Below are 288,358 nucleotides of genomic sequence, written 5' to 3'. Positions count from 1 at the left end.
GAATGTTGGAGCTGGGCCCAGGGCGCTGCCCTGAGACCCTACCCGCTCATACTGCTTTGCGCTGGCAACGCCAGGCACGGACAGGGGACCCAGGGTGGACCGCACCCATGACCGGCCTCCGTGGGGACCCCCCACCCTCCCACACAGGTGGCGTGTGTGGCCCTCACGGCAGTGATGCACCTCCTCTTTTTGGTCGTCTTCTCCTGGATGTTGGCGGAAGGGCTGCTGTGCAGCAAGGTGGTGGCTGTGCACATGCGCCTGGGCCCCAGGAAGCCGCTCTGCTACGCCACAGGCTGGGGTGAGACCCCTCTGCTCCCCACTCTTTCTCTGTTCCCCTCCACCCTGCCTCGCGTGGCCTCTGTTATGTCCAACACTCACCGCCCAATACCCTCCTCCACCGGCACCCAGCGCCACCCAGTGGCCAGCGCCCGTGTCTGACACAAACTCAGCTCCGTCGACCTCCAACTCTACCCAGCTCCAATTCTTCTTCTTCTTTTTTTTTTTTTGCGGTACGCGGGCCTCTCACTGTTGTGGCCTCTCCTGTTGCGGAGCACAGGCTCTGGACGCGCAGGCTCAGCGGCCATGGCTCACGGGCCCAGCTGCTCCGCGGCATGTGGGATCTTCCCGGACCAGGGCATGAATCCATGTCCCCTGCATCGGCAGGCGGACTCTCAACCACTGCACCACCAGGGAAGCCCCCAGCTCCAATTCTTAATCCTCCTCCACTTCAACTGCCTGAGCTCCCAGCCCCCAGCACTGCCTCCCTAATCTGAAGCCAGCTAACCCCACGCCAATCGCCAGTTTCCAACTCTGTTGATTCTCAGCCCTAAGGCCTCGACTCAGTCTCAGCTCTTCCGCTCCCCAACTACTCGGGGCTCCAGGGCCACCCAAAATATCAGGCCCACCCAACCCCACTCCCTGGATCTCCCAGTGCCGCCAGTACGCCCACTACTATGGGACAGCTGGAGGATGCAGCTCTGGACGGGGGCTGGCTCCCGAGAGACACGGTCCTGAGGTCACCTCTTCTTCCCCTAGGCGTGCCTGTGGCCATGGTGGCCATCACCCTGGCCGTGTCCCCCCATGACTACGTGGCCACTGGGCACTGCCGGCTCAATGTGCACACAGACGCCATCTGGGCTTTTGCGGGGCCCGTGCTGGCCGTGAGCGGGGAGGCCTGGGGGCCCTGCAGGGGAGGGACGTGTCGGGGAAGGGGGAGGGTGCCCCCACTGATACCGGATCTCCAGGCCAATACCTGCATCCTGGTCCGTGTGGTGATTGTCACCGTGTCCAGGGCCCGCCGCCGTGCCCGCACGCTGAGCCCGCAGCCCTGTGTGCAGCAGCAGATCCCGATCCAGATGTGGTGAGGCCCCAGACTGGGGGAGTCAATAAGAAGTGGGGGGAGCCAGGTGTGGCCACGTGTGCTTATGAGTGCAAGGCTATAAATGAGCATATGTCTGCAGTGTGTCTGTGCTGCGTGTGCACACATGCTCACGCGTGTGGGCATGTGGAAGTCTGTGCCCATGCGTGTTACCTGTGCAGATGGTAATTGAGCCTGTGTGTATATGATGTGGGGTGTGGACACCAGCCACTGTCCTGGGGACTCACCTTCTGCAGAAAGCACTGATGGCCTGGTGGGGACAAGGTAGAGGAGACCCCCAAGTCAGGCAGTCCCTAGAAGTTCAGGTTCAGGGTGAGAATCTAGGTCTCTACCCCTGCCAAGAATCCCCATCACTCTCCAGGACCGTATCCTGCTGGAGCGGGCACACCCCCCCAGCCTTCCTCCTCACCACCACCCCTCTGCCAAGGGCAGGGCAGCCCAAGCCAGTGGGGCCTGAAAAGCCAGGCAGCCCCAGGGGTCCCCTTCCAGACTCCATGCCCCCTGGACCCACTGTCCAGGCCTCAGCCCTCCCCCTGGACAGCTGCCACTCCCTTCCTTTGAGCCCCGCTTGGGACTGGGACCCTATCTCCCCAGTGCCACTACCCCTACTTCATGCCACTCTGGGTGTCTGAGAAGGGGCCACCAGGTCCAGCCGAAAGTTCCAGCTACACCTAAGTCCTGAGCCTCAGTCTCCAGTCTGCAGCCCCGACCCCTCTCCAGGCACCTTCCAAGGGCTGCCCTCCCCAGAACCCCGTGGGGAGCCCCCTGGCCCCCTGGCCTCCCTCAGTGCAGCCTGCTGTCCCGCGGGGCCACCGTGAAGCCAGTGTTGGTCCTGCTGCCCATCCTGAGCCTGACCTGGCTAGTCAGCATGCTGGTGCACCTCAGCCCGGCCTGGGCCTATGCCACCGTGGGCCTCAATTCCTTGCAGGTACCTCCGGGCCCAGGGCCCGTGTGGGACCAGGGCTCCACCATGCACTGGAGCCCAGAGGGTGTGGCTGGTTTGTCAGGGGGCTGGGGAAGGAGTGTCCTCTCTGTCATGGGAGTCACCAGCAGCCTCAGGGACACTGTCAAGGGGAGGGCGGGTGAGGGGGAGAGTGGAAACAAACCTCCAATCAAAGAGCAGTATCTCAGGGAGGATTTGGGGGCCCATTTGGCAGGTGAAGAATCTGAGGCCCAGAAAGGGGATGGCTAAGATGCCTCATGCCCTGATGCTCAAGGGCGCAGCAGAAGTTCCAGTCCCCAGGCTGTGCTAGAGCCACTTCCGGCCTCGGCAGGAAGCCGAGGATGGGGGTGCAGGACACCAGGGACCTCTCCCCTTGGGGTCTGTGGATGGCCTACTGTGGGGCAGCATGAGCTGCTCCATCAGTGAGGACAACAGTTCAGAAAAGGTTTTGGCTGGAAGGACATGACCCACATAAATGAAGCAGTAACATGGGACCGCAGGAACCCCTCTGTGTGCCTTTCAGGTCCTGTGTCCTGGAGCCACAGAGATGGGTCAGACTAAGCCCTTGTCTTCAGGGGGGTTTGCAGATCTATGGGGGACCCAGGTACAGACACAAACAGCCACAGCCCTGGGAGCTGAGTGCTGGGAGGGAGGTCAGTCCAAGCAGGGCCCAATCCGCCCCCGCCCTGCCCTGCCCCTCAGCCTCCCTTGTACCCCCCAGCACCTCTTCCTGTTGTCTGCACTCCCCACTCCCAGCTCTGCCGAGCCCAGGTCCCTCTCAGGGCTGAAAAGTGAGGTGTCCCACGGATTGACAAAGACAAGCTCGGGAAATCAAGTGCAAACTCTGTCCAGGGTCCCTGTGTCCCAGAGCCGGGCTTCCTGCTGATGGATGCCTGCGTGCTCTGAGTCCTGACCAGGATCATATTCATATCTCTGAACAGGCCTTACAAACGGGGAAATGAGATTCCATGGCCTCACAGTAGGAGGGAGCAGCGCTGGGCCCAAGTTCAGAGTCTGTGCTCTCAGCCATCAGGATATTCAGCTTGGGCCGCAGAGGGGCCTGCTTCCTGCAAGAGCTGCCGAGGCTGGGAGTGGGGGTGGGGAGCTGGGGTCAGGAGGGGCACCCTCATCCAGCCAGTTATTCATCCATCCCTGCGAGATGTTTTGAATGCCCACTAGAGGCCAGGCACTATGCTAGGCGCCAGGGACACAGCAGCAAAGGAGGCTGCAAAATGCCCTGTTCTTGTGGAGGTGACATGAGTCGGGGAGGCAGACGATGCCCAAGACCAGGGAGTGAAGTGTTAAGGGAGGGATGAGGCAGGAAGAAGGGAGGGTGCAAAGGGGGTTGGTCTCCAGGGTCCTGGTCCATGTTGTCTTCTCCCCCTGGGCCCCGGGGACTCACCACTCTCTGCCAGGCAGGCATGGGAATGGAGAGGGGAAAGGACAGGGACTGTGGGAGGTGGGGGGTGCAGACTGCTCAGGGAGGATGGAGGTTGTGCCCAGAGAGGGGCTGGGAGAGTGAAGAAAAACTGGGGTTCCAACGCTCTTCCTAAAGAAGCACGGCTCCCAGAGACCTGGCGGGGCCTGAGCAGCTGGAGACAGAGATGGACACAGAGAAGCCCTTCCTCAAGCCCTGCACTCCCAGAGCTCCGCGGGCTGGAATTCCAGCTCAGCCCACTTAGCAGAGGGACCCTACCCAGGTCTCTCCACCCTGCCTCAGAGTGGCGAGGGCACCAGCATCCTGTTGCTATGGCAACTACTCCAGCTCCATCCCTGCCTGTGGCCCTCAGGTGGGCAGAGCTGCAGCCAGGGAGCCAGAGCCACCATCACCACGCTGTCTGCCTCCCTCTCAGGGCAGGTCCTTTCCTCTCCCGGTGTCTCATTACTTCGTCTCTGTCTCTGAGTTTTCCCTGGGATTCTTTCTCTGTCTTTCAGGCTCTGTCACAGGCTCCTGTCCCTGTCCCTACCTCCTCTGGCATGGACCCACCTGGCTCCTCCTGGGCCTCTCTCTACATCTCCCCTTCTGTTGGGCTCTGACCCGCTGTCTCTTGGTCCCTTACCCTGCTTCTCCCTCTCTCTGAGTGTCACCTCTCTTGCCCCCTCCCAACCAGCCTCAGACCTTCAGGTCTGGTAAAGGAGGGGAGAGGCTGCCTTATGGGGGAGTCAGAAGGCATGAGACCTGGGCCCACTCTGATGTTCCTGTGACTGTCTCAGGGCAGGTCCCCAAGTTAGGCTCAGAGCCGTGTTCTCTGGGTCCCTCCCGGCTGCTTCCCTCCCCAGGCCTGGCCTTTCCCTCTCCTCTCTCTTCCATCATACCTGCAGTCTCTCCATGTCTTTCTCTCCCTGCCCCACCTCCAGCCCCGTCCCTCTCTCACTCTGTCTTGGGCGTAAGCTGGGCAGGACCTGCCCAAGGTGACCAGGGAGCAGGCCTGGGGCTGGAGGGACTGAAATCTGCTCTGACTCATTCATTCACTCTTGGTGATTTGTCTCCGTCTGGCCCCTGTGCCAGGTTTTGTGGTGGAAGAGCAGAGCCTCACTTCTGCAACTAGCTGTAGCTCACACCTACCCTGCCTGAGAGTGTTGTTGGGAGGCCTGCACAAGTTGAGACAGGCCTCAGTTTCTACATCTATATAAAGGGGGGGATCATATTCTCCACCTCGTGGGACTGTTCTGGGGTTCCACTGGCAAGATATTTGCAAAGGGCAAAGCATAACACCTGGCACACATCAGGAGCGCCGTGAACGTGAGCTCATTTGTGTCATTCGGTCATTCAGCACGTACTTCCCCGGCGCCTCCCGTGTCGGGCTGCATACTGGGGAAAGTGGTGGAACTCAAGATCGAGGAACCCACCCTTGGGGGTCTCAGCCTGAGGGACAGACAGACACCAAAACCACACAACCACAGCGGGCACGATTGAGGCTGAAAGGCTAAGGGGCAGTCGGGGCCGTATGGGGAGGCAGAATGGGCACTCCCTGGAGGCAGTGATTCTCAGCTAATACCTGAACGCTGTGTGGAGAGAGGGGGAAGAATGTTTTAAGTCAGGGGAGCACAGTGGGATCAGATGGAGGGAGACATGGGGTTGGGAGAGCTGGTGAGAAAGGGGACAGGAGGGAACATGGGGGCCAGACTGTGCAGGGTCCCTAGAGCTGTTGTGAGGAGCTCAGACTTCACCCCAGGGGTACTAGGGGTACTAACATCCTTGGAGGATGTTAGGCAGGTGCTGGTGTGATTGGGTTGGAGTGCATCTGTTTGGGTGTGAGGAGTGAGTAAAAGGAGACAGGATGGGGGAGGCTGTGCAGGGGCTTTGGAGAGAGCAGAGGCTGGGTGTGGGGGGCTGGGAGGCCCAGAGTCTGTCTTAGGGGCAGAGTTGGGGCTGGTAGCAACCCAGTTGGTGCCTGGGAGCCAGGGGGAGTAGTCAGGCTCTGGGGCTCCAGCTCTCAGCCCTGGGAAACTAGAGGGCCTCAAGGAACCCCATGTCCCCTCACCTGTGTCCTCTTGGGGAGGAACTGTTACATTGTCCAGGGGGAACCTGAGGAAGTCCTAGGCTCCACATGCTACCCGCTGAGTCACACTTTTGCTCTGTCTCCTACCCTGGGCCCCAGGGTCCCTCTCCATCAAATGGGGAGAATGAATCCCCCCACCCCCAACCATGGAGCTGCTGTGAGGGTCAAGTGTCACCCCAAGTGTGCTGGTGGTTTGTGAGCGGCGAGGCCGTCGTGGTCCTCGCATGTGTGGGAAGGAGCCAGCTATGACTCAGCCACTGTGCTGAGTCCTTCACACACAGACGGAAGCAAGTCCTGGCCTCCTCCCCACTTTCCAGATGAAGAGACAGAGGCTCCGAGAGGCACGCAGCTAGAGATACAATCAGAATGCAACCAGGGTCTGCTGTCCCTGGACCTGATTTAGCCTTGGAGCTTCCGGAAGGTGTCGCCTCTCCCATTCCCCACCCTTGCAACATGGTGAGGGTGTGAGGATGGGGCAGGTCAGGCGGGTGGGGCTTGGAGGGATAGAGGGCAGAGAGGCTGCCTCTTGACCAGAGACTGAAGGCAGGGGGTCCAGCGGGGCAAGGCCCCTCCTGGTTCTCTGCCACAGAATGCCACAACTGCCTGCTCCCCATGGCGGACTGGGGGGCAGGGCAGGATTTGTGTTCATCCTCCTGTGTCTCTAAATGTCTCTGGAGGTGTGTCTGCTGCGGTGCCAGGCCAGACACTGGGGGAAAGGGGATGGGGCTCCCAGGTAGTGACATCCACCCTCACCCCGGGTCTGTCCCCAGGGGGCCATACATCTTCCTGGTCTATGCAGCCTACAACACGGGGAGGTAAGTCAGGGGATACTGGCTGCTGGAGGGTGGGATGTGGGTGGAGGCGGGCAGGGCTTACTTGCAGGGGGCTCTCCGACTGGCCCGTGGAGGTCAGGAGAAGGTCCAGCCCTGACCCTGGCCCCATCCTCCAGGTCCAGAGCGTCCTGCAGAGGATGACTGAGAAGGCGGCAGCGGAGGCATTCCCGGTGGGCAGGCCGGGGGTCCGTGGGGTGGGACGGTGGGAGGTCCCACCTATGGCCGGATCCCAGCGCTGACGCCCTTTCCTTTCAGCCTCGCTCCTGTCCCGCGGGCCCGGGGTTCCACCCTAGGCCCTCACGTCCCTGGGAGGTAGCCCGTGACAACCCAGTAGTCTTGGCTCCACCCTGAAGACACCTGGCTCTTAGAGGTAAGACCACACCACCCTCAAGTCCAAGTGCCACCTGGTGCGTCGGTCTCCCCAGTGCTCGGGCTGAGCTAGGAGGGTCACGGCAGATTCCATTAGCCCATCTTAAAGACAAGGAGACTGAGGCCTGGGGAATTCTGCAACTGCGGGACCAAGGGGATGGCTTAGAAAAGGCTCCTTTCCTCCCATCGCCACCACCAGGGAACAAGGGCCCCTGGTGCCCAGCCCAGAGGCAGAGCTTGCCCAGGGTCACTTTCCCTGGGTTTCCATGCAGAAGGGATGTGGAAGGTTCCCAAAGGCAGGTAGGTGGATGAGGTTCAGGGCCCTGAGATAGGGCACAGGTTGAATGACTTAAGGGTCAGGCCAGGAATTTAAATCCCAGCTCTTACTTCCCCTGCTGTGTGCCCTTGGGCAAGTTACTTTCCCTCTCTGGGCCCTAGTTTCTTCAACGCTAATCTATGAGGTAAACTTTTGAGTGGATTCTTAGGGTCTTTGATAATGAGGTTCCTGTCCAGGGTGGGGGGAGCAGAGAGAGAGCTTCCTGCCTCAGCCTCCTATAAGTTCACCTGCTGGAGTGTTTTCCCCCTACTAGGGATGCACGGCCCCAGGATCCCCACAGCGTTCTCCTCCATTGCAGAACCCAAAAGACCGACAAGGCTGGGACAGGGGTGGCAGGACTCTGCCGAGGGGCTAGCAAGTGTGACCGGCAGGGTCAGGGAAACCACAGGGACCAGGGCGGGCCTGGGGTGGGGCTTCCCCTGGGGATCCAGAGGGCCCGTCCCTCAGTTACCAGGCTGAAGGGGGCTGGGAGCGGCTGGCAGAACTTGAATGCCAAGGCCACTGGGGATAGAAGAGTCATCACCAGGGTAGCCGAGGGCCCCCAGAGCAAGGGGAGCAGGAGTCGGGGCCCACCCACCCCCCGACAGACCTCCTCTGTCCTCAGGCCGTGCAGCTGACTACATTCAGGGCTTTGGGTGTAGCTCCCACCTCAGGGGGTTCCCCTTTTCCCTTTGGCGTCCCGACACCCCCTCAGCCCCACTGTACCGGAATGGAAGTGATTTGAGAAGCAACCACAGCGGACCTCCCACAATTTGAGGGGCTCTTCCCCTCACTCCACTCCTTGCTGGTGCCTGAAAGCCCCCTTAGCGCCCTGTGGGCTCTGTCAGTGATAATGCAGTGCTCTGGGGAGGGGCTTACTTAGGGAGTGAGTCTGGGACCCCTTCCCAGGCCAGCGCTGCCGGGCTCCAGCCCTGGTGGTCTGAGAGGCTTCCAAACCCGGTGGGGAGCAAGTGCGTGATGGGGGGGCCTGTGGGTGGCAGGGCAGGGCCGGGACCGCCTAGGCCCCGCTCAAGGAGAGCTCGGCCTGGCCTGAGGGGAGCCTCAGGGACCCTGGTCACTGCCAGCCTCTCTGGGGCTGGGTTCCCACAGTCTTAAACCAGAGACAAGCCTATGAGGGGCGGGCTTAGCACTGCCCAGCCCTCCAAGCAGGGAATTCCTTCCCACCAGAGCAAGAGGCCTGCCTGTGGAGCTCTGACCGGGGCTGAGCTCTGTGCTAAACCCGGGCATCTGCTGACTCCTTTCATGTGGTGACCTGGGGAAAGGGGGGTGCTGTCGCCCCCCCACTGTGCAGATGAGGAAGCTGAGGCATAGAGAGGAGCCCTGACCAGCCAGGGTCAGTGGCAGAGCTGGGGTCAGGGCCCCCACCCGCGCAGATGAGGAAACTGAGGCACAGCAGTAGTCACGTGGGGGTAAGCGTAGGCACATTTGAACCCAGGTCTGTATGACCCCAGACCCCCAGCTGGCCTCCACCCCTGGCAGGTGTCCCAGTCCTTCTGAGTCTCAGCTTCCCCTTCTGCAAAATGGGCTGGAGGCGGCCCCTGCAGGCCTGCCTGGAGGGCGCAGGCGCCCTGCAGGCGGTGGGCGTTCCGAAGGGGCCGAGAGGCACCCCCCACCCCGCCCCCGCAGGCGCAGCGTCTGTGGGAACAAGAGAGCCGCAGCGGTGCCTCTGCACTCAAGCCGACAGCGCCTTTGTCTCTGCTGAATGGGTGCGTTGCTAAGGCCGCTCGTAGCAACGGAGCCGCTTCCACCTCGGCCTCGGAGGAACACCCAACCCGTCCCGCCCTCCGATGCCCTAGCCCCACCCCCCCGCCCCACCAGGCGACCCACTCAGGTGGCCCTAGCAAGAAGAGCGGGGGAGTGAAGGCTGCCAGCTGTGTGTCCCTCACAGGCCTGCCCCTGCCCCTCCCTCCGGAAAGTCCATGGCGCCCCCCAACTCCCCACCACCCCCATCCCCGGCATTGCAGGTGTTCTCCGGATGGAGAAACTGAGGCTCAGAGAGGGAGACTGCCAGGGTCACCCAGGCCAGAATCCCACCCAAGGTCTTCCCTTAGCCCCAGTTCCCAGCCTCGTCCCCATATTGGGAGGGTGGGTCCCCATCTTGGTTCTCTGCCAGCCCAGCCCAAAGGGTGTACTTTCCTCCCAGGTTTCTAGAGACATTACATGGGAACTTTCCTCCAAGCTCTACCTGGGGACCTCTGAAAGGCCCAACCGGGGGCCCCGGAGGGACAGACGCAGCATCTAGACCACTACCCACTCCCAAGGGCCTCAGCCTCTCTCTCCTTCCAATGGAGGCCCTGGCCCTGGTGCTCCCGCTTACACTGCCAGGTCCCACAGCTCTGCCCTCAGCTTCCTGCCTGTGACTGTCCCTCCCCTCTGTCCCTCCCCTCCTGCCCTGAAGTTCTGACAGCCCCGTGATGTCTCTGATAATAAATGGTACTGTAGTGACCTTTCCTTCTCTGGAGGTCACCCTGGCCTGCGGAGGGGGACAGGATGCCAGTCTCCCTGGGAGGAGGGAGGTACAAGGGAAGCTGCCACTTTGGCTTTGGGACTCAGGACAGACCCAGCTTCACCATCAGGGCAGGTGCAGCCAACACTTACTAGCACCTGCTGTGTACCTGGCTGGTGCTAAGCCTTGTACTGCCTTAGAGCTGCAGGTCCTTACCTCAGCCCTGAGACCACCATCACCTCTATCATACAGAAAAGAAAACTGAGGCTCAGAGAAGGTCTCCACGTCTCATACCTGGTTCTCCCCGGCTGGGTAACATACAGGTCAGGGGGTGGCAGTCGCTGTGAGTGGGAGCCACCCAGGCAGCCTGCTCGGAGGAGGCACCAGGGCAGGTGGACCGGCTTCAGGTCTGACGTGTCATGCTGCGAGAGGACCCCAACTCAGAATCTGGCTATGGGACCAGGTCCTGGCACCACTGATTCTGTGGCCTCGAGCAAGATTCTTCTCTGAGTCCCCGTCTCCTCTTGGGTAGAGCCGGTTGCAGAGCTAAGGTGAGCAGCAGTGGTGATGTGTTAGGGCTTGGCACCAGGATGGGCCCCAAGGTAGGGGCCAGGTGAAGGAGAGGCCCAGGGGCTGGGACTTAGGGTGCAGAGGCTGTTAACGCCGTCCTGCTAACCTCAGCCTGGCTCCAGTGCTGCCAGAGGACCTGGCACAGCTGAGGAGCGTCAGAGCAGCCTCCCTGGGGGGAGGGAGGAGCGGTATAGCCACTCGAGATGCAGCTGAGTGGAGGTGGGCCAGGGCTGCATGAGAAGAAGCCCAGAGACCCATCAAGGTGCAAGCTGCTCGCAGATCCCTCTATGGCCTCGGGGTCACTTTCACCCTGGGCCCCACCTGCACTGAGTCTGGGACAAAATCTACCTGGGGTGTAGCTAGCCCACCACACAGCACAGGGGTCTGGGTATTTCATTCTGGGCATGGGGGCTGCCGTTGAACTTCTGGAAGCCCAGTCCGTCGTCTGCAGAATGGGGGGCATCTGGCCCACCCCGCAGGTGACATGAGGTTGTCCTGTGTATTAGTCCAAGTGCCCGGCACACACAGGCACTCGGGAAAAGTCAGCTGTTGCCAGAGGAGGGTGTGCAGGGGACCGTGCGCATAGTGGAGGCGAGTTTAAGGCCTTGAAGGCCCCAGGCAGCGAGAAAAGACAGCAGGCCTCCGTGGGGAGGAGCGTAGTTCCTGCTCGCTCGGGGAAGACGCAGCGGTACCCCCGGGGAGGAGTGGCAGGCTGGGCACCACCGCTGAGGTTCACCCACCGGGGTGCTCGGCCCCGGCAGGTTAGGCAAAGCCCTCCTCCCGCTACTGTGGGGCAGGAGTGGAGGGGCCGGGGCCTGGAGGGGCAGCAGGAAGGTGGCACTGAACTGGGCTGGGCACTTGGCGGCCCCTACTCTCTGCACCTGCAGTGTCCTCTGACTCCTTCCCCTCCCCACCAGAGGGCCCCTGCCTCCTCCCAGACTAATCATATGGGCATGGGGAGGGGGTGGCGGGCGGGCCGGCGGTCAGGGTTGGGGACCAAGGAGTCCTTTCCAGTCTCCCCACCCCCTGCTCCATACACTTCCTCCCCCTCAACACACTGTCTTCACTCTTCAGCCAAAATAACTCCTCTTAGGTCCCCAAACACTGCTGGTTGACACCCCTCCATCCCTCTGCTCACACTGCTGCCTCTGCCTGGACTGACCCCAGCTCTTATCTAGCTGGTGAACCCCTGGACATCCTTCAAAACCCAGTTTGGATGACACGTCAGCTATGAAGACTTCCTGTCCCCCCAGGAGCAGAATCAATCACTTCCTTATCTTGTGCAGTTACATGATGCATCACATCAGATCACAATCTGATTAAGGTAATGTCCTCCTACAAGACTGAACAGTCTCCAGGGGCAGGAACCAGGGTGTCTGCTCCTGGAGCTGCCAGAGGGAAAGGGAGGCTTTGTCCCTTTGCCTAAGCCGCTGCCAAGCTGTGTGCCTGGCACACAGCTTTTTCTAATTTGAACAGAGGAGCAGGGGTGGCTCTGGAGATAAACTAGTCACGTTGGTCAACGCGTGTCAGGAGGATGGAAGTTTGCATCATGGTTGGCCCTTCTCAGTGGGTGACCTTGGACAGGACACTTCACCTTAGTTTCCTCGTCTGTCATCTGGGGCTGCCACCTACCAAAGCAGCTGCGAAGAGCAGATGGGACAAGACCAGTGGACAAGGCAGGCGAAGTCCTGGAAGGGCACCTGGAGCAGAGGAAGCAGTCCTCAGAGTTGGCTGTGCTCACTGCTGCCACCAAGCAAGTGAGAGGGGCCAGGCCTGGGGCCTGTGGGTGTGCCACCGGAGGACAGAGAGGAAAGGGCCAGTGCCCTGAAGTCCGGTGGATCCGGGTTTGAATCTGCCCCAGCAGATGGCCGGCTAAGGGCCCTTGCCAAGTGCCTCCTCTGGATTATAACCCCTGCCTCACAGGCTACTGCAGGGACAGTGAAGTGATGGATGGCACACAGTAGATGCTCATTAAATGACTGTTCCCTTCTGCCCAAGATGGCAGCTGAGATGCACGCCAGGGTGGCAGTGAGGCTGAGTCCCCAGAAAGCCCAAGCATCTCCCAGGCCTCCCAGGGTTGGCAGGGCCCCAGGGATGAGGTGGGGCCCAAGGGCCCCCCAGCAGTGCCTGGTATCCCCCACCTTGGCCCTCACACCCTAACCTGCCCCCCCACCCCGAGTTTGGAACCTAAAGTTACCTAGGTGTTGCCTTCGTCCCATTCGGCGCTCGGCCCCGCCCTAGACAGCCCAAACCCACTTAGGAGGCTCTCCTTGGGCCCTAGAATGTAGATAGGCAAAGGTAGCTGGAAACTAACTGCAAAATTTATTCCAGGGCTGCGGGCACTGTGGGGGCCTTAAGGGCACTTCTCATTTGGGGGCTGGGAGTCGCCAGTCTGGCCAGGGGTACACGTTTCAGGGGGGAGGACCGAGACAGGGTGGTCGAAGGCGGGGGCGGGGATGCCCAGTCATCTCCAGCTGGGCAAGCTCAGCGCAAGCTGCAACCGCAACGTGAAAGCAGGACAGACAGTTGGATGCCCAGCCCGGCGACAGAGGACAGCTGAGGCCCCTCCCCTGTGTCTGGCCCTGGAGAGTGTCTTTCAGGACATAGGACAGGAGTTGAGGCCCAGCTTCAAGGATGTACAGTAAGGAACCCAATGGGAAGGGCCAGTGAAAGACGGCTCATCAGCAATGTCCCTGATCTGGAGACCCATACATCCTCCCCACGATCACCCGGATTCCCACCCACAGACTCTGAGGCCCCCGCAGGCCAGGCTGCTGTTCCTCTAGTGGGCTGGGGTGGGGGTTGGGGTGGGGGGCAAGCTCTCCTCTGGATTGGAGTGAGGGCTCAGAAATAACGACCCAGCACCACCCATGGGGTCCTTGGTATGAGGGTGTTTGGGAAGAATCCATGGGCTGGTCTCGGTGCTAATCCCCAGTCCCAGCCTCAGACCTCAAATCTGTCCCCTGCCCCTCCACATACACACCTTTCAAGGAGTATCTAAATTAAGAAACAAATTAAATGAAAACAAACAAACAAAAAACTTCTTGACTACAGCTTTGCAGATAAATACCAGCCTGGAGGGCCAACCGTGGGTGGGGCTAGAACGTTGATCGTGCCAAACTTCTCCTCTGCCGGGAGAGGGTTAGAAAGATGATTGCAGCAAAATTCTTTGCAGATAACATGTCAAAATTCTCCCCTGCAGACGTCAGATGGGATAGAAGGTTTAGGGAGGAGGTCTTTGGGTCCTAACCAGTCTCCCAGTGTCCTCTAGGGCCCAACAGTCCCTTGCCTAATTTTGCAAACTCTGTTATCCCTAGTTTACAAAACAGAGGGCTTCCCTCCTGGTCTCTGGGAGGGAGTCCTGGAGATCCTCTTCTCCCCGCCCCCCTCCCCCCCCCCCCACCCGAGTTGATGTCCGCTCAACTTCTCTCTGCCTCTGTTTCCAGGAGAGGGAGAAGGGATGACGGTCATCTCTGACTCAAGGGACATTGAGGCCCACCAGGGAAGCCGAACCTCCTCCCTGGGCCTGTGCACCAGACTCCAGGACAGACAGCTGGGAGCAGGGGGAGGGAGGGAGTGGTAGCAGCCACCTCCCTGGGGCACTCTGAGTGGCCGGCAAGTGCCAGTGGTTAGTGGAGACGCCCCCACCTCAGCCAGGCCCTGCCCACCTTCACCCACCTTCCCAAACGCAGGGCTTCAGAGAGCTCAGGGGCAGGGGCCTACATGGTGGGGTCCTGGGTCAACATAATCAAATAAGCCATCTGGAGACCACAGGGGTGCTGCGGCCCCTCCCCCGGCCCCGGCCCCCCTTCCCCCACCCCGTCACCGGCCCAAGCTCAGGTCTGCTTGGCCTGCAGCATCTCGATGAGCAGGTTGTTTCGGGGCATCTCGTTGCCCAGGTGCTTGTGGTACAGGTATTCCTTGGCCTGCATGCTCAGCGCCCGCACCTCCACCAGGCACAGCAGCAGCTGCTGGAACTTGTCTCCGCAGTGCGGGTAGTGGCACAGGGTGTAATCGAGCAGGGCGGCATTGGCCTTCTCCTGAGCGTCCTTCACCAGGCTGTGGTTATTCAGGAACTTCACATCTGCAAAGGGAGGAGCCGTTCACCAGCCCCATCACATCATCAACACCGTCACTGGCATCAGCAACGCCAACATCCCTATGATCACCAAAGACACGGGCACGGCCACCATCGACAGTGAACCACAATCTCCCTGTCACCACCATGAACGCTGCCACCAGCATCAGGCACCGATACCAGCATCCCTGGTTTTCACACACATGGTGCCTGCTGCCATCAACAATCAAACCACCGTCATTCCCGTCACCACCATGATCACCATCACCACCTTGGTTGAACACTGCCATCAGCGGCAGTCACTGACACTAGCAGGCCTGCGGTTATCACACACACGGCCACCATGACCACCCAGCCGCAAGCACCTGTCACCACCACTGCTGCCATCGTCATCGACCGCACCGCCATCACCAAGCCTCACCAGGTGTATCCCTGGACACGTTATTTAACCTCTTAATTTCTTCATCTGCAAAACGGGGTGGCAGCAGTGCCTACTTCAGAAGATTGTTGCGAGAATTAAGGGAGTTGAGATGTAGAGAGCGCTCAGAAGAACAGCGTCCGGCACTTCATAAGACTCAGTGTGTTAGTGTTATTATTACTCCTACTCTCACCATGTCCAGGAACAACACCATCCCCAGCCCCATGGTCAAAACCATCCTGTTGCCATCATCCTCGGGGTAGGCGCCATCAGCATCGCCACTCCGCCACCATCATCACTATCCCCCATCAGCACCATCGCCAGAGAGGCGCACTGTGAGTGGAGGGGTCCCATCCCCCATGCTAGAGTGTGACAGGCACTCCTTTGGTCCATGCTCTGACCAATCAAGAGGCTCTGGTACCCCAAGGAAATTTTCTCACGGGGCCGTGGACGTTCACTGCAACAATATTTACGGTGATGGGGAGGTGGGCTGGATGGCCAGGTGGCGGCTGCCTCCCCGGGAGCCCAGTGCAGTAGAGACAGAAGTAACGGAGCAGACACAGTATTGAGCAAATGGACGGACTTTTAAAAGCATGGGGCTGAGTGGAAAAAAAAAAAATATATATATAGGATAAAAAACAAAAAAAGGGAGATCCAGAATGAGATCTATAAGGTAAAGCCACCTACTTAAATTAAAAACACTAGCGCACAAAGCGTGCACCTTGCCTTAAGAACAGAGACAAACAAGAAGAACAGAGTTAAACGTAAAGGGGACGGTTGGTGATGGGAGGGAGAGGCAGGTGGGTGGCTCTGCGTGGACCAATGATCATTTGTACCAGGCACAGAGGAGTGTGATTCATGCATCCCCTGTCCTGGAGGTCCAGTGAAGAAATAAAAATTAAGTGTCTTTAGCGTGAAGTGGATGGTTGTTCAAATCCCAGCCCCACCATTTAGAATCGGTGGCCTGTGCCCTGTCCTCTCCTGACCTGAAGGCCTTCCTCCTCTACGAAAGGGGCCGTGCCCGCCTGGCAGCGGGGGGAGCTCGGGTGCCAGGGCACTGCACAGGTGCCTGGCCCCCAGGGGTGCCCGTGGAGGGCCAGTTTCCTGTCACGGGAGTCCTCATCGCTGCTTGCAGGCTTTTTTCAGCTGCTGGGCAGCATCTCCAGCTGGTGCCCTGCCGAGGGGCTGAAAGTCAGCAGGAATCCACAGAACCTGTCCCCATCCCCCGCTCCGAGCCCCGCCAGGCCTGGGATGCATCATCCAGCGATTCAGAAGATGGTCGTCCCTCCACTTCCCCTGCGTTCCCATCACCCCCAGCCCTGCTGCTGCGGGGGAGTCTGGAGCCCAGCATGCACAGCCCTTGGCCCTTCTAATCCCTCTTAACACCCACTGCGCCAGGAGGGCTGGACGCTCCTGGCAACCCTGATCCCCAGCCGCCCCCAGCATGCCCGCCGAGGCCTGTGTTGTCCAAAGTCGGATTTAGGGAAACCCAAGCTGGACCCAGGGCGTATGGCAGGATCTGGGCCTCCCCCCATCCTCATCCCCATCCCCCTCACCGCATTCAGTAAGTGAGCCAGGGTCATATTCTTCCTGGCCTCCGCAGGATCACCATTAGCCCACAAGGCACCTTGTGCCAATTAGAAAGAAGGTCCCCCATGTCCACAGAAAGACAGCTTGGTGAGGGGCATGCAGGCTGGATTTCAGCCTCTACCTTTCCCCTGTCTAGGTGCCCTTGTTCAGTAAACAACCTGTCCAACTGTACATAGCAGCCCTGTTCCCTAGCCTGGCCGTCTCCAAATAAACTCAAAGGTCATGGGAAATCTCCCCACCTAACTAGTGTCTCCTGGGGGCAAGAGGTCCTTAACTGCCCCATCCCTTTCCCAATCTCTTTCCAACCCAATCTACCTTCAGTCCCCACCATCCCCAGGGCAGTTCTCCTACTTGTCTTCTGACAATTTACAATAGGAGGCTGGGGGTCCAGAGAAGGGTAGGGACCAGCTCAAGGCCACACAGCAGTAAAGGGGCCCAGAAGAAACAGCTGAGGGTGCAGGGAGGACTGGATAAGATGCTGCAGTAGAGGCAGGAGTGGGAGGGGGCTGGGGAGGACCAACCAGAGCCTCGGCTTTACCAGGATTTACTGTTCCCAGCAGCAGTGTGACAGGGACAGCAGGGAGGAGTGGAGGGTGGGGAGGTACAGAACAAGGACAGCTTTCAGGGACACCCCCCTCCTAGCAGCTCTATGGGTCCTGCAGCTCTCGGGAGGCTGGAGACCCCCACTGCCCCCACAAGGTGGGCTACAGGGCTGGGGGTTGGAAGCACGGTCACTAATTGAGCCCTGGCCACTACAGTACAAGACAGGAGAGCTGTTTCCCCCGCCCCTGCTGCACCTTCCCCGCCCCCACCCCCGCCATCACTTAATCCCCACAGACACCCAGGCAGGCAGGAAAGGGCGTCTTCCATGCACAGCGACAGTGGGGCAGGCCTGGAGCACACAGCAGATACCAGAGCCGGGATTCAAACCCAGATCTCTCTGGCTCCAAAGCACTATGGGCAAGCAGAGGCGGGGTCAGGCCTGGATGCAGGGTCAAGCCTGGACCCTGGTTCCTGGGGGATTAGATGACGTGATGACTTTATGTTCCATCCAACTCAGGAGTCCTGTCCAAGGGCCACCAAGCCTGGGATCCTTGGTTTCCCCAGGAAGTTTACTCTGGACACCCTCTTGGAGAGGAACGTGGTCAAGTCACACCCCTTCTCCCAGCCTGCCTCTAAAGGGACTGTCGTGAAGATTCGCTGGGATGCTGGATGTGACAGAGCCAGCATCCCTCAGGACACCACACCCTTCCTTCCTTAGACACGCAAACCTGGAGACGCCCCCTTCGTGCGTCAGGGGCTCAAACCCCAGCTCCACCACCAGCTAGGTGACCCGGGGCAAGTCCCTTCCCCAGTCTGAGCCTCAGTTTCCCGTCATCTGAAAAACGGGGGCAAATTAATCTCCGCCTCTCAGGGCACCAAAGAACTGGACCTCATCTGCCCAGCTCTGGGCCTTGAGGCACCGCGGGCTGGAGCCGGGCCTGCTCAGCTCCCAGCAATCCGGGGGGTGGGAGGTAGGAAGGGGCTGGGAGATGGCAACCCCACCCCCAAGAGCAGCCCGCTAGCTCTGCGGAGCCGGGGGCCCCCAGGTTCTCAGAAAAGCCCCCTTTTCACGGTTTAATTGAATATTTGAATAATCCTTTCATTCCAGCGAGACATAAAGAATGTTGTCCCAATAGCGGTGACTCAGGCAGGCGCCCCCGCGCACAATGGCCCCTCGAGTGGGGCTGCTATTCAGGCCGCCTTTTGTTGGCACGAGCAGTGGGTAAATTGCAAACGCTTAAGGGAATGCTGCTGCCGCCGCCTCAATGCAAGTCAGAAAATCGAATGTTAGGTCAATCCATTAAGCTTCGATTAAGTCCTCTGCGGAACAATGCCAGCCGGGCCCATCTTCATAAACACCGTGATTGCCAGGAGAGAGGCACTAATTTTAATTAAACCTCCTTACCTGCCTTCGCGCCTGCCTGAGCCGGCTATTTAGACACCAAATGGCACCCTTCTGTGGAGGCAGGCAAGAAGGAGGCGCTGAGCGGGCTGAAGGGCGGAGGGGTTGGGGGACAGCCATCACACAAGTTCAGGCTGAAGCAGCCCAGGGACGCGCTGCCCCGGGGTGATGTCCGGCATGCCAGCTAGAGGACAAGGGGCAAGTGGCCACCCCATTCTGCGCCCCAGTTCCCTTGGGGACCCAGCTCTGGTGATCTGGGTGGGATCATGGGAGTAGCCCCCTCCCACTTTCCTGACTCTGGGCAAATCTTCCCCCTCGTCTTGCCCAAATTTATCCACTTCACCCCAGCCCCACGTCTAGCCTTTGCAGGGCTCTGGGTTGCCACCTGCCATCCTTTTCCCATGCTGCAGTTGGAAGGACCTTGCCAAAATGCAAACTTGATCATGTTTCTCCCTGCTGAAAATCCTCCCCAAGGGAAGGTTCAACGTACTGGCCTGGCATTCAAGGCCTTGCACAGCTCGGCCCCTGCCCACCTCTCCAGCCTCCTCCTCACCCTCTCCCTGCCCCACAGGTACTTCCAGACTTTCAGGATCACCCATCCCTGTGCACAGGCTCTTCCTTCAGTCTGGAACGCCCTTGCTGCTGCCTGCTTTGTTTCACCCAGAACACTCCTGCTCATACTACAAGGCCCAGCTCAGAGGCCCCTCCTCCAAGCAGACTTCCCTGATATCCTAGGCATAGTTGTCTTCTCCTCTTTGGCCCAGCCCTGATCACACTGGACTGCCCAGGCTCCTCTCCACACCTGGAACCTGTCAGCCAGCGGCCCCTGTGGCTCCCCTGGGCTCCTCTCACTGCACACCTACGAGCTCGGACAGGCCTGGGTCCCGGGTCTTCTCCCCTCACAGCCCCAATACCACTAGAGTTTCTGGCCCCCACCCTGAGGGTCACTGTCCCCAAAGACAAGGCACTGTGCCAGACACACAGTGTGCAATAAAGACAGAGAGAGACTCGTTCCTTCCTTCACTTCATTCACTAACTTGTTCATTTGCTCGTGAACTTAATGATGGCTATGGTAGAAACAATACTGATGCATACTCTGAGGGGCCAGGCCATGCACTGAACATTTTGGGGAATTTTCTCATTAAATCTCATAGCAAGTTAAGGATGATTATGATGTTCATTTTACAGATGGGGAAATAGAGGTTCAGAGAGGGGAGTGACTTGCTCAAGGGCCCACAAGCAGAGAGAGAGTCTAGATTTAGAATCCAGGTGGTCCATCGCTAGTCCCCTTTCCTAACCACTGCTCCACCCTGCCTCGCATGTGTACACACACGTGCACACTCTCACTCCTCCGTCCCACCCGCTCCAGCCTGTTCCAGCCAAGCACTGTAGACCCTCCCAGTCTCCCGGCCCCAACTGCCTCCTCTGGAAAACAGGATGAAGGTTGGCATGCAGGAGGGGCTGTGCACTCGTGGTTCTGAGTACAGCCCCTTGCCTGGACCCAGAAGAGGAGGGCTGGGCTCAGCCTTGATGTCCTCCCTACACCCCATAGAAGGAGGAATCCTGGACTTATCACCTGGTGGAGGCCAAGGCTGTGCCAGGCCTGGCAGTCCCCAGCGCTGGGGCTTTTGTAGGAAGAGGGGCTGAGGGCTGCAGGCATGTGCCTCAGGCCCCGGGGGGTCTGGAGAGCCAAGACGTGGTCCCTGCTCTGCAGGGGGCACCAAGATGGAGCCTTGGCCAAGGAACCTGGTGGCTGGCAGCCCCACCCTCCCCAAGACCTCCTAGTGGCCTCTTGACGAAGGTCAGGTCAAGAACTGTCACCTCACAAACCACCACAGAACCCACACTGCAATACAATGTGTCCCAAGCACGCCCCTGAAATCCCTCACATCTCCACAGTCACCACTCAGCCATATACAGATTGCTCACACCACATGACACATAAAATCCCACTAGCCCATAAAAGTTCACAGTCTATACATGCGCGTAAATGAAGGCACAGGCACGCACATGACGCCTGGAGCCTGCACACCCCAAACCACACACATCCGTGGCTCTGGTGAAACTGAGGTTGGGAGGAGGGTACCACTGCAGGCAGAGGAGGAAGGGGGCTTCCCCAGCTGGAGCCAGCCTGGCTCAGGTCCTTGAGGCCCCGCCAAGGGCTTCAGGCTCCTAACCGGCTGCCCGAGATTCAGCCCTCACCCCCCAGCATGCTCGACCCCTACCAACCCCTGCAGCCTTGCTGATACGCCCTCCAGCTACCAACCTGCTGCGCCAGCAGAGTCAGGAGGCCCAGCCCAGGCACCCAGTCACACGGCCACGGCCTGAACACAGGGCTTCCCCCAGTCAGTACGTCACTAATCACCCCCTCCCAGCTTGTTTTACCCGCTGCTTCCCCAGCTGCCCCCACTCTTGAGCAGGAACACCCTTGCCAGACCATGGCTGTGATGCCATCTGCCACAGAGACAGCGTCTCGATCCTGTCCCCTCCCCAGGTGACAAGGCATTCACGCCCCTCTGTTCCAACCTTCCATCCCATCTACACCTCTGCTAAAAGATTTATCCCCCCCCAACAAACTCCTACTCATCCTCCAAGACCCTGCTCAGATGTCCTTCCAGGAAGCCTTCCGGGCAGATCCCTTGCTCCCCGTCCTGGGTTCACCTTCTCTCTGTCTCAGCCCTGATGGCACTGGCTGGAGGCCTCTCCCAGACTGGGAGCCGCCTGAGAGCAGGGAAAACCTCTGTGAACGCAGCATTGCTGGGCACAGGGAGGGCATTGGACATGCTTGCTGGGTGAAGGAGGACAAAAGGAGGCTGACCTGATGAGAGCTCAGAGGGAGGGTGGAGACCTGAGCGGCACAGGCTGGGCTGGGGTCAGGAGGGCAAAGGGAGGGAGACACCAGACACTTGGGGAGCCAGGCGAGCTGGCGGGCTGGGCTGGCCCTCTGCCCCTGCCCTGCACTTACCGAAATCTTCCAGGCTATACATTTTACAAATCATTTCACTAATTTATATATTTTACTAATCATATTATGCTTATTGTCTCTCTCCCCAACAGAAGGTCAGCTCCTTGAAGACAGGGATTTGGGGTCTTTTTTGAATGAGTGAATGAATGAATGAATGGGCAAAGGGGTCTGGGCCCCAAAGAGCTCAGAGTCAGAATTCAGACACCCTTAGAGCGGGGAATTAGGAAACACAGGGACCTCAGGATGGGAGTCAGGGATCAGAAGCTCCTGAAATCATAAGGGCATTTTCTGGGGTGGCATCGGCACTTTTCTAGGGCTGTCAGCTGGGAATCTACCACATCCTCAGGAGGGCTCCTTGTCCCATCAAGGGCAAGTCTTAGACATTATCCTGGCCTTCTGTCCTTCCAAACAAAGAAACTCAGGCCCAGAGAGGAAGCAGGCCCTGGGCCAGGTCCCCTTTATTCACTAAGAGAGGCCCCCATCGGAGAGCCCCACCTTAGGGTCTCCTTGCCAGCCCACCCCCCTACCCTCAGGCCAGGCCTCGCTCAGCCCACTCACCGAGGCTGAAGAGGATGAGGAACTTGAGGCAGACGAACTCCTGGCGGTCCAGCTGCAGCGCGTGCAGCTGCAGCACAAGCTCCTGCGCCCGAAGCACCAGGCTGTGAAGCAGGGAGCCTGCCTGGGCGGCCACCATGGTCAGCTCCACCTGGGTGGGCAGAGGGCAGGGGTCAGGGACACGAGGGGAGACCGTGGTCGGAAGCTGGGGGTCAGGGGTGCCCAGCCTTGGAGCTGAGCCAGGTGGGGCGGGGGAGGCGCGGCACTTCCTCAGGCCCCTGGACCCCTCCAAGGCTCCCAGCTCTGCTCCCACTGCCCTGCCCAGAGCTGAGGGCCCCCGCGCAGCAGAGCCGACACCAGGCAGGTGTGTGCAGAGGGAGAGCTGAAGGGTCCTTCATGCACAAAGAGCCGCCGCCAGGCCCAGTGGTACAAGCAGCTTTTGTGTTTTGTGTGGTGTCTGCAGTGAGCACCACGTCGCACTGGGTGGGGGGCGGGGCAGCCGTGCCTGGATCCGTGTGGATGCGGCCACATGACTGCCCGGGGCCCACACATGGACACCTGGACTGCAGATGTGGCCACACCTCAGCTCACGTTCACACACATGGAGGGACACACTCACAGCCTTGTCCACCTGCTTCAGGACGTGAACACACACACACACACACACACACACACTTGTAGGGTCACATCACAGGGTAACACAGACACATGCCTGTGTATATGTTCCCACTGACATGGTGACCCACTTACGTGTGTGGAGATGTTTGCACAATAAAATACAGGAGCACACACACACGCACGCACGCACGCACGCACAGAACTGTCCCATAGCCTCAGAGACTTCCACCCACGTGTTGACAGGAGCTGACACTCACACCTCAGACTCTTTCACGTGCTCGCCCAGGTGGCCTCAAAGTTACACCCTTGCAACCAGCATTCTGCTGGCCCTGGATGGCCTGAGACACCCAGGTGAGAACAGAGGATGAGGACAAAGGGTTGGAGGTAGGGGGTGGGAGCAGGGCCTCAGTCTCCAGTCTCTCTCCCCAAGCACCTATGAAACCCACTCCTCCTGTATCGCCCCCCAGGCGTGATGCTCCCTCTACCAGGCTAGACCCTGGGCATCAACCTCCCTTCCCTTCTCCCTACTTCCCTCCGTTTCCCCTACACCTCCTCTCTCCTCCTCCTTGAATTGTGCCCTCCCAGGTCCCCAGTGTTCTGAGCGGCGGGTGGCTGCCTTCATTTCCTCCTCACCCCCCATCTTGCCCCCTCCATGCGCTTCCTCATATACAACCTGGTTGTGTCCTTCCCCACTTAAAACTCTTCTGATGCTCCCTGCTTGATTCCAGGAGCCACCCCACCTGCTTCCCATCCTAGTGCCCCTAATTCCCTGCTCTAAGAGTGCCCAAATTCTGACTCTGAGCTCTTTGGGGCCCAGACCCCTTTGCCCACCCATTCAGCCAGCCAGCCAGCCAGCCAGCCATCCTTCCATCTATCATTCAGGATTTAGAACCTGCAAGGTCTTGCCCATCCCAGCCCCCAGCCACACCTCCAACCTTATCTCTCACCTCATCCCAGCCCCCACAGGGCACCTGCCCCCCCCAAACCCATGTCCCAGCACACCGGCAGCCCCCGGCAGCTCAGCAGTCCTAACCTGCCTCTTTAAGCCTGGCCCGTGCTACCTCCTCTGCGTGTGTGGAGGCGGGGATTGCCCCTCCACCCCGTCACTACCCAACCAGCCCTTATTTATTCTTTCACTACCCAGAGCCACCATCACGTCCTCCAAGAGCCTCCCTGACCCTACCCACATCCCTGAGCTGCTTCCCCCAGAGCAGGGCTCCCAGGGCCTGGTTCCTCTCAAGGTCAAAGCTAGGGCTGATCAGAGGGAGGTCGGGCTGGTGGGTATCCCATGAACCTGGGGAAAGGGCTGATATTCAGTGGTGCCCAGGGCCAGCCCTGGAGAGGCCTAGGACCTCTTCTGGGCCCAGAATTCTGGAAGTGCATGGTGGGGGGTCAGGACAGAACGCAGTAGGGTCTGGTCACCTCCTGCCCAGTGACCAGCAGGATGCTGCCCTCCTTGCCATGTTGGATCTGACGGTAGATGTGGTCGAACACCAGCAGCTCACTCCAGCAGTTCTGCAGTAGTGTCATCTGGTCGGCCACCTGCAAGGAAGAGGCACACAGGAGTCCAGGGTCCAGCCACGGTCCAGCTGGGGACCATCCCCTCGCCCCTCCTCCTCCCAGCTCTGAGTTCAGCAGCTCAACTGGGTATGTGACCTGGGCAAGCTGCCCAACCTCTGTGTCCAGTTTACCCATGTGTCTTCTTCATCAAAGTGTGGCAGGGGTCTAGCGAAATAATAAGAGGGTCCAACGGAGGTGCTCAGGCCCCGGCTCTGCCTCTCACAAGTTGTATGACCTTAAGCAAGTTCTGTAACCTTTCTGGGCCTCAGTTTTCTCATCTGGAGAGTGGGCAAAGTATTAGAAGGTGGTCTGACACATATTAAGCCCTCAATAAATGTTACAGAATAATGTCCACAGAAGTACTTTGTGAAGGATTCCTTTAAATGCAAGGGAAGATTAGTATTAATTTTTCCTTGTGCCCATTTGTCCTGTGGTCACATCTCTAGCAGCCTGAATCGCTCAAGAAGGAGCCATGTAGAGAAAACAGAGGGCTTCCTCGCAGTCTTGTGCAGAGCTCTGAAGTTCATGGGAAGAGAGGAGGTCCGGCCCGGGGAATGAGCAGGTGGCTGGCAACGGTCTACATCAGAAGCAGGAATAGAAGGGCACACGGGGCCGATTCTGAATCCCCAGGCTGCACTGAGGGGCGCTCAGTGTGAGGGCAGGGCCTATCCTCCAGTCTGGGGGATCACCACATTCTAGCATGGCAAGAGTAGACCCTCATGACAATGACGAGTGGGACTCAGGACCATGGGATGCCCGAGCCAGAAGGGCCCTTAGGGATCTCCTGGCCTAAACTCCTATTTGCAGATGAATAATCTGCCACCCAGTGAGGGTAAGGGACTCTCCTGGGGTCCCAGAGAGGCAGAGCCAGGCCAGGGTCATGGCTGGCATTCTCGGTCCACAACTGTCCATAGTGACAAATACTGAACACTTCTGGGTGTTCAGAACTGCGCTGGGTGCAGCGTGTCATCCTAGGAGGATACAGTGCAGACTCCAGTCCCTTTCAGCATCCATGGCTCATCAGCCAGCCACCATCGAGCCAACGGGCACCCCCCAGGCACCTTCCCGGGCCATGCCCTACAGTGAATGCACATCACGATAGCTAACAGTCACTGAGCTGCAGCTCCACAAGCCTTCATAGTTGGTACTAATGTTATCCCCAATCCATGGAGAGAGGACACTGAGCTCAGAGAGGTCAAGTAACTTACCCAAGGTCACACAGCTCTGTCTAGTTCATCTCTGCTCTTGGCTCTAGGTGTGCAGGAAGATCCACCCTTGCCACCCTAGAGTTCACGGCAGGCGCACTGCCTCACCCATGAAGCTCTCCCCATCCTCTGGACGTGGCACCTGCAACATCTGATGGCACCATTCATGCCTCTTGTCTTCCCTGACACCTGTGGGCTCTGGGAGGAACAAGCCCCAACCTGGAGACCAGAGTAGCCCAGGCAGCCCCTGGCCTGAAAAGGAAGTGGCCCAGGTCTAACCAACAGCTCTCTCTTCTCGGGGGCTAGAAGCACCCCCGCTCCCCTCTGCTCTGCTCCTCTCCTGGGAGTGGCCCTGGGGCCTGTTCTCAGACAGACAAAGGGAGAGAAAAGTGGATAAAGAGCAAAGTGAGCAGCTGGACACACAGTCAGGCTTCCTCCAGGCCTCGCCTGCTCAGCCCTTCCCCAGCCTGTGTGGCTGAGAACAAGAGGAAGGGTCTGTCTCTATCCTGCTCTGAGTCCCCAGCCTCCCACCCTCCCCTCCTCCCCTCCCCTCCGTGTCAAGAACCCATACCTCCCCCTCCATCTCCCAGCAGAAGGTCCATCCTAGAGCCCCATTACTGTCAGAACAGGAAGCCCAGCCAGGGGGACCCGAGGCTCAGCCACAGGTAGCCCTGGATGGGCGGGGCCGGGAGAGACTGAGAACCGGGCAAGGATGCACCGCAAAGACACCTCGCCTTATCGCCTTATCATGCCTCAGGAAGTGGCAGGTCCCCAGAGAGCCTCCCCATCACAGCTTCCAAGGAGGGAGGCAAGGCTCAGTGAGCGCCTAGACCAGGCCCTGTTCCCAGCACGCCCGGGGACTCCTCACCCCTGCCCACTACAGATAAGGAAGCAGAGGCTCCCCTCAGGTAACCGCAGGGAGCTGGGCTCTGCACAGACCACCCGCCTGGGCTGCTCTTCTTGGGGGGCGGGGGGGGGCTGGCACTCCTGGAGCCCCAGCAGGAGGTGCCTGGTCCAGGAGTCGCACTGGCCCACTGGGAGGGGGTCTTGGGGAGGGTGGGGCTGCCAGTCGCACTGGGAGAGGGAGGACGTGCAGGGTTGGGTTCTGCTCCCCACCTATTGGGGCCCTAGGGAGCAGACACCCTTGTGCCTGAATTAAAGGAACAGGGGGTGGGGAGGTGGAAGCGCAAGAGATAAGGGGAAGAATTAGGAGATAAGCTGACTGAGCTTTGGGCAGAAAGCAGAAGGGGTCACAGTGACCCGGCTGGCCAAGCCCTGGGAGCAGACTCTGTACCCAGACCTCAGACCCCGGGAGTGGGGGCAGCCCTGCCCACGGGGCTGATAGGGGTGCAGGGCAGAGAGGTGCACTACGGTGGCTGGGCTTTGGTGCCCTGTGCCCTCTGATTCCCGCTTAGCCACACACCCTCTCCGGCCCTGATTTCCTATTCTGAGAAATGGAAAAAAATAAATCCTCCCTCTTTTGGTTAGAGAAAATATATGAGCACAGCGGTGTCAGTCGTGAAGGGTTCTGGGAACCCATGGTCAGCTATTCTGGGGACTCTGTCCTGGCCCAGGTTCCCCTCCCCACCAGCCAAGCAATCGTGCTTCCAGACTCTTTACTAGTTCTTCCCCTAGATGGACACATAAAGACACCAAACTGCAAACACTCCCCACACAGATGAACACACACACACACACACACACACACACACTCCCCTTTTTATTTAAAAGAGAACCAGAGGGCCCTAGCTGCCAGCCCCTCTCCATGGGAAAGCAGGTGGCTAAGAGGCTCACTTAACCAAAGAGGGTTGGTTTTCACCTTCCGTGGGCTTTTCCCTAAGCAAAAGGTTCTTCCTCTACCCTCAGTCCACCCTGCCACCCCGGGAACAAGGACATGTGCAGTCCCGGCCCTGGGGTCCCTCATCAGCCTGGCCTGTCTGCTGGGCCCACCAGCTGCCCACCCCTCCTGCCGGTCTGCCACAAATCTTCCTGGAGCCTTGACACTTTGCAGCCTGCCTCGGAGATGGGGTATTTATGCGTGCCGGGATGACCTCCTTCCCAGCAGGCCCCCCTCTGGAGCCCCCTGGGGTCTGATCAGTCTGGCGGTCGAAGGCCAGTGGGCTCTGTAATTCTCCAGTGGCTGACAAGCCGCGGGCTGGCCACAGCGCTCTCCCGGCTGAGAGGTTGGCGGGCTGTCATTTGTCAGTCCAGGACTGACAGAGTTACTGCCACTTAAATGAAACCGTATATCTAAGCAGTTAAATCTGTTGCCAATCGGGGGCCTCGGAGCTGGATGTCAAGGGTGAACTGATGTCAAGATGGGTCATTAGGCACTCTTGGCCCTCGCCTCCACCTCCCTGATTCCTATCTTGCATCCTCCCAGCTGTCCTTCCCGGGGACTGTCCAGAGATGCTGCCTGCCTGGGCCTACACCCTGCCCCCACGGAGCAGTATGTACAGGTGAGTATCTGCTACCTTGCAGGTATGAAGCTGCTTTGGAAGCCCAGGGCAAGGTGGGCCCCCGTCTTCTCCCACAGCTCTAGTGCTCAGAGGAGTGTGGACACGATGTATCTTTTCTCCTTCTTCCTGGCCAGGCCTGTCTACCACCTGCAAGGTTAGATTCAATGGTACCCCGGCAGAGGGGCGCAGCGAGGGAGGGAGCCACTGCCCCCACTCACTGAACACTTTCTGGGCGCTGCACCCTGTGCTAAATTCTTTACCTGCCCTAGCTCACTAAGCCCTTCCAACAACCCTGTGAGGTGGCTACTATCTCAACTCCCCCTTTTTTACAGATGGGGACAACTGAGGCCCAGAGGAGTAAAGTCACTTGCCCAAAGTCACGCACCAGATAAGTGGCAGATATGGAACTTGAACGTGGGCCTCTCTGATTCTGGTATATGTTACTAACCTCTGTACCATGTCAGATCTAACACACCGTGATTGCATGAGGTGGAAAAATGGAGACAGAGGGGCTTCCCTGGCAGTCCAGTGGTTAGGACTCTGCACTTCCACTGCAGGGGGCACAGGTTTGATCCCTGGTCAGGGAACTAGGATCCCACATGCCACACGGCCTGCCCCACCTCCCCCAAAAAATTGGAGGCAGAGGGACATCCAAGCTGGGAAAGAGGCTGGAGGAGGACAACCCCAAAAGGGCATCTGGAGCCCCAGTATCAGCTCAGCAAAGACCCCAGTCTTTCCCCTGGACAGCAAGACATCATCAGCGTCACAGAAGGCTGAGCAAGCCTCTGGGGAGAGCTCAGGCTCTGTGGTGGGAGTCTGCCCTTCCCAGGCAGGCTGTCCATCACCCACTGCCAAAGGACCTACTCCTGGTCCAAGCTCTGCTTCTGACCCTGCCTACCTCTCCAGCCCTGCCTCATAGGACCACCTGGGAGTCCCTGACACATGGTACCTTTTCACACTTCTGTGTCTTCTGCTGTCCCCTTTCCCGGAATGCCCTTAACCTTCTCAGACTGCTTTCTGGAGAGGTGCAGATCAAAGAAACCTTCCCCGACTTTCTAACACAGAGCCATTAACTCTCCTGCTGGCATCCCTTGGCCCCTTTCTACTGCTGTCAGAGCCCCAGGCACCCTGTGTTGGCATTACCTATGTGCATGTCTGTCTCTTCCTCTAGCCTGGCAACCTCCTGGGTCCAATTCATTTCAGTGTCCCTATGCACAGGCCAAGGGCTGCCCCACTCTCAGAGCTAGGGACCCCCCTCTGCTGTCTGCTGTGTCCTGCCCGGAGGTGAGGAATGAATGGTCAGTCAAAAGAGAGAACAGGGACTTCCCTGGTGGCACAGTGAATAGGACTCCACGCTCCCAACACAAGGGGCCCGGGTTCAATCCCTGGTCAGGGAACTAGATCCTACATGCACGCCACAACTAAGAGTTCGCATGCCACAACTAAAGAGCCCACGTGCTGCAACTAAGGAGCCCACCTGCTGCAACTACGACCTTCTGTAACCAAATAAATAAATATTTTTTTTAAAGAGAGAGAACAGTCACTCAGCTCCCCTCACACTTTTCTGCTTCCCTACCTCTGGCTTTGCAAATAGACATCAGCCCAGGGCTTATCGGACCAGTGGGAAGGAAGCTCCACGTGGCTGATGAGAGGCCCCCTAAGGGCTGGGCTGGTACTTATCTGCAAGGCTCCTTTACAGAGGCTGGTAACGATGGTTCACATTCCTGGGTTTGATTCAGAGATTCTGGGAAGGGGAAGCAGGAAGGTTTGGACCACAGAGAAACCAGAAGCAGGAAAAAACACTCAGCTAAGCTTGGACAAAAGCCCTTCCCATCCTGCGTGAAAAACCCCGAGAGACCAGGAAGGCGGTCAGAGGAAGTGCCCTGCCCCTGGATCCAGGATTCTGGAAGGCCAAGAATGCTCTGCTCCTCTTCCCCTCTGCACCGGGGGCTCATGGGAAGCCTGGAGGGAAAGCTGGCAACCAACCGAAGGGTCTTGGGATCCTCCTCCCTGACCAGGGCCTCCAGCCACGAGTGGAAGGCAGATGGGATTGTTTGAGGCCCTGCCTCTTGTTCTACCCATGAGGTCAGCCTAGAGAGGGGGCAGGGGTGAGAAGTCCCACCCCATGACAGACAGCCGGCACATCCCCAGACCTCAGCCACGACAGGCCCCCCACAGTAGAAGCAGAAGGCATTACAGCCAATGCTTGGTTGCTCTGGGCCGCAGAGCAACCCAGGCGCCCAGCTCCACGATACCTCGAGGGTTCACAGTGCCCAGGCTTCATCTTATCCCCCCTGACCCCCATGCCCAGCCCAGCCCCTGCAGACAGTACCCCTGGCCCATCCGGCCACATGCCCCTGGAGGAATCCCAGGCCTGAGTGGCGTCAACACTGACAATGCTGCTCAAGGCTGCAGTGGCCCCAGCAGGGAGGGCAACAGGCCCTGCTGTTTACACCCAGTCCCAGAACAGCCAAGGGGACTGACCTGGGAAAGGCAAACATCAATAGGCCTGAACTAAAGGCCTATCATGTCTCCGTCTAGGCCAGGGAGGATGGGCTTGGCCAGGCTTGGGGGAGGGGGGCCTCTGAAGTTGGCAGAAACCCTGATCACAGGGAGCCAGGGCACTAGAGGGGCAGCTCCCAGTCTTCGGGTGCTTCAAACCACTAGGCAGGGTGATTGGGAAGTTCTCCCTTGTCTGGCCTTAGTTTCTCCTGCTGCTTTCCTGCTGACTTTAGTCGCAGGTACCTCAACCCAGGGCAATGGAAGGCCTTGCAGCCAAGGCATTTGGAAGATGAGGGGCGGGCCCTGCAATCCCCCACTTACCCTCCCACCTAGCACTCCCTGCACACACAGACACACACATTTACACGTGGGACTAACCATCGTGCGTGAGAGATGCAGGGACAGTAAGATCTTTCACCTTAGCTGGGAGGGAGAAGCGTCCCAAACTCTGAGATACTAAGACCGCTTCTGTGATATCTGAGGCTAGCAGGGAGTGGTGTCCTCTCCAAATGAGAGGACAGGATGGCTTGGACCCTCTTCCTGACATTGGGCTGGGGCAACGAGAGACAGCCTCCCAAGGACTGAGCTAGTCCTTTGCGAGAGCCCAGGGTCTCAGAGAAAGAAAGATAAATGTCGACAGAGACTCAGACTGGGAAAGAGACAAAGATTGAAGGGACTAGAGAGACAGGGAAGCAGAGAGATAGCACACCAGGGAGAGAGACAACAGAAAGAGACAGAGGCAGAGGTAAAAGAACCAGAGGCCGTGAGAGATAGACACTCAGGGAACAGAGAAGGAGAAAGAGAGAGGGGTGCGTGAGGAGGTGGGACAGGGACAAGGAAGGCTGTGATGGACCAGAAACACTCCTCATGTCCCCAGGGTGGCCTCCCTGTCCCCAGATATGGCCTGAAGCCAGTGGGCAGGAGAGCCCCACCCAAGGGGTGGCCAAGACTGAGACTTGGTCAGCTGAGGGGACACCCCAGAACCAGCGGCCAGCCAGGTGGGAGGAGGGACTCACCTCCAGCTCCTTGAAGACCATGCACCTGCGTGCCCAGTCCACGATGGAGATGAAGGTCTGGTCAGCCATCCTGCACAGGAGGCTGAAGGGTGCAGGCTGGTCGGGGCGCCCTTTGGCCGGTTCCTGCAGGCAGCCCACGATGCGCGCCCGTACCTGGTCCTCGTCTGGCTCCAGCTGCAGCAGCTGCAGGATGAGCTCGGGCACACCAGGCCCTCCGGAGTAGGGCTCTGGGTAGCCGTAGTGCAGCCCGGGCTGTGGGGGGCTGCCGTAGGGCTCCGGGTACTCAGACTTGATGGCGCGGCCAGGGAAGGCAGGATAGAGGTAGCCAGCCAGTGGCCCGTGGGCGCTGGGCACAGCCATAGGCAGCGCTGGGGCCCCAAAGTCGCCCAGTGGCCCAGCAGGTGGACCAGAGGCCAGGCCCTTGGGCTCAGGTGCATGCAGGCCAGGGGGCAGCATGTAGTCCGGCGGGGGAGGGGGCGGCGGAGGCACCCCCATTGGGGGGCCTGTCTCCAGCTTGAAGCCATTGGCTCGAATCTGTGCCTTCTTCTGTTGCTTCAGGGCCCGGTCCCGCTTGTACATGGGCCCAAACTTGTTCCGGCCGCCCCGCATGCGGTCAGCGCGCACGGCTGTGGGCAGAGGCAGAGGGGCAGGCTCACCGCCTCCAGGCCACCCGCCATACCACCCCACTCATAGTTCTTCCCCAAACCGATCCGACTGGGTCACTCTCCAGCTCAATACCTCTCATGGCTCCTCCAGTGCCCTTAACCTGGCGTTCAGAGGAAGTCAATCTCCCTAACGCAGCGTTCAAGGCCCTGTTCACCTCTCCATCATGCCCCCACCCCCCCTCACGAGACCCTGTGTTCTTTCCACTCCACCTTACTATCTCTCTGCTCCTCTGCTTGGCACTTCCTCCACCCTGCCTTTGGTATCCCTTCTGCCTCAAACCCTTTCCTTCCCTCATGCCTAAAGTGTTCCTGGATTCACCCAGGCAGCAGCCACTGTTCTTGCCCCAGATGTCCTGTCTCTTGCCCACTCTCGTCCTGCTGAGTGCTATCGTACCATGGACCCAGGCTGAGAGCTTCTGGGGGTTCAGCAGTGGGTTCAGGTGCCCAGCACAGGGTCTGAGATGGTGACAGGAAGTGGGCTCTGGTCAGCCTTGTTCACAGGTGGGTCCCCAGTGTCCAGCTGCTTCTTGACTGACTGCCTGACTCTGTTGAAGCCCTGTTGCAAAATGACTCAGGTTTCTGCCGCTGCCTTCAAATCTGAAGCTGAGTTTAGGGCTGACTGGGGCTCTATGCTGGTGGGAAGGGACCTCCCTTGCTGACCAGATGTCCCTCCACCTGGCCAAGAATGTGTCACCAGCCAGAGCCAACAGGTGTGTCTCTGCAGCCGAAGTGTGGCCCCAGCCCCTGCTCAGACAGGACCCCACCCTGGGCTCCAGGAGAAGGGAGAGAGGAGGAGGGAGAGGGCGGTGCTCAGCAAGGCATGTGTCTCCGGGGCCCATGCAGCCAATCTTCCTGCCATGGGGGTGGACAGCCCTGCTCCACTCCCTCAGGCCCCGCGAGGGGTTTCTGCGGCTCACAACAACCAGTTCTTCTGAGCCCCTCAGGACCTGGTGCTGGGAACATGGGCTCTTGGGACAGGACAGGATATCCCCCTTCCATCAGGGGCCCTTCCTCTAGGTGACAGGACTTGTGGCCTGCAGCTCTCAGAGCCACCAGGGGCCTTCTACTTTGTTTAAAAACTTTAACCAACAGCTGCCTGCTCGGCACACAGCCCGGCTGGGGCCAGCGGGGTGGAAGCCTATGACTGTCCACCCTCAAAGAGTTTGAGTTTTTCCTGCTAAAACGTTTTTCCTCCCCTCCAGACAGAGAGCTTGTGGTGGGGGTGGGGAGACAAGGATGGGCCTGGGTTCTCTGGGCACGATTGCTCTCCATTACCCAGCCCTCTAGGGCCTGGCTAAGAACCTGCTGAGTGAATAACTGAGTGAATCTTGTGGATGGATGGACAGATGAACAGATGGGTGGTCTGAGTGAGTGCAGGCTGCACAGTGATGCTGGACAGATAATAACATAAATAAGAATAACAATAATAGCTAACCTGTTGAGCATTTTCTACGTTCCAGGCCCATGCTAGGAGCTTTTCATACAATTCTCTCACTAACTCAAGGAGGAAGGCACTACTCTTAGGTCCATCTTTCAGATGGGGAGTCTGCAGCTCAGAGAGGTTAAGGAACTTGCCCAATGTCACCCAGCCCGTAAGTGGTGGCACTGGGACTTGAACTCCAGTAAAGGCATTGAAAACCTTGGCTCTGGCTTGTATGAGATGTCAGTGGGGGTGTGACAGAACTCCTGGCAGAGGGAGGAGCTCTGTGGGGCTCTGCCCTGTGCTGCCCTGCCTGCAAGGGCTGGGGAGAGGGTCATCTCTCTGGGATTCACTTTTAGATACTTCTCAAGCCATCCCAGGCTGGTCCTGCATGCATCCCTTCACCCAGACCGACATCAGTTCTCACCCCTCCCCCATAGAGATCAGGGCCCTAATGTCACATGAGGGGCTAATCGCCTGGCCCCAGAAACTTTGAGAAGACCTATGGTACCCTCCCCTCACCCCTTCTCCCACCCCCACCCCCTGCCCCCTCGCCATCAGAGGTCAGGGGTAGGAGGCGCAGCGTGCGCACCTTCCAGGCGCATCCCCACTGTCAGGCACTTCTGGAAGCGGCAGAAGGGACAGCGCTTGCGCTGCGTCTTGTCGATCTTGCAGCTCTGGCTCTCGGTGCACGTGTAGTGCTTGTTGTTCTGCACCGTGCGCTTGAAGAAGCCCTGGGGGAGAGGGGAGTCAGCGCGGGAGGGGACAGGCCCCGTCTCCCCTTCCCTGCACTTCCCAGCAGGGCTTTCCGCCGCTTCCCGCCGGCTGCTCGCCAGCCTTCCACGCCGGTCCCTTGCCGGCCAGCTGCCCGCTCACCTTGCAACTCTCGCATGTGAGCAGCCCGTAGTGGTAGCCGGACACCTTGTCCCCACAGACGGGGCACAGCTCGTCCAGGTCCTCGTCGTACGAATAGTCCATGCCCGCGGCGTCCGCCTGTGGAGGGAGGAGAGGCTCATCGCGGGCGGGACTGCGACTGGCAGCGCCGCGGACCTGGGTCCGGCGTGTCCTGCACCACCGCGGCCGCGCGCCCCAGGGTGCCTTCCGCAGCGCCCAGTGGTCGAGGGCGCCCGTTGCAGGCCACCCATTAGAGCGCCCTGAGCAGCACGCAGCACGTGTGCCTGGAGCAGCTCCCCTGCCGGGCCCTTGCTGACCCAGTCCCCACACTTCTGCCCCGTGTGCTCCCCAACCCTCCCAGGGGCTCCTCCTGAGCGGCCCCCCGCCGCGTCCGATCTGGGACTCTCGGATTAAATGCGCTTTGATCCGGATTCGTTCGTTTGAGAACAAAACCCCGATTCTGAGAAAACGAGATTGTCTCGCCCGCCGGGGAGATGCCAACGAACCCGGTCGGAGTGGGACCCAAGCGTTCTGGGGATCGGACAGGGACGAGGGAGACAGACGCAGAGTCTGAGAGAGACCGAGAGATGGGCAGAAAAGAGAGCGAGAGACACCGACAGACGCTGCTTAACGGAGAGAGTTCCCCGGGGCGACAGAGACAACGAAAATCCGAGAGTGACAGAGAAACATTGATGCCCAGTCAGAGAAAACCTGGGGGAGATGAGAACGACGGAGAGCTAGGGAGATGGTAGAGAGTGGGGGGCGGGTGGAGAGAGAGAACGAAAGAGAGAGATAGAGAGATCAGAGACACTGTCAGAGGCCCAAAGAGAAAACCTGAGAGAGACAACCGCAAGGCCAGAGACACAGTGATAGACGAGAGACAGACCGAGACACCGGAGAGACAAGAGAAATCTGGGAGATACCCAGGCAGAGAGAGTGACAGAGACACTGAGAGAAAACCTGGAGAGACGGAGGCGGCCGGCCAGGGGGCCGGACCCGGGCCCCGAGCTCAGAGGCGCGGCCCGGCAGAGTCGGACCCGGACATGGGCTCGAGCTGAGAGAGGCGGAGAACGACGGCGCCCGTGCAGAGAGCCCGAAAGCGCGGAGCCGCCGGGCCCCCAGGCCGGGAGAGACAAAGCCCGCGGGCGGCAGCCATCGAGACCGAGACCGACCGAGGCCGTGCCACCGACTCCGTGCCGCCGAGACCGAGACATCGGGCGGAGAGCCAGCGAGGAGGGCGCAGCGGGGACAGCGGGCGCACGGCGTGGAGCCGCTAGCGGGGCGCGAGGCGCTGAGACCTCGGGCGGAGACCCCGCGGGCCCCCGAGAGAGAGGCCGAGCCCGAGGCGGGGGGAGCGACCTCGGGCGGAGAGTCGAAGTCTCCAGAAGGGAAGCGCGCAGAGCCTGCGCCCGGGGCAGCGCGAAGGGGCGCGACGGCGGCCACGGCCCGCCCGGCGCCCACCTGGCGGCTCCTGGGAGCAGCAGCAGCGCCCCGCGTCCCGCCGGCGCGAGCCCCGCACCGCCTGGCCGCGTCGCCGCCGCTGCCGGCGATGAGCCGCACCCGGGCGCAGCGCCGCCCGCCCGCGATGACGGCCGCTCGGGCCGGGGGCGAGGAGGCGGGGGCTCGGGGCTGGCGGCGCGGGGCCCCGGCGCTCCCCCACCCCGCCTCCCCGCCCCCGCCGCCTCCAGGGCCGCTCTGAGGCGCACCTGGGACCCGGGCCCCTCCGCCGCCAGCGCGTGCTGCGCGAACCCACCGCGCCGGGGCCAGGGGCCGGCCCCTCCATATCAGCGCGTTCGGTATCCGGGGGCGGCGTCCGGGCCCGCGCCCTCCGCCGCCCCCTAGACGGGTTCGTGCCTTTCCCCTCACCCTCTCGCCCCACATCCTCATCCCGGCTCCCAGAGCCCGGGCAGCCCGGAATCCGAGCAGGTGCTAGGCGCCTGGGAGCCTCGGGCCACCCGCCTGCGGTGAGAGGAGGCGAGTCCCTATTTGCAAATCCAGCTTAGTCTTGGCGAGGGCCACGCTGGGGGCGCTGGCCGTTTGGCAGCGTAGAAGTAGGTAGGGCGAACGTGGGGGGCCGTGGCCAAGGTATGGGTTCAAGGGTAGAAACTGGGTTCTCCCCCGGCCCAGGCACATTTCCTCATTGGATTTTTAAGCAAATCTCCTCCCCTCTGTGGTCCTCAGTTTCCTCATCTGTAAAGTGGGAATGATGACTGGACTTCCTTAAGGGTGGTCGTGCGGATGAACCGAAGTGGTGTTGGCAAAGCACATGCCTGGCACTGCGGCATCGATGGAGAGCGTCCGGTTGGGAGACCTGGGACAAGCTCTTTCTCCTCCGTGAGCTTCAGTTTGCTTGGCTGGAAATGGGAGTCGTCCTAATCCCACCCTGCGAATTTTCCGAAGTCTGGTGAGGACCCGAAGCCAGCCACAGAAAGCGCGGGAGCTGGGAGAACAGAGCCCAGGGACAGGAGAAATCCCTCTCCCCTCCCGTTCTGCGCTCTCACCTGGGCTAGGGGCAGGGCAAGAGAGAGTGCCCCGCAGCCCCGGGACAAAGGGGTCCTTGGGTCGAGCCGGGACGGGCTGAGCCATTGCTCTGGGCTGGGGGACGTCTACTCGGTCACTCTCATTTTTCAAATGAAAAAATTGAGACCCGAGAGAGGAAGGCGCCTGCTCGCATCCTGCTCCTGCCGCTGCCCCTCGGGGCGCCTAGGGTCCGAGAGAGTGTTGAGAAGAGCAAAGCCAAAAAGCCGCGATCTTCAAGCCGGGAAATACCACAATTATGCATTCGCAGCAACGCAGCGACCGAAAGGCTCAGATCTGAAGGCTGAAGCCTCGGACCCTTGGGTGCGGTCAGCTTCGTCTGGGCCTCTACCCCGAGGCCTCTGGCTTTGGTTGGAGCTGGCGCCTTGGTCCTGCGAGCCGAGGCCCTGAGACCCCGCGCAGACCACGTCCCATCTTGCTCACTCAGCAGAATGAAGGGCAGAATCTGCAGCCGACTTGCGATGCAAGCCCTGGCAGGTCACTTCGCTTCTCTGAGCCTCAGTTTCTCCGTATATAAAATGGAAGAGAGCGGCCCTACAGAAGGGGTTCTGTGGTTTCCGTGAGAGTTAATGAAACAATCTCAGTGAGGAGGGAGGAAAGAGAGTTATTGCAGACCCCCCACCCCCCCACCCCAAGCCCCTGAGAAACAAGAGTATCTGCAGGAGCTGGCGGGCGGGCGCTACTGCCTCTGAACCGTCAGGGAAGGGCCCTCAGAAAGTGGAAAACAGGAGCAGCACCACCTCTGCAGCGCAGTGAAGGGGACTGAGGGGGAGGGCTGGGCTGGGGAACCCCCAGTCAGCTTCTCTAGGGTGGAGCCCACGGGGGTCTCCTGGACATTGTTGAGGAAGACCCAGGCAGTGTAAGCACAAGTCTGGGCTGGGGACCCAGGTGGGGTGGCGGCTGGGCTCTGGGCCTGTTCTCCCCTGCCCCCTCCACCTGGATCCCCTCTCCCAGAGGTTCCACTATCACTGGTTGGGAGCCCTTGGGTTGACCCTTCAGGCTTCATTGCACCCACCCCTCACAACCCCAGGTTCCAGTTCAACATGTGGGGAATCACAGCCCCTCACCCGCCTACCCAGGGAAGCAAACACAGACCTGGCCCAGCCACAGAACCAGGACTGACAGATGGATACCGGAGACAGATGCATGAATCTACACAGAGACTCAGAGACAACCATGGAGACAGCACAGACTCTCAGGGAGACCCAGAGACCCGAAGACAGACCCAGGGACCACAGACATACTCACAGACTACGAGGCTTGGGCCAACACAGTCCTGTGGACACCTGGACACCCATAGACAGCAGGACACTCACAGACCCCTGTAGGGCCTGTCCCCATAGGCCTAGCTCCTCCCATCAGCCACCCAGGGGAAAAGAGGCGGAAGCATGGTGGGAGGGCAGGTCTGGGGAGATCCCTGGCCCCTTCCCTGCCCAGAGTAGTGGACACCAGTCACTCAGCAGAGCAGGCAGTGGCCGGCCCAGGCCGCAGGGAGGCACTGAGGAGGGAGGCTGGCCATTAGAGGCCTGGGCCCAGGCCCTCACTTACGGAGCGGAAGGCGAGCTCTCACGCTGGATGAGGGTGGACACTGGGCACCAGGAGTCCTAGTGGAAGCTCCAGCGGCCCAGGTGGGGCAGTGGCGACCGTGGGCACACGGGAGCTCCTTCACGCCACGGCTGGCGGCGGGCGGACAGTAGGCTGGCCCTGTCCGTCCGTCCTCCTCCTCCTCCCCGCCCTGGGTGGGGGGGGCCACCGGAGGCCCAATTGGTCTCTGCCCCCACGTGACTCTGCAGGCCTCTCTCCTTCTTTGTTGGTGTTTCTCTTCATTTAGGTCTATTTTTTTTCTTCTCCTAAAAGAAAAAAAAAATACCCCTATCTATCTCGGGGCTGCGGATGGGGGCGGAGGCCAAGGCACTCAAGGAGGCCTTGGCCAGCTGGCTGTTCCAGGCTGCTGTGGCAGCCCAGAGGCAGGGACCCCACGTAGGCGGGTAGGCAGCCCCGCTTGTTAGCGACTGGGTGGGAGTGGGGCCTGATTTATGGGCAGCTCCCCCACCCAGCCTGCAGCCCGGCCTCTCTCCCTTTGAATGGCTACCTCCCTGGGGCCTGGCCCAGCGAGCGGGGTCCGGCCTGTCCCAGACATGGAGTGGAGTCAGGTCGGGCTGGCGTGGAGGCAGGGGCATGGATGACTTGACCAGGTGGCCCTGCAGCTTTGGCCTGGTCTTTTTACTCTTCCAGAAGGTGAAGAAAGGAAGAGGGGGACAGAAGGCAAGCAGGTGAGCTGAATAAGCACCGCCCCACGTGTACATTCCACGTTGGCTTCTCTGAACGTCACCATCCACCGAGGGCTGCTGATGCAGCTGGTAAAGTTGAGGCTGGGCTTAGACTGCCTCCAGAGCCAGGTGGTTGGTTACAGTGGCCCCAGGGTAGGCCAAGTGGGTAGCTAGACCAGGAAATATAGGGCAAGGCAAAGCGAAGGGTTTTTTTTCTAGAAGGCCAGGCCTCCCCATGCAGCTGAGGGTGTCCCTATCCAATCTCCAGGCCCACACATGTCCTGGTCTCGGAGGGCCCAATTGCTCTGCTCTGCACTCCTCCCATGCATGACTCATTCTTTTGTGCATTCCTTCATTCATCTCATAGTCACTGAGGGCACACTAGGTGCCAGACACTGGTCCAGGCACTGGAGGAAAGGGAAGAAAAGGAAAGAAGTCTCTGTCCTCAGAGGATTTACCTCCCAGCCTCTTGTCCTAGGTGGTGGGGAGGGGCACAGGGGGACCATGGGAGAATCCACACACAACTCCCTTCATTTGAGGAAACAGGCAGATCACATAGAACACCTCACTTATCTGGCTTGGGAGGAGAGGGATTTTTCTGTATAACTAAAGCCAACTATATTTAAAACCTAATGTGTCTTCCTCATTGTGCCACTTAAAACATTTTTTCACGGTTTTATTGAGAAATAATTAACATACGTCACTGTATAAGTTTAAGGCATATAGCATGACGATTTGATTTACATATATTGTGAAATGATTAACACGATAGGTAAGACCTTTTTTTATTGTGAAAATACACACAAGACAATACGTTTTCTGACAATCATAACTGACTGATTCTACTGATTCAATATATTCTAATTCTACCTATGACATAGTTTGCAACTTATTCCCCATTGTGCATGACCTCATAATTATGTCTTTTTTACCCACAGAAGTTCTTACAGGATACACTTCTCTCGCATATGACTGAACCTAACTAGTCTCCCCATTTTAATATAATGATTTTGTTTCTGGATTAATACCACTCATCCTCTGCATTTAAAAAAGAAGTATTCCAGCAAATACCTTATATCACCAATATATCATATACGTGTAACAAAACTGAACAACAAACAATCATGGTCGTTTGCACCTCTTTTGATCGGATACTTTGTGAAGTTTTGGGGATGAAGTTAAAATTTTTTTTTAATTTTTACAAATCATGGATATATTGAGTCATTCTAAAACTACTTGACAAAGTATCCCATCAGAAGAGGTGCAAAGGTGATTTCCCCACCTTCTTAAATAGGACAAACAGGGTCTTTCAACATCACAGCACCATGGAAAGAACCAGCCTGGCTTTGCCAGTCTCCTCATAAGGCCTTGAGTCTGGAGAAGAATTGCTGAGGCGCTAGTGGCAGAGACTCTGTATTAAATCCCAATTCTTCCGTGTTCTAGCTGTGTGACCTGGGACCAGTCACTTCCTCTCCCTGGGTCTCACATCCTCTCCATAAAATGAGGACAAAATGAGACAACACATGTAACATACTCAGTGGCTGCCTGACATGTTGTATGTGCTCAGTAAATGTTGGCAAAACACAAACCGACCAACCAAAGGACTGGCAGGTCTGTCCTTAGGGGCCCTTTCTGTGTTGAGTCTGAGATTGCAACATCATCCTGAACACTGTTTGCCCTTCTGTGATAGAATGACTCACCCCAGCCTGGGGAACCCTCAAGGAAAGGCTCAGGGCTGATTTATTTCTGAGTCCACAGCAGCCATCACAGAGCCAGCATCAGTGAGTGGCTGTTCAATGACTGCTTGCCGCTGTACCCTCATGCTGCCTGTGGGTGTAGAATTCTGTTGCCTGTTCTCCTGTCCTGCCGCCTTCTCTATATGCAGTCAGCTGTTACTTTCCACCACTCGGGCTGGGTTTTCCTCACCCCAATCACCCTGGATGTTTACTGACATCCTCTTCCTCTGTGCTGTCCCCTCTGCCCTCACCCTTACTGGATGAGGCATGCTGGGAGTGCAAGGCCCTAACGCAAAAGTGCTTCCTATTTGCTTGGTTCCCTATTAACCTTTCCACACCTGTGGTCAGTCACCTCTCTACCATCGTGGGAGGTAGGTAGTATTTACCCCTCACCTTCCATGAACAATATTTGAGAGATAAGGAAAATCAGGCTCAGAGAGATGAGGCATCTTCCCAAAGTCACAAAACAAGGGTGTGATGGAATCAGGATTCAAATCTAGGCAGTGGGAGTCCAGAACCTGGGCTTTCAGACAGAGTCCTCTCCACTCTGCTGGGGCCCCTGGGTGGCCTATTTGTCCTTTCCTTCCAGCTCCAGCCCAGGTGGTCCCAGGCCATGAGACCCAACCAGAGGGGAAGGAGAAGGGGTGTAGTCCTGAACCAGGCTCCCTCCTCCCTCCCTCCCCAGGCAAACAAAGCCCAGGATCTCCTTCTAAGTGGGGACTTTCCCAAAGTGCCAGGCCTATTTCCTGGAGGTGGAACAAGGAACAAACAAACCAGAGACCCAGAAACTGAAATGGAGAAGAAAAAGAACCATCAGGCTGGGGTTGGGGTACAGTGTAGAAAGAAAGACAGAAAAAGAGAGAAGCTGTGGGAAGAATGAGGCAGAAAATGAGCGAGAAAAGGGAGACCCATTGACAGCGTAACAGACGCAGAGATGGCCAGAGAGAGAGACAGACAGAAAGAGAAGAGAGGAATGGGGGGGTTGAGAAGGAATGAGACAAGAAATGGGAGAGGGAGGGAGGGAGGGAGAGAGAGAGAGAGAGAGAGAGAGAGAGAGAGAGAGAGAGAGAGAGAGAGGGAGAGCGAGCACGAAACTGGCTGAAGCAGAGAATGAGAAAAGAGAGGGGCAGGGGCCCTGAGCTGGAAAGAGAGAGAGTGTGGATATGAAGACCCCTTGCAGGGCAGTGGAGGGGGTGGGGCTGCTGGCAGCAGCAGAGGCAGTTTCCGCTGCACCCCTTATCAGCCTGCTGCCAGATGTTCAGATCCGATGCCAATGTCAGAGAAGTCCATAGTGCCGGGTCAAGGCCGTGGCCGGCGGGAGCCTCAGCTGCAGTGTGGGGAGGGGGGCCGGGGGCCGGCTAAAGACCTGCTTGCTCTTCTCCCTCTGCCTCATGGCCCTCGGGGCTGGACCACCTGGTGAGGGTGGGAGAGACCAGGTGCCTCTGGGGGCTACTTTTCTAGTCTGAGAGCAAGGATTTGTGGAGGCAGAGTGGGGCTCCTGGCAACACGTGGAAATGTAAGCACATGGACATGTGCACATAGGCTCACACACGTGCATGAGTGTGCAAAGCCACATGGGGACAAATCACAGTCCTGCTGAGCTGCTCCATGACAGCGCCCCTGTGCTGGAGGCCTGCTCTGCATGGTTGGCTTAGAGACCACCCCCGCCCCCAGCCCCCTTACCTGAGCCAGGGCTGCAGCCAGAGCTGGAGAAGTGAGACTCTGTGGCTGGCGGTGTTCCCAGGGCACCCCGCTCTTCTATGAATGGCAATCTGCATGCCCTCAAGGGCTAGGCTGAGGGTCCTGAGACCTTCTAGACTGTGAGGCCTGGTTGAGACCCTCAGGAGAAGATGCAGGAGATGGGTGTGGGGCAGGGCTGGGGCTCCAGCCTTGGGCCCGGGCCTCTCCGCCACGCTCCTGGAGCATGCAGCCGCAGCTGGGGCCCCCTTCCTGGGGTAGTTTATCTTACAGTGCACACGCTTGGCCCTCAAGGGGTGACCCAGCCTTGCTCCCCACATTCCTCTTCAGCCATGCAGCCGGTGGGCCCCCACAGCCCTGAGACAGAGCCTGTACTTGGAGGTGGTCAGGAGCAACCACTCAGAGACACCCCACTGCCCTCTTGGCCCCAGCCCTTTGCAGCTGTCTCTCTGCTTTTGTCTCTGCCACAGTCAATCTGTGTCTATCAGTTTTTGCCCCTTTCTCTGGGAATATCCCAGTTTGTCTCTCCCTAAGGTCCTTGAGTGGGACCAAGTCTGGAGATACCTCTGCTCTTCTTTCTGGCTCAGAGTGGCCAGCCTCAATGGGAAGGTATAGGAGAAATCAGGCTGTGGGCGAGGATCCTGGGCAAGTGAAGGCCTTAGACTTGTAATGGGTGAACCAGGACAGCCCAAGCAGCAGAAGTCCAGACCCCCTCCCACCCACCTGCTAAGAGACAGCCCAGATAATGGACACTGATAAGGGCCTGGAGCTGGTGGGCTCCCCCATGTATTAGCGAAGACTGCGGGGGCGGGGGTGTAAGAGGAGGAAGCTGGGGCTGGAGGTCTCGGCCTGAGAGCCTCCTTCCTGTTTGTAGGGAAGTGACTGCCTCAGAAAGCTGCTTAGGGAAGAGGAGGGAGGCCATGGTGACTTCCGGGAAGCTGGCCAAGGGCCCGAGGCCACCCTCCCTGTGCCCACATGGGGCCTGCCGGCCCTGGCTTAAAATAGTGCAGTTCCTCCACTGCTGCTGCCAGAGGCCAGCCCAGAACCCAAAGGACTGCTGCTCCTGCTCCTGGCAAAGGCGAGTGTGTGTGTGTGTGTGTGTGTGTGTGTGTGTGTGTGTGTGTGTGTGTGTGTGTGTGTGTGTGTGTGTGTGTGTGTGTGTGTGTGTGTGTGTGTAGAGAAAGCAGGGGTTCCTGGTTCAGAAACCCTGGATTCAAGTCTCGATTCAAGACTGACCAGCTGGCAAAGGCGAGTGTGTGTGTGTGTGTGTGTGTGTGTGTGTGTGTGTGTGTGTGTGTGTGTGTGTGTGTGTGTGTGTGTGTGTGTGTGTGTGTGTGTGTGTGTGTGTGTGTGTGTGTAGAGAAAGCAGGGGTTCCTGGTTCAGAAACCCTGGATTCAAGTCTCGATTCAAGACTGACCAGCTGTGAGCCTTTGAGCTGGTCTACCTTGTCTCCTTGAGCCTCAGTTTCCACTTACATAAAATAGGGTGAGTGTCTGACTTTCAACCTAAATGAGGCCACATATGTAGACCCCTCAGAACCTTGCTAAGCATAGACACAAAAAATGTGAGTTCCCTTTGCCTCTCTTCCTGGCTGTGCCTCAAAGTCCTCAGCCTGAGGAAGGGCCTCCTTGAAGCTTTCCTCAGTTCCTACACTGCTCCTAGGACTAGGTGTTGAATAGGGAAGGTCTGTGGAGAGGGAGCTTGCAGGGAGGGCAAGGATGGGGCTGTGGTCTCCATGGTGAGACTTGTTGCCAAGGGAACAAGACTCCAAGAGCCCTGGGTCTGACAGTTGGGCACTTTTGCCACAGGATCTGAAAGAGGCTGATTACCACTGTGGACCTAAAACCTGGGTGGGCAGCCAGGCCAAGTCAGAGAGGGGGCTTCTGGCTTTTCTGGGTTTCTGCTATTGGAGTATGAGGGGTTGCAGCTCCCCTCACACAGCTTCCTTTTATGAACTGACTTCATTGAGCCCCTACTTTGAACCAGCTATAGTGAATCCTCCTTACACCTCCAAGATACAAGCACCGTCAACTCCATTTATCTGACAGGGACAGTGAGGATCAGAGAGGTATCTATCTGGGCCAAAGCCACATATGACTGGAAAAGGAACGAGCTGGAATTAGAACTCAGGTGGTGAGACCCCTGGCTGGTGTGTATGCTGTCACACAATCTGCCTGAGGAAAATGATCCCCGAGAGAGCGCTCCATGTAGCCACATCCAACCTCATCCTAACACCCTCCCCTGCCCACCATTTCTGGGGGTTTCTGGCTTCAGATTCTGACAACCCAGAGCTGCCAGCATGCCCTGTTTCCTCCTCAGTTAAATAGAGATGATCTTACCTCAGAGGGTTTGCATAAGAATAAGGGTCTCTGTAGATCCTAGTAGAAGGCACTCAAATCAGTGCTGGTTTTTATTCATTCCTGAGGTTACATACAAGTTATGTAAACTTAAGGCACATTACTTACCCTTTCTGGGCCTTTGTTTTCTTATCTGTAAAATGGGATCATTATAGCATCGACTTCATAGGGTTGAGGAATCAGTAATCAAATGCACATAAAATGCTTACTAGCACAGCACTTAGCTTTGCTCTATATGTGTTAATTACTTTATTATTCTTTACTTCCAGGTTATTGCCTGGCACTCAAAGAAACCAAAAGTTCAGCATTAGTTAAGTAGCAATTTATAAATTTAGAGCAGTGTCCTAAATTTTATTTCATGGAACACTGTCCCAACAGAATTTTAACAGGAGGAAAGAATGGCCCATGGCCAAATACTTTTGGTAGACCCTGAGCTAAACAAAATTAAAAGTTTTCTTTAGGTAGGACTTCTCAAAGCCTTTAATATGCCAGGGAAGGTTGGGAACCAATAAGAGGAAGGTAAAGTGAGTGCAGTATTTCCCAGATTTTCGGCAGCAGAACTTCTACTTCTCTTTCCATGGAGACACCTGTGGCTTCTCTACGTTCTGATAAACCACAATTTGGTGTCTGTAGCATTCTACATATATTTGGGACAGCACTGCTTTTCAGATCAATTTGGGTCTGTTCATTCACCTCTTATAGAAATTAATCCTTTATTAGTTTAATAGAGTTTTGTTTTGTTAATAGCAAAAAGTTCAACCAAAGGCCATTCCTGAGCTCTGTTACAAACTCCAGACATTCATATTCAGCACTATTTGAGTTGCTAAGGCCCAGCAGGGAGGAAGCCTGTTTTAACTTTGGTATCAGATAGACCTGGATTCAAAAGCCAATTCTGTCACTCGTGTGTCATTTTAGGCAAATGGCTTAACTTCCTGGAGCCTCAATTTGCTTATGAGTAAAGCGGGGCTGAGACCTATACCTTGCAAAATCGTTATGAGGATTACAGGAGCCAAGGCATGTAAAACACCAATCCTAGAGCCTGGCACGCACTCACTCACTAGGCTTTTAGCAAATATGTTCCTTGCACCTCTGTGTCTTATCTGTTCCCTCTTGTGGGGCAAAAAAGAATCTACTAATTAGTTCTGCAGCATTTCCTTTATTCTAAAACCATCTCTTTCAAACCTCAAGGGCTCTCTGGTCCCTTGTGCTGGAGGAGCCTGAGGTATGGGAAGGCAGCTGGGCTTCCCCTCATTTTCACACATGGGATTTAACAGAACTTGATCAGACTCCTCAGCCTTTAGCTTTCCAAACTGAGCTTTCATCTTTCCTATCTGTCTTCAAATAACCCTCAACCCAAACTCTGCCACTTCTCTGATCGTAGGAACAACAGGATTACAGGACAGTTGGGCAGATCTAGGTTCAAGTCAGGACTCTGCCACTTCCTGTGTGACTTTGGGCACATCCCTTGACCTCTCAGAGCTTCCATTTTCTCAGCTCTAGAAAACCTCATCTATTTTCTGGAAAAACAGGTATTAACTGGTTGGACCATAGTGACATACAGACAGGCCACCCACCAGCACACTGCTGTCACTGAGATTTAGCTCTTTCCTGAGATTTAGCAGATGGTTTTCCTTCCTCTAACTCCTGAATGTGGCATTCAAGGCTCCAAGTCCTTCTCCAGCCTCAACTCTTGCAAAAACCTCCCATCTGCCACCATTCCTGCCATGGCAGAACCCTGTTATGTCTGAATATTCCATATGTTTCTGATTCACAGCTGGGCCTTCAAACATGTTGTTGACCTCTCTCTGACTTGGTCTATCCTCCTCTGTCTGGTGACTTTCTTCAAGGCCTACCTTCAACACTCATCTGTGAAGCTCTTCCTGAGTCCCATGACCTCTCCTCTCAGAGACTCCATTTTCTCAGCTCTAGAAAACCTCATCTATTTTCTGGAAAGGCAGGCATTAATTGGTTGGACCACAGTGACATAAATGTCCATACACATCCCCATATACATCCTTAATTACAATCCTGATCCCACTGTACTGCAAAGGTCTGAGTTTGCCTCTCCTGCTAGACTCAATTCCTCTAGTTGTGCCACTTTCTGGCTGGTTAGTCCCTTACCCTCATTTAACCTTAGTTTCTTCATTTACAAAATAGAGGTAATAATTCTTGAAGTTCAAGGAGGTTCAGGTTTGTGAAAAGTCCCAACACACTGCCTGGCACACAGAGCAGGCACTTCAGTCAGTATTGGCTCACTGATTCAAACAGTTCTGAGAGATATCTCTCTGCCAGACTCTCTCAGCAATAGCAAGTGGGCGAGTATCAGCTACAAGCAGAAGCAATTGGTCTGAAGGCACACCCAGCACCTAAGGACAACCCATCGTCCCTCCTCGGAACCCCAGACACGCTTCACAAACAGATGCCATGTGCAGAAGGATTCACATTTATTGGTTCAAATACAGTACCTAACATTTTCTAAACATGCATTTCACACTAATTGGTCACATTTCCACAGGTAGTCAATTCACAGAAAAGGGCCCATCCCTTGCCAGATGGCAGGGTGGGAGGTAGCAGAGGGCCTGGGTAGCAGAGCCCGCCAACTATCACTTGGTCATGCAGGATTGATGGAGCCAGGTTGGCGGGCAGCCCTTGGCCGGCCCTTTGGGGACAAGGGCTCAAAGACATCCTGTTTACTCGACTCCTATATAGGACTGTGGGTAGAGGTGGGCCTCAGGTAGGCAGCCCAGGGGAAGGCTCATGGATGCACGTGCCACCAGAGCTCCTGAGGGTGGTGTCACGGGAGGTGGTGCTCCCTGTGCCTTGGATCATAGAAGGGAAACGGAAGCCTCTTCAAGGGGGTGGCTAGTCCCTGGCTGGGCAGGTGGGAAGGACTCCCCAGACATGGCCCAGACTTTACAACACAGCCACAAACCCCTATTGCAGGCCTGGGATGGCAACATAGACAAAAACACCAACACCCCAGGGCAGGCGGGGTTTCTTTCCTAACAGAAACATGTAAACAGAGCAGGAGCTACAGTATTCTTTTCCCACAAGATTCCTCAGAGAGGAATAGACCAGGATGTCACTCAAGAGGTAGTTTTTTTTTTTTTTTTTTTTCATGGAAATTTGAGTCAACAACATTATCACCTATTATAAGACATTTCAGAGAAAGAAAACAATGGTCACCAAAGGGCAAAAATGATCCTTTGGCTGGCAGGGCTGGCTCTCGGATTTGGAAGACTAGCCTCCACCATTAAGACAACTTTTTTCTTGGGCTCGAAGCAAGCTCTGGCCTGATTCACAGCTTCCATTTGAGCCTGCAACTGATTCCTGAGCAGGCTGTGGCCCATTGAGAGCCACAGGCCCAGAGAAGGGAGGCCAGATGGGGACTGGATTAGGCAGAGGGACCAGGCATCTTGTGAGCCGGTAGTGGCAGGGTCACTGTGGCTCATGTTGCAGGATAGCCATAATTCTTCAAGTCTCAAGGGAGCCCAGCTCTGGCCAAAGAGGAAGCCCCAGCATCTTTTCTGGGGGCCCTGCCTCTGAGGAAACAGTCCAGGTCTGGCTCCCAAGCCCAGAAAAGAAGCTGTTGCTTGTGGTAGCCAGGAGAGGGGTTTCTGGGGACCCTGTAATTAAATACACATCCCTGAGCTGTGGTCCTAGAAACCCTTGCCTCAAGGCTAACCAGTTTCCAGCACCTGGTGGAATGATTGCCGTTTCTTATCCTGAGACACAGATAAAACATCATTTCACAGACACTGGACATAGATGCTTCAAGCTGAGGGAAAAGGGAGGAATGATCAACTGCAAAGGCAGAGGGGAGTGCAGGGGGACTCTCATGGATCAAGTCGGGGAAAGTAAGAGTGGTGGGGGTTTTGTTTAGTTTTTTTTTTTTTAATTTTTTTTTTTTTTTTACTTTAAAAAAATCAAAGAAAAATTTAAAGTTTAATAAAAGGGCTGGTCTAAAAGACTGGATTTCTTAAAACAATTGCAAAATTTTAAAAAGCAACAAGGAAAAAAAGACATAGACCAGGGGCCCAGAGCTAAAGACTTGGAACCACTGCTCAACTTCCTGCCCTGCTGGGAGGCCAGAGTCCCTTTACTTTGGCCAACCTTGGACATGGCCTCCATGTTGCCCATACTGGGTTTGTCTGTCTGTCTCTGTCTGTCCCATTCCCCAATAAATTGAGAACAAACAAAGGTAGGATATGGGCAGCAGAGCAAGGCAGCTAGCTCAGAGAGCCCAGGGCTTTAAGGACCTGGTGACACACTGGCCATGGCAGGACTCTCTTCCCTGATAGGGGGTGGCAGGTGAGAGGCACGGTGCTGTGGAGAGGGTGACTGTGATGATGCCATGGAGACCCCTCAGTTCCCTCTATCCCTCCTCCTCTGGATCTGGGGAATAGGACAGAGGTTCTTGCCTGCTGCTTTCTGTCCCTGGAGGTTTGCCCACCTCACTTACGGATCAGGCCTGGCTGGGGGGCTGGGTATCCTCTGAGCCAGATGGAGTGCTTTGAGACAGGTTCTGGGGAGTTTCTCCAGACTGAGGGTAAGACCACCAAGCCTTGTGAAAGACTCCAAAAGTCTACAAAGGAGCCACAGAGCATGAGTTGTAGGTGAAGTTCCAAGATTCCAAACTTCTGTCTTCGGTCAAGAAAACATTCAAAGGGAAAGGAAGGGAATAGCTTGTACGTTTAAACGCAGTGCAATGAGGTGGGATTCTCCTTTACCACACAGCCTTCAGGGTCATATTTTTATGGTGGAAAAATTCTCACTCAAAGTGAGTGCTGCTGGTGGCAGGGGATCAGAGAGAGGACAGAAGGGAGGGGAATTACAGACAACATGCACAACTTTTTTCTTTTCCACTAGCAAAAAGGCTACCTGTTAACCAAACATCATGGGAAGAAAGGCAAAACATAAACACATCAAACCTCCCCCTCCAACCTTTCTCTGTGTCCTTCAAACTGAATTCACAAATACATCTAGTGGCTGACCTAATGTCTCCACACTGCTAGCTACACTCCTACCTTCCTCTCATAATACCTGAGTTTGCGACGCAACACAGTCACTTTACCCTGTTTAAAAAAGCCCACGTCATAAAAGGACTGGGTGCAGAAGACATTAAAGGTGGTCCACAGGTCAGGCTCCAGCTCGGAACACAAGGCCACTTGGCTCAGAGATTCTGCAGGGCTCTCAGCAATGAATGGGCTCTTTGTTCTTGTGGAATCTGCTGCAAACATTTGTAAAAATGGATTTGTACAATGGCAACTTGCAGAACCTTTCCCCCACTCCACAAATTAACAACTTGCTCTGTTTAATGCTGCATTATCAAAGAGACATGTTGCTGCCTCATGGAGAGCAGTTCCCTCTGACTCCCAACCCAACCAGTAAAATGCTTAATTTAAGAGAAAAGCAATTTCAAAAAATAATAATAATTTGGCCGATGGAAATCTAGCAAAGAAAGATGCAGCACATAAGAGCCATCCTGGAGAAGGGGTCTCTGATATGTGTATCTTCCCCTACCTTGAGGAAAGCGGCTCGGAGTCTGACCTGTAGCCAGAGTGTGATCTAGTTGGTTAAATAAAAGAGCAGAAAAACAAAACTATTGTGAATTTAGAAATAAACAAATACACACACACAAATCTTCCCATTGACATGTGAAAAACATTCTGGTTGGCACTTTTCCTGAGGACCACGTCTCTTCTTTTTCTTTTCCTTTCTCAGAGCAAATGGGGAAACGGCACTGGGAAGTAATGCTCTGAGTTTTAGATCCATCAAGGGATAAAGTCATCACTCTGCTGGTACCCGTAACATTTCACCGGAAAGAAAAAATTACAATCCGACACGGACTACCCGATATGCACACAATGTGGTGGCCCTCTGAGTAAGTGTGCTAGGCTGAGCGGGGAAGAGAGCAAACAGCCTTTGACTAAACAGGCAAAAGGAGGTCCTGTAGGCCCCTCAAGCCTAGCCAGGGATGTACCCAGCTAACTGGCCTGTCTGCTGCATTGGCTGTGGGAGGTACGTGGGTTTAGACAGGGACAACTGCTGTAGTAAGGCAGAGAAGGGAAAAGCACCTGAAAGAGTTCCATGACAGACCTTGTGTGACTGCTGGCCAAAGCCAAGAGGGTAAGGAACATTTCCCAGGACTAGGTGGGGCAGGTAGTGAAAGAACAAGGGGTCCAGGCCATACCTGCAGAGGGGGCAGCCAGGCCTTTAGGAACATGAGGTAGTTTAAAGCCCCCCTTCCCTTCCAGAAGCTTTGGACTCCAGCCCTCCAGACCCTGGTCAGTCAGGCCACTGATAACTCTAAGGGGCAGCTGGGCCACTCTGGATCTTGGGCTTACTATTCTGAAGAAACCTGGTTTCATTTTGGGAGAGATTAGGAGAGCATGGAGTAGAATGTAGGGACAAAAATTCTGGTCAGCAGATGGGTGAATGATCCTTCCAGCTGTTTGGAAAAGAGACTGCAGTTTCAGATTCAGATCTGGAGGTGGAATGGGATGGGGTGGGGAGAGAAACAGGGAACTCCAAAAGAGGAGTGTTTATGCTATTAGCAGTCTGGCCTTTGTCCCACTACTCTTTGAAGGTGAAAGGAGAGTAAATCAGTAGTGGGCATCAGGATTCTGGACATGACATTCTGAACTCACCTGTTCTTTTCAAAGGGCCAATAGGAAGTCAAGTTTATAAGGGAGAGGCAATGAGTCTAAAGAAAGTAAGGAAACTAGGTAGCTGTGAGCCCCAGGGGAGATGGTAGGCAAATCCCAAGGATTAGCTGACCGCTAGGGCTTTGCCTAGGTGAAAAGGTGACAGTGGCAGAAATTAGTAGTGGTCATATGGATGGTGGGGAGGAGAGGCCCCACAGTGTGGTGTGAGAGAAGAAACCCTTCTCCCTGAGGACTCGTCTGGAGGGAGGACACCTAACTTAGATTTGGTCACTGTGCCCAACTCTCAGCTTTCATGCTTTCCAAAGAAAAGAGATAGCTAAATCCCCATCTCTGGTCCTGTTCCCAATGTCTCATCCACTTTGCTTAGTAAACCTCCTAATACCACTTTCCCTTTTATGGTGTGCTCTCTTACCTGGTAATTCTGTAGCTAGAAAAAGGCAGTTTGCTCTCTGACAGACAAATGTATGAATCTGCTGAGAACATGTGGAAAAAGTAGGGTTGGTCACACCCCTCCCTTTCCAATGAGGTAGTCATCTTTGTCAATATTATGGAAATAGTCATCTCAGCCCCATCCCACCCTCTCCCTCAAAATACAAAAGAACTATCTCTAAACAATGACAACACTGTAACATTAAACATCTTCACATTCTGTAAACTGCAAGGAAATGCATCGGCTGCATTCACACAAAAGCATGTGCATCATGTTGAAGGCCATACATTCAACTCTGTCGTGAAATAAATATATAGAAAAATGAGGTTAAAAAAACAAGACAAACAAACAAAAACTCTTTTGCTATGGAGGCAACTGGCAAGGCTGCTCCACAGCCTCCATCTTGGTCTCTCTGGCTCTTTCTTCCGGAGCCTGTCCTGCCCACCCCAGGCCTTGCCATTGGCCTGAGGAGGGGTGCTGGGGACAGGTCACTCCTTGCCCACACTTGTCTTGCAGGAATGCAGCACCACCTTAAAGAGGAGGGGCAGCTGCTCCAGGGGTACATTCACCATCTTTCCTGGGAAAAGGCAGAAAAAGAAGAGTTAGCCGTGGCCACTAGTAGAAGGGCGTGTTTGCCTCCTCTTGGGCTGGTGAAAGAACACTGCCTTTTCTAGTGACTGGGGCGAGGAAAGTGCCATGAGTTATTACAAAGGTAAAACAGACTGGGCTAACATCCTATTACCCAGACCTATTTTGGTGCCTTAGGGAGTCCAGTAATGGTGCAAGCTCTAATTGTTGCTACTATCCAAAGAATACTGAACTCTATGCTAGGTGTTTAAATACATTATCTCATTTAATTCTCACAGTATTTCTGTATGACAGATTTTACTTTTTATCCCCATTTTACAGATGAGGAATCTGAAACTGAAAGGTATTCCCTGATGTCCTCTTAGAGCGAAAATAATGAGAAACTTATATCCTATTTCATTTCCTAGTAGATTCTTTAACTAGCATTCTATAAAATACTGCTCTTCAGAATAGTATAATGGGTTAATAAAACGTAGCAAGGAAAAAGGAGATGGGGTTTACAGGGGCAAATAAATTGAGAAATTCAGGGTTAAAACAGGTTTTTTTTTTTTTTATTGGAGGATTTCTAAGAGCACTCAGAATGCTAATATACTTTGTAAATATGAGGCTATAGTTCTTCTCCCTGACAGAACCCTACAGTCACCTGGTAATTTTTTTTTTTAAATACTGATGACCAGGCTCCACTCCATATCAATTAAGTCAGAATCTTTAGAGGTGCAGCGCAAGAATGGATATTTTTTAAAAGCTTCCCAGGTGATTCCAAGGGCTGTCAGTGTTGACAACCCAGCTCTGTGGGGGAGAGTGGGGTATAATTATTGACCTGTATTTCACAGAGCACCTGATTAATATTTTGCTTGGTAGAACATAGTTTTAAAAATGCTGAGACATACACTATCAAAACACTCCTAAAATTCCAATAGTTTATTTAAGTCCAGTTCACACCTCCTAGACTACTTTGTGGCCCAAAAAGTAAAATTTGATTTTATCAGACTGAAAATTTTCTTCCTTCAAAATTGTACTGCTGAATTTTACAGGAACAATCTCAGCCCAGAGGTCACATTTCTGAGCTGCCCCTCAGTATGTGCTAGATAATTATAAACAAGAATCTTTACCAAATGAAGTAAAGCAACAACAAAAGCCAGGATTTCATGTTGAAATGGACGTATTTAAATGTCAAGAAGCTCAGAAAGGGGTTAAGACCACAAAACAACTAAAACAAAAATTCCTTTATGAACACAGGATTTTTGAGAATTATTTTAAAGATATCACTTTTAATGAAAGATCCTCAAAAACCTATAGGCAATTCTATGAAATAAAATCAATTAAAACATTGAGATATAGTTAGTTCACATGCCATAAAATCCACCCTTTTAATGTATATAATTCAGGAAATGACGTTAATTTGAGAAACTCTGAGCTTCTTTCCCCATCCATAGAATGGCCATAATATCACCAACCACCAGTCCTGCAGAAATTGAGATTAAGTGATATCAGGTCACAAAGGACCCTGCACATCACAGGAGCTTAGGAAATGTTAGATTCTCCTCCCTACAAAGAAAAAACAAACTTCTCATTATAATATAACTTTTCTGAGGGCAGGGGTAGTACCTCTTTTATTGAGCTGGTGATAGGCCTGGCATCAGCATCCTGAAAACACTGCTTTCCTCATTCCCTTCACAAGTTAAGAAAAGCAAGGAAGGGTTGGAAGCCCAGGACCCAGAATGTTACCTGCAATATAGCGAATCTCAGGTAAGCACATCATGAGGTCAGGAAAACGGTTCGGCTGATGTGTATATTTATATTCAGTGAAATCCTGGCAAATGTACCAATATCGTTTGTTCAATTGTTCCAGCTGCGAGGCACTGGTCAGACCCCTGATATCTGTGAAAAAACCACAGGAAATGGGAGGGGCTTTATAATGTGGAAGAAACACTGGCTCCTTGAATATGTGTATCTTTCAATGAAAAGTTATTAAACATTGTCTCAACAGGGGATCTTCTCTGTTTCTGACAGGGAGGAACAAAAGCTCTGGGTCAGGGAAGAGAAATAAGATAAAGGAAAAAATTATCAAGGACAATCACTAGACTGAGCCCCCTGAGGGCTAGGCTTATCTTTCTCAACTCTGTACCCAGCTCCCAGCACAGGGCTTGGCACAAATGGGCACCAGTGGATGTTGAACAACTAACTGAATAATCTACCTTTCCCAATTTATCCTTCACAGTATCTTTAAATTTGCTCTTTGCTGGAACCATTCAGAAATCTTCACGTTTCTACATACAATTACACATGGTATCCTATGTGCTTCTACTCATACTATTCTACCTGGGCCACTGGTATTCTACTGGGTCGCTCCAGTTTTTTTTCTGTATATAAGTATATCTTGTTTTATTGTGCTTTGCTTTACTGCACTTCACAGATATTGCATTTTTTACAAATTGAAGGTGTGTGGCAAGTCTGCACCAAGCAAGTCTATCAGTGTCATTTTTTCCAATGGCATTTGCTCATTTCGTGTCTCTTTGTCACATTTTGGTAATTCTTGCAATATTTCAAGCTTTTTCATTATTATTAGATTTGTTATGAGGATCTATGATCAGTGATCTTTGATGTTACTATTTTCATTGTTTTGGGGTGCCACAAACCGCGCCCGTATGAGACGGTAAACTTAATTGATAAATGTTGTGCATTCTGACTATTCCATTAACTGGCTGTTCCACTGTCTCTCTCCCTCTCATCGGGCCTCCCTATTCCCTGAAACACAACAATATTGTAATTAGGCCAATTAATAATCGTACAATCGCCTGTAAGTGTTGAAGTGAAAGGAAAAGTCACATATCTCTCACTTTAAATCAAAAGCTAGAAATAATTAAGCTCAGTGAAGAAGGAATGTCAAAAGCTGAGACAGGCTGAAAGCTAGGTCTCTTGTGAGTTAGCAAAGTTGCGAATGCAAAGGAAAAGTTCTTGAAGGAAACTAAGAGCACTACTCTAGTGAACACACAAATGATAAGAAAGCAAAACAGCCTTATTGCCGATATGGAGAAAGTTTGAGTGGTCTGTATAGATCAAACCAGCCACAACATTCCCTTAAACCGAAGCCTAATCCAGAGCAAGGTCCTAACTCTCTTCAATTCTATAAAGGCTGAGAGAGGTGAGGAAGCTGCAGAAGAAAAGTCTGAAGCTAGCAGAGGTTGTTTCATGAGATTTAAGGAAAGCCGCTATCTCCATTAAAGTGTGAGGTAAAGCAGCAGTGCTAATACGGAAGCTGCAGCAAGTTATCTAGAGATCTAGCTAAGATAATTAAAGAAGATGGCTACACTAAACAACATATTTTCAATGCAGACGAAACAGCCCTATATTGGAAGAAGACACTATCTAGGACTTTTCATAGCTCGAGAGAAGTCAATGTCTGGCTTCAAAGCTTCAAAGGACAGGCTGACTCTCTTGTTAGGGGCTAATGCAGCTGATGACTTTAAATTGAAGCCAATGCTCATTTACCGCTCCGAAAATCCTAGGGCCCTTAAGAATTACGCTAAATCTACTCTGCTTGTGTTCTATAAATGGAACAACAAAGCCTGGATGACAGCACTTCTGTTCACAACCCGGTTTACTAAATATTTCAAGCCCACTGTGCAGACCTACTGCTCAGAAAAAAAGATTCCTTTCAAAATATTACTGCTCACTGACAAAGCACCTGGTCACCCAAGAGCTCTGATGGAGATGTACAATGAAATTAATTTTGTCTTCATGCCTGCTAACACAACATCCATTCTGCAGCCCATGGATCAAGGAGTAATTTCAACATTCAAGTCTTTCTATTTAAGAAATACATTTCCTAAGGCTGTAGCTGCCCATAGATAGTGATTCCTCTCAAGGATCTGGGCAAAGTAAACCGAAAACCTTCTGGAAAGGATTCACCATTCTAGATGCCATTCATGATTCACTAGAAGAGGTCAAAATATCAACATTAACAGGATTTTAGAAGAAGGTGATTCCAACCCTCATGGATGACTTTGAGGGGTTCAAGACTTCAGTGGAGGAAGTACTGCAGATGTGGTGGAAACAGAGAACTAGACAGAATGAGAAGTGAAGTCTGAAAATGTGACTGAATTGATGCAATCTCATGATAAAACTTTAGCAGATGAGGAGTTGCTTCTTATGGATGAGCAAAGAAAGTGGTCCCTTGAGATGGAATCTACTCCTGCTGAAGAAGCTGTGTGAAGACCGCTGAAACAACAACAAAGGATTTAGAGTATTACATAAACTTAGTTGATAAAGCAGCAGCAGGGTTTGAGAGAATTGACTCTAAATTTGGAAGGAGTTCTACTGTGGGTAAAATGTTCAAACAGCATTGCATGCTACAGAAAGTTCGTTCATCAAAGAAAAAGTCAATTGACATGGCAAATGTCACTGTGGTCTTATTTTAAGAAATTGCCACAGCCACCCCAACCTTCAGCAACCACCACCCTGATCAGTCAGCAGCATCAACACTGAGGCAAGGGCTTCCCTGGTGGCGCAGTGGTTGAGAATCCACCTGCCAATGCAGGGGACATGGGTTCGAGCCCTGGTCTGGGAGGATCCCACAAGCGGCAGAGCAACTGAGCCCGTGCGCCACAACTACTGAGCCTGTGCTCTAGAGCCTGCAAGCCACAACTACTGAGCCTGCATGCCACAACTACTGAAGCCCAAGTGCCTAAAGCCCGTGCTCCGCAACAAGAGAAGCCACCGCAATGAGAAACTTGCGCACCTCAACGAAGAGTAGCCCCCGCTCGCCGCAACTAAGAAAGCCCACATGCAACAACGAAGACCCAATGCAGTCAAAAATAAATTTAAAAAATAAATTAAAACAAACAAACAAACAAAAACAACACTGAGGCAAGACCCTCCACCAGCAAAAAGATTACAACTCGCTGAAAGCTCAATGATGATTAGCATTTTATAGCAATATTTTTTTTGAGGTATGTACTCTTTTTTTTAAAAATAAATTTATTTATTTATTAATTTATTAACTTTTTGGCTGCGTTTGGTCTTCGTTGCTGTGTGCGGGCTTTCTCTAGTTGCGGTGAGCGGGGACTACTCTTGATTGCAGTGTGTGGGCTTCTCATTGCGGTGGCTTCTCTTGTTGTGGAGCACAGGCTCTAGGCACACGGGCTTCAGTAGTTGCAGCACGTGGGCTCAGTAGTTGTGGCTCGCAGGCTCTAGAGCGCAGGCTCAGTAGTTGTGGCACACGGGCTTAGTTGCTCCGTGGCATGTGGGAGCTTCCCGGACCAAGGCTCGAACCCGTGTCTCCTGCTGCATTGGCAGGCGGATTCTTAACCACTGCGCCACCAGGGAAGTCCCCTGTACTCTTTTTTAAGACATGATGCTACTGCACACTTAACAGATCACAGTATAGTATAAACATAACTTTCACAGGCACTGGGAAACCAAAAAATTCATGTGACTCACTCTATTGCAATATTCACTTTATTGTGCTGGTCTGGAACCAAACCTGCAATATCTCCAAGGTACGCCTGTAGACGTCTCTCTCATTCTCATATATGTATATATATATATTATATAGTGTGTTCATATACATATAAACACACACAATCCCCTTTTTCATATATAGAATATAAATATTCTATACATAAATCTTACCCAGCCTTTGAGGCCCAGATCTCAGATTTTTGGTCCTCCAAGTAGTTGTTACTGATCTCCCCCCATTTGAGGCTCAAGCAATGTAACAAGTGCCATCAGAATGTATACTTCTTGAGGCCAGGAACCTGGGATCTAATTTATTTCAATGTCTTTAATGTTCAACACAGGGCCTGGCCCAAGGGAGGCACACAGAACACCAGATAAATGCATGAAAGGTGCAGAAGCAAGAGGAAGAGGTCAGTACTGAGGGAGGAGTAGGCAAAGAGGAGGGGATCAAGAGTCTCTGGACTAGGAAACTGAATACAGGAACACAGCATTTTCAATGTCGTAGGCCGCGAAACAGCCCAGCCCCACTCAGAGTAGAGTACTCATACGCTACTCTGGAAGAAAGGGAACACAAATTCTCCTTGCATACTCTGCTTACCAGCAGCTACCAAGCGCCGCTCTGCAAGTAATACTCCATGTAAATCACACCCACCACTCTTCGAATTAAAGCCATGCTTGATACGGGTGTGTGAGTTTTGTGCACCCCCGCTCTGCCCTGAAGGGGCCCGTCAGCCTGTCACAGATCCCTTATCTCTAGTAGTTTCATCAGTCACTCTGCTCTTCTTCAGTCACTGGTAAACTTGGTGCATATTTTAAATGACGCATGTACTGTCCTTGATGTCTGTGTTTAAATGCATTAAAACTGACTAAACAAAGCAAATCCTCTTCCTTCCTCTATGAGTTATAGAGGCTGTGGCATTTAGGTTTGAAGAAAAAAATCCAAACCATGCTCTGTGCTATAGTGGGGCAGAATGATGATGAGGGCAGCACAGGACTTCCAAGATCGGCACCCACATGGTGTGACAGATTGTGTGACAGTCCTGAGGGTAAAGGGGGTAGGGGTGAAATGAAGGCAAAAGGGCAAATATTCACTGACAAAAAAAAAAGTCTTTTCTTCCCACCCCCAGTTACTCACCTTGATTTAGGAAGTTAATTGCTTTCATGCAAGCATACTCCTCATTGCTCACTTTTAGCTGATGGAACTTGTGATACAGGTAGATGAGCCGCTCAATCACCTCCATCCCTTCATCACTAAATCTGGGGAACAGACACCGGTGTTAATAATGGGCTCTGATTACCAGTGGAGATAATGGAAGGGAGACAGAAGTCACCTACAGCTCCTTAAGGCAGCTAAGATAGGAAAGAGGTTGAGCTTGGGGGAAATGGAATCCAGACACATTTGTGAAAGACAGGTGAATCCATGGGTTGTCTAGAGGCCAAGGCAGCTCATACGAGCTGCTCTTCCCCAGGTCAGTTGGGGGTCAATCAAATCTAAGTTCAAATCCAGCTCCATCACATACAAGCTATGAGACCTCGGGCAAGTCCTCTGACCTCTCTAAGCTTTGAGGACCTCCTCTGTAAAATAATGCTTGCCTGCTTGGGGTAACAAGGGTCACGGGGGTTTGGGATGTAAATGTAGAGAAGTATGACATCGTTAAGATACTGCTGTTGTTGCGATGCAGCCTGTAGTAACAATGGCAGCTACCATGGTGACTCTATGTGAGCTACTGCCACAATGAAGAAAAAGCTGCTGATTGTATTTAAGTTCACTGTTTCCAGCATGGCTGAGGTTATGTACAGGGAACATTTTTACTGGTATCCCTTGACTTCAGCTAGAGAGGGAGGGAGGGAAACATAAATTGAGCCTCCATGTCATGCCAGTTTCTGTGCTGGGCACTTTATGTGCATTATCTCATTTAGTTTTCTCAGCCCTACGTGCTAGGTGAGATTATAATCACCATTGTACAGATGAAAAACTGAAGTTCAAAGAATAGAAGGGACTGGTCCACAAGCACACAGCTGGTTGGTAGCAGAGCTAGAACCTTGAACCTGGGCTAACTCCCTAAGGCCTTGATTTTCTCAATATCTGAGGTAGCATCCATTAGCAGAGAAGACTCAATGCTGACCATGCTGCTTTTTTTTTTTAATGTTTTTTCTTTCAGGAGTGTTTTTTTTTTTAATTTTAATTTTATTTATTTTTGGCTGCATTGGGTCTTCGTTGCTGCACGCGGGCTTTCTCTAGTTGCAGTGCACAGGCTTCTCATTGCGGTGGCTTCTCTTGTTGCGGAGCTCAGGCTCTAGGGGCACGGTCTTCAGTAGTTGTGGCACACGGGCTCAGTAATTGTGGCTCATGGGCTCTAGAGCGCAGGCTCAGTAGTTGTGGTGCATGGGCTTAGTTGCTCAGCGGCATGTGGGATCTTCCCAGACCAGGGCTCGAACCCATGTCCCCTACACTGGCAGGTGGATTCTTAACCACTGTGCCACCAGGGAAGCCCCCATGCTGCTTTCTTTGGATTAGGAGTTAATTCCTTGGGGAAACACCAAGTTTTAGGCAAAGGAGCCCTAGGCTGGGGGACTAATACTCTGCGTCATAGTGGGTAATATCTTATACCAGAAATGGAGATACTCCCAAACCAAGGAGGCAAAGGCTTAGTGGGGAAATAGTTTATAAAAGCTGGGGTCAGGCCCAGCATCCACTCTTCTAGGTGATCCAGATAGGCCTCTGATGCAGCTGAGTCACAAAGAGATGCTTAGCCTCAGAGTTGCTTCCTGGTGACTTGTTCAGATCAGGGTACTACAGCCCCATGCTAGGCAAGAAGCCCCTATCTGGGTAGGGTCCAGAACTCCTGGGAATGTACTACTGCTGTCTGGGTCCTATTGCTTTCTGTGTTGACTGTGAAGGTTTCGCAAGGGCTTGGCTTCCTGGCCAGGCAGGACATTTTCTCTTCCCTTGGGGAAAGCCTGGCTCCTGTTGGGGCCAGAGGCACCTGTACTTCTCAAGCACCAGGGGGGGCCACAGCAGCAGCTACTTGCAATCCGGAGCCCTGACCCTCTGGGTCCCAGTTTGCTAGTTTGAACTACCATGTTTTCTCTGCTCCTGGCCCAATGGCTTTTAATACGTTCTCAGATTGGCTGATAGACACACTTACATTTAATAACCACTATAATAACCATACCTATTATTCTACCATTTGTTGAGTGTTTGCTACTTGCCAGGCCCTTTGTTAAATATTTTACATACATCATTTCATTGGATACTTCCAATAAATCCACAAAAAAGGATACTATAATCCTCTTTGTTCACTTGTGGAAACAACGGCTCAGAGAGGTTATTTACTGTGCCCTTATTGTATTCTTACATTTTACCCTCCTGATAATCTGTGAGAAAAGTAGTATCACCTTCATGTTAGGGAAGAGGAAGCAGAAGAGATGCCTTCTCCAAAGTTCTAAGTGAATAAAACAAATTAGTGGTGGTGGGGACAAGGTTTAAACCCAAGTTTTCTCATTCCAAGTCTGTTGCTTTCTCAGCACTACACTGTCCATTCCCTGACTGTCTTGTTCTTAACTGGCAACTGGGAAAGGCTACCACATGCTACCACAGGGGATACCTCAGGAGGTCTGTGTTCGCAGAGCAACTCAGCTCAGGGCCCAACCCAGAGTGGGTGTCGGACTCGCTGCAGTGCATAGAACTGCCCCTCCGCTGCCTCCATGATGCTGAGACCCGCAGGAAGCAGTATGCCTGTGAGTGAAGATCACTCCTCATCACAGTACTTTGTCAGCTACTTCTGTTCTTGCGAGGGAAAAGGTCTTTACTAAAAATGCCTATCAGTATCTGTTTGGAAGGGTGGGGAAGAGATGGGATGGGGTAGGGCTTAAAAAAGGAGGATGCAGCAGTGTCAGCATCTGTCTGGTGGCCGAGCAGCATAGCAAGTAAAGATAACACTCTCTCCCCTCATCAGTAACCTCTTGCCGCAAGCGCTCACTCTGGCTCTGCAGAACCTGCAGGTGTGTGGCTACCAGCCAGACCCCTAGACAGCAATGCTAAACCTATTCCCAGTTGAGTCTTGACCTGAGGGACACAAAGGAACTCCCACATGCCTGGCCTGAGTATATGACCCAGATCTGCCCTCTCTCTTGGGGAGAGCACATACCCTCTTTCCCAAGCTTCCTAGGATAGGCAACCAGCATGGACCCCTGGCAGCCAGCCCAGCAGCCCCCACTCAATCTCCACAGCCTGACTGCAAAGATTTCCTCCACACCCCGCATCCCGCCCCTTGATAAACAAATTGTTCTCTGTTCCATGGGCCTGCTTTCTCCTGCAGCCGTGCCTCCTCCACATCTGCCCACTCCACAGTTCTAACGCCCCTGTATTCCCTGTCTACAAATTATCAACATTCAAAGCCTGAAAGTTGGACAAACACACCCATTCTTCTTCTAGGTTACCATTACACAAGCATGTTAGGACAAGGAAAACATTCCTGCCAGGATCCCCCAAACCACTGGACCATTCAGTCAGCAATTGAAGCTGACACTGTGTAAGTTATGTCCCATTAAGGGGGCTGAAAGGCCCAGTTGTCTCTTTTTCACTCATCTAAATGCACCTACTCCCAGAAGCAGTCATCAGCCACATCCTTAGAGGAATTGCCATCTCAGCACCCACATATAGACTCCAAGGAGAAAAGTAAGACTGCAGCTCCAGGACACATTCCAGAAAGTCAAACTTTTGAGAAGGCTGAAAAATTTAGTAATGGTAAAGAATCTGGGCTTTAGAGCACAACAGATCTAGATGGTAATCTCAACTCCATCTCTTTTAGCTTTAGAGCCTTGAGTTTTCACCTCTCTGAACCTCATGCTCCTTCCTCATGTGTGGAACAGGGTTAATATTAGTACAGTCTCTTAGGGAAGTGGTGAGGACTAAACAAATGTTTGCAAAGCACTTAAGATGGAATTTGGCACAATAAACAGTCTATAATTGTTAGCTACTATCATTATTAACAGCAGCAGCAGCATCACTCGTGTTATCACAGCAAAAAGATAAGACTGTGTTTCCTGAAACTTACAGCTAGGGTCTTAGCAGGGAAGCTGTGAGGTAACTTTCCAGAGATCTGGCAGAAATGGAGATAGTGTTCACGAGATAGAAGTGTCCATTAAAGCCCATCTAGTGCAAGGCATCTTCTCCTAAGAGTGAAGGAGTCTTGATTAGGGCCAGGAGCAGTCACTGGCTGGTGCTACAATCTGCTTTAAATCAAATTCACCCGGCTCACTGTCTGATAACAGCCTGATTAAGGAAAATGGGCACCATAAATTTGATTCAATATTTGAGAAGAGAAAAGGAGGTGGTCATGTATCATCTGGGAAAAGTCTTTCATGACAGCAGGAACTCGCTTGCACTCAACAGTTGTGAAAAAGTAAAGGCATTTTGTGGGAGTGGGAGTAACGCCAGAGTAGGCAAGGTAGGGAAGAGCTGTGGCCAACTACAGACTCCATGCTCTCCACAGTCTGGGGACTGCCTTACAGTGATGAACCTGATTCCAAAGGTTCTCGTACTTCCATTTCCTCTGGCCTCCTGGGCAGTTCCACATGCATCTCAGACTCAACAGACCCCAAGTCAAACTCAGAGCGGCTCATCTCTCAACCTGTTCTTCCCAGGCTCCATTATCTTCGCTAAGAGAATTGGTGTCCACCTGCCTGGCAGTATCCCCAACTTTTCCACTCACTGAGGTCTCACTGACTTTACCTCCCTGTCATCTCTTAACTCTGTGCTGCCCTCTCTATTCCCATCGTCACTGCTGCCTTGTCCAGGACTTGTTTATTTTTACCTGGGCTATGGAACAGCTTCCTACACAGCCACTGTCTTCTAGCCTTGTCTATGCAATCCATCCTGAACTTTATAGCCACAGGGATCTTTCCAAAATGCAACTTGACATGTAATTGCTCTACTTAAAAATGTCCCATGACTTCATACTATTCACACAATAAAATCCGAGTTTTTCTGATTAGCATTTGAGCACCTTCATGACTCGTCTTTCCTGTACCTTTCTCTCCTGTCATTTCTCCCCTAATTTCTCTGCTCTCAGATATATCCTCTCTATACCCTAATCCACAGGATTGCTTTTTGTTATCTGCACAAACCAACCACCCAGAATCTCTAACTTCTAGGACTCTGTGTTATTCCCTGCCTGCCTCTTATTCTCTATATCTACCTAGAAAAATGCCACTTCAAGATGCAGCTCAAACGTCTTTTCCTCTTTGGCAACCATTCCCTGATTATGCAAGTAGAGGTACTCACTCCTTAGTCTATGCTTTCACAGTCCCTCATATGCCCCTCAATCTCCACTAATATCACCCTGAACTGTAGATTCTATCTGCTTCTATTTGCCCCCCAATCCCCTAAACCAAGAATATGGGCTCTCATCTCAGAAACCATGTCTGTATTATCTGTTATCCCAACACCCCTCCTCCAGGCACACACAACAGGTGCTCAATAAATGGGCATGTTGAACTAACATGTTGAAGTTTAACTTGTATTTTTCCATTGAAGGATTCCACAGTGGAGTGAGAGTCCTAACAACGAATCTACTTCTTATCCTCAGAACCCACTTGCAAGCTCAGCTGCAACATGTGTTCCAGAGTTAGCACTGTTCAATACAACTTTCTGTGACGATGGAAATATATATATATACATCTGCAACTGTCCAATACAGTAGCCACTAGCCACATGTGGCTCCTGAGCACTTGAACTGTGGCTACTGTAAATGAGGAACTGAATTTTCCATTTTAATAACTTAAATAGCCACCTGAGGCTAGCAGCTACTATACTTGATAGTGCAGCTCTAGATTCTCCTTGGTAAGGACCCTTCCTAGAAAATAAAACTAGTTCAGCTGCTAGTTCAGCTAGTTCAGCTGAACTAGCACTCAGCTAGTTCAGCTGCTACTGGTCCCTGCCTTGCTCTCGGGGCTCAAGGGATTGGAAACAGTGGGATGGGGTGTCTTTCATGAAGCTTAAAGCCACGGAGAACCCTGCATGGCCAGTGATCCTTGCCTACCTGCAGAGGGCATGGAGAAACTCACCATTCTATAGAGAGGGGAGCCCACAGGCTGACTTTGTAGGCAGCCTCAGGCTGCACTGGTGGATTCCAGGCAAATAGGGAGGCCAGGCTCACTAGGCCAGCTCTGCAAACCCTGACAATATTAGAGCAGGCTGACTGCTATACAAACACTCAGTCAGCCCAGAGATACAGAGCAGGAGACAGGAATTTGATGGAAACAATGAATTAGAGGCTCAAGACAAGGGGTTAGGTTATCTGCAAAATCAGATGGCTCTGTTTAAGGACAAAATGTCATCTGGGTTAAAAACTCTGTCATTTATAGATTACCATCAAGCCTGTAAGCATCATTAATAAGGAAATATTAGAAAACCAGGGGGAGAAAGTACCCAGACTCCTCCCTCCCTCAGCTGTGCAAAGGGCCCTTGAAGGTGTTAGAGCTTCGCTCCCAGCCTAAGTCTCAACTTATCTTTACGCCATGGTGATTAAGTGGCAGAGGGAGATGCACCTCAGTCCTGTGTAGAGAAGTTTGGGGGCTGGTACTCTACCTTCTCCAGCTTTCTTCGATGGAGGAACCTTTTCTTCCCTCTCTCTTGGTGCTCTGGAATCCCATGACTTCCATTATTTTAAACTGTCTAATAAAGGTGAACTATTGAAAGGGCTTTTAAATGCGATTTAAACTTTATGTTTCACATGGATAAATCAGTAAGTCAGAAAAATTGTATCAAGAGATCATTTTTCCTGATTTTGGGGTATTACCATGTGCTCCAGGTCTCCAAAGTGAGTGAGGAAAAGACCTGCTCTAGGCAGGGAGGTTAGAAGGATCCTAGCTGGCTGCGATGAAACTTTATGCCAGAAAACATCGAGGAGGAGAGTTTAGTATTTCAGTCCCATTCTCCTATCTCACTGCATCTGAGATACAGTGAAAGAGCCTAGACTTTCAGTTGGGCAGGCATAGGTTCAAATCCAGGCTCTGGGTTCAAATCCAAAACCCTCAAGGGTAGGCCCCTCTGAACTTCAGTTTTCTCATCTATAAAATGGGCATAACAACACCTACAGTGCTGGAGACTGTGACAAAGAAAGATAATAATGTAAAATACCAAGCCCAGTGCTTGGCACACAGTAGGTACCACAATAACTCCTGAGTCTTTTTCTTGGATTGTAAACTACAGCTCAGAGCCCCTCACCTTGTAGGAAATGTTCTTTCCAGATACATTATCTTATCTCAGTAATCTAGATGTGACCAAAATAACAGCTTAGCACTTGCTAAGCTTTGCTGCACATTATCATTTATCCCTCACAACTACCTTGTTGGGGAGATACTGTCATTACCCCACTTTATAAATTCAGAACCTGAGGATCAGAGACTTGACCAAAGTTACAAAGCTAGTCAGCAGCAGAGTGAAGATTCAAGTCCAGCCACGTGTGGCTTTAATGCCCATCCTTTGGAGTGTCAGGAAGCCCTGCCTTGCAGAGATGACAATGGTTTGGTTGCCTGAGACTTTCTCCCCAGCCAGCAGCTCTCACCTATGTAGTTCTTCATCAGAGGGTGAGTACTTGGCGGTGACATCAGCCAGCTCCCCGAAGATCTGCTTGCTGTAAACAGTGAGGGAGGACAGCAGGATTAATTCCTGCCACGTAGAGCTCAGGAGGCACGTGTAATCCTTGATTGAGAGCTCGCAGAAGAAAGGCAGTTTCTTGATCCAGGCAATCTGCCTAAAAAGCAGCTCGTCAGCCAGGCGGCAAAGCAGGGCAAATAGCTCTGCTTGAGTCACAGCATATCTGGGGGGGTAGGAACAGGAGAAATTTACTTCTAGTGGCCAGAATGGTGAGGATGGGGGCAAAGGGAGAGAGTACTCCTAAGGGCACAAAGGGTCTCTGGCAGTGGGCTCCTTGCCCTTGACCAAGCATCTCCAGCTCCATTCAATTCAGTTTAATGATAAAGGGACAGGACTGGGGCCAGCAGTAAGCTCAGGGCTGGAGGAGCAGATTTGATAAGAAAAGGTTGCAAAGGGGAAAGGAGGCTTAGAAATTTGTGCAATTATCAGGGAGTATGACTTTTAATGCTCCATGTGTTAGAAGAAAATTCCGTCACTTTTGCACCAGTTTTGGAAATGAGGGCTCCATTAGGGTGAATCTGGTGCCTACTCAATACAGGGATTGGCACAAAAATGAGCCTCGGGGCGAGATGGCTGAAAGAGAAGAGAACAGGTTCAGAAGCTTTTCTTGCTCTCATTGCACCCCCTGGTGGTGCGAGTTCAGGAAAGTAAACTACTGCGGGATGGAAGGAGCAGGGCATTTCTCATCTCTGGGCTGGAGGGGATAGGGTCCCAGTTTTCTTTCTCTCAAGGCCCCTGTCATGACTCTTCCCCACACCCCCACAACAGATTTATAAAGGTTTTGGTGGTGGCCTTCTTGTGGCAGACATCTGAATTTCCTCTTCTGAAATTGGAAACTAGCTTAAGAAATCTCAGGATACCTTTTGGAGCAGAGGGGGCAGTCTAAGCTTAATAACACTCAAACAGCCTATGCTCCAGGCTAAATGAATAATGAGTAGAGCAATGGGTGGGCTGAATTATTATCTACTCAGGCAGAGCTGACAGGATTGAAAGAGTATTCCCTCCACCCACTCAGGCCTGCACACAGAGCACACGGCCCTAGGCTACTGATGAGTATGTTGACTACGGATACAGACAGGCCACAACCAGTTAGTGCCTTGAGTGCCCTGTTAAGAAGACTAAACTTAATGTATGATTATTCCCAGAATTACACCTCATCTCTGGCACAGAAGCACTCAGACCCATTCCAGAGACTGGCGTACCTCGGCCCAACTAGAAACAAAAGTCCTTTAATCCCAACTCCATAGGGATTGATAAATAGCCCCCACTCTATGAGAAAAGATGCTCAAGAGAAAAATGAGGGAGCACTAACTTCAACGATAAGCAAAGATTTGTCCTCTGATGCTCGAGTCATTGCTTATTATCCCCCAACTCATTCCAAAGCCTGAGGTACAGCAGCCAGGGATGAAGATGGGTGTGGGGTAGGGACCACTTTGAAGCTACAGGGCTAAATAGACCAAGGCTCACTCACCCATCTTCAATCAACATGGGCGTGCCCAATGGCTCCAGGTCCTCGGCTGACACCAGCTGATGAATCAGACTATATGACTGGGGATCCAGGCTGCGAGCTTGTGGGGGCAGAAGTGGAGAGTGGGCAGAATAGCTAAAAAGGTGCGGTATATATTGATAGTGTGGAGGCACAGACATCCCCATGTATTGATCCCTGAATGCCATGAATCCATTTAGTTCCACAGACCTACTGGAGAGAAAAGTCTCATGTCAAGCAGAAACATCGCAGGTCTACTGCCTACTCAAAGGAAGTGAGCTAGGACGTGGCTCAGGTGTTCTCTGGCCATGCACTCTGTCTTCATTAAGCTAAGGACATAATCAATGGTTACACGCATGTCTCCCCTACTAGATGGGGTCTCTGTGCAAATGTGCATATGTGTGGCTCACCTCTGGACACCCAGAACTTGGCAGAGCTGTACTGAAAAACACTGGTTAAATGACCTCTCTGTACAGGTGCCACATTTGGAGAGTTTCATAGAATATTCATAGACTATGATGACAAAGGTGAGTGTTTGTATTTTATACTGCTAGGACAACTAAGTCAGAAACAGGCTAAGTACCTTGCCAGGCCACAAAACAAATCCAGCACCTAGCAAAGAACCTGGCATGTGGCAACAACTCCCTAAACATTCAAAGGAAGGAACAAACTAAGGAACAAACGAATGAATGAAAGTTATAATGAAATATCAAGAGAAAGGAATATTCTTATCTTCCCCACCTTTCTTGGAGAAATCTAACAGTCAACTAGTTTTACCTAGATGACCCCTCCTGTAACAGGGGCTGGCAAACTATGGTCCATGGCCTGTTTTGGTAAATGAAGTTTTATTAGAACACAGCCACACTCATTCATTTACATATTGTCTCTGGCTGCTTCCAGACTACAATGGCAGAACTGAGTAGTTGAGACCTAGACTGTGTGGATTGCAAACCCTAAAATATTTACTATCTGGCCTTTATAAAAAATGTTTCTCAACCCCTGTCCTAAAATAAAGATTTCTGGAGAAAGAAAATCTTCCTTGGTAGCTGATGGCTATATTTCACACCTAACAACTAACTTAAGATATCATTCTAGAACCAAGAGTCTTCAAACTGGTATTTCATGACACCAGCAAATCTAACTTGAAAAGTTCTCACTGTTTCCTAAAATTTATAATGTGAAAATCTTCACTCTTGCTGAGACAGAGAAATGATAACTTAATTCGATATTGTCAATGTGGTTTTTTTTTAAATGATAAAGTAAGTGAGAGAAAAGAGCTACAATTAAAATGTTATTCTGTTAGGTGAAGAATGTATGGGCACGGATAGTGGCTATAGCACTTTATCAATCTGTGGAAGAGACTGCTGACATTTTCAAGGTCTTTAGCTAAAAAATGGGCTGTAAAATGCTGCTTTGCATCATCGTCACCCCAACCCCAAAAGACTGAGGAAGCAAGAGTACAATGGCTGAGACGGACTGGCAGGAATACCCAGCCCAGCTCAGAGGTTGCTTGTGGGTCCATTCTTTGGGTGATCCCTAGATGATGTTGGGTTTGCCTTGAAGCTCACCTGGAGGACAGTGTGGAGCCTGGTGAGGGCTGGTTGCTCTCTGAAGCCCTGTTCCCAGGGGAACTGTGGTCGCTGTCACCATGGTTGCTCCAGTGAGTGGCCTCTTCCTCAAATTCCTGCCCAGACATAATCCTTTCGATCTCTTCCTCTGATATCTTTGACAAGGAATTGATATATGTTAGACTGGGTGTTCCTTCTTTAGGACTGAGAACTTATTTAAATGTCATGGGGCTTCTTAGAACTCTCTAGAGAGAAAGACAAATTCCCTCCCCTCCACCCACATACTCCAGGTCTCTCTCTCACTAATCTTAGGACAGCTTGGTTGCCTGCCTGCCAGCACTATGGCTCACCATGGCATTCCTTTTGTCCATTTAGCCTCCTCCCAGCCACAAAGCCTCTAGGTTCCTCAACACTCCTCTTTGTCCTTAGTCTATTCTTTCCTGCCGCTGAAACACCACTCTTCAATAACAAACTCCTACTTGCCATTTAAGACCCAATTCAAATGTCACCTTCTTTTTGAATCCTTCTATTACTAAGCGCAGACAGAATTTTAGGTCCTTCTTCTATCCACTCATAATTCTGTGTATTCTGAGAGAGGCAGAATACCATAATGGTTAAGAGTTTGAATTTTACACTCAAATCACCTTTGTTCTAATCCAGGTTCTGCCACTTTCTAGTTGTACAATCTTGGGCAAGTCATACAACTATTTAAACCTAAGTTCCTTCACCTGTATAGTGGAGAGAATAATAGTATCTATCACATAGGACTGTTTTGAGGATTAAATTAATATATTATCACATGTTTAGAAAAGGGCCTAGCACATAACAACTATTATGGAAGGCTGACAATGATATCCTGATTATTACTGTTATTTTTATAGCACTTATGGTAATGTATCATAAAAATATCCTCTGTAAGACCTTAGGCTATGACAGGATCTAGAAAAAAGCAGTACTCAAATAAATGTATGTTGGATAAATGAATAAATGTCCACTTACTAAGTACTGACTATATACCTTTGCATGAGATTTCTTAGTAAGAAAGACATTTCTAAGCCTACTGAATAAAAGAAGAAACTGTAGCTCAGACAAGCAAATTGACTTGCCCATGTCTGAGCAGGAGTTTGAGGAAGAGGCCAAAGTAGCCAAGTATTCAGTCCAGTGCTCTAGCTACTATGCCATATAGGGAGTGGACACACACTTCTTCTCTAAAGTGTTTAATCCAGAGTTGAGGCCAAGCTGGCTAAAGTCAGCACACAGAATGAGAGTGAGTGCTGAGGAAAAAGAGCCAGATGAATTTTTGTTTCTTGTTCCTATGGAAAGCCTGGGAGGACATTTTCTCCCAAGTCTGTCTGACACAAACCTACATACTTCTTTGCCTGTGAGGGAACCTTGAGCTGCTCCAGTCATAGATATAAATAGGCATTTAGAACTGGAAGTTAGCCAACACAGAGGACTTTGAGGGAAAACGAGAAATGTTTAACTGGTATTCAAGTTGAGTGATTGGTTTTAAATAGTTTGGGCTGCATATTGAATTAGAGGGTTTGTCTTTTTTTATTCAGTCACATGTAGCAAAAAACCCAAATCTTTTCTCTTAGAGGTCCTTATAACACTGAAATCATTGTTTACATTTTATAAGACACATGAAGACAAATGGTGCCATCAAATTACAAGCCATCTACTGAGGCCCCGAATGCGCAGCCTCAGTGACGGTGGTGAGAGCAAAACCAGAACGTCGAGGTCATGGAAGTACTTGAGCTTGGTAAAAAGGGCCAGTTATGGTAAAATCAAGCTTATTCCAGCTGGAAGTCAAAGTTGGACTGTACTTGTCTCTCCCTGAGGGTCTCATGGGACACTAAGCAATCATTAATGTATTGAACAGGGGATGGAACTTGTTGGGAGTGCTTGAATCTGGGTGTAAATCTCATCTGTCATTCCCTAGCTGGGTACTTCCTGTTGGGCAAGTCACTCAAGTTCTCTGAGCCTTAGCTCCCTCATTGGTAAAATGGAGATAATACCACTTCCCTCATAGCTCATGATTCCCTCCACTGGGTGCTGGAGCAAAGAAGCATACAGGTTTGAGTCAGATAGACTTGGGAGGTTAATCTAAGATAAAGTTATTAAGTGAAGGTGCACAATAGGTGCTCAATAAATGGAAACTCTATCACTTTTTTTTTTTTTTAAAGATGTTGGGGTAGGAGTTTATTTATTTATTTATTTTTGCTGTGTTGGGTCTTCATTTATGTGCGAGGGCTTTCTCTAGTTGTGGCAAGTGGGGGCCACTCTTCATCGCGGTGCACAGGCCTCTCACTATCGCAGCCTCTCTTGTTGCGGAGCACAGGCTCCAGACGCGCAGGCTCAGCAGTTGTGGCTCACGGGCCTAGTCGCTCTGCGGCATGTGGGATCCTCCCAGACCAGGGCTCGAACCCGCGTCCCCTGCATTAGCAGGCAGACTCTCAACCACTGTGCCACCAGGGAAGCCCACTTCTTATTTTTAATTAAACACGGTTAAGAACTTGGAGATAACAGCTCTCTCTTCCTAACACACCACCTAGAAACAGTAAAAGACTAAAAGGAAAATTATATGCCCAGTATCAAAAACCCAAAAGCAATGACAGATGAAATAGGTTTTTCTGAGCATCAGCCTCCTCAATTCTGGAGAGAACACAGAGTCTGGAGATGTAAATGACTGAGGATCCCTTGTCATGGTGAGAGAGCCACAGAGGGTACTCAAAAAACATTAGGTAATAGTGAGGAAGGTTTTTCATTGAGGAAATGCTTAAGAATTCTCCCCAATGGATAAACTTTCTATTGTATCTAAGTATAAAAAGAAGAAATACAAATAAGGCCATATATGAAAAGCCCATAGCTAACATCATACTCAGTGGTGAAAAACGGAAAGCTTTTCCTCTAAGATCAGGATCAAGACAAGGATGCCCACTCTTACCACATCTATTCAAGATAGCACTAGAAGTCCTCGCCAGAGCAATAGGCAAGAAAAAGAAACAAAAGGCATCTAAATCAAAAAGGAAGAAGTAAAACTATCTCTGTTCACAGAAGACATATGATCTTATATGTAGATAACTTAAAGATGTCACCAAAAAACTATTAGAACTAATATAAGAATTCAGCAAAGCTGCAGGATACAAAGTCTACATAGAAAATCAGTTGCATTTTTATATACTAATAATGAATTATCTGAAGAGAAAATTAAGAAAACAATCTCATTTACAATAGTATCAAAAAGAATAAAATAGAGGCTTCCCTGGTGGCGCAGTGGTTGAGGGTCCGCCTGCTGATGCAGGGGACATGGGTTCGTGCCCTGGTCCGGGAAGATCCCACATGCCGCGGAGCGGCTAGGCCCGTGAGCCATGGCCGCTGAGCCTGTGCTCCGTAACGGGAGAGGCCACAGCAGTGAGAGGCCCGCGTACCACAAAAAAAAAAGAATAAAATACTTAGGAAAAAACTAAGGAGGTGAAAGGATTGTACACTGCTGAAAGAAATTAAAGACATAAATAAATGGAAAGATATCCTGTGTTCATAGATTAAAAGACTTAATATTGTTAAAAAGTCCATACTATCCAAAGTGTTCTACAGATTCAATGTAATCCCTATCAAAATTCCAATGGCATTTTTTTGCTGAAAAAAACAATCCTAAAATTCATATGAAACCACAAAGAACCCCAAATAGCCAAAACAATCCTGAGAAAAAACAACAAAACTAGAGGCCTTGCACTTCCTGATTTCAAAACATATTACAAAGCTAAAGTAATCTAAACAGTAACATACGGCACAAGGACAGACATACAGAGCCCCCAAATAAACCCAGACTTATGGTCAAAAGATCTTTGACAAAGATGCCAAGACTACACAATGGGAAAAGGAGAGTATCTTCAACAAGTGGTGTTGGGGGCTTCCCTGGTGGCGCAGTGGTTGAGAGTCCGCCTGCCGATGCAGGGGACACAGGTTCGTGCCCCGGTCTGTGAAGATTCCACATGCCGCGGAGCGGCTGGGCCCGTAAGCCATGGCCTCTGAGCCTGCGCGTCCGGAGCCTGTGCTCCGCAATGGGAGAGGCCACAACAGTGAGAGGCCCGCGTACGGCAGAAAAATACAAAAAAAAACAAGTGGTGTTGGGAAAATTGGATATCCATATGCAAAAGAATAAAATTAGAGTTTTACCTTATGTCATATGCAAAAAGCAACTCAGTGTATTAAAGACTTAAACATAAGACCCAAAACAGTACAACTCCTAAAAGAAAACACAGAGAAAAAACTTCTTGACATTGGCCTTGGCAATAATTTTTCTTTTTTTAATTGAAGCATAGTTGAGTTACAATATTGTGTTAGTTTCAGGTGTATAGCATAGTGATTCAGTATTTTTACAGATTCTATTCCATTACAGGTTATTACAAGACAATGGGTATAATTCCCTGTGCTATACAGTATTATCCTGTTGCTTATCTATTTTATATATAGTAGTTTGTATCTGTTAATCCCATACCCCTAATTTGTCAATGACTTCTTGAATATGACATCAAAGCAAAAATAGAAATACAGGATTACATCAAACTAAAAGACTTCTGGCAAAGCAAAGGAAACAATCGACAAAGCGAATAGGAGACTTCCAGAAAATTTTTGCAAACTATGTATCTGATAAAGGGTTAATATTCAAAATATATAAGGAATTCCTACAACTCAATAGCCAATTAACTAATTAATCAGCCTGATTAAAAAAAGCAAATACTAGGGACTTCCCTGGTGGCACAGTGGTTAAGAATCTGCCTGCCAATGCAGGGGACACAAGTTCAAGTCCTGGTCCAGGAAGATCCCACATGCCACAGAGCAACTAAGCCCATGTGCCACAACTACTGAGACTGCACTCTAGAGTCTGTGAGCCACAACTACTGAGCCCACGTGCCACAACTACTGAAGTCCGCCCGCCTAGAGCCCGTGCTCTGCTACAAGAGAAGCTACCGCAATGAGGAGCCTGCGCACCACAACGAAGAGTAGGCCCCACTTGCCGCAACTAGAGAAAGCCCACGTGCAGCAACAAAAACCCAACACAGCCAAAAATAAATAAATAAATATTTTTTAAAAAGTAGCAAATACTTGAATAGACATTTCTCCAAAGAAGACATACAAATACCCAACAGGCATATGAAAAGATGCTCAACATCACTAATCATCAGGGAAATGGAAATCAAAGCCATAATGAGAAATCACCTCATGCCTATTAGGATAGCCAGTATCAAACAAGCAAGCAAGGAAGCAAGCAGACAAACAAACAAAAAGCTCCAGAAAATAAGAAGTGCTGGAGAGGATGGGGAAAACTGGAACCCTGTGCACTTGGGTGAGAATATATAAATAAAATGGTGTGGCGACTATGGAAAACAGTACGGAGGTTTCTCAAAAACTTAAAAACAGAATTATCATATGACACAGTAATCCCACTCGGTATTTATCCAAAAGAGTTGAAATCAGGATCTTGAAGAGATATCTGCACTCTCATGTTCCCAGCAGCCAAGGCCATGTTCACTTTAGCCAAGAGGTAGAAACAACCTAAAATGTCCATCGATGGATGAATAGATAAACAAAATGTGCTATATTCTATTTACAAAAGCCAGGAAATGGAAGCAACCTAAATGTCCATCAACACAGGAATGGATAAAGAAGGTGTGGTACATACTACTCATGGAATATTACTCAGCCATAAAAAAGGAATGAAATAAAGCCATTTGCAGCAACATGGATGGACCTAGAGATTGTCATACTGAGTGAAGTAAGACAAAGAAAATATCATATGATATCACTTATATGTAGAATCTTAAAAAATGGTACAAATGAACTTATTTACATAACAGAAATAAAGTCACAGATGTAGAAAACAAACTTATGGTTACCGGGGGGAATGGGGGGGGGATAAATTGGGAGATTAGGATTGAGATATAGACACTACTATATATAAAACAGATAACTAAAAAGGACCTACTCTACAGCACTGGGAACTCTACTTAATACTCTGTAATGACCTATATGGGGAAAGAATCTAAAAAAGAGTGGATATATGTATATGTATAACTGATTCACTTTGCTGCAGAGCAGAAACTAACACAACATCATAAAGTCAACTATACTCCAATAAAAATTAAAAACACAAAGCAAAAACAAACAAAAACCAAAAAATGTGCTACATACATACAGTGGAATATTACTCAGCCTTAAAAAAGAAGGAATCCTGTCATATGCTGCAACATGGATGAAACTTGAGGACATTATGCTAAGCAAAATAAGGCAGTCACAGAAGGACAAGTCCTGCATGATTCCACTTATATGAGGTATCAAAAGTTGTCAAACTCTTAGAAGCAGAAAGTAGAATGGTGGTTGCCAGGAACTGGGGGGAGGATGAAATGAGGAGTTGCTGTTCAATAGGTATAAAGTTTCAGTGATAAGATTAAGAAGTTCTAGAGATCTGCTGTACGGAATGTGCATATAGTTGACACTACTGTACTGTATACTTAACAATTTGTTAAGGAGGTGTATTTCCTGTTACATGTTTTTTACCACACAAAAAAGAGCAGCTATGAATGGAGACCGAAATAAATTAATTTGCAAGAGACACATATGACTTGAATAAATGAATAAAAATGTTTGATTTTAAAAAGAGAATGAATGCAGCACACACCCCACACCTGAGTGCATATGTGTACCAAGCTCATGTGACAGAAAACCCTCCCATATATCATCAGCGTATGTCTCAAACCAACTCTGAATTCCTGTCTTTCTCTCATTCCCTCACATTCAATTGCATAAATCCTATCAATTTTACCTATTAAACATTTCTTGAATCTATTCCTTCTCTTCAATCTGCACTATCACTGTCCTACTTGAAACCACACTGTCTATATCTCTCGCCTGGACTTCTGTAAAACCCTTTTAACTGCTTTTTCTCTGCCGCCAGTTTCACTGACCCTTACCCAGCTCCTCATAAACAATTTACATGGCTAGAACGATCTTTCCAAAATGCAAATTTGACCATATCCCTCTTTCTACTTAAAACCTTTTAGTAGTTGCCTCTTGGTCTACCCCCATAATTCTTGAATCATGGTCCCTGCCCACTAGGGTACTGAAGGATTCACTTCATGGGTCGTAAGCAGATCCAATTCTCTATCATGATGAAGTTCTTCTGCTGGCCAAGTAAGAACAAGCGATGCAGGCTGGCCCCACAAAGGCTTTACTGAAGGAGCTATAATCAAAGTTAGTTGAAGGCCACTTTTTAGAGAACTGATTCCAAACTCAAGGAATCTGCCTTATCTCCTGCCACTTCACAACATGTGCCCAGTGCTCTAGCCTGAGTGAATGAACTCCTTGCCATTCCTTGAAGATTCCTTGTACAGTCTATTCTGTCTAGCAGGAATAAAAGATGTTTGGGTTTCCACCCCTTCTCAACATAGCTAATTCTTCCTTTTCCTTGAAGACTCAGTTCAAACTTTATCTTCTCCAGGAAGTCTTTCCTGAGTGTCTTCAGTCCTCAACCATGGCTCTGGTCCAAACAGAAAAGAAGCCCCTTCTTTCTGTACTCCCTGGGCAACCTCTGTTATCACCCACTGTATTATGATGTCCGTTTACATATCTGTCTTTCCCACTACACTGAATTTACAGTACAGGGGGCCTGGTACAGAGTAAGTAATACTGAGTAAATGTTTGTGGAACTGAATGGGTATTACCTTCCCTACTTTACAAACAGGCAATCAATGAACTTTCTGCTGAAATATCTTTAGTGACACTGAACAGCAAAGTAGTCTTGCTGATTTCTGCCAGACTAAGTAACTACAACCTTAAGTGACTGACATAAAAAGTCCTCTGGGAAATTCCCTGGTGGTCCAGTGGTTAGGATTCCGTGCTCTCACTGCGGAGGGCCTGGGTTCAACTCCCGGTCAGGGAACTAAGATCCCATAAGCCGCGTGGCGTGACCAAAAAAAAAAAAAAAAAATCCTCTGGATGCTTTAGAACCAGAATTGGATTCATCTTCTGTAAAAATCCTTAGGAAGAGTTGAGGCATCACAAGTGGAGCTTTAACCATTATCTTATATATTTAAGATTTTCAAAGCACTTTCATATCCAGGCTCTAAAAGCAGTTTCACAGTTATGAAAGTAAAGATGGCTCCCCCTAGCAGCAGATAAGAGGATCAAGGTGAGCAGCTACAGGAGCATCTGGAGGCCTGAGCTTTCAGGGTAGATCACAAAGAGTAAGTCCTAGAACTCACCTGGACTGGCCCAATGCTCTTATTCCGGCCTCCAGGCATGCCATCTTCTCTGATTGCTGGAAGGAAACATAAGTTAAGACAGTAAGAAGCATGCCCACAGAAGTCTAGGCACAAAAAGAGAACTTATTTGGCCAAAAGCATAAAGTAGTAATTGGTGAAGCTAAGATTAAAACACCGATCTTTCTGGACCCAAAGCACATATTCTTTCCATCATTCCAGGCTAGCTCATAGGCAGCAGATACTTTTGGGTCCCCAAAGCACTGGATACACACTACACACACTGTATACATTCAATATGCTCAACAAAGATGACAGCCTTATTAATAGTCCTACAGTTACAAATAACCCACCAAGATAATGCATTTGAAGGCCTTGATAAATTCAAGGGGGCGGGGGGGGGGGAGATAAAAAGAATACTCCCATTTTAAAATAAAATATTTTTTATTTCTAGTTTAGGTTTGAGACTAATTTGCAGGATGAGGAAAACAGGTTTTTTGTTTTTTAATTACTCAGAATTTTGACCTCATTGGCTCTTTTCTACAAAGGCAGTCAGTAGAGTTCCCTTGCAGTTGATTTCCCACTCATGTAATTCAACAAAAAGAAGTTATTTAGCATTTCCTAACTATAAAAAGCAGACTTTAAATAGTACCAGCCTCATTAACAACTACTAACACTATTACCATCATTGTTTACAGAGTACTTAATACCGGGGCACAGACAAGGAACCCCTGATTTGCAATTACAGAAGGGTTCTGGTGTCTGGCAAAGCTTTCTGGAAAATATAACTTCTGAATCTAGTCTTAAAGGATAAATATGATTTATGCAGGCAGGAAAAGGGTGCTCCAGGTTGAGTGGACAGCATACAGAAAAGCGTCAAGTTGAAAGTAAGCGTGTGTGTGTGTGTGTGTGTGTGTGTGTGTGTGTGTGTGTGTGTGACAGAGAGAGGGAGAGAGGGAGAGAGGGAGAGAGGGAGAGAGGGAGAGAAGGAGAGAGGGAGAGAGGGAGAGAGGGAGAGAGGGAGAGAAGAGTAGCAAGAGATAAGGCTGAAGAGGCCAACTGGGGCCAGATCATAGAGAGCCTTGGATGCCAGGCTAAGAGTATGGACTTTAGCAGAGGAGCCTGAGGATAAGATGGAATGCAGGGGAGGATGTGGTCATGTTGGCATATTTGAAAAATCTTTGTGATGGCAACTGTGGAAGGTGGCTTGGAGAGGGTAATATTAACAGAGAAGTAATGGCATCATGTGAGAGCAAGCTTTGCTATAATACACCTGGCTCCAAAAAAAATTAACACGCACAACCTGTAAAGTCGTTAGGGCAGGGCTGGTTGCCTCAAAAGCTAAGGGCTCCAAGTCTAACAGTTACCTGTGGTAACTGAAAGGCTGACAGGAAGTTCATTTTCCTTAAAGCAGCCATTATTCTTAGTCTTAGAAGATCACACACTCAGAATTAGACAAGCTTGAGTCTAAATCCAGTTTCTGCCAGGTCTGTGTAATTACAGACAAGTTTTTTTCATCTCTCTGAACTTCAGTTTACTTAAGAATAAAGAGGGCTATTGGAACCTGTCTTATGGGGTATTGTGAGGATAATATATAATTTAGCTAAAGCACCAAGCACAGGGCCTGGCATATGAAGTAGGAGGTAACAGCCTGCTTTACAAGGCTGCTGTGAATTTGGGTCAAGAAACATAGACAGCTAGATATATATTATCTAGATGCATGCTGGTTGTTGTCTAGATGCTCTCTTTCAACCTTATTTCAAGTTCTAAACATACTTAAAATTCCTCCTCTGCTGTTCCAGGGTCAATGACAGTCTTCAGATACTCATATTTCCAATACTGATATCTCACACGTCTTTGCTTCAGCTCACAGGTACAGAACAAAGATCTGTCACTGGCAGATAGAACACTGACTATTTCTCACTTGATACTCCACTCTCAGTGTCTTGGAGGTGAGGAAGGAACTCAACTTGCTTTCCTTTTCGTTTAAAGGGCCACAAATCTTAAAGATTTACATCTTGCCAATTTCACCTTCTGATATTTAAAAACTCGTGTTGTCCCTCAACCCCACCTGGAGTAAGAAACTCCTATACATGTTAGATAGTATCATCGGTAAAATTAACCCATGAGGAAAGTATTAGTATTATCACTCCCACTGAACAGATGACTCTAATGCTCAGAAAAATGAAGTATTTTGCTTAGGGTGATAGAAACTAAATATCAGAACCAGACTATCAGATTAAGACCAACCTTCTTTCCAACACTACAATTTCCTGAAGTGTGTGTGCATCCCATTGGAGAAACTAATTTTAGGTGGTGCTTAAACTCTTAATTATACATTTATCCTAATGTGCATTAAAAATACTGATTTGCCATTCACTGAAGTGATAAAAATTCCATTTGAAAATTAACTTTGATTTTTTCAAAAATATAATTTAAAGAAGAACATAAACAACTGGTTTAATCAGAGATGGTAACATCTGTTAAGACGGCATGATACTGCCTGAGGTGTGGGCAGCAATACCACATGTCACAGTGCCTCTGTTAAGAACCTGGATCATATTTTAAAACTTATATTCAGATACATGAGATTGCATTTGATCCTCACAACAACCTTAAAAAGTATATACATTATTATTATCCTATGCAGTTTAGACACGAGGAAACGAAAGCTCAAAGAGGAAAAGCAACTTGCTCAAGGTTATTCGGCGAAGAACTGACAGAGCTGGGATTTCAATTTAGGTTTTCTGATTCTAAAGTTGTGCTTGTTCCTTGATGCTACACTGAGCTAAGAGCAAGTTTTTCAGCAGGGCTGAGAGTCTTCTGGTAGTGAAGTTATTAAAATAAAACAACAGAACAAAGGCCTTCTGGGTATAGGATCACAGGAACAGTTCTGTTGCACCTCTCGTCTAAGCCTAAGAGAATGGCACCAGCTATGGTTCTTCTGTCTACTCAGAAGAAGCACAAATACTTTTTCTGCTCTAGAACTCATGTACCTACTATTCCTCACTTGCTTAGGCCTGGGTAGCCAACCAAACCCAGAAACCAGAAAGGTAGAAAGACACAAAGCTAACTACATCAAAGCGCTGTTCAAAATCCACTGGTGCTTCCCTGTGGTCTATGGGCTAATTAAATACAAGCTCCCTAGCTTGGCATTCAAGATCCTCTGTGATCTGGTTCTTATGGGACTCTCCATCCTCATCTTTAGCCAAAAATGTTACACTGTACCTACAGAGAACTATTTGTTAGTTCTTGAACATGCCATGCTGTTTTACAACACAGTTTTGCCTCTGCACGTGTTGCTGCCTCTATTGAGAAAGAAACTTCACAGTGGAAAAATCTAACACCACCACGTTACCCAAGTGACACCACCTTAACTAAGTGACTCAACTTAAAATGACCAATAATGGGACAAACTTACACCATGTGCTCTAGATAGGATGCACTAAAAGGACACAACATAGCTTTTGTGGCATTCTTGCCAAAACTGCATAACCGCAACCTAATTGTGAGGAAAGTGACAAACCCAAATTAAGGAACGGTCTACAAAATAAATGATTTGTTTTCTTAAAAATTGACAATGTTATTAAAGACAAGAAAAGAATGAGGAACTACTTCAGATAAAAGGATATTAAAAAGACCTAAGAACTAAATATAATGTGTGATTTTGGATTGGCTCCTAGATGAGAAAATAGAAATTGCTACAAAGGACATTGGGATAACAAGTGAAATCTAAATATGGTCTGCAATTAGTTAATAGTATTATGTCATGTTAAATTTCCTGATTTTGATAATAGTGCTGTGGTTATGTTAGAAGGAAAGGGGAATGAAATCTGTAACTTACTCCCAAATAGTTAAGAACACACACACGGAAGAAGAGAGAGGGACAGAAGCGGGAGCCATTTTTACAAAGCTCTAAGTTTGTAAGGAGCTTGAACTTCTATTCCTTCAAGATTCTGCTCAAATATTATCTCTCCTTGAGATTTCTCGGTGCTCCATTTTTATCCTGGTAAAGTGATACGGCAATGCCACAGGATCACTGTCTCAACAATGTCGTTCTACAAACAGCAACCTCCTCCAAGCTTTCCTTAACCTTTTCACTTTTGAACTAGTTATCTAGCAAGTTATGAGACAACAAAGTTACGGGAATTTTAAGTATTTTCGCATAATTACTTAACTGATATGAATTCCCCATGTGGCTCAGTGTAGCTTCCTCTTGCCTCTGATGATTTTAACAATATTTCTCCCATCCCATTTCCTACCCTGCCCCCGCCACCACCACAGTCAATTCATCAAACCAGGAAGCATCCTACACTAATTAGGACACGAGAAAAGTAGGACTTGGTCATGGCCCATGAGAGGATCACTGTCTAATAATGGGGGCAGTGGGGGAAACAGACAAGTACACAGACAAAGAGCACAAGGTGATCAGCGTTATGCAGAGAGCAAAAAAGGGCGATGGAAGCACAAAAGGGTTATATGGTGGGGGGTGGTGTCAGAGAAGGCGTCTTAGAGGATGTTACAAATAAAAGCTGAGTCTAGAATGAAAAGTATATATAGTCAGGTGAAGAAGAGGGGGTAGAACATTCCAGGAAGATGAAACCAAATGTGCAAAGCCCCCAAAACATGAAATATCCCCGAGTTCTTGGAGAACTGGATTATGTGGGAAGAGCAGAAGGGAGAGGGAAGGGATGCCAGAGGTCTTGAGAATCATTCTGAGGAGCCCGACTTTACCTAAAGACTGCAAGATGTATGAGGAGGATGTGTTTCGGGGGTATTGGTGTAGTAGTGGGGATGGACAGAAAGGGCCCAGCCTCTACTCACCACACTTATTTAAATCTCCCCCATTGCTTTGCTAATTAATTTCCTTACCAGCCAAGTTCAAGGTCTGAAAAGATATCTATGTCCAGAGATGGGGGGCATAGGCTGAGTGTAGGCTCACACGTGACAGCTGTATTTTTTAACAGTTAATTTTTAAAATTTTGAGGTTAAGTTTAGATTTATAGAACAATTGCAAAAACAGTACAGAGAATTCCCGTATACTCTACACCCAGCTTCCCCTTCTGTTAACTAAGCTTACATAGCCATAGATCATTCATCAAAACTAGAAAATTAACTTTGGTAGAACACTATTCACCAAAGACTTTATTCAGATTTTCCCAGTTCTATTAATGTCCCTTTTCTGTTCCAGAATCCAATCCAGGATCTCACAATGCATGTAGCAGTTATGTTTCCATAGTCTCCTCCAATCTGTGACAGTTGCTTAGTCTTTCCTTATCTTTTGTGACCTTGACACTTACGGAGAGTATTTTGTAGAATGCCAGTTATTTTGAAGAATATTGCTCAATTTGGGCTTGTATGTTTTCTCATGATGAGACTGGGGATAAATCTATCCATCCCTGTGTGTGTATATGTGCATATGTATATGCGTGCCCTTCTTAGTGATCATATCAGGGGGTACATGATGTCAGTGTAAACACACTGATGTTACTCTTGATCCTCTGGCTAAAGTGATATCTGTCAGAATTTCCTACTGAAATGTACTATTTTTCTCTTTGTAATTACTAAATATTCTGAGACTATTCTAAATATTCTGTTTCTGTTTAAACCCATGCTCTCTTATTTTACCATCCATCAGTGGATCTTGCCTATAGCAACTACTATGGTGTTCTAATGGTGATTTTCTATTTCCCTCATTTTTTCAACACTTACTAGAATTCCTCTGTAAGGAAGAATCATGATTCCTCTATTTATTCAGTTCATTTTATCAGTATGAACTCATGGATATTTTATTCTTTGGGTTATAAACTAATATATATATATATATATATATATATATATATATATATATATAGCACCTTCTAACTTTCCGGCACCACAAGATGCTCCAGACTCATCTTATATATTCCCTGCCTCAGCCCTAAAATCAACCAGTTCTCCAAGGACTTCTGATTCCTTTTATTGATATTTAGAAACCAAGATATGGACGCTAGGTGTGCTCGTTACTATTGGGGGTGTCATTGCTTCTAGCCCTTCTCAATGGCTGAGCTAGGAAATATATGTATGTATACCAACTCATGTATCTACACACACATATATGTTTTTTTAATCTATCTAAACATGACTCCATATTACAATAACCTCTGACTCCAATCTAGTACCAGAGGTTTCATTCTAGCCTTCCCCTTTCCTGATTTATAACTTCTTTCCCTGATGTGAGAAACCCAACTCTCATTATCAACAGTTTATTTCCTTATTTGTTCAACCCTAGTATACAAACAAAGTAGTGAAAGAATTCCTAAACCATAACCTTGAGAGAATCAAATTTATAAACCAGAGTGCTTTGTTTGTATACAGTTCTTTTTGTCTTCAGTTTTAACAGCATACAGTCAAAACACTATTTTCCAAGGCCAGCTCCTTTCTTCCTCGTTCCCTTCAGTGTGGCTATGTGATTTATTTGTAATATTAGACTCATTTGCTAAATGCTACAGTCTCTCTCCACCCCTGCCCACCATACTGGTTGCTTAAGAAAAATTTATATACAGTGAAATTCACTTCTTTTGTGGTGCTCAGTTCTATAGCTTTTGACAGATGCATAAAATTATGTGTCCATAGTTCCATCACCCCAAAAATACTCCAGCGGCAACTGCAATTTTAATTCTGCTTTCTCAGCACCAACCAGGAGGTGGCAGGGTTTCTCTCTGAGACGCAGCCTTCACCATGCAACTGAGCCTGTCTGCTCTGCATGCAAACGGGCCTAGGAAGGCAGCTCTACATCCCTCACACCTCATGTGTCATCTTCTCCTGGCTATGGTTAGAGGGGTTATGTTGGGTAAGCTTCTTCCTCCCTGGAAGAGGCAAGTTTGGCTGAAAGCCTCAGAATCTCACACTCATGACTGAATAAGCAGGACGATTCATCAGAGAGAGTAGTCAAGAAAGCAACTCATAAATATGCTTTGATAAAATACTTTCAGTGAAGGCAACAAAGGAAGATGAGAAAACTGTAGACCAAAACCAAGTCAGATGACCAGACTCTCTCTTCAATACATTACTTGGTGGCTTGTAAGGATTTCTGCAGGAGTAAACTGATAGTGGGGAAGGGAGAGGATTTCTAGGTAGTGGAAGGAAACTAGCACAGGCAGGACAGTGCAAGGCATGCTTGAGGTACAGTAAATTCTGGACAAATGAGGTTAGAAACATAGGGGACAAAGTTGGTAACAGTTTAAATGCCCTATTAAATGTTTTTATCATTCAGTAAATATAGCACATTCCAACACGCAACTAGTTATCCCATACAGTAGACATGTGAAGCAGTGTGTTGTCCATCTGGTTAGGTACAAGTTTTGCTTGATTAATAACAAATTACATTTTAAAAATTATTAACTGTCAATACAACAACCACTAATCCAACTACTTGTAAGTCATTTTACCTCCCTAAGCTGCCTCTGTACACTGAGGGTAATACTTAACAATAGGGTTGTTGTGTGTATTTAATGAGATAATGCATAGAAAGTATACAAGACTTTTTGGTACACACAATGCTCAGTAAATATTAGTATTGTAAGTAAATTATAAATGACCTATATTTACCTAAATGCCCTTCTATATCTCTCTTACCTCTCTTCATAATAGGCAAGTTTTCAAAAAAAATCTTATTATCCCATACACAATTTAAAAAACCAGTCTGAAGTGTCTGCTACAAAACCAATTTGAACAATTCATTAAATCTGACTAATCCCCACCCCATACTACTACTATGAGCTCTTAATACCTCGCTGGGTATTTTATATACATAGTCATATTTAATCCTCTACAGAGCTCTGAAAGTTAAGTATTATCATACCATTTTAAAGGTAAGATTTAGCATCAGAGACATAAAGCAAACTGCCCAAGGTCACAGAGCTAGTCTGTCACCAACCTCTCCCCTCCTGAACCTCTATGCTTTTACTGAACTACACTGCGAGGCTCTCCGCCCTCCATGAGAATACTCCTAAAGTTCTGACATTGGCCCTCTTTCTCTTCTGTATCCAAGTTCTCTCTTTGGGTGACTTCTACCCACTAACAAAACTTTACCACCTCTATGCCAATAGCTCCACAAACTTCTACTTGTAAGCAGGACTTTTCAGCTCAGTTCCAATCCGACTTCCTTAGTGGACATCTATGTGTGTGTCCTTCTCAGGTACTTCAAATTCAGCACCTACCAAGGTCAACATTTTGCCCCATTCTTTTATTAATTAATTTTTTTTTTTTTTTTTTTTTTTGCGGTACACGGGCCTCTCACTGTTGTGGCCTCTCCCGTTGTGGAGCACAGGCTCCGGACTCGCAGGCTCAGCGGTCATGGCTCACGGACCCAGCCGCTCCACGGCATGTGGGATCTTCTCAGACCGGGGCACGAACCCGTGTCCCCTGCATCGGCAGGCGGACTCTCAACCACTGTGCCACCAGGGAAGCCCCAATTAATTTACTTTAATTCGAATTATCAGCTTCAACCTCTGGTACTGCCCAATAGTCAGTATGTCACCAACTCCTATCAGGTGAGCTTCTCCCACATCTCCCCATCTGTGCCATTACTTTCCCCTCCTCCTCTCCTTCAGACCTTTCTTGTGGACTCTTCTAAATACTTTCTAAGTGTTTTTTCTGCTTCCCCCACCCCAATCCATTCTTCAAAGCTGCCCTCTGGATTAACCCCCTTAGAATATTGGTTTGTTCATGTCATCTTAGGCTAATGGCTCTTGGAAAACTTCCCAATAAATCCCAAATTCTTCACCAACCTGGATGCAGATTTCTGGGTATGCCCAACCTGAGTATGCCATGCTTATACCAAACAAAATGATAACACATTCAGGGGACCTACTGCCTTCCTGCCATTTCATATAAAATTCCTGCTTCCTTTCATCATGCCCTGAAAAAAGAACTAGTGGAGTATATTAATCCTACTTAGTACCTGATTGTTAATTGGGGTCTTGTCACATGGACCCTGTGCATTCATTCTCACAGGATCCTTAACATCTCACCAGTCTTTTCTCCCACCTAATCTGGGAGATCCCTGTAGGAAGATTCATTTTTGGGTTATGAGTACACAGTACAAGTGCAGGCTTGGGAAATGAATAACTCCAAGGCTTAATGGCTGACACTAAAGATAAAGTGATGCGTGAAGTGTGGGTAGCAGAGCCGCAAGCACCACTCACCCTTCCGGTTCATCCCCATCTGGAGGCATTTGAGCAGGCGGCAGTACTGGCATCTGTTCCTCTGCTTCCGAGACATGACACAGTTCTTGTCACGACTGCACCGATATACCCGCTTGTTGCAAATGCTCCGCTTGAAAAACCCTTTGCACCCCTCACAGGAGATGATTCCATAGTGCAAGCCTGTGGCGCGGTCCCCACAAATGAGACAGGTTCGTTGTTCAGCCCGATCATCTGGAACAGAAACTGAGCATATGCAAGTTAGAACACAGTGGAAATAATGGCTTTAAGCCTGCAGATCTAAAATTAGCAACCCTGGATAGACCCAGAACATTACCCTCTCCAGGCTAACTGGCAAAGAGGTGGCATCTTTAAAGCCCTTGTTGTAGGAACAGACTCCTGCATCTACCTGTAGATACCACAAACATAGCCTAACTAAAAAAAGAACTCACATTTCTTCCTCTGAGTTTCATCATCACTTGGACCAGTAACCAAGTCAGAAACCTGGAAGGTATCTTTGACTCCTCCTTCTCCCTTACCTTCTTTAGCAACAGCCCATCACTTCTACCCTGTAGGAAGGTGGTAAGGATTACTTACCATGTATGTAAGTGCCCAGCATATGGTATATACCCAATAAATGATAGTTATAATTATTAACAAGCGAAGAAGCTTCCATGCCCAGCTAAGCCATCCACGCATCCAATAGATATATACTGAGCAACTATTCTCTTCTAGGCACTGTTGTAAGGCATGGATACAGCAATGAATAAAAGACCCTGGTGAAGCTTACATTCCAGCAGAACATCTACTCTGTGTCCAGGCGCTGTACTAGGTATTGGGTATTCAGAAATAAATCATCATAATCCCCATAGTCAAGGAACTCACTGTCTAGCAACAAACAAATTAGTCAAAGCAGAAATTCAGGCTGGAATATAGCTCTTCACTTCCTCTTTGGACCAAGCAAATTCCACTTTGGACCAAGCAACTGCCAAAGAACAGGCATATGACAAAAAAAAGTGCCTTGGTGAACTATGTCAGACCTTGGTAGCGGGTCCAAGAAACCTCCAGCAGAGAAAGACAAATAACATATTATATTACTTAGAAAACAAACTTTTGGTTACCAAAGGGGAAAGGGAGGATGGAGGGATAAACTGGGAATCTGGGATTAACAGATACATACTACTATATATAAAATAGATAACAAGGACCCACTGTGTAGCACAGAGAACTATATTCATTGTCTTGTAATAACCTATAATGGAAAAGAATCTAAATATGTATATAACCAAATCACTCTGCTGTACACCTGAACACTGTAAATCAACTATATACCTCAATTAAAAAAACAAAAAGGAAAAAAGAAACCTCCTGCAAAGATTCTGATCTGTGCCAAGCACCTAACACGTGTTATTGTGCTGAATCATCACAACAAACCTAACTGAGGTACCCTTATTTTACAGCTGAGGAAACTCATGAAGCTCATGAGGTAATATCACTCTTCAACAGTCACCCATCTAGTAAGAAAGGGAACTAGGGCTGGAACCCCCAAAGTCTATGTACCTAACCAACATACTCTGTGGCCACGGCAAGGCAAATCTATCCATTCTACGCAGGTAAGTCAGGCCCTTCCCTTGGGAAACACACACACACACACACACACACACACACACGCGCGCGCGCGCGCACGCGCGCGCACACACACACACACACACACACACACACACACACACGCAGCTTAAAAAAAGCCAAGGTCTCCCTTTGTAAATGAACAAACAGAAAGAAGCAAACTGTCCCAAATGGTGCTTGTCCAGATGTCAGATAGAGATTTCTGCACCTCTGATTCTTATAAAGGACTTGAAGGGTATTTAAAGTATGTTTACATTCATTATCTCACTTGTACCAAGACCAGGGCATGGATTATTTTTATCTTATAGATACGGCAAAGAAAATTCGGTGAGTACCAAGCATGTACCATGCAGTGTTCAAGAAGTTTTTACTGTCTTATTTATTCATCTCAATGACTGTGAGAGGTATCTTTATCCCCATATTACAGAATCAAGAATCTTAAGAGTTAAGAAAGGGCCTTAGAAATTGGCTCCAACAGACCTTTATCTGAGGCATGAAATGAACTCCCTCTACGATATTCCAAGACAAGGGGTTGGAACTCTACTTGCACATATCCAGTGACTCAGTAAGGTACTTCATTCCATTCATTCCGTTTTAGATAGTTTTAATGGTTCAAAAGCTTTTCTTTACACTGAGCCAGACTCTATTAACCTGAAGCTTTCCTCATTGCCCTGAGTTACGTGCTCACGGGCAAAAAATAAATGTATAACGTAGCCTAGTTCATATACCAACCATTCAGAGATTTAAAGATAAGTGGGGTTCCTAATTTTTCTTCTCCTATTTCTTATTCTTAATCATATAGTATCAAAATTTCTCGTAAAACAAAGTACCCAGAACTAAATGGTTTGATTTTCTCAATTTAAGACTCAATTAGTTTTGTTTATGTATCTGCAGCTATCAACACCAGTATATACATAGTATTTTATAATTATCAATGCTATGCTATAAAAATGCTACACATTTTATAATGGGAAAAAAATGAAGCTTAAAGAGGTAAGGAAATTTAATTGGTTATATAATCAGGAGTGGAACTGAAATTAGAATTCAAGACTTTCTGATTTTGAGACTGATGTATTTCCAATCCCCCCCGACATTTAATTCACATCTGGTTCACAGACATCTAAATCCTGAAGTATTTATCACATATTAACATTAACGCATGTCTTTCTTATTCCATTCTTGGGAAGTGTAGGATTTCTAAACCCAATGGTAGGACTTTACACTTGTCTTTGATCAAATTTATCTTTATATAAGAAATTCTATGTGTCATTCTGGTCTATGGAACTCTTTGGGGATCCGGTCCTGCCACCCAGTATATTAGTTATTTCTCACTCCTCCTCCTTTTCTCTAATATTGTATGGTCAATATTAGATCATTTTCATTTCCAACCTTAAAACAATATTCAACAGAAATGTGGCCTCAGGCAAGCTGTTGGAGCCCCTTCTCAATCTGACTTAACCAAATTAACCAGCTGGAAACAGCTGTTCAACTAGTTTTGTCTGTTAATTAGGCCAGACATTTCTCTATCTTATACATAAGGATATCATGTTATATGCCTCACTGAAATTTGTCTATCTTTTACATAAGGATATCATGTTATATTCCTCACATGAAATCTGAAATTTCAGATTCATTACATCTACAGTATTCTTTTACTAGTGAGCCTAACAACACAAAGGAGATGTTCATAACCATATAGCACTCTTAATCTATTCAATGTTCTTAATCTGTTAGTCTACCTGAAAATATAACGGGGAAAAAAATCAGGCAAATAAGCACTTCAAAGTAGAGACTATGGGAACACAGCCAATATTTTATAATTTTAAATGGAGTATAATCTACAAAAATATTGAATCACTATGTTGTACACTTGAAACTAATATTGTAAATCAACCATACTTGAATTAAAAAATATATATATATATATAAAACAACACCACCAACAGAAACAACAGCAACAAAAACAAAGTAGAAACTATGGCTCTTAGTAACTGTAGTGCTCAGTAAGATAACAGACAGAGTTGTTGATGAAAATCTGAGGGTTTGAAAAATGATAGGTATTTAAAACTCTGAACAAGGCAGCTTGCTATCTACAAAAATAGCAATGGGTTAAAAAACAGTAGGAGAGAAGACTCTTACTAACTTATCAGAGAAGTTCAATGTTTGTCTTGATCAGGAATACCAGAAGGTAAAAGGGCTCAGACAGTGTACTCTAAAAATACCATTTCCTATGAACAGGAGCCAGGACTCCTAAGAGAAATGGTTGATTTCAGGTTTGAGGCAGAATGTATACAAGATGAGTCTTGTACTACCCAAGACTAATAATGGGGTTATGTCAAAAGGATACAGGGAGCAACATAAAAGCCTCCCATTGGCCTTAAATAGAGCAGACTATGCATCAAAAAGAATGATGGCAATGGATTAAAACACTTCAGATATAAAAATCAATGAGTTCATAATAATATTAAAAAGAAAAACTTCATTAGTTACCACTGGAGGTTTCTAGGACACCAATTCAGTATTCTGAAAATTGATGAATGAAGGGGAAAAAAATCAAACATTAAAGTAAAAACTATTGGAAACTTCCTCTTTTGCTCTCCTCCCCATGAGTAAGAGAAGAGAGGAGGGTGAACACTAAGACAGTTTTTAAGAACTTTAAACTAATTGAGAAGACTGGCATTAGGTAAACAGATTTGCCTGGCAGTCAAGGGAAGAGGACTGGGTGGGGAGGTAGAGTTGAACTCGGGCCCCATGGCAAGGTAAGTCTCAACTCAATGATGGAAAGGAAAGAGACAACTGTCAGCTCTCCAAAATCTTCTGAGCAGAGGCAGTAGAACATAGAGATTAAGAACTTGGTCTCTAAAGTCAGAATCCTTGGGTTCAAATCTAGGCTCTATGACTTACTTCCTGTGTGACTTTGGAAAGCTTCTTAACCTCTCCAGAGGTACCTCAGTTTCTAGTCTATATAAAATGTGGATCATACTACCTTCTTCAAGGAACTGTTGTGAGAATCAATGAGTTAACAGATTACCTATAAATGACATAGAGCTCTAGCTTCCTCATGGTCTGTATTAGAATGAGACAGCTTTATGAACTCTAAAGTACTAGACAATATTGTTGACTGTCTTTCTTTTTTTTTCTAACTTAAAAAAACTTGAAAAATTCCACTAGCACAAAGGAGGAGTATTCAGTCAGTCTGGTGGCAGGGTAAGGTAATAACAGATTTCCTAGAGGAGGTGAATTCTGAAGTATGCCTATCAGTTAGACAAGTGAAAGGAGAGGAGGGTATAAGCAGAAGAAACAACTGGCATATAACGTAATGTCTCAATTTTGGCGCTAGAAACCTCTAACTTGGGTTTTCCTCAAAACAATCTCATTCATTTCTAGAATAGCCAATATAGTTTACTAATCTTCAGCAAGACCAACTCAAGATGAGTTACCCAGAAATATCCACAGATACAACATCAAGTTAAGTCCTACCCCTCTATATGTAAAACAGTCATGATTTGCCCAGAATTTTTCTCCTGCAAGATGTTCTCAAGGATGCTTGCTGGTTACTCATGAGAAATAAATGTAACCACACATGGGCATTGTTAGAAAGGAAGGTAACATGCTTGTCTTTGCTATAGTCTTTCACAACTTAGAAACAATCTTAAGAATTTATTTTTAATCAGAAATGATTCTAAGGCAGGTAACAGGAACTATCATATAATTTTCATTTCTTCACACATTAACACTCTTGTGTAGAGAGAGAAGGGCTAATACAGAGCTCGGTTAGGGTCACTATGAACACAGATTAATCTTCAGAGGCAGAAACATCAAGTTCAAAGGAAATAATGAAAATGATGAATAAGCAGCTGATATGGTTGGCTTAGAAGATTAATAACAATCGGAACCAGGTAAGAGCCCTAGCAACATCTCTTCAGGGTACCAATGACACGCGCCCGCTCACACAAATCGATGTTCCTGTTTCTACATCATTTAGCAAGAACAAAAAGTAAATGAATACAAGGATATTTATAAATGAATCTATCTGGTCGTCAATCTGACCAGAATTTTACAATACTGAGGTTCTTGCCTTATAAAAGTGGCAGGACCCCTTAGTTACACCTAACCAAGATTATACTGCAGTATTAAGTCTCAATCGAAAACATTAACAGTGGGCTTCCCTGGTGGCACAGTGCTTAAGAATCCACCTGCCAATGCAGGGGACACAGGTTTGAGCCCTAGTCCGGGAAGATCCCACATGCCGCAGAGCAACTAAGCCCGTGCACCACAACTACTGAGCCTGCACTCTAGAGGCTGTGAGCCACAACTACTGAAGCCCGCACACCTAGAGCTCGTGCTCTGCAACAAGAGAAGCCACTGCAATGAGAAGCCTGCGCACCGCAACGAACAGTAGCCCCCGGTAGCTGCAAGTAGAGAAAGCCTGCGTGCAGCAACAAAGACCCAACTCAGCCAAAAATAAATAAATAAATATATTAAAAGAAAAAACAAAACCATTAGCAGTAACATCTGGTACCATGACTGCTACACAGAAGAAGCTCATCTTGTTGAATGAATGAATAAATGAATAAATACTATGGCTTAGTGCAGTGTTTTCGAAATTATGTCATAACCCATAGCATCACGACTAGCATTTTTAGAAGAAATGAAAGAAAATATCAAAGTGCATCACATGTAGTAAGGGTTAATATTGTGAAACCTTCCTTTCAATTAAAGTGTGTGCATTTTATGTCTGTGTGTACATGTGTGCAGTGGATTACAATGTACTATGGATCAAATTGTAAAAAGTTTAAAATACACTGATTTTGTGGTTACGACACACTGGGTATGAATTCCAGCTCTGCCACATCCTAGCTTTGTTAACTGTGGACACACAACTCAGTTCTCTTAAGTCTTATTATCAACTGTAAAATAGAGATAACAATAGTACTCACCTCATGCAGTTGCTAGGGAATAAACGATTATAGGTATATGACAACAGCCATCATGTACCTGGTGCTTATTATGTAACAAGTTCTGTTCTATACGTGTCACATATAATAATTCGCTCATTCCTCACAACTCTATTATCCCCATTTTGTAGATGTAAAAGACTGAGGCACACATAGGATAAAAAAATATGCCCCAGGTCCTCAACAGGACCTAGCTATCTAGTAGGCAGCAGAGCCAGGATTCTAAGCAGACAATCTTGAACTAGGATCTGAGACCTTTCATACTACACTATACTGCTTAATACAATTCCTAATATACAGTAAATACAATAAATGTCAGTTGTGCCATTGTTATTAAAGATATATTTCCTGTAAGATCAGAACCTGATAAAAAATTGCAACTTATGAAACATTCTGGAAAGTATTTTGTTTAAAAACAATCCATCTTAAAAGCAATAAATAGTGCTTTAATTAAAAAAAAGAAAAGGCTTTGATAGATATCAAATTATTATTATTAAACTCTTGGCAAATTAGGAATAGAAAATAAACTTGCTTAATATAATAAAGACTATCTAAACAAACCTGTACCAAATATCATACTTAATGGTGAAATGCTTTAAAAACCTTTTCTTTTGAGATTGGAAGACAAGGATGGCCCATTATCAATACCTTCATTCAACACTGTACTGGAGGTTCTAGCAAGCACAGTAAAATTTAAAAAAAAATACAAAAACTAACTATATTTCTATCCCAGCCACAAACAGAAATGAAATTTCAAAAGATGCCATTTACAATAGCATATAAACATACCTAACTAGGTAACATACCTAAACATATAAAATACCTAGGTTGCAATCTAATAAAGACATATAAGATCTCTATGTAAAAATTTTAATATACTTAATGTGAAATATTTCTAAGATAAATTGAAGAAGATTTCAGTAAATGGACAGGTATGTTATGATCACAGATTGGAAGAGTTATTATTGTAAAGATCTACAGTCAGTAAAATTCCATTCAAAATCCCAGTCCTGTGTGTGTGTGTGTCTGTGTGTGTATACCTGACAAGCTAATTTTAAATGTATATGTAAATGCAAAAGAACAAAAATAGCACAAATACTTAAGAAAAAATAAGATGACTTTATCTACCACATACCAATATTCATTTTAAAGCTATAGTAATTAAGATATCTTTTACTGGCTCACAGGTAGACAAACAGACCAAAGGAACTGAATGGAGAATCCTACAGCATCATCATACATATATGGATATTTAATTTATGATATGAGTGGCACTGCAGAGCAGTGAGGAAAATACAATTCTTTTCCATGAACAATGTTGGGACAATCAGATACCTAATATGGAAAAAAAAAAAAGAAACTTGATCCTACCTCACCCCATGCAAAATATTTAATTCCAAGTAGATAGCAGACCCAAGTATCAAAAGCAAAATAAGGGCTTCCCTGGTGGCACAGTGGTTGTGAGTCCGCCTGCTGATGCAGGGGACGCAGGTTCGTGCCCCGGCCTGGGAAGATCCCACATGCCGCGGAGCTGCTGGGCCCGTGAGCCAAGGCCACTGAGCCTGCGCGTTCGGAGCCTGTGCTCTGCAACAGGAGAGGCCACAGCAGTGAGAGGCCCGCGCACCGCAAAAAAAAAAAAAAAAAAAAAAAAAGCAAAATAATATACCACTCAGAAGATAATAAAGAAGAATATCTTCATGATCTTGGGATAGGAAGAGATTTCTGAAACAGGCCATAAAAAGCACAAACATAGAGGAAAACATTAATAAAATTGGACTACATTAAAATGAAGAACTTCAAGAGAGAGTGATAAGGCAAGCCACAGTGTGAAAGAAAATATAAGCAATACACACAACCTAGAGTGCTCACATCCAGAACATGTAAAATTCCTTTACATCAATAAGAAAAAAGCAACCCAGTAGAAAGCTGGGCAAGAGACCTGAACAGGCATTTCACAAAGGAGGCTATCCATATAATCAATAAACTTATGAAAAGATGTTCAAACCTATCAGTAATCAAAGACATGCAAATTAAGACATGCAAATTAAAACCACAGTGATACACTATTACACATCCATTAGAATGGCTAAAAATTAAAAATGACTTCAAGCTATGGTGGCAATTTGGAAAAACTAACTTTCACATACCATTGGTAGAAGTGTTTTACTGGTACAACTACTATGGAAGTGTGTCATTATTAGCGTTGAAGATACACCTTATCTTATGACCCATTCCCAAGTACATAGCCAACAGAAATACATGCACATGTGTATTAGAAGACAAGTTCAAGGATGTTCACAGCAGCATGCTTTATAAAAGTCCCAAATTAAAAATTACCATACATTCATCAACTTACTGTAGATAAACAGTGTAATTCGTACAATATAATACTTTACAGCAGTAAAGATATTTGAACTACTGCAACAGCATAGATGACGCATACAAACAGTGTTGGGTAAAAGAAACCAGGAAAAAAAGAATGCATACTGTAGGATTCCATTTGTATTAAGTAAGTTAAAACAACAACAGCAACAACAATAACAAACAAGCAATAGAGGGGAAAGAGACACAGAGTGAAGAGAGTGCTGGGGTGGAGAGAAGCTTTTGGATCCTGTCAAGGTTCTATTTCTTGATTTGAGTGGTGCCTGTTTTATATTAATTCATTAGGCTGTAAATTTGTGTTTTATTTACTTTTCTCTAAGTGTTATATTTCACAATAAAAAGGTTGAAAACAAAAGATAGCAGAGCACTTCAGGAAAGGAAAAGGACATCATCAATAGTAAAATGAAAGAACACAAACGTAAGGTGTGTTTGAAGGAACTGCATAGGATATTATAGTTAAGTAGAGAGGAATGGTCAGAGATAAGTCCAGAAAGCTAGTTTGGAACAGAGTGCAATTGATTTTATCCTACTGATAAAAGGCTACTGAGATTTTAAAATAGAGGTATGTCTGGATCAAAGCAATATTTTTAGGAATATTAACCTCACAATGATGTGCAGGTTGCCACAAGATGGATGGCATGGGCATCTAGGTAACAGGAATGATAACAAAGGAATGGCTGAATGGAAGTGAAAAGAAAGCACAGGAGCCCTAGAGATGGCTTGTTGACTGACTAGATTCCAGAGGGGGGATGAGGGGAGGACGGGATAGGAAAGTGTTTAAAAAATGAACTCGAGGTTCTAAACCAAGGTGGCTGTGAGAAATGTGATATCACTAATAGAAAAGAGTAAAGCAAAAGCTAAGTGAGGGACAAAAATCAATGGCTTTAGTTTAACAGAGGATGATGGGCAAGTCAAACAGAAGTCTTCCAAAGGCAGTTACTTAGAGGACAATGGTTCAGGCTAGAATGAAGGATTTGGGAGTCATCAACCCAAGGGAGGGTTGAAGCTATGGCTTCCAAGGAGGAAGGGGATGTGCGGAGAAGTAGCCGGAAGGTAAAATGGAGACACAGAGAGGGGAAGGTAAGAAGTTAGGGAAAGAAAGTGAGATGACATGATCAAAGAAGAAACAGGTAGAATATAAACCCATGATTGTGAGAAAGATAAGGGACAAAAAGGGTTTCACAAAGAAGAAGAGCACTGTCAAACACAATGCAGGTCAAAAAGTGTGAGGAATAAGAAAAGGCTCAAAGATCACTGATGAGAAGTTTCAGTGAACTGGTTAGAACAAAAATCAGATTCAGTTAAAAACAGGTTGAGTGGTAAAGATATAAAATTAGTATTTTATTATCACTCCAAGAGTGATAGAGAAACATTTTGCAGGAAGAAGCAACAGATTGAAGCAAATGTTTATTTTTTAACCAGGAGAAATTCATATGCATTTAAAGAAGATAAACATAAGAATAAAGCCTTTTAAGAGGATTAAGAACTGTAATCCAGACATACTTTCAAAAAAAAAAGTAATGAAATGTAAAAAAATTAAACATTAAAATTTTTCTTATGTATTTTATTTTTATTAAGAAAAAGATAAAGGTACATGCCTAGTGCCAGAAAAGGAAAGCGATTTACCCAAGGTCACACAGCTAGTCAGTGATGGATCTGAACCTCAACCTTACTACTTTTCCAGACAGACTTCCCATTATACAAACTACCTCCTATGGGGGTGGGGTACAGGAAGAGAAGGATGGTATGTATCAAAATTGAGCCTCAGTGCTGCTGCTGCCTTTCTTTTTTTCTTAACCAAAGAAACAACTGGAGTCACAACAAAATCTGTGTAACTAGATGTATTCTTACCATGCTGTGAGTGAGCACTAAGTACCTTCATATTAGCAACCAGTTCTACCTTAACTTGGTTAAATGCAGACCAAAACCTGTTGTTGAAATGCATCTTACTGTCATACCTCCACTCAGCACTGCTGTTACAAAAATACCTCCCCAACCCCACAAAGAGCATTTTACCCATTCCAAGGGCTCAGGTTACGCAAATTACATTTGGAAACTGATTTTTATCAAAACCTGCTTTTCAGACTGTGATGAAGGCCAGATTTAAGAAATGGAGAGTACAGCTGCTCACTAGACCAAAATTATGCTGACAGCTCAGGCAATCTGGAACTTGGCTGGCTAAAGGGTATCAAAAACAAAGGGGATCTGTTTCAACTGGATTGCTGGTTCTAACTCACTGATCAGTTGCATAGTCTAAGTACTGACTGCACTCGGTTTTATAGGTTGCCACTATCTGAAATGAAGGCATCAGGCAGTGTAGCAGAAATGAAATTGGGAACAGGTACCCTCAAAATTTCATTTGTGAATATAGAATTCAAACAGAAATAAGTAAAAATCATAGGATTTCTCCTCTACTAATATATTCTTCCTCCTCTACACTTACCACCATAAAAATCCATTTCCAGAGGCCACACATGGAGTTCCACAGAGGACATTTCTAAAAAATGACATCAGTTGAATGAAAGCAAGCGAGCAATTTACAAGACTGGTATTAACTGAATGTTTGGAAATTATCCCTATATGTCACTGAATGAAAGATGGGAAAAAGACAATGTTACCACCATTAACTGCTTAGGCCTGGAAACACAGATGAAATGGTTCACAAATTACAATTAACTGAATGCCACAGGAAATGAATTCAGGGAAAATATTATCCCATCACTCAACAGGTGGGGGTAAGAACATAAAGTTTCAGACCAAAGTCCCTAGTTCCTTCCAGTCTCTTATAGGTAGAAATCTTTGAACTAGGAATCAAGTTTCAATTTGCAATGAAAACAGTTTTCATATTCATGCAAATTTAGGTTTTCCAGTTGGAGAAAAAAACCTGCAGATTTGTGGTTTGTCCTATTTGGATTGTTAATGGGAACTTTTAAGGATTCCTTGTTCATTTAGGGAAAAAAAGAGTTGGTTGATTCTGAGGAGTCTTCTCTGAAAAAAAACGTAAACATATATTTCATTAATAGATAGCTTGGATCCCCACATTATGCCTCTAAACAAGTATTTTTGAATTTGGAAGTATAAAGTAGACATTGATTCACTATTTAATAATTCTTACTTCAAATCATCTCTTGACATTTATTCACTAAATAAATATTTGAGGACTTCTCTGTGCCTCTGGAACTATGAACGTGACCAGTAAGATGGCCTTGTTCTAGAAAAGCAGAAGCTGCTCATCTGTGTGATAGTGGTGGTGATGAGGGCTGGGGATGAAGTGAACCAGAGGTGCTATACCACATGGATTCATAAGGGCTGAGAGTAGTTACTATGGCTCCTGAAGCTTAAACATGGCTCCCTGTAGTAAAAACATACCAATCTTGAGAATTCCCTGGCAGTCTAGAGGTTAGGATTTGGCACTTTCACTGAAGGGGCCTGGATTCAATCCCTGGTCAGGGAACTAAGATCCCACAAGCCATGTGGTACAAACAAAAAAAGAAAAAAACCCATATTGATCTTTATTCAATCTGTGGACACTGCCCAACCTGAACCAGCCTGCTCCCTCCTTATTTCCACCAAGAGTTTTCAGCCTTCGGAGTTTAATATCCCTAGTCCCCAAAACTGACTTACACAGTATAGGATTTCTAGTCCTCTTATCACACTGGTCATCTGCCTTCTCCTCTGGACATGTTCCTGCTTGTAAGGATCTTATGAAAATATGATGCTCACAATCTAGTGTGGATTGATGAGTACGTAACAGAGGGGGTGTATTTCCCCTACTCCCTTTTATATGTATATATTTTTTGGCTGCGCCGCGCAGCTTATGGGATCTTAGTTCCCCAACCAGGGATTGAACCCAGGCCCTCGGCAGTGAGAGTGCAGAGTCCTAATTACTGGACCTGTATACTGTGTTTTTAATGAATGCAAATTGGATTTATCACCTTTAGGGTGTCTGTATTTGTGACAGTATAATACTATATATATGACTGCATAAAAGATAATGGATTAATATTATTAATCAGTCCTGAGTATATAGTAACTCAAATCTCTCAGTCTTTTTTTCATGTTTTGCTGCTAAGCTGCCTCATTCACATCCTGTAAACTGGAACTTGGTGCCAAATAAAAGACTGTTTATTGCCTTGTCTGAGTCACCCTGATGTTCCTGCCTATTAAGATGATATGAGCTTTCCCTCCTAGGTTTGGGTGTTCAATAGAAGCCTACAACCCACATTCCACATCCGTACTTCCAGCTTTTATACAAAATTGGTGAGGGTTAAGCTAGGCTTGTGATCTCAGGCTGTGATCTATCAAAAAGTAATACAGTTGGGGCTTCCCTGGTGGCGCAGTGGTTGAGAGTCCGCCTGCCGATGCAGGGGACACGGGTTCGTGCCCCGGTCCGGGAGGAACCCACATGCCGCGGAGCGGCTGGGCCCATGAGCCATGGCCGCTGCGCCTGCGCGTCCGGAGCCTATGCTCCGCAACGGGAGAGGCCACAACAGTGAGAGGCCCGTGTACCGCAAAAAAAAAAAAAGAAAAAAAAAATACAGTAAATAGTGATTTTTTAGTATCAAAATGTATTCAAGTTATATTTATAACTTTTCCTAATTTTACTGAGGCATAATTGACATATAGTACTGTATAAGTTTAAAGTGCACAGCATAATGACTTGAAATGATGACTTGTGAAATGATTAGAAGTATAGTGATTAAGAGAATGAGCTATGAAGTCAAATCTCTGTCTGGATTCAAATCTCAGCTTTTACATTTACTAAATGTATGGCCTCAGTTCCCTCATTTGTAAAATGAAGGTAATAATACTACTTACATCACAAAGTTGCTGTGAGGACTGAGTTCACACATGTAACATACTTAGTGCTTAGAACAAACTTAATATACATTAAGTTCCTGGCACACAATAAAAGCTCAATAAATGTGCGATATTATTATTACAATTATTATATCATCACCATTTTGTCTCAGGATACCCATCAGTAAAATGAACACAGTGATTCCCCCTGAAACGTTCCTATGAGGACTAAACAGGAATGTATGAGAAAGTGCCCCATATATTCTAAAATTCAGGATACCTGTGGAGAAAGGTGGTAACGGACCGGAGTGAGCTTCTAACTCATGCCTGGGCCTACTGGGTTTGCGTGCCAGTCAGGTGCAGAAAAACACCTATAGTCACGCTTATATGGCTTTCCTCAGTGCCTGATTGCTCCCCTCTACATTTACTTTTGGTTTTGGAGATCGCTGCTTAGGTTAGAGAACTAAAAATTTACTTATTAAGCTTTTGCAGCAAACTGCCCTTTAAGTTTTTTTTGGTTTATTTATTTTTATTGTTATTATAAAGTCAAAAGCAACCCCAGCTGTGCATCCCTGGTAATCACTATTTTAGCTGTGTGACAATCTCTCTAAGCTTCAGTTTCTTCGTCTATAAAGCCAAAGATATTCATCTTTCAGGACTGTTGTGAGACTGAAGAGATTAAAATATGTAAAAGATTTGTGAAAGTGAAAATATACACAGTACAATTATACCAAACCATTAAACCAGAGTCATCAAAATCTCCTTTAGGAAAGTATGTATATATATAAAATTATCTTTGGGTTTATTCCAAAGGCACTCCCAGGGACTTTCATTAGTGTAGCTTTCAACTATCAAAATCCTGTGCTTCCACCATCAGACACTCAATTAGAGGGTGATCTGGCTACTGAAGGAGTCACTGAAAAGGATATTACAGACATTGAAAGTTGATGTGTTTGTTGCATTATCTCAGTTATTTGTGACTTCTCTGATTAGTTGGTCCTGGACTATGGAGTCATTAAATTTCAGAGCCAGAAGAGGCTTTAGAAATAAACTAGTTCCTCATCCTCACATTATAGATGGAGAAACTGAGGTCCAGAGAATTAAAGTAACTTGCACATGTTTGTGTAAGTAACCTCTACACTACAGTTGCCTCTGCATTTCATTTAGCCTTTAAATGACCTATGTATCTATAATAATATTGTTATTCTGGATCACATGAATTTGCATACCAAACCTTCTATTCTAGTAACAGAAACTGGGAATACTATGGAATCATGAGTGTTAAAGTGTTCAAGGCAACTTTCTGAAATTTAAATATCGTAACCGAATATAGATGGGCCCTCAAAATCCCTATATAGCTTCACACTGAAATCCTTAAAATATATATGTAGACTCTATATATATGGGGTTGGCCAAAATGTTTGTTCGGGTTTTCCGTAACACCCTACAAAAAACCCGAACGAACATTTTGGCCAACCCAATATATTTAGAGATAGAGTGGACTACTTTATCTGTCCTGATCACTGCTGGGCCTATCCATGGAGTCTTATAAAGTGAAAAGTACTCAAGAATGTTTGCTTGATGAATGAAAGAAATTGGACAAGCATCTCAATTCTTTCCTTTTTGAAACATTGTCCTCCCTTGGCTTCTAGAATACCACTCTCTCCTGGCTTTCCTACTTTCTCAGTCTCTCTCCCTCTCTCTTTTTTTTTTTTTTTTTGCGGTACGCGGGCCTCTCACTGTTGTGGCTTCTCCTGTTGCGGAGCACAGGCTCCGGAAGCGCAGGCTCAGCGGCCATGGCTCACGGGCCCAGCCGCTCCGCGGCATGTGGGATCTTCCCGGACCGGGGCACGAACCCGTGTCCCCTGCATTGGCAGGCGGACTCTCAACCACTGCGCCACCAGAGAAGCCCTCTCTCTCTCTTTTTTAAAAAATTTATTTCTTTTTGGCTGCGTTGGGTCTTCATTGCTGCACACGGGCTTTCTCTAGTTGCGGTGAACGGGGGCTACTCTTCGTTGCGGTGTGCGGGCTTCTCACTGTGGTGGCTTCTCTTGCTGCAGAGCACGGGCTCTAGGTGAGTGGGCTTCAGTAGTTGTGGTGCACGGGCTGAGCAGTTGTGGCTTGTGGGCTCTAGGCGCACAGGCTTCAGTAGTTGTGGCGCATGGGCTTAGTTGCTCCACGGCACGTGGGATCTTCCTGGACCAGGGATCGAACCCGTGTCCCCTGCACTGGCAGGCGGATTCTTAACCACTACGCCACCAGGGAAGCCCCCCCGGCCCTTTCTTAAACTACCATCATCTCTCACTTGGATGACCATTCATTCTAATAATGGTTTCCCTACAATCCTTGGCTCCCTACAATCCATTTTCCGATCCATTCTATAATGTAGTGGGCGGGCCGGGGTGGGGCGGGTCTTTAAAAATTCTCCTCATTAGACTGTAAATACTTCCTCTTGCACATGAAATAAAATCCATGGCCTGTATATAGTCCTATATGATCAGGTTCTGGCCTAATTCTCTGACCTCATCGAATTCTACCCTTCCTCCACTCACTGGAAATAATCCTTTCTCATTTTCAAAAGAGCAATTTATATCTAGGGAGAGGATTTCAGACGGGGAAATCACAGTACATCAATTCAATTGTTTAACATTTCTAAACTCTGAGAATTTAGAATGTAGAATTGTGAGAAAACCCACTGTAGAACTGTGAGAAAAACCCCTGGGTCATAAAGCACAGGTTGGCTCTTAAAGAAAAAGTCTGACAGTTGTAAAAGCATGAGGCGTAAACTATGATTTAAGAATAATCTGGAAATATAAGCAAGCCGCTTTAATAACTACACACTACACCCTTTCCATCTTCAGTCATTCAATTTCTGTAAAGAAAACTCATCCAAAAAGGAATCCATATCCAGAATATATAAAGAACTGTCAAAATTCAATAATGAAAAACCAAATACCACAATTTAAAAATGGAAAGACCTGGACATTTCACCAAAGAGGATATGTGGCTGCAAATAAACATGAAAAGATGGTCAACATCATTAGCTGTTAGAGAAATGAGATACCACAATGAGGTATCACTACATATTAGAATGGCTAAAAAAAATTTTGTTTTCAATTCTTTCCACCACTCTGCTTCTATGTATTCCCACAGTAGATATGTTTATACAAATATAAGTCCTTAACTAATAGATAAAATTACATGTGAACTAATTTTTTAGAAGATTCTGATCACATAATACTTTTTTATAAACAGATTTGCTATTTGGTTCATTATTTTTTAAATTTATTTTTTATTAAGGTAATATTGGTTTATAACATTATTTAAGTTTCATGTGTACAACATTATATTTTCACTTCTGTCAACCCTATAGTGTGCTCACCATCAAAAATTTAGTTTCCATCTGTCACGATACAGTTGATCCCCATTACCCATTTCACCCTCCCCTATCAACTGCCTCCTCCTCTGGTAACCACTACTCTGTTCTCTGTATCTACATGCTTGTTTTTGTTTGGTTTGTTCATTTATTTTTGTTGTTGTTGTTTGCTTTTTATATTCCACATATGAGTGAAAAAAATATGGCATTTGTCTTCCTCCATCTGACTTAGCTCACTTAGCAAAATACCCTCAAGCTCCATCCATATTGGTGCAAATGGCAAGACTTCATCTCTCTCTCTTTTTTTTTTTTTTTTTGATCTGGACCATTTTTAAAGTCTTTATTGAATTTGTTACAATATTGCTTCTGTTCTATGTTTTGGCTCTCTTGGCCCTAGGCATGTGGGATCCTAGCTCCCCCAACAGGGATTGAGCCCACATTGGAAGGCGAAGTCTTAACCACTGGACCACCAGGGAAGTCCCAAGATTTCATCTCTTTTTATGGCTGAGTAGTATTCCATTGTATATGTATATCACATCTTCTTTATCCATAGAATGGCTAAAATTTAAAAACAACAATACCAAGTGATGGTGAAGACCTAGAGCAGTTAGAATTCTCATACACTGCAACTGAGAATGTAAAATGATAAAAGCACTATGGAAAGCAGTTTGGCAGGTTCTCATAAAGTTAAACATATCCTTACCATATGACCCATCAAGCCTACTCCTAGTTATTTACCACAGAAAATAAATACTTTGGTTCACACACAAACTTGTACATGAAATGTTTATAGCAGTTCTATTCATAATCACTGCAAACTGGAAATAACCTACATGTCCTTCAAGACGTCAATGAATCAACAAACATACAATGGAATACAACTCACCAATAAAAAAAGAATGAACTATTGATACATACAACAATTTGGATGAATCTCAAAGGCATTATACTGAGTGAAAGAAGCCAGTTTCAAAAGGTTACATACTGTATGATTCCATTCATAGAACATCGTCCAGAAGATAAAATTATAGTAACAGAAAACAGTGATTGCTAGGGGGTCAGGATTAAGGTAAGGGATTGAAGGAGTTTTTTTTGGTGGGGGGAACAGGTAATGAATCTGCTTTGTATCTTTATTGTAGGGTGGTTACACAAACCCATATTCATAGAACTATGCACCCCTTTCAAAACCCCTCAATTTTACTGTATGTTAATTTTTTTAGAAAGCATCTAATACTACCTATTCAAAAACATTTTAATGCTTTGATCACCAGGTCATCAACTATTTCACCAAGATTAAATAAAAATACAATGATTATGTCAGTTAAAACATACACAACTTGCCCTAGAAAACCAAAAGAAATTTTTGGTCTAAACTCGTGAAATAGTCTGGGTAAGATATTATTAAGACTCTCATATACCACAGGGAATTCTACCCAACATTCTGTAATAACCTACATGGGAAAAGAATCTGAAAAAGAATGGATATATGTATATGTATAACTGAATCACTTTGCTGTACACTTGAAACTAATGTAACATTGTAAATCAACTATACTCCAACATAAAATAAAAATTAAATTAATAAAAAAAAGACTTTCTCAGATTTCCCTGGTGGCACAGTGGTTAAGAATCCGCCTGCCAATGCAGACTGGGACACGGGTTCGATCCCTGGTCCGGGAAGATCCCACATGCCGTGGAGCAACTAAGCCCATGCGCCACAACTACTGAGCCCGTGCGCCTAGAGCCCACATGCTCTGCAACAAGAGAAGTCACTGCAATGAGAAGCCCGCACACCGAAACAACGACCCAACACAGCCAAAAGTAAAAACAAACAATTAAAAAAAAAAAAAAAAAGACTTTCTCTATTAACTAAAAAAATACAAGAGGCCCCATTTCTGTTTGGAACATTCCCCCAGGGCACAAATAGTATAACTTATTAGAACCATTTAACCAAGGCCTCCCTCTGCAGTACCTGGCAATTTGTAACAAAGTTAAGCAAGGCTATATAGCATGCTCTCCCTAAGTCCCAGAAGCAGTAATGTCCAGTCCTCCAGCTCTGGGGCGGACCTGTGCCCTTTTCTAGCAAAGTACATTAATCTCTTCAACATATTTGCAAGAGGTGTACTGAAAGGAATGTGAGGAGGGTGCTCTTCTGCTCAACAGGGGTAGGGGTATACATTCTCAGACCAAGGCTCTCTCTGGGGTTTCCCCTGCATCTAGAACCAACCAATCTTTCTGTCTTATGTGGGCCTTACAGCTCACCCTGTACTTACTCTGTCAGGTTGTTTTATATTGTTATGCCTTTGCTCATGCTGCTCCTTCTGCATGGGAGACCCTTTCCTCAGTTTAACAGCCTGACAAACATTGACCAACCTGTCATGATGCCTTCCTGGTTGAAGAAAGAGAACAGAAAAGAGCACTCTTACCTGTGTACAACCTTTGTACCTTCCAAGACTACTATTACTGTGCCTCAAACACCTTGTTGCACTTATCTATCTCCCTCTGCTAGACTGTAAGCTCCATGGAGCAGGGAGAGTATCTTATTTTTTCTGTATCCCTAATATATAGCTCAATACTAAGCATAGGGCAACCTCTTGTGAACGTCAGTTGAATGAATGAATAGTGTAGCTTCTCTACTTGCAAATCAAAGTGCACAGTTTATAAGAACTCTAGATGAGAAACTGATAAGGCATCCCAGAAACCTTATGCCAATGCTCAAAGCTCAGTACTCTGCTACCTAGGTCTCTGCCCAGTTCTAAAATCCTGGTGAAAGAGAGATAAATTAGCATGCTTCAAGTAAAACCATATGTTCTAGAAGGGTAGAAAACATAGTTGCCATATCAAAAGGCCACTTTCTCCAGAATTCTGACCAGATTTAGTATAAAGAGCCAGAACACAGACATGTTGCATTATTGGAGATTCACAGTCTATATGCCAAAAAGTGCTTTTGTAACTACTTTCATATGTAAAACAATGTTCAGAATAAGTGCTGGAGTCTCTCTGCACTCATAATTAAGACCACAAATTATGAAACTTAAATTATGCACAATTATGCACATTACAAAATCTTTCACAATTACACTCACATTATTTTACTAATGTAGCCATCAGAACCACAGGGTTCTGCTTCCTGGAGGCCCTGGATCAATACTTTCATAAAACTAGTACTCCTTCCCCACCACTCCCCAAGACTCCCTAAACGTTCATCATTCTCTTCCTTTGGTTAAGACTAATGGTTGGTGGAAATAAAGAATTAAGAAACTAAGTTCAAATATTTTTCAGCATATGACATATAACAACTTTCCATACTAAAGCATATTCTATGGTGGGTAGTTTTTCTCTAGTAACAGATTGGTAACCTCATGGCAAGTGTTTTAGTGTACATGACACTCAAAAAAGTATGTGAGGGGCTTCCCTGGTGGCGCAGTGGTTAAGAATCTGCCTGCCAATGCAGGAGACACGGGTTCGAGCCCTGGTCCGGGAAGATCCCACATGCCGCGGAGCAACTAAACCCGTGCACCACAACTACTGAGCCCAAATGCCACAAATACGCTGCGCTCTAGAGCCCGCCAAGCCACAACTACGGAGCCCAAGTGCCACAAATACTGAAGCCTGCGCGCCTAGAGCCCGTGCTCCGCAACAAGAGAAGCCACGACAACGAGAAGCTTGCGCACTGCCATGAAGAGTAGTCCCACTCACCGCAACTAGAGAAAGCCCACGCACGGCAACTTAGACCCAACGCAGCTGCAAATAAATAAATAAATTTATTTTAAAAAAATGTATGTGAGGATGAGAGCAGAGGTTCTGAGGGAGAATTCATTTCTACATATTCAAAAGGAACCTAGAATCCTAACAGAACAATGTGATGGCCAGTTTCTTAAAGTACCATTTAAATACGCAATATGGTTAAAACAACGGTATGGACTATACCCAACGACAGGGAGAGAAACTAGTTGTGGCACATCATCACCTCACCCCTATCCTGCCCCCAGTCAATAAAAGACGTGAGGGTAGTAGATTTTTTTGTCAGCGGCAATTAGCAACTATCTCATGGCAAACTTAAAAAAACTATGAATGCATATGAGTTATGTGCATGTATACATATTATCGTAATAGTAACAATGGCCAAGGCTTCACGACCAGCACCTATTGGGTGCCAAGACTTTCATTTACACATCTCTTACTTCCACAGACTCAAGTGCATGTGTTTTGGGATTAAATGGCCACTGGAATGGTATTTACTTCTTTCTTTTTTTTTTAAAGGTCCAAAACATGCATTTGCTGTAGAGAAGTTAGTTAATAAACTTTAATTAAATATATCTGACATTTAGTAAGTTATCCATAACTTATCAGCTCCTTTGAAAAGCAAAGCTGGGTTGCTACAGTCATCACACTGAGGGCACATGCTAAAACCTCTTGGAAGGAAAACGTTTTGCTGACAGTGAATAGGATGCCAACACAGAAACAGACATGAGATTTAGAGTCTCTCCACACTTTTGCCAAATGCATTCCAGGACTCTAATTTTACTATATTAAGAAAAATAGAAAAGTATTTGAATATTCTACTTTGCAACCATACACTTGTAAGAGCAAAAACATTTCAAGAAATGTCTAACAAATGTAGTCAAAAAAACGAAAGAAATATAAGGCCCAAAGTGCAAACAAAATCCTAATGCCAGTTTTGAATAATGCTTTGGAAGCTAAATGTTCTTCTTCCTCTCCCAGCAACTGCCCTCAAATACTGGGGTTTTTTTTCCTTAAATTTTAAACTTTTAATATTATTTTAAAGGTTGCTTTCCATTTACAGTTATTACAAAATATTGGCTATGTTCCCCATGTTGTACAGTACATCCCTGAGCCTATCTTATACCCAGCAGTTTATACCTCCTGCTCCCCACCACTATTGTGTCCTTCCCCATTTCCCCCCACCACTGGTAACCACTAATTTGTTCTCTGTATCTATGAGTCTGCTTCTTATATTCACTAGTTTGTTTTATTTTTTAGATTCCACATAAGTGATATCATACAGTATTTCTCTTTGTCTGACTTATTTCACGTGGCATAAAGTCCATCCAAGTCCATCCATGTTGCTGCATATGGTAAAATTTCGTTCTTTTCTATGGCTGAGTAGTATTCCATCGTGCATCTTCTTTATCAAAAACTCTAAATGAGGAACTTCCCTGGTGATCCAGTGGTTAACACTCCATGCTTCCACTGCAGGGGGTGAGACTTCAATCCCTGGTTGGGGAACTAAGATTCAACATGCCACGTGGCATGGCCAAAAAAAATTAAGTAAATAAATAGAAATAAAAATTTAAAAACTCTAAATGATAAAGTTAATATCTGTTAAACAACATTAAAATTATTTTTCCCTCTTTGTAGCTAAAAAGGAGGAAGCTGCAGTTCAGGTAAGGAATTATGTCTGATTCACCTGTGTTCCCAGGGCTCAATGAATGTTGGCTACATAAATTATAATTTTAAATACAGAGATAAGAAAATGAACCACTGATATAGCCTCTCAACCAGAAGGCGGAGAGACTGAAGACACCAAAGTTATGCAGGGCAATGATTAGTGTGCTAATAATATTCCCAACTTTACTACCTCACGGTAAGGCTTCTGAGAAGGGGCTACTAAGCATGGCCTCGGTAATTATCTTGGCATCTATTTATCTCCCAAAACGCATGAAAGAATATCTTCTTTCACGTTATAAGACTAACGTGACTATCCCTCCTTTTCTAATGACTCAATCTGTGTGCTCACTTAGAGGCCATCCCTTCTCCTTTTCCTTCCCAACAAAACAACTGTAAAAAAGACTCTCGGGGAAAAAGCTACAAATTTTGCAGGGACCCACTCATTACTAATTATTTTCATTAGCCCAGGAATAGGATATTAGCACAGCAACTGGATGTAGGAGAAGGCTCAGCAGCTCATCTCACTGGTCGTACAGCATTTTCCAATTTCCAAAGGGCCCTTCCCTGATTGTTCCCCACTGAATGGAGGCGTTCCCTGGGGACTTTTCTACTTGGAATATAAACAGCACCAGCCACAGCCTCACCCAAGAATCTTCTCCTTCCTAATCTCCTTAAATTTGCTACTATTTGAAACTTATTTCAATGTCAAAGCATGTTAAGCATGTGTTGGGCACTGAGACAGAGGTTCTCTTATTCAATTCCTATAACAATCCTGTGGAGATTGGTATTATCATCCCCTGTTGTACATATGAGGAAACTGAGGCTCACAGAGGTCAAGTGACTTGGCCAAGTGACAGAGCAGGCTGCCGAGGTTCTGTAGAAAAGCAATGGATGCAGTCAAGTTTTTATGAGCCATCTGGGCAGCACAGGACAAGTCCTTACCATACAGGCCAAAGGATCTGCTCAGAGGCCATGGAAGCAACAGCAGGTTTTTTGTTCTTTCGTTTTTGTTTTTGTTTTTGTTTGGTTTCAACGGCTAAAAATCCTATATGAATTCTGATTGGCCCCAACGACAATCCACCAAGGCCCACAGTCAGTTGACTCCTGACCTTCCATGCTTCTCATCCTAATTAATGCAAGGTTCTTGGATCACAGTGTGAGCATCAAAACCCTGTTAGAGTTAGCAATGACCTTTACATCTATCAGGCTTTTCAAAATATGTAAAACAGCTGTGCATTGGGACCACCCCCCAAAACCCTCAACCTTGAAATATGAGTGGGTACATTTTTCTTAATTATGGTGTTTTTAACCAAGTCTTTGAGACATGACTTTTTTATGTGACAAAAAAATATTTGAGAAACATCTTGTTTTTCAAATGCCCAAGCAAACCACTGAGGCATGCAAAAAGAAGATTCTTAACAAATGGACTAATTTTCTTGGCTTTAAAAAACTCAGTAGCAGGGACACAGCAAGAAAAAAATGATCTGAAAAAATCTGGGGGGAAGGGAGAATGTTTGGCTTCCATACTTGTGCCTCTGATATCCTTTTGTTCTCCCACCTCATTGTATTAAGGATGCTAAATCAAACATGATTGCAGTGATGTTTGTGTGTGAAAATGACAAAAGCAATGGCCTAAAATCCCAACCTCATCTTGAACCCTGAAGACTTTTATGGCTTTTCCTTCACTAGGCCCTCCCCCTAAAGCACATTAAAGACCACATTGTTCAAAGGGTCATGGTAGGTTTCATACCCCATTTTAATACAATGCAAATGGTAACTGAACTTCCAAGTTTTGCTAGTAATATCTGTCTCTCTGGAAAATACCCATTAAAAGAATTGATCCCTTCTGTAATGAAGAATTATAATGCATCAGAAAGGCAAAAACAATGCTATCAAGGAGGTTTGTGATGATTAAATTTCTTTTTATACATCATTTCATTTTATACATATACATCATATATACAGAAAAGGTGTATAGGTTAGAGATGTGTTAAAAATATCCAGATGATCTTGTGAAGTGTCGATGTATTCCCTCAAGCCTCAAAACCGTCCAGGAGACTGTGTCAGGTCTCAACTCAAGAAGCACAAAATAACTTAAACTTGGGGCTCATTTCAGATATAGGTCTTTTTCCCCACTTATTCCATTTGTATATTTGCAAGTTTCATTATAGACCTCCAGTTAGCTTATGCATTTATTCCTGGAAGATTTTTAAACTGGAAGAAGTTCTTTATGACTCCATTTTCCACAACTATTACCATCAGCTGTCACCAATACTTTGGAGGTTTAGCAGAAGAGAAGCAGCAGACTCCATTACTCTTTCCAATTGCCATAAAGAATCTGCATCATAAAAATACCTACTGAATTACTGCCTTGGTCCTCTGAAAAAGGATACAGTAAAACAGGAATGTTACAGTTGGGCCTGGAAAAGGGGAATTCAAAAAATGAAAATCTGGGCTGGAGTAAAAGAAGAACAAACTTGGTAGCTTTTAAAATCATAACTTCATTGGCAGAATTTGTTCACTTTCCCAAGCTCAGGTATTTCTGTTTAACACCCATGTAATATGCATTAGGGTGTGGCATATCACAACTTCAGTGCATTTTAAAATAAGACCTATAATTGTTGTAGATTTCTTGGCTACAAATCTGGTTTAAACGATCTCAAAATAACACTAAGAGCATCTGTTTAGCTCAGCTGAAGTTTCAAGAACCAATACCAGCTGTTGGGGGAGGGATTTCACACGTGTTACTCAAATCCTAACCAAATTTTGTTTTTTTAGTCCTTTAATGATGCCTCCAATACCAATAGAGTAAAACAAACGTTAGAGTAAAAAAGAAAAAAAAGAAGGAAGAGAAGAAAAAAGTAAAGAAAAAGAAAAAAAAAGACTACTTAAAGCTTTGATGCACGTGACTAAGACCAAAATGATCACCCTCTCCAATTCAATACAGTATTAGCATGAGGACAAAAGGCGTTTAAAAATCAATTTGGAGTTATTTCTAGTGGGGGTTGCCTGATCCCAGCAAGTTGAGGAATGAGAATATTCCCAACATTAAAAGGGCACTCAAGTATTTTTTCTCTTTTAAACAGCAATCTTATTTTCACACGGAATTCATTCAGTGGCATTGTTTTGGTTTTAGGTGTCTGTCTTGCCAGGCAGGGGCCGTGCAAAAGGGCTACATCTATCTTGAAGTGTGCACAATGGCCTCTCTGCGGCTTGCTCTCTGTTATTGATCCTTACAGATGCTCCAAGGCCCTTCCCCCACCTTTCTCCAAATCCCAACCCCCCATTCTGAAAGATAGCTTAAGAAATAAGACTTCCTGCCTAGCGACTGGCAGGGCTGAAAGACCAGATTGTAAGACTCCACAGATCAGGCCTGCCACAGTGAAAGCTTGAATAGAGTTAACCCTCTGTGAACTAAAACAAAACATTTGTATGCCCAGCTGTGACAAAGGTTAATTTAAATGGACAAGGGCCCAATATCTAAAACCAGGCAACGCTTTTTTACAGTAGCATTTTCACTGATCTCTTTTGTAAGTAGTTCGATTTTGCTTTTTAAGCTTCCAAAGACCTCCTTCAGCTGGGATAATTCATTTTGCCTTATTAGAATTTTGTATGGATGATTCAGGTGAAATTTTAAAAATTCACTTCTTTGTATTATAAAAGTTCTCATTTTAGTACCGTAAGTTATTTTCTGCCATTGAACAGCTAAGAAAAATTGAAGTTTCAATATTTAATTAAGAACTAAGGGAGAACTTCCTGTTCAAACATTTTTTCTCTTTCAGAACTGGTGTTAATACCATTGTAAAGCATTTATACTCCAATAAAGATGTTAAAAAAAAACAACAAAAAAAAACTGGTGGACTACATATCACTAACAGATTCAAACTAGTTGAAAAAAGTCCAAATCCTCCAGAGCTATCCCCTCCAAACTCATCTAACTATTGCTCTGGTATCTCTGCTTACCCCTAAACTATTCCAATGGATCCAGAGCAAATCTTAGTTCTTAAACTACTCCCTTCTGGAAAAGCTAGTATAAGCAGATTAGTTTAACAAAGAATTTCTGTGCCTATTGGGAGAAAGTTGTTCAAGATAAAAAATACCAGGTTGTGCATGTAATTGATAATTTCTATAAACTTTGTAGTTTCCACCGATTTATAATAAAAACCAATGAGGTAATTCTGGCATACAAAGTGCTGGGGAAGAACATATAAGGGAGTATTACTATAAAGAAGAATGTTGCTGTGAGAGAGGGTCCCATTTCCCTAGCTTGCGCATCCTCAGAGTTAGAATTAAACTGCAAAGCTGCCTATGGCAGATGTTAGGCATGCTGCAAGGGGCTGGGAAGCTTTCCTAAGAAAGCATTTCATAGATTAATGCCATTCCTAGAAATATACCAACTGCCTCAAAGAATCTGAAACTCTTCTGGCTATAACTGAGCAGTGCCTATGAGAAACCAAACTTTTGGCAAACTCTTAGACTCTATACTTTATAAACACAGCAAACAAATACAGCAAATCTTAAACACTAAGATTCATTTTGTAGCTGTTTCTTTAGCTGCCTATGTCTTTTGAGGTCCAAATAATAAAGTTGTGGGGCACTGGGGTTTCTCACACAAGAGCTTATTACAAGTATACAAATTCAACACTAACTACTTGCTATTAAATTAAAGAGAGAGAGAATATTTACCCATTTTAAAAACAATCCACTTAAAAAGAAATTAGCAATGGCTTAGTCTTATACCCAAAACCATAAAGTATCTAAGTTCCCCCAAAGGGAATGAGGATGCCTTATCAAAGGGCTCATGACCCCACTACTATCTATAATTAACAGTACTAAATAAGGCTTTGGCAGATGGTGAACTGGATTAGGGAATTTAAAATATAAACAAAATCTGTCAAGAAGTAAACGGAAAAATTTTTTAAACTGTAAACTTTACCTAAGGACTGTGATGTAAAATGAAGTTTAAGATTTTTTTATCAAGTCACTATAAAATTTCAATCCATTTTTTCTTTCCTTTTTTTCTGCTCATTCTCTTAAAAACATCAACCACAATAACCAATTTACTACAGTTCTCCCTTGCTTTTCTCTATTTCAAAACATTTATAGCTAGTTGCTATTTACCTGAAAACTTGTTGGCTGAATTCCGCCAAGACACAAAAAAAGGATTGGACTGCCTCTCCCTTCCCTCAAGGCTACTATCTGCTCTAAACCTTCAAAGAAAATTTCTAAACCTTAGATTTGAGCCCAGACTGACACAGTCTGCTCCCTTACCTTCCCATGTCTCCATTTCATGCTTCTCGGAGTCTGCTGAGAAGTTCTATTGCAGCCATGAAGAAACAGAGATTACAAGACAAGTCCAGCTTGATGATCACCCTTCCGACACTTGGCCAATTTCTCTCTCTTAGCCTGTACTACAACAGTCATCCTCACAGGTCAGTTTACAAGCCAGTCATGTGATTAGAAAGTTCAGGCGCTAAGGTCACAACGTGTATGGAGTTCGTTTATTTCCAAAGGTTATCTAAGTGTAACTGATAGACTTATTTTCTTTAGTTAACAATACTGCCTACCATGACTCTCTGAAAACTGTTATGGGAACATTTAATAGGAAATACTCCTCCAGTCTTTTTTTTAAAGCTGAGATCCTAAACTTAAAAGGCACCATTTTAGAAGGACTTGGTTTTCATTTAATTTAAAAGAGTTCTAGTATGTAGGATTTTTTTCTCTCCTTTCTTTCAAGAGCTATTTTATATTATATTCTTTTATAATCTGGATTAGAAAGTTTACAGTTAAAACCTTTGGCACAAGGAAAAGAAAAAACAAAGACTCCGTGTTATGCATGTGTTGGTGGGGTAGGAGTGGGATCCCCTGCTTTTTGTCATTATAATAAACAATGACAAGGCAAATTCTTCTGAGAAAATTAAAATGGGAAGCTGAGTTACTTGCAGTGTTCACTTTAACTCTGGCCCTTAATTTTCATGCTGTGGTTATACACACTAGTTTGAAATAATGTGGAGAAAGGGAACTAGGTCTGCAATATTCTTTTGGAAAGCAAAGGTTAGAATTTTCATCCCCCGCCCCCAGCCAAGAGCTTAAATCTTTAAAGTAAGCTTCTTGCTTCATTCCTTTAAAACTCCTAAGATCTTAAGCAATCATTATGCCATGCCTCCTTGATTTGTGAACCATACCAGTGCACGTCACCCTGGGTGTGTGAGTATGTTCAAACACCGCCACAGAGCTGCAGAGGCTGGCAAATCTGAGCCATATGCTAATGACACATGATGTCAAACATTCAGCTCTCCATTCAGATATCAGAACACAATATCAGGGCAAGTGCCACTGAGAAGGTGGGATGATCCAAAGAGAGACCAACTGCCAGGGATAAGTGTTTTTTAACTGTGCAAAGTGTTTCATCCTATGAAATCTCCTTTAATCTCTAGGCTAGCCTTGGGAATAATTTAAAGGTCAGGCACATCTTACAGCAGTAGTCCATAAAAAAGGAGTGGGAGTGGAATCTGTCACTGGCAGCCATATAACTGAATGGCAAATATTGCTACCACTGTTACTAGAGGGCTTTCCCAACCAAAAGAGACAGCATTAAGGTCATCTTACAAAGTATGGCCTAAAGGGAAAGTGACCAATGATTTCCAGGAGGAGAAAAGGCTATAATTTGTCTGCCTAAAAATAAATTTTCTGCCACTGGCATCACACACCTCACTCCAACACAAACACATCAACAAGCGTTCCCATCCTATTCCCACCCAGACAAGAGACTAATAAAGTATAGTAAGCCTCTTTGCTTTACTGTACCAACCTTTGGAGGAAAATATATAAAATGAGGAGCTATTGGTCAAGGTCCAAGTATCAAGACTGAGGCAGCACTCTTGATTTTAAAGGGTGGGTCTTAGTAATAATCCTTGATGTACCCATAAGCCTGAGAACAAATCTTTAACATAGTTTAAGACAGGTAAGTCTTTGTCTTTGGATATAGAGTCATATTTCTTCAGTATCCAAAGTCCCACAGTTTTTTGAGAGCCCTTTATAGGTTCTACTAGGAGGAAGGGGCAGAGCACATGAACATGCACCTCAGTGACCATGTGAATACAAAAGACAAACTCTAAATCTAAACAGGGCTCCCAACCGCAGAGAAGAAAAATCATTTAAAAAAATTAAAAGGATTCATGGAATTTATGAGTGGGAAGGGGAGAAAAGAAGGTAAGAAAGCAACATTTTCTACTTGCTAATACTAGTTTTGTAATGTAGAAAAAAGTAGATGAACAAACTTCTACATCCAACCAACACCTGTGACATTTGCATACTGAATATCTAATAGAATTCAAAAGTTGAGTCCAAATTATGAATGGCAGAACCTTAGTTAACCTTGCAAGAAACTGGTTCCACTTTCATTTTAAAGATGGGGAAACTGAGGCCCAAAGAAAGGAAAAAGCAAGAGTCATCAGACCAACTGAGAGAAGAAATCCAAATATCCTAGTCCCTCATCTCCTCCATTATGCCACATCTCTTGGACAGGAAACAACAAAGCCTCTTTTAAGATATTACTATTCAACATCATTTCCATGTTTGTTTATTCAAATGGCAACTTTCAAAGAAGACTGCAGATTTTGAAGCTGAAGGGGGTAATCAAGATGTATTATGTTTAGTCCTTCAAAGTAAAACAAATGATAGTGATTCTAGTGGCTATACAATCACTGGAATCATTTCAGCCTTATTTGCCTTTAAGAAGTTTCAATGATAGTCTGATGCAAAGTGAAAGCCATGTGACCACTGATTGGAGGGGGACTAGTTAGAAAATCTATCCATTTCAGAAAAACAGAATTATGCGGAAAATATTTAAAATTCCTTTTTAACCTTGCAAACCACAAAACCCAAAAGCCCAAGGTCTCTTGTTCTCATCTGTCAGATCCTTGATGCATACATTCCTTATGGCAAGGACAGGAGTTTAATTCAACTAAACAGGAATAATGAAACACAGTCAAATGAAGTCCACATTACCTGGGACTAACAAGCAAAGCTCCTGAGTTCAGAAAAAGAACAGGAGCAACAAAGAACATACTTAGATATGACTTCCAGTTTTGCCATCTGTTTCTGGAGTTGGAAAGGGCAGTCCATAGTTCAGGAAAAAACAAACAAAAAATAACTCAGAGCTACAAACCAAAAATATTTTAGAAACTAGGGTTTTTCATCCAATTCTACAAACATTCACTGAGTGTCTCCTATGAGCTAGGCACTATGCTGACTGAAGTGACAGAAATGAATATTATGTGATCCTCACCTTAGAGGTGCTCACCATCTGCTGACCTCTCTCCAGCCTCATTTCCCCCCACTCCACATTAACCCACTTGTACTGCAAACAACTAAACAGATAAATGACAACATGATGTTATGAGTTAAGGAAACAGATGAAGGAAAATTCATTAGATTGGAGTGGCATGCCACAGAAAGGGAGCTGAACCTTGGTGTTCAACATGTAAACAGGTAGGAAAGGTATTTCAGGACGTGAAGGAATAAGGATCACAAAAGACTATTTTAATGCCTATGATATAAAGTCAGGAATTAAACCTGTATGCAGAAGAGTAACATGATTGGCAATGGAAAAAAAGACTCCAGGGTGTGATTTAAGAATACCCTTATAGGGACTTCCCTGGTGGTCCAGTGGTAAAGAATCTACCTTACAACACAGGGGACGCTGGTTTGATCAGGGAACTAAGATCCCACATGCCGCAGGGCAACTAAGCCCACACGCCACAACTACTGAGCTCGCGCGCCTCAACTAGAGAGCCCATGTGCAGCCAACTACAGAGCCCAAGCACTCTGGACCCCGCGCGCCACAACTACAGAGCCCATACGCCCTGGAGCCTGCATGCCACAACTAGAGAGAAGCCCGCGTGCTGCAACGAAGAGCTCGTGCACCGCAATTAAGACCCGACGCAGCCAAAAATAAATAATAAATTAAAAAAAAAATAGAACAGCCTTACATATAACAAGCAGATGCAAAGTATGTACCTTGCTTGGACTGTGATTTGAACAAATCAACTGTAAAAAGACATTTTTGAGACAATCAAGTAAATTTAAATATGAGTAGGGTATTTAAGACCTGGAAAGAGTGAACCCTCCTTTAAAACATCTCCATAATTCTCCAGTCAAGATCTTGTACGTGGATTTTTAAAGTATCAGATTATAGTATGAATAAATCAGCCCCTTTTGAATGAAGAGAAAAAGAAAAGAAACAGACATGCAATGTATAAATATAAACACAGCCAACTATTCTGTCTCCTGAGAAGTCTGAACGAGTTGGGACTTATTCATCCCATATGGCACCCTTACCTGTCTATCTTCTTCACAATTAAGTCCAGAGATGAATGAAAATAAAATATTGCAGCTCTGAATATATCAACAGCTCCAAGTGCTGTTAAGCAACATGTGCAAATGAAGTAAAAAAGATCACCGCAGTAAAAAGGAAGACTTGGGGGCAGGGCAAATGGACAGAGAGCCTTCCTCCTTTGGTGCCCCTAAAAAGGAAAACCACTTGAAACTCAGTAGTTTCTGGATAGACTCTGGCCTAGGCCCTGACTTCTCACTGTTGTTTCATTTGTCTACCCATCTATTTGCCTGACTGAGAGGGAAAAAGAAGATGACACGGGAAGAGGTTTCTGCCTACAAGTAACTCACTGCTGTATAACTGAGGACTCTGGACAAAGGTGTACAAGATAAAAACTCCCAATAACTGTGGCATGATCTGTGTCTAGTCAATGGCTCTCAGGCACCTATAGTATAAAGGTCCACAATCCCAATCCCCTTTACAATCCAGCCCCTGCTGATCTCTCCAGCTTCATTTATCACTATTCCCTATAAATACCCATCACTCCTGCCATACTGACTGCAAATATGCTAAGCTATAACATCTACCTGGAATAACTCTTCCCACTACTTCCTTATAGCTTCCACTAGCACTTACTCATCTTTCTGGACTCAATTTAAATATCACCTCCACTGTGAGGTATTCTAAGACTCCATCCTCCCAGGCATCAAATCAGACAGAGTCAAACCACACCCTTCTTCCATGCTGCCTGGATCCCTAAAATACATCATGATAACACAAGCTACCTACTGTTTTTATTTTACAGTTCTGCCTTCCTTATTAGTCTGAATATAACCCCAAAGAGTCAAGCTTTGGTAATTTCAGAGCACAGCCTTGGGTTTAGCATATATCACACAGCAGGCATTCATAATATGCTAAAGCAATTAGAAGGCTTTTGGTATATGTGTTGTGTAGGTGAGTGGGTGGTATGCATTTTTTTTTTAATTAAACTTAATGGTGGGACTTCCCTGGTGACACAGTGGTTAAGAATCCGCCTGCCAATGCAGGCGACAATGGTTTGAGCCCTGGTCCAGGAAGATCCCACATGCTGCAGAGCAATTAAGCCCGTGCGCTACAACTGCACTCTAGAGCCTGTGAGCCACAACTACTGAGCCCATGTGCCACAACTACTGAAGCCCCGTGCCTGGAGCCAGTTCTCCGCAACAGAGAAGCCACCGCAATGAGAAGCCCACGCACCGCAACAAAGAGTAGCCCCCGCTCGCTGCAACTAGAGAAAGCCTGTGCGCAGCAATGAAGACCCAATGCAGCCCAAAATAAATAAATAAATAAATAAATTAAAAAAATAATAAAAATAAATAATAAACTTAATGGTGCATTCATAGTCTACTTTCATTTTCACATTTTCTAACTCTTCCATCTTACTTCAGAGGAGGTTTTTTTTTCCCCCTAGACAAACTCCATTTCAGAGTCACTATGTGTCAGGCCCTTTGTTATATATATATATATTTTTTTCTCATTTGTAAACCTACCTGACACTGAATCTTCCAATAATGAAGACCCAGCACTGGTAATAAAAGATTTCTGACCAATATGTCCTATTTACTGAGTTCCTGTATTCGTATGGAATCATACATTGCTGATGATCTTCTGATTAACATATATAATATATACATATATCTGCCACTAGACTCCAAGTTATATGAAGGCAGGGACTGTGCCCCCTATTCTTGTTCACCATTGTATCCCCAGTACCTGACACAAAGCATGTGCTAAATGAATATTTGTTGACTAGAGGAAGAAAGGAAAGGAGTTGCTTCAGAGAGCAGAATCATGGGGGAGGGAAAGAAAATCCTTTAGGAATACAAATACTCACAAAAAGATTGCCTTAAGCCATTCCTGCAAAGCCAAAACCAGTTCACCCAGCCTCAATTCCAACTACAGTAAATCCTACCCATACACAGAGCTCTCCTCTAACTGAGGGACTGGGTGTAATAAATCGGAAAACCAACAGGACCGGTTGTAAACCGGCCTAGTGGCAAACCTACCTACAACCAATTCTGTCCTTCCTACTCTACTAGAGATTGAACCTGACTCTCTGAAGATAAGCACAAAGAAAAGAGAAAGCAATAGCGGCTTAATAATCTTACTTTGGGGTACAGCCTGGCTTCAGCTGGCAAAGGGACTGATTTTTATCAAACAAGATATAACATACATAATCATATGAGTGAACTACACATAGCAACTGAGCCCTATCCTAGGTCCTGGAGTCATGGATTGCTCCCCTGAGCTTCACATCTTGATATCCAACTGCCTCCTGGGCATCTCCACAAAGATGCATCTATCATAAGCACCTCAGACATGTCCAGACATGTCCACGCTTTAAAACCTGCTCCTCTTTCTCAGCTGTTTCAGTGAACAGCCTCAACCACCCAAGCCAAAAACCTGGGACTCTCCTTAACTCCTTTCTCCCCTTTAACCCACCTAAATTCAAAACCTATCATCATTCCTATCTTTCCTATCTCCTCAAAAGCTGCTGAATCAGCCACTCTCTAACCATAGATGAGACAATTAGAATATCCTTTTAAAAAATAATTACAATTAACTGAAACACAAATGTTTAAATCCATGAGTTAATAATGACTCTAAAAAATCTGTCACCATTGAAGGATGCTAGGGAACTAACACAGCATATTGGAAATTATTAAATACTAAAAAGGGAAAGAATCAAGTATTTACCCTGCCTTTTCTAAATGAAATACAGAACAGGGTAATCAACAGCAGTGGAAAATTTTCTCTTTATAGAAACATTCCAGCCAATGAGTGAACAAGAAATGCTGGAATTAGAATGTTACTATAATGGCTCCTAGATACTGATCATCAACAGCTACTAACATAACAAAAAGAGAAAACAAGATGGTATATATATTTTCTGATGGAAGAATTCAACATCCCCATGAAGAATTCTTGCCCAGAAAGTTGAATCTGAAGGTGATCATGCCTCCAGATCCAACTACTAAAATTAAAGAGCTACAGAGTTCAGAAAAACACATTCATCTACATTAGAAGGATGTAATCGGCAAAATCTGGGCTGTGGTAAATTCAACAAGACAAATCACCCAATGTCTTAAATGAGAGGGAAAAAGAGATGGAGGAGAAATCTATAGATTAAAAAAAAAAAATCTTCTAGAGATACATACTGGAATATTTATGGATGAAATGATACCTGAGATTTGCTTCAAATAACATGGGGGGGTGGGGGAGGTAAAGATATGGGTGGGATAGGATTAGCCACTGGATGATGATTATTGTTGAGGCTGTGTTGAGCCACTGGATGATGATTATTGTTGAGGTTCATTGTACCACTTTACGTATTTCTATGTACGCATAAAATCTAATAATACAAAGCAAAACAAACAGATCTTCCTGAATCCATACATTTATTTTCATCTCCACTATCCTATTCTTGGCCACCATTATCTCTCATCTGGCTTATTTCAAGAGCCTCCTTATAGGTCTCTCTTGTTAGCTCCTATTTTTTTCCACCTTTCTACCTTCCCCCCTCCCAAATCCATTCTCCATCCTGGCTGCTTTCTAAAACTCAAATAAAACCACATACTCCCATTTAAAATTTGTCAGTTCTTTCAGAATAAAGCACCCTCCCCAAGCTTACAAGAGCCTTCCTGATCAAGCCTCTTGTCAACCTCTCCATTTTCCCTTCTCATATTCCCAGTGCTGTCAACAAACCGTGCTATTTACAGTTTCCCAAATGTGCCTTTGCATGTACTGTTCCTTCTGCCTGGCTAGTTTCCATGAATTATTTAATTCTCAGCTAACTCAGACATTATATCTTCCAAGAAATCTCCAATTCTTACCTGCCCTAAGGGTTCCAATCCTATGAATTTCTACAGTTCCATCCCGTTGGATGCCTGCCTGCCCATGGGTCCCCAAGAATAGGGACGTGATGTGATTCATCTTTGTATTCCTGGCACCTACCACAAAACCTAGCACAAAATGGGTACAGTATTCCCTAGGTATCGACAGGGGATTGGTTCCAGGACCTCCATGGATACCAAAATCCACAGATGCTCAAGTCCCTCACATAAAATGGCACAGTATTTGCATATAACCTATGCACATCCTCTTGTATACTTCAAATCATCTCTACATTACTTATAATACAAAATACAATGTAAGTGCTATGTAAATAGTTCCTGGTATGCAGCAAATTCAAGTTTTGTTTTTTGGAACTTTCTGGAATTTTAAAATTTTTTTAATATTTTTGGATCCACGATTGGTTGAATCCACAGATGTCGAATCTGCAAATATAGAGGGCCCACTGTACTTGATTCATGTTTGATGAATCCATAATTCTAAAGAAACAGCTAACTAAAATAAGAGGCAGCCTGAAATTAGATGGTTTTACAGGTATATACTTGTCTCTAAACTCATCAAGTTTTGTACATTAATAGGTACAGTTTTTTTGTATGTCAATCATATCTCAATAAAGTGATTTTTTAAAAAGACCATTCTCCCTTCTTTAGTCCAGAATTAGAGACAAAGAATTAAGCATTCTGAGCAGTTCAACACTGAGCAATTCCTGTTCTATGCCAAGCTAGAGGTGACTGCATTGAGACAAATGAGTGAAGATTCTGTCCTTGAGGAACTCAAGCCAGTGGGAAAGAATGATATATATGTCTTAGAAGGGGGGCAAAATATAAGGTGTGCTCAGAAGAGATGTGTTTGTTTTAGCTGGGGTGGAAGCAGCTTATCACTGTGTTCTTGGTGCTTAGTATATATTTGATTATTTGATGAACTGAACTGAAAGTCTGGAAGGGCTTCCTGGAGAGAGTGATAGCTGAGTTGTGCAGCAGTACTGTTCAGCTAATCACAGAGACTTTTGCTTTTTGATAAGATTTCCAAATAAAGCTAAACAAGGAATTAAAACCAGATGTCAGGTAAAAAAGGAAGAATTTCCATTTGGTGAACTGAATCACTTCTTTCTCCTGCCCCCCTCTCAGAGTCCATCCAGATTCCAAGGAGTCAACCTTCATTTGGAGCAAAAGTAGTGAATTATGCAGAGCCTCCATTGACCTCACCCTGGACTCAGCTGTATGAGGACAAACCAGTACAGAAATCAGAGAAAGAACCACTCCTAAGCCTGAAGAGACACCAAAGACTTCCAAGAAATGCTTTCCTGGGATTCGCCAAGCATCTTCTCTTGGTAATGCTGCTTGGACCAAAACACTAGCATCTCTGCAGGACTTAAATGGCACTCCAGCCAAAGGGAATAGTATCAGGGCTGTGGGTAGAGGCAGTCATATATGAACACCATGCATTAGTAAACTCCTCTCTTCTGAGTTACCTTAACTGGGTTAGCAGATGGATCAGTTTCAAATTTCACATCAATGTAAGAATTTACGGGGCTTCCCTGGTGGCGCAGTGGTTGAGAGTCCGCCTGCCGATGCAGGGGACGCGGGTTCGTGCCCCGGTGCGGGAAGATCCCACATGTCGCGGAGCGGCTGGGCCCGTGAGCCATGGCTGCTGAGCCTGCGCGTCCGGAGCCTGTGCTCCGCAACGGGAGAGGCCACAACAGTGAGAGGCCCGCATACCGCAAAAAAAAAAAAAAAAAAAAAAGAATTTGCCTGCCAAGAAATCATATCCTTAGAAATTACCCAATTCCAATGATAACTCTTGTCCTATCCTCCATGTATCCTATCAGTGTTAATGCAAAGAAGTAGTTTAGGTGATTTTTTTTTTTTAGCATCTTCCATCACACACTCATTATGTAAGTTGGTACAACATTTTGAGAGATCACTTTCGGCATTATGTATCAAAACCAAGCCTATCCTTTAAAATGCACATATCATTTTTTAACCTAGTAATTCCACTTCTAGAAAAGTATCCTACAGATATACTTGTGCAGGAATGAGAAAGTATTCACTGTAGTACTGTATATAATAGCTAAATAAATAACAAAACAAATTTTGCAATCTAATAAAGCTATAAGATATATGTAACTATTATAAAAATGAGGTAAATCTTTTATGTATTGGCATGTAAAGAAGTCCATAACATGCTGTGAATGAAAAGAGATTGGTTTGATCCCTTTTATGAAAACTTAAGTACATTTAAAAGTACATAAAAGTTGCAAATGGATCTTGCCTCTGGCCAAGATGGAGTAATGGCAACCAGATTTGGCCTCCTGACTAGAGAAGACTGGAACTGGACAAAGTATATAAAATAATGATTTTCATGTATTGATTTTAGGCAGCAAAGGACAGTGATTCCTGGAAACAAGGAAAGCCCTATGAATATCCCACCTAACTGCCCAGAGAGTTTCCAGGAGGGAGCACAGGAAGAGCTCAGGTAGAGCCAAACAAGTCTTCTCGAGCTGAGGTTTGGGGTTGGGAGTCCAGGAGGCTAGCGTGGCTGGAATTAACAGGGCAGAGGGCTGGAAAAGAGAGCGCCAGATGGAGAGAGCATGACTGAGATGTGCAAAGGGTTCTCCTGAGTCTTCAGCTGAGGATGGATGACTGTACACGTATGAGGAAACTACCCAAGGCTAGGGAAAGAACCACCCAAAAGGAATAGGGGAAATTATTTTCAGGGCTCACAAGAGCCAGGAATAGCTCTTGTTCTCACCAGCCAGAGTGAAAAATGTTCAAGATTAGAGAATATATTTCCTGAAATCCTGATTAGTATTCATATATCCCTGACAACTGGCCTTCAGGTATTCCCCTAAAAGCACTGATTGTTTTCTCAAGTTACCTATTGCCGTATTCAATTCATACAGGATAGAATCTAAGACAGGTTGTGATGGTTGGTTTGTGGGATGAGATATGGATTATAAAGTCAAGAGGAGCCAGGGCTTACCCGGTGGCGCAGTGGTTAAGAATCTGCCTGCCAATGCAGGGGACACGCGTTCAAGCTCTGGTCCGGGAAGATACCACGTGCCATGGAGCAACTAAGCCCATGAGCCACAACTACTGAGCCTGTGCTCTAGAGCCCACAAGCCACAAATACTGAGCCCGTGTGCCACAACTATTGAAGCCCACATGCCTAGAGCCCATGCTCCGCAACAAGAGAAGCCACCACCATGAGAAGCCCGCGCACCGCAAGGAAGAGTAGCCCCTGCAAGCCACAACTAGAGAAAGCCCGCGCACAGCAACGAAGACCCAATGCAGCCAAAAATGAATTAATTAATTAAAAAAAAAAAAAAAAAAGAGGAGCCAAAGAGATAAATCCAACAGCTGGAGAGAGCAGATCCTAAAACTTTGCCTCAGGCTCATCTTGACTTGGACAAAATCCACCACTATAAGCAGAATTCCCCTTTGCAAATTAGCACAAAAATGACTGTAAAGATAACAATATCATAATCCCTCTTAAATGAACTGGTCACCACAATGAAATTCTCCTTTTCTTCTTGGATATTTTTCAAGCCTCTACAACTCTGCCCAAAGCCAACCTTCCCATTCACCATGTCTTCTTTGCAAGAGACACCCAAATGCATTAAAGCAATCCTTTTGAGCGTATTCCTGGAAAACAACTCTGTACAATCTTACTTGACCTTTTGGTACTAATGAAATAATTATTAATTTGAAGTCTGATATTGCCCTTTTAATGGTGTTTTCTCAGTCTTGGTGAAGTTCACCTTTCACACAAATAAGATACGTGAATTCCATTGAACATCTCTGTTCAGATCAAGTTATTACAAAGTTGGGAAACTTAGATCCTTTATCATATAACATTGAGAATTCTCAGATAAATGCAGTGTAAAATGAATTTGATAACTTTCCAGGCTAAGACACTGCAGTGCCATTATTTTAATGACCTACTAAAACGAGAAATTAAACAAAAAGAAAATGGGTAGGGTACTTTTTACAGTAAGTACTTCACTATAAGAGTCACAGTGGTATGAAAATCAACACTCAGGGACTTCCCTGGCGGTCCAGTGGTTAAGACTTCGCCTTCCAATGCAGGGGGTACAGGTTTGATCCTTGATCAGGGAGTTAAGATCCCACATGCCTCCCAGCCAAAAATTCAAAACAAAAAACAGAAGCAATATTGTAACAAATCAATAAAGACCTTTAAAAAAATGGCCCACATCAAAATAAAAAATCTTAAAAAAAAATAAAGAAAGAAAATCAACACTCAGCAAAAGGAAAATGCATGATAGACCTCAGAGAGGCAGTTGGTGACAGGCATATAGTTGGGGTTCTGGAATGGGAGCCAGGTACAGAACTGGAGGTGAAATCCTGGTCTATTAAAGACTCACCCAGCTCCTTTAAAATTCTAAATGTATATATGGAGAATTCTACAAAGGCCTGACACTGGAAACTGTAAAAGGTTATCAGGCAAGCAGCAACACAATATTTATTCCAACTTCATGAAAGCACTATTTCATTAACTTCTAGTTATCCCAACCTTCCAACTCTCTCTGTCCTCCCACAAAGCACCTAAGAAACATTTGTGAGGCATATTGTTTTTGTTTATTTCAGGAGGATGCAAAAGTTTGCACGCAGATGCTGAGCCACAAATCTTTTTTAAAGAGATGAACAACAGAAGAATGATTATACGTTAACAGTCAGATGTTCTTGGAATTTGGATAACTAAAAAGAGCCGTAGCTAGAATAATTAGAGCCAGAAAAATCTCCATCACTTATTACTTATATAATCTTAATTTCTTCACCCATAAAATGGGGATAATTATACCTGTCCTAACTGAAAAGTGTCCTAACTGAAAAGTGTTCTGAGGAACCAATTAGAACGTGTGTGGAAACATTTTATAAACAGAAGTGTCAAACAGTTATTATTTTTAGTAAAAATAACATGTACTTAAAAAAAATAGTTAAGAAAAGGACAAATATAATTGGAGCAGAAGGGAGAAGAGAACAGCACCCTGGTCCCAAGTCTATAATCCCAAAGTAATCATTACCAAAAGGGCATATTGATTTCGTTTTTATTATCTTTCTGAATTAAAAATTCATTATTTTTCCTTTGGCAGTAAAATGTGTTGACAGCTCATGAAACAGGAATTTCATGAGCTATAAAAGAACTAATCACATATACAAAAAATGAACTGGAAAATCATTAGAATAAAAAATGAGAATAATGTATTTCTTTACTATTGCGGGGAGGGAAAGTCTACATAACATAAAACCCAGACATCATTAAGGAAAAGACAATTGTATTTGCGTTTACATAAATGTCTAACTTCTGAAAGGCAAAGACACCCAAACATACATACACACACACACACACACACACACACACACACACACACACACACAGTATTTATAAACATGAAGAAATCCGACAAATAAGGATTAAGTACTATTTCTTATCCATCAAATTGGCAAAAAATTTAAAATGCTGAGAATATTTCAGTGCTGGAAAAGGCTTGAGAAAATGAGTATGCTTATACAATGTTGATAGTTGATACACAGCTTAAATACAGCTTATAGTATCTATTAACATTTAAACTGTGCACACTTTTTGACCCAAAGATCCCTCTTTTACTCCTCTATCTTACGGAAATACTTATGGTTTACAAAGATATACATATAAGGATGATCACTGGAATATGCTACAATTTTTAAAAGCTGGAAGAAACTCAAATATTCATCAATATAGGAAAAGCCAAGAAATGGGGAAATGATTAAGGAGATAAGAAACCAGACTTTTTAGACCTTACTCGGTCATTTTGCAAGACTCATTCTGGATTTTAGTCAGGCTGTCATTAGTGGGCTACTCCCCCTGTGCTAAACCCACAGCCAAAAATCAAGTGGTTGATCAAAACCTGCTCAACCAGACAGCTGCTTCCAGAGCCCAGGGGCCGTAGGCTCTAGTCCAGGCTTAGACTGAGAAAGGATAATAAACAATCTATCCTATCACATCAGGAATGATGTCTTCCTCAGAGTGGAGCAAAGGGCCTGACAGGGATTTTTTGAGAAACAGGGCTGATCCTGAACTTGCACGACCCTGAGAGTGAATGTTGTCTTAAATTTTGTACTATAGGTATCTCATTTGCCTCATTCTAGTCCTGCTGTTGAAAACTGAGCAATTTACTTGTTAAATGAAAAGGATCAAGATATATGAGTCAATACTTTTTATTCTCATCCAAATGTTATGTAATGAGGTGCTCAGTTTTAGAAAACAGAAGTTGTGGTTTGTCAAAAGGCTCCTTTCCCTCCTTATGGTTCTTTACAAAAAGAAAATCTCAGAAACATCATAACCTGTAGGTTGTCACCATCCTACTGGGCATCATTTGAGGTAGAGACCTATACCAAGGAGGCAAGTCAGTCTCTCATCAAATCATACAAAGTAATGTCTACACTCTATGTGGCCTCCTATATTATAAAAGAGACTACAGGTGAAAAGCCTGCCTAGGAAGTTCCTGTCACAACTGGGGTACCTGTTTTAGTCAGTTGCTACCTAAGGCACCACTTTATTGTCCTAGGAAATCAGGTCTGAGGGAGGACCACGCATCATAGAAATGTTTGTAGCAGGCCACTCAAATGTCAAGTATTTGTTTCAGGAGAAAATACAGATATACAGCAATACTAAAGAAACACTGGGCATACTGTTTTACTAACAGTATTAATGAAATATCAAAGGAGATCATCCTAGATTTGACAACTAGTCTTGAGGATTCCAAATTAGTCATTATCCTACATAAGAAATATAATATTTCCCATGGCTGCAATTGCTATATTCTGCTTGCTTTTTTTGTTTTGTGACAAATATTTTCATTCTTCTATGTTGTCTTTACACAGCCAATTTTAGCTCCTGTAAGTACAATCCCGAGTGCTAGACACCTAGGTTTTATTCTTTTGCCACAATAGATATTACAATGAAAGTCTCTGTACTATTCTAGTGATTGATGAATTATTCTCACAGCAGAAAGTCTTAGGACCGTTTCATGAAACTGGAGACTAGAGAGCTTCACGACTCCGGCTCTATATAGCCTTGTCAGTTCCTCTAGTGATCAGATCCATCTAAACTGCTGTGGGTATCCTACAGTCCACCAGCAGAGGGCAGCATCCCCCAGACTAACAGGGCCTAGGGATGAAGACACCAGGCATGGAGAGTGGAGAGGAAAGGGATAGTCAGAAGACAAAGGCAAAATCTACAGGAAAATTCTAACCAGGGTTCTCAATATCTGAGAGATGTGGTAAGCTCTGGCTCCTGCAAGACAACTGGGGATCATCCACAACTAGCAACATCCAACACTCTTGTGTCCTTGATTCCTTTACTGGAACCAGGATGGAAAAGCTACCTCCCCCTAAACAGGTATATACAGCGCTATATACTGGCCACAGAGACCATGCCAACTTGGATTCTGCCAGCAACAGAAATGACTAGAGCCTTACCTCTGGAGAGACTACAAAAGGATAGCATTAGGCTGTTGGCCTCACTCTGGCAGTTTCCATTGAAGGAAAGAATGGAAATGGTAAGCACACGTATCTATCCCAGATGTCCAAGTTCTCATCTCCCTTCTTCTTGGCTTCACTTTGAAGTGAGTTGGGGGGTAAAGACGCAGACCTACTAGAGGATACACTTGAGGACACAGGGAGGGGGAAAGGTAAGCTGGGACAAAGTGAGAGAGTGACATGGACGTATATACACTACCAAATGTAAAACCGATAGCTAGTGGGAAGCAGCCTATGCACACAGGGAGATCAGCTCCGTGCTTTGTGACCACCTAGAGGGGTGGGATAGGGAGGGTGGGAGGGAGGGAGATGCAAGAGGGAAGAGATGGGGATATATGTATATGTATAGCTGATTCACTTTGTTATAAAGCAGAAACTAACACACCATTGTAAAGTAATTATACTCCAATAAAGATGTTAAAAAAAATAAAGTGAGTTGGGGGGCAAGACAAGGATAGTGTAGGCAGCAATGAGGTGAAAGGTAACCAGCAGGCCAGAGCAGTTAGGGAACAGGCCTAAGAAAATGGAAATGGCTGTGGCTGAAATGTCTTAGTGTTCATTTTAAATCATCAACCAAGTAAGTCAACCTAAATTAATCTGAATTACAGTTTGGGCTACTCCAATACTGCAGCTCTTGAGAGCCTAGATAAATGCCAAATCCTTACCTATCAAAAGGCTGGAAACTACTTAAATTTACTAGCTATTCACCACTGCCCTTCACTGATATGTTAACTTCTCTCTAGAATGTTTATATGATTGATAACATATAACCACATTACAGAGATAATAATGCAACATTGATGAGGCTGGAAAAACAGGCTCTCATATGCTGATTACAAGGGTGAGGGAATTGGAGGGGGTTATTTACCACCTTCTATGGGGGGTGTGGTATTTAACAGCACCAAAATTTCCACTTTCACTTGGAAATTTCACTTCTAGGACTTAAGGCCAAAAAAGTAACACAAGTAAGCAAAGTATTATACAAAGATATTTGCTGCAGCCCTATTCATAATAGAGAAGGAAAAAAAACAGCAACCAAATGTCTACTAATGGAAGACGAATTAAACAAATTCTGGCGCTTCCCTGGTGGCGCAGTGGATAAGACTCTGCACTCCCAATGAAGGGGGCCCAGATTTGATCCCTGGTCAGGGAACTAGATCCCACGTGCATGCTGCAACTAAGAGTTCACATGCCACAACTAAGGAGCCCACATGCCACAACTAAGGAGCCCACATGCCACAACTAAGGTGCCTGCCTGTGCAACTAAGACCTGGTAGAACCTAAATAAATAAATAAATATTTTTTAAAAAATCCTGGCATATGTATTCATGAAACCATAAAAATAATGAGATAGATCTATAAATCCTACCATGGAATAATCTGTAAGACAAATTAAGTGAAAACAAGCTACAGAATAAAATAAGTATATAATTTTTGTTTTTAAAAAACTGCATATTTTGGAAAGTCTGGAAGAACATACACCAGAATGCCCAAGTTCAAATTCTGGCTCTTCCACTTACTAGAAAAGCAATTTTACATTTAGTCCTTCAACTTCAGTGTTCTCATCCATAAAATAAGGAAAAATAGTATCAACTTAAAGGGATTACTTCATATATATGCTATATGAAATAACTGAATTGAATTGAATATGTAAGGTAACAATGCCTGGCATACAGTAAATGCTCAAAACACTAAGAAGATGATTATTATTATTATTACCATCGCCACCCCTGGAAAGTGTAATTAGGGAGGTGACTCATTTACCAAGTTTCATACTTCCATATATAAAGAATTTTTCAGAACAAGCATGTATTACTTTTATAATTAAAAGATACATCTTTATACTCAAGAGAAACGAAAACATGTCCACACAAAGACTTGTATGTGAATCTTCACAGCAGCATTATTCATAATAATAAAAAATTGGAAATAACCTAAATGTCCATCAACTGGTAGACTAAACAAAACAACTATACAAAAATGACTAAACAAAATGTATGGTATATCCATATAATGGAATGCTATTCAGAAACAGAACTACTCATATATACTATGACATGAACAAACCTCCAAACCATCATGCTAAGTGAAAGAAATAAGACACAGAGAACACATATTGTATGATTCCATTTAGATAAAATGTCCAGAAAGGGCAAATCTATAGAGACAGATAGATTAGGGATTGCCTGGATCAGGAGTTGGGAATAGGACTAACAGTTAAGGGACACAAGGGATCTTACGGGGATGACGAAAATGTTCTAAAACTGATTTATGGTAATGGTTACACAACTTGGGTAAATTTACTAGATATCACTAAATTGCACAGAGTAAAATATGCCTCAATGAAGTTGTTGAAACAAAAAAAAAGTTGGAAAAAGATATCCTTGAAAACCATGCATTATTCTATGCTCATATAATGCTTTGCCCCTTGGAAAAGGACTTTCACATGCATTATCCTATTTGACCCTCATAAGAATCATGTGAGGCAGAGTAAGGATCATGCCCTTCGAAGAGGAAAGGAAAATAATGTTCAGAGAAGTTAACATAACTAGCCCATAGCCACTGCAGCACGTAAAGCAACTGGAGCCCAGCTCCTAAACATAACTAACTCAATACAAGTGGCAGCAGAAATGTGCCAAGCCTGCAAGATCCAGGGATAGTCACCAAACAGTGATCACACTTCAGATGAATACTGAAGGACAGAGGCTTTAAAACTTTTTTAAACTTTTTGAATAAGTGTGTATTTAAGAAATTTTATGTAAAAGATGCTTTTCTTCCCCCTTATACACTCCGCTAAAAGTGAGATCATTACAGACCAATTACCAGAAGCAACAAGATATTTCCTTTTCAGTAGCTCATAAAATGCTCAGCACACAATTGGGATTCAATATATGATTCTAATATCTATGAAAAATAATTATAAATTTTAAAAGGCTTTATTTGAACATTATTCTAAATGTATCCTGCATTTTGTTTTGTATAGAAAAACTGGAGAGAAATGACAAGAGACAAAATTCAAACCATAAGCCATATGGAAGATTCTCTCTCTTTTTTTTTTTTTTGCCAGATGGTTACTTTTTGAAAACCATTTTGCTAAAAAGTATAAAAGGCCACCTGCATCTGCAGTCACCACAGGCTTTCCCAGCATCAGGCAAGGAACTAAGAAAACAAAAACAATGAAAACCTAGTACGATCAACCAATAATTTCCCCACAGCTTCCTCTTACTGACTAGGTGCAGAGAACTACCTAGTAGGAAAGAATTGGTTCTGTGTGAAAAATCCTGTGTCTGTCACACTAAATAGGGTTGATAATGTGGTTGATACTGCTCACTCCCATTGGAAAAATAAGCGCGGGCAGGCAAAATGTCAAAGTTTCTTAGCATTTTCTGTTGATCACAGCTAAAAAGATCAAGACTCCTTGAACTGTTAACTAAAACACCTTGCACTAAACCTTGACAATTGAGATTGTTTTACCTAATCACGGTCTCTGAAAAGAAATGCCTAGAGATAACTGGTAAACTAGAAAAGATATAATATCAGCAAGTTATAAATCTTGGACCATTATAACATATTTGGGATTTACTTTTGTCTTTACACCTGACATTATATTCTTTAGGATTTGGGCACCTAACAGAAGGTAAAGATTATCAGGGAAAAAGCCACAAGCCACAAACAAACAGGGTTTTGGAATTCTGGGCAGACCAAGAAAAGCACTAGAAAACCTGACAAAAAAACCTGAGCTCAACTCTGGCTCCTGAGGCCTTCTCATAGAGACATAGATCCAGAACAAGCAAGGCACAATGTACAAGTGGGCTCAATTTTTACATGATTTTATGCATAGACAAACAGACCTTAGAAAATAGTTCATAAATCCACGGTTGTTGGGGATAGTACCTCAGAAGATTCACTGTGATATAACTATAGAATCTTAACAAGGGGGCTATGAGCCCAACACCAGGCAGAGAGTACTTCTAAAGGTCCAGAAATACATTTCCTGTTGCAGTCTGCCAAATAAAAGGTCTGTCACTATAGGTTGTGGCAGGATTTTCTTTGCCCCTCTTAGCAGTCAGCCCTCTGCAGAGATGGTGGCATGACAAGAAAAAGAATTGTCAAAATGAAGTGAACTGAAGAAAGTAAGTATACGATGGCAGGGTATTAAGACTATCTTTGGTTGGTCAGTTCTGAGTTGTTAGAGGATTTCAGAGTGGGGATGGGAACAGGGATGGGGCTGAGAGATGGATGGCAGCTCAGGCAAGCCAAGAGCCACGAATGAAAGGTGAGTCCCTTCACATGACCAAGAGCAATAATCTATACCTTGTGAGTCCAATTTTTTAGAATCATAACACTCTGTCTTAATTTCCCCTTCCTACTGCCTGAGTACTAAGTAAAGAGACCCTAGTTTAATTTTTTTAGCCCTACCTCAGCTATACTATGGGGTCTTGAGGGATAAACCATTTATCTCTGCTTAAACCAGAGATCTGAAGATGTTTAGCCCCCCACTGAGGCCTGTTTGGTAGACAACTCCCTGGCCCCACACACATACCCTCCCACTCCATACTTTTTCTTCTACCCTTACTGGGTCCTGACTTTCTGCCTGGCACCAGTGCTACATGTTTTATGTGTATCATCTTACCAAAATCTCATAAGAAGTCTGGAAATACACTTATTATCCTAATTTTAGAAATAAAAACACTGAGTCTTAGAGAGGTTAGGTAAATTGCCCAAGGTCAAACAGCTCATAAAGAGCAAAGCTAAAATACGAACCCAGGAATGTCTGAATACTAAAGGCACAAGCTCTTAACCACCCTGCCATAGCAGTGGCAGCAAGTAGTAAAAGACCTCAAGGGTATGGTTACTTACAGGGGAGAGAGCTGAACTACTTGTGAAGATTTCCTTCCAGGCAAATATGGAAGTTCTATCTTTCTTGAGGGTTGTGGCAGTTTCCTCGTACATGGTGGCAGCAGTGGGATCATGGATACAGGTTATCTAGGCTAGCAAATCTGTCCTCAGACAGATGAGAGTATTACCTTCTGCCTTTTTCTAGGTTGATTTTCTAATACCAAGTTGCATATTGATAAGACTCCTTTTTTATCTCATTCTCTCTCCAAATAGGTAATACCCCAATTCATTTCATATTAGTTATCTTCTCTTCAAAATCCCTGTTGGCATCATGTCCCGGCCCAGCCTGGAGATGTGTAGGGACAAAATGCTGGGATGGGTTATCCCAGGACACACCAACTACCTACATAAGAACATGAGGTTGTTTCCCAAAAGCACTAAAATCAAGAAAGTAGATCCCCTGACACAATAGTTTCTCCAAACAACATGAAACAACTCTTTGAGATATCAAATATTGTTCAGTCAAACCTTGTGATTTGAGCCTTGCTATTGGTTGAGTCCCTGCAGTTTGTGCAGTGCCCGGGGTTTTGCTCCAAATCCGTCACATTGCATTAGTGCCCTTCCTCCTCACTGCCTACAGAAATAACAGTCTTGAACATGGCAGCACAATCCATTTGTCCTGCTCTAATTACTTTTTGACATTATTCTTTCTGCTGCCAACATCCTCCCTCTCTCTTTCTTTCTTCCTTTCTGCCTTAGGGCATCATTAGAATCATTTGAAAAGATCTTTAGGTTCCACCAGTATATATTTTGTTAACTTTTTATCACAAAATGGTTCCAAGGAGGAGTATGATAGTTCTAAGAAAAGCCACCAGATTCTCAAAACCATTTCCAGAATTTCCCAGCTAGCACAGAGAGAATGGCCAAGAGGAAAATGTCCAGGTTTGAAGTACCTGGACAAATTGTAGCTCTGCCACTCACTAGCTGTGAGACCTTAGGCAAGTCTGATAATCTGTCTCAGTCTTAGTGCTCTATTCAGACAAGTGGAGTTATATCTGATAACCTAACAAGAGCTTCTATGAAGGTCAACTGAGATAATGCATGTGAAAATACTCTGGAAAGGGCTGCAGTTGTATTATTATTAAGAGACACAAAAGCAATGACCGATATTGATAAGAATCTCTAAGTCTTGTGTTTTTCATTAAACTTAGTGTGATGGTTAGTTTTACATGTCAACATGCCTGGGCCATCACATCAAACATTTGGTCAAATATTACTCTGGGTATTTCCATGAAGGCGTTTTTGAATGAAATTAACATTTAAATTGGTGGACTCTGAATACAGCAGATTGCCCTCAATAATGTGCTTGGGCCTCATCCACATTATTGAAGTCCTGAAGAGAACAAAAAGACTGGCCCTCCCCTGAGCAAGATATAAATCTCCAGGAGACTGCCTTTGGACTTGAACTGGAACATCAGCTCTCCTGGGTCTCTAGCCTGTCAGCCTTCAGACTGGAACTGCAGCGCTGACTTTCCTGGGTCTCCAACCTGCTGGCCCATCCTGCAGATTCTGGACTTGTAAGCTTCCGTAATTATGTGAGCCAAATTCCCTACAATAAATCTTTAGTTATCTATGTACATATACATACAAACACACACACATACGCCATACTGGTTCTGTTTCTCTGGAGAATCCTGACTAATATATCTAGGACTTAGTTTTGTTTAGGATTCACAAGGACCATCCTATGCTCTAATAATAAGGGACAGAAACATCATGGATACAATAAATCCAGAGGTTTATCTCCAGAGCTCTTTTTGCTTCAGGATGACAGATCCTGATTTATAAATTACATATGTTCCAAAAGTCACTTTTAAGCCAGCTGCCTGGAACTTAAAAGGCTTTTTTTCCTCAATAATAAAATGGAGCTTAAAGACAAAGGATTGAGATGTTATCCTTATAAGAGTGATTAACACAGTGATTAATATATGTTTGTTAGATAAGTGCAAGAATCAATGTTGTTCTATTTAGAAAATACTTTTGGAAGAAAAGAATACAACATTTATGGGCTTCCCTGGTGGCGCAGTGGTTGAGAATCTGCCTACCAATGCAGGGGACACAGGTTCGAGCCCTGGTCTGGGAAGATCCCACATGCCACGGAGCAACTAGGCCCGTGAGCCACAATTACTGAGCCTGCGCATCTGGAGCCTGTGCTCCGCAACAAGAGAGGCCGCGATAGTGAGAGGCCCGTGCACCGTGATGAAGAGTGGCCCGCACTTGCCACAACTAGAGAAAGCCCTCGCACAGAAACGAAGACCCAACACAGCCATAAATAAATAAAATTAAAAAAAAAAAAAAGAATACAATATTTATTAAACCCTTCTCATGTGTTAAGTAAGCACTGTACTGGGTGTTTCACATATATTGTTTTATTCAACCTTAATACCTGTAGTACAAAGACAATGTTTCCCACTTCTGTAAATGACAAACTGAGCTCTGAAAGATGAGACAATTTTGGCATAGGTCCAACACAACTAGAATGTGGTAAAGTTGGGATCAGAATGACTCCATCGACCCATCTCAGACTGTAGGAAAGACATACTGAATAGTCTCTACCCTTATACATTATAAAAAGAAAAAAAAGTAGGGGTGATGAACTATGACAGACCTGTTTCCCTTCCTCCACTCATTCCTAGATGTGGGATGGCAAAAAAAAGCACAAAAGGTAGAAAATAAGAAGCACTGGGTAAAGCAGGCTTTGGAAATCTACAGGCTGAGGGGTTTTCAGCAATGTCAATGTGAGCACTATCATTATAGCAAAAGATTGGATGTAAAGAGCAATGTCTTGGCAAACAAGAGTGAGGGTTTTGGTTTTTATTTTTTTAAAGAAAGCAATAGAAAATGCAGTGGTCCCAATGAACTGTAAATGTAGATGGGGGAAAGATGGTTTGTGAGGTGGGGGGAATCTGTTTGGTCTTTGTTGTTAATCTTAACAAGCCAGCACATCCTCTTTGTGCTGACGGCCTCAGGTCCAAGTGATAAGTCAAGCCAAAGCCAAGCCAAAGAGGTCTGTCTCCTGCAGCGCTTCCCTTTTCACATCTCAGATGGCCTTCCAGGATCCATCCTTAATTCACATTCTTTCTGCCCCAAATGCACACACTTAACAGGGAAAACTAATTTCACATTTTGTATTGTTGTACACAGCCTGCCAACCAAGGATAGGAACCAGCAGAATGATAAGCAATGAAACAAGAATTGTTTGCTATTAAGCCAAACGAGGTTCATTTCAACTACATTAAAATAGGCCAAGTAGACCAACTGCATGAGAAGATATTTTCCTGCAACAAAGTGTGACAGCAGGTTATTTAAACATAATTACTGTTGGAATTACATCACTGATAAAATGTTGCAACTCCAGTAGTTTCAAAACACACTCCTTCATCTTGATTGTAAAAAAAATCCACTTATAACCATGACTTCAGAATAACTCTGTAAGAAGGTATCATTACCCCATTTTATCAGTGAAGAAATTGAGGCTCAGAATGGTAGTCAAATGCTTAAGTGGTCAGAGCTAGGATCTGACTCTTAAGTTTTGAGTGTTTTTTCCTTTCTCAAGTCAATTTCCCAAAGCTATCAAGGTCCTGTTTTATTAGGCCTCTCACTTTCTTGAGGTGTCTTGCTTCTAAGGACAATGTCAGATAAACACTACTGTAGTTGTAGTGTCTTAGACATTCCAATCTAAAGAACAACAAAGTCATGCCTGCCAAGTTCTAAATCATTTAGCGTGGTTTTTCTAGATAATGTAGACATTGGCACAGGTAAGATTAACCTCCAATGATACTGATTTTTTTTTTCCTCCAAAATTTTGGGCAACTTGATCTCGTTAATCATTTGTGAAATTGTAAACATTTTGTGAACTAAAAGCAAGAACCTTTTCCAGATGAACATTTGAGATGCTAAAGTAGTATGCCACGTTTTCTAAATTTTTTCATTCGTGTAATCAAAAGTGACATAACCTGCAAAATAATAGTTCTAAATCAAAATGAATATTTATAAACACATAGCTATATGTTAATTCTATTTTATGGTTTTTTAGTCTATTTTAGGTACAAATACCTACATAAAATCCCCAATTATATTCTGAATTATTATACCTTTCAGAACTTAGCCATTCCAGTTCTACCAATCAGCTCCTTCTTAAAACTAGTACAGGCTGCACACTAAAGTGGAAAGCACACGGATTCTGAGATCAGACAGATCTGGATTCCAACTCTTGCTCTACTATTTCATACTTTTGACAAGTTACTCAATTGCTTGTAGTCTCACAGCTTTCTCGTACAAAACAGGGATACCATCCCTTAACCTTTAATGGTTTTTGTAACATATAAAATAAATGAACTACTATATCAGGCAAGCTCAGCTCCTGGGATACAGATGGTGTTCAATGAATGCCAATAGGTGCTTAATGAATGCTGTTATAAATTATTTTTAAAACCCTATAATGAATATGTCTATTGTTCCTCCTATGACCCAGAGAAAGGGAAATGAAGATTAGTGGTATGACATAAAGTAAAAACTTATTTTCACTTCTAGTATTTCTAGCATTTCAGCATTTATTTCTCCCGAATTTGTTAGAATACAGTTGTAACTGGAAGTGGAAGTTAAGATGAAATATTTGGATAAAGGGGTCTACATTAGTTGATTAAATTCAAAAATTTAAATATAGTGTGTACTAAATAGTCTCCAAATTGCTACAAAGCAAAACCATTTTCTACACAGCTTGCATTTCTGCAGCATAGCTTTGAAAGAAAAGAAACCACTCTGTAATCCCACAGATTATGTCTAAAAATAGGATGATAGGCCAGCTGTCAGATGCATACGTTGTAGGGAAAATGGGGCCAAGAATCTCTCCCCAAAAATCACTGCAACTCTTCTGGCATTTGCTCCCATAAGGATGAAAAATTGAAATCTATTCAATTCTAGCAGCTACTACTTTCTTTTCGGACTAGGACAAAAGTTTGGAATTCTGAAGATTTATGAGGCCTTTTGTGAAATCTCTCCAAATTTGCAAAGTGCTGCTCATAACAGGCTTATAACAGAAGTGTCATGATCTGGAATTACTGCCTCAACACAAGCTCATTTTAAAAAAACTTTTGCTTTTTTGTGAATGCTTCCTGCCAGAGTTATTTAACCTTAAAATCCACTTATAAAAAAAAAAAAGATGCAATGATTGGGACTGGGTTAACTTGCTGGATAGCCTTAGGTACAGTAAGCCCTTTGTGGGCCTCAGTTTTCTCATCTGCTTAATGAGAAAGTTGTGGGAACGTCTGTGCAAGGCTATCTTTCAGCTATGATGCTCTAGGGATTTTCTGAGCCTCAAAATTTCCAGACAGGATGAACAGAAGAGAAAACAAATACCCTTTTGGAGCTAACCTGTGTTAAGGTGCTTCAGTCCAAGAGCTCAGCAACCCTAAAAAGGTGAACAGAAGAAATTTCAATATCTTTTCTGCTGACTGTTAAGAAGCATAGGGCCAGGACTTCCCTGGTGGTTAAAACTCCGCACTCCCAATGCAGGGGGCCTGGGTTCAATCCCTGGTCAGGGAACCAGATCCCGCGTGCCGCAACCAAGACCTGGAGCAGCTAGCTAGCTAAGTATTAAGTAAATAAATAAATATTTAAAGAAGAAAGAAAGAAAGAAGCATAGGAACAATTATTGTGGGTAAGGGTGGGAAGTGTCCTGGTGAGAAGAAAGAAAAGTGCTATCTAACTGAAAAAAGTGGGCACACGTCAAGGAAATACATACAGCCTGTGTACTATGTAGTCCACAAATACATTCATCCTACTATTATACAACTGACACTTTTCTAGGTGCTAGGGACAGAATGTGAGCTAGATACGCGTTCCTGTCAAGAGTCTCAACAGCTTCTCAAGGCAGGCACGGATCGTACCCAGGTCAATTTCCAACCCTGACCCTCAACAGTCAAATGGAAAGACTATAAAAAGGTTCAGCCTCACATCTGGTACACTTAATACGTGCTGGCTATACCTGGAGAATAACTTACCTTACACCAATGCCTTTAAAAGTTGGCAGTTTCAAAGAAAAATAATTGCATATTGAATTTGAGAGAAGAGCTTTTAGGTGAGATATTGAGGATCAAAATACTATGTCAGGGGGCTTCCCTGGTGGCGCAGTGGTTGAGAGTCCGTCTGCTGATGCAGGGGACACGGGTTTATGCCCTGGTCCGGGAGGATCCCACATGCCACGGAGCGGCTGGGCCTGTGAGCCATGGCAGCTGGGCCTGCACGTCCGGAGCCTGTGCTCCGCAACGGGAGAGGCCACAGTGGTAAGAGGCCCGCGTACCGCAAAAAAAAAAAAAATACGATGTCAGCTTTGTGACCACCTAGAGGAGTGGGATAGGGAGGGTGAGAGGGAGATGCAAGAGGGAGGAGGTATGGGGATATATGTATATGTATAGCTGATTCAGTTTGTTATAATACAGCAGAAATTAACACACCACTATAAAGCAATTATACTCCAATAAAGATGTTAAAAAAAATACTATGTCAGCCATTTATAGCACTCATTTCTTGTTTTCGTTTTTTGTGTTTTTCAGGGAATAGTGGTATCATTATTCAAAAACCAAGAGCAGAAAATGCAAGAGAAAGAAGACCTAGTGTCAGAGGTGTCTACTCTGCATTGTAGCTCAGAACCTAAAGGATTTCCTTGTAAAGCAAGGGTCCCCAACCCCCGGGCCGCCAAGGACTGCTACAGGCCTGCAGCATGTTAGGAACCGGGCCGCACAGCAGGAAGTGAGCGGCGGCGAGCGAGCGAAGCTTCATCTGCCGCTGCCCATCGCTCGCATCACCACCTGAACCATCCCCATCCCCACCTCCCCCAACCCCCCCAGGTCTGTGGAAAAACTGTCTTCCACAAAACCAGTCCCTTGTGCCAAAAAGGCTGGGGACTGCTGTTGTAAAGGACAGAGGTTTGGCTACTACCTAACAATGTCACCATGAAGAAACTAAATCTGATATGACATGCTTCTCCCACAAGATTATAGGCTTATTTCTTCCTAAACCTCAGACACACTATATATTGTTGAGACAATCCAAGGACTCGAGGAGTTCATGAGGATTCAATCATTCATTCAACAAATGCTTATTGGGTGCTTACAATCCTCGTGATGGGGATCAGAGCAAACAAGACTGGCATGGTCACTGCCCTTACAGACTAGTAGAAGGGACAAACATTAAGCAGTTATATAAAGAAATATTTAATTATAATTGTGATAAGTGTAATAACTGTCGTAAGTACAGAAAGTATGGGTAACAATTACAGGACCAAACTTGGCCTAGGAGAAGTGGAATAACATTCAAGCAATGGAATATGAGGAGAGTGGGCAGAAAGCAAACTATCCACAGAAAAAAACACATGATTTCTTTATAAAAAAATGGTCTAGCCTTTTCTGCTCCCAAAGTCTCAGACATATGTCTCTCCTCAGTGCTCTTAGCACCCTGTACTTGTCGGCACTACTGAGCTGATTTTACTGCAATGTGACAACCAGTTTTATGAATCTATCTCCCTTACTAAACTGCAAACTCCTCCAGAATAGGGACCTTATCCAACCTATTTCTGTGCCTCTAATACCTAGCATTGGGCTAGATACTCAGTATACCCTCAGAAAACGGTAATTATTATTACTGTGATTACTGCCCTTCAGTGACCACTAGATCATTACACAAACTATACAGCTTTGTTCTGTTAATTGAGACCTTTGTCCCACTTCATAGAGAGACCCCAATAAGTGAGTCCCAGGAATATATCACCTACCACTGATCCCAACACACGCCACTGCTCTCAGCTCCTTTGCAGTGGTGATTTTTGCTTGTTTACATGGATGATTCAGAGCTATCTTTTCCACTGTTCTGTGGTGACTTCCAATGCAAGACTATCAGCCAAGAACAGAAATGCCTTAAAAGGTAGTGATATGAAGATCACAAGTTAGGAAAGGGAGAGGGGGTGAAGAGAATTAGGACATAGCTGTAGTGTTCTGTAGGCTAAAACATAGACTCAATGTGTCACAGAAAATTAAATCAGAGGCTGATTATTATTCCCGGTCTCCTGAATAAATGTAAGCAAGGGCCCTGGTACTCTGTCACTGGCTACACTGTAGCCATGCTAGGTCCTCAATGACATCCAGTTCTACACCCTAGAATCATTCTGAACTGGGGAGGCAAGGTCATTGCTCCTCCAGGCTAAATTCTACAAAGCTCCATTTGCCCCAGACAGAAAAAAGAGGATGTCAACTGCTAAATCCATTTTGATAGCTAGAGGAGGATTAAAGAAACTGCACACATGGTGATGTCCGAATCTGAGCAATGAGATTAACCTCCATGTGGACTGCCTATATCTCATAGAGGTTTAAAACAAACAGATCTGCCATCACATTTTTCACATCTAGAACTCAAACTGAAAGGGAAGCCCCAAGTGAGATATAGTAATGCACTCTGCTGCCCCAGATTCTAGAGAGACACTAAGACAGGGTCACCATCCTCTAGAAAGTGTGGGGGAGAAAGACCAGGAAATTATCTACAGTGCCCAAGCAAAGCACAAACAAGGTACTAAGTGGGAACTCACAGGCAGGAGTGATAAATCTATGTGGAGTGGGGATAGATCTGATGGAAACTTCACAGTCAGAAGTGGCATTAGAGCTCAATTTTGAAGGAGTAGACTACCAACACGCAGAGAAGGGGGAGGAAGTGGCAAGTGCATTCTAGGCAAAAGCAACAGCAAGTACAACGACATGGCAGCATAAAAGCAGAGGTTGTTTTGAAAATATGAATACTTTTGTGTAGCGTGGGTTTAAGACACATGACAGTGAGTGGCAGGAAAAGAGACTGAGGGACGTTGAGGAAAGCCAGATTTAGAAAGGTCTTATATACTAGGCTAAACAGTTGGACTTCTTCCTGCAGGTGGGAATAACATACATTTAATATTATTACAGTTTAGTTATTTTGTTAAATACCTGCTATGAAAAAGGCAAGGTGTTTTACATACTTTAGTGCATTTGATGTTCAAAACGCCTCATTGTACACACAAGCAAAAAGACTCAAGAGAGGTCAGGTAACCCAAATCAGGTCTGTTTGACTTCAAAGACTACACAAAATCTCCCAAAAAAGGATTCCTGGTATAGGAACTCCTAGACTTCTGATTCCAAACAATCTAGGGCTCTTTCCAACATACTATGTACGTTATAATGTAAGTTTCAGAATGCTCTCACTTGGGCCTACAGCAAACTGGTGGTATAAAAATGTTCAAGGGGGCTTCCCTGGTGGCGCAGTGGTTGAGAGTCCGCCTGCCGATGCAGGGAACACGGGTTCGTACCCCAGTCCAGGAGGATCCCATATGCCATGGAGCGGCTGGGCCTGTGAGCCATGGCCACTGGGCCTGCGCGTCTGGAGCCTGTGCTCCGCAATAGGAGAGGCCACAACAGTGAGAGGCCCACGTACCGCAAAAAAAAAAAAAGTTCAAGGAACCCTTGAAATCAGTGGCATCAGACCATGTAGGTTCATCTACTCATTCTTAGCAGTCTCTAAAACACAGGAATACTAAGAAATCTAAGATCAATTTTTCTAATGGTCCTTGTCTGAAGGTTTTCTCTCTCCTGACATTACTGCAGTATTTTACATCAACAGCTATTTCAGAAGACAAGGTAGCCAGGTTCCCCAAAGCAGAAATAGGAACAGAATGAGACTGTGGCTTAGATACCACCAAATCTGACACCTGGCCGTGAAAATTCAACAGTGAGGACACACGACTTTGTTGAAACATGTCTAGGCTCTGAAGCACATTAGTTGGTTGAATTTTGATTATGTTATTTAACTTTCTGAGCCTCAAGTTCCTTACATTAAAAATGTAGTAATAAACACTACCTTTCAGGATAGCTATGAAAGCTAAATAGTATAAATAAGGTGAAGAAGGAAGGACTCAAAGCCTACAGCATGGTAGGCACCCAAACCTACCTTTCCTACACACACTTACATACATACTTAGCTAGCATTCTGTCTGCCTACTTCATATGATTTTTGTGAGGCTCAAATAGGGTGATGTCTATGAAAGTCCTTAACCAAGTATCAGTAAAAAATAACTGTCATTATAACTAAGCTCAAAACTCTGCTCAGGGCACAGTGATGACTATTTTTTATAATCCTTGCCTTCAAGGGGCTAACCCTCAGATAAGTGAGCTACAAGTATACAAATGAGTGGAATATAGGTAAGAAGTAGTAGAATTAGTAAGTGCTAGAAGAGTGGTAATAATAGCTAACATAATTGAGCACTTAGCATGGGCCAGATCTAGTCTAGATGCTTTACCTATATTATCTCATTTAATCCTGAAATAAGCCCTATGGAGCACATGCTATTATATGCATAGATGTGGAAACTAAAGCACATGATGGCTAGGTAATTTGATTAAGTTTACACAACTAGTAAGTGGTGATACCAGGATTGAAATGCATGAATTCTGACTCTACAGCTCATACTATTAGAGATGCAGAGGCATGAATTAAAGAAGTGGAGAAATAATATGGTAACAAATAATGGGGTCTATTAATGAACTCATTGAGCACTCATATTGTGCCAGGCCTGGGCTAAGCACTTCACATGTGAGCTCTTACTTAATTCCAAAAACCCTCTGTGAGCCAGACACCATCCCAATTTTACAGATGAGGCAACAGATTTAATGATGTTGGGTTACTTGCTCAAGGTCTCACAGCTAGTTAGCAGAAAAAAACAGATCTCAAACTTAGCCCTGTCAGTGTGTAAAAAGCACATGCTCTTAACCTCTTTGCTCTTTGGATCAGTGGCAGGCAGTAGTGTTCAGGTTGGGCCCTGATGGCCAAAAAGAATTTGAATAGCTGATAATGAGTTGTATGGGAGTCCAAAGGGCACAGCATGAACAAAGGATTACACAGAGGAAATCTGGGGGCTTTAAAATAAAAATACAATCATTTTATTTTGTAATCCCTAAATCATAAGACAGGCTGGATATTCTTTTCTGCCATTAAAAACAACCTTTTAGGGCTTCCCTGGTGGCGCAGTGGTTGAGAGTCCGCCTGCCAATGCAGGGGACATGGGTTCATGTCCCAGTCCAGGAAGGTCCCACATGCCGCGGAGCAGCTGGGCCCGTGAGCCATGGCCGCTGAGCCTGTGCATCCAGAGCCTGTGCTCCGCAACGGGAGAGGCCACGACAGTGAGAGGCCCGCGTACCGCCAAAAAAAAAAAAAAAACTTTTAAATTAAAACAGCAGTATATATGTTATAGAATATTGGGAAATATATAAAGAAGCAAAAATAAGAAAATAAAGCATGTCTTAGAAAAGATGTCTTTGAAAAGAAGAGAGTTATGGAAAATTAGTTGGAAAGGTACTTCAGGGACTGACTGCAGCAGCTTTGGCCTTAAATGCTGGACTGGGGAACCAAAACTACATTCCAAATGCATTGGAAGATTGTGAGCAGAGAGGGAATATAATTAGACACTTAAGCCATGTTTAAGACAGACTTAAACGGAGAGACAAGAGGCAAGAAGATCACGAAGGAGCCCATTATAGTAGACCAGGTAAAAGCTAAGGGTCTGAGTTATGAGCAAGCTATATCATGACCACTGTAAGCTCAGACTGAGTCAGACCTAAGTTTGAACTTGGCTCCATTACTTACTAGCTATGTGATGCTGATTAAGTTAACTTAAACCTTGTGAGCCTCAGTTTCATCATCTATAAAGTAGGGATAATAAAACCCATGTAAAGAGTTGTTGTGAGGACTAAGTAAGCTATGAAACAATTAATGTGATTCAGGTTTCTCAACTTCTACACTATTGACATTTTGGGCCAAATAATTCTTTTTTTATGGAAGAGTTATCCCTGTGCATTAATAAGATATTTAGCAGCATCCTTGGTCTCTACCTACCCGTCCCCTCCCCACCCGCCCTGGTCCCCAGGTTGTGACAACCAAAAGTGCTCGATCTTCCTTTTCCGGTTAGTGGCCTGAGATGACCTCTAAAAATGGTTCACTATTCACTTGACCCAGAAAATGCCACAAAATCATGCAAGTCGAGAGGTTCAAATCTTCGTGTTCACTTTAAGAACACTCGTGAAACAGCCCAGGCCATTAAGGGTATGCATATCTGAAAAGCCACCAAGTATCTGAAGGATGTCACTTTAAAGAAGCAGTGTGTGCCATTCCGTCGTTACAGTGGCGGAGCTGGTAGGTGTGCCCAGGCCAAACAGTGGGGCTGGACACAGGGTCGGTGGCCCAGAAGAGTGCTGAATTTTTACTGCACATGCTCAAAAATGCAGAGAGTAATGCTGAACTTAAGGGCTTAGATGTAGATTCTCTGGTCATTGAGCATATCCAGGTGAACAAAGCCCCCAAGATGTGGCACAGGACTTAGAGAGCTCATGGTCGGATCAACCCATACATGAGCTCTCCGTGCCACATTGAGATGATCCTTACTGAAAAAGAACAGATTGTTCCTAAACCAGAAGAGGAGGTTGCCCAGAAGAAAAAGATATCCCAGAAGAAATTGAAGAAACAAAAACTTATGGCCCGGGAATAAATGCTGCAAAAAATAAATGCAAATAAAAGTTTAAAAAAAAAAAAAAGCGCTCGACATGGCCAAATAAACTCCGGTTGATTAACTACCTGGCATAATTTCTGGCATATAAAGTATCAATAGATACAAGCTTTAAAAAGTAATTGCAGGGAATGAAGGGAGGGGAAGGTGGTTACTCAGTGATGAAAACAGAAATGTAAAAGTAAAACAAAGACAGATAAGATGAATTGCCTGGCTGACTGGATATGGAGATCATGAAAGAAGAAGGTACAGGAGGTGACCACAGCTTTAACTCTGTGTGATTCATCCAACCAAAACAAATAAGGAAGAAAGGAGAGTGTGAAGGCTTAAGGGCCCAAGAGACATGCAAATAAAGATATTTGAAAGGATTAAGAATTCTGGTCTTTAGCTAGGGAGAAGGGTCAGTGCAGGCCTATGAATCAAATATAAAAATCACTCTTTATGTTTCCTGAGCTTTTAATGTTTTCAGTTATAGTTCCAAAGTGAGTACTAGTCACAAGCCTTAATTGTAGAGCTCTCAGGAGAAATAAACTTAAAAGACATGTTTGACAATGAATATGTATTGTCATTAAAATCAGAAAAAAGGGTATTCTATTTTCAGAAGGAAATATAATCAGAAAAAAAATATAAAGCAAATAAGACATTAAAAAAAACACTACAAATTTGTACAAAGTGACAGACTTTGTTAGTTTTCCATCCTTTCACCAGAAAACTGAAAAACTGGTATGTACTGATCTTCCGAAGATTAAACCAACTTCAGGGCTTCTAGTATGTGCCATATATTTTAGAGATATTGGTGAAAGAAAAAAAGTTGAATCCAAAACCTATGCATGTTCAAATTCCAGTAGTTTGATACCTTTCGGAAAAGTCAGATCTATCTGGCTCTATAGCCTCCCGGTCCCCAGCAGACCCCCATGGCAACTCTTGCAGCCTTTGCCAAGCCACCTGAGCAAACAAGACTGTATCCCTGCTTGTCACCTGCTACGTAGTCTATTCCAAGGCCCTTTCAAGCACTAGTCAAAGCAGAAAAGCACTGAAACTGATCTGACACATCTACATACAGTGACCGTACTTTGATTTTTCCAAGATTATTATGTTCTGTGGTCTCCATGAACCAATGTTCTATAAATTCCAATATTCAGGAATTCAAACTAAATCTCCATATAAAAAGCCCATGTGATATCATGACACATTTGCCGAAATCCATAAAGTATAAAATATGAAGAGTGAACCCTAATGTAAACTATGAATTTTGGGTGATAATATTGCACAATATCAATGTAGGTTCACTGATTATAACAAATGTACCATTCTGGTATGGGATGTTGATGGGAAGAGATTGTACAATATGTTTGGAAGTGAGTATATGGAAACTCTGTACTTCCTGCTCAATATTGCTGTGAACTTAAAACCTTTCTAAAAAATAGTCTATTTAAAAGGGGAAAAAAAATTTCATGTGAGATCTTTGTTCTGATTTTGGATTCAGAAAACGTGATCCTTGTAGATGTGCAGGAGCAGATGCCAGAGAGAGGACTTATGCTAAGGGCCAGAGACAAGGTCTGAGAAAGCAAGCTCTGAACTCCTGGGATTGTCATGAAGAAAATAAAATTTTCCAATCAAAAAATGCAGAAATCGGGCTTCCCTGGTGGCGCAGTGGTTGGGAGTCCGCCTGCCGATGCAGGGGACACAGGCTCGTGCCCCGGTCTGGGAGGATCCCATGTGCCGCGGAGCGGCTGGGCCCGTGAGCCATGGCCGCTGAGCCTGCGCGTCCGGAGACTGTGCTCCGCAACGGAGAGGAGGCCACAGCAGTGAGAGGCCCGCGTGCCGCAAAAAAAAAAAAAATGCAGAAATCCAAATGATGAGCTTTCTCATTGCAGCTGGATAAAGACTCCCATTTTTGTCATGGGGTAAATTTATATGTGCCAAATTTACAAAGAGGGGTGTAGAAAGTGAGTAAATGCCTCGTCAGGAAGCTCTGTAAACTAAATGACAATTTTTGGATAAGGTTAAAAGTAGGAAGAAATGGCATCCCTATCTCAAATTCTTTAAAAAATCAATAGCACTTCCAGTTTCCAGTCTGGCCATGTATGGAGCTTAGAAGTTGCCACTCTGTCCTAACAACAAGAAAAAGCTGAATGAAGTGGAAAATCAACAACTCTTCATAGATGTGGCAGAGAAATGAGGTCAGATGGCAAAACACTGTCCCCAAAATTGGAGAGACAGATACAGTTAAGAGAGAATCACAACCTACTAAAGCTGAAACTCTTGAGCAGAAAATTCCACAGGAACCACTGCCAGAGTAAGAACACCTAAGCTGTAGTTGATGAATTGTTGGAAGTTAAGTGTGGATAACTCTGAGAGTTAAAACTCCAGAGGGAGGACTTCCCTGGTGGCCCAGTGGTTAAGACTCCATGCTTCCAATGCAGGGGGCACGGGTTCAATCCCTGGTTGGGGAAGTTCCGCATGCTGCATGGCACGGCCAAAAACAAAAACAAAAAACTCCAGAGGGACCCAGTCACAGGAGGGCTCCACACTTTTGTGAGTTTTACCTCCAAAACCTCTACCAGGACCTCACAGTGAGTATCAGAGAAAATTCCTTCTTGCTTCCAGAAGAGAGAGGGGAAAAAGACCCCTGAAATATACCAGAGCATTCTGTTCTTAACAAGGCCTGCATTCAGGAAAAAATTATTTTATTAGAGCCTAATTTGCTGGAGTTTTATCAGAGCCTAACCAACCTAGGAGACGGGAAATACCCAACTCTAGCTTCCTCTAACATCCCACATGAAGAAAAAGGAATAACCCAACTCCAGCCCACCCAGCCATCCTGTCCCACCTAAGGGGGAAAAGAACCCTGAGAAGCGCTAGTAAAGTTCGCTGTTCTGCAGCACTGGCTCACCAAAACACTGAGACCAAATCAAAGGACTATAGAATGCTTCCCCTTCCCCACATGTTACCACTACATTACTAAAGGCCTGTTTATAGCAGTTCCTTTTACCTAGTACACCACATTCAATTTTCAACAAAAAAACCCCACAAGGCATACTGAAAGGCAAAACAAGCATCAGAAATCAGAGTCAGACACTGCAGAAATGTTGGAATTATCAGACCAGGAACTTTAAAGAATATGATTAATATGCTAAGGGTTTTAATGGAAAACAGACAACATGAAAGACAGATGGATAATTTAAGCAGGGAGGTGGAAATTCTAAGAAAGAATCAAAATAAAATGCTAGAAAATAAAAAATACTGTAATAGAAATGAAGAAGGCTTTGATAGGCTCAATAGTAGACTGGGCATGGCTAAAGAAAGATCTCTGACCTTGAAGATATGACAGTAGAAACTCCCAAAACTGAAAAGCAAAGAGAAAAAAAGACTAAAACAAACAAAAGAACAGAATCTCCAAGGACTGTGGGACAACAAAAGGTGTTACGTATGTGTAATGGGAATACTAGAAGGAAAAGAAAGAAACAGAAGCAATATTTGAAGTAATAATGACTGAGAATTTCCCCCAAATTAATGTCAGATACCAAACTACAGATCCAAGAAGCTCAGAGAACACCAAGCAAGATCAATGCCAAAAAACCCCACTACACCTAGACATCATATTCAAACTTCAGAAAATCAAAGGTTAAAAGAAAAAAATCAAATCTTGGACTTCCCTGGTGGTCCAGTGGGTAAGACTCCAGGGAGCCCGAGTTCGATCCCTGGTCAGGGAACTAGATCCTGCATACGTGCTGCAACTAAGAGTTCGCATACTGCAACTAGGAGTCCACATGCCAGAACTAGGAGTCCACATGCCACAACTAGGAGTCCGCATGTTGCAACTAAGAAGTCCACATGCTGCAACTAAGAGCCCGCATGCCACAGTGAAGATCCCACATGCCGCAACTAAGAGCCAGAGCAGCCAAAATAAAATAAAATAAAATAAAATATAAAAATTTAAAAAGGGTGACATAACTTAAAAGAAAAAAATCTTGAAAGAAGCCGGAGGGAAAAAACATCCTACCTATAGAGGAGCAAAGGTAATAATTACATCCAAGTTAACCTCAAAATGATGCAAGCAAGAAGGGAACAGAGTAAATGTTTAGGGTGATGAGAGAAATAAACCCACCAACCTAGAATTCTGTATCCTGTGAAATTATCCTTCAAAAGTGAAAGAGAAATAAAGAATTTCTCAGACAAACAAAATTGGAGAGAATTCATTGCCAGTACACCTGCCTAGCAAGAAATGTTAAAAGCAGTTCTTCAGAGGGAAGGAAAATGTTAATAAAGTCAGAAACTCAGATCTACATAATAAGAAGGAAGAGCACTGGAGAATAAGTAAAGGTAAAATTAAAACTTATTTTTCTTATTCTTAGTTCTAACAAGTAACAGTTTAAAATAATAATAGCGGGCTTCCCTGGTGGCGCAGTGGTTGAGAGTCCGCCTGCCAATGCAGGGGACACAGGTTCATTTCCCGGTCCAGGAAGATCCCACCTGCCGCGGAGCAGCTGGGCCCGTGAGCCATGGCCGCTGAGCCTGCGCGTCCGGAGCCTGTGCTCCGCAACGGGAGAGGCCACAACAGTGAGAGGCCCGCGTACCGCAAAAAAAAATAGTAATAGCATGTATTCTACTGTATATACTTACGTGTAAGTGAAATGAATGACAACATGATATAAGGGATGGGAGGTAGGAATTAGGAATATTTTGTTATTATAAGGTATGCATACTACTTGTGAAATAGTATAGTGTTATTTGAAAGCTGACTTAGATTAGTTGTAAACGTATATTGCAAACTCTAGGGAACCACTAAAAAAAAAGTTAAAAAAGAAGTACAACTGACATACTCAGAAAAGAAAGAAAACAGAATCATATAAAATGCTCACTTAAAACTACAAGAGGCAGAAAAAAATGTGGAAGACAAAATTAAGGACAAATAACAAGGACAATAAATAGAAAATACTAACAAATATGGTAGATATTAATCCAACTATATCAATTATCACCTTAAACATCTTAAATACACTAATTGAAAGACAGAGATTGTCAGAGTGAATCCAAAAACAAGACCCAACTACATGTTGTCTATTGGAAACACACATATAGATTAAAAATAAAGGGATGGAGAAAGATATATCATGGTAACATCAATCAAAAGAAAGCAGGTGTGTCATCAAAAAACAAGTGTTTTGATGTTTGATGTGTTTTAAGGACACCCCTGCCCTGCTTTCTTTTGATTGGTGTTACCATGATATATCTTTCTCCACCCTTTTACTTTCAGTCAAAAAGACAATAAGTAAGTCTTGGTGAAGATGTGGAGAAAAGGTAAATCTTGTGCACTGTTGGTGGCACTGTAAACTGGTGCAGCCACTATAGAAAACAGTATAGAAGTTCCTCAAAAAGTTAAAAATAGAACTGCCATAAGATCCAACAATTTCACTTCTGGGTATTTACCCAAAGAAGACAGAAACACTAATTTGAATATACATACATACATAACAATCTTCATTGCAGCATTATTTACAATAGGAAGATACGGAAGCAACTTAAGTGTCCGTCAATAGACAAGTGGGTAAAAAGATGTGGTTATGTATATAAAATGAAATATTATTTGGTCACTAAAAAAATAAAATCCTGCCATTTGTGACAACATGGATGAATCTAAAGGATATTATACTAAGTAAAATAAGTCAGACAGAGACAAATACTGCACAATCTCACATTTGGAATCTAAAAAACAAAACAAAATGAAACAGACTCACAGACACAAAGAACAAACAGGTGGTTGCCAAAAGAGGGGGGTGGTGGAGTGGATGATATTGGTGGAGTGGATGATATTGGTGAAGGGGATTCAGAGGTACAAACCTCCAGTTACATAATATAAGTCATGGGGTTGTAATATATACATTAAGGAGTACGGTCAATAATATTGAAAGTTGTACAGGAAGAGATGGTTACTAGACTTACCATGAGGCTCATTTCACAATGTATACAAATGTCAAATCATTATGTAGAACACCTGAAACTAACATAATATTGTATGTAACCTATATTTATTTTTTAAAAAGTAAATGAATTGACAGATGGGTAGAGGGACAGATGGATGGACAGATATGGATTAAAGCAGAGTGAAACAACGGGAGAATATAGGAGGCGGGCATATGAGTATTCACTCTACAGTCTTTAACTTCTCTGGTGTTTGAAATTTTTGTAATATTTGGGGAAAAGTTTTTTAAATACTTCAAAAAAGTTATAATTTTTGGAACTGACTGATGAGTACATCGGGGCTCTTTATACCATTCTCTTTACATCTGCATATATTTGGATATTTCCACAATAAAATTTATAAACTTTAAAAACAAGTTAACAGGCTAAAAAAAAAAACTAAGAATGGGTATATTAATTTCAGACAAAGCAAATTTCAGAGTGAGGTAAGTTATCAGGGATAACAAAGGGCATTACATAATGATAAAGGCATCAGTACTCCAAAGATGACATAACAACCCTTAATGTGTATGCACCTAACAACACAGCATCAAAATATGAGATAAACTCATTATTTAAATTTACAATTCTTTGACCCAAAATGTGGTTGAATACTTATTCATAATGTTTCATTTTAAAATATTTATTTATGTCTGTGTGTCCAATTTTTATTGTGACATATCAAAAGTATGTGTATGTATAATTTAAATCATCATAATAATACAGTAAACACTAATTTTTTAGCTTATGAAAAAATATGAGGTAAAAACTGATATTGATAGAACTGCAGAAAGAAATAGATTTGAATCTATTATTATAGTTGGACACTTTAACACCCATCTATCAGAAATGAACAGATCTAACAGCCATAAAATCAGTAAGAACACAGCTGAACTACACTGAACTACAAATCAACTGAACATAATTGATATTTACAGACTACTTTATCCAACAACAGCAATATTACACATTCTTCTCAAGCTCATGTGGAACGTCCACCAAGACAGACCACATTCTGGATCATAAAACACACCTTAACAAACTTAAAAGAACAGAAATCATACAGTGAATGTCTGCTCTCAGATCACAATGGAATTAAACTAGAAATCAATAACAGCAAGATAGCTGGAAAATTATTTAAAATATTTGGAGATTAAACAATACAATTCTAAACACATGAGTCAAAGAAGAAATCCGAAGAGAAATTTTTAAAATATTTTGAAATATTTTAAAAATGAAAATACGACTTATCAAATGAAATACAACTTATCAAAATTCATAGGATGCATCAATAACAGTGCTTAAAGAAAAATTAATAGCACTGAATGTTTTAGAGTTGAATTTGAATTCAATATTAGAGTTGAAAATTGAATATTAGAAAAGATCTAAAATCAATAATCTAAGCTTCCACCTTAGGAAACTAGAATAGGAAGAGCAAATTAAAACCAAAGCAAGCAGAAGAAAAGAAATAATAAGAACTAGAGAAAAAAAAAAAATCAATGAAATCGAAAATAAGAAATCAATAGAGAAAATCAACAAAACCAAAAGCTGGTTCTTTGAAAAGATAAATAAAATCAATAAGCCTCTAGCCAGGCTAAGAAAACAAGGGAGAAGACACAAATTTCCAAAATCAGAAATGAAAGAGGTGACATCAGTACAGATCACACAGACATTAGAATAAAGAAATACTATGAACAACTTTATGCCCACAAATTTGATAACCTAGATGAAATGGACCAATTCCTGGAAAGACATAATCTCCCAAAACTCACACAAGAAGAAATAATCTAAATAGCCTTATTATTAAATTAAATCAATAATTAATTATCTTCCCAAACAGAAAGCACCAGGCCCAGATGGGTTCACTGGTGAATTCTACAGAACACGTAAGAACAAAATTATACCAATTTTCTATAATCTCTTCCAGAATACAGAAGCAGAAGGGATATTTCTTAACTTATTATGTGAGGTCAGCATTCCAAGACCTTGTAAGAAATTACAAACCAATTTCTCTCATTAATACGGATTTAAAAATCCTCAACAAAATACTAGCAAATGGAATCCAAAAATGTAAACAGAAATATACATCATAACCAAATGGGATTTATTCCAGGTATGCAAGGCTGGTTTGTCATTTGAAAATTATTAATATAATCCATCGAATCAACATGCTAAAGAAAAAAAACACTTGATCATATCAAAAGATGCAGAAAAAGGCATTTGACAAAATCCAACACCCATTCCCAATAAAAACTCTCAGGAAACTAGGAATAGAAGGGAACTTCCTTAATGTGATAAAGAACATCTGCAAAAAACCTACAGCTAACACCAAACTTAATGATAAGAAACTCAAAGCCTTCCTGCTAAGATCAGGAACAATGCAAGGATGCCCCTCTCACTACTGCTTTTCAACATCACACTGGAAGTCCCAGCTATTGTGATAAGACAGCAAAAAGGAAATAAAAGGTATACAGATTAGGAAGGAAGAAATAAAACTGTCTTTGTTCACAGATGACAAGATCGTCTATGTAGAAAATCCTAAAGAATCAACAAAAAACTCCTGGAACTAATAAGCAGTGATAATAAGGTTTCAGGATACAAGGCTAATAAACAAAAGTCAGTCACCTTCCTATATACAAGTAATGAACAAATGGAATTTGAAATTAAAAATACATTACCATTTATAATAGCACAACCCTCCCAAAATGAAATACTTAGGTATAAAACTAACAAAATATGTACAAGATCTATATGAGGAAAACTACAAAATCCTGATGAAAAAAATGTTAAAAAAGTACTAGAGAGATATTACATATTCATAGATAGGCAAAGTCAATATCACCAGATACCAGTTCCTCCCACCTTGATTTACAGATTCAATGCAATCTCAATCAAAATCCCAGCAACTTATTTTGTAGATATCAACAAACTGATTCTAAAGTTTATATGCAGAGGCAAAAGACCCAGAATGGCCAATACAATATTGAAATAGAAGAACAAAGCTGAAGAACTGACACTATCTGACTTCAAGAATTATTATGAAGTCACAGTAATCAAGACAGTGTGGTACTGGGGAAAAAACAAATAGATTAATGGAACAGAATAGAGAGCCTAGAAACGGACCCACATAAATACAACCAAATGATCTTTGACAAAGGAGTAAAGGCAATAAAATGTAGCCAAGTTAGCCTTCAAGAAATGGTGCTGGAACAACTGGATATCTACATATATTAAAAAAAAGAAATCAATCTACACACAGACCTTACACCCTTAACAAAAATTAACTCAAAATGGATCACAGGCCTAAACGAAAAACACAAAGCTATGAGACTCCTAGAAGATAACACAGGAGAAAACCTAGATGACCTTGTGCATGGCAATGAATTGTTGGGTACAACACCAAAAGCATGACCCATGAAAGAAATAATTAGTAAGCTAGACTTCATTAAAATGAAAAATTTCTGCTCTGCTAAAGACAATGTCATTAGAATGAGATGACCAGACTACGAGAAAATATTGGTAAAAGACACATCTGAGGGCTTCCCTGGTGGCGCAGTGGTTGAGAGTCCGCCTGCCGATGCAGGGGACACGGGTTCGTGCCCCAGTCTGGGAAGATCCCACATGCCGTGGAGCGGCTGGGCCCGTGAGCCATGGCCGCTGAGCCTGTGCATCCGGAGCCTGTGCTCCGCAACAGGAGAGGCCACAACAGTGAGAGGCCCACGTACCGCAAAAAAAAAAAAAAAAAAAAAGACACATCTGATAAAGGACTGCTATCCAAAATTATAAAAGAAACTCTTAAAACTCCACAATAAGAAAAAACCCTCAACAATAAGAAAATGAACAACCAAATTAAAAAATAGGTAAGAAACCTTACTAGACACCTCACCAAAGAAGATACAGAGATGGCAAGCAAGCATAAGATGTTCAACATCATCTGTCATTAGGGGAGTGCAAGTTAATATGACAAGATATCACTACACACCTGTTAGAATGACTCCCACACCAAAAAAAATAAGAGCGAGAGAGACAATATCATATGCTGGGGAGGATGATGTAGAGCAACCGGAATTCTCATTCCTTGCTGGTAGAAATGCTACCTTGGAAGACAGTTTGGCAGTTGCATACAAACTAAACATACTCATACCATATGATCCAGTAACCACCCTTGGTATTTACCCAAATGAACTGAAAACTTATGTCCACACAAAAATTTACATACAGATGTTTATATATAGCAGCTCATAACTGCCAAAACTTGGAAGTGGATAAGACGCCCTTTGGTAGGTGAGTGGATAAACTGTGGTACATCCAGACAAAGGAATTGTTATTCAGTGCTAAAAAGAAATGAGCTATCAAGCTATGAAAAGACATGGAGGAAACTTAAATGCATATTACTAAGTGAAAGAAGCCACTCTAAAAAGGCCACATACTATATGATTCCAACTGTATAACATCTGGAAAAGGCAAAACTATGGAGACAGCAAAAAGATTAGTAGTTGCCAGTGGTTAGGAAGGAGGGAGAGAGGGATGAATAGGCAGAGCACAGAGAATTTTTAGGGCAGTGAAACTATTCTGTAACATACTGCAATGGTAATACACATCATTACCTATTTGTCAAAATCCACAGAAGGTACAATACCAAGAGTGAAATCTAAACTATGAGGACTTCCCTGGTGGTCCAGTGGGTAAGACTCCGCACTCCCAATGCAGAGGGCCTGGGTTAGATCCCTGGTCGGGGAACTAGATCCCACATGCATGCCGCAACTAAGAGTCCACATGCTACAACTAAGAAGTCCACATGCCGCAACCAAGAGTCCAAAGGCTGCAACGGAGATCCTGTGCGCTGCAACAGAGATCCCGCGCGCCGCAACAAAGACCCCCCGGTGCTACATACATTCATGAATGTATGCATGCATGCATGAATAAATAAATAAATATATTTTTTAAAAGAGCAGTGGCTGAAACCAGCAATGGTCATTTTATAAATAAATAAATAAAATAAAAACTATGGATTTTGGGTGACAATGATGTGTCAGTGTAGGTTTATCAACTGTAACAAATGCATCACTCTGGTAATGGATGTTGATAGTTGGTCGGGGGTCATGCACGTTGGGAACAGGGAGTATATTGGAACTCTCTGTACTTTCCACTCAATTTGGGGGTGAACCTAAAGCTGCTCCAAAAATAAAGTTTATTAGTTAAATAAAATACATATGAAAGAAAAAATACTAATTTTCTAACTTTTCAAGTATTAATAGCTATTGCCTTTAGAAGCCTGGAGAAAAAACGGCAGTACAATTTTTACAAAGAAGAAAACCATATATTCACAATTTTTGAAGTTAAAAAAGGCTCCCTTAAAACTGCTTAAGTGAATTAATCCCTGCCATGTTTTGTCAGTGGGCACTTATGACTCTAATGGGAATGGTGACCATGTAAACTTCTAGAAAGTGTGTAATTTCAGTGGCAGGTATCTCCTGAACATGGTCTCTCTACATATTTAAAAGGTTAATAGGGACTTCCCTGGTGGTCCAGTGGCTAAGACTGCGTTCCCAATGCAGGGGGCCTGGGTTCAATCCCTGGTCAGGGAACTAGATCCCACATGCCACAACTAAGACCCAGCGCAGCCAAATAAATAAATAACTATTTAAAAAATAATAATAAAAGTTAATAAACCTGCTTGGAGAGGCCTAGTAGTAATTACAAATGGTAAGTCAGGCCAAAACACTGGCCACCAATGGCCTGCATCTGAACCATATCCCTTGGGAGTGCTGGTACCTGCCTAGGTTCAGCCCTCTGTGACCTGGAATTCAGCTCTGGCTTCTTCCTGTGATACAGTCTGACCCCACGTGGGCTCAGCCCATAGCCAAGTACCTTTTTGCCCTATCACCTTCTGCCCAGTAACCATGTGGCTCTGGATCAGTGGATATTCCAAATCTCAACAGCCCTAAGTTCCTCAATGTTACAATCAGCTCCTGAAGATTTTGATGCCCTGAATTTTTAAATGATGTTGAAGTCACCATAACACAGCTCTGAACTGAATCTCTTTTTTAAGTTAAAATGCTCAAGAATGATTTGATACTTTAAAGGGAAAAAAGGGGTATAAACACCACCACCATTCTCTGAACACTGGCAATGCCCTTGAGAGGCACTGGAAGTGCGTTAGTGAAGACAGCAAATAGGTAATACAAAGAGACAGCTTTGGAGCCACACCAAAACAAAAACAAAATCCATACACACCAAAAACAAAACAAAACAAAACCCCACAAAAAACCTGAGTTAGATTACTGGCTCTGTCTTAGGAATCTTGAAGAAGCTAGTACTTAACCTCTCTGTACCTCAGTTTTCCTCATTTGTATAAAGGAGGAAATGACAATGCCAACTTAGTAAGGATGTTATTAAGAATTCAAAGTAACAGTTTTGCATAACAGTTTTGCAAAGTCCCATCTTTACCCTTGATGTGATCCATGAGAAGACAAAACGGGGGAGAAAAAGTAGGCCTTATCATATATCTAAAGAAATTATCCAAAATCTCTGCTTTAATTATATAATCAAATGACTAACATTGGACCAGTCTCTTCACAAAAAAATGAGCATTTTCTTGGCAGCCACAGGAGTAATGTTTTATGACCCATGCCTTCGACCCAATCCTACCCACGTGATTTTACCCTTTTCCCTAGCAGACACTGGGGCACCTGACTAGTTTTGCCTACCCAAGAAACAAGGAGGTCCAGAAGCTTTGGAGAGCCAACCCAGTTCAAACTCAAAAGAGAAAAAAACCTATGTCTATGTCATGGCAGAAGAAAAAAAGGAAAAACAAAAACAAAACGCAGCAGGTTAATAAAGGAAGCTAGCAGAAGATTAAACTCCTGTTTTTCACTGAAAAGCAACTGCATAAAGACTAAAAACATAAATCTGTACTGATTAAAAAAGTGTTGGAGGTGGGACTTCCCCTGTGGTGCAGTGGCTGAGAATCCGCCTGCCAATGCAGGAGACATGGGTTTGATCCCTGCGCCGGGAGGATCCCACATGCCGCGGAGCAACTAAGCCCGTGTGCCACTGCTACTAAGTCTGCCCTCCAGAGCCCTTGAGCCACAACTACTGACCCCACGTGCTGCAACTAGCCCGAGTGCTGCAATTACTGAAGCCCGCACACCTAGAGCCCGTGCTCTGCAACAAGAGAAGCCACTGCAACGAGAAGCCTGTGCACTGCCACGAAGAGGAGCCCCCACTCACTGCAACTAGAGAAAGCCCACGAACAGCAACGAAGACCCAACGCAGCCAAAAAAAAAAAAAAACAAGAACAAGTGTCGGAGGTATCCTAGACAAACCCCACACTACACAGGAATAAGAAAGCAGCTCTATTTCCACAGTGTTGGGTTTTCAAAGGTTTCCATCCTCTGACATAACCCTTTATTCTTAAAGCCTAGGAATGTCCCCTTCTACACAGTCTCATTAACTTAGAGCTCCAATTCGGCTCTGAGGTGAAGGTACAATTTTTAAAGGTAGGTATAGTGTAGCTTCTATCCCAACCTCAGCCACTACCTGACTTTGTGATTGTTTAAGAATCATTTCTTTTGTCTGAGCCTCAATGTTTCTTTTCTGTAAAATAAGGATAATACACAAAATAGTTTTTTGGGGCACTGTAGCTGTTCTGTGTCCTGATTGTTCTGTATCTTAATTTTAAGAAATAAAAATAATAAATGAAAACAATAGGGATAATAACTTTCCCCTCACAGAACTGTCATGAGAATTAAACTAAAACCTATGTCAAAAGGGCCTAGAGGGCTTCCCTGGTGGCACAGTGGTTAAGAGTCTGCCTGCCAATGCAGGGTACAGGGGTTCGAGCCCTGGTCCAGGAAGATCCCACATGTCGTGGAGCAACTAAGCCCATGCACCACAACTACCGAGCCTGCGCTCTAGAGCCCGAGCACCACAACTACTGAAGCCCATGTGCCACAACTACTGAGCCTGTGCTCTAGAGCCCGAGCACCACAACTACTGAAGCCCATGTGCCACAACTACTGAAGCCCACATGCCTAGAGCCCATGCTCCGCAACAAGAGAAGCCACCCCAATAAGAGGCCCACGTACTGCAACAACGGCGGCCCCTGCTGCTGTAACTGAAGAAAAGCCTGCATGCAGCAACAAAGACTCAACACAGCCAAAAAATAAATTAAATTAAATTAGATTAAAAGGCGGGGGTGGGGTGGGTAGAGCAGCAGTCCCCAACTTTTTTGGCACCAGGGACCAGTTTCCTGGAAGACAATTTTTCCACGGACCAGGGTGGGGGTGTGGGTGCGGAAATGGTTCAGGCGGTAATGCGACCAATGGGGAGTGATGGGCAGCGGCAGATGAAGCTTTGCTTGCTTGCCCGCCACTCACCTCCTGCTGTGCGGCCTGGTTCCTAATGGGCCGTGGACCGAGGGTTAGGGACCCCTGGCCTAGAGTACAGTGCATGGCTAGCTCATAGTAAACAACAGGCATTAATTCCCTACCCTTTCCCTTTGATACAGCCTTATCCTCCAGCAGGAGAGGAGGACATGGTTTCTCCTTTCAGCAAAATTAACTCAACCAGTACCGTAACCAGGTCAGAAAACGGCAGGGCTGGACTCAGATGCTAGATATATTTCCTGTCTTGTATCTGAGCACTGACTCCAAGTTACACTGCAACAGCTCGCTTTTGAGAGGCCACATTCTCACTCTCATAGGCTAGGTATCACACAGCTATTATTTTAAGAAGCCAAGATTAGCTCAGGGGTAGGCTGAGTAACGAGATACAAGTGCTTTGGGAAACTGCTGGTTCGCAGTACAACTAATGAGTAATATCAACTGCATGCTGTCCAAGATATGGAAGACAATGCCAAGTGGCCAACAGCTCTTTGAAAAAGGCAGAGGACATCATCAGGGGAAGAATATTTCTGTCCCATCCTACAGCCTCTGCTTTGAAAATTTACATTTTATATAATCATTATTAAAGGTCATTTTTGGTGTTTTCATTTTTGTTCAGTTTCACTGAAGGTTATAATCACTAGAAAAGCTATACAATGTGGTAACAAGGAAGGGCTTTGGAATCATTAGCAATGGTTTAAGTCCCAGCTCTGCTACTTCCTTGCTATGTGACAAATGACAAGTCATAACCTCTCCGAGCCTCAGATTTCTCCCCTATAATGTTTTTTCAAAGTTCAGATTGTCCCTTCAGTGGGTTTTAAAATCAATTTAGTGGCTTGTAAATAATATTTTTTAAGTAAAAAAAAAAAATGTAGATGACTACATGTAATAAGGACAAGTACTATATACCATGAAAATATGGTTTCAGATATAGATATTGATACATAGATAGATATACAAGTACGTGTATAATGGATTACAATATAAAATACCTTTCTTACAGAGGATAATGGTCAAAACCATTTGAACACAACTGACCTATAAAATGAAACCATCAGGTGTGTAATGTTATGTTCGGTATTTTTCACAGTATTTGAAAAAATCAAATAATATGGGAAAAATGTTAGCAATTAACCCTACTAGAGTCAGAATACCTGAATACAACCTTACTTAAGAATACTGGGAAGGGGGGACTTTCCTGGTGGTCCAGTGGTAAAGAATCCGCCTTACAATGCAGGGGGCGTGGGTTTGATCCCTGGTCAGGGAACTAAGATCCCACATGCCGCAGGGCAACTAAGCCTGCAGGCCACAACTACTGAGCTCGTGCGCCTCAACTAGAGAGCCTGAATACCGCAAACTACAGAGTCCACGCACCCTGGAGCCTGCGCACCACAACTAGATAAGAGAAAACCTGCATACCACAACTAGAGAGAAGCCCGTGCACCACAAAGAAGAGCCTGCACACTGCCAACGGAAGATCTCGCATGCCTCAACGAAGATCCCGCATGCCACAACTAAGACCTGACGCAGCCATACATACATACATAATCTTAAAAAAAAAAAAAAAAAGAATACTGGCAAACGGACTTCCCTGGTGGTCCAGTGGTAAAGAATCCGCCTTCCAACGCAGGGGAGGTGGGTTCAATCCCTGGTTGGGGAACTCAGATCCCACATGCCACAGGGTAGCTAAGCCTGTGGGCCACAACTACTGAGCTGGCAGGCGTCAACTAGAGAGAGAAAATAGAAGGAAGCCCGCATGCCACAGTGAAGAGCCCACACACCTCAACAAATACCATGCATGCCGCAACTAAGACCCGACACGGCCAAAAAATAAAAATAATACTGGGAAAGTTCCTCTTTACTTGTCAATTTCAGATTCCCATCAGTATGCCCTTAAGTATATCATATAAATGAAACAGCCATCATCAACTGCCAAGAACACGTCCTTCAAAGTTACTGACACAGAAAGATCAGGTCTAATTAAGAACTGAATTTTAGCCTAAATTAATACAGAAAACCAGCATACAAAACCCTATCCACACAACAGTGATGTTGTGAAAACAACAAGACTCCTGTTGAACGAGCCCTCTTTGATGTGGAAAGAGCAATGAAACCAATGGTTGCCCCAGCATTCTCATAAAAGAAGTATCATTCTGCTAGGACACCTAGAGTTGGCCACTAACATGCGAAAGCCTTGGCAAAGTCTCCAGCTTGGGAAGGACTCCAGTTAAAGGTAGTGTCAGGGGAATTCACTAGCAGTCCAGTGGTTAGGACTCTGTGCTTCCGCTGCAGGGGGCACGGGAACTAAGATCCTGCATGCCTCCCAGAGCAGCCCAAAATAAATTAATTTAATTAAAAAAAAAAAAAAGGTAGTGTCAGGAGGACTCTTATGCTTAAAACCTTCCAATCTCCTACCTTTGGGGAAAAATCTAAATTTCTTATCACAGCTCACAAGGCCCTACATGATAGGATCCCATCCTACCTCTCCAACATTATCTCCTACCTGCATTCACTCCACTTTAGCCATGCTACTCTTTCTGCTCCTCAAACACACCAAACTCAATCCTATCTTAGAGCTCTTACATCTCGTTCTCATTGCTCAGATCACACTTCTTTTAGCTCTTTATCCTCTAGGATTCTTCTTGTCATCATTTGGCTCTCAGCTTGTATACTTTACTTCCTCAGAGAAGCATTCCTGGGTATTTCCTCATTTAAGGAGTCCCTCATCCAAATCTACCCCCAAGGCATTGTCCGTCATCACATTACCCTATTTTATTTTCCTCATAGCATGGTTTCCTGTTTTACGTTATATTACTTTGTAAACTTATTTTTCTGTCTCCTCACTAGCATGCAAGATCCATAAGAATCTGTTCTGGTTTATTCTTGACTCACCCTAGCACCTAGAACAGTGTCATTCATATATGTATGAGGAACATCGATTCATTTGTTCTAGTGCATTCACTTAACTGCACTTTCAAAATAACCTAAGAGAATTTACATACACAGGAATATCTGTGAACTGAGTTCAACAAGGGGTTGTTCAGCTAAAGATCTATAATGTGCAAAGCTTTCCTCTGAGTATCCACTCATGAACCATCTCTATCACAGGGCTCTAGCTCCTGATGCCTAATGAAAGAATATCTGATTTGGAATCAATGCTTAGCCTTAATCTCCTGTTTCCAAACCCACTGATCATCACCTCACTATGGAGTTTGCATAATGGCTCTGGAGCCAAAAGAGACAAGGGTTCAAATCTCAGTTTTACCTTTTACATGCTATGAGGTCCTGAACAAGTTATCTATTAAATGAAGATAACAATACTTATCTCAGAGCTATTTTGAAAGTTAAATAATGTAAATAAAACATCTGTCACAGTGTCTTGCCTATAATAAAAATCCAATAAAATTAGCTATTATTCTATTATTATTCATTAATTCACATTTTTTTCCAACTAATTTTTATTGATGTCTACTTCCTAAACAAGAGGCACAGGCACAATTCAAAAGGAATTTACTACAGTCCCTGCCCAGGAAGAGCTCACAGTGTAATAGGAAAAGATAAACCCATAAAAAATAAATAGAGAGAATTATGTTTTAAGTCTCATCCAAGAAGGCTGAAAAGAATCTGCCCTTCTCTAGCAAATCTGATATTAGGGCCTAGTTAATCTCTAAAGTAAAAAGGCATACCAAAACCCTTCTAACTGATAAAATGGAATAGCTTTTAAGATGGGTCAGACAGCTCTGTAAAGAAGCCCTCACAAGATTACAAGAAGAATGGTCAAGAATAATTGTCTTAATAGCCAAAAGGTGGGAGCAACTAAGTGTCCATCGACAGATGAAAGGATAAACAAAATGCGGTCTATACGTACAATGGAACGGAATATTATTCAACCTAAAAAGGAAGGAAATTTTGACACATGCTACAACATGAATGACCCTAGAGGACATTAAGCTAAGTGAAGTAACCCAGTCACAAAAAGACAAGTACTGTATGATTCTACTTTTATGAGGTATCTTGAACAGTCAAATTCATAGAGACAGAAAGAATGGTGGTTGCCAGGGGCTGGGGGAGGAAGGAATAAGAAGTTAATGTTAGGTACAGAGTTTCAGTTTGGGGAAATAAAAATATTCTGGAGATAGGTGGTGGGGATGATTATACAACAATGTGAATGTACCTAATGCTACAGACTACAGACGTTAAAATGGTAAATTTTACTGTACGTATATTTTACCACAACTAAAAGAAAAAAAGGAATGATTGCTCTGTAGTTTACAGAAAGAGAGGGTGTGCATCCCTTCTTTTCTGACTTTGATCATTGTTATATCCCATAGCATATCAACCCAGCTTCTCCAGGTTAAGACAAGAGAAAAATTCCTGGGCAGTCCCCATATATAGGATGCTGTGTAACATCTAAGAAATTACAAATACTTAAACATCCAAACCCAGAATTTACAGCAAAACAGACAGACGCTATACACTGACCATGGATTTATTTCCACAAGTGTAAGAGAGGCAGAAAATAAAACAGTATTTATATGTCTAAACACCAGTTTAGGATTATATAAGCTAATTCCTTTATTGCTTCAAATTTTTAAAAAATAGTGTTAATTTGCATTAAACAAAGCAACTTTCATATACTAAACAAAAATGTCACAACCGACAGTCCAAATAATGGCCTCATTTCCTAGTGGCCCAGAAAGACAGGAAATAATCCCAAGGACCCTAGTTCAGACAGACTAGAGAGAGTAGACTGTGCCTATCTTGCATAAAGCCTATGTCACAGTTCAGTGGGATCCTATACTTTGGTAGCTTCGTCCCAGCAGTCCCCTATGTGACTAAGGACTAGGATAAGAGTGATGGCTTCACAAAGGCGATAAGAGATAAAGTTTCTTCCTAGCACATTCAAAGACTCCAAAATCCAAAACTTAACTTCTCTGCTGTCCATCCATCCAATTTTCATTAAGAGCAATCTGTATCATCTAGGAAGCTTCAAAGTCAAATGTTACCTTTATTTTTACCTTATCAAACCCATAAAATCACGGCCAGGGTGTGGTCTGGACATGGGCCTTGGTTAAGGTCACAAAAATTCTCAAATCAAATAATTGGGTTAAGTTAGAGCAAAGTTCATCAACAATAAGATGACAGAATTCAGGAAAAGTCGGCTTCCTTCTTGCATTTCAGGAAGGCTAGCATTGTTCCTAATACTAGTACATAGGTGTAAGTAACCTCTGAGTGGGTAATGCCACCAAACAAAAGCAACACCTTCAAAGTCTCTCTCAGTGACTAGAGGCAGCCAGACACTCAAACTGCCAGTCCTGAATTACGGCCTCTGAATGGTGAGGGCTTCACATTTCACTGATCAGGGCACAGCCCAATCAGAAGACAAACCCCTGCACTGCCAGGGACCAGCAAATCCGCTTTCTTCCAGTGTGCACATGACTGAATGTGCTTCTGTCCATCATCTGGGTCATATATAGTTCAATGCGAGCTGAGCAGACAGGGCTGCAAGGAAATCTGGCGCGGTTCAATACCTCATCTAGTCTGGGTTCCAGTATCTAATTTTTTTTTTACTGACAAACTCATTTCTCTACCGGGACAGGATGCTGTGCTGGCTGGGAGTTCCATTTCTACAGCAAGAATCCTATCTGGAAACAGAGAAGTTGTCCTCTAAGCCACAGCAGCTCGAACTTTTTTGATTGTTGTTGCTGCTTTCTCCCATCACCCCCACCCCCTTTTGACAAAGATCCAACTGTAAAAAGTCTTACGTAACAGTTCAGGACTACTTCGGTTCTTTTACTGGGTAAGCACTTTCAATTTTTTTTTTTTTAAACTAAAAACCATTTTAACATTGAATCTGTTGAGAGGCTTGACTAAAATCTTTTAAGTAATTTGTGTGGTGAAATACTGTCAGTGGATTTTTTAGTCTCATTTCTGCACGTGCTCCTTTGTTCTCAGAACAGAAGCTTTTTATACACACCCCATAACGCAGCTGGAGAGAGTTATGAAGTCAGTTATTATAAGGAACACAAAGGTTGCTTTGCATTCTTTGCCTTTAGATAATTAATTTTGTATTTGTTTTCTTAAAACGAAGTATTAAAGAAGAGAGAAAGTGAATAAACAAAAGAATAAACTGTTGGAGAATCTAGCAAAGTTTGAAGTTTTTACCACCTTTTTTCTATCTGTAGTTTTGTGTAGCCAAACACTTGTGCTGCCTGGGGCGGTGGGGGTAGAGGCAAGCGTAGACAGAGAGGAACTAAGCCAGACATGGACAAAGGCATGAGCCAAAACCAGACAGTCCTGGCCGTTCCATAGGCCAGCAGTGGGTGAGACAGGTCAGCCAGCTGCAGGGGCGGGAGAGGGGGGAAAGGGGCATGGATGTGTGAGGTGCTCATGCGTGCGATCGTGACTAGATTCTGAAACTGCCAGCCATTTTCCCAGCTATGCTTTGTGCAATCTAAAGGAATGCATCTCCTCTGAAGCAGTCTTGCCAGAGCCCAGTGATAGCGAGGAGTGTGATAAATACCACAACATATGTAATCAGAAAATACTGGGATCTGGGGTGGGCAAGAGGGAATGCAGAGGGTGTGGAAATTTTTCAGTGATCTGGAATGTGTTGAGTGACAGGAAGTGCCCCAAGCTCTCCCCCCGCCCAACTCTTCTCAGTCTCGCCTGCTTTTGTCTAACTCTTGTAATCTACACACTACTGCTTACAAAGCTGTCTGAGTTTAAGACAAAAAGAAACATAAAAGGCTCTCCCGTTGCACAGTACCTGCAATATGGAAGGAATGTAAAAAGCATGGCCCTTTTTAAGCCTGTGGACATTTTTTCAGGCATACAGGAGAAAGATAATATAACAATTTTCCAAGGATAATGAAATTATGAATTATAGTCAAGCTTCCAAATCTAATTTTTAAAATCCTGATTCTGCTCTACTTACAAATGCTTAAGTTGGTTCCTAATTTGAAGGAGGCTTGTTTGTTTGGTTAATACATCGCATTTGAAGTTGTTTCTATTTTCTCTTTATAAATTTGTGCTTTGGGAGGAAAAAATGCAAATAAGTAGAATGCTCTGAAAAAAAGGAGATTTTTCCCTTCAATGGTTGGAAAGTATTTTAAAGGGTTGGTTTCTTGGAAAAAGCAGCTCCCTCTCTCTCATTTTTGCATGTATGCTATAAAGATAACTTTATGCCATTATAAATGTAAGGTAGAAAACTTTTGACAGAAAAAAATAGTGTTCTAAGAGAAAAACAACTTAGCATTTTCCCAAACTTCCATATTATCAACAGAAACACTAAACTTAAGAGAAAAGTAGCCAAATAGTTCAACGGCTAACTCTACTTTTGGAAGATGAAATGGAAAATTAAGTGTGAATAAAATGATACTTGGGAATGTTTCTACCTCCTACTACAAAAGATGTTAGTGGTCAGCCCAGGAGTTAATCTTTCCTAGTGTGGCTCTGAGCCTTCATGCCGAGCAGACGTTATTCACATGACGATTCGAAAAGTCCATTCATATATCTCACTACCTGGATTTGAATAGAAACCAGACAGCAATTCTTTAGTTCCAGCCACCATTCGCCCCACTGGACAATAGCGATTTGTTAGCACAGAGTCACAGGCTGTGGGACACAAAGCTTGGAGCTGCAAAAAGATGGGGGATTCAGAGAACAGGAAATTACAGGCCCGATGCACTCCTGGCAGCTCTAAGAATACAAAAAAAAAAAAAAAAAAAAAAAAAGGCAACACAGCGATGCCATGTTTAAGAGCTACTTCTAGCGTTTTTAACCACCTCCAATGTCATAAAAGCTCTATTGTTGGAGTACATAAAGTCACGAGTTCCATGTGCTCTCTTTTCTCACTACAGCGAACTTCATTCAATGCCTTGGCATAGTCAGAAAAATCAAAAGCACCCAGAGTCGATTAGTTGTGAGCTCTGATAGAAAGGAGAGGAGCATTTTACAACTAAAATGACAGAGAAAAATATGCTACTTAGTAACACATAATAAAATTAATATATCTTACAAATTATTTCATAAGGCCAGACAATCAAAATGAAACCAAATCTATCAAGACTCCAGGGAAATGAATTTTTCTTCAAAATATCATATGAAATCTACTATTTAATTCCATCAAAAGTTTCTTCAGAAGACATATATCAATTTAAAAACTCATCTTACACAGAACATTTCTGAGTTCTGGGTTGTATTTTCCAAAACAAAGAACTAAAATCAAAGCCCTGAGAATTTATTTTGAAATATTAGAAAGGAAAACTATATTTTCTTTTGTTGGTTATCAAATTATTATAGCTCTCTGGCTAAATTTAGAAACTGTCTCTACTTCCCTCTCTTTAGATATAAAAAATGAAATTAATGGACATTCTAGGTGAGGGGAGAGGGATAATTCTCCAATCTCAATGAGCAGTGGAAAACAGTTCATGGGTTCCTGTCCAGGCCCTCAAGCCTCAACCTGAGCATCAAGGGGCCAGAATGGTGTCCATTTCAACAGGAGTAGCCCCTGCACAAGAAAGCTGTAAATGGTTTTGTTCTACTGTGATCCATTAGCAAACACAAGTCCAAAATGATATCATACCTGAAATACTCATCAAATGAGATCATGAATAATCAAAAAGTGCTTTAGAAATATGAACTGTTCTATTCTATTTGGTCCTATGCCTTTAAGGATAAACACATGCCAAAGTTTATGTTGCTGGAAAACCAATCAGCAATTTTTAAACTACTAATTATTGGATTTCCTCAAATTCTATCATTACTCATCAAACACAAGAATCAATTACTACCTCAAACTGTGCTATAATCACATGTGGCTATTTTTATTTGAATTTAGTCAAAATTAAATAAAATTTAAAATTCAGTTCCACAGTTGCACTAGCTATATTTCAAGCACTAAACAGCCCCACGTAACTAGTGGCTATTATACTGGACAATGCAGAAACTGGACATTTCCAACTGAAGGAAGTTCTATTGGACAGTATTGATCTAGAGCATATTTATATCCAGAACACCTGTTTTCAACTGCACATCCAGCTAGACATGAAAGAAAGTGATCTCTAAGCAAAAAATACAACGACAAGACAAGGTAGCTAGCACTATGATACTTGAGAGATGTCTAAAAAAGCATTTTGAAAACAAAGGTTTCATTTTTTTCCTTGGTCTGTAATAAAGGTTATGAAGAATATTAAGACGGTAGCAGCAGACAGGTAGCAGTGGCCAGAGTAATTAAAATGTTCCAGAATGGCATTTAGTGTTATGACTACATGTCTTAACCTCCAAATCTACCAACAAATAATCAGACATGATAAACATGAATATGAGGTCCTTCAATTTGGATGCATTCTCAACCCATCCTATGCCTGCTAGATGCAAGAAACTGGGTCTTAGGGTCAAGTGCACATGGGTTGGAATCCTGGCTCTGCCACTTATTTACTATGTGATCCTGAATAAGTCACTTCCTCTCTTTGTCTCAGACTTCTCATGTATAAACCACGAATATTAATGCCTTCCTGACAGTCGTTTTAAGGTTCAAGGATCATATATATAAAAGATCTTGAACTGCTCCTGGCACATTGGAAAACACCCTGGAAATGTCGATTCTGTAAAAACACAGTTAAGGGCTTGAGGTTCAATTCATTGTCTGAGACTCTTCCCAAACACAGAGAATGGAAATAGAAGGGTTCCAGGCTGCTTTATAGTACAGGCCATTCTCTGTTTAAATTTTAATTAAAACAAACATGAAGATGAAAGCTGTCAACACTGCACAAAGAATCTCACAAAGTCTTAGAAATATTAGATGAACTGATTGAATGAATATAGGAAAATTATCATTTGAAAAGTGAGGTGGAACATCAGATTTTAATATCATGAGGTGTATTTAATACTGATACTAATTTAATGCTATTACATATATAAGAATCCTTTTCTTAAATTAAGAAATAATATTTCCTGGAGACTTTTTTGGAATAAGCTTTCTACTAATTCTTCTTGGTGATTAAAACAGAAACATGAAAATTCTAATATTGCCTATGACTAAGAAATTAAAATAGCCTCCTGCAGGTATGGGAAAGAAAATTCATGTCTTTTAAAATCAAAGCCATACACTTGAAACTAACACAACATTGTAAATCAACTATACTCCAATAAAAACTTTTTTAAATAAAATAAAACCAAGCCATAGAAGGAATTCCTAGGCAAGATCTGTACTACATCTGTAGACTCATTTTAAAGTTGAAAGTAATCTAGAAGAAACTAGAAAAAGTAGGTGTTTCTTAATGATGATGCCAAATAACTGAAAAATGTTGAACGTGCCACAAAATCTTTTCAGAGTACGAAAGGCAAGAGATTTTCCAAAGCAAACAGCAGAACAACATTATAGGGGAGATAATGTGGTACAGTGTAAAATCTGAAAAGGTAGGTTCATAATCCCAGAAACTGGGTGGATTAGATATGACATGAAATTTTAGCTCTGCCACTATCTAGGCTAGGCGATTTTTAACAAAGTCACTTCCAAGTCTTTGTTACCAGTGGTGATCCAAAAAACATATCTATACTGGAGGCTAAATGACAGACAGCAATTTCGATTTGCAAGAGGGTATTCAAATATTTATCAAGCACAGTGCTAGACCCAGGTTGAATGATGAACAAAATAGATACAGAAGCTGCCCTCTTGGAGCTGATAAGCTATTAACTGAGATAACCATGGCTAGAGGCCATCTCATTTAAAAAATGGTAGGGGGCTTCCCTGGTGGCGCAGTGGTTGGGAGTCCGCCTGCCGATGCAGGGGACGCGGGTTCATGTCCCAGTCCGGGAGGATCCCACATGCCGCGGAGCGGCTGGGCCTGTGGGCCATGGCTGCTGAGCCTGTGCGTCCGGAGCCTGTGCTCCGCAACGGGAGAGGCCACAACAGTGAGAGGCCCACATACCGCAAAAAAAAAAAAAAAAAAAAAATGGTAGGGATCTGAGTTCAGAAACTTTGAGAATGGACCCAATGATTTGGAGAAACTGCCATGCCATCCTTCGAAGCTGAACTAACATAGTTCATAAGAATACGAAAGAAGGTACACCCTCAGCTCCGTTTGATTCAAGCAAAGAGAGATGGTAAACTACGAGACCTTAATGGATTTCAAGCCATTATGGAAACAAAATACTGGGTTGGCCAAAAAGTTCCTTCGGTTTTTAAATAAAAATAAAAGACACATTTTTCATTTTCACCAAGAACTTTATTGAACAACGTATTCACCGTTTTGTTCCACTACCTTCTGCCATTTTTCAGGCAACTTTGTAATTCCATCTTCCCAAAACTTTTTAATCTTTTTGAGCAAAGAACTGTTCCAGGTGCCTTTTACAGTCTTCCACGGAATTGAAATTTTTTCCATTAAGAGAATTTTGTGGTATTTCCCTGGTAGTGGTTAAGTCTCCGCACTCCCAATGCAGGGGCCCGAGTTCAATCCCTGGTCGGGGAACTAGATCCCACATGCATGCCACAACGAAGAGCTCACACGCCTCAACTAAGGAGCTGGCAAGCCACAACTAATGAGCCCGCCTGCCGCAACTAAGACCCGGCGCAACCAAATAAATAAATATTTTAAAAAACAACAATTTAAAAATTTTAAAAAAAGAGAGAGAGAATTTTGTAAAGACCAAAGTAAATGGAAATCCGAAGGTGCAACGTCTGGTGAATATGGCGAATGAATCAGAACTTCCCGGCCAGCTGTAACAGTTTTTGCCTGGTCATCAAAGAAACATGCGGTCTTGCGTTATCCTGATGGAAGATATGTGTTTTCTGTTGACTAATTCCAGATGCTCTTCGTCGGGTGCTGCTTTCAGTTGGTCTCATTGGGAGCAGTACTTGTTGGAATTCATCGTTTGGCTTTCCAGAAGGAGCTCATAATAGAGGACTCCCTTCCAATCTCACCATATACACAACATCACCTTCTTTGGATGAAGACCAGCCTTTGGTGTGGTTGGTGGTGGTTCATTTCGCTTGCCCCACAATCTCTTCTGTTCCACATTATTGTACACTATCCGCTTTTCATCACCCGTCACAATTGGTTTTAAAAACGGAATGTTTTTCTTATGTTTAAGTAGAGAATTGCATGTGGAAATATGGTCAAAAAGGGTTTTTTTGCTTAACTTATGTGGAACCCAAACATCAAAGCGACTGACATAACCAAGCTGGTGCAAATGATCTTCAACGCTCGATCTGGATATTTTCAGTATGTCGGCTATCTCCCGCGTGGTATAACGTTGATTGTTCTCAATTAATGTCTCAATTTGATCGCTATCAACTTCAATTGGTCTATCCAACTGTGGAGCATCGTCCAGCGAGAAATCTCCAGCATAAAACTGCACAAACCACTTCTAGCACATTTGATCAGTCACAGCACCTTCTCCACACACTGCACAAATCTTTTTTTGTGTTTCAGCTGCATTTTTACCTTTCTTGCAATAATAAAGCATAATATGCTGAAAATGCTTTCTTTTCCATCTTTAATATTAAAATGGCTACATAAAAATTCACCAATTTTGATAAGCTGTTTTTTTAAATGCACGCTGATACGACAGCTGTCACACTATAAGCTAACAAAATCGTTTCGAATGAGGTTAAAGACAACTAAGTGCTACTAGAACCATCTTACAGAAAAACCGAACAAAAATTTTGGCCAACCCAACACCTTCAAACAAACATAGGGTGGTTTCACAGTGACCATTACTCAGATCTGTGGCAAACCACTATCTCATACAAAAATTCAGTCTCCTTTTGACAGATGATGATTAAAAACAAGAAAATTTCTGGAGGGGAAAGAGTAAAGGGTGTCTGAACATAGAAAAACAATCCAGGAGCAGACCGTGATACACTGAAGCATTAGGTGTGATACATATTTCCTTCACCCCCTTCCTTAAGACTAAATTCCTAGCACTTACCATTTCCTTTAATGGCGCATGCTATGACATCATGACCACACAGCTAGCTAGTGCTCAACTCATGACTCAGCTAGCTCTTAGCAACCAAGAATATTTCAGACATGGATGATAAACATGAAAAGAAGGCAGGGCTAGGGCTAGAGTCAAAACCGGGCTTCTGTAACAATTTATCGTACAAACTAGTACCATGTCTCTGAGGTATCTAAATATTAACCTCTCTTCCAATTGGCATTTAGTCTTTGTTGTCATAGGACTATATAAGAAGTTGCTGTTAACAATAAAGTATCTCCATATACCACAATGGCACAATGTTATTTCCACAGAATCTGAGGCTCCCAGTACCCAAATCCCAATCAAGAAATTCCCATTCTTGTTCCTTGACACTTACAGAACTTGGGTTTCCACACAGATTTTTTTTCCCCACCGGCAAGGACCCAATATCATGTGTATTTTGCTTTTCCTTTGTTCACTGAATAGCAAGGTCAACTGGAAAAGAGAGCTGGCAAATGTACTCAGAACAAATTATACAGTTAAATCAAAAACGAGGTTCCCGGGCTTCCCTGGTGGCGCAGTGGTTGAGAGTCCGCCTACCGATGCAGGGGACACAGGTTCGCGCCCCGGTCTGGGAAGATCCCACATGCCGCGGAGCACCTGGGCCCGTGAGCTGTGGCCACTGAGCCTGTGCTCCGCAACGGGAGAGGCCACAACAGTGAGAGGCCCACGTACCGCAAAAAAAAAAAAAAAAAAAAAAGAGGCTCCCAATCTGGTCATCTGTTACTATGACCTAGATTTTGTTAGAAGTATCTCCATTTGGCTTTCTAATAGCATTACATTTTATCAGGCTCACTTCTATGTATAATCCTATATTACTAGAACAGACAATCTCTTCTGCTTGGCCACTTAAAAGCTTCTAGGTATATAGTTCATTCTTTCAAAGGCTATCTGTTGAATGCTTAGTATATATGCCAAGCGTTGTTGTAGGCACTGAATATACAATGGCAAACCAGACAAAGGTCCTGTCCTTCAAGCATCATAGTCACAAAGACTGGAATCCAGTCTCAGCTTAAGCACTCACCGACTGCATGACCCAAGACAAATCTGCCTCTCTGAACCTTAGATACCTCCTCTAGGAGAAAAAAGGGAAAATAATACTACTTCAAAGAACTGCTGTGAAAAATATGTTTGTCAGCGTCTAGCATAGTGCCTGGAATACCACAAATGTTTGACAAACATAGCTAAAGTTTTACAAATAGCGGATATTACTATTATCCATTCTGCTTTTATATCCATGTATATGAGAATCACTCTAGTTTTTAAAAAAAATAACAGGTTTTAAAGGCTTATGTATATCTAAAATATTTATTTCAGACGTTAAGAGCTAAGCAGAGCAAGATCCATTAATGGATCAACTGCTACTTCTGATTATTGAAGTTTCTGGTTGTATATGCTAAACAGAAGATAGCAAGAATACTGTGAGAAAAATACTTTGAAGTTGGGATGTTAATGGTGAAACGCATCACTGCACTCACACAGATTTCAAAAGGTAGAGCACTTTATCTCCAGCAGTATTACTATTTCAGTTAATTTAATCAGAAATTGTATAGAAGAAACATAACTAAAATTTGGAGGGACTTCCCTGGTGGCGCAGTAGTTAAGAATCCGCCTGCCAATGCAGGGGACATGGGTTTGATCTCTGGTCTGGGAAGATTCCACATGCCACGGAGCAACTAAGCCCGTGAGCCACAACTACTGAGCCTGTGTGCTTCAACTACTGAAGCCCGCGCCTGCCCTAGAGCCCCTGCTCCACAAAATGAGGAGCCACCCCAATGAGAAGCCCGCACACCGCAATGAAGAGTAGCCCCCACTCGCCACAACTAGAGAAAAAAAAAAAAAAGATTTGTATTCTCAAGTCTACCAAAGCCATCAAGCAGGGCAAAGAAAGTATGTCTTTCCCCTAAAGATCATTATGGAAGTCTCATAGAGAAAGAAAATTCCTGGTTGACTATAGTGATATACTTTATAAAATAACTTATTTTTTCATCTTATAAAAATAGTATGCTTACTGAAGATAGACTGAGAAGCACAAAAAATATGAAGACAAAAAGTTATTCATAATCTAAAAAAAAGTTGTTCATTATCCCACTATCTAAAGATAACCACTGTCAATAAATTTCCCTCTAGTCTTGTTTTGTAGTTATCAGTGATTTTTAAAATACCAGGAGTTTTTGTCATTATATTCCTAACACCTGATCTATACAGAAATTTGGATAATAAAAAAAATGTAAAGAAAATTTGTCACCTATAACCCCACTTACAGAGAAAATTCTTATTAATATCTTGGTGTAGTTCATATACAATGGAATCAATTCTTTATATACAATTTTATATTCTAATTTGTTCCCTTAAAAGCATTTTTAAAAGTCTATAAAAATGACATTATTTTTAGATATCCAGGTGGTTTCTAGTTATTTTCTATTATAAGTAATACTTTAGTGAACATATTTATACAGAAATCACTAACTACATTTCTGATAATTTTTTTAGTTTGACCAATTTACACTCCTACTAACAGGAACTGATAGCACCTGTCTCACCCTAAGCTCATAACACTGAGAATGTGCTATACATAATTAGCTGGTACCCAAATATAATAAGGTTTCCATTTCTTCAATAATGAAAAAAGAAGAGTTCTAAAGGAAAACTCAAAGTGAAATAAGGACAAGAAAATAGAAGAAACTCCCTAGTAAGATAAATTATACACCCTTGAAAATGATAGGCAGTTGACAGAAATCTTGAAAACCTTCCAACAGGATACAGGGAAGCTGAACATTTAGGCTCCCCAAATCTCAGAAGTAAAAACAAATCAAATCAAATCACTCTATCTTGTAGATGTGTTCATTACTTGGAAACAATGACATGAATCAAGAATTAATCCCACCTTTGCGAGAAAAACAACATGGAAAACTGTGGTGATAAATTAAAATGCACAAAATCAGTATTTTCACACCTGAATTATTTTCAAATTTTAGGAGTGAGCAAAGAGTATTAACTAGGGATATAAATTTTTGGTTTCCCAAATTTATAATAGAAATTACTATAAATTCTTTTTTTTTTTTCTTTTTTTGGCTGCGTTGGGTCTTCGTTGCTGCGCACGGGCTTTCTCTAGTTGTGGTGAGCGTGGGCTACTCTTCCTTGCAGTGCACGGGCTTCTCATTGTGGTGGCTTCTCTTGTTGCGGAGCACGGGCTCTAGGCTTCAGTAGCTGCGGCACATGGGCCCCAGAGTGTGTGGGCTTCAGTAGTTGTGGCACGCCGGCTTAGTTGCTCGGCGGCATGTGGGATCTTTCCAGACCAGGAATTGAACCCGTGTCCCCTTCAATGGCAGGCAGATTCTTAACCACTGCGCCACCAGGGAAGTCCTATAAATTCTTACCAAGACAAGAAAATAACCAATAATATCACTTATTCAACAAAGCTTTACTGAATGACAACTTTGTTTCAGGTACTTTTATGTATAAGAGATCCAAAGTCATTAAAAAGAGTTCTTTCCTCAAAAAGCTTGCCTTTAGTATGCTTCCCAATCTGGCCCTCTTACATCATGTAACATGTGCCCTGCCTAACTGCTGAAACATTAAATATTTCAGGCCTTAACTAGAAAAAGGAAAACCTTTGAGGACACACACTGTACTGAATAATCAACTTAAAAATCAAAATTTCTTAAGAAAGAAAAAAAAAAGCCCAATGTCAGTAAAATCCAATTGAACAGATTCCACTTACATGGCCTCATACCAGCACAAAGTAATGTTTACCCAAGTACCTACAGTCAAGAGGAATTCAAACACTGACAGGAAGAAAAAAAACTTTTACTTCCCACAGAATAGCTAATAAAATTACTATCAGTTTTCATTTCTTTGTAATTTTCCCTGTAAATCCTGCTTAATTTCAGTCTGACAAGACGGATTTCTCCTTAAGAGAAAATGATGCCCCAGGTTTCCTGCAGATATTTGAGAATATGTATATCACACAGAAGAGAAATTGTCACAGTAACGGCATGGTCCAAAAATGAAAGCTGATCAGCTCAGTGTGAAAGGTCAGATTTCTGGTAAAGCTTCCCATCTGCTAAGACTTTGATACTTATATATACCTAATATGTTTCAAAAATACGCCCTCCCCAAATAATAGCAAATAACATTTATCAAGGGTCTACGACATGTCAGAACCTGTGCAATGTTTTTCTAAACATGTCATTTAATAAACACAACCATCTAAAGAATCCAGTACTGTTACTAGCACCTATTTTACTGATGAAGATATTGAAGCTTGGAAAGCTTGTCCACTGTCAAAACTGCTAAGAAACAGCACAGTCCAGACGATTGGTTCCTAGGCGAACTGCTCAGTTCACTATAGCAGTTTGATTTTCTATGGTTTGGTGGGACTTTTTCCTTCTTTAAAATTTTTCCTTTCAAAGACTAGATAAATTTTTTTCTGCTTCTAACTTTGAAAAGAACTAGTTTCCAGGATCACAAGAATATGGGACAGTACGATGTAATTTTACATATGATGAAAATAGATTTCTGAATGTCAGCAAGTATGCAGTCTAAACTATGCATGGAACTTTTAAAAATAGCTAGATATCATTTATTTATTAGGCTTCAAGTCTCCAGAAAAAGTAGAAATAACTATATAATCTCTCTTAAAAATTTACTTAAGTATAAACAATATAGTCTAATTTGGAGAAATACATTCAGTGTTTGCTAAAATAGACTAGTGTCCATTGCACCAATGCTCTATGCTTATATTGTAATGTTATTTAAAAGGATATATAATATCTTAAAAGAACAGCATCTCTGGATTATTATATGTGAATGTGAAAGCCTGTTGTAAATAGTAAAGCAAAATTATCATTAACATTATTTTAAGGCACTTGTTCTGCTTTAATAGTTCCTAGAAATTCATGGTTACCTTTTGATAACAGATAACTAGAATTCACCAGAAAAGATCCTTAATTTTGGGCAGGCAGTAAAATGTAGAGAAAAAGCAGAGACAGTATGAAAACATGGGTTTAATCAAAGAATTTCTAACTAAAATTCTCTGAGCCTCAGTTGCCTCAGCTGTAAAATGGGAAAATACTAAGTTCCTCATACAGCTGAATGAGAGTCATAAATGACAAAGTGCCTCACTAAAAGTCATGATTCATTCATGATTCACTGTCAACAAATACAGATTGGGAACATGAAACAGTATGATCAAGAAAAAAATTAAGATGTGTATCTAGCTTGGGAGCAAACGGTGTACCTAGTTTGGAAGCAATAAGGAAACGGATGTGATTTAGGAACTAGTGTATTAGGGCCCCATAGTGAAAGCGTTTGTCAGCTGAAAGCATTTAGATTTTATTTAACAGCAGTCAGGGCATCAAGTTTTAAAGTCAAATTTGGATTTAGCCACTGGGTAGAAGGTAAATTAGAGGTGGGCAAGACTGGAGGCAAGGAGAATACTGAGGCTACTGCAATCATTCAGATGAAAAAAATGATGGTTTTGACCACAATAGTGGCAGTAAAGACGCAAAGGCTGTCACATGCTCCAACACAGATGAACCTTGAGGGCATTATGCTAAGTGAAATAAGAAGCCCGTCAAAAAAAGATAAGTATTGTATACTGCCACTTATATGGGCTATCTAAAGTAGTCAAATTCATAGAAACAAGTAGAATGGTGGTTACCAGGGGTTGAAAGAAGGGAAAATGGGGAGTTGTTTAATGGATACAGGGTTTCAAGTTTCCAAGATGAGAAAGTTCTAGAGATCTGTTGATCAACAATATGAACATACTTAACACTTATGAACTATGTATTTTTAAAAAGTTAAGATGATAAATTTTACGTTATGTGTTTTTTACCACAGTTTTTTTTTTTTTTTTTTTAAGATGCAAATGGGAGGCCAGGGCTTGTTTTGTTTTATTCTGACATTCTGCTCTATTCAACCTCTGAGCAATTCTCTTGCTGTTTTACTGAACTGTAAAATAACTATGGCTAAATGAGATCTGATTTGCAGGGCACCGAAGTTCCACTTGACCTCAAGTATCTTTCACTATTACTTGTCATGCTACTTACTTAACATTTCCTTCACTAAAATTGCTTTATAAAAAAGCATGCTTAAAAAATTATTGAAAAATAACTCAAAATGTGAGAAGTACTAAACAGAATAAAAGGTAAAACCCCACCAATTCTCTCACAACCCTACTCTTGACCCAAAGTATTATTGGTTTGGTGTGATTCCTTCCAGCCCTTTACTGTAAATTTTAAAAAGTTATAATTTAAGGCCTCTCTAAGTGACTAACTCCAAGTCATTAACTAGAAATGGTCTCTTAACACAAGTCCTTGAGCCCTATGCTTCCCCTCAAACTTTTAAACCAAGCTTCTGCCTAGCTTTTTAAAATTTGTGTTTGTTCCAGTGTAAAAAGTAAAGCACACTCATCTCAAATGTACAGTTCAATGAATTTTTACAAAGTGAACACACTTGTGGAACCAACACCCAAATCAAGATATAGAGTATTACTAATACCTCAGAAACCTCCTTTGTACCCCCTCACAGTCATTATATCCTCTCAGTAAACGTAACCACTATTCTGACTATAATCTTTTGTGTCTGGCTCCTTTTGCTCAACATTTTGTATAGGACATTCATCCATGCTGCTGCATACTGTGACAGTTTGTCTGTACAGTATTCCACTTTACAGATTATACCTCAATTCATTTACCCATTCTATTGTTGATAGATATTTAGTTGTTTCCAGTTTGGGACTATTACAAATAATGCTGTTATGAACATTCTCATAAATGTTCTTTCAGCATACACTTTATCCATTTTTGTTGGGTATATGCCTAGACATGGAATTGCTTATGTTCAACTTGCAAAGGTACTCCTGAAGAGTTTTCAAATGTTTGTACCAACTTACACTCTACTTCTGCTGGCAGAAGTTGAGTGTTACAATTGTTCTCTGCAATGCTTTAAATGGTCAGTTTTTTTGTTTGTTATTTTAATTTTAGCCATTCTGGTGGCCATGTGGTAGTATATTATTTAAAATTTTTTCATTATTCTGATATCTAGTGATGTTGAGTACTTTGGGCCAGAGTTTGATAGGTATTTGGGAGGTAGATTTAATAAATCTAAGTGACCAACCGATTGAAGAGAAAGAAGAGAAAATCTAGAATGACAGAAAAGGGAAATATATTTAGAAAAGGAAGAAGGGACAGAAAACATACTCATTTCTGAAATTATTAGATTTGACTCTGCCAATGGAAATGGGTGATACATGAGATTCAAGACTTGAATGCAACTACGGAGACTCAACGGGACAGACACATAAAGATTCTCACATTAAAAATTAATTTAAAACAAACAAAAATCTCCAACACCACATCTTAGGTGGTAAAGAAAATAAACTTACAATCCAAAGGAAGCAAGATAAAGAAACACTAAAGTGCAGTATTTCAAAAACAGAACCTCATAGATGCTTATGATTTTCCCCACTATAACTTCTAGAAATTCCTGTGAAGATAACAGAAACAAATCTATAAAGAGTGATGAGTCCAGCAAATGGAATTAAAGAAAAATTCAAAGCCTTAATAAAGGACAAGTTCACTAAATCAGATAGACAAGGATCTCCTGTGTTCAGACAAGAAGACTATCTGTGACACCTCAAGTTTCTCTATTATGAGAACATGAAGAAGAAAAGAAAGGCTCACAATTAATCAACAAACTATGTGAGGATTAAAGACGAGAAACAGATTTGGAGCTAGGCTCAGTCTTCTGAGATTCACCTTATCATTGGAATATCTATAGCTAATTATTGCTTCTCTTTAAGTATTATGTGGTATCAAGAGCTTGGGGTCTGGAGACAGGCAAACCTGTATTTAAATCTTAACTTTCTATCTCTCCTTAGCTATTTTTTTTTAATTTTTTATTTTATATTGGAGTATAGCTGATTAACAATATTGGTGTTAGTTTCAGATATACAGCAAAAATAGGCAAGAGACCTCCTTAGCTATTTTACTCCAGGAAAGTGACCATCTCTAGCTTCAGTTTTCTCATATCCAGAATGAGAATAGTAATGATCCACAGAACTACTGTGAACATTAAATGAGATAATACAAAGTAAAGCACTTAAATACAATGCCTGACCCATAGTTACGTTCTCCATAAATGTTGATATTATCATCTGCAAAATGGGACCAATTCACATACACATTAAGATTGAAAAGAAGTAAAGTGACATGTATAATGCCTAGCTATAGGAGGCACACAAATGGTAGATATTATTATTATCCCCTACTTTTAGGGAACTCTGTATCATTCAATGTCAAACTGCATATGAAATGGTATAGTGCACTTATTAAGAACACAATGGGTCTGAAACTCCTGAATTTAAATCCTGGCTCTGCCACTTAGCTATGTGATCTTGGGCAAGTTATTTACCTTACTTTGCCTTCCTGTTTTTATCTGTAAAATGGAAAAAATAATAACCATCTATCTCCACTGGACTGTTGTGAGGATGAAACAACCTTCTTTTTAATTGCTTTATTTGTAAAGCTCTAAAAACAAAACCTGGAACATAAGTACTATGTAAGTATAAGCTGTTATTATTTTAATACCAGCAGTATACATGTTTTGTCTGAGACTTCTGCATCAAAGAAATGGGGAGGGAATTCCCTGGCGGTCCAACTCCATGCCTTCACTGCCGAGGGCCTGGATTCAGTCCCTGGTCGGGGAACTAGGATCCCACAAGCTGCGCAGCACGGTCAAAAAAAGAAAAGCAATGGGGAAATAAGTTTGGACATAAACAATTTAACATTCTTCTTATGTATAAGAGAAGCCCAATGAAAATATTCAAATACTCATCCTCAAAAATGGAGGGAAAAAGGCTGAAAGAATAACAAGTTATACACAAGAACTGTTATCACTACTAAGGAAATATGACCTCATCTGTCCAGAAATAGTTAGGGGGGGAAAAATGTGCTTTCTGGCTCTGCCCTAACTGTGCAACAATTCAGATGAAGGAAGCCTACGTTGCACAGAGAGAAGGAAATAATTTTTCCTACTTTCACCTTACAAGAGCCTGATAACCAACAGAGCTATCTAGAGAGACTGGTACATCCTCCTATCTTTTTTAGATAAAGACTGCTTAGAACAGAATAATCAATTCTGGAAGCCTTCTTAGAAAGGTCTTTCTGCATTATTCTGACATCTTTCCACACTCCACAAATCTTCATTCCTTCCTGGGCAAGTCAGAAGAGGTATCTAAAGAGGCAAAAATGCCAGCGAGTACCATATTTTAGAATTAAAAAGAAATCCCATGCTTGTTCTTAGGTCACGATGTCAATCCTGTGGACTGGTTTTTGTAGCGGACTCACAAAATGAACAAAGTACTGAACTGCATCGACAACAAATAAAATCAATGAATTGTAGCTTATCTGTTCAAGAGTTTATGCCTTCTACCAGACCGTGGGCTTCTTGAAAAAAGATCTTATTCATCGCTAGCATCTAGTACATTGCCCAGTACACACAGAGAGTTCAATAAATGGTGACTGAATTTAGTCATTGAGCACCTCCCCCTTGTAAAAGGTACTATGTTAGGTGCCAGAGAGCCTGTAATGGTTCACTTATGTTGATGCCAAAACATTTTAGACTATTTAAAAATTAAACAAGGCCAGATTTGGTTAAGGAGCTGCAGCTGCAGTAGCACCCGCTCTCATCCCAGACTTAACTCCGAACAGCAAGGCTATCCTCCTCTGCATGCCTGTGGAAGCAAATTAAATACTTCCCTCAAATGATGGAGAGCCTCTTCCCATGCAGCTCTGGTGTGGTGTTCTTTCTGCTCAGCAAAGGAGGAAAACTCCAGAATCTCTGGTCATAAAAATGTGATGTTAGCAAGAACAGGTGCTGAGTAAGCCTGGTACGCTTCCAAATGAAGTCTTGCCATCTAGAATTCTGAATTGAGGATGCCAGACTCAAGACCATCTGGATTTGCTCCTCTGGCTTTGAGCTTTCTCTGAGAGGCCGGGAGAAGTATGCTGTTGCCAGTATGTGTAATGTGTAATTGCATACTCAAATAAGTATGGATAAGAGTCCAAGACTTGGCAAATGGATGGAATGTAGCACGTGGAACTTTCTGAATAGAGAACCATGCAAAGGGAAGGGTTTCCTCACAAAACATAAACTAGGCAAGGTGTGAATTGCCCCTCAGTGTCACATTTTGGAAAAATTCACGCAGGATAATAAATACTTGGGAGTTGGGCGGGGCGGGGGGGGGGGATGCTCAGAAGTATGTGAGAGGCAAAACAGCACCATTACCTCAGAAAGCAGTTAAGTTTATCTAACAATAATTCTTTATTTCCCCTCCCCCAATGAGATAAATATATGTGATTATAATTTGGTACATACAGAAAAAATTATCAAGCTGTGGACTCTGGCAGACAGACAGTGTTGAAATTAAACAGTGTGAGCTCTGGCAGCTGCACTATGTACTCTTTCAAATTCTGACATCATTACTCTGGTAAGGGCCCTGTACCAAGTTGGCGTGGGTTCTAATGTGGTTTAGAGAGAGAAGTTCTTGCCTTTTTTAAAAAAGATGACCTACAAATAGTCTTTTTCATACAACAGGGAAATAAGTATTTCCCTTTACCCCAGATTTTGTTTTAAAAGACAAAGCCATGTTGCCAAGGTATTAAGAAAGTGTTAGAAATGATTCTGAGATTTTAAAGGCCACTCAATACAAGCTCTAAAAAGACATCTAAAACAGTACATGAATGTCTCTTAAACTAGTGATTATCCTTTTGTGGTAATAAAGAGTCAATTACAAAGAATGCTAATTTTCTTCATATTTATACTCTGACATTGGCAGCTTAGGATAGTATCCTTTGGAGGCCAAGAATGGGGAGCCCTCCCTACTTCAGCCATGAGAACTTGGACAACTTACTTGACATCAGATCCTCAGTGTCCTCAAATGCTAAGTGAAATAGTAACATCACCCCACAAGATACTCCTCACAATACCAAATATATGGCAAATCCTCAATAAGTATTAGATAGACTTATGAAAGACCCTTTAAAACTGATGCTAAATTAGAACTTAATAGAGCTAAGTGGTCCGACTTTTCTCCACTCAGATTCAAGAATGGAAAGAATTTACATATAAGCTGGTTTTAAGATCAAGACCGGATTTGTCCTCTTTCAACAAGTGATATTATAAAAACAAGATTTCATTCTCCTCTCCCGTAATATCCAATAAAACACAAAATTCCAAATATGAAAAATGACAGGTTAAAGAAAAGAGAGAATAAAAAACCACTTGTAGCTCTCATAAAGTAGATGTAATTTGACTTGTTTAGAGTGACAGGATTTTTCATTTCATTTTTATCATGAAACATTTTAAATTTTCATAAAAACAGTGATAATAGTAAAATGAACTATCAACTCCTATTCAACAATGATCAAGATTTTGCCACATTTGCTTCAGAAAAGATTATTACTATTTTACTTTTTGAGGTATAATTTACATACAGTAAGGTGAACAAACCTTAAATAAGTCTGATTAATATTTACATATGTATACATACATGTAACTACCACCCAGAACAAAATTATGGAACATTTATAGCAGCCCACAGATTCCCTTGTAACCTTTTCCTCCCAATGTATCTAATACTCTGAACTCAGATAGCATTATTCTTCACTTGTTAGGTTTTCCTTTCACCATTAATAATCAGATCTAGGCTTTACTTTTCTGTTTTCTTAAATAGTTTGCCAATGTCTATTTCAATCGTACATTTTTTGGCCATAATGATCCCATTAAACATAAGAAATTTATGCAAAAAAAAAAAAAGAAATTTATGCAAGACTCAAAGTAGTAATAGTAAAAACAGGCAAAAGACCTAAAAAGTGTAGTTTAAAAAAAGAGTCTACATATTTAGAATGCCCGTAAGCCCCCCAACATTTTAAAGGGGGCAGAAGACTGAGAATGCTAGCATAAAAGTGACCAAAAGGAAAAGTGGAATTCATTTTGATTTAAATAAATCCTAAAGAAAATACACTAGACAGTTTTTTAAATAAGAAAGTCTGTACATTTCTAAGCCTTTTTTTTTTTTTTTTGCGGCACACAGGCCTCTCACCGCTGTGGCCTCTCCCACCGCGGAGCACAGGCTCCGGACGCGCAGGCCCCGCGGCCACAGCTTACGGGCCCAGCCGCTCCGCAGCATGTGGGATCCTCCCAGACTGGGGCATGAACCCGCATCCCCTGCATCGGCAGGCAGACTCCCAACCACCGTGCCACCAGGGAAGCCCCTCTAAGCCATTTTTAAAAGAACATTCAACTGAAAATTTAAACCCTTCATATGTTGATTTTTATTGCCTGTCAACGTCTGAATAAATCCCACCCCAATTACATTTTCTTTAAAGTTCACAACCATTTTAAGGCCATGCTCTCATGCCTAAAAGCTGACATTCTTCCTAAATGAGCCAGATCCCTACACAATATTAGACCTAGTACACATACAAATTTAAAGCTAATCAACAGCTTTTTCATGGAGTAAAGTCCTATGTTTGGTATGTACATCTAACCACCTGTCAGTTACTGCATAATTTAGTATTTCAATCAAATGACACAACCTAGTTGATCTATTTAGCAATATGCACCACTGTTAAATTAATATAGTCATGTGACTGGACAACATAGATAGTAAATTACTTTGGTATATGCAAACCAAGCAATTCTAGGGTCAACTGGAAAACAGTGGAGTGGGACAGCATATCTCAGTGCAGTGACAAATGCAATAACCACTACCTTATCAGAAGTGTTGTTGGAAGCATTAACTAAGATAACACAAAGAAAGGGTGTTACTTCTCTCACCTCCTCAGCACTCCTCACTCCCTTCGATTTACATGGACTAAGCTGTAATTTGCCAGAAATGCCCTCTCCTCACCTCCACATCCTAGAGCAACACAAATATTCTACTTCTAAAAGCCATAATTTTCACGAATTCATTTGTGTAACCAAATGTTGTGTATCTCTGAAAGACTTAAGAATTGAACTTAGGGATAAATTCCTTTAGTTGGTTTGCTTTCATATAACTTAGTTAAGACTCCACTGGAAATAAAAATTTGAGATGGTATTAAGAAAGCCCCAAAGGGAAGAACTCCAGCCCTAAGTACTTCCTAGAAACAAAAAGATAAGCTGAGGGTTTATTAGGAAGCAAAGACACCCAATTGGCATGTGGCTTACAAAGAACTGACAACTAGTCTCCTTTCTCTACCCAGACTTCAAGTTTCCACTCACAATGCTAGCTAAGCATTTATGGTCAGCCCCTTATACAGATGTTACTCTTTAAATAATCTTTTTATAGAGACTATACAAAAATAGAACAATTATCATACTGGCTGCTTCTGATTACTGTTTATTTTGGAGACATAAATAACCCCCTGCCAGTAACTGGCTTTATTGTGACTGACACCTTATGGAGGGTGCTTTGATCTCTAAATTGATTTATTAAGCTGCAAACTGACTATCTCTTATGTTAAAAAGACTAGCAAGCTGAACTTTTACAACTTTCTTCCATCTGCCTTCATCCAAAAAGTAAATGTAGTATCAACTCAAATCAGCAACCCCTCCCCAATTATCTTATCATAGAACCATCTCTCAGGAGCCAAAAAGGGTACTACTTAATCAACACTAGAAATATGAACAAAAATCTTCATATTTTTCATTGCTTTTCAAACCTAGGAGTTGCAAATAAAACATCTGAACCCACTCCGCTCCACCAAAACAGATGCATACTGCAACTTTTAGAGTAGACAGATTATAGGGTTATTAGTCACATCTCAAAAGGAAATATTAAGCATATTTTAAAAACTAACTTAATATATATTTAAATGATTTCATTTATATACTATTTAGATAAACAATGAATTAAATTTAATTCACTGTTAATAAAATATGTTTATATAAATATTTATCAAGTGCCTGATACATATCTGAACAAAATGCTTGTTTTCACTGAGTTTACACAACTGTAATACAAGGTACACCATGAGAAATGTTACAGAATCAAGGAGGAAAGACAAGATACCAGGAAGATGTCTAGGAAAGCTTTAGGAAAAATCTGGCATTGGGAAAATAATTAATTCTACCCAGTCCAGCCCATATTGCTTTCACCCCTCTGAGCAATTAGGCATATACTGGAAAAGTTTGGCAGCAGACAGACCAAGGTTCTGTGACATTGAGCAAATCACACCCCCTATTAGAGTCTCATGTATAAAGTAAGTGTAATACCAAATACCTGGCAGAACTGTCGTGAAGATTAAATGTGAATGATTTACATATGTATATAGATTTTTATATACTACATATACATATATAATACGTATCTATATACTTTATCTATTTATACAAACTTTATTGTAAATATATACTTACATATATGTGACATGTTGAATACAGTATATTTATGTGTGTGTGCATATATGTATATGTACATAAAATCACAATGGATGGTGAATGTTAACTAAGCCTAATGTGGTAATCATTTCACAATATATGTAAATCAAACCATCATGCTGTACACCTTAAACTTACACAGTGATATATGTCAATTATTTCTCAATAAAGCTGGAAAAAAATCACAATGCCTGACACTGAAAGGATGCTCAAGAAAAGGAAGTATTTATTATAAATACCTACTAAACACTGAACCCTATGCCAGGTACTATTCACCTCTGCATCTGGACAGCGCTTGATATGTTGTTTAACTGCTTATTTTCCCCAAGATCATAAAAGAGCAAATCCCATGTGATTTACTTCTTATCTACCCACAAAGAGAATAAAACACACATAGTAACACATGTCCAACTGCCATCTGTTAAGTAAATTGAACTAACTTCATTATAAAAAGGTAACTGAACAAACAGAAGGATCAGCAAGACTCAGAAAATACACGGTGTTTACCATGAGAACATAAAAAAACTGACTTTTTAAGTATAGCACAAAAAAGAAATTGTTAGATATATTATTTGGCAATTTATATTGATTGATCAACCTATACTGAGCTCCACTACGTGCAAACTAAGCCCTTTGGGGATCCCAGAACAGGTTGTCTTCTCTCCAGCAGCCTACAGCAGCCCTCTGAGTCTGATGGGATTAAGGAAGTTTCTACCACTTGCCTAGAGTTTCCTAACATTTGGAACTCCACAGTAGTGGTTCTCAAAGTGTGGTTCATAGATGTCCCCAAGACCCTTTTCACAGAGTCTGCAAGATCAAAACTATTTCTGTACTAATTATAAGACATTATTTGCCTTTTTCACTTGATATTTGCACTGATGGGGCAAAGACAGTGTTAAGTTAAATCGCTGGCCTTAGCACTAATTAAAGCAGTGGCACCAAAATATACTGATAGTCATTGTATTCATCACTGCCACACACTGGGGGGTACAGGTGCGGCAGGGGAGGGGGGAACCCAGACATTTTAACTGAAGAATGTCTTTGATGAAGCAATAAGATTTATCGGTTTTATTAAATCTTGATGCTTGAGTACATAGTTTTTTTATATTTTGTGAAAAAAATGGTAAGTACACATAAAGCAATTCTACTATACACTGGCTGTCCCAAAGGAAATGCACTTTGAGCTACTGTTTGAGTTGTATACTCAACTAGCCAATTTTTTCATGGATCACCAATCTACTTGAAAGAACAACTAACAGAAAATTATGGTAATTCAGACTTGGATGTTTGACAGATTTTCTTGAAAATGAACAAAGTGAGCATGTCATTTCAAGGAGAATAACTGACAGTCTTTGTTGCCAATGATAAAATTCAAGGCTTTAAACAAAAATTAGAATTTTGGAAAATTTATATCTGCCACTGTGTGCTTCACACAGCTTCCCAATATTTAAAAGTGTTTCCAGGGACCTCCCTGGCTATCCAGTGGTTAAGACTTCGCCTTCCAATTCAGGGGGTGTGGGTTTGATCCCTGGTCAGGGAGCTAAGATTCCACATGCCTCACGGCCAAAACACCAAAACATAAAACAGAAGCAATATTATAACAAATTCAATACAGACTTTAAAAATGGTCCACATCAAAAAAAATAAATAAATCTTTAAAAAAAATAATAATATATACAATTATCTGAAGAAACTATTAAAATTCTCCTCCTTTTCCATATATATGTATGGATAGAGGCCAGATTTTCTTTGTATACCTCAGCCAAAATAACATATTGAAACAGATAGAAAGCAGATGCAGATACATGCAGATATGCGAATTCAGTTGAATTTTATAAAGCCAGACATTAAAGAGAGCTGCAAAAATATAAAATAATCCCACAGTTCTCACTAAGCTTTTTGGAGAAAAAAATAACTACTTTTATACTTTTTTTTTTTTTTTTGCGGTACACGGGCCTCTCGCTGTTGTGGCCTCTCCCGTTGCGGAGCACAGGCTCTGGACGCGCAGGCTCAGCCGCCATGGCTCAAGGGCCCAGCCGCTCCGCAGCATGCGGGATCTTCCCAGACTGGGGCACGAACCCGTGTCCCCTGCATCGGCAGGTGGACCCCCAACCACTGCGCCTCCAGGGAAGCCCTATACTTATTTTTATTTTAAAATGTTATTTATGTTGGTATGTAATGGGTTTGTTTTTATTTCAAATGAATTAATAAATATTTTAATTTCTCAGTTTTAATTTCTAATACAGTAAAGTGATAGCTATAATCCAAATAAACAAAAGCTCCTGGAAACCTCAATAATTTTTACAAATGTAGAGTTTTTGTATGGCAAGAGATCTTAGAGATCTGACCTTGGGTTTGGTTGATATAATTTTTCTTAATGGAAAACTATGAAAACTGAAGTAACATACAGCATAGTCAAGACTGGGTCTCCTGATTTCAATTTTACATTCATTCTGGACCACGATTCCTGAATTCACTAAGACAATAATTTAGAAGCCCCTCATTCCATTCTTCCCAGTAAGCAGGAAGTTTGACCAAATAATTAATTACAATAGTAACAGTAACTGAAATTTGAATGTTATGTCCTAGGTATTTTTATACTGCTGCTTTCACTTAATTCTCACAAGCCTGTGATATAAGTACAAATAACTACTAACCTCTAGATGAGAAGCAGAAGTTAAACCAGAAGCCAGAGAGCTACTTAATGGCAGAGATGGGATGTGAAAATAACACTTCTAACAGAGAGATATATCAGCAAAAAAGCTTTCTCGTAACTCTCAATCAAAACATTTGTGTGGTCACCAGCAGGGGCATTTATGGAAATACAGGACCTGTGACTCTGGCCCAGTACACCTTCAGATGTAGACAGAACAAAACACTAGCCTGGAGTATGGCCACACACATTTAGTTCTATACTAAATGGCAAGAAAGCAAGCAAATAGGGAGATGTGCTAGATATATAACCAAGTGCCTCTCTTCCTCATCCATCTAGCGACTCTACCATCACCCATTAAAAAGAAGTGACAGGAGTCAAGGGTGAAGGATTTGTTACTGACACACAGCTGGGGCAGTGAAAACTCCTGGCAGGTGTTCTCCAAGCTATATCTCCTCTCCTATGCAAACTAACCCCCAAGCTGAGTCCTCCTGGCTTTATCACACTGAGGCTCGACAAGAGCCATCATTAGTGTCCAAACTCCACTTTTTCCAGGCTGATGACATGTGTCAGACCTTGATTCCTGGTGCTACTCCTGCCTGCCAACTCCGGAAAGACTTCTGTAATGGCTTTGGGTTTTTAAAAAATACTTCAAGTCACAAGGCAGCAGCTGACACCAACTCCCTCCTGAGGATGGACACTTGGCCAGGAGCCCAAGCTGAAGTGGATTTGGAGATTCTTGATCTTTTTTGAAATCATTCCTAACTTCTCACTGGCAATTAAAATAAAATCCTCCCCAGAGAACAGCCAGAGGTTGGGCAAGCCTCTTCCATCCAGTGGTAGTCACCTTTGATTAGAGAAAAGTGTTAAAGTGTAGCAGCAACTGATAAATGTCAGAGCCTGGAGGGCCTTCAGAGTTTTGATCACTTACGGCTATTTCTCATTTCATACCATGAACAGTTTCTAAGCCAACACCACTCAGCATTGCTTACTTAGTCAAATGCTTCAGGTCAGCATACCAAACTCAAGTCAATGGTCCGTTTGCACTGGTTCTGAGTGCCTCCCTAAGGCTAAGATGTTTGACTTGCCAGGCAGATGACCTGACGTGCTCTGCAGATGCCCAAGAGGACATAAGGAAACATCCACAAAAAACTGGCTTTTTCATGGTGGAGAGGTAGTGTGGTATAAGTGAACACACAAAAAATGCAAGCACACACACAGAGTCAAGGATTTCAATTTTGATTCGCTGTGTGACTTCATTTCCCTTCAACATCTGTTTCCTTATCAATTAAAGAAAGATCTTAGCCTAAATCAGAGATTCCCAAATGTCTGTGGAATGGCTACATCAGAACCCTCCGAGGGCTTGTGAAAACTACAGAACCTATTCCTAAAGGATCTGATTTACTAAGTCTAGGGTGATACCTAGGAATCTGCATTTTTAGCAACCTATATTCCCCACCACCGCCACTTTTAATTCTGATGCAAAGTCAGGTTTGGAAATCATTAGACTAAATGACCTGTAAGACTCTTGATAGCTTTGAAAGTTATAAAACTATAGACTGGAACTTATTTTCTATTCTTTCATCCCAGAATGTTTTCCCCTATCCACTATTAGCATTCCCACTCAAACATCAGGATTGTCTAATTTCAGGTTAGCAATGGAGACATAAGTCTAAGAGCAGTATGTCAAGTATTAATAGCTTACCCAACCAAGTACACTGCTATTTCATTTATGAAAGTAGATCTAAGCATCGCTTTTCTACACAATATACATAGAAAAATAAAACTTTTAAGACATATTTTGCAAAGATTCAACTATTTGCTGGAAACAGTCAAGAAAAACAACATTTAAAAAGCATTTTACCTAAATGTTATGAATAACTAAGAAGTTATGGCATGAATATACTTAATTAGTACTTGTGACTCATGATGCCTTAACACAAAGCTATAATCTACCTGAGGCAATAAAAAACTTTATAACAATAGAGGTCAAGTTTTTAAAGCATCAATAAAGTACCATATGATTAAATTTTTAACCCAATAAAATAAAATGGGCCAGAGGAGAAATCAAAGTCCTATGTTACTGATACATCAACAGGGTTTCATTATAAAAAAGGAAAGATTGAGTCCTCTGATCGCTGTTCTTGTTTATTTCATTAACTGTTTCATTAACTGGTTGTTGCAAACACATGCCTGTTGCTCTAAAGGACTCTCAAAAATCTCCTCCAACACTTTTCACACACTGTAATAAAACCCAATATTCTTTCCAGCTCATTCCTTAATTCCCATGAATATTAGCTACTGCATGATTTGGGCTCCTATTTCTTTTACAACTTTCAATGCCTAACTCATTTATGTACTCATTTATCTCAGCTAGACAACAATCCTTGGTACAGAGTTACTTAGAAGAGTTCACTGATAACAGATATCCTGTGAATTAATTTACCATGGAAAAACAGAGTCCTGCTTCCAGTGGGTTTGCAAAATAATCTAAAATAGTAATACCTCAAAACACATGAAGTCACTGTAATTAAGGGATGGAGAATTCAGATGGCCTCTAGAATATTTTGATAGGCTTTGAAGTGTGCATCCCATAATGCCTTTGGCACTTGACCAATTTGCTATCTCACTGAGTTGGCCTCCCACCTCCTGTCTTCTAGACTCATCTAAAATAGCTGAAGAAACCTGATATAAAGTTGTCATGTCAAATAGTAAAATGTTCCAAGCTATTAAGTTTAAGCTTCTACTCCTACCTCTCAACTCCTTGGTAAAAACCTCAAGCAGGCTAAATATAATAAAGACCAATAATTCCATATACAACTGCAATCTTTGGCAGACTGTTTTTTCCCCGCTTCCTAATATTCAAGTAAATACTCTGAATTTAGCAGCCTCCTTTGTAAGCTTTGCCTTGAAACAACACAATTTTTCAGCCTAGCTTAAAGCCAGAATTAGTAGTCAAAGTGCTGGAATCAGATCCAAACCAAATGGTTGCTGGGGAAGTTGTTGCAGGGAGGCGCGAGATAGGGAACTGCTGCAAAATAAGATAAATTCATTCAAATATTTGTGTTAACTTCTCTTCCTGCAACTTATTTTAGAAAGCTGCTAACTGTACAAGCACAGAGTTACTAATTAATGATTGGTACCTGCAATTCGTACAAAACTTGATGAAGTCTAAATATCCACTCTTCCAGAGACCACCATTATATTACATCTTTATAGTTATCATTGTCCTAGGTTATACTGCACAGGTTATGCTATAGGGAAAGGTGTGACTAGATGATGGTGAGTCTGCACTACTGCTGGCAAGCAGCCACTCCTAATAAGATGGAGATTGAGATTTCCAAAACTAGCAATATTACACCAGTGACAACAGATTGCAAAATCTTGGTCTAAAGCTCTGGTCAGAATTTCTCATCCTGAAGTTCGTAGGGAGGCTATGGATGGGTTCTTAGATTCCATAAATGAAACTCCTTTCAAATTTTTGTGTTTACGTGCACGTATTTAGGGAGAGAATCCATAGCTTTCCACAGAGTTTTAAATTATATACCTAACTTAATTCTCAAAATCAATATGAGATAGGTACTAACATTATTCTCATTTTTACAGATTGAAGAAATTGAAGCTTATAGGAGATAAAAACTTTACATAAGGTCACAAAGAAAGTGGTAGAGCATTAATTTCAAAAATGTCTTTAAAACACACATATACATATGTATATTATGTATTAGCTAGTCAGACATTGTTTTAATTATAAAAGAAGGTTTTTACATTAGTGTATATGCACTGGAAACCAAATTCTGGGCAAAACATGCAATTTTATTTAGTAACATAAATAATAGTTGTAAATGATTTTAACAATTTAAATCATTTTGAAATAACTTATATAAAAACACAAACCTGACATGTATTACCTCATTTAGTCCTCAGAACAGTCCTATGAGGTAGATACTATCATTATCTCCATTTTATAGATAAGGAAACAGAAACAAAGAGGTTAAATAAGGTCACATAGCTATTAAGTTGCAAAGTCAAGATTCTGGCTCTGAAGTCTGTGCTCTTTTAATATTGCTTCCCCAAACAATTAATATACGAAAAATGTAAACTATAGTCACTTCAAAGGGGAAAAAAAAAGCCAAATAAAAATCAAATTGGAGAAGTCTATCATGATAAGGTACTTCATTTATTCTATTTAGCACATATGAACCAAGAGCAATGAGAAGAGAGACCTACCAATTACATTTGCATGCTACTTTCACATACATAACCTCCTGTGATTTTCACAGCTGAGTGCACAGGAAGACCGAGTGCTATTTGTCCAGCATCTTAAAGATGAGTTAACTGAGGCTCTGAGGGGTTACTCTCAATACTATTCACCATTATCTGAACTTCCCTGCCTCTAGGATTTCCTGTACAGAGTTTTGAATATCTTTCCTTCTTAGTCTAGTAAAAATTCAACTAAACCTTCAAGGCCCAGATCAGATGTGACCATTTAAAAGATATGCCTTTCCTGGCACTCACTCCTAGGCAGAATTAACACTTCTTTTCTCTATTCTCCCTTAACATAGTCCATACCATTTCCTCAGCACAGCAATCATCCTCTTTGTCATCAGCTGTGTCTATGTATAGTTCTCTGCGTAGACACTGGGCTCAGTGATGGCAAGGGCTGTATGTAGGAGAAAGGGTTCCTAGAAAAGATTCTGCTGTTGAGTTAGTAGAAGGATGAAGCAGAACATTGGCAGTCTGGCTCAGAGAAACATGGATTCATGCTGACATTCTGTTGTCATCTTTATAACTTAAGACTTTGTCCTCAAGAATAGCAACATTACCTCAAACACTTCTAGAGATGTTCCCTGTATAGTGTTTGGGAAGTTATGGGCAGACAGCCACCTGAGACGGTGACTCCTCTTCTATGCTACTAATCTCTCAAATACCTATTGTTTTATTAAATTTATGCTTCTTGTTTCTTTCAAGTATATCAAGAGGCCTCAAGAGGACTATGAAAACATTTACATCTCCAACTCAGAGCAATGTGGGTTTCACAATATTTCGTAGTACCTCTGGAAAAGGAAAGAAAGGAGGTAAGTGAAACAATAAAGGATGGCATGGTGAGTTTTGACAAACTCAGAACCAGTCTAAATGAATTTATTAATTTGGACCAATTTATTAAATGTGTAGTAGCTTCTATAATCTGGCTAATTTAACCCTCAACTTTTTTAACCCCTAGACTTCTGCACTGAGTACATACATCTCTTGGCCAAACTCACTGAAAAGATCCAATGCGTGCCTTAAATTTGCTTGATGATAAAAACTAAACTTAAGGATTTAAAGCAAATTGAAGGAATGAAGATAACGAAGGCCTTTATTGCCCTGAAAATTAACTGTCTCAAACACAACGGGAAACACCCCTACGTCACTTTAGAAACCTTTCACTCTTCTCTAGTTTTGCAAGTCTACGAAAAGCATTCTTTTTAGAATGCCATGAATTTAAGAAATCGTATTTTGTAAACATCTAATGGTTTGGGGGAGCAGAGGTCAGTATTTTTTTAAAGCCTGACTATTATCAAAATGGAATAAGACATTGACTTCTCTTCATATTATCAGGCCAAGGAGAAGACCATTTAAAATAAACCCATTAAAGAGTTTTTAAAATACCACACAGTAACAGTTGCTTGATGTTTTGTTGTCGATTGTATACAATTTACTGTCATAATACTGAGGACTCAACAAAGCTGGCTAACTGAAGTGTTTTGACAGAGGGTGAGATAATTAAACTGCTGTAGATCGTAAACAGTTTATATCCAAACCAAATTCTCAGTGGCTGATTTTTTTTTTCATGTGTACCATTTGGCTGTTTAAAAATGAATTTGAGAACAGTCAACTTTTAATATTTAAACTTAAAGCAAATGGTAATAACTATCCTGGATTAAAGATTAACCTCAATTCAGCCAGCAGTTCTATAAGCACTTTTTCTACGGAGCATGCCTGGATCCCTCCCATTATAAACCCTATATTCTGAAAAATTCCATGTAATTAATTCATTTTCCAGATTTTTCATCAAGGACATTCAACAGGCAATAAAAAATAACCAGTATGTCTACAATGCACTGATACCATTTCTGCCAGAAGCTAAGACACCTGACATTTTAGTTACTCTCTGTGACCTTACTAAGGAGAAATGCAGGCTTTCTATTAGGTGGTAGAGTTCTTATTTTTTGCTTTTTCAATATGGAAAATAGACTACCCCTGAACCTCTGTGGTAACTTGGTGATCCAGGATCTCAGCTAGAGAGATCACCAATTATAAAGGTCAATTTTTTTTATCTTCTTCTATGAAACATTTCACCTACTATTATTACAGGCAAACAAGAAGAGGATGTTTACTTGTTTGACTTAGATCTCACTGAAGGTCCTGCCCCCAGATACACAACAGTAAGTTTTGTGGTGGTCAACGGAGGAGGCAGTACGATCAGTGAGTTTTTGCTATCATGAAGTCCAGTATTCAAGGTCTAGCTTGCAACCTTGGCTCCTGGCTATGTAACTTTGGGCAAATCACTTAAGACTCAGTTTTCTCATGAGGTCAAAGTACGTTGAGAATTTAAGGAGATAAAAATATATAAATCCTAGTATACAGTAAGTCCTCAATATATGTTAATTTCTTTCTTATCCTTGCCCTTTAATAATTAAAGTACTACTATAAAATGGGATATCTGATATTTTCAGAATTACAAAATAATACTATTCAAAGCTCTTTCCTCAGATATCCATTTGAGTCTGCTTATATATAAATAACTGCAGCCTCACAATCCTGAAGTTTGTTAGCTCTGCTCTGTACACAAAGTGATTTCTTAAATACAACTTCAAACCCGGAAAAGAATGTGAGACGCTCCATCAGCAGTGGTCTCTCAGGCTCACTGGCTCCTGAAACATGGGTGCAGGCTGAAGAAGGGCTGCCAGGGCCAGGACCCAGTCTTCAGAGGACTCCAAGGAACATTCAACGCTGTCGGTGAGTTTGGGATTTGAAAAAACCACCGACCGTTGACTGTACCTTGGGGTCCTTATAGACAACACTATATTTCCTGAAGCAAAGGAGCATGCTGTGCCTTCACATATCACATTAGATCACCAAAATCAGTCCCGCTCCCCATCCCCCAGATGTGGTCCAGTTAATTTTTTAAAAGCTCCCCTCTATTTCTCTTGCCCATTGTTCCTTGCTTTTTGTTGTGTTTTCGACAAACAAGTGTTTCATTTCAACAAGATAAGGAAAGCTCCATGATAATACCTAACGTTTTTAAATGTCTCCTAGAAATAGGCCATTCTGGAGAGAAACTGGATGTAGCAAGAAGAGATTTATTAAAAACATGTATTTCATTTTGGAGTAAAATCCAGTTAAGTATTTTACAGCCATTTCTCCCATGTCCCCTCAAAACCTTTAATTAGGGACAAGGGGAGGATTTAATAAGCAAAAATAGCACAGACCTGTCCAATGTCTGCACAGTTCTTAACACATTCTACCTCCAATTACAGTTAAGGTAGTTAAGTTCTGACAGCCCCATTAGAATATGAGCTGTTTGAAAACAGCAACTGCCTCACCATTTCCATCCACACATAAGCTGATTTCCATGTTCGTTAAATTCAAGTAAAAAGTCACGTCTGGAGTCAGAAGGATCTGGGATGAATCTTGGCTCAGAACTCCCTAACTAGCTGTGTGACCCTGGGCAAGTGTCCGAGTTTCAGCTTTCTCATGTATAAAATGGGGGATAATAAGTATCCCTACCTCATAGAGTTTTGAGATTCAATAAGATAATATATAAAGTGCTTTGTACCATTCCTAGCACACAAAAATGCTCAATAAATGTAAGCTATTATTATTTAACCCAAAGCATAATCTGGGCTAATTTACTTTGAAAGGCACTCGTAATTCTCAGTTCAAAACAGAGAGAAAGAAATAGGGTCCTCAGCTCTTGTTTACACCTACCAGTATGCAAGCACTGCCTGTGTAGTCACAGAGCTACCCGTTAGCTTTTCCAAGAGCTCCTTCCTTTCCCTGAACCATAGTTTCTCCATCTTTAAGAATCTCCCAGCTCTACTGTCAATGTTATCTATAATTATGTGGATCCTCAACGGCTGGTTACTAAGAGAGATGCCAGAACCAGACCTCAAAAATCCAGCGTGGAAAAGAAGAGCCAGGAGTTGGGACAGGCCAGGTCAACTCCACCAACTTGAAACACTGATGGCTGCACTCAACATTCATTGCTGTCGGTGGGTTTGAGTCTGAGTCAACTCACTGATCAATGAATGCAAACTGCGGACCAAACAACCCAAGGGAAGCAAAATCGTGTGTAAAGAATCACCCAAGTGTATCAGCTACTGTGCTGGGTGGGAGCTGCTGCTGTCTCCAATGTACTGGCTAAAGGCTTTGGTTCTAATACAGAGTAAGCCCTCTAAATTCCTAATACTTTTCTTCGCCCCCCTCCCTTTATTTTTTTAAAAAAACGATGTTTTAGAATTAAGGGAATATTTTATAGAAAGAATAAACATCATACCATATTTTAAAAAACAATGTTTTCATAATTTTTAAATTTAAAAGAATCACATGCTCATTATTTAAAATTCAAATAAGAAATAAATAAAAACTGAAAATCCCTTTCCTCATCATCTACAATCATTTCCTCAATGGAAATCACCTATAACTATAATAAATCAGTTTAATAACTTGTTTAAAATAATAAATATAATTATAACAAACTATTGTATTATCTATCATTAAAAGGATAAATATCATAAGTAAACTAAATATTTATTTTATTTCCTTGAAGACCTTTATCCATGAACATATAAACAGATACATACCACAACTTTGTGGTTTTTTGGAGGGTGGCTTAAAACAAAAACTACCTCATTTTATTTTATTTTATTTTTTATTTTTTTGGCTGCACCGTATGCCTTGCAGAATTCTCAGTTCCCTGACCAGGGGTTGAACCCAGGCCACGGCAGTGAAAGCCCAGAATCCTAACCACTAGGCCAGCAGGGAACTCCCCAAAACTACCTCATTTTATACTTACTCCCACACAATCTTCTTTTTCACTCAGATATACATTACGGATAGCCTTCCACAACAATCTTGTTATAGTTATATTAACTATACAGTTATATGCCTTAGTATGAACACCCTGGTTATTATTGTTCAAATATATTTAAATATTCTCTTTTGACCAAAACTATAAGGTCCATTCATTCTGACCTTTGCAACTCCCATCCCTCAATTAAGAGAAAAAAACAAGTGAGATGGGAGATTCACTTCATTTCTCTTAGCAAAAATTAAAATGTAGTATCAACTCTCTGAATCCTTTAAAATAAGATAAGCCACTAAATCTTTCATGATAATGACAGAAAAACAAATGCGTTGATCATGAATAATTTATCATACACATAAGTCTGAGATAGAAACAGATTCTCATAGCAAAAGTCAAATTAAATAAGGCAGCAGGAGAAGAGGCCTGTCAACTTAGCCTTCTGAAAATTTTTTTCTCAGAGGTAGGAAGGAAGGTGACGTGCAGGTGAAGTGAGACAAGAACTAAAAAGACAAATCAAAGCCAAAAGAAAAATGCAAAAAATGATGAGAATTGGGACTTCCCTGGTGACGCAGTGGTTAAGAATCCACCTGACAATGCAGGGGACACAGGTTCAAGCCCTGGTCCAGGAAGATCCCACATGCCACAGAGCAACTAAGCCCATGCGCCACAACTACTGAGCCCACGTGCCAGAACTACTGAATCCCGCATGCCTGGAGCCCGTGCTCCGCAACAAGAGAAGCCACCGCAATGAGAAGCCCGCACACCGCAACAAAGAGTAGCCCCCACTCTCTGCAACTACAGAAAGCCCGTGCACAGCAACAAAGACCCAACGCTGGCATGCATGCATGCATGCATAAATTTATTTATTTAAAAAAAATGATGAGAATTCAGGAAAAATATGGGGTTCAGGCCAGTGTTTCCCAAACCTGGTTGTACATCAGAATCATCTAGAGTTGCTTTTAAAAATGCAGGTTCCTGAGTTCTACCCCAGATCACAAGTAGGGCCCTACAATCCGTATTTTATTATATGACAAGTTCACCAGGTATTTAGAGCCACCGGAGGCTGGTTTGAAGCAAAGCCAAGCCCACCAACTTAACACTGGATTCTGACCACCACACTTCATGTCATCCACTTTGCAACTATTGCCCAAACTTCTGTGCCACCATCTGATACTGCCACTAGTCTTCTGAGTACAGAAAAATATAGCCATACTTATGTTGCTATTGAGTAACTCTCTTCAGAGTGAATAAAACTTTGCACCATGTTGTGGCAGCCAAACAAATCAAATTGTATCTGATGTTTTATAGAAACAGATGCACTTTAGTTTATGTTCTCTCAAAAACTAAAACCTACCTAAAGAACCTAATGAATGGGACCCTCCCTGGTGGTCCAGTGGTTAAGAATCTGACTTCCAACACAGGGGACACAGCTTCGACCCCTGGTCAGAGAATTAAGATCCCACATGCTGCAGGGCAACTAATCCCGTGCGCCACAACTACTGAGCCTGCATGCCATGACTAGAGAGCCTGTATGGTGCAACTACTGAGTCCGCATGCCACAACTAGACAGCCCACGTGCCGCAACTACTGAGCCCATGCTCTGGAGCCCGCGCGCCACAACAAAAGATTCCACATGCCGCAACGAGGATCCCACATGCTGCAACTAAGACCCGACGCAGCCAAAGTAAATAAAATAAATTTTAAAAAAAAGAGAGAAAGCAGCCATTAGAGTTTCTTTAAAAATAAAGAACCTAATGAATGAACAAGGTTAAATTCAGATGACTGTCCCACCCAAGAAGTCTTTACAGAAATCAAAAACTTTTCTTTCTTTCATACTGGTGGACACATAGGAGGTAATTCACATATTGCTGTTTGTCAGGATGTCATGCATCCTATAGGTATTTACTTTCAACCACCAATTATTTCCAAATTTCTGAAAACATTAGAAAAGAATGTCTGACAGGGCTTCCCTGGTGGCGCAGTGGTTAAGAATCTGCCTGTCGATGCAGGGGACATGGGTTCGAGCCCTGGTCCGGGAAGATCCCACATGCCGCAGAGCAACTAAGCCCGTGCACCACAACTACTGAGCCTGCGCTCTGGAGTCCGTGAGCCACAACTGCTGAAGCCCGAGCGCCTAGAGCCCATGCTCTGCAACAAGAGAGGACACCGCAGTGAGAAGCCCGCGCACTGCAACGAGGAGTGTCCCCCACTCACCACAACTGGAGAAAGCCTGCGTGCAGCAACAAAGACCCAACGCAGCCAAAAAAATAAATAGAAAGAATGTCCGACATGTTCTTTGAAAAATGTACAACTGAACAAGCATGCCATTTATTTACCCAGACAATCAGTAGTCTCTATATATGCCAATGAAAAAATTACATATTTTAGCCACCAAAATCCTCTATAGTTTCTATTGGATAAAACTAAGTGCTACAGGAAGGGAGAACTTATGTGAGTTTGAGGGTGTTTCCTGCAGATGGGACTTGTAAATAAATACCTGCAACAGAGAAAATATGTGGCATGTATAGTGGACAAGAGCAGAATAGTTCAGAGATTATGTTTGGGCGCACTGAAAAAGTAAATGACGGACGGTCTTGTGAGCCAGGCAGAAAAGTTTAGAATTAGTGCAACAGGAAGCCACTTTAAGTGGTTAGCTCTGCAAGGAGATAACGAAAGCAAGACTTTGGGAAGATTCACCAAGCAGATGAAGTAGGAGGAAGGGAGGAGAGATCTGAGACAAAAAGAAATAGAAATCTGTTGCACAAAAGAGCTAAGCTAAAAGGGAGGGAGCAGGAATAGACAGAATGAAAAGGGTATCTCAAAAAGGCATTTTAGCTTTTGGTTTTGGTTGCCTTTTGTTTTTCAAATAGATTTTTTTTTGGGGGGGGGGGGTACTACGTAGTTACTGAAAAATTGATACAAAAGAGAAAACTAAAGTCCACCAGTTGCCCCCGCCGCTCGCATCATTCTGTTCAGTGTATTATTCTTCCAGATATTTCAGAGATATTTAAAATATTAATATATGTATTTATATTTAGAGAAAATATCACAAATTACATATAATTTTCCGTAACGCTTTTTTCACTTAAAACATTGCGGTCATCCTTCCAGGTCAAAGGATTAGAGCCATCTTGTAACTGGCTCAAACAGAAAAGATACTGACGAAGTTCAAACAGACTGGAAGCAAAAATGTTAACAGTTGCAATCCCCAAGTTGTAGGATTAAAGGTGATTTTTAAGTTTATCATTTACAACTCATCTATGTCTTAGAAGCGTTTGGCAATAAATATGAACTATTTCAACAATTAAGAAAAATTATTTAAATGCCTTTTCTTAAAAAGCAAAGATTTCTTTTAGATGCAAGATATACCTACGTTTGACTGAAAAGCATATGGAAGAATCCACAGAGGGAAAGGAAGAAATGACGGACTATTTTTATTAAGAAAGGGTACCTGTAGAAAGCACAGCTGCAGGGACAGTGGAAAGTAAAGGGCTCCAGGTCCATGGTTGAAGTGGTCACTTTGGAGGGCAGACACATCGGCCTCAGAGAATGAAAATTACAAAGCAAATTCCAGCCTACTTCTGTTCTCCTCTCAGGCTATATCTCAATAGGATCCAACTGGGTGATCCCAAATCTTGCAAGGGGCCTGCCATGGAATAGACATTCCATAAATGGTTGCCAAATGAATTCCCTTATGTTTTATGACACAATTATGTTTATAACTTATGAAACTCCTTGAAGTAAGCATAGGATACCTTCAAACCATCTGTGCCATGAAGTACAGTTCCAACGCAGGTATAATTTTAATATCTACCAGATATCAGGACAAAGCTATCTTGATTATACTTGCTATAGAACCCCTGAATTTACACTGTAGCCCAACTTCCCCTCCTACTCTTCGGACTAACTAAATCTACTGAAAACTACATGCACAATCCATCAAAATCACATGCCCCTTTCTCTTCTCTTCCCAGTACAGTGGGTCCTCCGTATCCAAGATGTGGAGGACCAAAGATACTGCACCATTTTATATAAGGGACTTGAGCATCCTCGGATTCTGGTGTCCAAGGAGGATCCTGGAATCAATTCCTGTGGATACCAAGGGACGACTGTAAATAGCTGAGGCAAAACAGTAGAGTAAAAAAGAAATAAATGGTTTGGGATAGTATGGAGTTAGAAAACCTGAATTTAATTCCAATTTCTGCCATGGTTATGTGTTCTTGGACAAGTGAGTCACCTCTTAAGCCTTAATTCTCCATGAAAGAGAGACTAAGTACACCTCTCCTATCTTCACAGGATTGTTGTGAGGCCTCAGAGAGAGCACAGTGAAAAAATGTGCTGCAAACAGCACACAGCAGTACAGCCCAATGCATCCTGGCCTTTGACGGTACTACTCCATGGCTTATCCTCACTTTTAGTAGATAAGATTCCCTCACTCCCCAAACTCTCACCTACTTGTCAACCAGAAGCACGTATTTGCAAGATGTCTAGCTGAGGTTATTAATCTATAACCTGGGGCTGAATGCAGGCATTTTTCTGTGTATACGTGTCACCAGCATAGACAGTCCATCAGAGCCACAATCTATTTATTTAGGTCTTTGTAAACTTCTCTCAGAAATATTTTAGTTTTTAGTGTACAAATCTTACACATCTTTTGTTAAATTTATTCCTAAGTATTTTATTATTTTGATGCAATCGTGAATGGAATTGTTTTCTCACTTTCATTTTTGGACCATTGCTAGCTATAAAAATACAGCTGATTTTTGTATATTGATCTGGTATCCTGTGACCTTGCTAAACTCAATTAGTTCTACTTGTTTTGTGGGTTTTTTGTGAATTATTTAGGATTATATATAGGATTATGTCACCTATGAATAAAAACAGTTTTAAGACATCCAATTTAGATGCCTTCCCCACTAACCCTCACATTACTGTACTAGCTAGAACCTCCAGTGAATGTTGAAAAGAAGTAGTAAGAGCACATTCTTACCTACCTTATTCCCAATCTTAGGGGAAAGGTACTTATATTTACCCAATTAAGTATTATGTTAGCTTTAGGCTCTTCATGGATGTTCCTTGGTCAAATTGTGGAAGTTACCTTCTATTCCTAGTTTGTTGGGAGATTTTGATCATGAATAGGTATTGAATTTTGTCAAATGTTTTCCCTGTGTCTACTCAGATGATCATGTGGGGCTTTTTAACCTTTATTTTATTAGACTTATTTTATGGCCCAGAATACTCTTAGAGACTGTTCTATGTGTACTTGAAAAGAATGTATATTCTGCATGGAGTATTCAATAAACATGAGCTATGGTAAGTTGGTTGATTACTTCTCAATTTATTATAAGCCTATGGTTGTTGTTGATAGTTTTATTCAGCTTTACAGTTGCTTTTTGGGGACAGGCTGTGTTGACCTTCTCACTCACTCATGCCAGAAATGAATCTCCTCCTCAGGTATGTTTTTACAAACCTCATAAGTGATAAAATCCTAATCTTGGTGAAACCAAACAGCTGGTCTGAATTCCAGTCTATTTTCCTGAAATTAGACCCAAATACCATAACAAACTGCTCAAATACAACTCAAACCCAAAATACACTTAGGAGGAAAAACTTCCTGAGGAAGGCAGAGGAATAAATTCACTCTGGAATATTGGAATGATTTTCAAATCCCAAAGGCAACAATACAAAAACTTGAATATCAAAGATTTATCTTCAGTTTCCACTACCAAAAGCCCTAACTGTTGGAGTCACTAGTATCTTCTGTGTGTGTATACAATCTGAACCAGCCCCAGAGCCAATCATGGCTAGGGCGAGAGTACCTGGACAGCCTCAGATCTTGTCACCAGGTAGGTACTCAAATAGGTGTTATGCAGTGAAGTACACTGAGGGCTACAAGCGGCCCTGGCCACTTCAATTAAGCCATCAGCTCGCTTATAACTCCCAGCCAATAACTGAGTGGTTTGAAAGTATCTTTTCTACTTGCCAAACTTCAAGCATTACCTAATGCCTGGATTTTCACTGCAGTTGCCAGATCCCCATCCTTTCCCACCCCAGGGCTAGCAAATAATTCCTAATCAACCATGCCCCTGAATTTGCCCTACCTTTGCACTATCCCTCAAATACCGGACTTAATGGGGAGTTTCTACAATCTCCATGCTACCTGTTTCCTGACTGAAACTATCATACCAGAAAATTTGTCTGCTCTATTAATATTCTCCTTAGAATGCACCTGCAGCTTCTACTGGATAGTCAGTGGCCACAGCCCCAGGTAAATGGATATCTGGACACCAAGCTGGGTTTATCCTCTTTCCTGAGTATTTAAGATTTGAACACAAATGCTTCAGTTAGTCTGTGTTGAGCATGGCTGCTGGAAAGACATGACAAGGCAGGGCAAATCAGGGGCAGCCATCTTCCATCATGGACACAGAAGCAAAGAGTATCAGTCTGAACAAGAAGAGAAATATGAAACAGAAGCACCAGAGAAGCAGAGATAAGCCTCCACAGAGAGATGGGAAAGAAATCCTGGTCTTGCTCCTTCATGAAATCCAACTGAATGCTCCCTCCTTGGGCCCCAAGAGAAACCCTGTATTTTCCACCAATGTCCCCATTTTAAACTAGCTTAAGGAGAGTGTCTTTCTTACAATTTAACTACTTAAGTCAACACCTCTGGTTTTCCTCCCTTGCTACCAGTCTGTATTTCACAGGCACCAGCACTGTTCACACACTTTCGTGTGTTACTTCACCATAATACAGCTCCCTGTGTTCAACTCATGTTTTTCTGACTATGCCAAGTTTCTTTACAAACCTCTAAGACTAGATCATATTCTCAAAGCTCTAAAGTTTTCTTTGGCTATGATGAACAGGGGAATGAAAGGCAGTGTGGTCTTAACCTTTTAGCCTTAGCTTCTCATCTGGGAACTACCACCTACTACATAGAGTTGTGATGGGGATCATATAAGGTGAGAATAAAGTGCTTAGCACGGCATCTGACATATGGCAAGCCCCACTAAAGGTAGCTCTTTTCTATAATAGCTTGATTAAACTTGTACATACTGAACAATAGGTAAAAATCATATCACTAATATTTAGGATCTAAATGGCACCAAGTATATCAAGAAAACTAATCAAGAGTAATTCCTGCCGGGCAGCAATCTTTTTACATGACAGCACTACATCACTAACATGTGAGCAGCCGTATCAACTCCCAATCAACATCTATTTCTTCCAAACTTGTTTCTAGCCCCACTGTACTTTTGAAGCTTTTCAAATTACCCTGTTATCTTTCATCTGCATTTGTAGGATCATTTCCACTAATTTACCAATGTTGCTTTTGAGGTTTGTTTGCTCGGTGATATTTTTATCCAAAGTATTTCAAAAGAGAAAACAAAGGTCAGAGGTTGAAACTGACTGGTCAGACTTAACTTATAAAACTTAAGAGAATATATTTTTGGTAAAAGATAATTAAGGGTCAAAATTATCATGACTATTAGGAAAGGGTGACTAAGGTATTTTAATTTTAAGTTTTTGTCTAACAAAACCTCTCACAAAGAGAGAGAGAGACAGAGAGAAACAAAGGGACAGAGACTAGATTTCACAATTAAGATTATCTTGATGAAAATGATGTTTAGGGCCTGGCTTTTATTGCATCTTAGTTATGTTGAAAAATTTCTGGACAGCTGAGATGCTAAATAATGCACACACCAAAAAACATCAACAAAAATCCCAGCACAAAATCATTACATAAAGGATTTTACTTCCTTCTTGATTACCCTTCAACATAAGGAAAAACAATTCCTAGAAGAATCATTTGTTGTTAGACTCACGTAACAAATAATTCTGTCAATAAGACTGATCACATGAGTAGTAATTCTATCAACAGTATTGGAGCCATTATCATAAACATCTGCGCATACATAGTGAAGACACACATTCACACACAATGGTGAGATTTTGCTTTAAGTCACAGAAGACATATATTTTTTCTATTTCACACCTAGCTCCAAAGGCCCATTGCACTGAGCCTTCTTCTAGCTAGCCTGTGGCTGTTTTCTACCTTCTCCTCCTCCTTCCCAACCTTTTAGCCCCATGATTCTCAAGGTATGAATTTAAAGGATCCTCATGGTATATTAATCCAACTTTCATCCATCTTATGAGCGACTGATGTTCAGTTCATTTCTACTTATGAATAAAGGCTATAAGTAACTTGTTAATGGACTGTCAATAAAATTTGGTGTTTATAAACTAAAAGTAACAAGAGACTCTTTAGCATTCTACTAATAAGCCTGGCTGCCACAAAATGGATGGCAATGGTGCAAAGATCCTACTGCAAACACACACAGAAAATCAACTGGAAATCTTGCAGTTCTCTGAACTCCATTATCATTGTTGAGGGCATCAGTGGTAGTTTTCAATTACTGTTATTCTTGCTTTTTAATCTTCATTATGGCTCATTCAGCATCGTTTTCAAATTAGTTTGATACATGCTGTGTATGATAGTACACCAACAGTATCCTTATTTTAAAATTTTCTAGTACTGTAATTAGACTTTGACATGTATATGCCATGTTTCAAATATGAACCAGACCTCAATTACTAATGCACATTTATCATCCTCCCTCCAAATTTATTTGCACGTCATAGTCCATTGTCAATGAATTTTCAACTGGAAAGCAGGAAAAGGAAGGTTAAGTAGATAATGGGGTCCTGCTTAAGTGAGCTGTGTTTCTAACCTACTTAAGTCACTGAGGTCAAAAAAGTTGGCATCCATTGCCATAATCAAGCAAGCTGCAACAGTCTGCCAGGTCACTCTGCTTCCAGCCTAGTTGTCCTCCCAAACCTTTTCTCTTCTTAACTACTTCAGGGAGCATTAGAAACTCACCCCACCCATCATCTTTTAATTTTCACAGCCTGAGAATTCTACTCATGGCTTCTTAGAATCTTACATCCCCTTAAACGACCTTCTTCCTTCACTACTACCTTAAACAAATCCTCATTCAGGAAAATTTCTGTTCTCTCAATTTCCATTTTTATAAGGGAAACCCACACCTTCGACTATAACATTCATAAAAACTCTTCTTCACGCCCAAGGAAAGAAGTCTCAGACCCAAGGGACAACAGGGAGCTATTAATGCCTCTTCTTGCAGTCTCCCTGGAAGTAGATTGTCAGCTCTTGGATATAAAAGCACATCCTTCTTGCCCCGACTCCCCAAACTCAGATCTCTTTGCATTAACGGTCAGCTCTATCACCTTTCCCCTCCATCCCCCAATATTCAAAAAAAAAAAAAAAAAAAGCAACTGGATAGCCACTGAATAAGCCAAGATTTTGAAGTTTGAGAGGCAATGGAAGGAAGGCAGCAGAATGGATTCCCATATAATATTAATTAGAGTTTCCAAACATGCTCTTAGAATGAGCTAAAGGCTCACTCCATCTCTCATATCTTGAGGGCTAGCAGTATTACTTTTCAGAAAATCTTGGTTTTCTGTTCCGTTTAATTATGAGTTTTACAAGCATTGTTTTCCGTTTTTCGGTCTGATTCCTTGCTCTTCGCTCTTCAGTTAGGGCCTGTTGCCACCTAGTGGACTAAGTGGGAATAAATGGCAATACATCATCACAGCTTCTCACCACTGTGCTCTCAGAAGAGACCACTAGATGGAGACTTCAAATTTGAAGCAGAAGGAGAGCGCCTAAACCTATCTAGAAAACCAGATAGTTGGTATAAGACTACACAAAAAACTAATAAAAACCCACACAAATAAAAGCAAACGTGTGACACTGAGGTTAAGGATATAGGCTTTGACTCTTTTGAACAAAATCACAAAAATCTACAATAAATACTACCAAGTTGAATTACCAAGACTCCACGTTCCCAATGCAGAGGGCCCAGTTTCGATCCCTGGGCAGGGAACTAAATCCCACATGCATGCTGCAACTAAGAGTTCACATGCCGCAACTAAGGAGCCCACCTGCCACACCTAAGACCCAGTGCAACCAAATAAATAAATAAATAAATATTTTTTAAAATCTACAGTTTTCAAAACATACATAACTTAAAACAAAACAAAAACAACAATGTGGCATAAAGACAGACATATAGACAAAAGAAACAGAACAGCAAGCCCTGAAATAAGCCCTCACCTATATGGTCAATGACTGTCAATAAGGTTGCCAAGACTATTCAATGAGGAAAGGACCATATTTTCAACAAACAGTGATGGCAAAAGTGAATATCCACATGCAGAAGGATGCATGTGAATGTCATCTTATACCATACTATACAAAAAATAACTCAAAATACATCAAAGACCTAAATATAAGACATAAAACTTTTAGAGGAAAACAAAGGGGAAAAAGCTTCCTGGCATTGGATTTGGCAATGATTTCTTGGCTATGACACCAAAGGCACAGACAACAAAAGAAAAAATAAGTAAACTGTACTACATCAAAATTTAAAACATCTGTATATGAAAGGACACAACAGTGAAAAGGCAACCATAAATTGGGAGAAAATATTTGCAAATCATATATCTGATAAGGGGTAATATCCATAATATATAAAGAAATCTTAGAACTAAAGAAACAAAATAACAACAACAAAAAAACCTGATTAAAAGATGGACAAAAGACTTAAATAGGTACTTCTCCAAAGATGATATACAAATGGCCAATAAGTACATGAAAATACGTTCAACAGCATTAATCATTAGGAAAATACAAATCAAAACCACAGTGAGATACTATTGGGTGTGTGTGATACTATCAAAAACACAGAAAATAGGAGGATGCAGAAAAATCAGAACCCCTGTACACTGCTGCATGGGACTGTAAAATGATACAGCCACTGTGGAAAACAGTATGGTGGTTCCTCAAAAAATTAAAAATAGAATTACCGTATGATCCAGCAATTCCAGTTCTGGCTATATACCCAAAAGAACTGAAAATAGGGACTTGAAAAACTATTTGTACACTCAATATTCATAGCAGCATTATTCACAACGTTCACAATAGCTAAAAGCTATAAGCAACCCAAGTATCCATCAACAGATGTATGGATAGACAAAATGTGGTATATAACAAACAATGGAATATTAGTCTGTCTCAAAAAGGAAGGAAATTGTGACACGCTACAACATGGATCAACCTTGAAAACAGTATGCTAAGTGAAAAAAGTCAGCCACAAAGGGACAAATACAGCATGACTCCACTTATATGAGATACCTAGATTAGCCAAATTCATAGAGACAGAAAGTAGAATGGTGGGTGCCGGAGTCTGGAGAATGGGGAAATACTGTTAATGGTTACAGGTTCATTTTTGCAAGATACGAAGAGTTCTATGGATGGATGGTGGTGATGGTTTCATAACAATACTAGTGTGGTACTTAACGGCACTAAACCGTACACTTAAAAATGGTTAAGATAATAAATGTTTTGGTCTGTATATTTCACCACAATTTTTTAAAATAAATAATAAGAAAAAAACTATAGCTAACATCATACACTTGATAGTGAAATATTGAACTCTTTCCCTCTAAGATCAAAAACAAGAATATCATCCTTGGGCTTCCCTGGTGGCGCAGTGGCTAAGAATCTGCCTGCCAATGCAGGGGACACGGGTTTGAGCCCTGGTCCGGGAAGATCCCACATGCTGCAGAGCAACTAAGCCCGTGCGCCACAACTACTGAGCCTGCACTCTAGAGCCCGTGAGCCACAACTACTGAGCCCATGTGCCACGACTACTGAGGCCCGCGTGCCTAGAGCCCGTGCTCCGCAACAAGAGAAGCCACCGCAATGAGAAGCCTGCACACCGCAACAAAGAGTAGCCCCTGCTCGCCACAACTAGAGAAAGACCGCGCACAGCAACAAAGACCCAACACAGCCAAAATTAAATAAATTAAAAAAATAAACTTATAAATAATAAATTTTAAAAATTAAAAAAAAAAAGAAATGTCATCCTCAACATTTTTATCTACTGTTGGACTGCAAATCTTAGCCAATGCCATAAGGTAAGAAAACTAAAAGTCATAAACATTAAAAAGGAAGAAGTAAAATTGTCTTTATTCATAGCGGTACACATAAAAAGTCCCAAAGAATTTATTTTTAAAAGTTACTAGAACTAGTAAACAAATGTAACAATGTCGTATAATACAATCACAATATACAAAAATCAACGGCATTTCTATATACTAGCAACAAACAACTGGAAAATAAAATTTTAAAATAATACCATTTACTACAGCATTAAAAAAACATACTACTTAAGGATAAATTTAAAGAAAGCTGCACAAGATCTCAACACTAATCTTTCAAAAACATCACAGAGAAAAAATAAAGTTCTAAATAAGTGGGAAAATATACTGCATTCACAGATTAGAAGACTCAATTCTAAAATGACAACTCTACCCAAATTGATAAAATCAATGAAATCCAATCAAATCCCAGCAGGCTTTCACTTAAAAAAAAAAATTTTTTTTTTGGATGAGCTGATTCTAAAATGTAAAACGAAATTAAAAAAAAACAAACAAAACCCTAGAATAGCCAAAACAGCTAAAACAACTTTGAAAAGGAAGAATGGAGTTGAAGAACTAACACCATCCGATTTCAAGATTTACTATACAACTATAGTATTCAAAACATTGTGCTATTAGTGAACACATAAGTAGGTTAATGGAAGAAAACAGAGTCTACAAGTAGATCATACATATAAGATCAAATTATTTTTCAGCAAGTGCATCAAAAATTTAATGAGGAAAGTCTTGTCAACAAATAGTGCTGAAACAAATAAATATTCATATAAAAAGACTTTGATTCCTATCTTACACCATACAAAAAAAATTAACGTGAATAAAGCTAAACCATAAAGTTTCTAGTAGAAAACATAGAATAATACCTTTGCAACCTCAGGTTAGGCCAAGATTTCTTAGGGAGGATACAGAAAGAATTAATCATAAAAGAAAAAATTAATAAATAGAACTTCATAAAAATGTAAAACTTCTGTTAATCAAAAATCATGTCAATAAAGTAGAAGAGAAAGCCACAGGTGGGGAGAAAATATTCACAACATACATATATGATGAAGGACTTGTATCATAATAAAAAATACCCACAACTCAATAATAGGACAAAGAACACAATTTTTTTTAATTATCAAAAGACTTTGAATAGACACTTCTAAAAGACAAAATATGAATGGCCAATAAGGGTATGAAAAGATAATCAATATAAATAGTCATCAGGGAAATGCAAATTAAAACCACATCGGTCCCATTACCTGCGCACTAGAATAACTAAAATTTAAAAGTTGACAACACCAAACACTTACAAGGATGTCGAACTATTAGAAATCATACTACTGGAATTGTAAAATGTACCATTTGGAAAACTGGCAATTTCATAAAAAGTTTAACATACATCTACCATCTGACCCAACAATTCCTAGATACGTTTAGAGAAATTAAAATATATCCACAAAAACCTTGTACAAGAATTTTCATAGCTGCTTTATCATAATAGTACAAAACTAGAAATAGCCCGGGTATCAACAGATGAATAGATCAACTATGATACAGTCAATTGAATACTACTCAGTAATAAAAAGAAATGAATTACTAACACCTGCAACAACATGGATGAGTCTCAAACATTATGCTGAAAAACACTAGACACAATAAAGCACCTGTTGTATGATTCCATCTATAAGACATGTCAGAACAAACTAATCTATCATGACAGAAATCCGAAGTTATTGCTTCTTGGGGCAGAATAGTGGGATCAACTGAGAAAAAGCATAAGGGAATTTTCTGAAGGGATGGCAGTGTTCTGTATCTTGATGAAACATGAATTACAAGGGTACATGCATTTATGAAAACTGCTTGAACGTTACACTTAGTATCTATGTGTTTCACTGTACGTAAATCATACCACTTTTTTTTTTTTTTTTTTTTTTGGCAGTACGCGGGCCTCTCACTGTCGCAGCCTCTCCCGCTGCGGAGCACAGGCTCCGGACGCACAGGCTCAGCGGCCATGGCTCACGGGCCCAGCCACTCCGTGGCATGTGGGATCTTCCAGGACCAGGGCATGAACCTGTGTCCCCTGCATCGGCAGGCGGACTCTCAACCACTGCGCCACCAGGGAAGCCCGATACCACTGTTTTAAAAAGATAAAAAGTACATTGGCTTTGGAATCACACAGGCTTCAGCTCTGCCACTTAACAGCTCTGCGACCTTAGCCAAGTGTTAAACTGTCAGTTTCCTTATCTGTAAAATGGGGAGAGCAAGAGTTGAGAACAACTTCATAGAGTTGAAAGAATAAAGGAGACAATGTTTTAAAACCATTAGCATACAGTAAATGCTCATTAAATATTAGCCCAAAAAGTTAAAAACCCTTCATCATCTATTTCAGCAACGAAGAAACATGCAGTAACAGCTAGAGCAGCTAAATACTTGGCAATTCACATATACTATCTAACTTATTTTTAAAAACAACCCCTAATAGAGATTATTACTGTTTTATGGATGAAGAAACTGACCTTCACAGGTTGCCTATGGTCACTTAGCAAGGACTGGCAAAAGCCAAGATGCAAACTCTCATGTTCTTCCCACTGCACCACACCGTGTCCATTAGGGTCACTTTCAGCAACATGACCTGCAACTGCCAGGACAGCACAATTCATACGACAAGCTTACTTAAGGCTTCCTACATTCTTGATAGCAGGGTAAAAAGGAGGCCAATTCTGATAGCTTGATTAGTGAATGGAGGCAGGGCTGCAAGCAGAAGCCTGAAAATGCTGCTCTAAGCTTTTATCCTCTTTTTTGGCTTCAAGATGGTTCCTGATACTTGAGGATACAGGTTCCTATTCCTTAGAGCAATTTCAAGGTAAGAGAATTGTGAATGTAAAATCTATCATCTAAATGGGAAGCTGTAGCCTGGGTGACTCAATTTGACAGAATAGCTTGGAAGCTTGGCAGCTGAAATGAGAGCCACAGATTTTTTAAAAAATATATATCTCATTTCTTAATACAAGAGCCTTGTTAAAAAAAATTAAGGGGTAAAACCTGGTGGTCCAGTAGTTAGGACTCTGCACCTCCACTGCCGGGGGCCCAGGTTCAGTCCGTGGTCAGGGAACTAAGATCCCACAAGCTGCAGTGTGGCCAATAAATTAATTTATAAAAATTAAAACAGAAATAGTGAGTTACTCTGTGATACCACCTGCCCAAAGATATCACTGTTAACTGTTCAGTGTATCTTCTTCCAGACTAAAATTTACCTTCTCCTTAATGATTCTATAGTATTCCATTACATGGATAACTACAAACCATTTTAGTCCCCTATTAAACTTTTGAGCTGTTCCTTTTTTGCTATTATAAATGCTGAAAAGAGTATCTGAAAATATACATTTTGCACACCTTTCATTTCTTATAGGATAAATACCCAGATGTACTAACTGCTAAATCTGCAAATTTAAATTTAAAAATTTTTAATTTTAAACTGCTAAATCTGCAAGAATAAACCCGAACATTTTTAGTGTTGACAGATATTGTTAGATTATACTCACAGACTTCCCATTTTCCCACACCTTCATCTGCACTGTTAATTATCATTTTTTAATGTAGGGACTGCAAACTCAAATGCCTAGAGAAGACTGGAAGGAAACATAAATGGATGAAGGAAGCCATGTGGGTTTGTGACCAACCTGAGTGTGCATGCTCATTTAAAGAGGGCAGCCACACATATACACAATGGAATATTACTCAGCCATAAAAAGAAACGAAATTGAGCTATTTGTAAGGAGGTGGATAGACCTAGAGTCTGTCATACAGAGTGAAGTAAGTCAGAAAGAGAAAGACAAATACCGTATGCTAACACATATATATGGAATTTAAGAAAAAACAATGTCATGAAGAACCTAGGGGTAAGACAGGAATAAAGACACAGACCTACTAGAGAATGGACTTGAGGATATGGGGAGGGGGAAGGGTGAGCTGTGACAGGGCGAGACAGAGGCATGGACATATATACACTACCAAACGTAAGGTAGATAGCTAGTGGGAAGCAGCCGCATGGCACAGGGATATCGGCTCAGTGCTTTGTGACCGCCTGGAAGGGTGGGATAGGGAGAGTGGGAGGGAGGGAGACGCAAGAGGGAAGAGATATGGGAACATATGTATATGTATAACTGATTCACTTTGTTATAAAGCAGAAACTAACACCATTGTAAAGCAATTATACCCCAATAAAGATGTTAAAAAAAATAAAAATAAAAAAATAAAGAGGGCAGCCACTACTCTGTTCCAGCCAACAGATGCCATGTATCAACAGAAATCCAGGCCCAGTGCTGGACCATCCAATTTATCAAGGCCAGAAATGGAAATTTTTATGAAACTCTTGCAGGTTTTAAATGTTGACAACTAACATGCTTTTATTTAAACATCCAGTTAGTCAAACAAAACACATCTATAAGCCAGACTACATTTAGCACATGGAATTTTGTGCTACAGTGAAAACGATATAACACTATTTTCACTGTGAATCTTATGCAGTTTATCTTTTCCTATGCTTACCAACAGAGAATATATCTATTCAATTTTGGTTCATACTGTCAGCACCCTTCAAAGAAAGATGCTTATCTTTTCTTTCAGATTCAAATCTACAACAACAAATACTGGACCAACAAAAAAAAGATATGTAACTTCAAATACAGAAGCTAAGAGTCTTAACTGACCTGTATGCCCAGAAAAGGCTTATGAAGACTCACTTGGGACTGAATTGCTATACTCTCCTCAACATACTTAAAGAACCCCAAGATTCTGAGAGAAAACACCAATTTGTAAAATTATGTATAACTCTGAAGAGGGTGGCTTTAATAATCCAGGGTTTCCCTCCACTACCTAATACATTTGCCTAACACAGCAAATCTTCTTCTTGGTGAGACATCAGAAAAAGAACAGAATTCCCACACATCCCCCTTTGTTATCATATGCTGAATTTAAACAACCACTTTCAGCTTTTTTAAAAAAATGAAATAAAGCACAGGTTTATAGGAATCCTTCTCTGCTCTCAAAATATTACTGCAATACTGCTCCCACAGAAATAATTTCAGCAACCTATCTAATTTCAGAGTTTCTTCTCATTCCTTCTTAGTCATCCATTACATATCTCCAGACCCAGATGTTCAAGCATTCCCTGAACCCACCATAGATAATGGCAGAGATCCATGACTATCCAAGGATCCAACAAGAGCCTTTGAATGCAACTATCTTTTCATCAATTGTAAACAAGTCCTAAACTCTTGGCTCCATAGGGAGTCTCTATCAAGTCAGTATAAACTCTGAAATAGGGGCAAAGGTCAAGGGGATGAAGCTCAGCCTAAACTCTGGATCTCATCCCACCCCCACCCTGTTCAAAAGAATTCTTATCAGAAAGGAACTCCCCAGCAAAAGGCCACATTCAGGCGACGTGATCTTGCAGTGATCTAGCAGATTCAGCTGAAGCTTTGGAAGCAAGGCTCTTGGAACTGTTATGAATGTGAAATACCAATATCACAAACAGAATGTTGTGAAGGAAAGGTGACATAAAGGGGAAAACCAAGGGAACTTATCTTCATTTGTTTCAGGAAAGAACCTGTTTGATAATACATAGTGGAATAATCCTGAACCTCAGAAGAAATCTCTTTGGGAACCTATTCCACAGTGAATTACTCTACTTTACATCCAAAATAACTCTAATATATGCAAAAGAGCCCAAATGACACTTAGAAAATAGTCTTCATTCTGTACATAAAAGGCCCCGTTATATATGTTATAAATCCTTATACTGCCTTAAACTCTTCCATTAGCATCTGAGACTTGTCACAGTCAAGAGAGCTAGAAACAGGATAGAAGATTCATTAAAACAGCAGCTCTGAAGTCCCAGATGTTTCTCCACTGTGTACTCTGGGATGAGTCATTTAACCTCTCCAGGCCTTAGCAGTCTCATCTGTTAGGATAGGAATAGTATCTTTTCAAACAGGCTTTATGAGTGCTTAATGAAAAATGCACATGAAGCATCTAATGTGTCATAAATATTAGCCATTATTATTACTAACTACTATTATGTAGTAAAAGCCACATATCATCAAATTTTGTGTCTGTCGTTCCTGACTAAACCAGAGTCCCTTGAGGGCAGGAACTGAGTCTTAGGCTTGGCACACACATCAAAGGGAAAAAGAGAAATGGGGAGGGAAGGAAACAGTGGACTAGGTATTACAAAGTCAAACTTAAGTTTAGATATTTTATACGCTATAACCAACCCTTCTCACTCCCACTGAATATGTTCAAAGTACCTAGCACATAAGGAATACTCAATAAATGTTAATTTTCTTTGATCTCTAACACTCAACCTTAAGTTCATTATCTGCAGACCACACTTGGGTTTATATAAACTGTTTTCTGAGATTAAAAATTGTGACATATAGGGCTTCCCTGGTGGCGCAGTGGTTGAGAGTCCGCCTGCAGATGCAGGGGACGCGGGTTCGTGCCCCGGTCCGGGAAGATCCCACATGCTGCGGAGCGGCTGGGCCCATGAGCCATGGCCGCTGAGCCTGTGCGTCCGGAGCCTGTGCTCCGCAATGCGAGAGGCCACAACAGTGAGAGGCCCACGTACCAAAAAAAAAAAAAAAAAATTGTGACATATAGTTTGACAACTAGGAATAGACCCATAGGACATGGTACAGAATGTTGGAATTTTGGAATGAACCTATGGGTAACTCTAGCTGAGATGTACATTTCTCTTTTATAGCTTGAAGGATCCACAAAAAGTCTCCTTGGGATCCCAAAACACTTGACAGATGAATGCAAAGCCAGAGCAAACTAGTGATGTTAGGCTGTCTTATTCTGAAGCTGTTTTTTAAATTGCCTGTTCATCCCACATCACTCACGGATCTCTGCCTGGTGGGCATCTATCAGTATGGCAACAGAGGGCAAAGATTAATTTAACTTTCAAGTCTCTTCTAAAATGCTCATTTATCCAGGTCTTTGCTCAGTAAGGGAAAATATATACATATGTGTATGTATGTATGTATGTATGTGTGTGTATGTGTATGTGTGTGTGTGTGTGTGTGTGTATATATATATATATATATATATATATATATATAAGTCTGAGTCAGCAAGAATCCCAAGTATGCAGTCTTTTAAAAATGGTAGGGACTTCCCTGGTGGCGCAGTAGTTGAGAATCCGCCTGCCAATTCCGGGGAAATGGGTTCAAGCCCTGGTCCGGGAAGATCCCACATGCCGAAAAGCAACTAAGCCTGTGTGCCACAACTACCGAGTCTGCACTCTAGAGCCCATGAGCCACAACTACTGAAGCCCGCGAGCCATAACTACTGAAGCCCGTGCACCTAGAGCCCATGCTCTGCAACAAGAGAAGCCACTGCAATGAGAAGCCCGTGCAGTGCAACAAAGAGTAGCCCCTACCCGCTGCAACTAGAGAAAGCCCACACGCAGCAACAAAGACCCAACGCAGCCAAAAAAAAATAATTTTTAAAAAGTATCATAGGATTTATAAATAAATTAAATTAAATGGTAATGGCACGTCTTTAATTACACAAATTTCTTCCTCAGCATGCTCTCTCTAAGACCTTGCTACTGACCAAAGAGAAAGTGCATAATCTGAGTATTTATTTTAAATAAGCAGAGGGTTAACTCCTTTAGTTTCCTAAGGTTAAATAAATGGGTTGGCAGATGGTCATTTTGGTTACCTGCTGCTGGTTGGGCGAAGGGGCCCAAAACACCCTAACAGTCAACCAGATGGTAAGAACAGTCTTGGCCAGCAGTACGTGAGCTCCACTCCTTTGAGGGAACTATTTACTTGAAGCAGTAACTTACACCTGCTAACATCTGGAATGATTTATCTTTGTGTCATTAGGCAACAGAGGATAGTTTAATTGAATAAAGTGGTTACAACAGTCGTTAGGTACAGAAAGACTGAGAATTTCAACATTATGTTACATAGCCTAGAACAGCATACACTTAATAGTGTTTACCATTTGCCAAATGCATATATTACTTCCTTTAATCTCCACAATAGCCTTGTGAAGTAGAAGTACTTTTTTATTGTCCCCATTTAACAGATGAGAATACTAAGGCACAGAGAGGTTAAATAACTTAGCCAAGATTACAGAGCTAGTAAATACTAAAGCCAAGTTGAACTCAAGCAATCTTGAGCCAGAGTCCATGCTCTTAATTCAGAAGAGTTTTGGCTTATATAAAAAGCTAAAGGGCTCACTTGAAATGCAGACAAAAAATTTATATAAAACTATGTTCACGGGCTTCCCTGGTTGGCGCAGGGTTGAGGGTCCGCCTGCCGATGCAGGGGACACGGGTTCGTGCCCCGATCCGGGAAGATCCCACATGCTGCGGAGCGGCTGGGCCCATGAGCCATGGCCGCTAAGCCTGCGCGTCCGGAGCCTGTGCTCCGCAACAGGAGAGGCCACAGCAGTGAGAGGCCCGCGTATCGCAAAAAAAAAAAAAAAAAAAAAACTATGTTCACTGTGGCACTATTTATAATGTAGAAAAAACTGCAAACAACCTAAATGCCCAGCAATAGGTAAATGGTTAAATAAACCATGGTAAACTTATTCACTTACAATGAAATATTATCTTGCCATTAAAAATATTTATGAAAACTGTTTCATGACTTGGGACAGTGTTCCCAATGTAATGTTGAGTGGGGGAGCAATAAACAGCATACAAATTGTATATATGATTTCTAACCACGTAAAAAATAAGCTCAGACACAAACTGGAAGGACATATTCTCAAATAAGAAACAATGGTTATTTCCAGGTGGTGGGATTAGGGGTGTTTACAGTTTTCTTTTAGTGTTTTCCACAATGAACACGCATTATCCTACCATCAGTTTAAACAAAGCCAATTTTTTTCTTTTAATCAAGCTGCACGAAAATCCTCAAGCAGTTGGTATAAACAGCTAAAAAGCTTCTAACCTGTCTAAACTTCAAGTAGTTACTTTCCTTGGCATAATACCCTTTGAACACGAAACAACATAGTCAGCACATACCAAAAAGAATGCTCATCTTCAAATTTGGAAACTGAATTAAAATACGAGTATTTTCAATTTCGGTCAGTGTTTATTCTCTAATTATTTGTAGGATTATTTTACAAAAAGAGAAATGGATTAAACTATTTAGAGGCCAAGAACCCAGGAATGGTTTTGCTGAAATAGAATAAGGGACAAAAGTCTGACTAGGGAGGAAGAACAGCTGTTGCTAATCCAACTATTTACCCTTTGACCCTCTATCTGGCCAATAACTGAACAGTATCAATTGTTTTCCTGTATTATGTGCTGTTTACAAGCCCTGAGAGGCATGAAAGGAATTAATAATTTAGTCTAGATAGCCGACAGCCTTTATTGGGGAGCCCCTTGTCTGTGGGACAGAAATCAGAGCAAGTAACTGTCCTGAAGTCATAGGTCCCTTTACTGTTCTTGTTTTATAGCCTAATTGGTCCCCAAACATAAATCAATTATTTCTCCTGTTTTAAGAAACAATGACTTCTATTCTCTAACTTCCCTTACATCAAGTCAGTCCTTGTTCTCTTGAGTTTTACAACTACACGGTAAGTACGATGGCTGAGGAAAATACTTGGGGAGCAGGGCAGACTGGGGTTATTTGGAAACAGAAGCACAGAAAGGTTATGCTGTTTTGAACTTCTCTTGACCTTTGACTGCCCTTGTCCCTTATGCTAATAGGCAGGGTACAGAGATGCTTCTTGTAGAAATGAACTTAGCCTGAACCTGTGCTGTAACATTGGACTCCAGGAAGCCCAGGAATCATAGGAAGGCAGCCAGAGTGTGAGTAGCTGCCCATATTCTAAGCATGCTACCCATATGGTCTCTCACAAAAAATGTAGGGGAAAAAAAAAGGCTATACAAATTTTACAAAGTCAGTCTTTCCTCATCCAGTTCCAACATGTTGTCCCAAATTTGCTGTCTACAACCACTGCCAAGTAAAATGGGAAATCAGCAACAATGGTATTTCCTGGTCCAAAATAAGCAAGTATGAGTAGGCCTTCCTTATCAGGAATTTGGGGGGTAAGGGAGACATTGGAGCCTCTAAATTCCAAAGATGCATCACAAAGAAAACCCTATTATTCTCCATCTAATGTGCAGAAGTTGTGAAATATTAACATAGATGTTATTCCTTCCCAATCAGAAGCCATGGAATTTGTAGTATCAACAACCATAACCAACTTTACACAACACATGTGTACAGCCCATTTCAATCTTGAGGTGTGCTATGACTTGGTAGGACTGAGCATGCTCAATTGAACCCCAAGATTGACTCAGACCAGATGATAAACTTTTGTTTCTTCCCATTCATTATTATAATGTCAGATCTTTATGTATTTCTTCAAAGAGAAAGACCAAAAATACTAACTTCACAAAAATAACATGGGGACTATTGAAAATATTGGCCACATAAGCTAAGTAGGACTTTTAAAAGAAAAATGATTTTTTTAGGTAATTCCCATTCTATACTGATATATAAAATTATGATTCAATATCTGTTCATTCTCATGGAATGGAGAGGTATATAAAGCACAATATCTAGCTAGAGAGTCTATGCAGAAATGTTAAATGAGTTAGAATTACTTGGCCCAGAAAGAACAATAATCCAATAATAATCTTCATAAGAATATCAAGTGCCTTTCCTAGAAGATGGGCATGAGTATTTTCAATTGCTACTAAGTGCAGAAAAAAAGAATAAATTTGGATACTATGTGCTAAATTAGAGCTTTAAAAAAGTGTATTTTGAAATAATTCCAGACAAGGAAATATTTTCCAATAGACTATTAATAAATTAGGGCAGGACATAGATTTATTTATTTGTGTATCCCTGGAGCCTAGAACTGGGCCTGTTGCAGAGAACATTCAATGTTAAACTGAGTTCTCAATTATCTGGCTTGTTTTATGTGTAGTTCTATCTGAAAGATCCCAGAGCATGTCAATATCCTTCCTAGTGTTCAAAAATGCTTCTAAGAGAGGACCATGACTCGAGAATTTACCTTTTCCTCCTCCTAAATGACGGCTATTCATTAAGAGAAAGACAGTGAAAATAGTGTGTTCACTCACAGGTAATGGGATGTCAGGTAGGAAGGTGGGGTAAACTGAGCCTATATTACCTACAAAGCTGATTCTGAACTTTATGACTTGTAGAAAGACAAATCTATTTCCCTGGTGTTTGATAAGCATTATGAGACTTATTTTATCTTGTAATTAATAAGTTAGTTGAACAAACATGAATGTTTATACTATTAAAGTGTGTGAGGATAACATGAGAATGGCCACAGCTGATATTAGTCAGGATGGTGAGAAGGTGAACTTTATCGCTTACCTCAACAGCAGAATGGTGACCAATAACCAGCCCCATGACCCTAACAAGTACAAGAACTAGAAAAAATAACTCTAAATCATCTCATGGAGTCTCAATCTAAAGTATCATTCGACCTTTTGGTATTATAGCAAAATAAGGTATGTATACACTGAATATTCTCCATATCCTGGAATGGTGTATGCCACATTATGAGAGCACTATAAACACAGATGATTATCTGTGATCAAGACTTATATAGTCCTGAAAAGCATCATTTAATTAGACTTTGAAATGGTCATTCTCATAACTTAAACTTAAGAATGTAGTTGAAGATGCTTTAGAAATTAAACTGTGGTATGAAGGTTATCAACTATAAATATCTAAACCTTTACATAATCCTTCTTTGAAATAAATTATATCAAAATGATGTCAACATTTTAAAAAGTGGTTGTGGGTATATGGTTGTATGTATGCATAAATGAAAGCACAATTTTTGTTGGTGGTGGTTTCATGGATGATGGAGAACAAGAAACTAGTATTAAACAGAAATTTTCAGCAAAGAATTTTCTATTAAACGGCTAGACTCTGGCCACCAAATAACATTAGGAGAAGAAAAAGAAAACATAACTAGAAAAGAGAGAATGCCCTCCCCATAATCATAAATTAAAGTGAAATAAAATCTGTAAATAGGGCTTCCCTGGTGGCGCAGTGGTTGAGAGTCCGCCTGCCGATGCGGGGGACACGGGTTCGTGCCCCGGTCCGGGAGGATCCCACGTGCCGCGGAACGGCTGTACCCGTGAGCCATGGCCGCTGGGCCTGCGCGTCCGGAGCCTGTGCTCCGCAACAGGAGAGGCCGCAACAGGAGAGGCCGCAACAGTGAGAGGCCCGCGTACCGCAAAAAAAAAAAAAAAATCTGTCAATAGGTCTATAAATGTCATCTTAAGTTATACATTTCAAAGTACACACACATACACTTTTCTTACACATGAACACTGGGGAACATTCAGAACTTACTAGTGCTTGGGTCAAGCTCTGCCAGTTCGTCCTGACAAAAACCTAAAGAGAAAACAACAGGAAAAAAAGATTACAATTCATGAATTACTCCAAGGTGCCTCCAAATATGAAAAATCAAGTATCATATAGCGGGAAAAAAAATCCAGACTCAGATGTCAAATCTGGATTTGAATCCTAGCTCCAAAACATTTAGCTACTGTACATCCTTCTTTGAGCCTCCATTTCATCATCTTTATATAAAAAAATGGAGATAGTAACAGCACCTATCATGGATAGTAATGAGGATTAAGTGCGACACTGATATTAAATGCTTATTTAGCACAGTCCCTGGCACAGAGGAGCTCAATAAACAACAGCACAAGTAATTATGAGTAAGCAATGCCAAAGTTAGCTGTAAAAAGTTCGTAATAAAATTACAATGTACTTAATACTCGTCATGTTCTACTATGTTATCAATGAATTATTTTCCAAAAGGAAGCAAAATATACAAAATATGAACTTATAAAATATCCAACAGGATGATTTTACTTAAAATTTTCACAGTTGCTTAAGAATTTTACCTATACACACAAATGGGAGCAATTCTTCCATTAATAAATATGCTATTCAAGTCGGAATAAATACCTCTCAAAGCACATTTCAGGCCCAAAAAATCTGAGCTACATCTTTCTGATTGGTGTGTAACTATCACACTGAAGAGAAAAATCAAGCACAGTGAGTGGCAAACACCCAGTAGGTGTTCTATATACACAGGTGATGAAAGTTCTATTTTCCTGTAATGACTGCTTACTCTCTCCAGTTCGCCTTCTACTCATTCTCAGAAAAGCTTTTTCTTGCCTCCCTTATCCTTGTCTCATACACAAGGTCAAAGCCCCCTGTTATAATTATCTATAATGTTTTGTGCACTCATCAGCAAGGAATTATTGGCTCAATGTCTCATGCCACTATTAGACTGTTCCACTAACAGTGGTCCACCACCCCAGGGGAAGGGACCTGGCCTGTCTTGTTCACAGCTGTAACCCCATTATGTCTCACAAGCCTAGTACAAAGCAGATGTTCAATAAATATCAACTGTAGTATCTCAATGGTAAATTCAAAAACAATGGAGCAAAACTAGGACTAGAGGAATATAAGAACATTTTCTGTCATCAGAGCCAGGCAACCAGAAGCCAAAAGAGCAACTGAGCGTCATGTGGAGAAGAAGGATTCAAACAGCAAGTAGACTGTTTAAACACCACTTTTAAAGTCCTTGCACTCCTGGGCATTCACCAAACAAGCCACAGTCCTTCTTGGTAAAGAACTATTCATCATCCTTCAAGACCCAGCTCAAATATAACAACTATGAAACGTGGAAAACAGAAGAGGCCTCTCCTGCATTCACAACTTAAATAACTGCCTCCTCCACTAGACAGTGAGCTCTTCAAGGGTAGGGACAGTGCCATTATCCATCTGCAGAGCTGCTTCTACGCCCGAAACAGTTGCCGATACATTACATAAGGTGCTCAAATGCAGGATGAACTAAACAGAAAACACAACCCTCCTCTAGATCACAGTCCAGGGGAAGGAAGTCACAGGATCAGAAAATCTAAGTCTAGCCTGAAAAGTGTGTGGAATGTCTGAATGAGGAAATCTGATCTGGAAAACCAGAGGTTGGAAGCTGCTAAAGTGGATGAGATGCCTAAAAAGGCTCACCTCAGAGCAACTTTAAACCGTCTCTACCTAAACACATGGGGATCAGAAAAGCTGTGGAGAGATGCCAGGCAATGAGGAAATCACTCATTACACATGGGTCCAATACTGAACATCCTGCCAGAAATGAAACTGAGAATAAGCACTCACTTAACATAAATTGACTCAAAAATAGGACAAAAAACATGGGAAGGCAGAATAGTATAATGGGCAAGTTATAGTTCAAGCCACTTTTAGTTTAGTCATATGACTTTAGGCAAGTCACTCCCTATTCTGGACCTCAGATTCTGGACATTAAATGAAAAAGCTGTACTAGAAGTCTCAAGAAAAGACAAAGCCTAACACATTTTCTGAAAACAACATTCGGAACTCAAAGTAACTAGATCAAACACAAATAAAGACAGGGTGACTAAAAAAAAAGAAATACTATGAAAAATAGTTAAAGTGGACATCTATTGCTTTTATCTGCCTAGCAACCACTCCCCCCTTCTGGTTAATGGCATTCTGATTTTACTTTGGAGACTTATCCCTTTTACACTCTCAGTTGATATGACCCAAGTAGGATTGACCCTAACCCTGCTATAAACTGGGATTAACAACAGCACTTACCTTATAGGTCTGTTAAAAGGATTAAATGAGATAGTGCATGTAAAGACTTTACACAGTACTTGACAAAGTCAAAGCTTAACATATGTGAGCTATTACTAACTAACTAACCCCAAGGGTCCATCCAATCTAGTGCTGTATCTGTGGTACCAAAGAGGAGATTATAGGAGGGTTAACTATTGACCCATTCATGACACCATCCTCAAAGACCTGGAATGGAACCCCCTAACATCACTAATGTAGTTTAATTACTTGCTGTGATTCTTGAACTTTTTTAATATTTTGAGCCTATAAATTGCTTGATGCAATAATTCCAGATGTAGTACGCTACCCCCCGAGAAAAGAAGAACTCTTTATATTTGCCTTAAAACGAATTCCTCCAGGGGTCACAAAGATCCCTGATTATGGAATTCAGTAACTATGTCTATAGTCCCTCCATCCAGTCCTGAGACCACTGGCTAATAATGTTGTCTCTGGCTTTACAGATCATCACTAATGCAGGAGGCTTGAGGAGATATGGAGAACAATGTTAATCCTACCTCCTGACAAGTCAATGGAATGGCTAGATCTGGCTACCGTTCTCAAACAGTCTCACCCAGATTCTCAGCAACCAGATCCAGCTAGCAAAATGATTCCTAGCTAGAAGAATCCAAACCACTGCTAGAAGTAACCCCAATGTGTGTTCAATTCAATTCAACACAGAGGCAAAGGATATCAGAATTGTTCAGTAAAAAGCAGACTCCTAAGGCACATAAATACACAAATATAACCCCAAAACCTTCTGCCTCACAAAATACAACACATTAAACAGATTAGGAAATGTTCTGAGAAATCCAGAGTCTTTGGCTGGTGACTTAAATTGCTTTAAAAAGGGAGAGACAAGAGACACAGATTGGTTCCTAAAATGATAGATATACCACTAAATCAGCATGCTCATAAGCAATCTGAAATTCAGTGCAAAGCTTATATATATTCTGTTACCACGGTTTAACTTAAAAGGCAGATGCATAGTGAAAAGGACATGGGTCTGAGTTAAGAGTTGGATTCAAATCCCATATCTGCCACTATTTTTGTTTAATTAACTACCCTATAGCTACTTCCTGAAATGGGGATAAAAATAACCATAAAAATAACCATGTTCAACTGTTGTGAGATTTGGTGAATATATATAAATAACCTACTTTATGGCAAGAGTCAATAAATGGCTCAGTCTAGGAATTTTCTTTAATACAAAGGAAGATCCAGTTGACAAGCTTTTCTCCAATAGGAAAGAATTTGGCAAAAACAAAAAGATCAGTGACTCCTTAATCTGTGACTGGCTACAGTAATAGATTTTGAAAATATTGATTTTTTTCTTTATTTACTATTTTTGGCTATAAAGTTATATATTTACCACAATAGGATCTTAAATAAACTTTGAGTATCCAATTTTTTTCCAAATATGAACAAATAAAAGCTTATGGGTAATGCCACTTAACAAATTCAAGTCTAAAACACTAGCTAATTGTAATCTATAATGTGTTTTTTACAAAAGCAAGTTAAATGTTACTCTAGGAATGTTTTAATTTCATTCAATTTGACTGTAGGAAGGCAGCATGGTGCAACAGAGACTTGGATCCTGGTCAGGATTCTGCCAATCTACTTTGAAGCCCACAAGGCAAAATTAAGGTGAGGCCCTTAAAAGGCAAAATTCTATAATTTTAATCAAACATCTCAGCTTTTCCCAAAACAGAAATCACATATTAACATTAGTTTAAATGTTTTAATTAAATATGATATATAACATTATTTTACCTAGTCAACTGCAATTCAAGTTTCATGTACTTTAAAATGTGAGATATGAGGTGAAGCAGAGCTTCCAGAAGGAAGTCAGGGATCTAGAAGGATTTTGAAACTATTCTGCCTTATTAGGTTCCCTACCCTGTGATCCCAATTCCCTCTGCTTCCCTCACCAAATCACCATCAGGGCTACTGACCGTGAATTCAGGTTTTAGAGAATTTTGTTTTCCATACTCCCTAAGAAAAAAGCTAAAAATCTTTACCCAGGATTTGTACTGATACACAATAGTCATTCACTGGTACTTTCTGGACAAACAGCTCTGGTCATCTGTGTCAGTTTCCCATCTGCTTTGTGCCCCTGATCATGATTAGGTTCCCAATGAAACTCTGTGTCCTTCTTTCAGTCAGATCTGGTCTCAGCCCTAACTATCTCCAGCCTCAAGGCTGAGGCACATCCCAGGATCCCAGGAAAGGATGCTCAGTAAATGTTGAGGAACTACTTCTTTCTCCAAAAAGCAATGGTACTAAACCACATGATATCACAATGAAGTTCTTGCCAAAATATCAAGTTCTAAGAGAAAATAACTGTTTCAGTATTCTCTGCCTTCGAAGTCTAGACCAACAATGTCCAATTGAAATTCCTACAATGATGGAAATGTTCTCTCTCTTCATTATCCAAAATGATAGCCACTAGCCACATGTGGCTATTAAGCACTTAGGATGTGACTAGTGTGACTGAGCAACTGAATTTTTAACTTAATTTAATTTTGATTAATTAAAGTAGCCACATAAGGCCAGTGGCTATTATAATGGAAAACATAAGACTAGAAAAAAAGTCCTCCCTCTTCTAAATGTATTATGCCACCTTTTGGACTCTGTTGCAGCTTTAAAGTAAATGAAATATGTAAATGCTTATGCTAGTGTTATTTACTAACCAATTCATAAGTTTATCGGTTGTTATCAGAAAGTAATTCCATCAGCCTAGCAAATATAGTCACTTACTTCCTCAAATGTTATTAAGTACCTGCCCACACTGTAGCAGCTCCTAGGCCTGGAAGATACAGGTATCAGTAAGAATGACCCTACTGTCAGAGAATTAATAGTCCAGAGGGGTACAGAATAAAAATTAACTACAGAGTACAACAATATGAATGTACTTAATGCCACTGAACTGTACACTTAAAATGGTTAAAATGGTAAATTTTATGTTATATGTATTTTACTACAATAAGAAAAGATTAAAGCCAAATGAAATAAAGATAGCGAAGGAACTTCCCTGGTGGTCCAGTGGTTAGGACTCCACACTTCCACTGCAGGGGGCACAGGTTCAATACCTGGTTAGGGAACTAAGATCCCACACGCCGTGTGGTGCGGCCAAAAAAAAAAAAGATAGTGAAATAGATAATAACATTAAAAAAATTAATGGTAGGGAGTGAATGATGGACAGATTGGGACAGATGGACAAGGTGAAACTGGGAAGCACTGCAGAGTAGTAAGAGCATATATTTTGCTATCAGAATAGGTTTGAGTCCTGGCACCATCACTTGCTACTGTGTTAACTTAGGAAGTGACTTCACCTATCTGAGCCAATTTCCTCATCTGTAGACTGTTGTGAGGATTCAATGAAATGATACACTTAGGGCAGTGGAAAGCGCTTAAGAGCCGCTATCAATATTAGTGAGAACACAGCAGCAACCATGGGGCCAGGGGCATGTGCAAGGGATAAGCATTCACCAGACAAACAGGGCTATTTGAGAGACATATGCAGAGGAAGCCACATGTAAAAGGCATGAACAGAGAAAGTGAACAGTGTTACCTGGTAATGTGATTTGACTGGAGTCCCAGCCAGGGCCATATCATAAAGGGTTTTAACTGCCATACATGGGGAGTTTTTGGCTTTTATTCTATAGGCAACAGTCACTGAGTAAAGGAAATACATGGATACACCTAGCAAGTGTGTCAATACCAGCCCAACTCTGACTAACTTCAATATAGTGGTTCTAAAATTTCAACCAGGTAACTATAAGCATAAGGGTTAAAGGGATGGGAGGAAAGCGCTCTGAGAGGGTAGACAAGATACACATGGCAAACCATCCACAGCTCCTGAAATTCTAGGAACTCTTCCCATTTTTCAGGGCCCCTCCCAACTCCATCTCCTATACTGCTTTTGGTACAAAGAATGGCTTAGGTAGCGGCTGAAAAGAAATGTAGCTTTTTTTTTTTTTTTTGGTAACAAACATTAGTTAGCCAAACCATGGCCTGCCTTACAGTCCAGTCTGCAGCCTACAATTTAGCCCCAGACCCAAGCAAATACAGAAACACTTTTCTTTAGATTGGCTGAGCATTAAATTCACATCTGCCTCTTTCCTTTCTATCCAGTGAGTGGGATGCCACTTGTGCCACTAGCTTTTGTTTCTCACAGGCAACCTGATAAACTATACTTCAGGAATCACAGAAAATGCTTTTGAATACAAAGACAGCACCACAAGTCCGCACGGCAAAAGCTGGCTGGCAGAACAAGTCATATTTCCCTTTCTCCACCTACAAATGTCAAGGCCACATTTTAAAAACTGCAACAAAAACAAAGCCCTTTCCCTAATGTCATTTTTTTAACATGAAGTCTTAGGGGCAGAAAAAAGGAGTGGGGGGAGGAGAAGCCAAGGATTCTCAATTATATAACCTATTGTGCCCACATATTTGCTCAGCTTAAATGCTGCTTACAAGAAGTGTCTACATTTCTATGGAAACATTAATAAGTTCCATCTGATCAACCTACATCACCTTTCATACAGTTTTTCAGCCTTCTAGCTTTGTAACGGCAGCCTTGAAACCATACTGAAGGCAGAAAAACCAGCTCAAGATTATGACATTTCAATTTTAAGATATTTTAAAAAATAAAAGCAGTACAAAGCTTCAAGGCTGTGGCTAGAGAATCAGAAGGTGAAAACAGTTTAGGAAGGCAATTCGGTTTGATGAGTCAGAGGTCATTAGTGTTTCTATGGAAATATAGTACAGGCATTTCTCAGAAAACTGCATGTACTGATGAGCCTCTGACATTTTTCATTTACAATTCCTGGATCTCTGTAGTAACAAAAGAGATTGTTGATAATTCTCCATTCAGCTTGGAGGTTAAAGAAATTTCAAAATGCACACATACAATAAAATGTATAAAATAATCTCTCAGCTGCCATTTATTGAATCTTTACTATAGGCCTGGCATTGGCGTGATGCTTTACATGAATTCTTCCTTTCTCCATCTTATAGGTTTAAACAGATTATTGTATTCTGTTACATGGAAAGAGCCACAAAAGTCAAAACAAGAGAACTTCTCTTCAGAGCAGTTGGGCTAATAAAACCCCACCTTTGTAAGGTACATGCTTTTCAACAGCTAGATGGGAACTTGACGTTATTTCAAAAAACCCTGACATTCCCACAAAAGCAGGGCTTCAGAGTCCAAGAAGAAAACACCACACCTTAGATGAGTCCATTATTAACGTCCTCTTGAATAATCCAAGATAATCAGAAGCAGCTAGAGTAACTTCACTAACCAGATCAAACCGAAGTATAAAACTTTACATGAATGAATGAATGCAATATTGTAATTAAACAAGAACTAGGTTGTTTTGGAAAAATATATGTTACTCCCAGCAGGAGTAGGGAGAGTGAAGGAGATTTTTTTTTGCTCATTGTCATTTCAAAGACTAACTGAAGAAGAGTCCTACAGACAAAGGAGTTTGTTTGACCGTGGTCACAGAGCTTTCGAGGTCATTTCAGAACCATCTGTTGAGGATGATTTTTTTTCCTCCATTCAACTTTTCTGACTGAAAATATATTGTTTTTATAAACAGAAACATGCACATTTTAAAAATCCTAAGAACAATGAAAAATATTTTTAAAAAGTATATATATGTATAACTGAATCACTTTGCTGTATAGCAGTAATTAACACAACATTGTAAAGCAACTTTGCTTCAATAAAAAAGAAAAAGCCTAAGAACAAAATGATTCACCTTAACTCTCTAAAACTGACCAGTTCAACTGAAGGAAAAAAAAAAAACCTCCCAAACATTCTCTAAGTGACTTTTAAAGTACTTCTTATTAGAAACATAATTCTGGGCACTAATCTTTCTGACACACTAGTTAACCATTAATGCTAAAGCTCAGTACCATCTCTCATGTCTCAGCTTTAGAAATCCATTGTGTGGCAACAAAAAGATACAACATCTTTAAACTTGCACCCCAGAATCTTTCAAATATGAAGCAAAGCTAGTTGCTAGTTAACCAATCTATGAAATAACCCCAAAAGAAATTTTTTTTAACTATTCGAACTGGAGTCAAGATAGAAGAGCAAAAACCAACATATGTTTAGAGCACCACATAAATGCAAAAGACACTCCACAAACAGGATTAAGGGTGAAAAACTCCTGCTGCTTATTATTATTATTTTTTTTTTGCGGTACGTGGGCCTCTCACTGCTGTGGCCTCTCCCGTTGCGGAGCACAGGCTCCGGACGCGCAAGCTCAGCGGCCACGGCTCATGGGCCCAGCCGCTCAGCGGCATGTGGGATCCTCCCGGACCGGGGCACGAACCCGCATCCCCTGCATCGGCAGGCGGACTCTCAACCACTGCGCCACCAGGGAAGCCCCTTCTGCTTCTTATATGCTACACTTTCCTACGTTCTAAAATTAAACTCAATAAATATTTACCTAGCATTTTCAATATAGGGCACTATGCTAAGTTAAAAGGGATACAAAGATGAATAAAGCTGGCTACCCCTAGATTCTTACAATCCCTCTCCCCACTGGTAACCACTAGTTTGTTCTCTATATCTGTGAGTCTGCTTCTCTGTTATATTCACTAGTTTGTTCTATTTTTTTTAGATTCCACATATAAGTGATATCATACAACACTTTGTATTTGTCTTCCTCTGTCTGACTTATTTCAATTAGCATAATAACCTCCAAGCCCATCCATGTTGCTGCAAACAGCAAAATTTCATTCTTTCTAATGGTTGAGTAGTATTCCATTGTATGTATATTACCACATCATCTTTATCCATTCATCTGTTGACAGACACTTAGGTAGCTTCCATATCTTGTCAATTGTAAATAATGCTGCCATGAACATTGGGGTGTATGTATATTTTCGAATTAGTGTTTCTGGTTTTTTTGGATATATAGCTAGGAGTCGAACTGCTGGGTCATATGGTAGTTCTATTTTTAGTTTTTTGAGAAACCTCCATACTGTTTTCCATAGTGGCTACACCAGTTTACACTCCCACCAATAGTGTACAAGGGTACCCTTTTCTCCACATCCTCACCAACATTTGTTATTTGTGTTCTTTTTGATGACAGCCATCCTGACAAGTGTGAGATGATGCTTCATTGTAGTTTTGATTTGCATTTCCCCGATGATTAGCGATGTTGAGCATCTTCTCATGCGCCTGTTGGCTGGCTCCCGATTTTCAGCATGTTTAGCAAGGCATGGAAGGCCTTAAATCATAGAAATAGGGAACTCCCTGGCAGTCCAGTGGTTAAGACTCCAAGCTTTCACTGCCGAGGGCCCAGGTCTGATCCCTGGTCGGGGAACTGAGATCCCACGGGCCACGTGGCACCGCCAAAAAAAAAAAAAAAAAAAAAATCATAGAAATAAGCAAGTCCAACATTTGAAAAGCTACTTTTAAGAACCTTCTTTTCCTTGACTCATCATGAAGTTTGGAAAGGGTAAAACATCAATTCCTATTTCCAAACTCTTAACTCTTTATACAGAGATAAAAACGTCTATACCAACTCTGATGTTAAAGCAATTTCCTAATGTTGAGACATCAATAAAGTGATACACTAGGGAGGCAAGACACCTGAACACTAGCCTTACTCTGGTACTAAAGAGCCATTTGTGCGATGCTAAGGGATCTACTCCCTCTGTGCTCCATTTTCTCTTCAGTAAAAGGAGAAAGTCTGGCCAATTTTCTTAGTATTTTTTCAGCTCTAAAGTCTATGAATTTTTCAAAAGTTGGCAGTTGTGTATACTAGGGGATACAGAGGATATAACGTTAACACTTGAGGAACCCTTAAGAGGTTGCCAAGATTCTTAGATTTTTTTTTTTTTTTTTTAACTAGAAGAAACCTTATAAACCATCCCTAATCTCTTCCATCGCACTCTAGCCCCCATTTTACAGAAGGGAGAAACTGTGTAAAGGGAGTAATATCTGTAATATCTCTCTAATTTAAACAATTTGGCTTTGGCATTTTCCTAAAGGCTTTGGCATTTTCCCAATCTAAAAATGGCAACAATAATAGTATGTACATGTCACAGGGCTCCAGAGAGGATTAAATGAAATGAAAGAAAATTTAAAGCACTCAAGAGAGCACCTGGTACATAGTACATGTTTAGTAAAAGTTAGCCATTTTTTTTTTTTTTTTAGATGGACCAGTTATTCAATTAGGTTCTTTGTAAGAAGTTCAGAACACTATTTTGTGAGGATAAATTCCATTTGTAAGGGCAAACACAGAGCGGAGGTAGCCCTGGAGCTGAGGAGCAGCTTTGATTCTTCATAGAATTTGTGAGTCCACAGCTTTCTGATCAACCTTGCGCTGCTCTGTAATCTCATATTTCTCTCTCTGTGGGTCGAAGATCTCACCTTCCGGGTGCTTGGGCTTACACAGCTTCTTCTTCTTGAAGTAAGCATCAGTGAGATGTTCCAGGATTTTTCACACCACTGATATCAATTTTGGTAGAGGTGGCAATGACAAATTTCTGGTGTGTTCTGTGGAGAACTCGATTGAGGGACAGAGGCCCAGTCACAAGTAGCAAGCCACTGCTCAGATGCTTCAGAAAGATGACCCTCTTGCCTCCGTGGCGCCCAGTGAGGCAGATCAGAATGGACCCAGGAGTGATGCCAGCACGCAGTTTTCTCACATGTTTACTGAAGGGTTTTTTGCCATGACTTAACAGCTTTCCAGGCACATTTTCAGTAGGATAATACCTAGGCGTTTTGTGAAGTTAACCACTCGGGTACCACCATTCTTGTCACCACCAACTGGTTTTGTGACAGTAGCAAGGACCATCACCTTCTTTTTCTTTTCAACCTTGGATTTAGCTGCTGAATACTTCATCTTGTACAAGGCCTTTCTGGAATACATAACCAATCAGGAATACTGGCCAATTCCTCTGACCAAGACAGGGTTTCAGCTGCACTGGGGCTTCCCCTTCTTAACCTTTTTAACCCTGTCACCAGCATCAGCCTTTTTTTTTTTCTTTTAATTTTTATCGGAGTATGGTTGCTTTACAATGTTGTGTTAGCCTCCACTGCACAACAAAATGAAACAGCCATACACACACAGATATCCCCTCCCTTTTGGACTTCCCTCCCATTTAGGTTACCACAGTACATTAGGTAGAGTTCCCTGAGCTATACAGTATGTTCCCATCAGTTGTCTAATTTATATATAGTATCAATAATGTATACGTGTCAATCCCAGTCTCCCAGTTCCTCTCACCCCACCCCTTTCCCCCTTGGTATCCATACATTTGTTCTCTACACATCAGCCTTCTTGGCTTCACATTTTTTTCTCTTTAGTATCTGGCTTCTCAGCTTTTTCACTGCCATCTTGTAAGATGGGAAAATAGAGTTAGCCATTATTATCATAGTTGGGAAAGTCATTCTGATCTTCACCCTCCAAGCCACAAATGTAAGTATACTTGTGAAATAGACTTCTTGATTAAAAAATATAAACCACTTTGCAGCAGCTCTAGGGAAACTGTTCCACTCTGTGCACACATAGAGAATAGGATCTTTTATTAAGTCATCACTCAGTGCTATTATTGAGATGTTGGCTTCTTGATGAAGCTATAGCATTCATGTGAAAACTGACCTCTGGGTCAACCATTCAGATCTCAGATCACCAGACCAATGAAATAAATGTCTGGGGCATGTTTGAGAGCTACAGATACTAGTCTACCCTGCCCAACTAAAATCATACTCTACTTGTATAATACATGCATCCTTTTAACTTTTGATACCTGTTATAAGGTCTGTCAGCTTAGGGGTAAAGTTCATCTTCTAACAGTATCATGCATTAGCATTAGCACAAACATAATGTAACATTCTTACTTCCAAACATGTATCTCAAAACTAAGTGAAATACCAAAAATGTCACGCTTCCAGAGTGGGGAACCATTACTTGGTATACAGCACTTCTGATCTGACTTTAGCAATCCAGTTTCTGCATATGCTTCACATTCCTGAATAAGTCAAAGTGACCATATTTTTAGAATATTAGCTAATGATGTCAAGATGAGAAGAGAGTACTCATAAGGTCAACAAGGCAGACTGAAATACAAGCTGACCTGGAAACTGAAGGTGTGTAGACATACTGGTTGCTTACAGTCACTACCATGTTACAGTCTTCGTGTTTTCAGTTCACGATATTCTTTTTTTTTTTTTTTTTTGCTGTACGCGGGCCTCTCACCGCTGCGGCCCCTCCCACTGCGGAGCACAGGCTCCGGATGCACAGGCTCAGCGGCCATGGCTCACGCGCCCAGCCGCTCTGCGTCATGTGGGATCTTCCCGGACTGAGGCACAAACCCATGTCCCCTGCATTGGCAGGCGGACTCTCAATCACTGCGCCACCAGGGAAGCCCACGATATTCATTTTTTAACTTGTTCCACATAGTATTAAGTAGCCTAATGTTATTTTGCTTTATTTCCTAAAAGCCATTAAGTATTACAATTCCTTCCCATTCCACACAGAGATCTATTTCTGTGTCACATGCCCAGGGCCAGCACTGCCTCCCTGTTTGAAAGGACATGTCCTAAATCCCACAACAGCATCCTTCTCCAACACCACTAATTGGTTTTGGACTTCATTCTTTTCCTTGGAAACACAAAAAGGTATCTTTTAAAAAAAAAATGGTCAGGGACTTCCCTGGTGGCGCGGGGGTTAAGAATCCACCTGCCAATGCAGGGGACACGGGTTCGAGCCCTGGTCCAGGAAGATCCCACATGCCGTGAAGCAACTAAGCCCCTGCGCCACAACTACTGAGCCGAGCCTGCGCTCTAGCGCCCGTGAGCTACAACTACTGAGTCCGCGCGCCTAGAGCCCGCGCTCCCCAACAAGAGAAGCCACCGCAATGAGAAGCACGCGCACCACAACAAAGAGTAGACCCCGCTCGATGCAACTAGAGAAAGTCCACATGCAGCAATGAAGACCCAATGCAACCAAAAATAAATAAGTAAATAAAAATAAAATAAATTTTTAAATGGCCAGTTTAAAAAAAAAGTTAAGAATTTAAACAAGCAATTTTCAAGGGGCACAACTGTCCCCATGACTAAAAATGGAGGTGGCATTAACTCTGAAGTTTGGTTTTAATTTTTGCATCTGCCATTAAAGCAATGTCTTCTAAACACTAGACTCCTTAAGGTACAAATGGCCCTTAGGATCCTCCTCTAGATAGAGCATATGAGCTAGATAATAAAATTTCAAACCCTTGTTCTAAAGTCTCCATTACTTCATACCAGGGCATGCTGACAAATCTTACCCTGGGATAAGCTCTGGGTTGAAACCCTGGGTTCAAAGTGTCAAAGAACAGTGAATCATATATTTTAGCTTATGCCAAGTATTAGAAAAATTTTATTAACGTATCAATTATACCAAGTTTGACCTGCCATACACTACACCAGTCTGGCCTCTGGGATTAGAAACCTATTAGGAATAGGTTTCACAAGATGATTTATCAAGAATCCACAGTAAATGTTCAAAGATATAACCTAGCACAGACAAAGTACAACATAGTAGACAGGAAAATCAATTCATGGGGACTTCCCTGGTAGCGCAGTGGTTAAGAATCTGCCTGCCAACACAGGGGACACGGGTTCAAGCCCTGGTCCGGGAAGATCCCACATGCCGCGTAGCAGCTAAGCCCGTGCACCACAACTACTGAGCCTGCGCTCTAGAGCCCGCAGGCCACAACTACTGAGCCCTCATGCCACGACTACTGAGGCCTGCGTGCCTAGAGCCCGTGCTCTGCAACAGAAGCCACCGCAATGAGAAGCACGTGCACCGCAAGGAAGAGTAGCCCCCACTCACCACAACTAGAGAAAGCCCACGCGCAGCAACGAAGACCCAGTGCAGCCAAAAATAAATTAAATAAATAAATTTATGTTTTAAAAAAAGATTTCTGCCAAATTAAGATCGATAGTTAGCACAGCAGCATTTTCAAGAATGTTCAATTTGTCTCTATCCCAGCTCTCTGCTGCTCCTGCAGCTGGAAAGAGCCAGGGCAGAGAGGGGATCTCTGCTGGTGGAAAGATACAGTCTGCTCTGGGCTGCAGGTAATGGGGGAAAAGATGGGGTACAGGAAAAGGGAGAGAAGAAAAGGGCAAAAAATGACAGGGTAGCAATTTAGAAGAAGGAAACTGACAACAAATTCTGTAAGTTCTACAAATTAGATTCAGCAAATTGATTTTTGTTGAATTGAATACTGGGTAAAGTGGATATTTGGCAAACCAGTTTCAATGACTTGGATTTCGGTGAACTGGCTTGCTTACCCAAGAAGTAGGTATATTAACGTTACTTACAGATAAGGAAATTGAGAAATGTTAAATAACCTTCGTACAGTAACACAGCTACACTCCAGGTTCTTCACACACTACATCAATTCATTCTCCAGTAACTTGTGTGGTGATTCTACATCCTTTCAGCACCACTACCCTCCAAAAAAATCAAAAAAGTAGGAGAGACAGGCTTTAAACCCAGGTCCAACTAGAGCTCATGCCTTAACACACCTAGTTAATCACTACATCATAATAATAGTTCTCTGAAATAATTTTAAATTGCCACCCATACCAATGCAGTTTGTCTACCATACTACAATAACTATTTATTCTACCCTCTTCTGCAAAAATTAGTATCTGCTGTTCAGAGGCTGAGTGGCACTGCTGCTGCCAGACTAAACTAGAATACTTTCAAGGCAAAAGTCAAGATTGTAGAGACATTATTACTTTATTTAGGCTGGACAACCTTATTACTCATGATTTTAGATCAAATTTTGCACAACTGAAATTGCTTGAGAACCCGTACTACCATCTTTAGGAATACCACACTGACAATCCCTGATGTGTGTGTACATATACACACATACACATACACACAAACACACAGGTATATAGTTTTATGATCAATTATTTTGGTCAAAGTGTAGGCTAGCCTCATTAAGTAAATGTAAAAACTAAAATAATCCTAAAGTCTACACAATCTATATAAGACATTAGTGCTTGCTCAAACTGTTTGCCTTACTACTGGGGTCTTCAGGGATTTATCTTTATGATGCTAAGAGAAATGTCTTATCTCACCTACTGACACATAAAACTTGACTTTTCTTGTAGCAACATGTTCAACTTTCCTCCTATCAATAAGATAGTAGTTCAAGGCTCTCTAAACAACTGAAAATACATTTTGCTCTTTTTGGTAAGCAGAAAAATTCTCTACTCATAGATCTTATGATACAGCCCAAATATAAAGCATTTTTGCCTCAGCATAATCAGGAACTTTTACTAACAAAGTTCCCACTCCTGTAAAATATTTTAAGAATGAATTAAACTGTTACTTTTAAAAGGCATTAAACATTTATTCTGATTTTGAACACTGGGTTCAAAAATCTCTTTATGTTAAGATGGAGAAAAGAAAGATCTTTTAAGCAAACTGACACTTTGAAAAACATCACCCTACCTTAAACCTCTTCAAATACATATTTCAAATGCTTAACGAAGAAATGACAAAGCTAATTTTTTTTGGTCCATTCCAGGCTTCTCTTCTGCACTTTAAAAGTGCCTCTTATTATTTCTGATCTTCAACGTATACCCAAGGCTACCCTTAATGTTTTAGCAAATAGAATATGATTCTTCCTAACCTCTTGTGAAAACAACAAGGACTATAAATTTAACTCAAGACAGCTTTTGTCCTTCAGTTAGATTCAAGGTCATCTCAAGGCTTTTAATTACTAACCAGGATTTGAGAGGGTCTGCAATTGGTATAGTAGAGGGAAAGAGCAGCTGGCTTATTCACTTTCTTATTAAAGAGCCTTATAAAAACTGTGTCTTGGTAAATTGCAAACTCTCTTACCACCAGTGGTGAACACAAAGAAGCAGAGCAAATGATCTTCAAACATTTGTGTTTACTCTCAATCAACCTCAACTTTTAAAATTACTAGAAGACTCTTAAATCTTAATTTCAGCAAGTATGATTTATGATTTAATTCAAAATTTGTAGATAGCCAGACTCTGAAAATATCTGTTTCCATTCTGAAACCAGCCCTGTTAAAAATTATGAATGCCCTTCAAATTAGCATAAAATTTATTTAGGTTTTTCACTATCAAACCCTGTGCAGGGTCAGTGTTTCAGCCACTGAGGAAGCCATGCAGATTATGCAGATATCTAAAGGAATGTAAGTTTAACTTCTCTCTCCATGTACTTAATTTCCAATCAAATTCAGTTTTAAGTTTCAGGACATATTCAAGACTTTGAGGAAGCTGATATAGTTGTATTTGAAGACAGAGAGACACCCCCCCACCCCAATCCATCCTCCTGAAATTTTCAGAGGCAACCAGAGAAGGCTCCAGAGTGTCTTTGTGACCCATTCACCCATGATCTATAAGAAAAAGAAGGCAGCCTCAGAAGGGTCCTTAAGCACTGCTCTGACCAGGCTGGAGATACTGGGGTGGGGGATAGAAGGCAATGTGCATGGGGGGCCTGGTGCCAGAAATCTAAAAGATTCAGAGGACAAAAGGCATTGGGAACGACTTCACATATCCCTCCATAACATAAGAACAGAGGAAATAGCCTACCAGTGTCTCAATGCTATCTCAAGCATGAGGCATTTATTAAAAAAATAGTAATAAGTCCTAGATGTTAGTATACAAGATATCTTAGTGTAAATTAAACTGGTTGTTGGCGATGGTACACCGAGGTAGATACATACTTCTAAAAATTTATCCCCCCAAAAATAAGCCAAAATAAAAGAAAGCACAAGATAGTCTGATCAGTATTGTTATACCAGTGAGAAACTAAAAACTATCTTAATGTCCAACAGTGAAAAACAATGGGCTGTCATATAGCTATTAAAAGTTTTAAATAAGTTAATGTTGAATCAGTAAAGTTTATAACATGAGAAAAAGGCTTAAAATTAAACAAAAAGCATAAAACGTAACGGTATATACTGTATGATCAGAACAATACGCAAAAAAACTAGGATTTGAAGAGTCAAGAAGAAAACATAAGAAAATGCTAATAAAAGTTGCTTGGAGACAAGATTATATGTAATTTTCCCTTCAGTTTCCATATTTTCTACAGTGATTACACATTTCTAATTTTAAAATCATTAGATTCCTAAACAGCTCACACCTAAGGAACCTAAGGGCCACAGGCAATTCAAGCACAGAACTCAGAGATCACACCATTTAAAATCTAAATACAAGATAGAGCTAAATCCCTCCTGCTTGTATGCAAGCACTTCCAACTGTGTTGCCCAGGAAGCGTCCCTTAAACAACGCTCTAAACTTGCTTTCCAAACACAGCATTGGAAACACTGGGTATCCTTCAGCCAGGAGCCCTATCTATGCTCCTGAAACTAGCTTTGGAGAATAAATTTACAGTACTTCACACACTTCATACTACCCATAGATGCTCGGTAATTGTTTTTTTATTAATGGGCACACTATATGAAAAGCAAACTTACTTTGAAATATTTTTAAAAGGCTCACGGCAGATAGTGCATTTTATCTTCAAATGTTAAATGCATTTTTTCATCACAGTAGTACTTTCAGTAACTGCTCACCAGCAGTTAGCTCTGAATTCCAGCCAGCCCAACTATCTTTCAGATTTAATCTGTCAGCAAGTAGGGAATATTTTTTTGTGGGAAAGCAATTGTAATTTCCCACATTAGGTGATTGATTAGGTTCTCTCCCCTAAAAGGCTGATTGGTTTCCTGGTGCCAGTGAAATGATTGATGAATATTTCAACTGCAGCTCCCTTGCTAACCCCCCTCCCCCCCTCCCCCATACATTGCCGCCCCTTTCCTGCTGGGTTCCCTTTTTCCAGACCAACAGCATTTAAGAAGGTTTTGCAATTTTCCTTAATGAATCCAAGTTCTCAAACTCAGAGCATTTGATCTTAAGAGGATAGGACTCTTCTCAATGCTGAATGAGTTTTGCAGATAAAAATTCCTTTACAAGGAATAAGAGAAAACTCTGAAATGAACTGTGGGTTTAACTCAATGAATGAAAATGTACTTACAAAAGAAAAGTGTGACATTGAGGGGGTGGGGTTATAAATGAGAAGAAAAGTGATCGTGTTAAAAAGAAAAAAACACAAATGAAAACTCTACACTGAATTTCGAGTTTACATTACAAATTGTCATAATATCATAACTTTAACTGCAAACATTTCTATGCGGTAGACCCAGAGAACAGAATTTACATGTAAATTATGTGATCCTACAGACTTTACAGCAGCCAGGTATTCTAAAATTTAAACAGGGAAACAAGGTATGGTAAGCATTAAGGAATGTTAAATATTGTTTGAGGGATTATTGAACAGTATCTGTAATCAAAATCATCCCAATGAATTTGGGCTGTGAGTACCATAGTTATTTGCTTTAGGCAGGGCTTTCCTAAATTGCAACTTCCTGTTTTACCCAATTCATTTCATCATAAAGCTGGAAAATTCCTTCAGGGATTATCTAATTTAGCTCCTTCATTTTATACGTGGACCCATGGAGACATGCCTTTATAAGAGAGCTAGAATGAGAATCCAGGCAAAACCTAGGCGCATCAACTATTTCCTGAGCCTCATACCTCCTCAAATAATGTAGTTGGCCTCCTCTCGCAAGTCCTTTCCTGCTCAAACTACATTGCTACCACAATCTATTAACCCCCACTGCCACATCAGTCTCACCATCTCCTTGCTAGGAAATCACTATCTATATTTTACAAACTTTAGACAACTGGTTCTTATATTTCCATTTTCAAAGGGTCACATCAACCTTAGATTTGTCCTCCTCTTTTTCATATAGCCAGCTTTTGTGTGGCAGAAATAAAAAAGGTATAGGGGACAAAGCTCATCTTTTTCCTAAACCACATTCCCCAACATAGTCAAGCAAACAGCCAGGGGTTTACTGGCCATCGCATCTTAATCTGGTGTATCTGGTCACTTTAGGTATAATGAGAGCTACATTTCCAAACAGAAATGTAGCTATATTCTGGTTCCAGGAGGGCCTGTCAAACCTTGGATTTAGCTTCAACACATGGCTTGACTTACATACTTGCCCCAATTTTCTGAAGTGACTGAAAAGCACATTCCCTTCCCTTATATTTTGCAGACTTTCTCTGACTACCAGCAAAGAACTCAGACTCAAAGGGCTCTGATTAAAGCAAAAGACTCAAGATTCCTGACCTGACCGCTTTCATTCGTCCATTCATTCAACATTCATGAAACACCAATTTCTTGTGTTTTTAGTGCTGACACTACAGATACAAGATATGATATCCCTGCCTTGAATGGCTCAAAACCCCTTCTTTCCTTAGCACTCAAGGATTATCTCTGATTCTGCAAAATTATTTTCTGCTCAGTTGTTTTCTGGTTGGCTTATTAAAGCTAACATGAGAGAAAGAAAAAAAAATCACTTGCAACTCTAAGGGTGGATCTCTGTGACTCTGTAATATCGGGAGTTGAGTTCTGGGCCTCCTCAACAACTATAAATGGCCTGGATTCACAAGTGTCTGCTTTGAGGCAGACACTATGCTTGGCACTCTACAGACTTTGTCACAAGTCCTAATAACCCTACCCTCAATTTCACAAACATTATAGTATGTGGGGAGAAGGAGTGGAAGGAGAGATTAAACCTAGGAAACAAATGATTAATGGTGTTACTAACTGTAAAATCTAGGGCTTAACCTCTGTGGGCTTCAGTTTTCACATCTGTAAAATGGAGATGATAATAGAACACCTACCTCATAGGGTTATGAGAATAAAGTGAGTTGATAAATGTAAGGTGCTAAGAATATTATATAATAACTATATAAATGTTAGCTATTATTATTCAATGAGAACACTAAAGTTCAAAGAAGTCAAGTGACAAAGTCACACAGTTGTGATCTTTGTTCTGCCACACTCCAGAGTCCCTGCTCTTTCCCTCTCACACTATCTAACCAAAATCCTTCCTCCTTTGCTGAGACTACTACTGCGACTTCCAAAAAAACAAAGCCCTCTGAATAGATATCAGTGGGGGATTCCCCCCAGGTGGTTTATTATCCTGCTAAAAAGGCATTTTGGAGGAAGGGCTGTAAGGCTAGAGAGAAGCCTCCTAGCAGGTTAGATTTCGAGAGCACAGCAAAAATATGGAAGAAAAAAACCAAATCTGCCTCAGTTATTAAGCTTAGTAATTAGCACGATTTAACTCATCTGAAACTTGAAATAATATCCAAGCATTAAAATGAAAAAGGAAAGGCATGTACCTTCTCATTACTAAGCTGCCCCCCCACCCTACCTGGAGAACACAAAAATGCTTTGAAAGGTACATTACGTGAAACTCCAAGAACATCAAGATAACTAGAAAGCTCTCAGGAAGGTAGCCCAAATATCACACTGATCGTTCATCATCCACCAATCTTCATCTTAAATTCTGATCCAGTTACTCCTTACTGTTACTCACATTGTTCTGTGACATTTCTTCTGCCAGCAAGCTCACTACAGAATGAATTCTACCTAGCAACTACCCTAAGGAGAAAATCCCTAACCCTTTAACAACACAGTAATTGACTTACACTAAAATGTTACTCACACTAGGAAAGGGTATTCTTAACACCAGAAGAGGAGATACTTCTCCTATACAGATTTTATTACCACCTCTCTCAGTGCAAACCAGGTTAAAGGAAAACCAATCTACAAATTGACTTTGCCAAAATCACAACTTTAGAAGGCTCTGTGAAAGCCAAACATGTCTACTGAAAGCAAACAAGCAAACTATTCTTTTCTTTTATGTTCATAATTTTGGGTTCTTTTCTTTTACTTATATTTTTAATTGAAGTATAGTTGATTTACAATGTTGTGTTAATTTCTGCGGTACAGCTAAGTGATTCAGTTATACATCCATATACACATTCTTTTTTTTAATATTCTCTTCCATTATAGTTTATCACAACTATTCTTGATGGAAGTTTTAAAAAGCAAGATAGGATTTTTATCTCATAAGTATTTAATTTTTATAGCAATGATTCTTATCAAGTAATAAAGTATTTCTGTGTTGTCAGATTTACTTCCACAATTATAAATCCACCCTTGGTGAGGAAGCAGGTTTTATTGGAAAATTTCTAACACAAATAATTAACAGTTAAGCAACAGGTTTCATGTAGCAGGTAACAAAAGCCTTATCAGAGAACTCAGTGACGTGAACTTCATTTAGTCTCAAGTAAAGAAAACTCAATATGAACTCATTTTCATTTTTTTTCCTCCATAGCCCCTTTACAGAGTTTTTAAAAAGAAAGAAAGGGGCTTCCCTGGTGGCGCAGTGGTTGAGAGTCCACCTGCCGATGCAGGGGACACAGGTTCGTGCCCCGGTCCGGGAAGATCCCACATGCCACGGAGCGGCTGGGCCCGTGAGCCATGGCCGCTGAGCCTGCGCGTCCGGAGCCTGTGCTCCGCAACGGGAGAGGCCACAACATTGAGAGGCCCGCGTACCGCCAAAAAAAAAAAAAACCTGTTTAATTAATTATGTCCTTTTTCAAACAATGGTTTTAAAGGGAAAAATTAAGAACACAGAAATTTTGACACTACAATGATGGGATGGAAGAGCAAGCATTCACAGACCTCTGAAATGCTTTTATAGACAGATACAAAATTCCCTGATACTATGAAATATAAAGAGTTGGAAATAAAGAGTTGAGAAGGCTATCTACCTCTTCCACATGAAGAATTTAGTTGTGCATTTCTCTCTCTCAAAATTATAATTCTTGAGTATATTTTCTAAAAAACTACAAATTGTTTCCAATGCAAACAGTTGTTCAAGCAAGTATCTATGTTTGATATATCCTTTGCTAATATCACCACTGCCATTCCAATGCGCTACAGCTTATTACTCAAACAATTCCATCATTATTACCAATTTCTCTTTATGATTTCTCACTCTGAGATGAGAGCAAAATCACTACTCTGGTTCAAACCACCCACAGAGTGTATCTTCAAATCAATTGCCCGGATTTGTTTCCAGAACACATTACATGTTGCTGCCTAGGGAATTGGTTTAGGAAACATTATACTTGGCAGCTGACGTATCAACAGTGCCCGTAGAATTGACACCAACCTAAAGGCCAGAGTCTGTCCAGAAAACAGAAAAATATGCTGCTACTGCCATCTGTGGTTTATGCTTGAATAGCTTCTCCCATGTAAACAAACTGAAAGGTGTAAGGTTCGCAATTAAGATCCAAAGACTTCATCATTTAAAGATACTTTTTAAAATTAACTCTTAATATAACAAACTGTACAGTTTATTAAGTATATGACATAAGAATCTGTGATTCTCTATTTGAACTTTTTAATATAATGCTGATGGAGAAACCACAACTACTTTGAATGAAAATTTTTCCACTGCATAAAGGCTAACTTTTGTTTTCCCCAAACACACATTCCTAAAGAAATTCAAAACACTTAAGTGCCTCCTGTGGACTTATAATTAGGATAATTTCTCTTTTGAAATAGTGATTGTCAATACTAAAACATCCCCCAAATTTTTAAAGCAAAAAATGTATTTTTAAGGAAATTTAGGAATTTTCTATTTAGACATGAGAGTTTGCGCCCTTCAAAATAAATTTTAAAGATTCAATTATCCCTATAATTTTTTTTCTAAGAACAACTTCCAAGATGCAAATGAAGCCTCAAAGAAGACTATTTTCGCAACTTATTTTCTCTCAGTTTGCTTTCTCAAATGACAACCACTGTAGCTTAGGGATCAAAAGATTTGGTGCTGCTGGGGGTGGGGAAAAAAGCAATTCAGGTCCCCGGGAGCCAGATGAGGAAATCCTGGTTCGCTCCCCAATTAAATGACTGTTAATTAGAATTACCAGGTTACATAGTAAAGTCTTATTTAAATAATCGTAAACAAAAAAAAATCTGTTTCTTGAAAAGCTGTTCTCTGCAGGCTACTGTTTAACAGCAGGTAGTAAGGGAAGAATGAAATACAGTAGGAAATGTTTTAATCTTTCAAGTAAAGTTTTCTATTTATAGTTATTTCTAAACCACACTGAAAAGGCAGGTTAGCCACCTCACAATGGTTTTCTTCTAATTTTCCATTATCTAAGGTCTAACAGTCTTATCTTTTTCATAAAGACAAGCCATGGTGGAAAACAAGCAATAAATAGAAGACTGGGCCTGATTCTTGGAATACTGTATATCAAAGTTAATCCAGAGTTTGTTTCTTTGTTTTTTTTGTTTGTTTTTTAATATAAGAATAAGTTCAGACGAATCTGAATCTTCGGCTCTAACAGGGACGCAACAACCGAAAAAGAATTACCTGCTCAGTACTTCTTGCTGACTTTAAATAATGCTGGTATTTCTGAACCCTAGTTATCGATCAAAGGCATCCGTAAGCCCTTAAGAAATTACCTGAACCAGGAAAAAGTTGACCTTAAGAATACAAAAGTTTGAAAGAAAACATTTTCTTTCACAACTTGTTGGTCTCAGAAATACTTTCGAAGTATTACAAAGAGTTGGGTATATTAGATCGCTACCTGTGTGGACATATTCAATAGCTACCTTCTATTTAAAATTGTTTCAAAGACTCTCTTATTCTTTGCTGAAATGCAAGATTTATCTGTTGATTCATATCTTCTGATTTTTCTGACTGTGAACCTTTTTCACATATAAGACGACTGGTTCACACAAAATAAGGCGTTTTTATTGTCCTACTTTAATAGAGTAGATTTGACCAACAACGTAAAATTTACTCGTAAGTGGCATCTTCCCAAATTTAACCTTCAACCTAATTATATAAATGGAAAAAATACTTAAATGGAAAATGTCATTTAACTTGACTACAACACAAAAGTATACAAGAACCAAAAATTATGACAAGGCCCCGAAGTCCTACATGAGCTCGCTGAAAATAGTCTCCTAATGTGGAAGGAGCTATCCCGGCTTTTGAAATTCTGAAGCCAAAAGCTACCATCTGAATACAATTCATTAATGGGCCAATTTATTCAACACAAACCAATAAATACCCACCTAGTTATAAAAACAAAGTGATGGTGTCTTAATACAGGATGAAACTCACAAATACAGCCCCAGGCCCCAGAACACGCAAGCATCATTAGCAATTTAAAGCCATCTTGCACAACAGGCACTAGAAGTGGTATGGAAACTTCCTTTACCAATATCATACTTGCAGTTGGCACTTCTACCTTCCAATCTCCACTAACCTAAACCTAGATATTTAAACCTTTGCTCCACAACCCCAGGAAAAAGTAGAAAAATCTGAGAAACCAAGAAGTTATGAATACAGAATACATGATTTGGGCATATTTTAGGAAATTTACCAGCAGTTTTTTCATTAGCTCATCTCCCTCCTCCCCCTCGCTAACTCCCTTTCACATGCTAATTCATGCAGTATACACACACACACACACACACACACACACTTTTGCTATAGAATTCATAATGATTTATGGATTAGGAACATGTCATGTTCATATTCTGATTACATGAAACAGAAATGCTCAGAAAGAAGACAGTGGATGGTAAATATGAGATTGGAAATGTGGTCATCTCACACCTCAGCTGCTCAAAATCACCAATGAATCTGTTCATTGTTGCCTTTCACTGTTCTTTGGAGGTCACAGAACCTACTAAAATAACACCTGTTTGCTGTTTTACTAAAGAACAACAGTACTATAGTATGTTTTTTTTTTAATGGAAGTAGAAAATTCTGAGGTGACTCAGAACTAACTTTGATCTTTAAAGTCACAGAACTGAAAAGTTAGACTGTCATGGAAAACAACTGCTAATGTATTTTCAGGGATAAACATTCGGATGCTATGGTCTTAGCAAAAAAAGGGCATGATGTTATTTAGTGAACTCTCCAATTCCTCTAAAGTGTAATTATATAAAACATGCCTTTAATTACTTAGAGTGGCTTATTATCTTCCTTTGCTTGAAATATTTGTCTACTCCCTTATTCTCTTAAAATAAAATGAACAAGTGCAATATTCAGCATATACTTCCTCAAATCATTCATCTTCCTTTAAAATTATGACTAAGTGAGTTCATGTTTGTCTTCAAAACCTAAAAGCAACAACTGAAAATATCTAGCGCAGTCAGCACAGGGAATTCCTGGAAGGGTGATGGTGCATCAAAAGGCTAGCAACTCTACTGCAATAGAATAATAAAAACCATTAAAACCATTTAAAGGACTGTAAATTCAGCATCAGTGGCATTTCTGGCAGGAAAACATTTCTAAAATTCCACCTCCAGTTTATTTCTTCATGACACAAACCAAAAGACCTCCTATCTAGATAGCTATCTACTGCAAATAGTCATATAAAATAGAAATTAGTCGCTAGGATAAAAAGCCAGAAGAATTCACTTTCTCTGCTTGGAACCTAAGCAGTTTCATTTACTTTTGGAGAAAAATATTAATTAGTAAGTGAACGAGAAAAAAAAAAAGGTCCCACCATTCCAAACCTTTTTTTTCCTTTTTTGGTAATTCTTGTGTGAGCATGTTAAGTTATAAAAGATAATGAACATAAATTGTAAAACAGTAGACAATGCTCATTTTTACACTAGAAAATAAAACTTCCCACAACAGTCTAATGTTTCACATATTTTCTTTAAAGCCCATCAAACTGCCAAAATCCCATTCTGTTTTCAACAAAAAGGAAATATTTGTAGCACTAAACTGGACTGATGCCACCTTAGCCTAAATGTATTGCTTGATAACATTCTTTTAAATGGTCCAGACAACTGAGGAAATGAGGCTGTGAAAGGGAAATTTGATTAAGAGTTAAAATTACCACTGAGTTCTTTAAAATGTACTAATGAATAATTAATAGCAAATGCAGTTCCTAGGCTTCCCTTACAACAATATTCTCAAGTAGAACTGAAAGTACTGTCTGTAGTACAATCCATCAGCTACGTGTCGCACAGGTGGATACAGGAAGTATAGACACACAGAAAGGCATTATGAAAATACACACACTAATATGGGCCATAACATAGATCTGGGACTTGGGTAAAAAATCAGCATGATAAATTTTACATCACGATTTACAACTTTAACACATTAACACCAAACCAAATCACCTCTTAAAAAGCTCACAAGTCAAAAGCACTAAAGAAATCCTTTGTTCCTGTGATACTGTCTCCTTCTACCCTAACTGGATTCCAGCCTCCTCCTTTGTGACACGGGATTTTATTGATCTCAAACATGTTCACATTCAGAAATTAGTCTCCAAAGACATCCCAAGGGACTGCCAGCCACCTAGATACCGCACATCACAGACATCTCAGAACAGGACAAAAGCTTTGAAAACATATCACTATTTGGTCAGCAACATTTAGTGAAGTTAACCAGGCTCTCTTGGAAACAGACTTTTCCCTTAACTGGTAAAAAAAAAAATACCAGATCTACTCAAACTGGCAATAAATGTTTGATGAGTTAATAAATTTATAAAGGCGCAGATCCACCCCAAGATTTCTCCCCTTGTGTAACTCCTCATTCATTCAACAACTGAGCACCCAAGTGACCTATTTTCAGGTTACTTTCTTCACACCTGCCAGGTCACTGTCCTGATTGAGAAACTTCTTGCTAAAGCAATTAATTTTTAGTGCCTCCTAACTGTCCCGGGTGTTTGCATTCAATTTGAAATCTGTTACTTGTTAGACACTGTTCGGTCCTAGATCTTTCAGAGAATTGGGCGTTTATGGCGCAGAGAGGGGAGGAGACACGGATCTCCGAGAGCCTGCCCTTTATTCGGAAATGAGGAGATTTGAAAGGTGGAAGGCAGGGCAAATAAATAAATAAATCGGGTTTGCCGCCGAAGCGTTTGCGGGCCGGTGCGAGCACCCTTTGTAATGCAGGCCTCCCGGGGCTAACGCCTGCGCTAACTGCTCCAGGGAGCTTTCCAAGTTCAAAAGTTCACCTTTTACGACCTCACAAAAGCTCCTTACACGTTACCAATAAAAACATTCCGCGGCAAACACTGAGGGGGAAAATATCAAACAGATACAAATAAAACACCCTGCGGGGGTAGCACAGAGCCGAGGGGAGGAGGGTGAGTCGGGCCCAGCCAGAGCCCCGAGGAACCTGAGGACTTGGCCCGGACGTGGGGGCAGGGAGAGAGCGGTGGGAAGGGCCGGGCCAGGTGAGGAATCCTCCGGCCCTGGGCTCCGGGATCGCGAAAGGAAGAGGAGAACTGAGGTTGGGCAGGCGCGGGCCAGGACAGACGGGTTTAAGAAGGGAAGAGGCAGGTGTCCCGGGCACCCGGTCGGGCCGGAGCTCTGAGCCAGCGGGCAGAAGGGGCTGAGCAGGGCGGGGGAACAGGCGGGCAGGAGAGCGCGGGGAAGGAGCGCAGAAAGGCGGGGTGCGGGGTCCGAAAGAGAAGAGAACCGCTGAGCCGGCAGCTACGGAACTGGGGGTCGGCACCGAGGTGGAGGGTGGGGCAGCAACGGAAGCGCGGCACCGCAGAAGAGAGAGAAAGAGGCTCCATAAAGGTGAGGGGCAGAGAAAACCAAGGGGTCGAGGGTGTGGCGGCGGCAGGGCGCAGAGGGAGAGTCCACGGAGGGAGGAGGGACCCGCGTGGGGGAGAGTTGTGGGGGGGAGGGGAAGAGGCTCGTCGCCGAAGGGACCCTTTGGGGAAGAGACCCCCACAGAAGAGTACCCGGGGGGGGAAGGGGAGGCTGGGAGCGGAGGGAACCCGAGGGGGAGGGGGCGTCCCCACTGACGGGACTCGAGGTGAGGGGACCGGGGGAGAGCGAGAGGGGCCGGCGCAGAGGGGACCTGGGGGAGGGGGGAGGATTCGCGCAGAGGGACGGGGGGAGGGGAGGCCTGTGCTGAGGGGACAGAGGGGAGGGGAAAACGAAGGTCGGGGTGGAGGGAACCCGGCAGGGGGAGGATCCGCGCGGAGGGGAACCGGGAAGAAGGGGGAGGAGAGGGAGGGTCCGCGCCGAGGGGGACCGGGGTGAAGGTCCGCGCTGAGGGGATCCCGGGCCGCCGCGGCTTCCCAGAGTGAGAGTCCGCTGAGAGGAGGGGAATCCCCGGGGTAGGGGACTGGTTCTCGCCCGGCGGGACTCTGCACGCCCCTCACCCACCGTTGCGCGGCGGCGGAGGGAGCGCGGCGGGCGGCTCCAGGAACCCCGCCGAGCCCCCACCGCCTCCCCCTCCGCTAGGCGGCCGTTCGTCCCGCTCCATGCGGTGGTGCTCAGGGCCCGCGCTCGGTTCGCTGCTCCGCCATGACCGGCGCCCTCGTCGTCGTCGTCGTCCGCCGGGGGGGAGGGGGCTGTCAGGGGCCGGCGGGCTGCCGGCCGCGGCGCTCTCTGGGCCCCGAGCCGCCGGGCTCCGCGCCCCTCCGCGCCGCGCCCCCTCAGCACTGGCCAGCTCCCAACCCCGACGTCACGCGCCGCTGCCACGCACTGCCCTACGGGGCACGCTGGGAATTGGAGTCCGCCGAGCGAGGCCGGCCACGCGGGACCCCACCAACTGAAGGGGTGGGAGGAAGGAAAAGCGGCCTTGAGAAGGGAAGGCCAAGGCCTTTCAATATCATGAACCCTGATGAAAACTTCTGGTAAAAATTGAATAAAGATTGCTTCAGGACCTTCTCTTTATTATGATTTATCCATGTTCAACGTCCCCTATGACGCCTCGTATCCCCCCGCCCCGAGAATGAGTCTTTCCTAGAAGGCGGATCGCGAAGGAGCCGGGTGAGCACGTGCAATGAAGCCCAGCCCTGTGGGCGGGGCTTATAGGGGGCGGAGCTTGGGTATTCACGAGGGCCTTCCTCCGCGGCTTCGGGACAAATTGGACCCGAGATTAAAGGGCCGGAGTTTAACTCGAGGTGACTGCGTTCGTATGCAAATGGAATCTATAAAACTCCGCTTTCCGGAGTACTCTTTAAAGCCTTTTACCTCCGGGTGGGCGGGAAAGGTTTAAGTTTCTCTTCCTCCTCTTTCATTCTCCCCCTGCCCAAAGAACAGAATGGCAAACTAAGCTTCAGGCCATTGATGCCGATAAAGAAACTCAGACTCTTGACTCCTGAGGTCTTGAAGCCCTCCGTTTGCGAGGGTCCTTACCCGGTTTTGTTCGCCTTCCCTTCTCCTCAGCTTTCCTATCTGTAAAATGGGGTTGGAATAGGGACGGGGTCCAATTGGAAGATCCCAATCTCCCCCACACCCGCTCCTTGCCTCAGTTTCCCAGAGCAAAATCCCGGATTTTGCAATTTCCGCTGCTGAGCCCACCTCCTGCGGCCACCAGGTGGCGCGCGGTCTCCAGCCTCTGGGCCTGCCGGGGGCGTACGCCTTCAGCGACCCTCTCAGGAAAGGGCTCATCGCGGCTGCCTCCCAAGGTCTAACTAAGCTCTACCTGGCCTGTTCGAAAACAAAGAACAAGAACACTGGTTCCTTGCCCACCTCTACTCTGCTGGGTTATGCTGCAGCTTCCTCACTGGCTGCCCATTCCACACCCTGACCCCTACCCCGCCCCACCAATCAGTTGGCTCCTCTATGTCATTGCTTGCTTAATTTTCAAGTCCTCATCCTGGCATTCGCACCCTTGCCTGGTCTGACCCCTGCCACATTTCCCATTATACCCCTTCCCTCACCTGCTAGGCAGGATGTTTTGCAATGCTTCCCTGCATTTATGGGTTGGTTGGCTGTTCCTTACCGACACCGGTTAACCTGTACTGCATCCTTAATCTGCTCGGGCTACCGTTCTGAGAGATTTACATTAACGCTATGCTCTGAACCTCATATCTGCACTATGAGGTAGCTCCAACATTGCCACTATCACACACTGATGAAATCACCCATCAGTAATGGGGATTCCAAAGCCAGTCGGTCAGACACCTGAACCTGAACGCTTGGCTCCTTCACACTACTGGCTTCACCCAACACAATCCCAAACTCCTATTCATCTTTCAAGATCCTGTTCAAATAGCCCCTCACGGATATTAATATCTCCCACCAGGGAACATCTAGTTCCCCTCTGTGTTCCCTTACTGCTCTGTTGAGCTCTCTGAACTCTCTGTGGACTGTGAGAAATGATCTCTCTGTGATTGCTTCCCCACTACCGTTCCCCAGCCCCAGAGGGGGAGGGGAGCCCTTAGAGTTGGGGGTCGTGGGGGGGGAAGGGAGACAGAGGAGATGGGTCTTCTGGGCCATTCCCTCAGTTCTGGGTTATAAAATGAGTTAGGACCAGGTGGCCTTCCTAGAGCCAAAGCTTTCTTTTGTCATAAACCTCTGGAGGCAGTGAGTTCCCTTTCCCTGGAGATCCAATCAGGGCCTAAGTGGCACTGCAGAAACCTCCGGAAGGACTGGGGTTTCAGTGGTGGATGAAATTCTAAATCAACTCTCAAAGATGGACAGAAAAGTTCAGCCAAATACTCAGCCCTTGGAAGTAGCTCCTCCTCATCCTTCAGACTCCAGCTCTGTTGTCACTTCCTCCCAAAAGCCTTTCTATAAACTTATTTATTTTATGTATTTATTTTTGGCTGGGTTGGGTCTTCGTTGCTGCGCACAGGCTCTCTCTAGTTGCGGCGAGCGGGGGCTACTCTTCATTGCGGTGCACAGGCTTCTCGTTGCGGTGGCTTCTCTCGTTGCAGAGCACAGGCTCTAGGCATGCAGGCCTTGGTAGTTGCAGCACGCGGGCTCAGTAGTTGTGGCGCATGGGCTTAGTTGCTCTGAGGCATGTGGGATCCTCCCAGACCAGGGCTCGAACCCGGGTCCCCTGCATTGGCAGGCGGATTCCTAACCGTTGCGCCACTCGGGAAGCCCCCAAAAGCCTTTCTAGATCTCCCTTTTTTCTCACTCTCATCATTATAACCCCAACTGCTGAGCACAGAACCTGAACACAGTAGACACTCAATAAATAATTGCTGAGTGGGTGAAAAAACAAGTAAAACATATCTGATTTTTCTACTTAATAAGTGCAACTTTGGTTACCTCCAAGCCTCAAAGTCCTGGTTTCTAAGGGGGGAGGGATAATAGTGATAGTTACTACCTCACAGGATTGTTATGAGAATCAAATAAGATGATGCATGCAAAGCAATTAATATAAGGTCTGGCATAATAAATGGGACCTGTTAACTAATGTTAGTTAAAGAGTGGTCCTAATTCCCAGTTACTTCTCTTCTGAAAATGCTTCTTGGGAAGAGTCAACTACCACAAAACTGAGAAAGGTGAGGGAAATGACTGTGTCCTGAGACCCCAGCCACTGACTGTTCTAAGCAGAGAGGGTCCTGTGAGGTAGGCACTTACTGTGGACCCTTTCCCTTACATTGTCCCCCCAACAATCCTGAGAGGTCAATACTTTTCTCCCCAGATTACAAATGAGAAAACAGGCTCAGAAGGACAGGTGAAGAAGACTCCCCCCACCAGCAGGACAAATGACAAAAGAGCTAGGAAGGAAAATATCTAAGAAGAATGAAGGATCTGGGGGTGGGGGGAGTGCTGAGGTCAGAGGTAGACAAACAACCAGTCAGAGCTACAGCTAAGAACAAGGCAGGTAAGGGTTCCATCATGAGGGCCTTGTCCTGTGGTGGGAGAGACAGACACTAATCAAACAAAATAATCACATACCCACAATTACACATAAGTGCTACGACTGAGAACATGCTTAGAAGTTCCTGGTGCTATGGGAGTGTGTGACAGGGCTCAATTTGGTCAGGGGCAGTGACGGGGGGATAATGAGCATTGAAGATGGAAGGATGAGTAGGAATGAGTCACAGTGGGTGGAGAGAGAGAGTTTCAGGGGGAAGGAACAGCCTGTGCAAAGGTCCCGAGGTCATGTTGAAACAGAAAATTCATTGTGGCTGGAGCCTACCCAGGGACAGAGTGCAGGAGACAAGGGTGAAAAGGAGGAAGCCAGAGGAAACCATGGGGCCATGTGGGAGAACAGCCAGCAGGGGGGGCAGAATTCTCTGATGACAGCAGCCTTGCTCTTCCAAGACCTAGCCAGAGAGTCCCAGCCAGGCTGCATGGGGAGAAAGGGCTGGGAAAGGGAACCCCCACCAGGTTCTGTTTGTTTTAAGTACATTTTGTCTATTATCTGAATAGATAGGAAACACACTGCAAAATTCCCAGGTTGCAAAAAAGTATTCAGTGAAAAGTAAGCCTTTCTCCTTACTGGATTCCCAGCAGCTGGCTCTCCTCCTTATCCATTAATTGTGTCCATTCCCAGATTGTGCACATAAGAACACACACTATATTTGTTTTGTACACTAATCTAGCCCTCCCCAGGGGATCTCTAGTTATGAAAGAAGCTAATTTGTACTGAACACCTACTGCACATGATTCTTTAATTCAACTGAGAGTTATGGACCACCTGACCTTGTGCTGAGCCAGTGGTTCTCAAATTTTAAATCCCCTGGAGGGCTGGTTAAAAACCACAGATTGGGGACTTCCCTGGTGGCGCAGTGGTTACGAATCCGCCTGCAAATGCAGGGGTCACGGGTTTGAGCCCTGGTTCGGGAACATCCCACATGCCGCGGAGCAACTAAGCCTGGGAGGCACAACTGCTGAAGCCTGCATGCCTAGAGCCTGTGCTCCGCAACAAGAGAAGCCACCGCAATGAGAAGCCCGTGTACCGCATCGAAGAGTAGCCCCTGCTTGCCGCAACTAGAGAGAGCTCAAGCGCAGCAACGAAGACCTAATGCAGCCAAAAAAAAAAAAAGCAAATTGGATCATTTCACAGCCCTGATTTTAAAAAACCTTCTTTAAAACAAACAGATTGTTGGGACTTCCCTGGCGATCCTGTGTTAAGAATCCACGCTTCTGCTGCAAGGGGCACGGGTTCGATCCCTGGAGAAGGAAATAAGATCCCAAAAGCCGCACGGTGGGACCAAAAAAAAAAAAGAAACACACAGATGGTTGGGCCCCACCCCTGGAGGAGCTTCTGCCTCCTTAGGTTGAGGCCTTATATTTGCATGTCTAACAAGTTCCCAGGTGATGCTGAGGCTGCTGGTCCAGGGACCACACTTTGAGAACCACTGAGCTAGCTGCTTGTGGACAAAGTATGTGGTCAGGAAGGCCTTATTCCTCTCCCACAAGAGAAGGCATGAACAGACACAAAGAAACACATACCAACAATATAGTTCATAAAGTGATAGATTCCATGAGGAAAATGAAGAGGGTGGAGGAGTGCAGGAAGGGGAAGTGCTGGAAAGTAAGGATAGGGTAGGCGTGGAAGGTAGCAACACTTGAGGGCACAAATCAGTGTTCCTTTTTGAGCAGTTGAAGTTTACAAAGCCAGGCAAGCACACACAAGGGGAGGCTTCTTGGGCTCAGGGGAGGGGTAATCTACAGACGTAGTGAGGAGAGGTTAGAAAAGGGGGTCCACTCCCCCTCACCCCCACCCCCACCCCCACGGCGTGCACAGAGGCAGAAGGACTTGCAGAAGTGACTGAGTCGTCCGCGTTGAGATCCGAGGGCAAATCCGAGAGAGGAGAGTTGGAGAAGGGGGCGTGATCAAGAGCTGTGGATTCTGAGAGGGTAGAGAGGTGCCGCTTTGGATTGGGTTGCAGGAGGGCCCAGAGACCCCAACAAGGCATTTCCATAGTGAGACTGAAGACCCCTGGAGCGCCGGGATGAGCAGGGAATTTGAGGACTGGCGACCGCAGATGGTTCCTCGGGAAAGTTTTGTTGCTCAGGAAGCGGAGAAATGAGGCGCTCCCTCAGGCGGATGGGGAGGGTGTTTAAAAGGTTGCAGTGCTAGAGTTTAGTTGGGGGTTGATGGGAGGGATCTCGGAGGGAGGAAGAAATGGAACATGCAGGAGAGAGGGGTCTGAGCCTTGAGAAGGGTAGAGCTGGCAGGGTCTGAGTGTTCAGAGAACTCAAAAGTTTCGCCTGCCCTGGAAACATCACTCATCTGAAATTTACAACCAACTCCAAAAGGAAAGCACTATTTTCCCCGTTTAACAGACGAGGAAACTGAAGCTCAAAGAGGTGAAGAGACACGTCCAAGGTCCCACATCTCAAAGAACAGGACCTCACTCGGTGTAGGGAGCCCGCGCTCCTCTCACTACCCCCGCTGCTCCTGCGGGCTCCGAACAAGACCCTTTTTTGTGTCCTTTCAGGGATGCCCTTTGGAGAGCCGCCCAATGGCAAAGAGGCCCGGCTGAGAGCGGGCCCGCGGGGTGGGGTGCCCCCCCTTCATCCTAGCTCCGCCCCCAGCGGCGCGGGAGGGGGCGCGGGGCGGGGAGCAGCGGGCAGACGCGGGGCGCGCGGGACTGGTAGAGCTGGCGGCGGCGTCCGGCTAGCAGTGCTGCCCGCGCTTCCCGGCCTCCGCGCCCACTGTCCGTGCCCACCTTGCCCGTCCCACCATGGCCGCAGCCGCCCTCCCGCCCCGGCCGCTGCCTCTGCTCCTGCTGCCTCTGCTGCTGCTCCTGCTGCCGCGTGCCAGCCCGGTGCGCGCTGACAGTAAGGTACGTGCGGCCCTCCGACTAGGGCGCAGCTCGGCGTGTAGCCTGGCGCGAGGGGGCGCTGCGGCTGGGGGTGCCGGCTAAGCATGGTGTCTGGGCCAGGAACAGAGGACCCAGAGAGGGGAGACTTAACAGGGAGGCCGCAGGGGCAGGGACCCTGGGAGAGGAGTGCGTGGGGGAAGAAGGGCTGGAGATAGATGGCAAGGGTGCTTGGGACCCCGAGCCTCTGGAAGGGGAGCTGGACACAGTCCAGTGCGGGGAGGAGGTCAGTACTGAAACCCCGGGCCAGGGAGAAGGGGTACTGGGAACTTAAAGGCAGCCCAGACAGGGAGATGCAGTCCCCAGCCTAGGGAGGGGATTCCCAGGAGCGCTGGGCAGGGGCAGCCTGGAGATCTGGCTCAAAGTTTCCATGGGAGGCTGACCCACGTGGAGACAGACCCCCGGGTAACTGCTACCTAGCTACTCCTAGGTTTGCAGCAGGCCCTGGGCCAAGGCTTTCAGGCCATACGTGGGACCCAATGAACCCAGCTGGGCTGGCCACTCTCCTGACCTCTGGGTGTTCCTGCCAGAGATCTGATGCACCCTCCAGAAGACACGGTGTCTCCAGAAGTGGCTGAGCTGCTCTCAGTTATAGCTGAAAGGATCTGCTCTGGTGTCAGGCAGACCTGGGTTCAAATCCCGCCTCCGTCTCTCAGCTGGTGACCCTGGGCCTTTATGATCTCTAGATCAGTGGGATCAGGCCTGGGTAGTGCTTAGCAGCACTCTGGCACCTAGTGGGTCCAATAAATGATACTGTGATTTTGAAATCTTACCACAGAGACCCCAGAAGGGGGTGTGATCCAGAATGTAGAGAGGAGAAGCACTTAGAGTCAGTCAGAGCAGGGACCTCTTGAGCATGTTCTAGAAATGACCCGGTGAGGACTGGGTTGGGACTGGGGGCAAGTGAGAGGCAGGAGGGAGGTACTGCAGAGCATGAGAGTAAGAGTGACTTCTCTTGATGTCTCTCCAGCCTCTTTCCTGGGTAGGAGGTGAGGCTGCCCTGTCCACAGGCAGGTAAAGGGCAGAGGTCACTAGCCACATGGTAAGTATATAAGCAGTGGGCACTGGCAGACCTTCAGCCTGAAGATTCAGCTCAGGGTATGCAAACAAGTGAGCTGCAGTCCTAACCACGTGCTCCAAAGACGAGGAGGGAATGAGTATCATTCCCATTTTACAGATGGGGAAATTAGGATGTATAGAAAGACAGCTAGCTTGTGGATCAAAACACCTAGGTTCTGGCCCTTTGTTGTTTTTTGTCTGTGTGACCTTGGGCAAGTCACTGACTGTTTCTGGACCTCCGTCCCCCCATCTGAAAAACATTGTCTTCCCAACTTCCCTTCCGTATAGGGCCTTCTAGGATTCCCTGACCTGGCTCAGGTAGGGGAACAAATGAGCAAAAAACCCCAGCTAACCTGGTCAGCACTCTGCCACCTCTCATCTCTCTGGCTGGGAGGAATATTTGGTCTTGGGCATCCTCTGAGCCATGCAGAGGGCTGTAGAGCTTGTGGGGGAGGGCTCGCATTCAAAGCAAAGCAAAGACAAAGAAAACCCAACACCCTGTTTATGTAGTGAGTCAGCCAAACACTTGCTAGGTTGGGGGTGTGTGTGTGTGTTTATTTGTCCCAGGGCAAGCTGGGGCTGGTGGGGTGGGGAGGCACATCCTAGAGTTTGGAGGGTGAAGCAGCTGGGGGACTCAGCACAGCCCTCCCCCAGACACCTCCCACCCCACACCACTCAGCCAGCTGGGAAAAATAAAAATCAAGTGATGGGTGAATTTACTCTGCATTCCTCAGCACAGTCGGACTCCTGCTGGCTCTGTAGAGAGAGCTGTTTTCATTATCACCCTCCCTCCCCCAACAATCCTCCTTCCTCTTCAAGCCTGTCCTATTTTCTGAGGGTGAGGGGAGAGCCCTTTGGAAGGCCAGTCTGGGACTTGAAATCTATCTAGGGCCCTAAAGGGTTAAGTTGGCCCCTCCTCAGACTTCCTGCTCCTGGGCGGTCCAGCCTAACCTTCTGCCCAGTACTTTCAGGGGTACAGGGGCAGCTCAACCCCAGTACTCACCAAGGAACTCTGTGGTCTTGGCCAGCTCCTCACTCAGCGTGTTTTAATTTTGTTTATGACAAGGTCTCTCCTAAGCAGGACTTGGGGTTTCTATCTAAGGAAGTGCTTTGCCCGTCTTGGGAGTGGGAGAAGGAGTTCACAGCTTCCCTGGCATATCTGAGGGGCTGCCCAGTGTGAAGGTTAGGATGGACAGACAGGTAACCACGTGAAACCCAGGCACAGCACCAGAGACCTCTGGGAACCTGCTTTTTGCTGCGTGTCCTAGGAATGTGGCTAAGAATTCCCCATCTCTACCTCAGTTTCCCCATCTGTGAAACAGGGCTGCTGGCACCTCATGTTCCCCATGCATCCTGGGGTGGGAAGGGGGTCTTTGGTCAGCCCTGCTGCTTATCAGAGGCCCGAAGACAGTGGGGAGGCCAAGGCCTGTGGCAGCTGGGCCAGGGCAGCAGGAGGGCTAGCACAGGCAGGCGGTGGTGTCCCAGGCTGGATCACATGTTCCCGGCGAGGCCGGTCCCGGAGGCTTAGGTGTTGCTGCCCCTCCACTTGGGGAGTTGCTGCCTGTGGGTGTAATCGGAAACAGGCTCCAGAGCAGGCGAGGGCTGCACAGTGATGGAGTCCTCCTTCTGCACACACAGAGTGTGGGACCCAGTGAGACCCCGCGGGCGCTCTCTGCAGGGAAGGTCTTGCTCCATCTCTCCTATTGGCTGGGGCACGGGAAGAGCATCCTGGGCGCCAAGCCCCTGCCCAGGATTTACATTCAGGATCTCACACAACACTCTAAGACTTCAGTGCTCCCTCCCCGTTTGACAGACTTGAACACTGAAGCTCAAAAGAGTCAGGTTGGGGCTGCTGAAAAATCCAAGATAGGGAACTTGGGGAGTTTGGAGGTTCCTGGGACTCTAGGATTCTCAGCCTTTAGTGGGCATCCAAATACCTGGGGAGCCTGAGAGAGTCTGAGTGAAGGGATGTGGAGTAAGGACAGGGCATCTGCATTTTCCAAGTCATTCCACCCCAGGTAATTCTGAGGCACATCTCTAGTTGAGAACTCATGGAGGTTTGTGGAGCAAGAGAATAACAGATCAACAAAAATGAGCTTTTGGAAGGTTAATCCAGCAGAGAGGTGGCTCCTGTATTGCCCAGGTAGCAGCTGATGCAACCTGAGCTTGGGCTGCGGCCAGGGAGTAGAGACCAAGAGATTGAGATAGGAGATGTTTAGAATGAAGCATCCATCGGAAGAACGTGACTGATGGGTTCCAGAGTAGGAAGGAGGCTCAGAGACCTGGGTTGGGCAGGAAGGTAGGTAGACACGGGTTTGGGAGAAGATGCTTGGCCCAGTTTTGGATGGATTAAGTTTGGGGTACCTTTGGGGTGCATCCAGAGGGAGGTGTCCAGCTGACCATGGGCTCTAGGGGAGGTCTTTCCCTGCAGGAGGACATGGAAACTGTCTCTCAGTGAATCTGGGCTGGCCATGAGAGAATAGGGAAGATTCAACCTCAAGGTGACACAATTTGAAACTGTTCTGTTTCTAGAACATTTTATCGGTTGAACCCCCTCTTCCCCATTCTGGCCAGATTTATCCATCTCCCTTCAGAAATATCAAGTTCACCTTCTCGCCATCTTATTGCGGGATTTCCTTGCAAATTGCTAGGGAACTTTTTAAGCACAAGCTACCCGCACTCCTGGGGGCTTTGGCAGCAGTGTGTGCTGAGCAAGCCTGCAGGGAGGGATGGGGGGCTGAGGCAGCAACTCCAGCCTTCAGGCCAAGGGCAAGGTGGGTCAGGCTCAGTGAGAGCCCCATTTCCCCTGCCCCACCAAGGCCGGATCCAGGGCCAACATCTCTATCCCAGCTCAGTTGCTGGTGGAGAAGCCCTTGCCTGGTGATTACTGGTGGTCATAGGAGGAAGAGCATGTGAACTAAATTTTGGAGTCAGCCTGTGCTGTGTGACCCTGGGCAAGCCCCTCATCTTCTCTGATGCTCAGATTTCTCCTCTCCAAGATGGGTTCGTGGTGAGAGCAAAGAGGTAGAAAATGATGTACAAACATGAGGGAGGGTTATTGGGAGCAACTTCAGTAGCAAGTAGACAACAGTTGTTCTGTGCCAGGCACTCTGTATGCATTGACTCATTTTAGCCTCAGGACAAGCTTATGAGGAAAGGAGTGTTATCCTCCCCATTTTACAGAGGAGGAAGCTGAGGCTCAGAGGGGTCAAGGTCATGTGGGGAGGACACGTGGGAGCTGGGATTTGAGCCCAGGCCTGGCTCCTTTCCATGGTGCTCTGCCGCCTCCAGTCAAGCAGCACAGGACATAGTAACCACAGGAGGTAGGGGCCTGCCTGGGCTCCTGGCAGCCGGGGCTGGAGCAGAGGCCCTCTTCTGACTCCATTCCTGACTCCTGGCCTGTGTCAGGGCCTTGGCCGCCCCCATCAGGACGTAGCACCTAATCTGAGGAGGGAAGGAATGTTGCGGTCTGATGTGGAGGCTGCTGCTGGTGGGGATGGGCGTTGGATTATGGGTGAGTCCTGAGGAAGAGGCCTCTCTGGCCTGGCCACACAGAACACACACACATCCCCTCACTGGGCTCTTACCCCAACCTGGGGGAGTGGCGGGGCGGGTGGCTAGGGGTTCCAGCAGAGCCGGGAAGGGGGCCCAGAGTCTCAAAGAGAAGGCAGGCTTACCGTAGTAGCAGCGATCTAAAGAATGTACAGCATCCGAGCCTGGCTGTCCGCGTTCACAGGCGGGGAGAACTGCCCAGCAGAGCCCAGGGTACACTTCGCCCACAGACAACCAGGGACAAAGCTTCCACCCGTAGCCACCCCCTTCCCCACACTCATCCTCCAGGGGACAGCACGTCTACCCACCCTGGGCTCTGATCCCCTTGAACAAGTCGTTTGATGGCTCCAGGGCTATTTCCTCATCTGGAGGACACTGCTAAGAATATCTACCAGTGCACCCAGAAACAAAGGGAAAAACAAGCCTCTGTCAGATTCTTGGTGGTAATAATAACAACTATAACATATTCCTGGTATTCCGTCTCTCAGTCCTTTGCTGGGTACGCACTAGCAGTACCCTAATTTTACAGATGAGGAAACTGAGGCACAGAGAAGTTAAGTAATCTACCCAAGAGCACACAGCTGTAGGTGGCCCATGGCTGTGTTCCTAACCACTGCCCCACACTTCCCCAGCACTCAGTGAGTTCTCAGTAAATGTCTCCTCCCTGGGCTGTGCACCCCAGGCTTGCTTCCTCCACCCACCGTCTGTCCACAGAGCAGCCTGAGCGAGTGTCCCATGATGCAGATCTGACCCTGGCTCTCTCCTACTTAAAACCCTTCATGAATCCCCAGTGTTTTCAGGAGTAAGTCCGATCCTCAGCCAAGTTTCAGGGCCCTCCACGAGCGGCTCCACCACCCCCAGCCTTAGCTCCTGCCACCCAGACTCTGCAGGCACCAGCCAGAGTCAACCTCCTCCAAGCTTCCAAAGTGCCAGGCCCTTGCTTGTCTTTGCATATATGACTTGCTCTCCCTGGAATGCTCTACTCGTGCTTAGAGATGTCCCCTGGGGTGCCCTCCTCTGAGCAGTCTTCATGGGTGTCTTTTTCTGTGATCTCAGAGCTCACTACATCAGCTTCTCTTATGGTTGAGAATGTCAAGGATGTACCTCTATTTCTTCTGCACCTCCAGCTATCACCCAGAGTCTGGCTGAAGCCAGGGGTTCAAACAGGTGTCTGAGGGCTCAGAGCAGAAATGGAGTGCCTGCTGCCCTTCCCTAGAGGGCCCTGGGACACTCATGGGGACTGGGCTTGGCAGAAAGCCCAAGGGAGCCTTGATCTCACCTGGGTCCTGGTGGCTTCAGTGAGAGCTTAGTAGCCATGAGGCCTGCGGTGTTGGTTTGTTGATAGAGCCATAAATAGCTGTGTCCTGAGAGCCTGGAAGCCCAGGATGGGCTGGCTGAACCAGCTAGGGCAGTGGCTGGCTGGGGCTCCAAGAGCCTGGCTGGTGTGTGAGGGCAAGGTAGGCTGGAGGCGGTGACTGGGCCTGGCACCTACCGCTGATCTCACCAAGCTGAGTCTTGCAGGCACAAAGTCCTGCTGCCCCAGGGACCAGTGACCACACTTAGACACTGGGTATGTGGCCTCCCAGGGTGGGATTGAAGGAAAAGGGAGGAGGGAAGGGAAACCACTAAATGGAGGTCATTTGAGCCTCACTATGAAGAGGCCGGGTATGGAGAGTCATCCATTTTACCACTGAGGAAATGAGGCTCAGAGAGGTTATGTAACCTGCTTAAGGTCACACAGGATGTGGGGAAACAGATTTGTAGGAGACGCAGCATAAACCAGTGATTTCTATCTGGAGGCAGATATCCAAAGCTGGATGTTCCCAGGTGAAGCTGTGTGAACTTGTGACTTCTCCTCTCTGAGCCTCTGTTTCTTTAGCTGTATTAATAATGGCTCACACTTAAGACACTCTCACTATTGCTTAGGCTCTGTTCTTTACCTATATCAACTCTTTTAATCCTCACGACAACTCCGTGAGGCAGGAGCCCATTTTACAAATGAGGAAACAGAGGCACAGAAAAATTGGGTTGCCCACAATCTCACAGTTACTGGCCTAGGCTCCAGACACCATGCTCTCAGCCCTGTGCTCTAGAGTGTCTGTAAAATACGGGCTTGTTGATCCAACAGATATTTCCAGGGCTCCTGCTATCAGCCAAGCAGGCACTGTTCTGGGGATATAGGAGGGAACTAGACACAAGTCCCTGCCTCTAAAGGTGCCTTCAGTAGAGTTGGGGAGACAAAGAATAAGAAAACACAGATATTTCAGATGGTAGTACGTGCAATAAAGAAAAGCAAAGCCACTAGGTAAGGGGACAGAGAGAAATGGGAGGTGTGTGGTCAGGGAAGGCTCCTCAGAGGAGGTAATGTGTAAGTTAATGTGAGGGAATGAACTCAGGGAATATCGGAGGGATAGGGGTTTCAGGATGAGGGTACCAAATCTGCAAAGGCCCCTGAGGCTGGAGTGGAGTGAAGGCAAGAGTGCCAAACGGAGGGCCTTGAGGGAGGGTGTCAGCTCACATAGGTCTTGAAGGCCAGGCTAAGGACTTTGGAGGTAACGATACCCCCCCCCATGCACGGATATTATTAAAGGGTGTAACGCACCTGAAACCTGGGATGTAGTAAGTGCTCCGTAAAAGGTCTCCATTCATATTTTTTTACTGTTGTGGCAAAATACACATAACATAAAATTTACCACTTTAACCATTTGCAAGTGTACAACTCGGTGGCATTTATGTAGCACATTCATAAAGTTGTGCAACCATCACCACTACCTAGATCCAGAACATTGTCATCACTCGCTCCAAAAGGAAACCGTGTACCCACCAAGCAGACACTTTCCCTTTGCTCCTCTCTCTACATCCTGGGAACCACTAATCTGCTTTTTCTCTCTATGGACTTGCCTATTCTGGATATTAAATAAGTGGCTCTTTCATTTAGTATAATATTTTTCAAGGTTCATCCACGTTGTAGCACGTATCAGTACTTCATTCCTTTCTATGGCTGAATCATATTCCATTGTGGGGCTATACCACACCTTGTTTATCCATTGATCAGTTGATGGACATTTGGGTTGTTTCTACCTTGTGGTTATTGTGAATGGTGCTGCTGTGAACAGTCCTGTACAAGTCCTTGCTTTAACACCTGTTTTCAATTCTTTAGGTATATACCCAGGGGAGTAGAATTATTGGGTCACATGGTAATTCCATGTTTAACTTATTGAGAAACAGCCAAACTGTTTGTCACAGCGGCCATTACTCTTTTCATTGTTGCTATTATTACAAGGCTTCTATTTCCTTGTAAGGAAATTTGTTTCCTTCTCAGCCCACTCTAATGGTGCCCCCAAAGGCCAGGGGGGCCGGATCCTGCTACCTGTCCCTCCCTCTCCTTCTCTCCCCCTCCCTCCAGCGCTGGCCTTCGGCTCACCGGGGCCCCTCTTGCAGGTGTTCGGCGACGTGGACCAGGTGCGCATGACCTCGGAGGGCTCAGACTGCCGCTGCAAGTGCATCATGCGGCCGCTGAGCAAGGACGCGTGCAGCCGGGTGCGCAGCGGGCGGGCACGAGTGGAGGACTTCTACACGGTGGAGACTGTGAGCTCCGGCACCGACTGCCGCTGCTCCTGCACCGCGCCGCCCTCCTCGCTCAACCCCTGCGAGAACGAGTGGAAGATGGAGAAACTCAAGAAACAGGCACCCGAGCTCCTCAAGGTAGACTTTCTGGAGTAAAGGCCGGAATGGGACCGCACTCCTGTGTGAATACCTAGCATAGGCTGGCGCTGGCTGTCCTTCCAATGAAAAGGCCACACGTTCTAAGGCAGGGGTCCCATTTCACAGGTGAGGAAACAGTGGCTTCCTGAGAGGAAACCAATTCCTGCCTAAGAGCATTCGGCCAGTCAGCGATGGAGGCAGCATCCTTTGGCTAGCTTACCTGGATAGAGCCCTTTACCACCTAGTAGCATCTATCCCAGTGTCCTGTGTTTTACCCAACCAGGTCATGTGTCAGCACTTCCATGTAGTATTTTGTGGCATTTGATTGTTTTTTATGTAATAACGTTTCCCATATTCACGTACCGCCTTCGTGCCAGACGTTGTGCTGAGCTCTTTTCTTTTCTTTTTTTTAACATTATTTCTCTAAATTCTTAAACCGTTTTGTGAAGTATGGGATCTTTGTCCTCATTTTAGAGGCAAGAAAACTGAGGCTTGGAGAAGTTAGGTAACTGGCCCAAGCTCTCACATAATGACATGCAGCCGCAAGTCTACACCATATTTTTATGTAAATTTTGTGCTTATAGTCCCCTCCCCCCGCCCCACCATAGGAAGATTAGAAAGAGGCGCCACCTCCAGGTGTCACAGCCCTGTGCCGGGCCCACCACCAGGACCCATGGCTTGGACAGGCATGTCCAGGGAGACCACAGTCCCCCATCCAGCCCGGCACCTTCGTGCCATTCACACCATGCGCAACTCCGTGCTTGGCGGGCCTGGTGGGGCTGGGATGTGAACTCACGGCCTGCTGTGTCCAAAGCATGTGTTCTAAATCACCCTGCTCTCCTGTCTTCCTTTCTGTAATAGCCAGATTGGTGGCTTTTGAGAGGATCCTTTTCTTTTATAATTCCTTCCAAACATGTGTCTGTTTTGCCCTTTTCGTGTCAAGAACTGTGAAGTTGACTGAGATGTTACCCTACTTGTAAGCTAACAAGTTAGCCTGCTAGTTTCATGGACGCTGGCAGTAGACACGAGCCAGAGACAAAGGACTTTATTACTCACAGTCGCCAGAGTGTCTCCACTTTCTTGCACTGGTTCTCCCACTCACTTCCCACAGGGTGATGCAGTGAGGGCCAGATAACACCTGCACACAGAGTGGGATGTTTTCCAAGAGAGGAGCCCCAACTTAGAGAATGCAGATCTCTTATAATGAGCACCAAGCACACCTTCCCTGCTCCAGAGGGAAACACTCTCTGGATGCTCCAAGGCTGTTCACTCTGCAACAAGATGGCCTGGAACAAGGACAGTCAGTGCCTCTGCAGGCAAGACATGCAGAAAAGCAAGAGGCCTGGGAAGAACTGTCTCCCAACATTTGGCTAAAAATGTTCTCTTTAAATTTAACTTTAGTTTTATTTTTGTAACTACTGGATGGATACCAAAACTCTCGAAGTTGGGGGTGGCGATTGAATTTTAGGCCAAGTGGCCTCTTGACAACTTGGCAGTTCCTGGACCACACTGTCTCCCAAACCCAGTAGGGCCCTGCAGACTCCAGGCACTGAAGCCATAGGCCAGTCTTCAGTTACAGGGACAAAACCAACTTTTGTTCAAATCCACTTCTCAACAACTGAATTGAAAGCATACTTGACATGAGGATAGACAAAACCTTTTCCTAAATGCTGGCTAATTTAATCCTTGCTACAGCCCTTTGGAGAGGGAACTTATGTTCCCAGCTTTACTTGGGGGAGGAATCTGAGGCCCAGAGAGGAACTGTGACTTGCCTAACATAACACAGCAAGAAATTTGAATCCAGGAGTTCTCTGCTGTGTCCCCTTGCCCAGTGGAGAGGTCACTGGGCAGTTCTTTCAGCCGGGAGCTGTCCCTTCAGTGCACAGCAGCCATGGGGGGTTTTATTCAGCCTTAAAGGACGGGAGTGGGGCAGTGGTGGGATTAACCCAGTAGGAGGGGTCGTAGGAGGAACACAGAGAAGATACTCCGCCTCCTTGATACTGTAGGAGTATAAGTGAGTACCCGACAGGTACCCAGTGAGCCCAAGAGGAGAAGTGGACAGAGTCAGTAGGAGACAGAGCTGAGGCCCCTCTCATTTGGCTAGGCTCCCCCTCCCTCAGTGGGCAGCCCCCCCCCAGGAGAGGAGGTTAGGGGAAGCCACTGTGGAGGGGAACAGGGCAACCCACCCTATACCTGCCCCTGTCTCTACCCCAACCCTTTCCCTCAAGCTAAGAACTGCAGCTGTGATTTAGCCTTAGTTGCATGGCTCTGAGGAGGAAGAATGGGATTCTAGATTCCCTTTCCTTCTGGACCTGAATTCGGCATGGCCCCACCCTTGAGGAATTCCAGTCCTATGGGGACACAGCTCCTGACCCCAGTAATGGCAGTGCGGTCAGTGCCGGGCCAATGGACGTCCCAGTGACTGTGGGAACCCAGAGGAGGAGGTAACATTACAACTGGGCTTTGAGGGATGTGTAGGAGTCCCTCGAGCAGAGCAGAAATAAGAACATTCTGGGTGAGAGTAAGTGGAGTGGGTGTGACCCAGGGTGCCTCCCTGCCCTCTCTTTGCCCCAGCCCCACTAGCCACCTGTCAGTTCCACACTGTACTTCTCAAACTATATGTGGTGAAAGACCAGTTTTTCAAACAATCTGTCAAGAACTGGGAATTCCTTGGCGATCCAGTGGTTAGGACTTGGCGCTCTCATTCCCAGGGGCCCAGGTTTGATCCCTCATCAGGGAACTAAAATCCTGCAAGCCACGTGGCTCGGTCAAAAATAAAATCTGTCAAGAACCAACACTCTTGTAAAATACTGTAAAAATGAATTGTTAGGAAAATGAATTGGAATAGAAACAGACACGCAAAATACAAGTCCAGTGTTGTATTATTAGAGTCTACAGATATAAAATTTCTCTGTCAAATGACTCTGAAAGTTTATAAAAGCCTACGCTCGCTTTTTGTAATTATTTTATCACAGACTGGTAACGAGCAGCTTGGACTTGTGCTGGTCCGCAGACTACATTTTGAGTTGCTCGGCTCAAACACACCATGTGTCTTCACACCTCCAGCTCTTTGCACGAGCTGTTCCCTTTGCCTGGAATGTCCTTCTCCGGCCATCGTTGTCTGATTTGTGCTCCTTCTTCAGAGCTCAGTCCAAACAAAACTTCCTGCTGGCAGACTTTACTAAACCACACACACTCCCAGACAAGGTCAGTGCCCCATCGTTAATGACCTGGGCACCTGTGTGTGTTCCCACCTGCATTCCCCGATCCAGGCACCTCTGTGTTACTCTGCACTCCTTGACAGCCTGTAAAGGACCATGAAGGCTTGTGTCTGTATTGTCATCACTGTCCTTAATGCCTGGCCCAGAGTGAACATTTGCTGAGGCCGAAGAAGGTGGCAGGGGCAGATCAAGAAGGGCTTGAATGCCAGGGTCAGGAGATAAGTAGTCACACTTGGGCAGTGGGGAGCCACAGCAAGTAATCTAGCAGGGGAGAGACCCATGGTCAAAGTTTTGGTGGCCATGAAGGCAGCAGAAGTGAAGCTAGGAGGTCCCATTTAGCCGCCTGGAATAGTAATCATCATTGCTGGTATTCATGAAGGCCTTGCTGTGTGCCCATTCTGAGCTGAGCCCTATCCAGACAGCACTGCTCCGCTCCACAACCCTGCTGCCCATTTCACAGAGAGGGAAGCTGAGGCCCAGGAGAGTCTCCGTGCATGGTCCTCAAACTGAACTCCACAGAGCCCTGGGGTACCATGCAACCCAAGGCTGTAGGGGAGCAGAGAAGACTTGAGGCCCTATCCCTGCTTCCACCAGAGCCCCCCACCCCCTTTTTCTGTTTTAGAGATCAAAGTCTATTCAGAGAAGAACTCTCTGGCTTAAAACAGTTTGAACACCCCTGGGAGAGTGGGAGTAAAACTGTGTTGGAAACAGCTGGCCAAGGCCAGACAGGAGCACCACCATGCTCAGGCCCTGAGAGCGCGTACAGGGGTGGCTGGAGGAACCACCCGCTAGAAGCAAGGGAAAGCTGATCTCCCAACCGGCTCCTTGTGCCAAGGTTTCCCTGACACTCTCGCTGGCATCTTGGCCACTCTAGCTAGGATGCTGGGCTACTAGATGCCCACACCAATCAGGCATTGCCTACAGGCTGCCCCAGGAGGACATAGACTCCCAGGCATTTTGGTGGGCAAATGGCTCTTTGAAGAGAGTCACAGATGCAGACTGTTAAAAGGAGGCACGTGGAAGCCGAGGCTGGGCACAAGAAACAGAAGCAGGGATCCAGGGGATGTGGATGGAGCTCCCCCCGTGTCCACTACACACCTCGTGGGGTTGTTCAGGATTAAGTGAAATGGCTCATTCAAGCCCCTATGCAGTGTCTGCCATATGGAAGTGCTCAAAAGAGCTTTTCTTGTATTTATGAGCAGGCTGGGTCTAGTCAAGCAGACCACTCAGAGGCTCTGGGGCTCACGCTCTGGTGGGGCTCCTTTTGCACCCTCTGTGCCTGGCCGCGTGCTGTGCCTTTTCCCTAACCCTCACCCTTCCCCGGGCAGCTGCAGTCCATGGTGGATCTCCTGGAGGGCACCTTGTACAGCATGGACCTGATGAAGGTGCACGCCTACGTCCACAAAGTGGCTTCCCAGATGAACACGCTGGAAGAGGTAAGGGCAGGGCTCGAAACAGAGGCCAGGCTGGTGCAGTGCTGGCGGCCAAGGGCAGTGTCCGAAGGGGTCTAGGTAATTCTGCCTGGACCCTGGTGGCTGTTAGAAGCTGGACTCCTGCAGGGAGCTGGGAGAAGGAGATACAGGCCACAGGGTCCAGCCTTTGAGGAAGAGGTCTGACTGGGCCTCAAGGGCCTGTAGGAAGCTGGAAGGCTGGGTGGAGAAACTGAGGCACCTGCTGGTTGTATGAAAGAGGTGCAGAGGGGGCTGAAACTTGCAGTCGCCCTCAGTTCGCCAAGACCAGGGCCCATATATTGCACAAGTCTGGGGCAACCATTCGCATTGTGCAGGACCGGCCAAGCCCACGGGGGCCAAGCTCGAGGTAGCATGGCTGTTCAAGGACCCACCTACCGTGGAGGCAGAGGTGCTAAGTGTCTTCTCCTGGTCAGGGTAAATGTGCTGGAGGGCTGGGCGGGTGGCTGATACTGCCCCCTGAGGACAGGGACAGAGCTGAGTGAGCATGGAGGTTCAGGCTGCAGGTTTGAGGTTTGCATCTCTGCTGGCACAGCCTGGCCTCCGCCTGTTTCCTGCATCCGGTCCCTGCTGGGCTGCTGGGAGCCTGGGGATATGCAGCTGCCAGGAGGGGCGTGAAGGCTTCCTTTCCCAGCTTCCTTTCCACAGGGAGGGGGGCACCTGGGCATCCTGTGCCCCACGAGAGGAGATTAACCCCTTACTCAGCCCAAAGTTGGGGTCACAGTGGCTTCAAATATTCAAAAAGTGTTTGGTGAGTATCTCTTATGTGCCAGGCCCATGCCAGCATGGCAGAATGGTACCAGTCGTTGAATTTCTGCTGTGCACCAGCATTTCCTGTGCATCTAGTACATGCCAGGCTCTCCTCTTGTTGGTTCTACAGTTAGCCTCCTTTGACCTCTCCTCTGGTAATCTTAGGAAATGTTAACTCACTTCACGCAACTGTGAGCCAGACAATCTGGAGGGTATGTCTGCAGAGCCTGGAACAAACCAGAAATGATTTCTGCAGCCACAAGGAAATGATTTTTAAATTATCTTCTGTTTTGCATTATCTGTGCTTTGCTTCTGTTCACTAAGTGATAGCTATGAAAAAAAAAGAAAAAGAAAAAGTTTTTGCTACCACGGTGTGGGGGGGAGGCGGAGAGAACAGCCTCACTGAGGAGGAGACGGCTCCCTCTGCCTAAGGGAAAAACATCGCAGGAGGTCAGGCGACAATCTGGGGTCCCAGCGTCCTTCTGCTTTCTTCCCTTACATCAGTGTTCTCAACCAGGGGCGATTTTGCTCCCCAGGGGACAGCGGGCACTATCTGGAGGAATTTCTGGTTGTCACAGTTTGGGGGAGGTGGGTGGCGGATGCTATCGGTCCTAGCGGGCAGAGGCCAGGGACGCTGCTAAACATCCTACAGTGCACAGGACAGCCCCACAGCGCCCAAATGTCAGTAGTGCTGAGGTTGAGAAACCTGCCTTACACAGTGTGCCTTCTGTCCACTCTGTGATCCAGGTGGGAGTGGGGCTAGGGGCTGCTAAAGCCAGGCAGAGTCCCCAGCAGTAGGGAGACAAAGAGGCAGGGCAGGAGAACAAGAGGAAGAGTAAAGGTGGGGCTTGGTGCGGTGGGAGGAGCCAAGCCTGCCCAGGAGAGAAGTCGGAGGCCTGGAGACTAGGAAAGGATCAGAGACCGCAGCAAAACCCCACAGAGTTCCGGTGTTTGAGTATTTTATTAAAAAGAGGTATTTATGTATTACTTGCTAAATTAAAAGGTAATTTTAAAGTAGCAAAAGATTGGTAGCAACTTAAAAGGTGGATCCATAAGGGACTGGCTAAATACATTTTGGCCCATCCATACAGTGGAAACTGTGTGGCGAGTAAAAGGTATGGGGAGTGCTATATATACAGATATGCAAGAGTTCCCAAAATAGGCTCAAGTGAGAAAGCAACGTGCAAAGGAAAGGAAGGCAGGGAGGAAGGGAGGGAACGCCCTGCCCGTTCCCCCAGGCCCTGCTCAGGAGACTGGGCAGCAAAGCCTGATGGCAGAAGCTGGGGTGTCCCCCGGGGCTGGGGACAGTCAGAGGCTGGAAAGGTCTTGGGTCCCGCCCCCACAGAGTATCAAGGCCAACCTGAGCCGGGAGAACGAGGTGGTGAGGGAGAGCATGCGCCACTTCAGGGAGCAGCTGGGGCACTACGAGAACCACTCAGCCATCATGATGAGTATCAAGAAGGAGCTCTCCAGTCTGGGCCTCCAGCTGCTGCAGAAGGACGCGGCCACGGCGCCCGCCGCTGCCCCAGCCCCCAGGCCTGGCAGTAAGGCTCAGGTGAGGCTAGGGCTCTTGTGACGGGCCAGAAGGTGGGTGGGCTGGGAGCACAGTGTGCCAGGACCTCGGCCCTGAGGGCCAGCTGGGTGGGGCTTCGGGGCTGCGGGATGGGCCGAGGGCTGGCACAGTGGGGGAGTCCGTGGCAGGGCGGGGGCAGGGGCTGCCTGCTGCTCAGTGAGCCATCAACACAGGTGAACTGGGGGCAGACGTGGGGCTCCAGCCCAGGGACACGGTTGTAGAGATGACCCTCCCTGCCTGGTCCTGGGGAACCAGGTCGGCTGCGGCAAAACCACTTCTAACCTCCCCTGCTGCGGCTGGGCCCCTGGCTGGGTCAGGCCTGCTCATGGGTAGATGGACAATGCCTTGGGGACCCCAGCCGACTAATACCGCTTCATCCAACCCATCCTGGGGTGGAGAACTCCTGCAGCAAACACCCAGCCTTCCATATTCAAACTCAGCGCACAAAGTGAGCAAAGGCCCTCACCAGGCTGAGCCACCAGACACACAACACACCTTCGGGCAGATTTGAAAAAGGCCCTCTTGTAGGCAGACATGCTGCAGAAAAGGCTCTCCCACAGGCCAGATAAATTAAAAGGAGGAGCCCCCTTTGGGTGGATAAATTGTACAAAGGCTCCTTCCTGTGACAGACACGTACCAGGGTGTGCGGCTTGGCAAATGGAGTACAGACTAGACTTCAGTCCCATTCGTGCCCTTTTGACCAGTTCCACATGCAGGATACAGCCCACCACTCCCACAGCGGCCTTGTGTTTTGGTGAGTGGAGGAAAAAGGGAGCTGACTTCTTTGCAGACATTATCTCAGTTAATCTTATAGCCACCTGCGAGGAAGGATGCTCGTCGCCAGTTTGGCAGATGAAGAAACACGGAGCGGGGTCACTCAGAGAAGGTGGCTGTGTTGGAACCCGGGCCTGCCTGACAGCCGAGCCCACGCTCTTCCTCTCCACCCCTCAGCCTCCGTGCTGACATTTTGACAATGGGGCTATTTGTGTCTGCAGCAGGGACCACCTAGATGCTGATAAAGCAGGGAGGAAGCCTAGTGTCTTGACCCAGAGCTGGCTTCCTGCTCATTCGTGTGCCAATTCCACAGTAAGAATGAATCCTGTTTGGGCAGTGGCACAGAAGGTCTAGATCCTGTACTTACTGTATCTCCTAGAGACCCTGCCTAACAATGGGTGATGTCACCGGCCCTAGGTTCTTGTGCCAAGCCAGCATCAGAGGCATTTAAAAGGAAGCAAAAATAACAAAATTCACAAAATGTTAGAAACAGCATGCCCTAAGGTCAATGCCCCGGTGACCAACCATCCCAGTTTGCCCAGGACTGAAGGGTTTCCCAGGATACAGGACTTTCAGTGCTAACACTGGGAAAGTTCCATCACACTGTGATGAATTGGTCACCCTGCCTTGGGGCCTGAGAACCTCTCCCTGCCCACACACAAAGATCAATGAGTGAGAGGGACAGGGATGGGAAGCTGACTTCCCCAGGGAGCACACCGTTGTAGTCTACCCCCAGCGGGGAGTGTACAGGAGTTGGGAAGTAGAACAGGAATCTAACCTATCAGGCTGGGCTTCAAGCCTGCAGGGGAGCTCGAGAGCTGAGTAGGGAAACTGAGGCACACCCCAGTCATGAATGTAACTATGGGAGGAAAGCTGTGACTTCATGAGCACCTGGGATGCAGGGCCAGGAGCAACATGGCCATTACCAGCCCCCACATGCTGAGCCTCCTGACGCCCCGCAACATCCCTTCTACCATCCTCCAAATCTGAGACTTCCCTTCTCCCCCAGGACACAGCTGGAGGGAAAGGCAAAGACAACAACAAATATGGCAGCATGCAGAAGAGCTTTGTAGACAAGGGCCTCCCAAAACCTCCTAAGGAGAAGCTGCTGAAAGTGGAGAAGCTGAAGAAGGAGGGCAAGGGCAGACTCCCCCAGACCACAGCCAAGCCCCGGGCCCTGGCCCAGCAGCAGGCTGTGATCCGAGGCATCACCTACTACAAGGCGGGCAGAAAGGAGATGACCGAGGCCATGGCTGGTGAGTCAGAGGAAGATTGGAACCTTGGGGAGTGGGGGCCCCTACAGGGACCCAGGGCCTTCTCTACAGTCAGACTGCCCCAGATCTCAGCTCCATGGGTTACCTGTTGGTGCCCTTTGCTCGTCCTGGGGTTGTTGGGGATGAAATGATCAAATCAACACAAAGGGCCACTCAGTTCCTCTCCAGTAGTTATAGCTGTCTCCACCCTCACTGGCCTTTTCCTTCTTCATTGAAAGATGTGCGGAAGGTTCACTATGTACGTGCTGTACCTTCCGGACTTTCTGCCTAACACGGAGCTCACAGTCTAGTGGGAAAAAGCATACCCATAACCAGGCAGCTGCCTCTGGTGGGCGGGCAAACACAGGGACCAGACCAGGGTTCTGGGAAGTGACCTGGGGCCTTTGAGGCACCTCCCATTTCCAGACTGGCCTTGGAGTGGATGGCCTCTCCAGCACCTCCCACTCTTTTCCCCCCAAAGAAGAGCCCACAGACTCTTGTATCTTTCTTACAGCTCCCTGCCCGATCACAGTGAAGGACAACAAAATAATGAGCCGAGAAACGAGACAAAATTTCCAAGAGTTCCCAAACTTCTGGGCCATCCCCACTGGTGTGGCTCCTGATTCTTCCCCTGAGCCCCTCCCCAGATGCCTGCTCTCCTCTGATGTCCCTGAGAGGTGTCCCAAGCCTGCTCCCCCTTCCAGGGTCCTGCTGACCACCTCCTCCAGTGAGGTTCTCTGCCCAGCCCATGCCCAAGGGGGCCAGGGGTAGAACTGTGAGGGACCAGTCTCCCAAGAGCCCCCTCAATTCTTGGCCTCTCAGGGCTCAGGGGCCTCTTCTCCCAGCTCCTGGTGCCAGCTGCTGGCTCTGAGTCCTGCCAGGTCAGCCTAGCCATGGCATAGAGCCTCTGACCCCTGGCCAGGGCTCTGCCCAGGAACAGCTGCAGGCATCTGACTCTGCCAGTGAGGGCCGTGGGAACAAGCCCCTGCCCTGGCAGGCTGCCAAGGCTGGGCCCCACTGAGGCCCGCTGACCAGAGGGGGTGCCCGCATTCCCGAGAGACTCCAAGGGCTGCTCCACAGCAGGGCCTGGCTAAACCTCCGTGCAAAGAGGAAGCCCAGCAGGGAGAGAAAAGGAAGAAGTCAGGTGATTGTCTTGGAGTCAAGGGGCCTCAGTGCATCTCTGGGGGCCACACCATCACGGTAACAACAGCACCATTCCTTTGTCTCTGGCATCACAGCCTGCGGAGTCCTTTCACACATGCTGTTGCACTTGATCCAGCAGAGGAAACAAGCTCAGAGAGGTGAAGTGACAGCCTCCAGGTTTCACGGCGAGTTAGTGGGACTGGAACCCAGAGGCTGAGGAGTTTTTGTCCCCTGCGCTGTGCCACTGAGTCTTTCCCTACCCAGACCCCATCCATTCCAACCCAGGAAAGCGTGGGTCAGGGAGGACGCAGAGATGGCCCCAAACCAGTCCCACGGAGCTGAAAAAGTCCTCCTATCAGCAAAGCCCGTGCCAGCAGGAGTGGAAGAAGTGGGGGAGGGATGCCAAGAAAGCTGAGAGATGGGAGATAGGAGATGAACGAGGGGGCAGAGACAGAGAACTGGGGTCCAGAGGTGACGGGAAGCTGGCTGCACCTGCCCTGCCCTACCTGAAGTGGCAGATCCTGGGTGAGAGAAACTAGAGGGTGTTTCCAGGGCAGCAGACTAGGAGAAAGTCTGTAAAATGGGAGCAAGGGTGTCTGCCTCCTGGAATTGGATCCAGGAAATGAAGGAATTGGTACAAAGGGACATTGAGGGGGGAAAGGGGTCTCACATCTGGCACCTCGTATTTGCCAGGATCTGTGCAAATGTCTTGTGCACATTTTCCTCTAATCAACACAACAGCTTGACGTGGTGGACCTCATGACTCATTTCACGGAAGGGGAAGCCGAGGCCCACTGAGGCAGGGGACTTGGCCGAGGCCACTCATCTCAGGGGCCTATAGCCAGTCTGCTGACCATGAAGCCTTCCCCACCTCCCACTTTTCAAGGCCTTTCACTCCTTAGGGGCCACCCGCACGTCTCCCCCATGGCCCCAGCGCTGGGACCCAGTGGGCCTGGACCCTGGGCAGCGGCAGTGCTGCTGGGATGTGAGCACAGGGTCTTCTCTCCACAGATAACGCCCTCAAAGGCACTTCCTGGCTGGAGCAGCGGCCGCCCCGGGTGGAGGGCAGGCAGCCTGAGCCCAACTCAGCAGAGCGTGACGAGACTGGGCCCAGGGCCTCTGAGGGAGCAGACTTGGCCCCTGGCACCCCTGCCTCGGATCCCACCCCCACCCCTACCCTGACTCCCATCACCAGTCCCTTGCCCACCACGCCACCTTCACGCCCAGAAGTCCCCAGCCAAGGTGAGTAAGCCTCCCAGGGGTCAGCAAACTACAGCCCGTGGGCCAACCACAGCCTATAGCCTGTTTTTGTACAGCCCTTGAGCTAAGAGTGGTTCTTACATTTTTTAAGGGTTGTTAAAGAATATGGGACAGAAGTATGTGGTCTGGAAAGTCTAAAATGTTTGCTATCTGATCGTTACAGAAAAAGCTTGACAACATTAACAGTGAAACAAGGTAGTGTTTCCAACAAATTCTTCTTAAAACGTCACCTAGAACCCCATCATCAAATCCAGCAACTATTTTCACTTCTGTATTTCCTCTGTCTAGTCTTTGGCCGTTTTTATCTCCATGTTTATAGTTTTGGCTTGTGTCTTTGGTAGAAATCTTCCTCATTAAGTCATCGATGGAGCCCGTCCTTCTGGAGGGCATCTTGGCTATCTGTGATAACAAGACAAAACCATTCCCTACTTTGGTCCACGTGCATTCCACTTCTAGGAATCTCTTTCCTAAAGGATCCATCAGATATGTGAACAACAGCTGCAGCTTAACTGGTTTCCTTGCAGCCTGTTTCTAACGTCAGAAAACTGAACATAATCTAAAGGCCTAACACTGAGGGGACTGGTTAAATAAATTCAAGGGCGCAGCTGTCTGGCGGCCTGGTGGAACCTTGAGATCACATCATTAAAAGGCCATTTAATGATGTGAGAGATTGCTCAGTGGAAGGAAAAAACAGGATACCTAAAACTGTATATTCAGAATCATGTTTTTTTTTTAAGTATGTCTGCATGACTATACATGCAGAGAAAAAAAAGGAAAGGAAGGAAATACAACATGTTTAAAAATTTCTTTGAATAATAGAATTTTGAATGATTTTTATTTTCTCCGTTCTCCTTTTCTGAATGTTCTGTGTTTTCTACAATGATCAGACATTGCTTTGATCACGAAGAAAGAAAAAAGAAATACATAAGGCTGCAAACAAAACCTCAGGAGGGATTTAAGTAAGACCCAGATAACGTTCCCAGGACTGTTGCTCTGGCTCAGCGTCTGTGGGTCTGTGTACCAAATGCTGCACCCCTTGCTCCCCACAGGCAGAGAGACGAGCTGCGAGGGCACCCTCCGGGCCGTGGACCCCCCTGTGAGACACCACAGCTATGGGCGCCATGAGGGAGCCTGGATGAAGGACCCCGCTGCGAGGGATGACAAGATCTATGTCACCAACTACTACTATGGAAACAGCCTGGTGGAATTCCGCAACCTGGAAAACTTCAAGCAAGGTCAGGGACCCCTGTGATGGGAAAGGGGCAGGTGTGGGTAGCCTAGGGAGGGTCCCCCATGGAGACTTGGCCCTCCTTTGCCTTGTGGTTTCCTGTGGTCCAGACTTCCCCTGCCTGGCCTAGCTCTGACTGGTCAGCCACCACAAGAAGAGGAGTCTGGGGGCACCCTCTATGTGCTGGCCCCAGGCCAGAAGCTGGAATGCAACAGCAAACAAGATGGACATGGTCTTGCCCTCATGAGTGTAATTTACTCTCAAGGGTAACAATGCTTAGAATTTCCACTTGTTGAGTGCTTATTATGTGCTAATCACCAGTGTGTATCAGCTCATGATATCTTTGAGGTGGGGGTTATCACCCTGTTTTACAGATGAGCAGAGCCCCAGGCCTTACAGGACCTTCAGGTCTGGGCAGGGAAGGGCAGAAATTTGGTTATCAGATCTGGAACATGATGAGGGGAAAGGGTCATTTAGACATGAGCTGCCCTCCAGAAATGCACAATGTGATGTGCATGGCAAAGGCTTCAAGAAACAATTTCAATATAGTGCTAGAGGGAGGCCTCGGGGGCTATGGGAACCCAGCCTGGAGATCAGGGAAGACTTTCCAGAGGAGGTGATGCTGAGGCATTCCCCAGGCAGATAGGATGGGAAATGGCAGTCTAGGCAGAGGAAACAGCGTGGGCAAACGCCCTGAAACAAAGCACAGGGGCTGGTAACAGCCTGTATCTAAATCCTGGCTGTGCTGTTCCACAACCAGTGACCTTGAACCCTCTGAGCCTGTTCTCTCCCCGGCAAATGGGATAATAATAGTACCTCCTTCATGGGACTGTCTTGATGGGATCAGATAACTGGCCCAGCTCCAGGCCCATAGCTCACTCAGTATCCTTGCTGGGCCACCCAAGAGCCCTGGTCCCTGGCCTCCCTGGTCCCTGGGGTGGGCTGGGGTTTTTTCGGGAAGCTCTGGTGTGACCTTCCGCCCTCCGCACGCAGGCCGCTGGAGTAACATGTACAAGCTGCCCTACAACTGGATCGGCACAGGCCACGTGGTGTACCAGGGCGCCTTCTACTACAACCGTGCCTTCACCAAGAACATCATCAAGTACGACCTCCGGCAGCGCTTTGTGGCCTCCTGGGCGATGCTGCCCGACGCGGTGTACGAGGACACCACACCCTGGAAGTGGCGCGGCCACTCGGACATTGACTTCGCCGTGGACGAGAGCGGCCTGTGGGTCATCTATCCCGCTGCGGATGACCACCACGAGGCCCAGTCCGAGGTGATCGTGCTGAGCCGCCTGGACCCCGGCGACCTGTCGGTGCACCGTGAGACCACGTGGAAGACGTGGCTGCGGCGAAACTCCTACGGGAACTGCTTCCTGGTGTGCGGCATCCTGTACGCCGTGGACACCTACAACCAGCGGGAGGGCCATGTGGCCTATGCCTTCGACACGCACACGGGCACCGACGCCCGCCCGCAGCTGCCCTTCCTCAACGAGCACGCCTACACCACCCAGATCGACTACAACCCCAAGGAGCGGGTGCTCTACGCCTGGGACAACGGTCACCAGCTCACCTATACCCTCCACTTCGTGGTCTGAGCGAGACCTGGGCTCACGGGAGAGGAGTGGCCGTGGGCATGGGGGGCTCCCCACAGTGACTCCTGCAAGGGACTCCCTCAGCAAATATTTATTTACTGGGCCCAGGCCTGGAGCTAGGTGCTAGGCAGGGGGCACAGCCAGCGTCAAGCTTCCTCAGCACTCAGTGTAGTAATAATCACTTACATTTGCACAACACTGCCAAGAGCTTCATGTGCACTAACCCACTTAATCCTCCTGACACCCTTGGAGGTAGAGACAGTTAAGCCCATTTAACAGGTGAGGAGACTGAGGCCTCACTTTGGATCCGGCAAGCCCATTTTACAGATGAGACCTGACCATGCTCTACCCTAACCTCTCCCCTACCTCCAACCCTCTCCCCTCTCCCCTCATTTCTCTTGTTCTCTCAAGTCTATCTCCCTTCCCCGGGGCTACTCAAAACCAGAGGCCTTTGGGACCAACACACTAGTGTTGGGTGGAGGCCCAGCTCTGCCTGCCACCCCAGGCCCCTGTTCTGACGGAGCTGTTGGTGGCCCTGGGGCTTTGGGCCCTTTGGCTAATGGGCTAATGTCCTTGTTCCATGCCTTTGGCCAGCCCCCCATCCCCACCCCACCCGCTGTCTGACCACATTCCAAACCTCCACAGTCACCCAGCCACTGAGCAGAAACCACACCCCGAGAAAAAATACCAGCCCTCGTTCCAAGACCCCCCGCCCCGTACTCATTTTTATTTTCTCTTATTCTTCATCAGTGCCGTCACTTGTTTCTGCAGCAGCAGCTGAGAAGGCTGCAGGCAGCTGCCTGTCAGCAGCGACTCTACCAGGGTGGGGAACTGGGCCAGGCCCCGAGGCTCCCTCTTCACCCAGAAGTGCTGGCTTTGGCCACATACCCAGGCTGTGGGACCTCTCCCCAGTCCCTCCCAGAGCCTTTGCGCCTGGGGTCCACCTCATCCTTTCTCTCTGGGCCTTTGAACCCACAACCTATACGCACTCAGGGATACCTCCAGGTCGGCCACGAGCAAGACCCTAGGCCTGAGGCTGGGTGGCACCAGGATGAAACAGGTTTCTTCTTCCTTGTCAGTCCTAACCTGGTTATTTGGTGGGCTGGCCTGGGGGACCGGGGGAGGCTGAGATCTGGGCAACCAGGTCCAGAGGAGGCTTCGGATCTTCTGGGTGCAGGGAGGAGTCAGAGGTGAAAGCTGGGAGGGAAGGAGAAAGGCATCTGTGGATCAGACTTTTCCTGGCTTCAGAGATAATGGTGCCAGGGCTGCCCCGAGCCCAGGACTTGGGGCTGAGGGTGCACAGGTGGGCTCCCCTGAGCCTCAGACCCAGCAGCCCCGGGGACAAGACCTTCAGGCCTGCCCCACATCTGCTTTGAACAGTATTTTTAGAACTGGAAGAAGTTCTCCGGTCTGACTCCCTATATCTACAAAGGAGAAATAGGCCCAGAAAGGTTTAGAGAATGGCTCAGGGCCACACTGGGAACAGGACCCAACTGATCTCCTTCCAGAAGGGCTTTGTCTTTATCCTTTATTCTCCACGCTCAGAGGCAGCTAGGCAATAGACCACCCAGCACCCAAGTCATCCCAACACCTTTGAAGGGTGTTACTGCTCATCTCTACACAACCCCGGACCCTGCTTCTTTCATTCTGTCCCCATGCCAGCTCCCAGGTATCTGTATATATGAACACCCAGCTGCCGTGTTGGGAAATTCAGCTGCATACCCAAGAGTGTAAAGAAATGCGTTTTGTGCAGGATACATTTCTTTCAGGCATTGTCAGGTGATGTTGTTTTGTTTAAGCCGTAACTCACTCCCGAAGTAAAGGGGAATGATGGCGCCCAGCCAAGCAAGGCCTGACTCATAGTGGCGGACACATCCAGCCTCCCCCGCCCAACTGAACTCTGAGGGCTCCACTTAGGAACTCTTCAGGGGGCTGCAAGTCCCAGCGTTTCCCTTGGCCCTGGGTGTGGGTTTTAGAAGACTCTGTCTTTCGTGATATCACAGCCCAACCACGTGAGAAATGTTCAGGCTCCTCTTTCCCCATTAGTCTTAGAAAAGGGAAAGTTGGAATGGACCAATTTTGGAAAAGGACAAGCAAAATGGTTTTCTCGGGGAGAGGATGCTGGCTGCAGCCTCTAAACATTCACTAAGCCCCTTCTGTTTTCAGGCCCTTGTATGTGGGTTATGTTGTAGGTACAATTATTTTCCTCATTTTACAGATAGTCAAACTGGAGCCCAGAGAGGTTAAGTGGAGGCAGGGTCAAGTGGAAAGCCAGGTTTCCAAATCGGTAATATAACCTGAGCATCAACAGTGGGCTAAGCAAGCCATGTGCATATTCTTGCATCTTCACAACAGTGGAAGGTATGTACTCTGAGTGTGTCCATTTTACAGACGAGGAAACTGAGGTAAAGGGACTTACCCAAGCACAACAGCTTAGCCTGTAGCACAGTCAGGTTTTCAGGGCTGGTCAGCACATGTTCTTTGCCAACTCTGTGTCACTCTAGCAGCAGCTCCAGAAATGGTGGTCGTTGCTTTTAACCAGTGTAGCCAAGCCACAAATTGCATCTACATAGGAGACCCAAGAAGGAGGTTGGGGTCAGTTTATAAAGAGCCTTGAATGCCAAACCAGAGAAAAGAAAATTCCAAGACAACTGGATTTTGTTCTATCGGTGACAGGAGGCAGGGAAGAGTTTTTGTTGTGGGATTTATTACAGTTGGTAACAGGTACTTCAAACAAAGGAGAGGGCTAGCTTTTCCTACCGACCTCAGCTGTGACAGCAAAGGAAGTTGTCTCTGGTGTTTCTGAACAACACGCTACGTGAAGGGGCTTTGGCTTCCACCTTTGAGTCCTCCCAAGAGATTTCTAGACCTTAATATTTAATTTGCTCTGTCTGGGAGGCAGCCCTAAAGGTGAGGCTGGGGGTTTTTCCTGGGAATGACTTGAGGGCTACTGAAAGCCCGTATGTTCTAAAGCACCTTTTCCTCCATGACAGCACTGGAAACCACTCTGGTGACAGGAGGACACAGCACTGGATGGTTGTCAGGGAGCCCTGGATAGGAGTTAGGGAGTACTAGGTTAGAATCCAGCTATGCTTCTGACATGCTGCACAGAGGGGACAGATGTCAACTCCCTTTTATGGCTGAAGACCTGCAGCTTAGTGAGGACAAAGGGCAGCTGAGGGCCCAAGCAGTACCCTCCTAGAGCTAGAAGTCACCTTTACATACATTATCACTAATCCACCCAGGAACCCCAAGGTTGGCATTACTTTTCCCTATTACACGGAGTGAACCTCAAGTTCAGAAGCGTTAAGCAACCTGCTCAGGGTCACAAATCTAACAAGTAGTAGAGTCAAGAGTTGAACCAGGTCTGTTTTTACACCAAAGCTCCAAACTAACTGTTGTTAGGAATTTTGTAACCAGTCAGGTTTTCTTCCTTGCTTTGGCTAATGGGAAGCTCAAAGTCAAATTTGAGATTATTTTTAACAATTGTACTGGGTCTCCTACTGGACTCTGGCTTCATTCTGGCTTTCTGCTTTTACCTTTACCCTGATCTCTTTATTTTTATTATATTGTATTTTATCTATTTTTGTAAATTGCCACAATACCTTTTTTTGCAACAAGGTGGAATATACCTAAATAAATACGTGATCAAAAGCTTGATTTAAAAGTCTTGACTAAATGCTATGGTCTGCATCCTTATCATAACACAGACATTTAATAACTTTAAAACAATACTTTGTTATGAGAATCGGCCTTGTTGCTAGAAACTGATCTGGATTATGAACTAGGGCAGAAGAATCCAACTCAGGCTGACAACCAGGCCCCTCCCAGTGAAGAGGAGAAGCACGCCATTCCCAAAGGTATGCAGACACTACCTTGCAGCCCCGCCTTCAGCTGCAGAGAGAGAACCCCAGGGAGGGAGCCTTGAGCATCACTTAGTCCCATGTTCTCAAACTTCAGTCCTTCGTGTACAGACCCTCGTTGTGATCTTTGTCATTTCCCTCTACAATCTTCAGTATAGTTTACTATTTCTTTTTTCAATCATTTCATTCTTTTTACTAAAATAATTTTATTTCAAAGGGAAGCTTTATAAGCTGTCAGCAAAAACGAAAACAAAAAGTCTTTAAAAAAATTTTTTTAAGTAGGAATATTACAATAGTAAAAAGAAAGCCAGTGACCACAAACACAAGGTGACCGGGATGCGACACAGAACAAGCAGCACTGTCGCATCCCACTGGACACCGTGCCGGTGAGGCCGGCCAAAGCGCTTTGTGTAAAAAGGAAGATTAGCAAATGTTCAAGGGACATAAAGGGCAAACCAGCAGCAAGTGGATATTGTCCTTGATGTAATCAGAGGGATGGGATTGGAAGGGAATAGCTTCTCCCATGTGGCTTAATGGCCCTTCACGTGGTGGCTTAGGTACCTCCAAGGAGTTCTCAAACCACTGATGGGTGACTTGGATTTAGACTAGCTTCCCAAACACACACACACACACACATTCACACACACACTCACACACACACACACACTCTCATTCAGCCAGGCCTTCCCTCCCCGGCCCCCCCCCCCAGCTACAGGCCAGCCTCGGTAGAGCCCCTGCCTTGCCTGGTAGCTGGGCACTGTCCCTGTGGCCCTGGGCAATGACGAGGGTCCCAATCCCCACAGTACAGACAGGTCAGAAGCACAATGCCACACCTGCCATGGCAGAGGCTGATGGGAACATGTCCCTCTCACAACTCAGACTCCACTAGGGCTGACCCTAGTCCCAAGCAAGCCAAACATGGCTGGGTTTTAGGTAATCTGGACCATGGCCTCCCCTCTCTGACCCCCTCGCCAGCACCAGTCCCATCTGCTCTCCACCCCATCCTCCCCAGCCTTTGCATCAGCTTTGCATCCCTCTGCCTGGTACACTGGTGCCTGCACCTGTGCGTGGTTGCCTCCCTCTGGTCACTCAGGTCTCAGCTTCCCCAGGGAAACTGTCCTTCAATGCTGAGTCTAAAGTCATCCCCATCGGGCTTCCCTGATGGCGCAGTGGTTAAGAATCTGCCTGCCAATGCAGGAGACACGGGTTCAAGCCCTGGTCCAGGAAGATCCCACATGCCACGGAGCAACTAAGCCCGTGCACCACAACTACTGAGCCTGCGCTCT

General features: G+C 44.1%; 4 protein-coding genes and 2 pseudogenes across 9 annotated transcripts in view; 3 read left to right on the top strand and 3 right to left on the bottom strand.

Moving 5' to 3' along the window:
• Positions 1-9,351, top strand: part of ADGRD2 (adhesion G protein-coupled receptor D2) — a gene marked incomplete at both ends in the record, with an annotated part of 26,866 nt that extends 17,515 nt beyond the window's left edge. Inside the window, 12 exon segments of the mRNA XM_082843732.1 lie at positions 148-298; positions 1,036-1,160; positions 1,245-1,360; positions 2,171-2,306; positions 6,596-6,634; positions 6,637-6,639; positions 6,774-6,827; positions 6,913-7,005; positions 7,009-7,027; positions 8,843-8,940; positions 8,990-9,069; positions 9,252-9,351. Coding sequence (XP_082699858.1) covers positions 148-298; positions 1,036-1,160; positions 1,245-1,360; positions 2,171-2,306; positions 6,596-6,634; positions 6,637-6,639; positions 6,774-6,827; positions 6,913-7,005; positions 7,009-7,027; positions 8,843-8,940; positions 8,990-9,069; positions 9,252-9,351 — 1,014 coding nt within the window.
• A 4,864-nt stretch (positions 9,352-14,215) lies between these two features.
• Positions 14,216-34,362, bottom strand: NR5A1 (nuclear receptor subfamily 5 group A member 1; the record flags this gene model as incomplete). Its single annotated transcript, XM_082843640.1, has 6 exons — positions 34,252-34,362; positions 33,968-34,109; positions 31,291-31,916; positions 23,971-24,090; positions 21,934-22,081; positions 14,216-14,463 (listed from the first exon to the last, which is right to left on the bottom strand). The coding sequence occupies exons 1-6, from the start codon at positions 34,351-34,353 to the stop codon at positions 14,216-14,218; spliced, it is 1,386 nt and encodes a 461-aa protein (XP_082699766.1). The 5' UTR covers positions 34,354-34,362.
• An 18,093-nt stretch (positions 34,363-52,455) lies between these two features.
• NR6A1 (nuclear receptor subfamily 6 group A member 1) lies at positions 52,456-254,459 on the bottom strand (the record flags this gene model as incomplete). 4 transcript variants are annotated; one of them, XM_082843301.1, is made up of 10 exons in its annotated part: positions 254,269-254,459; positions 225,845-225,886; positions 87,184-87,426; positions 77,999-78,054; positions 69,735-69,889; positions 68,152-68,379; positions 66,589-66,843; positions 59,151-59,272; positions 54,284-54,436; positions 52,456-52,544 (listed from the first exon to the last, which is right to left on the bottom strand). In XM_082843301.1, the coding sequence occupies exons 1-10, from the start codon at positions 254,366-254,368 to the stop codon at positions 52,456-52,458; spliced, it is 1,443 nt and encodes a 480-aa protein (XP_082699427.1). In that variant the 5' UTR covers positions 254,369-254,459. The 4 variants fall into 4 exon arrangements, with proteins under 4 accessions (XP_082699427.1, XP_082699425.1, XP_082699428.1 ...); XM_082843299.1 differs by having other exon boundaries at positions 68,152-68,376; XM_082843302.1 differs by having other exon boundaries at positions 87,184-87,414.
• LOC309964357 (large ribosomal subunit protein uL22-like) lies at positions 147,402-148,359 on the top strand (annotated as a pseudogene). The gene has a single exon. The product of its transcript is annotated as a large ribosomal subunit protein uL22-like (transcript).
• LOC309964564 (large ribosomal subunit protein eL6-like) lies at positions 235,830-237,977 on the bottom strand (annotated as a pseudogene). Its single transcript has 3 exons — positions 237,941-237,977; positions 237,462-237,527; positions 235,830-237,174 (listed from the first exon to the last, which is right to left on the bottom strand). The product of its transcript is annotated as a large ribosomal subunit protein eL6-like (transcript).
• A 6,015-nt stretch (positions 254,460-260,474) lies between the features above and the next one.
• OLFML2A (olfactomedin like 2A) lies at positions 260,475-283,212 on the top strand (the record flags this gene model as incomplete). The annotated part of the gene is made up of 8 exons (XM_082842185.1): positions 260,475-260,591; positions 268,680-268,943; positions 273,493-273,600; positions 275,729-275,938; positions 277,740-277,986; positions 280,138-280,372; positions 281,440-281,621; positions 282,608-283,212. The coding sequence occupies exons 1-8, from the start codon at positions 260,490-260,492 to the stop codon at positions 283,210-283,212; spliced, it is 1,953 nt and encodes a 650-aa protein (XP_082698311.1). The 5' UTR covers positions 260,475-260,489.
• Between the last annotated feature and the right edge of the window lie 5,146 nt (positions 283,213-288,358).

Source organism: Leucopleurus acutus (assembly GCF_964270905.1).
Source record: "Leucopleurus acutus genome assembly, chromosome: 7".
In the NCBI taxonomy this organism is placed as follows: Eukaryota; Metazoa; Chordata; class Mammalia; order Artiodactyla; family Delphinidae; genus Leucopleurus; species Leucopleurus acutus.
The sequence above is the reverse complement of the archived record's forward strand: the minus strand, read 5'-3'. Positions and strand labels throughout refer to the sequence as shown.